This window comes from Zonotrichia leucophrys, chromosome Z (genome assembly GCF_028769735.1).
Source record: "Zonotrichia leucophrys gambelii isolate GWCS_2022_RI chromosome Z, RI_Zleu_2.0, whole genome shotgun sequence".
Classification (NCBI taxonomy): Eukaryota; Metazoa; Chordata; class Aves; order Passeriformes; family Passerellidae; genus Zonotrichia; species Zonotrichia leucophrys.
This window is the reverse complement of record NC_088200.1, coordinates 2,279,196-2,525,803: the sequence shown is the minus strand read 5'-3', so window position 1 is coordinate 2,525,803 and position 246,608 is coordinate 2,279,196. Positions and strand designations below refer to the sequence as shown.

General features: G+C 46.2%; 2 protein-coding genes across 2 annotated transcripts; one reads left to right on the top strand and one right to left on the bottom strand.

Annotated features, from left to right (window-relative positions):
- Window positions 1-7,110: 7,110 nt before the first annotated feature.
- ARK2C (arkadia (RNF111) C-terminal like ring finger ubiquitin ligase 2C) lies at window positions 7,111-57,632 on the top strand. Its single transcript, XM_064736238.1, has 8 exons — window positions 7,111-7,225; window positions 45,571-45,880; window positions 47,784-47,909; window positions 52,510-52,639; window positions 53,645-53,749; window positions 54,259-54,354; window positions 55,439-55,545; window positions 56,660-57,632. The coding sequence occupies exons 1-8, from the start codon at window positions 7,165-7,167 to the stop codon at window positions 56,775-56,777; spliced, it is 1,053 nt and encodes a 350-aa protein (XP_064592308.1). The 5' UTR covers window positions 7,111-7,164; the 3' UTR covers window positions 56,778-57,632.
- An 8,744-nt stretch (window positions 57,633-66,376) lies between these two features.
- Window positions 66,377-237,421, bottom strand: LOXHD1 (lipoxygenase homology PLAT domains 1). Its single transcript, XM_064736029.1, has 40 exons — window positions 237,296-237,421; window positions 203,190-203,304; window positions 193,357-193,437; window positions 192,376-192,560; window positions 178,416-178,514; window positions 176,625-176,773; window positions 173,562-173,685; window positions 171,579-171,829; window positions 169,326-169,461; window positions 165,849-166,009; window positions 165,447-165,533; window positions 162,749-162,884; window positions 158,415-158,569; window positions 155,004-155,164; window positions 147,762-147,838; window positions 146,739-146,935; window positions 146,216-146,408; window positions 145,229-145,389; window positions 142,255-142,543; window positions 141,541-141,695; window positions 140,026-140,159; window positions 138,974-139,122; window positions 137,698-137,802; window positions 136,847-136,975; window positions 131,403-131,584; window positions 126,053-126,169; window positions 121,466-121,628; window positions 118,537-118,691; window positions 117,544-117,753; window positions 115,372-115,495; window positions 111,616-111,824; window positions 106,795-106,980; window positions 103,028-103,155; window positions 98,963-99,080; window positions 90,263-90,440; window positions 84,745-84,930; window positions 73,082-73,252; window positions 71,712-71,850; window positions 70,065-70,226; window positions 66,377-66,857 (listed from the first exon to the last, which is right to left on the bottom strand). Exons 1-40 carry the CDS (start codon window positions 237,324-237,326, stop codon window positions 66,377-66,379), a joined length of 6,369 nt encoding a protein of 2,122 aa, XP_064592099.1. The 5' UTR covers window positions 237,327-237,421.
- Between the last annotated feature and the right edge of the window lie 9,187 nt (window positions 237,422-246,608).

The following is a 246,608-nucleotide window of genomic DNA, read 5'->3' as shown; positions in this document are numbered from 1 at the left end:
ACTCTAATAAAATGCCCCTAAAATTATCCAAAATGCTCCAAAATTATCTTTACACCTGCATCCTCTCCTTGCCTGTGCCCCAGGGAGAAATCCCTGTAATTCCTGGGGCTCCAGGCTGGGCTCAGCCTGCTCACAACCCCACAGAAAGGCTGGGAAGGGGTGGGTGGGTGGCGGTGAGGGCTCTCAGCAGCATCCTTTTTGCAATAACAACGATTTTTACCGCAGTTTGGCCACGGATATTTTCTCTCAGGAAGCCCTGGCTGTAAGCAGCCTCTGGGAAGGCACTAGATGGCACCAGAGCCAGAGGATATGGGATCTGGCTGCTGTCTCACCCTCCTCTGCATCCCTCAGAACAGGGAAAGTGCCCTCAAAAACAGGCAAAAGGGCTTCTGGATGTGAAAAAAAAAATAATATTTTTAAAAATAAATTTAATTTATGTAAAATTAAGAATTTATTTTTTAAAATTAAATATTTATTTAATTTTTTTTTTTTATTTTCCTAAAGCTGCAGGACTCATTCACCTTTATCTGACCCTGTCCATGCAGCCAATATCCATCCCAAGGCAGGGAAAAGCGCCCTGGGAAGAGCAAAAGAAATCAAATCATTTAGATGGAATACTGAAATTAAATTATCGGCCGTGATTTTGATGTAATTAATCACTAATGAGTCGTTTCTCCAGATATTAAGCCCAGGACCTGGGAATGTGGACAGGGGTTGCTGACCTTGCCTTATTTTTGGTTATTGCAAACCAAGGACCTGATCTCATAAATAAAATAATTCAATGTCCTTGACTAGAGGCAGAATTTGTGGGATTTTTCAGCAGAGCATGTTTCCAGGCGAGGGCCTTCCTTTCTTCTCAGTTCCTGGTTGCATCCCAAAGCTGCTGCTGCTGCAGGGAGATGCTGGGATACTGGGATGGGGAGAACATTGCGGGGCTACCAAGGAAAACACACCAAAACCTCTGCTCCCCAAAAATAAGGGCAGGATGGAGGAGACAGGATGAGTCTGGGGTCATTCTGCTTGAAACAGGGTGGTGTGACACATCCTGAAGCCCAAAACTGCCCTCATCTAATGGAGGCACACAGGGAGCAATGAGCATTGAGAGTTAAAACTCTGATTGAAGGGAAGGATTCAATGTCCCACTTTGGAGTGAATCTCAGTGCAGGGAATCTCCACCAGCTCCCATTCTGCAGCAGCCACCACCAGTCAGAAAATCCCCAGCCCTGTTTTATCATCTGCCACACCCATACAGATGGAGAATGAAATTCCCCAAAGAAAAATAATTAAGAAAAATAATTAAGAAAAATGTTAAGATACAAATGGCGCACCGTAGACTCATTGAATGGCTTTAGTTGGAAAAGCCCTTTAAGACCATCAGGTCCAACCATTCCCCAGCACTGCCAAGGCCACCACTGACCTGTGTCGCCATGGGCCACATCCATGTGGCTTTTAAATCCCTCCAGGGATGGGGGCTCCAACATTGCCCTGGGCAGCCAGTTCCTAAGCTTAATGACCCTTTCCATGAAAAAAATTCCCCAATATCCAGCTTGAGCCTCTCCATGCCCAGCCTGAGGCCGTTCCCTCTGCTCCTGTCCCTGTTCCCTGGAGCACAGCCCTGTTCCCCAGCTGTCCCCTCCTGTCAGGAGCTGTGCAGAGCCACAAGGGCCCCCTGAGCCTCCTTTGCTCCAGGCTCAGCCCCTTCCCAGCTCCCTCAGCCTCTCCTGGGGCTCCAGCCCCTTCCCAGCTCCGTTCCCTGCCCTGGACTCGTCCCCTTTGCCACCATAAATTGAAATGAGTCTCCTGAGGGCTCTGGGTGTGTGCTGGGTTCCTTCGATTGCTGTGAGCTCCCAAAAATCCTCCTTTCAGCGAAAAAGGATAAAGCACCTCCTGGGCCACATATCTGGAACAGGCTACAGCAAAATAATTCCAAAGTGTTTTCTTTCTCTCCCTTTCTCTCCTCCCAAATGGCTGCTCTTTGGAGCTGAGGTTTTCACCCATCTTCTTATTTTATCTCTTACTTTATAAAACTGGAAAATTGAAATGCTGAGATATTACACTTTAATCAAATGCATAATGATTTCCTCTAGATTGCCTCTCTCTTTTTTTTTTTTTTTCAGCTAAAGAAACAAGGTAAGAAGCAGAAGAGGAAAAAAAAAATTCCAGGGAGGCAGAAAATAAAGCAGCAAAATAACCTGAGATAAAATGTCAGTGTGAAAAATCTCAGATAAAGCCCTTCCAGTTTCTGAGTCCCCACTTGGGTTTGGGTTGCTGCTGCTCCCAGGCATGGAACAATGCTGTTTGCTGTAGAGATTTCCCCTCCTTTTTTTCCCTTTCTCTATCCATGTTACCTTAACTGTTTTCACCCCCACTTTTCCCTGGATGTTCTCCAGTGCTGTTCCCCAATTCCAACAGGCTTTGTGCCTCCCCATCCTGAGACTTGAGACCCTCGGGGCCCCAAACCATTCTGGGATTCCATAAAAAGGCCTCAGGGAGGTGTGAGATGTCCCTCTGGAGCAAACCACAGCTTCAAAGCTGCTGGATGAAGCCCTTCCCTGGGGGCTGTTCCACTGTCCTGCCTGAGGCCAGACAAAAACAATCCCCTGAATTTGAAGAAAACGGACTCATCATTTTTTGAGCCTCTTGGGACCATCCTGATGCCCCTCGAAGGGTTTCACTCAGCTTGGTTTTGCAGAGGGGGTGAAATGTCCCTTATCAGGGTGAAATTACAGAGGGCTTTAGGGTGAGCAGAGTGTGATGGTGTTCACAGGGTCTCAGGCTGAGGGAAGAGACGAGGATTTGACTTTATGTTTTAGAAGATTTGATTTATTATTCTGTGATATATATTACATTAAAACTCTACCAAAAGAATAGAAGAAAGGATTTCCTCAGAAGGCTAGGTAAGAATCGAAAAAGAAAGAATGATAACAAAGATTTGTGGCTCATCTCTCTGTCTGAGCCAGCTGGGCTGCGATTGGCCATTAATTAGAAACAACAAAGATGGGCCAATCACAGATCCACCTGTTGCATTCCACAGCAGCAGATAATCAATGTTCACATTTTGTTTTTGAAGCTTCCCAGCGTCTCAGGAGGAAAAATCCTAGAGAAATGATTTTTCATAAAAGATGTCTGTGCCAGGCCGACAGTGGGGGGCAGATCTTGCAGCTCTGGGAGTTAAGGTCACCCTCAGTGGTGCTGATGTGCCACGTGTGGCCCTGGGCCACCCAGCTGCCCTGTGTCACCTTTTAACTCCTGGATATCCTCCTGGGTAAGGGGAGACTCCTTCCCCATGGTACCGAGGGGTGAGACATCCCCCTGTGCCCGCAGCATCCCCAGAACAGCCACCACATGCACACCTGGAGGCAGGGAGCATCCCGGAGGATCAGGACTGTGAATCTGGGGCAAAGGCAGGAGGATGCCCCAAACGGGGGGTGCTGCACCCCTAAATCTGCTCTGGGGACGGGCAGGAGGGAGCCAGGGGCTAATTTTAACACAACCTGTGCCCGCGGCATGTGCGGAGGATCGGGTGTCGGGCAGGGCGGGGATGATGCAGCGGCAGCAGCGGGGGCTGAGCCCCGTGAAATGCCCGGGACAGCTGCGGGGCTGCGGGAGCAGCTGCCCGAGGCAACTGGGGCTGCGGGAGGGGCCGAGCCCGGCCCGGGGCCAGCGGCGTCCCAGGCACCGCGGAGGGGACGGCAGCGTGATCCATGAACCCCTGGGACCGTCCTGGGGATGGGACAGGGAGGCGCGGGAGCATCCATCCATCCAACCATCCATCCATCCATCCATCCATCCATGCATGCAACCATCCATCCGTCCATCTGTCCATCCATCCATCCATCCATCCATCCATGCAACCATCCATCCATCCATCCATCCATCCATCCATCTGTCCATCCATCCATCCATCCATCCATCCATCCATCCATGCATGCATGCATGCAACCATCCGTCCATCCATCCATCTATCCATACGTCCATCCATCCATCCATCCATCCATCCATCCAACCATCCATCTATCATCCATCCATCCATCCATCCATCCATCCATCCATCCATTCATTCATCCATCCATCCATCCATCCATCCATCCATCCATCCATCCATCCATCTGTCCGTCCATCCATCCATCCATCCATCCATCCATCCATCCATCCATCCATCCATCCATCCATCCATCCATCCATCCATCCATCCATCCATCCATCCATCCATCCATCCATCCATCCATCATCCATCCATCATCCATCCATTCATCCATCCATCCATCCATCCATCCATCCATCCATCCATCCATCCATCCATCCATCCATCCCTCCCTGTCGGATCCATGGGTGGGCTGGGGCACCCTGTGGGGTTTTTAGCCATTAAAGAGGTGTCCCACGATTAAAGAGGTGTCCCCTTGTTGGGTGTGTGTGACACAGCCAGCTCGGCATCACACGGAGGGTGACCCATTGCTGCTGACAGAGATGCGTGGGGAGTGGGTGTATTTCCACACAAATGGGGCTCAGGAAGTGTTTTGTTACAGTATAAACATGGGAAATTAGATTAGATTGTATGTAGGGAAGGAGTTTTTTATGGTGAAGGTGGGGATGCCCTCACACAGGGTGCCCAGAGAAGCTGTGGCTGCTCCTGGAAGTGTCCAAAACCAGGTTGGATGGGATGTGAAGGAACCTGGGACAGTGGAAAGTGTACCTGCTCATGATTTTAAGACAAGCTTTGATGTCTCTTCAAGCTCAAACCATTCTAGGACTACAGGGGAAAAAATGAAACAGCAAATTTCGCTCTTTTCTTGGAAATATTAACGCTGTTGGGACATGATCATGTGCAGCCCGCGGGGCTGGCAGAGCCACTGCTCACAGCAGCACGGTGACAGAGGGGACAGAACGCAGCCCTGCCCTGCCAAGAGCCCCCCATGAGCCAAGCAGCCTCCCGAGGGCACGGAGGGGGCAAATCCCAGCTGGGATGCGGTGGGATGGGCACCGGGAGGCAGCGGGCCCCTGGAACTCGTCCTGCCGCCGTTTTTGGGGGGCTCAGAGCAGCAGCTGTGTCAATGTGCCCAAAAGGGCCCCCGGGGCTGGGGGCTGCAGCTCTGGAAAGGCTCCGGGGAGAGCTCGCAGCGATCCCTGCGGATCGAGTTAATCCTTGCCAGCATCTGCCCTGGGGCTGTGGCACGGGCAAGGAAAGGGTTACACAGATCCAGGTTACCGAGCTCACGTTTTTATCCAGATCAGGAGGGAAAAAAACTCCAAAAACCAAACCAACCCTCCCCTCCTCCCCCTGCGAACAACAAACCCACAAACGGAGCCCAGCCACGGACCCGATGCCATAATCCGGGCGGACAAATCCACGGCACAGCCGCGTCCCGAGCGCCTAAACCCGCCAGATGCACGGCACGGATAAGGCTAAACCGGGATTAAGGGGGTCCCCACGGCGGGACGGCGGCCCCAGCGGGCGGGGGGAATGGGGGAGAATAAAATAAAAAATAAAATAAAATAAAATAAAATAAAATAAAATAAAATAAAATAAAATAAAATAAAATAAAATAAAATAAAATAAAATAAAATAAAATAAAATAAAATAAAATAAAAAATAAAATAAAATATAAAATAAAAAATAAAATGATAAAAAAATTAAAAATAAAAAATAAAATAATAAAAGAAAATATAAAATATAGAAAATAAAATAAAATAAAATGATAAAAAATAATAAAAAATAAAAATAATAAAATATAAATGAAATAAAACAAAATATAAAAGAAAAAAAAAAGATAAAAAATAAAACAAAACAAAACAAAACAAAACAAAACAAAATAAAATAAAATAAAATAAACAGCCTGGGCAGGGTGGGAAAGCCATGGAAAAGTCGCTTTGCAGCGGGGTGAAATGATTCCCTGGATGTGTGCTTTGCCAGAAATGCCTCCCGCGCAAGGGGGGCTCTGAGTCCATTAAAACAGTTTGGGATGGAGATGAGCGTGTGTTTGGGATTTTTTAAGGGTTAATAGGGTGTGTTTGGGGTTTTTTGGGGTGTGTTTGGGGTTGTTGGGGGGTGAATGGCCCTTGCTCAGGCTGGGTGTTCCTTGCAGGGAGTGGCTCCCGGCTCCCAGGGCTTTCGAGCGCTCTCCGGGCTCGGCCGGAGCCGTTTTAGGTCAGGGATGCCCCGGCGGATAAATTCTGTCAGCAACTGGGGCGTCAACACAATGGGCCACTGTGCCACCGCGGGGAGGAGGGACGGGACAGCGAGGGGATGGTGGCACCGGCGTGGGGACAGCCACAAGGCCTCGGTGCCCCTGCTCCTGAGGGTTTCCCAGTGCCAGGGCGAGGGGTGGGCGCTCCAGGGTGTGACCCACGGGAGAGCGGGGTGGGAGGGCTCGGGGCTGAGAGCAGGGGACAGCAGGAGCACGGGGGGTGTGGCAGTGTCGGTGTCCCCCTGTCAGGGTGTCTGTGGGGGCTCTGAGGGTGTTTGTGGCGTGTGTCTGTGTGTGCAGCTGACAGGGGTGTGATTGTGTGGATGGATGGACATTGGATGGATGGATGGATGGATGGATGGATGGATGGATGGACGGACGGACGGACAGAGATAGATGGAAGGATGGCTGGCTGGACGGACAGACCAAAGGACAGACGGACAGACAGATGGAAGGACGGATGGCTGGATAGAAGGACGGACGGGCGGTCAGACAGATGGACAGACGCATGGAAGAATGCATGGATGGACGGACGGACGGACAGACAGACGGGAGGAAGGATGAATAGACAGACAGACGGACGGACGGTCAGACAGATGGACGGACGCATGGAAGAATGCATGGATAGACAGACAGACGGAAGGAAGGATGGATAGACGGACGGAGGGACGGATGGATGGACAGACAGACGGACGGACGGACAGACAGACGGACGGAGGGACGGACGGACGGTTGGAAGCACGGACGGACTGGCGGGCGGGTGCGCGCGCACGCGACCCCGCCGCCGCCGCGCGCGCGCGTGCGCACCTCCCTCGCGCGCGGGGCGCCCCGCCCTCAGCGCCCATTGGCCGGCGGGGGGCGGGGGGGCGTGTCCCGGCAGCGGCCCCCGCGCTGCCATTGGCCGCGCGCCCCTTTGTGTGCCGGCCGAGCGCGGCCGCCGCCAGTCGCCGGCGCGTCCGGGGGGCACAAAGGCCGCAGCATGGTCCTGGTGCACGTCGGATACCTGGTGCTGCCCGTCTTCGGCTCCGTGCGCAACAGAGGTACCGCTCCTGGCAACGCGGGTTCGCGTCCCGGGGCCGCTGGCGGCGGCGAGGGGGGGCGGCGCGTCCCGGGTCCCTGGCGGCAGGCAGGGGGGGCTGCCCCTCAGCGTTCCCCTCAGCGCACCTCACCCAGCCCGGCGGCGTCCCCCGCTCTGGGGCGCCTGCCGCCCCACACACGCCACGCTTCGGGACCCCCCTCCCGTCCGCACCTCCCGACTCCGCTGCGGTAGATCTGTTCCCCCCATCCCCCCCTCCCCTCCCGTTCTTCTTTTACGGATTTTATTTTATTTTTTAATTTACCCTCTCCCCCACCCCCACCCCTCACCGTAGCCACCAGGCCATCCCAGCGTAGCTGTAGCCGATAACAGCCATTTTTGTACCTCCATCCTGTGTAGTAGCTGAGTTACATTTGCACTGTAAATTCCTGTTAAGTGGATTCGTTTTGCTGTGGTCGTCGTCGCAGAGTCTCTTTGGGGTGCGGCGGGGCCAAACGCCCCCGAATTGCGGCCAAGCCCACAATCCCGGGGCGGCTGAGCTTGGAGGGCACCACGGTGGGGTCATCTGATCCCACCTCCCTGCTTGAAAACCTTCCAAAAACCCATTAAATTTGGGGAGGGGAAGCGCAGCGATTGGCCGCGGTTCCCCGAATCGGGCTGGCGGGGAGTGAGTGGGGCGGCGGGGTGCGAGTGCTCCGGGGTGCAGCATCCCTGTCCCCGCGGTGACACCGCTGTCCCCGCGGGCATCGCCCCCAGCCCCGGCCCTGCCGGCAGCCACAAGTGTCCCGTCCCGCCGGCACAGCCCCGACAACCCGCCCGGCGACACCCCCCGCCCTCCAAAAAAAAATAATAAAAGCCAAAAAAACCCAAACAAACCGGGCTGCCGAAAGAGACGACTGGCAAAATGGTTTTCCATTAAACAGGGATAACATTTTTTTCTGCTGTGCTAAATTACTTCCTGTTCTTATTTTGTGGGTAATTTTTTCTGTACCGAATATCCTTTGGTTGTGTATCTCCACCTTTTTTCTTGTACTAAAACTAAAGCATGGTCTGTATTTTTTTACATTACCTAGTTTCTGATGTAAATCTCTCTGTAGAGACATACCCTGCTGAAATGTAATGTGCTGTAGCCTATACATCTGCTCAGTGTACGCTGCTTTTGTTCTGTTGCCCTTCCATAGCATGGTGGGCCTTGCCTTTTTGTATTGTGTGCATGATGACATTGTTACACACGATTCCACTAATACTAATATACGATCTCTCAATAAAGAAACTAGTTTTCCTATATTAACCTAGTGTGCTTTTTCTATTGCTGTTTTCCCATTTATTGTCGTATCCTGCTGTTTAGATTTTTTCCTTGCTTTCCCCTCATCGTGAGGTTTGAGTGAGTGGATTTTTTCTCCCTCGTAGAACAGATATGGGGGCTTTTAAATACATTTTTTCCCCCCGCACTTCCTATCCCATATCTCCCCTCAGCATTAGTCTGTGTGTACATACTTCCTAGCGCACAGTCCATATTGCTGTTGTGCCGATGCAGAATTCTTGGTTTTACCGCAGAACAGCCAAAAAAAAAGTGTACAAATCCAATCCCTCATTATTAATCAAAAAGAAATTGATGAAGGGTCTGCTGCTTATTCATTCTAGTTACAACATTGCACCTTCCTTACCAGACTGATCCCTCTGTATGGATGGGGGGGGAATTGTTTATTTTTTTATAAAGTCCCGATTAACAAGAGGTAAACCAACCTGTATTTAAAAAAAAAAAAAATTAAAAAATCCCCCTCTAATCTTTAAGCTGTATATTTTAAACGTATACATCCATGCGAGTGCCCTGCCCACCATCTGCCAGGCGAGAAGTTGCCGTGCCTCGGTCCCGCGGCGACTGGCACGCTATAAATATCTCCACTAGACCCCTGCAAGGCAGGGCTCGTAAAAACGTCCCAGCTGCTAATGTTGTAACTACATTTTTCCTGCTCGAAGCCTCCAGGCCCACCATCTTCTGAATAAAAACTCGATTTGGTCAAAAAAAAAAAAAAAAAAAAAAAAAAAGGAAAAAAGAAGGCAAACTGTGGGGTTGGGAGAAAAAGTCACGGGGAGCCTTTAAATATTGGAAGCGTGGAGGAATGGATGGATTGCGGTCAGCGAGCAGCTTTGCTGCGGCTGCAGGGCGATGATAATCGTAGTGGTCACCTCTCCTGGTGCCTGCAGCAGAGCTCCTCTCCCGGGTCTGCAGAACGGTCCCGTAAAACCTCCCCGTTTTGGCTTGGATGCCGCGAGGGGCTGAGGGAAGTCAGGGCTCCCAAAGCCAGGAGACGGGGCCGGGAGGGGAGGCGGGGGGAGCATCTTGTCTGTAATTACATTTCCACAGAAGCGGGGGGGAGACGCAGCATTGGTGATTGGTCTTTAATGAGAGGAAGACAAATTCAGCAGGTCGGTGGTTCCCACCCGCTAGAATTTCACGAGGAGCCGCTGGCAAACAAAGCAAAAGCCAGTGGCTCCTGCAGCCCGCCCTGCCTTTACCCCAGCATCCCTCCCAGAGACGCATCATTTCGCAAGGCTGTGCCTTTCCACCTCTCTCCTAGCTCTATCCTGAGTTTGGTTGGTTTTCTCTATGAACATTTATTTATGATTTCCTTCTCCATATTTCCTTTTCCGTGTACCTCGGTGACTGTTTGGCCATCCTGTCCCCCTCTGTATGAGCCCCGGTGGGGTGCCCCCTGCTCCCCCTGGATGTAGTGTATGCCGTGGCCCTTTGTTCTCGCTCCATCCTCGCCCCGGGCCAGCGCTGAGCTCCTCCGTGCCTGACACGTCCCCATACACATCCCGAGGAGGGAGGCTGTGCTTCTCGCTTGCATGAAGGGAGACATGCATGCCTGTGGGGGCTGATCATTTTCCAATGTGATTTTTTTTTATTATTTTCTCCCCCCTTCTCCTGCCCTCTCCCTCCCTATTTTTTTATTTTTTTGGTTTTGTTTCGTTTCTTTTTTTTTTTTTTTTTTTATTAAATTCAACCCCCCTTCCCCCCCACTGACCCCACGCCACGTGAGACAATGAGATTCGGGTTATGGCGTGGGGGAAGAAAAATAAAAAACCCCCTTCTCCTGTCCCCCCAGCCCAAACCCCAACACGCATAAACCCATCCCCTCCACGGACACCTGCCGGCAGCTGCCCCTTTGTTGGGAGTGGGGATTCACTGCAGCGAGCGTGACAACCCCCCCCAGGTCTCACTCTGCAAATTAGCCCTGCTACAGAGCAGGGCTGCGTGCTCAGCCCACTCCGAGGATGCCTTGGTAATCTAATAATGCACAAAACTGCTGGGTTAATGGCAACTTTTAAAGCAATTTATCATCCGCATCATATTTTTGACCTGTCTTGTTAGAAACACACCCTTACAAGAGGAAGCATCCCCCCCTCCTCCACCTCCCAGCCTTGTTAGTCAGTAACCACCAGGCTTTCATAGCTCATAATCCATCAAACTCATCCACATTTTAATGACTTAATTCCTTTGACACTCTGGAAAAGCCACGTTTGAGTCCTGAAAAAGCCACCTGGTACAAAGAAAATGATTTCTTTTTTTTTGGGCTTTTTTTTTTTTTGGTTGTTTCTTTTTTTGGTTTTTGTTTTTGTTTTAGCGTTGGTGGGCTGAGGAAATCCAAGGTGGGTCACGTGCTGGTGGTGCTGCTGTGGGTGTGGAGGCACATGCAGTGATTTCTGTAAAGCCTAGACGTCTCTCCAGCACCAACCTGTATCTCTGAGCTCCCTTAAATAACTCCTTCCAGTAACAGGGAGGAGAATAATCCCAAACACGGACAAAAGGGACTCTGAGGTTCATTTCTGTCAGGGTTGTGTAAAGGTCTCACACCCATCCGTGCGCGATTAATGATGGCAAACGGGAGCTGGGCTGATGGGTCTCTCACACGGGGTCTGGGCTGGTGGCACAGCTTCCATCCTTTTAGAGAGAAGCAGAAACAAGTAGTGGTCACGTTTTGCTCATGCTGGGAATTACCAGCAGAGCCTAGAGAGAGAGCTGATCTGGATTTACCTTGCTGCGTGCGGATCTGGCCCCGTGGAAGTGTGTTATTTAAGAACCGGTGAGTTGGTGCGCGAGGGAGGCAGCAGCAGAAGCTGTGAAGCTCGGGGGCGGTCACGGGGGTGTGTCTGCCACAAAGGCCCGGAGCTGCTCTGGTGCAGGGGCACGGAGTGCTGGGGACACAGCCCAGGCTGCTCGGGGTGCCCTGGGCAGAGTGTGGCTGCCTCACAGAGCCTCCCTGAGTCCTCCTCCGTGACCCTTCTGGAAGGACTTTCCTAGAGTAAGTCTTGAGCTTCGTTTCTGTTGTTGCTGCAAACCCTGCTCATAACCTGGGCAGCTCCTTGTTAGCTGAAAGGCGAGGATGGAGCATGACTGGGGCAGGCACTGCCCCAAAAGATGTAGGAGAAAACTGCCCCAGGTACCTCAGGGAGCACATGGGACATCCAAGACTGGCTCATGCGTCTCCCCTGACCAGAGGGACAATGGTGGCAACCACTGGGGGTGCAGAGGTGGAAGGACAGGGGGATACAGCTCTTTTGGGGGTAGCAAGGACATCCCCTCCCACCCCTTTACATGCTGGTTTAACCCCAAACCATGCACTGGGGTGCCTCATGTCTAAACTGGAAGATTCTTATCTCCAGAGGTGTTTAAAAAGGGACAGGCACTGCAGCAGATCAGCAGAGTAAAGCCTTTCCCACCCTTAACCTGGGAGTGCTCATTTTGGGAGGCTTTAAATTAAGGAGAAATCCAAGGGGAGATTTGCAATTTCTCCTGTATTAAATTGTCTTCAATATCTGTAACCCCCAGGAGCAGATTTGGTTTGGCAATTGGAAGAGGTGTGATGGCATTGCCAAATGCTGTGACTCTCGGGCATCTCATGGAATTTGGGTGTTCCTGCATAACCCTGCAGCTCCTGGAGCTGGGTGATAGCATGAGGCTTTTCTCTTCAGGGGTTTCACATAATGTAGAGCTTCAAGGTGCTGCTTATGGCCAACTTGGTCCTCAAAACTCACAAGTCTGCACTCAGCAGGTGTTTCAGCTGATGTGGGGGTTTGGGAAGCAGCAGGGGAACGTGGGGGCCTGCAGGGAGGCAGTGAGAGGGGGGACAACACCCAGTGGAGAAAATGGTAATTTTCTCCTTTTTGGTTGATTTTGGGTAGATGGAGTGGGTTGGTCTGCAGTTGGAGCTGGCAAAGTGGTTTCCCAAGCAACTCTGCACAGGACCCCATGGGAGATCCAGAAGTTAAATCCTTGTGTGGTCTTGTCTTACTCCTAAACCTTCTTAGTGAGAAAACTCTGTCTTTTGAGAAAGGTTAAAAAAAAGAAAAAAAAAAAAAAAGAAAAGAAAAAAGGTGCAATCACTCCTTAGCCTCTTGCAACAGGTCCTGGTGGTGGCAAGGACTGGGCTCCTGTGCTGGAGAGCTCAGCAGCAGCCAGGATGGAGGGAAAGGAAACCCCCCTCTGCTCCATGCCTCCTCTCCACCTTTTCTTAACCCTTTCTGCTCCTCCTCTGCTCAGTTTTGCAGTCTCCCAGGACCTTTTCTCACACATTTTCCTGCCTGATGGTCCTTTGCATTTCCTAGCCCCAGCTGGATTGGGCTGGTTGGCCCATGCTGTCGTGGATCCCTCTTGGTAAGTGTCCTTAACCTCTGTTGTTTTCTCTCCCTCCCTTTAAAGGCTGCAAAATGTGCCTGCAGGAGAGCTGTGTGTGTGGCTTGTGGCTCTTTAATGAACAGAATCTCTTCATTGGCTTGAGGGACTGCACCCAGTGGGGTCAGCAGCAAAGAAGTGCTGGAAGCAGCAAAGGTGCAGGTTGTGGGGACAAAGAGAGAGTAAGGGGCAGCCCTGTGGGCTGGGAGCCTGTGGAGTGAGGGCACACCTGCAGGGTGAGGATTTGGGTGCTTGGGGGAAGGATCCAGGTGTCTGTGTGTCTCTTATGACATCCCTGGGGTCCCAGCTGGTCCCAGTGTGGAGGTGACACCCCAAGGTGTGAGTGACCCTCAGCTCAGTCAGAGCCATTGTCTGGTGCTGGTTTTCCTCATTTTTCCTCCCTCTGGAAGGCTTGAGTGGTGCTATGGAGCTGTTGCCATGCTCCACCCCTCCATTTCCCAAATGGTCCAAAGAGCAAATGTGTCCCCAAACAAGGAGAGCACCAGGCATGGGCACCTTCTGGGGCCGCTTTGAGCAGGACTGATGGAACTGGACAGCCTACCAAACCATATGTCAGCTCTGGAGCTAAGAGTGGCTGTGGAAACATTCTCTTGTCCTTTTTTCCAGGCTGGAACGTGTCTCTAAAAGGCATTCAATAAAACCATTCCTGGGACATCTGTCTTGCTGCAGCTGCTCCCCACCCTGGGTTCCTCCAGTGAAGGAAGGGACTGGGAAACATCCCTGTAACAAATGTGTCCTCCCCAGCTGTGCTTCCTCTGTGTCTCAGGGATTCCTCACTCTCCTGGTGGCATCTGACTCTTCTTTCAATCTCGCTGCCAGATGGAGGCACTTCCCACAGGATCTTGGGATTTTTGGAGGCTGTGGGTGCATGAGGAGTCACCACTCATGACCACTTGCCCAACTAGCTAGCCAGTTTTATGCTGCCTCTGCTGAAAACGGGGCATCTACAGACAAAAGGAAGCTTTCTTCCCTCCTTTTTTTTTTTTTTTTTGTTTGTTTTATAATATCAGAGGAGGTGCCTGTGTTTACCTGCGTGCCCTGGGGCAATACAGGAGGTTTTTCTGGTCCATTCAGGGCTGGTCGTCCCCAGCTGGTGGGAGCTGGTACCTGAGCAGTCTCTCCTGAGGGCCCAAACCTCGGTGAGCAGCAGCTGGAGTCTGGAAGGAGCTGTGGGTTCATGGTGAAGCTGCCTGGACCTGGGGTTGGATTCCCATCTGGCAAGGCCTGAACTTGTTTGTACGTGCATAAAACCAAACAAACCCAAACTCCTCAGCTTCTAAAGGAGTTGCTTGGCATTTGCACTGGGGTGAATGAGATGAGACTCTAGTCTGAGGTGTGTTTTTATCTTAAAAGAGAGAGAGAGAGAAAAAAAAAATTGGCAGCAAACTAGCTGCAGAGTAAAGGTATTTTGTTTGCAGGAGGGTTTGGTGGTGAAGCTACCTTTGCAAATACTATTGGGGTGCACTAATCCCTGCTTTGGCATTTGCAGTTAAACTTGAGCAGGAGCTTTTTAAATCTCAGCCAGCATCTGAAGGTAATGGGGGTGGTGATGCCTCAGGAGAAGTGTCCATCAAGCCTGGCAGCTTCCACAACCTCCAGGCGGAAAATACCACTCGTTTGCCTGTCAGGATAGGAGCTGTAAATCTCATGCAGATTACCACGCTGCTTGTTGTGGTTTGCTAAATCCACACTTCTCTCCCTTGTAGCCTGGCCTTTAATATTAATATCTTTAATTTCATTTATAAATTCACTTATCAGCTTTCATTAGTCATCCCGTTAATGATCCCAGGCAAGAAATTTGTCATTTGACGTCAGAAGGCAGATTAAGGGACTTCTAAAGCCTTGGGAAACAGCTTCATGCTGCACCAGAATTATAGCACTTGGCATACGAGGCCAATGCTAGGTGTAATTTGCATCTGCTGCTCAGGGGATGAGTGATTATTTTATATATTTAGCAGAAAACAAGAGAATTTCTTAACCATGAATGGCGCTACGTGTCCTGCAAACTCTGCAGAATTATGAATCACTGGGCTATAAACACCTTGTTTGCTGGTTTCATGTCAGCACGGGGAGATCCTGACAGCTCCTCTCCTCCTTGGTGGGGTTTTCCTAATTTAAATTAAGAGATTCCCTCTGTGCTAGGAGCTGGAAGGGACAGGGAGTGGATTCAGTTTTGCTGTGCCAGAGCTGAGCGCCTTTGGTGGCTGAGCTCCCCTGATGGAAAGTGAGGATGTTTGGGAGGGTTTGGAGATGGGTGCCTAAGGCATGGAAATGCAGGGAAGAGCCCTCACAATATTTGCTCAAAATGTCTGGAAAAGAGCAGGGTTGGACTGAAAAGGGATGAGGTGTAGCAGCTCCAGGCACTGGTCCATTCAGTCCGTCAGGATGAGGGTTTACAGATGCTGGGAGCAAGGAGCATGTTGGGAGAGACCTTATCTTAACCAGCTGTTATTTGTGATATCCCACAAATCTCCTGGGGCTGAGATAAGGAATGAGGAGGCTTCCTGCACAGAGATAGCGGGCTTGGAGTTGTTACAAAGTTGTTTCTTTTTTTATAATGAATGCCTCATTGCATGCAACCCTGTAAGAAATGCCCCCTTCCCTGCAAAACCCATTGGCAGCCCCAAACTCTCTCCTGCTCCTCTGTGCATAGCCTCCTTTGGGATCAAAGGGCTACAGGCAGATTTCCAGGAGCCTGAATGGAGAATCCAGTGTGCACCAAAAGCATTTGGGCAGCTGGTTTTGCTCAGCCCTCCTTGGTCTGAGTGGGCAATTCCTGTGGAAACTGCAGTGGATGACCCTGACTGGACACCAGGTGCCCACCCAGCTGCTCCATCAGGAGGGCAGGAGGGAGAAAATGAAATGGAAAAGAAGTTGTTGAGATAAAGTCAATTTAAAGAAAGCAAAGGAAAATAGAAGGGTTACACTCTATTTCCCATCTCCAGGTTATGTCTGGCTACTTCCTGGGAAGTAGGGATTCAGTATTTGTAGCAGATGGTCTCTGGGAGCCAGCCAGGCTGTGACACAGCCCCAGGGCAGTGCCATGTCCTGTCCTCTGTGCCGGCACTGCTGAGGCAGCTCCAGTGCTGGGGACAGCTCTGGGCCCTCAGCACAAGAGAGACACCGAGGGGCTGGAGCGTGTCCAGGGCAGGGAACGGAGCTGGGAAGGGGCTGGAGCCCCAGGAGAGGCTGAGGGAGCTGGGAAGGGGCTGAGCCTGGAGCAAAGGAGGCTCAGGGGGCCCTTGTGGCTCTGCACAGCTCCTGACAGGAGGGACAGCCGGGGGGTCGGGCTGTGCTCCAGGGAACAGGGACAGGAGCAGAGGGAACGGCCTCAGGCTGGGCAGGGGGAGGCTCAGGGTGGATATTGGGGAATTTTTTTTCATGGAAAGGGTCATTAAGCTTAGGAACAGGCTGCCCAGGGCAATGTTGGAGCCCCCATCCCTGGAGGGATTTCAAAGCCATGTGGATGTGGCACTCTGGGGACATGGGTCAGTGGTGGCCTTGGCAGTGCTGGAGAGTGTTTGGACATGATCTTAGAGGTCTTTTCTCTCTAAATGATTTGCCGATTCTCTGTTTTCCCAAGTTTATCAAAGCAGCAGCAAAACCATCTCTGTCCTTAATGTGCTGCTCAGCTCTGCCTGCCTCCCTCCTGCAGTATATTGACCAGTGGTGGCCACACTCTTGCCTCCCAGGTTTTCCCTTCAAACTGTGAGCTGAAAATTGGAGTGTGGCATGGATATCGGGCCCCAAGGCAAGGAATGTCCTGTCCCCACAGCGCCAGGGGAGTGCATGGGTGAGCAGTGGGTGGTGGGCCAGCAGCTCAGCTGGTGGCAGTTCTATTGAACTGAGTTGCCAGGGACTAGAAAAGAAGAATATCTGGTTTTGATGATGATGATTATTTTCCAGTTCACTGGCTGAAAATTTATTTTCCTGGGTTTATATTGTCCTTGAGTTTTTCAGCAAAATGAGAGGGTGGGGAGAGGCTTTTAAATGGTTCATTTGAAGGGAGATGAAATAGGCCACAACCCCAGAAGTGAAATTCTATCTTATGACAAAAAATGAAATAGCACCAACTGGATGGAGGGAATAAAACCAATTGATCGTGATCTTTAAATTGGGTTTTTCATATACAAATGTTAGACTTTGACATAATTTTTAAAGTATCTTAGAGGTGGGTTAGGTGTTTTGGGAAGCATGTAATGGTCAGGAATAGACTGCCTTTGTGTTCTTGTACTGTGAAACCATCAAATTTATCTGTTAAGATGTGTGTCAGGGGGAAGGAAGGCATGTTCCCTTGGACAGGAAGCAGTTCCTCCTGAGAGGGTTGGGGATGCCAGGTATGTTTGCTTGGTGTTCTCTGTTCTTCCTGCAACAAGTGGTTTTTAGCCCCTTTTGCAAAATCCAGGGCCAAACTTCAATATCTGGGAAGCTCAGGGCAGTTTTTGGGGTATGTTGGAGTGGTTCATTGTGGTTTAACCCCATCCAGCCCCTCACAGCTCCTCACTCAATCCCCCACCAGCCGGATCAGGGAGAGAATCAGAATGGTAAAAGCTGGAGAACTTTTGTGTGGATTGAGATAAAGGCAGTTTAACAGACACAGCAAAAAGTGTGCACATGAGGAAAGCAAAAGCAAGGAATGAATTCAGTGCTTCCCACGGTCAGGCAGGTGTTCAGACATCTCCAGAGAGCAGGGCTTCCTCCCACATGACAGAGGCTTGGGAACACAAACACCATCACTCCAAACATCCCTCCCTTCCTTTTCTTCCCCTCACTTTATATTATCTTCACCACTGTGGCCACACAAAAAGCAGAAAAGGCCTTGGCTCTGTGCAAGCCCTGCTCAGGAATAACAAAAACATCTCTGTGATATCAACCCTGTGTTCAGCACAAACCAAAACACAGCTACTGTGTAGGAAATTAACTCTACTCCAGCCCAAACCAGCACACTGAACCATCATGCAGACCTTGTGGGACTCCTGTCCTTGTCCTGGGATTCCTTATCCACAGCCCAGCAGCTCTCAATGGACCTTTTCCTGTGAGAAACTGAGCCATGAGGGAGGTCTTTTCCCCCTGGGCTGGCCTTGGTACTATCAGTCTCAGGCTCATCCTCTGTCTCTCTGCAGACTCAACTTCTGCTGCTCCTCAGCAAATGTCTTCTGGGCCTGGTTGTGTGCTGTATGAGAATCCATCTGAGCTGGAAGGGACCCACAAATCAAATGGGATCATTAAATCCACACCCTAGCCCTGCACAGACCCCCAACAATCCCACCCTGGGCATCCCTGGCCGCGCTGTCCAAAGGCTCCTGGAGCTCTGGCAGCCTCGGGGCTGTGCCCATCCCTGGGCAGCCTGGGCAGTGCCAGCACCCTCTGGGGAAGAGCCTTTCCCTGGTACCCAAACTAGCCCTCCTCCTATTCAGCATCACTCTTGGCTACACTTCTCTACCTTTACCTGTCTCATTTCCCACCATGTGTTACAATACCTGCTGAGCTTTCCCTTGTGGATGCAATGAGTTTTTTTGACTTGTTCCTTCATCACATTCCTCCTCCAAGCACCAACATCTCCCTCGTGGCTGGTGCTGGCTCTGGCACCCAAACCTGCTGAGAACACTTGAGATGCTTCAGCGCTGGCCTGATGTTGGTGTAGGGGAGGGAAAGGAACTGCTCTCCATGTGTCCAGAGCTCCCTGAGAGCTCCGTGTGGGCTGAAGGGATGAGGAGGCTGAAGGGATGAGGAGGCTGAAGAGCAAGCCCTGTCCTCTGGCCGCTGCCCTGGGGCCTGTCTGTGATGGATGGTGTAATAAGTGGTGTTGGGAGCACGGAGCTGGGCAGATCTCTCTCATAACTGGCTTTAAAGAGCAGCCACGTTCATTGTTTGGCCAGGAGAAAGGAACATCGTGGTGTGGTGCCAAGTGGGCTCTCGGTGCACATCCCTCTTCCAGTTTCACTTCCAGAAAACACTGCTTTTTGTGGGTGTGGTGGTTTTGATGGATGCTGTGCAGGAGGTCCCTGTGCTAAAGGGCTGCTGCTCTTTCACAGAACAGGGAGCACTGGTGCCTCTCCTCTTTTTGCTGCAGTGGCACCACTGGTCACAGCTTTCAGGCACCATGATGGGAGTGGTCTCCTTCCCAATGCCCTGCAATTTCAATGGGAAACAGGGATGGAGATGCTCTGCAGGAACCCGACTGGCTGGCAGCACTCCCTGCAGGTGGAGGTGACATCCAGGCCAGCACAAGGGGCAGAGGGCACCAGAGGGGTGCCAGGGCCTGGCAGGAGGGTGGGGCAGGGCAGGAGAGATGCACCAGGGTACCAACAACCCCTGCTTGGAGCTGCCACCTCTGCAGAGGCCCTGGGAGCCCTCTTTGAATGCAGCCTGATGGAGGTAAGTCTAATGGAGCAGGTGGGTGTGCAGAGTGGGCTCCCTGCCCCTGAGCCAGAGTGCTCCTCTCCAGTCCATAATAATCCCAGATTCTGCTTGCTATTGGGGTTTTTCACCCCTAAAAGAGAACAATCCCTTTTCTAGCAATACCATGACGTGCACACTTTGCATCAAGCCAGGGAGCTGGAGCTTTGGGAAAGCCAACAAATATAATGAGACTTTGAGATTAAAAGAAAAAAAAAAGGAAAGAAAGAAAGAAAAGAGATGAAAGCCTAGAGCACAACAGCATGGTGGAAATGTGAAGTGTTTGCTGAGGTTCAGGCACCAAAAAGCCAATGAAAAGTGATTTGTTTGCTATCAACACCCGTGGTGAGTGATCTGCTCCCCACATCTGAGTTTGGGGTTGGATGGGGTGCAGCCCATCAGCTGTAGGAGTTGCTTTTTCTGTCTGTCAGGGCACACCACCTGCCTGGGGGAGAAAGGTGTCTCTCTGCAAAGAGCAGGGCTTCAAATTCCTGGGAAGTTTTCATCTGTGGGGGAGGTTTTAGCTGTGCTCTGTTGTGGAAGTGCTGGGTGATAGGGGAGGAGGGAGGGTAACAGCACAGAGAGAGGTTCAGGAAGTTCTTAGGGCAGCAGGTGATGGAGCAGAGGGTCAAGGGAAAACAGCAACACACAGAGAAATCCCACAGTGGTCTGGGGCTGCTTGAGGAGCAGCTGGGTGATGGTCAGGAGAGCTGTGGATCTCCACCTCCACGCTGGTGTGGAGGAGGTTGTTGGCTGGTTCCTGCAAAATTGAGAGGAAAGGAGACCTTGGTCCAGCCTGCTGAGCTGCTCTGCAGGGCTGGACACCTTTCTGAACCAGCCACCCCTTGTCTTTGAGAAAATGGGGCATTCAGAGGCATGTCTGAGCTCAGGGTCCCAGAGGAAGTTTGCCCTCCACGCAGCTTTTGCTGTTGCTGTAAAAAGTAGGGGTGAGCCCACTGCAAAATCATAGAATCATAGAATCCTTAAAGTTGGGGAAAATCCTCCAGGATAGTGGAGTCCAACCATGCCCCCAGCACTGCCAAGGCCACCACTGACCCATGTCTCCAAGTGCCACATCCACAAGGCTTTCAAACCCCTCCAGGGATGGAGACTCCACCACTGCCCTGGGCAGCCCATTCTAAAGTCTGACCTGAAAATTTCTTCTTTCAGTGAAGAAATATTTTCTTAACATCCAATTTAAACCTCCCCTGTCACAACCTGAGGCTATTTGCTCCCATCCTGAATGTACAAAAAAGTCAGGAATTGGGATTTTGCCCACCAGGTTCCTGGGTGAGGGTTTTCAGGGCTTGGGGACAGCCAGCAGACACCTCTTCAGGGCTTGATGTTTGCAGACCTGCCAAATGTTGGGCAGCTTCTGAATCAGCCCAGAGCTCCTAACTGGGGGCTCAGATTGATTTGCTTGCTCAAAATGTTTTTTCTGAATGGAGGGGAAGGGTTAGATGCTTTGTAGTCCATCACTCTCAAAAGCACCAGAAAGATTTTAGAGATTCAGTGTGTGGCTCATCTGATGTTCTAGAGGCGCCAGCCTTTAATTAACATCACTGAGAAGTTCAGATCCCAAATTTAATTCCTTTTTGTGTATAACGGGGAGTTCTGAGGTGTCAACAGGTTTTGTGTCTCGAACAGATGTTACTTTTTTCCCCTCAGAGATGGGTTTAATCTGAAATACTGCTTTGTAATTGCTGCTCCTCTCTCCTCTACTTGATGTCTGCCAGAACCCCCATCCAGTGGATATTACATGGGTTAGTGTTATTTGTGCTCTGTTATTTCCACCCAGACAGAAGTCTTCTCCTGGGTTCAGCAGTTAGCACTGGAGGAAAAAACAAACCCCTTGTAATCTTTTTCTGCTCTCTCTAAAGGTCCAGTTCCATTGTGCACTGACAGTATAAGTGGAAAATCTAGGATTATTTTCATTACGGTTTTTGGTCTCTCCCAGCTGTCGCATAAGGAGTTGAATAGGAAGTACATTTTTCAGGAAGAAATTTTTTTATCCTGAAGGGGATGGTGAGGCTCTGGCCCAGGGTGCCCAGATCAGCTGTGGCTGCCCCTGGATCCCTGGAAATGTCCCAGGCCAGGCTGGATGGGGCTTGGAGCAACCTGGGACAGCGGAATTTGTCCCTGCCGATGGCAGGGGGTAGAGCTGGATGAGGTTTAAATGTCCCTTCCAAACCAAACCCTTTTGGAATTCTATGACCCAAACCACCATGGGTATGGTCCAAGGCCAAATATCTGTGCCCAGCACCTGGAGCAGAACCCAGCTCTTCCCAAAGTGCTCCTGGTTTCCCAAACATCCTTGTGTGGTTCAGGTGGGTGTGGGCACAGCTTGCTGACCCCCAGCTCTGCAGATCCCCATCAGAATCTCTGGGAATGGAGATTCTAAGGCTGAGCAAGAGCTTTGGATCTCTCACCTTCATTTCTCCACCTGCACAATGCACCAGTGACTGTCTCGCAGGCCACCCAGTGTAAAATTCAGGGAACAGGGAAAATGCAGGTGATTCTGCTCCTTGGCATGTAAAATTCATGGGTTAATGTAAATGTGGGTGAGAAAAGCAGATTTCTGTCTCATATCCTCCTTTCTGTGGTCACTCTTGAGGAAATGTGTTACAGGAGATGTCTGGAGGATTGTATTTAGACATAAAAACTTGATCAGATGTCTCTGCTTGCTTCAGGAAACAGATTTGGAAATGACACAGAAAACTGACAAAACTGAGACTTTTGAATGAAAAATGAAAACCTCAATTCTTTCCTTATGTCAAAGACACAAATAAATATTACTTTTTAGATAATAGCTTTAACATTATTTGGTTAAAATCCTAGGGGAGGCACTTTCCCAAGGTCACTCACTGCAGCAGTGGGAAGAGAGATTCACACCCCTTTTCCTCTAATGAAATCTGCTTAAAAATACTGATCTGGGGGAAAACCCATCTGCTGGCATTACCTGTACAACTTCCTTCTCTGGCTGCTCTGATCAACAGGTTTTCTTTCCCTGACAGACCCTGACAAAATTTTCAAGTCCAACAGCAACTTTTCTTTTTCAATGCCACCTGAGAGAGGGCTGTGGGGATTTGTGGCCACTTCTTCATAGCGGGGGATTTGTCAAAGTGAATCAGATCTGGAGTCGCTGAGAGGGAATTAATGTGAAATGCCTTGATGTTGGCTCTGCAGTTGCTTTAATAGGCATAACTGCACTATTAAACTGATCAGCCTGTGTTTAGCTGTTATTTGTATTTCAGGGGAATAAATGTTTTTCTTTAGGAAGGGTGAGTTCTACAGAGTAAAAGAGCTATTACAAACCTCCCAAATGCCTCAGCAATAACAATGTGACAACTCACAGCCTGAAACGCAGACTCCTTGTGCTGTGGTAGTGCCTCAAAGTCCTGTTTCACCCTCTTCCCTGTGTCCTCTTCTTCACCCCAGGAGAATTTTCAAACTATCTCTGAAACAATGGTGCTGCTCACACACCTTCCACTCTCCCAGGCTGCTTCAAGCCCCATCCAACCTGGCCTTGGACACTTCCAGGGATGGGTTAGCCATCCTGTGCTGGGGCCTCAGCACCCTCTGAGATGGGGATCTAGAGGAAGCTGCAGCCTGAACTCTGGTATAAACTCTGGTATAAACTGATACAAAACTCTGGTACAGACATGAGCTGGCTGCACCCTTGGGTTGGAGTTTGTTGTGCTAAAGAGTGCAGGAAAAAACATTTTCTGATAACTTTGTAGGTCTCCTTGGCTCAAGGGTGAGAGCAGCCAGCCCATTCAGCTGCACGAGCGGGGAGGTGTGGGCTGTGGTTGGTTTTCGCTGTGCTGCAGTGGGTCAGGATGGTGATGGGGAGGACACCTCTGCTGCTCATACTCCTCAATGCCCAGAGTCCAGCAACAGGGAGGCTCTTGTAGCATCCTTGGATCCTCTGAGTCCTCTTTGTGGTGGGCAGTGGGTTAAAAAACCTTTAACCTCTCCTACAAAGTGAGTGCAGAATCATACCTGGGGGAGAGGGCTTGAAGCTGAGGCAGAACAACCCAGCTGAAATATATTTCTTGCTCTGGGGAATTTTTTGTAGGGTTTTTTTGTGCATTTTTCCCTCTCTCTTTCCTCTTGGCTCTATCTTTCAAATTGCAGCTCATGAAGATTTGTCACAGGTCAGGAAGACTTAAGCCATGATTTGCAGAAGATGAATGGAATTTTAAAATCAATTTAGTGGTCCCCAGTGTCAGTGGGGTGCCAATCACCACAGGCTGGCACTGCCCAATTCCTCTGCTACTATCATTAGGAGGCGAGAGCAGCATTCATTACAGAGAGGCTGAGCCTGGCTGCCTGCTAATGGAATTGAGCTGCCTGACCTTAATGTGTGCCTGATATTTAATTTGAAAATTCTGTGGACACCAGCAGGCTGCATCAGAAACAATACAGGCCCAGCAATGCAAAGCCTTAGCACTGAGAAGACAGCAAAGTAAATTAAATTTGGTGATTAGTAAAAAATCCTTGGGGCCTAGAGGTCACATGTGTAAGAGGAAAAAAAAAGTGTATTTTTCTTTCCACTTGGCAGCTGGACAGGTTCCTGGTAGGTTCTTGTGTGCTGCAGGGAGGAGTGTGGTGCACTTTGTTTGTCCTGGACTGGTGGGAAATTTTGGGATGCTCTCGGCCCCATTCGGATGGGCCCCTCAAAATGAGAAAGGGATTGAGGGGCTGGAATGTGTCCAGGGCAGGGAATGGAGCTGGGAAGGGGCTGGAGCCCCAGGAGAGGCTGAGGGAGCTGGGAAGGGGCTGAGCCTGGAGCAAAGGAGGCTCAGGGGAGCCCTTGTGGCTCTGCACAGCTCCTGACAGGAGGGGACAGCCGGGGAACAGGGACAGGAGCAGAGGGAACGGCCTCAGGCTGGGCCAGGGGAGGGTCAGGTTGGATATCAGGGAAAATCCCTCCATGGAAATGCTTGTCCTCCTCTGGCACAGCTGCCCAGGGCAGTGTTGGAGTCCTGCTCCGTGGAGGGGTTTAAAAGCCATGTGGATGTGGCACCTGGGGACATGGGTCAGTGGTGGCCTTGGCAGTGCTGGGGAATGGTTGGCCTCAGTGACCTTGGAGGGCTTTTCCAACCTGAATGATTCTGTGTTTCCACCCTCACAGCCATCACCATCCCCCTCCTGATCTATTTGAGGTGCTCAGGGTCTGTCACCCTGAGCCCCTCACCCCTGGGGCCTTTCCTGATGCACCCAGCACCTCGTGGCGCCTCATGGCACTTCATGGTGCCCCACGGCACCTTCCTCCCAGCAGGATGCCTCCCTGTCCTCCCCATCTTGCCTCGGGGCTGTGTCCTGTGAAAATCCATGTTTGCCAGAGTGGGTTTGGGATGTGGTCTCCCCTCATCCTTGGTGCCTGCTTGCAGGCCTTGCTCCATGGGGCCTGCAGGCAGCAGATGCATTGGATATGACACACCTGGATCTGCTTTGAGGTCCTTCCTTGGGGAGGTTGTCCACAGCTAGGAACATCTGTGCATCTGGGTGACAAGGTAGGCTGGCTGGAGAAGGTTTTCTTCTCCTCCTGTGGGATTTTCAAGACACACAAACCTCTCCCTTTGTCTCTGGGCTTTGGGCTTCAGCTGGGCCCCAGCACTGACAAGTTTCTGCCCTGCAAGTGCCAAAGATAACAGGTATGAGTAGGTCTGAAGCGACCACAGCCAGGTTTGTTGCCTGTTCCCCTCTCTTCCCTTTCCCCCTTGGAGCACCAGGACAGGCGGGGTTCTCAGCATAAAGTCCTTGCCAGAACAAAATAAAGCTGGCAAGTGAGCCATTCCAGCTGTTTGGCTCGTCATTCTGGAGCAGATGAAGGTGTCTCTCTGGGGCGAGGAGGAAGGAAGCTCTGGGCTGGCACAAGGCCAGATAAAATATTCCTGATATTCTGTTTGGATGTTAGGAAAAAAATTCTTCTCCTATAAGGTTGCTCAGGGAAGTGGTGGAGTCACTGTCCCTGAAAGTGTCCAGAAAACATGTGGCTGTGGCACTTGGGGGTATGGTTTAGTGGTGGGCTTGGCAATGCTGGGGGAATGGTTGGACTCAATGATCCTAGAGGTCTTTTCCAACCTAAACAATTCCATGACTCTACAAAAGATCAGATTACTATTTCCTAAACACTTCAGGAAATCTAGGGCCATGACACTGTAATAGGTCCTTTGGGAAGGAAATCTCCCCATAAGAAGCAGGGGTGAGATACATGGATAAAAGCTGAGCTGATAAAGGCTGAGCTGTTAAAGGCTGAGCTATTTTACAGTCTGTAAATATGCTGCCCACCTTGGTGGGGCTGACCCAGTGCCCTCCAGATACTTCTTCCCACTCCTGGTCGTGTGTGTCCATGGTTTGCAGGGCAGAAAATTGCCTGCTGCTGGGAAAAAAAGAGTGCGTGTAAGGCAAAAATAGGGTATCTAGGCTGTTCCTGGTTAGAAACTCAGCCCTGCTTGTGCTTGGGTCACCTTACAAGCAGTGGTAACACACTTATTGTCATATTGTCACATATTGTCACCCTGGGAGGGTGATATCTGAAAATCATGGAATCATGGAGTGGTTTTGGAAGGGAACTTAAAGTTTATTTAGTTCCAGCCCCTGCCACAGACAGGGAGGACATCTTGGACCTCTTGCACCAGGCCAGTTTTCTCAAAGCCTCATCCAGCCTGCCCTTGGACATGAGGGGATGAACAGAAAATGCTCTGCAGGCCTGTGGGAAGCCTTGGCTGGTCAAAGGGGGAAAAGTGGCTTTGATCCTCAAAGCATCAGCAAAAGGGAGCGGGAAGGGAACAGCATGGCAGCCGCCTGCCCTTGTACAAACATTTTTCCATAGGACACATGCAGAAGGGGGAATCTGACCCTGGATCCACCACCCACCCACTGTTTCTGCTGGCCAGGACAGCTCTGCCCTCTGCCCCATCTCCATCATCTCTGTAAAACAGGGTGCAGCCACCAGCCCTGGTTCTCACTGCACTTTGCCACCCTCCCTCTGTGCCGTTTAAGCAGAGAAACAGCTAATTTGTGTGTGCTGTGGTTTGCCATGGCACGAAAAGCCTGCAGAGGAACCGAAATCAAACAAATTTCAGATGGTCTCGCAAATGAAGCTGAAAGGTCACAACAGTATCAAGCTGGAGGTTGCGTGTGGTGCTGCAAGCCTCTGCTAAATATCAGCCAGAGATTAGTCCATCCTCTCTGAAAGGCCAAGAGCCACACAAGCTCTGAGTTCCTCCTGCCACACGTCCAGGCTCACAGCATCTAAAAATGGCACATTTTTAGATGTGGAAGAGAGACACAACTTCAGGGACAGAAAATTCAAGGGAGAGCGTCAGGACGGGGAGGTGTGTGAAACTGAGTTTGGAAAATCCTTAGATATCTTTTTTTTTTTCCCTGGAAGCCAAAAGGGACTTGTAGATCATGTGGCTAGTGCTAATTAATCTGGCCCTGTGCCGAGCATTGTCATGGCAGTTTAATCAGCAGCTGTGAAAGGGAGCGCTGTCCCTCTGCCAGCCTCCAGCCCCGGCTCTGGGGACAGCAAGGGGCATCTCTCTGCTAGGTACATCAACCCATCCTGCATCTGTTTGAGAGTCTTTTGAAGGTCTTTTAGAGGCCTCATCTGACATCAGAGTTGTCAGTACAGGAGCTGTGCCAGCCAGGAATTTCATCTGGGAAAAGCAGTGTCAAACATCAGTTTAACCGGGGGTCAGGCGCTCGAGGAAAGAGCTCAGCAAGGCTGCAGGCTTCTCCCGAAGGCCACCAACCTTCTCCTCATAGCACTGCTCCAATTTAATGGCAAATCCCTTGGCTCTGTCAGGGGTGGATGGTCTCATTTCATTCATTCCACCACCGTCCAGTTTCTGCTGCCTTATACTGGATCTCCCACGAACTCCAGAGAGTCAAGACCTGGAGTTCAAGCTGAGCCTCATACCTACTAAACGCACTAAAAGCCTGTTTGAGAAACCCTGCTAGCATGAAATAACCCACTGGTATTAGAGGAATATCCTCTGATATGTGATGAGTGGTGATTATTCCTGAAAACCTGTGGATGGAAGCATCAGTTAAAATAAAAAGTGCCTGGTGCCCAGGGTGCAGAAATGCCACAGCATCCCACCTTCCTCCCACCGTGTGACAGCTCATGGGCTCCAGTCATTGCCACTCTTTGTATTTATGGGGCACTTAACCAGCTCCTTAAACAACAATTTGCAGGTTATTCTTCACCCTTTAACAAAAACCTCTTATTTTGTTGTCTCTGTTAAGAGCACTGCCTGCAGCCCTGAGAGTCAAATTCTTTCTAAATGTCAATTTCATTTCTCAACAGCAAGGCTGGCTTTGGAAAACAAGATAATAGTGGCAACCTGGTGCTGTTAATGGAATATAGCAGGGGAGTTTTGCTGGTCCAGCAGGGCAGAGGGCTGTGCAGCCCCCCTGTACCTGCTGTGCTTTCTGGTTATGCTGAATGGCAGCGTGGAGATTTCCAAGGGAATAAAAACAACATCCACGTGAGAGAGGAAAAATGTTTCTGTCTGAGCAGGCTTGGCTAAACCACTGTCAGGAATGCTAAATATCATAGTGGAAGGTCAGCTCAGGTCCTGGAAGGGCACGCAGCGGGAGGATGCAGCTCTTTGGAAGGAAATGGTAAAGGGAGATACACTCATCTGCCATTGCATTTGCAACCCTGCCTCAAGGTGAGTTGGGATGACCTGGTTTGGCTTGTCTTCTGGTGAGAAGAATGTTTTTCTCCTAGCAGCTTTTCCCCCTCCCCAGTGCTCCCATACCACGAGGTGCCCAGCCATGGGGTTGGTGCAGGGCGAGGATGTTGGACCCAGACCAGTTTCCCACCCTGTGATGCTCAGTTTGGCTCTGCCTGAGCTGCTTTTATGGAGAGCAGACTGCTGGAAGTCGTGTTTAGCTCAAAGGAGGGAGCAGACTTAGCTGGCAGGGTCCCTTTCCTCCTTGCCTGCTCATTCCTCATGAAGCCTCATGCTTTGCTTTGTGTGGGTCTCCCTTGTCACCCAGTTTGGTTCATCCTGGATTTGTTGGTAGCTCCTGTGTCTTTAATGTGTGCATGAATAGGCCTTTTGGCTCTGCAACAGCTTTTCTGTTTGAGGTGGCTGGGTCTGCTTTCTCAGACGAGTTCAATTACTCAATTGACTTTAATTTTAAAATAAAAAATAAAAGGCATTCATTGATGGCAAGCACAGGGAGCGCAGACCCACCGCTGTGTCTTTCCTGCAGGGAGACTGAAGCCAGCTTGCATGGATTTGCACAGACATTCCTGGCATGAGCCTGATGTTGAGCAAACGCTTCCCAACCGTGGAGCATGCCTGGTGCTTCCTCCAAAGACCCAGCTGTGGGATCTGGGTTATGTCTCCTGTGAATGAGGGGTGGGGAGGCCTCGCTGTGGCTGGAGGTAGCTTTGGATCACAGAGTCACAGGATGGTTTGGGTTTCCCCCCTCCTTCCCAAGAAAGAGAATGTGGGTCTGAGAGGATGGAAGGGATTGTCCATCATGGAGAGGAGAGGAAAAGACCCTGGGGACACCTCATCACAGAATGACCTTAAAGCTCAGCCAGTTCCAACCCCCTGCCCTGGGCAGGGACAACTTCCACCATCCCAGGCTGCTCCAAGCCCCATCCAGCCTGGCCTTGGACAGTCTCAGGGATCCAGGGGCAGCCACAGCTGCTCTGGGCACCCTGGGCCAGGGCCTCCCCACCCTCACAGCCAGCAATTCCTTCATAATATCTACCCTACATCTGCCTTCTTCCAGCTTAAACCATTCCCTGTGTCCTGTCCCTCCATCCCTTTCCAAAGTCCCTCTCCAGCTCTCCTGGAGCCCCTTTGGGCTCTGGAAAAAAGCACTCTAAGGTCTCTACGCTGCTGTGAGGATGCAGGGCTGCATTTTGTCCACCAAAAATTTCCCCCAAAAAGTGCAGCAGGCTGATGCTTCTTCCTTGGGTGTGGCTGCTGTGTCCTGGCACAGTCGTTCCACATGGGTGACCTCTTCTCCTAGGAGCTTTGTAAGGTGGCTCGTGGCCGGCATTTCTGAGGACAGATGTCCCAAAACGTACCTGTGTACTGGGGGGTTTTCCTTTCCATCCACCACTCCCCCATGCAGTGAGTCAGCCTGCTCCTCTGTGAATCCGTTCCATATGGGAGCCATCCTGCTCCTCCTGGAGACCACGTGCACGCAGGGCTGACAGCAGCCTGGGTCCTGCTGGGACAAGGGGTGGTGCCTGCCTCGCTTCCAGACACAAAATTCCCTCTCCTGGAGGCAAGACTGCACTGGATCTGCTGGGATCTGGGGAGGCTGAGCCTCGGGATCAGTGTGTGGGGAGGCTCTGTCCATGCTGCTGGGTTGCAAGCTGGGCATTGAGACAGCAAATTTGGTGGGAAGCTGTTTGGTGGGAATCTTTCCAATTGTGCAGAATTGCCTTCAGCCCTCCTTCCCAGGAAAGGGGGATGTGGGTCTGAGGGGATGATAGCAAGGGGTTGTCCAGCACGGAGAGGAAAAGGCTCTGGGGACACCTCATTGCAGCCTCTCAGCGCCCAAAATGGCGCTGATATTAAAGAGGGAGAAGGACTTTTTACATAGGATTTTTTACAGACCAAGGGGGAAACATTGTAAACTATAAGAAGAGAGGTTTACATTGAGTATTAGGAAGAAATTCTTCCCTGTGAGGGTGAGGAGGCCAGAGGTTTCCCAGAGCAGCTGGGCAGAGGTTTCCAGAGCAGCTGTGGCTGCCCCATCCATGGCAGTGTCCAAGGCCAGGTTGGATAGGGCTTGGAGCAGCCTGGGATAGTGGAAGGTGTCCCTGGCAGTAGGGCTGGAACAAGATGTCACTTTAAATGTTCCTTCCAACCCAAACCATTCTGGGATTTCTATGAAATCTGCAGAATCCTCCTTGGACTGCATTGCATGTCTCTGACCCATTATCAGCCCAGCTCCTCATATCAGTGCAAGCTTCTCCTTCCCTGAATCCCCCCATGGCCTTCTGTGAAAAAATCCCAGCCCCACAGATAACAAATCACTTGGCAGTGGCACCATCTGGACAGTGGCCCAGTGTCCCACTGGGGAACCTCCTCTGACTGGAGCTGACCATATGAACAAAATCACTATTTCTCTCTGCTCCAGCTGAGGAGGACTTTTGAAGGGCAGCCAAGTCCTCAGGCTGGGGGTTTGGGGCGTTTCCTTGGCTTTTGGCCACTGGGAAGTAGCTGGAGTAGGTAGAGCACAGCCTGAGTTTGGAGTAAATCCCAAAGTGCTGAAATCCTGGCGGGTTACTGATGAAAACCAGTGCTCGCCCAAGGGCTGGGCAGAGAGTGCTGGGATGCAATAATTGCTGAACTCCAGAGAAATGTGAGGTCACAGAGGCGCAGTTAAAACAGCAATGCATCCTCAAAAATATTACTGTTATTGGTTAAAGGGCTCGTGGAATTTTGCTGTGTTTTAACTCTCACAGAACTTCAGGCTTAACCTGCCAAAAATAGAATAATCCAAAACACCCCCAGAACACTGGGGCTGCAATGATGGCACTGCAATCAATCCTATTAAAAGTGGATGTAAAAAAGGCAAAAGATTTGAGAAATGACATTGTTGGCTGTCTGCATCTGAAAAAAAAAAGCCTGCCATTACTCAGTATAATCTACTTTTCCAAAATTATTGGAAGGTAGGAAAAAAAATCCCACACATTTTTCTTTTCCCATTTTACACATTTAAGCCAAAATGAAAAATAGCTTATGAGATTTAAGCTATTTATTATCAAATAAAACTGCATCTGGGCCATGTGTTTCTGCGCCAAGTTTTGGCACTGTGAGAGCACAAATGCCGAGAGTTATGAGCCCCTCAAAAGTGAGGTTGATGGTGGAAACATTGACTTAGTCCTAACTCTCTCAGGGAGGATGGGTCCAAAGCAGGTTGTAAGGAATTGAGATGCTGGCCCTCACATGGAGCTGTATCTGCAGCATCCTGGGGGTTGTGTGCAGCCCTGAGGGATGCTCTTGATGGAATAAATAGAAACCAATTTGTGATAACACCTGGGGAGACAGCTGGAGATGTGCCAGGGGAGGTTTAGGTTGGGTGTCAGGGAAAGGCTCTTTCCTAGAGGGTGCTGGCCCTGCCCAGGCTCCCTAGGGAATGGGCACAGCCCCGAGGCTCCAGAGCTCCAGGAGGGTTTGGACAATGATTTCAGGGATGCACAGGTGGGATTGTTGGGGGTCTGTGCAGGGCAGGAGGTGGGCTGGGTGATCCTGGTGGGTCCCTTCCAGCTCAGGGTGTTGTGTGATTCTTTGATGGAATAAGCAGGAATGTGATTCCTCTTCCCATTGTGCTGGAAAATCCCTTGCACTCAGTCTCCTCTGGCTTCAGAGGGAGGGGGAAAATACTCACAGGGGGTGGATTTCCATGCTGGAAGGGACAGCTGTTGTCACCTTCTCCATCCCACATCCCAGAATTAATTCCTGTGCAAGTAGGGGGATGTCCTTTAGGAAACCAACCAGCCCTGGTGCTGAGGAAGGGATTTTGGCTGTGGGCAGGTGGTTTCCAGGCTGTGCCTGCTGCAGGCCAGACCTGGCCTCTGGATTTTGTCCGGCTCATTGCTTGCCTGATGAGGACAAACCTCATCCTGCCCAGCTCACGTGTGGCAGCATTTTAGGCTCTGCTCAGCCATGGTTCTACCTTTGCTGGTTCTGACGTGGAATCACAGGTCTCCTGCAGCGCCTTCCTCCACGGTGGATGCTTGGGCTCCTCTCCAAGCCTCCTTCCCAGCTTTGGCATCAATCTGAGGCGCTTATTGCTCCCAAGGAACCCCACCTCCTGCTTTTTATATAGCAAACATTTGTGCCTTCAGATGCTGCTGGGGCTCTGGGAGCTCATGGTTTGCTGATTACCAAAATTCACTTTCCCTCAGATAGCCTGACACCTGCAAATAGCACCTGTACAGGTTTTTTTGATGGATGACTTTACATTTAGCTGTATAAGATACATATATTTTTTGGTGTTTGGTTAGAGTTTTCCTTTATATGTTATTACAGCAGGGCTTAGCAGCACTAACTCATGCCAGGACCTCATGCAGAAATGTAAAGTAAGAGGTGTTTCCACATCAAGGAACTGACGTTTCCCTTGTACTTTAAACACAGCTCTGTCTCTCCTGGAGTGACATGTACCTATAAAGTTTGGGATATTAAATTTAATAGGGAACAGGCTTCCAGGATCTTTGATTTTTAGCCACAGACTCCTTATTCACAGAGCGTAAAAGGGGAATTGCCAGGACACAGCGTGGCAGGACTCACAGTAGCTGGGGTTTTCCCAAACCTGAGTTCAAGTCAGTTCAGTGCAGAGAACTGCTGAGCTGCCCTGACCTGTGCCAGCATCCACTGCACCTCTCACAGCTCCACACCAGCCTTGGACCCTGGGCCCAGATGCTGCCCTGGGTGCCTCAAACCAGAGCACACTGATGGGCTGAACTCCAAAATCCTTTAGGCTGATTAAATGGAGAGGTCCAGTGGGGACAGGGAACTTGCAGGGGCTCCACAGGTGCAGTCGTTCCCCCACTGTGCCTTGGATGTGGGGCTGAGCTCTTGGGCTCAGGATGGGGATTTAAGAATGGTTTACAGGGGATTTGCTAGTGTTGTTCTGGCAACTGCACCCAGCACACCCACCTCCTAGGAGCAGTCTGCTCTCTCTTAAGAGATAATCCTCATTTTTTTTTTTTGGTACCTTAGCAGTTGGGAGAGGCTCCTGTATTCTGTGTAATGTCACTTGAAAGAGGAACCAGCTGCTGAGCTTTCACTGCCTTCTGGGGTGAGGAGGGACATTTTGTGGTGTGGCTTCTGAGCCATCTGTAAAAACTCAAGGGGGACTATACATTATACTGTCTTCCCTGAGTGTCAGGTGCTGCACAAGTTACCCTCCTGGCAATCTGAGGGTTTCATGCAGGCTGGTAAATCCCCTACCTGATATGGGATTACAGGATTTAAGATAAAGCCCAGAGGGTGACCTGAAACATGCCATCGTCAACCAATCCCTTTGCAAGGGGGTGTCCCATGTCCTGACTCCCTGCCAAAATCTTCTGGCTTAGGGGCTGATTTGCCAGAGAGCCAGGAAAGAAGAAAGGCTGGGCTGCCAAACATCTCCCATCCAAACTGATGTGCTGTTCCTAGAAATGCTGAGACATTCCACCTGTCTCCCAAACCTGCTCCCCTCCCTACAAACCACTGCCACACACCCTGCACTCTGTGGACATGATGGATGGGAATCTCCCAGCCCTGGGCTTAAGATGCAGATAAATAAATCCTGCAGGAAAACCCAGCTGGTTATTACAGTCCCGTTGGAAACAAGGGGTGCGTGGGTGGGGAATTAATGCGTGCAAAACAGAGGCGGATGGGGATTGATGCAGAATAACCCACCCAGAGCAGCCTCCTCTGTGTTTCCAGGGTAGGTTTCAAAGTCTGTTCCAATCTGTCCCTAGAGGGGAGGTTTAAAGCAGGTCAGGCAAACAATGCCTTCCAAAAAATGGAATCTCTCCCCTGTTTGCTGATAGTGGGAGAACAGGATGGAAAGCCTTCCTTGGAAACCCCTTTGTGGGGATACAACATGTGTGGGAGAGGAAAGGGCCTAGACCACCACACAGGTCCTCACCCAAAAGCTGCTGTGGAGGGAGGGGATGTGGAGGCTGGCACAGGGCTGGGGTGCTGTGGTTTCCAAGGCTGTGGATGATCCCAGGGTCCCGAGTGCCCATGGGGCATGGCCATACACAGGGACTGCTCCTGCCCGAGCCCCTGCAGTGTGTGCTGGGCTGGTGCTCAGCTCCTGCAGGGGTGAGACCAGGGGTGATCACAAAACCTTTTGCTTAAACATGGATCAGAGTCAGCTGAGGGCATTGGCTCTTCCCACTGGCTCCCTCTCTGGGTTAAAGCTCCATGAGGAGTTCAGACCCCTAAGGTTTGGCTGTGTTTGGTTGGGGCATTAAGAAGCCCCATGAACAATGCAGAGCAGCCCCCAAGACCCTGCCAGGCCCTTGCAATGTCTGGCTGGATTTTTTTTTCCCCCGATGGCTTTGGCTTTTTGCCTGTTTCTGGATGTCCCACATATCATTACCGGTAGGAGGGAGCTGCTGCAAACCTCCCTGGCCAGTCATTAGGAGCAGTTAAGAGTGTTTTTAAGGCAGGTGTTGAGCACTTCCAAATGCCTGGGGAGGGCTTTGGACACTGTGAAAGCATGGAAACCTTGGAAACACAAGTATTAAATTTCCTTTTCCAAACAACTGGCTGCAGCCTATCACTGCCTGTCAAAGCTGAAGGCACAAGTCAGCACGTTTTTGCATTCCCAAGGGCAGAGATAGGGATTGCTCCAAATGCTTCCCCATTGTAGGGAGAGCCAAGTAATAGGCTGCTGTCATGCTAGGATTTTTTATTCCTTATTTTTAAATAGGGGATGAATTCCTTCCCCTGGTTAATTACCACGTTTCCAGGTTGGGGATTCATTCACATGGATGTGTCATCCTGCTAGCAAATATAACAGCACAAAAGTTGAGCTTTATTGGCTCCCTTGACCAAAGGGCACACAGACCCACTCCACTTCCTTTTCAACACTTTTATTCTTTAATTTGAGATAACTAGCCAGACCCTGAAGAGGAGCCTTTGAGCCCAGATGTCTTTCCACAAATTGGGAATACTCAAACTTTTTTTGCATTTTCCAGTGTAGAGCAGTGCAGAACAGGCTTGGGTTGCACACAGGATGGAATGGTGGTGAGGGAGAAGGGGTGGCTGAGCACACAGAGTTGGGCTGATGGGCAAAGTTCAGGTACCAGCCAAACCTTCTCTGCCCTTGGAATTGCTGGAATTTTGCTTGGCCAGAAGCCCTGCAGTCCAAAAAAGCCTGTGGGACCTGCAGTGTGGCTCCTGCTTTTGGATGGGAGCTGTGGTCAGTGATTCCTGTCAGCTGTTCCTTCCCCAGCACCTTCAGACCCAACAGAAAGGAGAAACATTATTTAAAACACCATTCTCAGAGGGGCTTTTCAACACCTCCAAAGCCAAATTTCCTCCAGGGCTTGCTCCTGGCAGGTGTGCAGGGCTGAGCCTAAACCCAAGAGAAAACAGGGCAACCTGGGGAGAAATTGCTGTGCTGGGTGAGAAACACCATGCCAGGCTGTAGAATCATGCCATCCCTCCAGACATTCCAGAGCCTGGGAGAAGAGGAATGAAACTGGGACCACTAAATCCCAGAAAACATTTTCTCCCAGTGCAATGTGGCTTTTTTTTTTCTTTTAATGTGATGATCCAAAAATCTCAAATACACCCTCGAATTCAACACTGAGAATAAGGCTATAATTAAAACACAGTGAGAAGTATAAAAGCAAAAAGACAGCTTTAAGTGTAGCAACGCTGCTGAAGTGTTTCTCCTTCCTCTTTGGAAAATATTGCTGGATTCAACACGTTGCTGTGAAACATCAGCTTCAACAAAACTTTTTTTCCCCCCTGAAGCTAGTGGGAAAGAGTTGCAGGAAAAAAACTCTCATCCAGTGCTGTATAAACAGCTGTCTCCCTCCTTGATGGGTCCAGGCTGCCTGGCTGCATCCCATCCCTCATTCTTGCTGCTTCCCATCCCCAGCACTCAGCACCTTTTCAGTCTTGGTGTAAATAGAGGTGGGGGGTTGGAACTGGTTGATCTTTAAGTCCCTTCCAACCCTTAACTATCTATGATTTTGTGTAAATGTGCTGATTAACGCTGGTCACTGCCAGCTGTAAATCACAAAATCACTGATTATCCTGAGTTGGAAGGGATCACTGAGTCCAGCTCTGAGCCCTGTGCTGAGCAGCCCTAAGAATCACACCGTGTGGTGGGTTTTGATTTTTTTGTTGAATGCCGAGCTTAGGCCCTGGTAGGGTCCCACCTCATCTTTTTTTTTGGTGTGTTGATGCTGCACGTGGTTTCCTTGTGTGGTGTGCAGGGGAGGGGATGCTGTGCTCTGTGTTAGGGACCCTGAGCCACACCAGCTCATGTACAGCAATTAATGAGAGGCTTCATTAGTGCGAGAGGATGCTGACTGGGGGCTGTACAAGCCGACAGGGGCACTGTGCAGGCTCTGAGGTCTGTGTTTTTGAGGATTTTGGGAAAAGCTCAGATGTGTTCTGCCTGCACAGAGGCACAGTGCAAAGAGGGCGGCTGTGACTACCAAAGAATTAATCAGCACTGGGGAGCCCATCTGAGCCCCTTTCCCCTGAACTCCTTTGAAGCACTTTTCCATCAGGTGTGAAAGACTCTGAGCAGGAGATGATAAACCTCCAGAACCTCAAGTTGGCACCCAGGACACAAATATGCCCCACCAGCCACCACAGACCAGCCCTTCATCCTGACTCCTTGCTGGCACAGCACCACCTCAACAAGTAAATAAGGCAAATTTAAATAGTCTTTATCCATTTATTGCATCTCCCAGCCACAGATTTGGGGGTCCTTTACCACTTCCCTGGCACTAGACCAGTGGGATGGCAGGCTGTACCCTGGAGCTGGCAGCTCATTATTTTTAGCATGGTTTTTGGCTTCTTGCATCTTGCCCCAGCAGAGCAGCAAAGCAGGTCAAGTGTCTAAAAAAACAAGTAATATAAGGAGTGGCTGAGGGAGCTGGGAAGGGGCTGAGCCTGGAGCAAAGGAGGCTCAGGGGGGCCCTTGTGGCTCTGCACAGCTCCTGACAGGAGGGGACAGCCGGGGAACAGGGCTGTGCTCCAGGGAACAGGGACAGGACATGGAAAAAGGTGCCAGAGGAGGTTCAGACAGGATATTAGAATTTTTCTTCGTCGCTGCTGGAGTGGGTCAGGCATTGGAATAAGTTGCTCAGGGAGGTGGAACCATCACCATCTCTGGAAGTGTCTGAGAGGTGTCTGGATGTGACATTTGGAATGGTTATGTGTGGTGCTGGGTTAATGCCTGGACCCAGTGATCCTGATGGTCTTTTTCAGCCTTGATCGGATTCTGTGATTCTCAGTTTCACTGGATGAAATGAGAAAGCTGTTGGCAAAGGTGCTGAAAGTGAGACAGATTCCTTCCTGCCTGATAGATTTCACTTAAATTCTTTCCTCTTCCTTCATCCTCACCCTGCAGTCAGCTGTCCTGTAACAGCAGTGAGACAGCATCTCCCTCTGTCAGACCACTCAGCCTTTATGCAGCTGAATACCTTTAATTTGGTCTGGGAGGTTATCTATTTCATGTTTTATTTTCCATGGCAGGGGGGTTGTAACTAGGTGATCTTTAGGGTCCCTTCCAACCCAAGCCATTCAATTGTTCTGTGATGGTCACACCTCGTTTCCTATCAGTAAGTGAATTTTCACTCATTTCATAAGGGTATGGTCACAAACAATTTGAAGGCATTAACACATGTGTGACGATACTAGGCAATTAGGAGCTAGTTTGTAGACACAGTGCGAGTCCCCTGTGGTGTCCTTCTCCATGTGCCACGTGGAGCTGGAGCTGCTCCCATGATTTTGGCCTTTACTCACTGCACGCTGTCAGGGCCCATGCAAACTTCCCACCGTGTTGCTGGCTCCGAGGGGAATTTTAATGCGCATCCAGGGAAGGGAGCTGCAGGCTCCTGGGCTGGTGAAAGCCTGGCAGACTCCCCTGGTGCTCAGAGAGGCACCACAAGGGCTCCTGTTGAGGGGCTTATCTGCCTGCCCAGTCCAGGACGAGGGGTCACAGGGGGTCTAATCAGGACAGAGTGGGTGAGACAACCAGGCTCCATCCCCCAGCTTGGCTGATTACAACAGGCAGTTCATCCTCAGCTGTAAAAGCTGTCAGTGAGCAAAGCCACGGCTCTCCAGGAGCTGCCATCTCCCTCTGCCACAATGGGACCTGGATGTGAACCAGCCCCAGCCTCCCTGACACCCCCAGCCCCCACGTGCAGACCACAGGGGCCTCAATGAGCAGTCCAGGTTGCCTTACCCAGGGGAGATATTCACGTGCTCTGCAGGTAGCTTAACAGCATGAGACAGATTTTGCTTTTCCCTTGAAGGTGGCTGGGCTCCCTGGCTGCAGCTGTCTGCTCCAGACACCTATCCCAGCTCCTTTGTCCCTTACCAGGAGCCTGATTGCATCAACAGTGCTATAGCCTGAGGAAGGGAGGTGGAAATAAATAGTTCTGCTTTCTGGTTTTTTTCTTTTCTAAAAGCCTGTAGCATCCCTTGTCTGGCTGCAGGGATTACCCAGAGGCTTTACATCTCAGAGATGGGTCAGTGTTGGACTGAGCACACGGATCCCTTGAGCCTTTCAGGCTGAAATATTGGTGGGTGGATAAATATGCATGTGCCTAGATGAAGTCAAACCCTGACTGATGCTAAAGGAGAATTCCCAGTGGCAGAATCACCTAGGACCAGACCAGTGCACTTCTGTGACTCAACGTCACTTACCAACCTGCCAAGATTTATAATTCGCAGGGTTCACCCGGGGGTGCAAAGGGAGAGTTCCTGCTAATGAAAATATGTCTGTGCTGCTTTAGATAATGTATGGAAACAATAAATATAACTGTAGAACAGAGGGAGAAAAGGAAAAAAACCCTAAGCAGCAGCAGTGGAGAAAGAGGTGGTGAGGGGGATGTGCTGAGTTTCCCTGCGGGTTTCTGCCGCGCTCGACGCCTGCGAGAGCGAAGGGTGGAAATGGCAGCAAGCAGCCAAGCAGGTTCAGCTGTCCACAGGCCTGCATCATCTGCTGCTTTCTAAAACCTAATTTGTACCTTCCTCAGTCTGAGGCTGAAGGCTGTGATGCTTCCAGCTGAGTGTTTTGGGTGCTTTGTAGATTGTTGTTCAGCAGCCCTCCCCGCGGGCTGGTGGAGGATTGTCTGCACAGTGCAGGTGGGGATGTGGTTTGGCTGGGGGATTGGCACAGCTGGGTTGGACTTTATGATCTGAGAGGGCTTTTCCGACCCAAACGATTCTATTATTGTATTCTATGGTGCTAAATTATTCTGTGAGGCTGCAGCATCAAGGAGGTGATTTTGCCCCTCTGCCACACTCAGGTGAGAGCTGCCTCCAGCTCTGGACAGGGATCTGTTGGAGCCAGTCCAGAGAAAGCCACTAAGCTTATCAGATAGAGATGGACCACCTCTGCTATGAATAAAGGCTGAGAGAATAGGGATTGTTCAGCCTGGGAATGAGAAGGCTTTGGAACGACCTCATTCCCTTCCAGTTACTGAAGGGAACCTGCAGGAGAGATGGGGCAAGAACCTGGTGTGACAGGTGGGAACGGCTTCAAATTGAAAGAAAGTAGGTTTCGATTAGATATTAGGAAGAAATTTTTTCCTGTGAGAGTGGAGAGGCCCTGGCACGGGTTGCACAGAGAAGCTGTGGGGGCCCCATCCCTGGCAGTGCCCAAGGCCAGGCTGGATGGGGCTTGGAACAACCTGAGATAGTGGAAGATGTCCCTGCCCATGGCGGGGGATTGGAACTAGATGACCTTCAAAGACCTCTTCCAGCCCAAACCGTTCTGTGATTGTGTGATTGTGCGATTGCAGACCTGGGTATCTGTGGGGTGTACTGCAGGCTGTAGAGGCCCAGAGCAGTGGGGTGTCACACAGACCAGCTCCACAGCAGCTTTTCAGCATCACAGCGTGAAGCTGCAGCTTCACAGCAGCAGAGGAGAGCCAGGCCAGCTGGGGCAGCCACTGACCCACACTCATGGTCTGTCAGTGGCAGGAATCACCCAAGTGCTGATCCTGTTGATCCCTGGTGCTGAACTTGGCTTTAGGATGTGATCAAAGAAGATGAGTGGGACTGGAAGCAGCAACCAGCAGAGCATTACACAAAGCAGGAACATGTTGGTGGTGGTCACCCAAGGGCATCCCTGGCCATATGGCCCTACACCATCACAAAATGCCACAGCCTCTTTTGGGTCAGACTTGTCCCCAGTTAGGCCAGAGAACCACCCAGCTCTCTTTCCCACCCCACAGACAGCCTGGCTGGCCCAAGACATGATTCATTTCTCCAGCAGATCCTGTCTCAGTATCCATGTATTATGACAAATTCTAAGGCTTGCAAAGCACCTTTTAGAGCTGGATTATCTAGATTCAGGCATTAGCTATCTCTGTGGCTTAGCTGAGCATACGGCAACAAGTGCTGTCCCGGCTGGGAGCTTAGGTGGGTGTGTGGGCATCTGGGGGCATTTTGAGGACATTTGGCCTCAACCTGTGAAAGGAAAACTGCCCAAGACTGGAGCAAATAATCACCTGCTTTGCTGACACAGATGTGATGCATTGCTCATCTCAGAGCTGCTGATCTTATGTTGCTCTGAGCTGTCATCATCTGCTACAGCAACAGCATTTAAATGCAAGGAAGCACCATCAGGACAACAAAATGCTTTTTGGCTGGTGGGCAGCCTGACAGTGATCCCAGGTAAATCAGTTCTCCAGAGCTCCAGACAGGGGCAGCTGGAATTACTCAAGGCACCAGGAGCATGCCAGTGACCCTCATGGAAGGGGCTGGTTCTCTCATCCCAACCAGCAGGCTGGCACAGCAAAAGGTGTTTCCAGGCTGGCTTTGGGTCAAAAACCTCTCTAGGGCTGGTGAGGACTTTATTTTGCCTCTGTGGACTTCCCTGAAAATCTTCCCTAGAGATATTAAAGAGCTGGACAAAATCCTGAGAAATGTGTTCTAGGGACCCTGCCTGAGCAGCAGAAGTGGACTAGATGATCTCCAGTGGTCCTTCCAACCTTAATCCTGTGATTCTGTGATTGTCTCCTGGGCTGCAGAATGCAGGTGTTTGGACATGGAGGGTGAGCCCATAAAAACATCCAAGATCTGGCTAATCTCTCTTCCTCCAAAATCAAAGTACCCCAATGGAGGAGGAGAATCCTTCTATGATATGGGGACAAAAACTTGAGTTCATTAAGCTGAAGGAAAGTCTCTGCCTTGCTGATCCCAGAGCAACATTGCCTTCACGTGGGCACCACTGGGCAGGAGATGGGGAATTAGGATCCTGGAGCATGATAGGCACACTTTGCCTCCTCATTGTCTTTGCTGTGGATGTGTCCCCAAAGCTTGGCTAATGGAAGTGTCAGCTCTGCCCTTGCAGTGGGGAGTGAAAACAAAAGCTGGCATGTGGTATCAGGACTCGGTTTAGTCATGGATTAGTCTCTGCTGTGGCAGACATTGCTATCCAGGCAAAAAGCAGATTAAATCCGTGAATTCAATTTTCTTGCAGTATCTTATGGGCAATGCTTATGCTTGTTGGTGTCAATGCAAGTGTTATCTAGGACCACACTTGTGGCTTGGAAAAGAGGGAGAAGACTTTGTGCTAGCAAAGTAATCGCGAACAGAGCTTCTGGATCTCCACAACCCCCTGAAAGCAGGGGGCAGCCAGGTGGGGGTCGGGCTCTGCCCCCAGGGAACGAGGGATAGAAAGAGAGGAAATGGCCTTGAGCTGTTCCAGGAGAGGTTTAGGTTGAATATTGGGAAAAGTTTCTTCACAGAAAGTGTGGTCTGGCTCTGGAGGAGGCATTCAGGGAAGTGGTGGAGTCCTCACTTCTGGAAGTGTTCAATAGTCATGTGAATGTGGCACCTGGGGGCAAGGGTTGAACATGAGGACTCTGGGTTAATGAACTCTCTGATCTTGGAGAACTCTTCCAGCCTTAACAATCCTGTGATTCCCTGACACTGCTAATGTGTGAACCTCTGTGGAATTCAAAGGGACGAGTGCCTGCTTTTGGTGTTGATTGTGGTGAGCTACCTGGACAAGGACGCTCAGCTCATGTTTGCAGGGTGACACTGCATTTACCTTATGTACACCAGACCAAAATGTGGGCTGGGAAAGCAACCCCCACCAGGGCCCTTTGCATCTAGATGCAATGAGCAGGAGAAGGTAAACTCAAAAACAACTAGCTTTAAAATGTAATCTTCTGTTTTGAGCTGTTATTAGTTTGCCAGGGCTTTCTGGGGCTCACCAGCACCCTGCTTAGTGAGGACTGGCTCTTTGTTTTGCAGACTGGCTTGGTTATGCCAGCAGTGTAATTGGATAACTGCTAATAAGCATAGGATTGCTGAAGTATTCCCCAAAGTCTTTGCTTTGCTGTAAAAATCCTCATCAGCAATTGGATTAGTTGAAGAGAATGAACAATTACTACGTAGGGTAATGTGTTATGTTAAGACAAATTGATGGGTTTTATTTAATCATATGGTTGCGGTCACATCTTGACGGTGTTATTCCAATGAAGAGAAATGCATCACTGCACCAGTAGGCACTAGCAAAAAATACTGAAAAATGCTTTATTTAATTAATTAGTTCCTACAGATAAGGCTAATTGACTCTGTACCAGAACAAAATGAGTTAGGCTTTTGCTTTCAGATAGGTTAGCTCTATGTATCTTCCTGCACACATACCACAGATAAAGTTTGTGTGTTTTGGACCTTGGGAAAGTGCATGACTGAGTTCCTCTCAAGGACTCTCTTTGTATGAGAAGCAAAATCCAAATCAAAACCATGACCAGCTGATCTGCCTACCTGGTGCTCTCTAGTTCACCATGGCTCTGGCATCAAAGGCCCTCCAGAGATTTAACTGAATTAAGGGCTCCCACAGCTCAGTAAAAGCTGGGAATCAAGGGCTGAGGTTATACCAGGCATCGAGAGACAAGAGAGTCACAGGAGATGAGAGACAGGCTTTCTCTGCTTCACTTATGTGCTAGAGAACGTGTCCTAGGAAATGTGGGGGAGTCTTGCTGGGTTTCAATGTCTGGTATGGCCCTAAGGCATTTTTGTCTGGAATTCAGCTGAACCTCAGCGGGGTGGCACAGGTTGGAGTGTTGGTGTGTGCAGAGGGTTTGGCACTTTCACCTGCTCTCACACCTTGTCTCCAGGCCTGCACAATGGTTTACATGTGACCTGCTGCAGCCTGGGAGAGCACACGGCCCTCAGAGGCTGAGCAATTCACCACGAGCTCCTCACAGCAGCCAAGAGGCTTCGCCTCACAATTCCCTCCAATAATGGGCCAGGGGAAGTGCAGGATTCCCATTCATTATGCAGCTTTTACCTCTTTGTGGTGAATTTGGGCCAGGCCACCAGCAACAAATACAACTTGCAGGGAAACAGGGTATGTGAGTGGCTCTTTGGCCTGGGTTTGCAGCTCTGTCATTGAGGAGCAGCAGGTCTGATCCCACCACCTCTGGCTTTAATTAATATCGTGGCCGAATCATGCTGTTATCTGACAGCAGGGGAAATTATCACCTCAAGAAGCACTGCTGTGGGTGGCACATATTGTGTAACCTGCTCTCTCTTGGAGGGGCACTGTGGAGGATTAGTTTGCATTTAAGAGGTGCTGTGTGTAATTATGCACAGTTTTGCAAACCTATCCATTTCTGACAGGCCCTCTCCTGTTGTTTCTCCTGCTGGCATCTGGCTTGCTCAGGACTCCCTGAGCTGCTGTGATGGACTGGCCCTGCCTGCCAGGGAGATTTGAGCAGGAGGGATCTGGGTGAAGAAGGCATGATGTACATGCTTGTGCTTTGGGATGAAATAGTTTCTCTTGGTGCTGTTGTTCTGGGATGTTTTGTACCATTCACAAGGATTAAAACAGAAAGAAGACGATGGGGTGCTCAAAACACTGTAAAAAGGCAGGTGTCCCATCCTGGGGTTTATCCTCAGCAAAGATGCATCTCTAATAGCCTCAGTCAAGTCCCATCCTTCATTTCTGAATTGACTCTTTCCCCAGTTAAAGAGCCAGAGGTTTTACATAGCGCCTGTAAATGCTCCAGGAATGTAGGAATTAACAGGCCAGAGTGGGCCAAGGGCCTGTCCAAGCGGGGATCTTGAGCACGGTGCAAGCCAGTGCCAGATGTTTTGCAAAACGCCTCCACTATGGATATCTTTCACACCTCATTTCTCCCTCATTCCCATCAGCTTCATGGCTGGTCCCATAGCATTCCATGTTGTGTTTCCAGCAGCTGCTCTCTCCCTGCCTGCAGCCCATGAGGATGGGTTGTTGAAGGATCTCAGCAAACACACAGGGCCTCCATCCCTGCTTTCAGAGGGGGATGTTGTCTCACTCATGTCCTGAAGTCAGTGTGAGGAAGATTTTTACAGCAGAGATTATTTCCTTGCCTATGAGACAGTTTTAGAGAGACTAGGAAATGACTTGCAGGAAAAGTCTGCAATTCAGGGAAAACACTCAAAATTTCTGTGAGATAATATACAGAACCCAAATATTTTAGAAAACAGGTTTTGTTGTTTATTTCATTTTCTAGAGTGTTTGAGTCTATATCACAGAATGGATTATATTGGAAAGGACCTTTAAAATTCATCTAGTCCAACCCCACGGCCATGGGCAGGAACATTTCTCACTAGGCAAAGTTGCTCCAAACCTCATCCAACCTGGCCTCAAACACTTCCAAGAGGATGCATCCATGTCTTTTTTGGGCAATCTGTGCCAGGGCCTCACCACTCCCAGCACAAAAAAATACCTTCCTCTTATCTAGGCTGAGTCTCCTCTCTTTTTGTTTAAAACCATCACTCCCTTTTCTATCTCCAAAGGCTCTGTTAAAACTTTTTTCTTTTTCTGCTTAAGACAGGAAAGACAAAACAAGCTCAAAGCAGTTTTCATCAACATACACTTCAACTTGGAGCCAAAACAGGACTTTGAACCCAAACCTACGTTTTGGCTCCAGCATTTTCTTGGATAAGAAACACCATTAGTCAAAACTAGCACTCTTGTAATCAGCTTTAACTTGTTCCCTTTTACTTGTGTTTTTTTACAAACCTTTTGCAAGTGGAGAGTGACAGCTGTTTGTCCAACTCTTTTCCTGGGTGGTGCTCTGTCCTGACCACTGCTGGCCCCTATGACCTCTGTGTACGGTTATTAATTTTTGTGGTGTTGTTGAGGGTCTCAGGATGAGGTGGGAGATGAGAATTGGCTCCTAAGTTCCCAGAAGTTCGATTTACTATTTTATGATATTATATTATATTAAAAGACAATGATATACTAAAACTGTACTAAAGAAAGAGAAAGGAGACATCAGAAGGCTAGCCAAGAATGATAATAAAAAACCTGTGACTGACTCAGAGAGCCCGACATAGCTGTGATTGGCTATTAATTAAAAGCAATTCACATGTTAGGTAAGCAATTCTCCAAATCACATTCCAAAGGAGCAAAACACGGAGAAGCTGAAGCTTCCCAGCTTCTCAGGAGAAAAAAAGCTGAAGCTTCTCAGGAGAAAACATCCTGGCGAAGAGATTTTTCAGAAAATACATCAGTGACCGCCGTGTGCTCTTCTCTTCCAGGTGCTCCCTTTCAAAGGTCTCAGCATCCCCATGCTACCTCCTGCCGGCACTTCCACCTGGGTCCCCAGCCTCAGCTCTCGGCCGACTTCGCCCTGCCTCACGCGGTGCAGCCGCAGCCGGGGCTGGCTCCCCACATGGCCCCCGCGCACCAGCACAGCGGCGCCCTGCACCAGCCCCTGCCGCCCGTGCCCGCCCTGCCCTTCCAGGACGTGGCCGGGCCCCCCTTCCTACCTCAGGCGCTTCACCAGCAATACCTCCTCCAGCAGCAGCTCCTCGAGGCGCAGCACCGCCGGCTCATGCCCCATCCCAGGTAAGGGCATCCCCAAGGATGTGGAGAGGCCACGCTGGCTGCGCGTTGCCTGCGGAGCCATAGCCACGCTGGTGGGGTGGGGTTTTCGTCTCCAGCTCACCTGTGTGTGCTGAAAATGAACTCACCTGAAGGGCAGGCTGCACCTGAAGGTGCGCCCTTCCTGTGGGGATCCCGCTGTGCCCATCTGGTGTATCCCATTATTGTCACTCCTGGGAGAATCACGGTGGTGTTGCTGGGGGCCTTTCCAGTCTCTGTGTGCATGAGCTGCATCCTCACAGGAGCTGTTTCAAACCCGTGCATGCCCACCTGCCTCATCAGGTCGTACACATGGAGGTCGTGCTGCTCAGGGCTGCTCAGGGTTTCTGTCTCTGTGAGGGAATGGTGCCACTGACCTGCAGCACACTCTGTCACAGAGAGCATCCTAAATCCACACTGAGCTGACAAATGCAGGGAGAATTGCTGTAACTCAGCAGAGATGGAAATGGATGCCTGGCCTTGTCTTGATTGTGTTTCTCAAGAGAGGAGTGATTTTTTTTGGAAACATATGGAAGCTATTTGTGGGTTGTACCCATGGATCAAGAATCAGAGGATGAGACTTTGCAATGATGCTTCATTTGGAAAGAATGCTATGGATAGAAAACCCTTTCTTTCCATGTCCTTTCTGTCTGAAAACTGTGCGTTCTTCTCATCATTGTTTTGTTATGCATAAACTGGATTTTAGGTGGATTTAATGATTAGCTAATAATTGGGTAGCAAGTATGTTCCAGGCTGAGAAATTGATGATACAAGTGTTTATCTCTTAGTCATAAGCTGAATTGAAATAAAAGCACAGAGCACAATTCCATGCAGAACCTGCTTTGGTAAATGCTGTCAGTGTTGTGTTTGCAAGTAGGGTGGAAGAAGGCAGGAACCTCTTGCCCAGTCCCAGTGCTTGTGTCTGAAAGCTGCAGTGGAGCAGGATGTCAGAACCCTTACAGGGGTGGGGCAGGATGTCCCAGTAATGGGAATATGAGTTATGCCTTTGAGAGCGAAGCTCTGAACTGAGGCTGCATGAAAAGTTATTTACCTGGCAGTCCCCTGCTCCATTTGCCCTAGTTTTTCCTGAAGATTTTCTATGTAATGGTTCCACTGGTCAGCAAGCAAAGGGTAGGAGCCTGTCTGTAATGCAAATCCTGCTTGTGCATCCTCCTTGTCTCTTGCCAAATGTGGACACTGATCCAGCAGCACACGCTCTTCCCCTGAGTAGTTCAAACAAGCAATAATCATGAGACTCAAATCCCTAGAAAAACCTTGCTGTATTTTCTAGCACTTTCTTTTCCCTGCCTGCAATGGCAGCAGAGCAGAGGGAGAAGGACCTGGAACCCAGCCTGGCGTGTCCATCATCCAAAGAAATGTTGGCAAAGGCCAGTGAGAGTAAATTCTGCTTTCAGTCACTCGTGAGTAATCTGGTTATGAATGAGGTTCCCCAGGAGTTTATGGACTGCACAGGGGATGAGACAACCTGCAGCTTCTTTATGATGATGGATCACAGCTGGAGCAGGGGCACGTTTTACTTTGTGTGTTGTTTATGGGGCTGACTGCAGCAGAAAAGGAAATAGTGCAAACTGCACAGAGCTGCTGAGAAGTTTTTTGGCTTCCCCTCCTTCTCTGCACATTGCCAGCAAATAGCATCTCCTGCAAACTGAGCCTATCTGGGTGCCACAGGGCCTGAGAGCGGATTGCTGCGTGGTGGCCGTGAGGGAACAACAGCCCTGGGTTTCCCTTCCCCTTACACCTGCCTGGAGTGCTTGGCTTTGGACACCTGTCCACAAGCCCAGCCTCTGGGGGCTGCCCGTGGGTTCCTGGCAGGAATTGCAGTGCCCAGGTGTGCCTGACCCTGCCTGTTGCTGCTCTCCTCCCGCAGGCGGGCCCAAGAGCGCATGTCTGTCCAGCCTCACCGCCTACACCCCAGCTTCGACTTCAGCCACCAACTGCAGACTCCACAACCCATGGGCCCCCAGCCCAGGTATCTGGCAGAGGGCACGGACTGGTGAGTGATCCCCATTTCACTGCTGCACCCAATGAGGTGTTTAAAAAGTACTGGGAAGGCTGTGGGTTTTGGGGAATACCACCAGGGATTGCGGCATTGGTGAAAGCTAAGGAGCCAGCTCAGTGGTTATGGTGTGGGGAGTGTGCAATGGGAAAACTCATCTCTGACAGGTCTGTGAGAGTGTGAAAGCCTCCTATATAAGCAAATCATAGGATCATTTAGGTTGGAAAAGCTTTCTAAGACTGTGAAGACCAACCATTCCCAAGGCATGGGTCATCCACATGGCTTTTAAATCCCTCCAGGAGTGGGGACTCCAGCATTGCCCTGGGCAGCAGTGCCAGGGCTGGACAGCTCCTTCGATGAAGAGATTTTCCCTAGCAGGCAATCTAAACTTCCACTGGCAGAACTTGAGGCAATTCCCTCTCCTCCTGTCCCTTGTTCCCTGGGAGCATATCCTGTTCCCTGCCAGCTGTCCCCTCTTGTCAGGGAGTTGTGCAGAGCCACAAGGTCCCCTCTGAGCCTCCTTTTCTCCAGGCTGAGCCCCATTCCAGCTCCCTGAGTTGCTCTTCATTAGATTTGTGCTCCGTTCCCTTCCCCAGCTCCATTGCCCCCCTTTAGGCACACTCCATTGTTGTTGCTCATAACTTTTCACCTACAGATTAATAGTGAAGCCAAGCATTAATTCTCCCAAGTTGCTCTTTGTGCTGTAGGGCACAGAGGGTGTTTTTTTCCTGTAGACCACTGTCTGCCTGAACTAGACCCTTTGCTGTCCTTCAGGCACTCAAAACCCAGTGGCCATAATAGTTTCTGTGGTCCAAATTAGGGAGCACCTTACTACCCTGCCATGCAGGGTGGTATGAATGGAGATTTGTTCATCATTCTCCAATTGCAGTGTTTAATACCCTGGAAAGGCTTTGCAAGTTCATTTCATTTTCAGAGCAGGTTGAGAGCCCTTGAACAGTTAATAAAGTATGGTAACCTGGTCAAAAGAATGAGAAAATAAAAACATTCTTCTGAGTAGCTTCTTGTAAGCTGAGCAAAGTCCATTCTGTGCACTGAATGGAAAAAATAGCATGTGAACTTGTAATTAAAGACAATCGCAATGTGTTTGCACAAGAGGACTGGAATAAAATGGCCCAGGAAGTCTTAATGATGGCATTTCCTAACATCTGAGCACTCCACTCTGCAAATGAAAAGTCCTTTTAACCCAGGCTTGTTGCTTTTTTCCCCCCTTCAGTGCATAATACACAATCTAAAATATGACCACATCCTTCTGCAATTTTCTTCTCAGGTGTTCCCATTATTGGCACTCCTGTGGGCTGAATGTGGTCGGGATGACATTTTTCGGATTGGTTTGCAAAGCAGTTCATGTACCATCTGGATAGAGCAATTCTTTCTGCCTCTCTTTCAGCTCAGAGTGCTTAATTATGATCATTAGAAGTATCTGATAAAGCATCACTAAGTGCCTTCTCCCTCCCTCCTTTCCTCCCCTCTGTTGCTCCACAGCCTTACAAACCCCAGGGAGTGGGGGTGACAGGAGCCATACACGGGGAGTGTATGTTTGGTTGACTCACTTTCCCTTGGGGCACACAAAGAGTTTTGCCCAGTGACAAATACAAAAGCTCCCCTCTAATGTGTTACCCCTGGATGAGCAGCAGCAGCAGCAGCAGGGTTTTCTCAGGCTGCAGGTGGTGGGTGCTGCCACAGGAGGTGCAACTGGGGATGGAGGAAAGATCTGAGGCTGTCTCAGACAGTCCAACCCCAACTGAAATCTTCTGGTGAAGAATAAACAAACTCCCATTTGGTTCCTTAAATCATCTGCACACACATGCAGTGATGACCATCCTACATGTTTTATCTGGTGTTTGTCCTTCACTCCTTGGCTGTTTGCTGGCAGCCCATTTACCACAAGCATCACAGCTCTTGGACCTTGCACCTGAGCACCAGGATGCTGTAGACTTGTTCCTGTAGCATGGGCTAGAAAGTGATGGTTAGTTCCATTCCCCTTCAGCAAGTGTGCTCTGCTTCTTCAGCCCCAAACCCTGGGAAAACACTGTTCTGTGCCATGTTCTTCTTTGGACACATCTGTAGACCCAAAATATCACCTCAGGAACCTCAAGATCTGGTTTTAAGTCTCTAGATGCACAAGCAGTTCAGCAGCCCTCTTACTGCAATTACCTGTGCAGTTTAATAATGACCATTCACCTCTGAGAGATGTTCTCAGTCCTTGATTTCAAAGCACCCCATGAATTGCCACATCTATTTCATAGACAGGGAACATGGGGAGGCAGAGAGGAAGTGGATCAAGGTCATGCATCAAGAAGGTGTCAGGGCTGAGAATGCACCCAAAGCCTCTTGATTTCCAACTGAGCCCTCCATCAACCTGGGAACAACCTTAAGCAATTGGGTAAATATCCAAAATTGGAACACAGGAGCTAGAAAGTGCCAAGATCTGTGGATTCTCCCCCTGGTTGTGTTCCTGCCAGTTGCCTGCTGTGTTTCATCCTCTGCCAGGTGTTGTCTGTCTAGAACATGGCTAACACAGGGCCAGCAAAGGTAGTCCCTCTCCTGGCCTCAATGTAGAATCATAGAATTACAGAATATCCTGAGTTGGAAGGGACCCATGACAGTCATTACATCCAGCTTGATGTGGGTATTATGGAGTTCTAGAGCACTGGTGCTGCTGCCTGGTGCACAGGCTGTTCTGGATGAAGGATTTCTGCATCTACTCTCCCTTCAGTTCCCCATCCTCTGGTTGGTGCAAGCAGTTTCCCAGCTGCTGGAGGACACATCTGGGCTGCTCCCAAGGAGGTGTGGTACCCACTGCTGCTGTCCTCTGTGAAGGGGAGGAGAAGTTGGAGGCTGAAATGGGAAGCCACCCTTTAATTAGCTTTTCTTTGGGAAATATGAAGACAGTTGTTATTAGAGCAACGGATTTTGAAATGATGATAAAGTGAATGATGTTCAAAGCACTCGTTTGCCAAGAGACTCTCAGGCTGGAGAGAATGGGAATCAGCTAATTGGATTAGAGATGGAAATGCTGCATAGGCCCCCTCCCACTCCCTCCACATGGTGTGGTAGTGGTGGGGTTGTAGTTTGTCCCTGTGTGTTGGATTGAGCAGAGCTGTGTTGTTTGATGGCATCTTGGTTATGACAAGTCCAGGGATTGAGCTGGGTTAATTTTGTGGAGGATGACAGTACTCAGATTCACCAAGCTGAGCTCCATCTCTGCTCGCCTGGGCCAGGCTGTGTTCAGGCAAGCAGGGCCACCAGGGATGTCTTGCTCTGTTGGTGTTTGCCCTCTAGTTTTGTTTCATCCTCTCCTCCAGCTGCCTCATCCAGGGGCTTTTGATTTCCATTTCTTAAAACCTTAAAATATGTTTTTGCAAAAATCATAGTTCTGGAGTTCATAGAATCATAGAATTCCAGAATGGTTTGGGTTGGACAGTACCTCAAAGATCATTTTGTTCCACCCCCTGCCATGGGCAGGGACACCTTCCACTGTCCCAGGTTGCTCCAAGCCCCATCCATCCTGGCCATGGGCACTGCCAGGGATCCAGGGGCAGCCACAGCTGCTCTGGGCACCCTGGGCCAGGGCCTGCCCACCCTCACACCTCAAAGCCTCCCCACCCTGAGGCTGGATTCAGGCAAGGCACAGTGTCCTTTGACTCCCCAAGTCTTGCCATGATCTGGGCCAGGAGACCTCTAAGGAGAGCACAGGCACATCAAAAACCCCACAGACAGTGCCCATCGAGCTTCTAAAAGCTACCAGAAGCTTCTAAAGCCACAATTTTTGAGTCCCTTGAGTAATTAACTGTATTCCTGAAAAACATTCAAGACAAACTATAGTTTGCAGCACTGGAATATCCTGGTCTGACCAGGTTGAGTTGCAGACCTGGGTATCATTTTGAGCCACCAAAATGCTCTTGCTCTGAAATTAGCAGGGTGCATCTGCACGACTGTGACCCCAAATAACTCAAATGCTACCAGGCATAGAAACAACCCCTCACTCCTTCATGGTGGCCTGGTGGGTGACTCCCCAAACCGGAGGAAACTCCCTGCCAAGCCAAGCCATGCCAGGCTGAGGAGCAGCCCAGAGCTCAGCATGGAGGTTTCCCTGAGTGGGATCTGGTTGCTGCAGTCCCCTGGAGCACAAGCAGGCACTCAGAGCCACGTGTCCCTCCTGATGCCCATAGGGAGGGCATAGAAACAACCTCTCACTCCATGACACCCCAAAACAGAGGAAGCTCCCTGTCAAGCCAAGCTGTACCACCTCTCCAGTCTGAGGAGCAGCCCAGAGCTCAGCAGGGAGGTTTCCCTGAATGGGGTCTGGTTGCTGCAGTCCCCTGGAGCACAGCCAGGCACTCACAACCACGTGTCCCTCCTGGTGCCCCCAGGGAGGGCATAGAAACAACCCCTCCCTCCATGACTCCCCAAACTGGAGGAAACTCTCTGGCAAACCAAGCCAAGCCATACCACACCAGTGTGAGGAGCAGCCCAGAGCTCAGCAGGGACATTTCCCAGAGTGAGGTCTGGTTGCTGCAGTCCCCTGGAGCACAGCCAGGCACTCAGAGCCCCGTCTCCCTCCTGGTGCCCACAGGGACCTCAGCGTGGACGCGGGGCTGACTCACGCCCAGTTCCAGGTCCGGCCGGTGCCCCAGCCCTATCAGCATTACCTGGCCACTCCTCGGGTGCACCACTTCCCCAGAAGCACATCCTCAACCCAGGTGGTAAGTGAAACGCTCTTACTGAGAAATGTTTTATGCATTGTCTGCCAGAAAGCAGTCAAAATAAAGGCTGCTATCTTTCTATCACCTGTCTCCTGCAAATCCCACTTATCTCCGGCCGTGGGAGGGAGTGTCTGAAAGGATAATGTTGCATCACTGCACTGGGTTAGAGAAAGAAAAGAAAAGCTTCAGCTGTTCTGGAAGGATTCGGTCCATTGCTTGCAGCACCACGTTCACAAGCTGGTCTGCAAAACATGGGCAGGATGTGAGAGACTCAGCAGTTAATATTAATAATATAATTAACACTGGAAGGAACTGTGATCTCCCAGGACTTTTTGTGTGCTGAAGGACTGGCAGTGGGTGACTGCCTTCCCTGGTGTCAGCCCCCAGGACCATCCCTCATCAATCATTGCTCTCTACGTCAGCTCTGATGCCACCTGTAAAGGTTTTCATGATACCTTGCACAGGTAGAGGTGGGATTGATGAGAAGACAGGCTGACTGGGGTATTTTTCTACCCCTTCTCTTAGCAGGGTGCTGTATTTGGAGCTAAGTCATGCCAAACACTGCCAATCCTTAAAACAGCCCCAGAAATCCCATGAGGACACTTTTCCCTTGTGCTGGGTCAGACCCTGACACCTGTGTACTAAAGCAAGCCTTAGAAAAACCCCAATCAAAGCTTGAATGAACAGAAATACACCCATTTAAATGAAATAAAATTTCATTGTAATCTAATCCATGTTGGGGGTTTGGAACTACAATGCTATGGATGATATAGGAATTATTAAAACAGTTTATTTTGTAGGAGCTGCACGTTCTTAGGTATCATGTCTAGGAAACATATTAGATAAAACCTCATTTTTTTGTTATCAAAAGGCTTAAATTGGTGAAAATGTCAATCTACTCTTTCAATTTGAATTTTTCAAGCATTACATTTACATCAGGGCACACAAGGGTTTTCTGTAGGCAAGTGTACAGGTGGCTTTATTTTTCTCCCTCACTTTTTTCAGGTTGTTCATGAAATCAGAAATTACCCTTACCCTCAGCTTCAGCTGCTTGCTCTTCAGGGACTGAACCCAAGCAGGCACACATCCGCTGTGCGGGAGAGCTATGAAGTACGTATCTGGGGACTGGAATTATTCATTTTTAAAGGGCTGTGAATTTATGCAAGCAAGCTCTGCTATAAAGCTGTAAGACAGTTTTTTGTGGTGTGGCAGTTGCATTGAGCCTTTCATCAATTTTAGTAATAGCTGGGAAGTGATGGGGTTGAGTTTGGTTAAAGATGGTTTACTCCAAGGTGCCTGGGTCTGGCTTGGGTTGGCTCTGGCTCCTTTCATTTATGAACAAAGTGCTCCAGATCTATGGAGCTTTGTTTCCCAGCCTGTCAGATGAAGCTCAAATCCCACCCTAATTTGTGAAATATTGGATATCCAGCTCTTTACCTCAACCTTTTAGTTATTACCCCAAGTGCCAGGGATCAGATCCATCATTACAGCATGGTTGGTGTGGGGTTGACGGCCATTCCCATTGAGCAGAGGACAGGAGGGAGCCTCAGTTGCCAGCAGGTATGGCTGTGTGGTGGGAGCAGCGGGGATGGCACTTTCCTGATGTTCCTGTGCCGCAGGAGCTGCTGCAGCTGGAGGACAGGCTGGGCAGCGTGAGCCGGGGCGCCGTCCAGAACACCATCGAGAGATTCACCTTCCCCCACAAGTACAAGAAGGTGAGTGCCCCAGAGCACAGCACGGCTGCCAGCCCCTCTCACTCAGCCAGGGGCTGTGGGCACGGAGCAGGCAGCAGGAAGGACTTTGGTGGGTCACAGTCCCACTGCAGCAGGGGTGCTGTAATTTCTGGCGGGGCTCCCGGGGGCGGGAGCGGTGGCGTAGCTCAGCTGCCTGTTTCTCACTTCTAGGCTAGGAAGCTGCGGGCCAAATTTTCAAAAGGGTCTCAACCTTCTCCCACCCAGCGGGTGCAATTTCCCCCCTGTCTGCACCTGGTAAGAAAGTGCACACCACCAAGGGGGCTTGGTGCATGCAAACCCGCCCCGTTCTGCATGCCAGCGGCGCTGCCCCGTGAGGGCTCTGTGTCCCAGGGAGCCTTCTTCTCCCCTGGCTTCACCAAGGGTGTCTCCTCTGTTGAAGCTGACCTCCCCATCCATGAGGAAATGGGCACATTTTTGGGTTGTGCTCAGTAGAAATTGGGAAGAATGCTTGTCTGGGTCGTCGTTCCTGGTGTCGGTCACTCCTGGCTGGAGGGTAGGGATGTCGCATTGCCCAGGTTGGAAGTGAGGTAACTCCTGCTGCACTTGTCTCTCATTACATCTCCAGTGAGCCCAGGAAAAGGATATGAATAGGAATGGATGTGTGGGGGAAGAGAAAAAGGGGGCAGCTGGCAGGATAAGCACGGCCCTGTGGTGCAGCAGTGGCCAAGCTGGCGTGGGGCACAGTGGCTGCCCTTCCTGGCAGTGGTGGCACCATGAGGTTTGGGGTCTCCCCAAAGAGAAGCCTCCAGCAAAGGAGACCATGGGGCCGTCCCCACTGCAAGGAAGTGGTGGGGGGCTGTATTAGGGCAGCAGAGGACAGGCTGCTCCTTGGGGCACTGCCACCAGCCTCAGGAGGAGACATGCCAGCCTGCAGCATGTTGGTGCCACACACATCTCGCTGGCTGTTTTGGCTGGGCTGGCTTCCCCGAGCTGGAGGATCTGGCTGATAGATGGAGATCTCATTATTTATCTTCCTGCAACTGCCCAGGCTTGGGAGAGCATTAGAAGGGCAAGGTCTAACCAAATGTCTTTAATCTTGCTGCAGAGAAGACCACAGGAAGGCAAAGCTGAGCAAGACGATGGCGAGGAGTCAGATACTGACGAGAAATGCACAATCTGTCTGTCCATGCTTGAAGATGGAGAGGACGTCAGGTGAGATCCTTCCATCCCCTCCTCTGCTTCTCAGTGCCATCTGAGTTGTGTCTATTTGGATTAATGTCTCTGTTCTTGTCCTGGGAAACTCACCTGGGCTGTTGTGGGGTCTGGGAACACAAATGCTTTGCAGATGGACATTGATATGGCCCGTAGACAGGCAGAGCCTTGCGGCAGCACAGGACCAGGTTTTTATAGTGTTCCCTGGGTTTGGATCATCTGCTTCCAGGCTGTGCCAGCTGGCCAGGTGGCAAAGTGTCAGAGAAGGGTAGGTTAGACTGATCTCTGACAACCATCTGCAGCTTGGGGTCATCAACACCTGAGCCTGACAGATGACCAAAGTATGACAAAAAGCAGTGTTGGTGAGAAGTCCAGGAGAGCTGGGCTTGTGTCCAAGACACAGCTGCTTTATTGTAGAATGAGTAGGATTACTTTGCCCCAATGGTCACAGAGAACCATCCCCAGCCAACAGAACTCCAGTTGTCTCTAACAGACATCCCAGGCTGCTCACTGGGTCCAGTCTCTGCTTGAGACAGAGGATGGGGACAAGAAATTGCAAGGGGCTGAACTATCATGGCTGAAGGGACTGCAGGTGAGAAGTACTACTTCTCTTCTCATCCTTAAATTCTCAAGAAAAGCCCTAATCCTTTTGCTGTTGGTTCTTGTGGTTCCAGGTTTCCCTGTATCACAGGGGTGACACATGATGATGGCAGAAGTGATGTAGGTGAAACGTGACCAGATTCCCTGGGGACACACATGCAGGAACAGTGTGGGCCCACCTGACTGCTAATGTGACACAACCATGAAGAGCTAAGAGGCTTTGGAGTATAACGTTGCTCCTGAAAGGTTAAAAATTAGCAGCCAGCACAATTAATAACTGGAGCAACTCAATTCAGGATGGTGTGGGGGTTTCTAATAGGCCAAGGAGGACACTGTCTCCAGCCCACTGCCCTGTGTGAACTGGCATGGCTGGGAAAGGCTGCTGGACCTTGGTGGCAATGGTACCACCACAGGAATGTTTCCCATGTTCCAAGCAGCCCCAGATGCTGTTTTTCAGCTCTTTTTGCTCCCTTGGACCTCCTCCACCCTAACAGTGGTGTTTTTCTCTCTGCAGGCGGTTGCCCTGCATGCATCTCTTTCACCAAGTGTGCGTGGACCAGTGGCTGGCCACCAGCAAGAAGTGCCCGATCTGCAGGGTGGACATTGAAACACAGCTCGGCTCGGACAGCTGAAAAGACTGGCTGGACACACCATTTTCCTTACCAGGTCGTATGGCCATACACCCTTGCAGCGAAATTTTTTGCCTTCTGAGCCATTTGATTGAGAGGGGAAGTCTGCAGGCACGGTAGTGAGGAGAAGGAGGAGGTGATACAATATCTAGCAGTAGGAGATGTTGCACATATACGCAGGATACAGGCCCAGTGAAAGGGAGCTGGCATTCCCGGAGCTCAGAGACCCTGTGCTGCAGAAGATTTTAGTGTTGAATATGAAGGAACTAGTTGTGGTTAGTCCGGCCTGTCAATCCTGCTTTTTATGGGGATTGTATATATACCTCTCAAATATGTAGAAACATGTTAGGGGTCCTTTAGCTATTTCTATGGATGGCAGCTGGAGCATGTTAGCTTAAGAAATGTTGTGTTTGATGCCCTACTCATCTTGTGGTGGACATGTTGCTGTTACCTAATTTGCACCAAATATTTTTTCATAGATTCCTTATTTTGGTGCCTGATTAATACATTGCAGAAGGGGAAATAAAGAGGTCAAATATCCCCATCCTTGGGGTGGGGGAAAGGGGAGGAAAAGCAAAATCCTGTTTACAGTCAGAAGGGTTTGTGCTCTTTGCCTCAGCCGCGTGTGCTTCTTTCCCTTGCATTTACAGTGTGTTGCAAATTTAGAGAAGCTTAATAAAAATAAAAATTGGGGATAAAATGAACGAAGCAGTAGGGAAAAGCTTCGTTCCTGCTTGTCTGCTGGTGCTGGACACTTTCTGTAGCAGCACAGTATTTGAGTAGATGCTGTTTCTTTGCTTTCTGTATTTAACAAAGTAGCTTGTCATATCAAAATCCAAGGAAGTTCTGTCTACATGATTGCAATTGTCCGTGATGCTTTCTTCTGTGAGCTGTGTGGCGTGTTGGCTTCGCCGGCACTTCTCCAAAGTGATGGTTACGGGAGACGGCGCCTTCCGCTGCTCTTTGGGGCGTGACAAAGGCGCCGAGAGGTGCAAAACGTTGACTCTCCTCCCATTGCCAAAGCATCTCTTGATAAGGGGGCAGAAGAGAACTCGATGCTCACAAGACACTGCTGAGACCATGAACTCTTGGTCGTGGGAGGGGAAGGCAGGGTGGAGATGGGGCTGCCACTTTTGGGAGCCGTGACCTGTCCCAAAGCGCGCGCCCCTGCGCCCTCACGGGCTGCTGTGCACGTTTCAGGCCGTACCCACACGGAGCAATCAGTGGCTGTTAAAATGAAACTTAATCACATTAACACTCAAAACAGAATTAAGAGGTAATACCCAAAGGAGTGAGCTGTTGCAATCCATGCTCCCCCTAAACAAAAAAAAAAAAAAAAAGACCTCAGTACGCCAGCCAACCGCAGGGATCAGGCGGAAAACCCTCGGGAAAACCGACATTCATAACCAAAACCTGTAGTTTTCTTTTTGTTTCTTTTTTTTTTTTTTTTTCTTTCATACTAAGGGAGAAAGGAGCTGCAGAGAGGCAGCAGGGGAATTAGAAACATAATCTATTGAAAATGTTGGTGTGGTGGGAATGATTTCTGTCTCCCCTGAGCATATGTTTCACTGGAGAGAAATGCTCTCCCAAGTAGATTCAGTCATAAACTTTCATCTGAGAAACTGCAAGATTCTCATGAGCTGTAACTGGAAAACACCAACCTCAGAGGCACACAGAGATTTACTTTTTCACCCAGTGAGAGAGGAGAGACAAGAAGGGAAGCCCCATGTGAGGGTGCAGGAGCCTCTCATTGTGTGCCAAAGCAGGTGGGAGAGAGAGGAAGGAGACAAATGGTGACATACAGGGAAGATGTATAAGTCAGAAGTTCTTGGCTGTGAGGGCGGGGAAGCCCTGGTTGCCCAGAGAACCCTGGAAGTGCTGAAGGCCAGGCAGGACGGGGTCTGGAGTGACCTGGCCTAGTGGAAGGTGTCCCTGCCCACGGTAGGGTGTTTGGAACAAGATGAGCTTTGAGGTCCCTCCCAGCCCAAGCCATTCCATGACTTTATGGCACATTTGCCACCCAGCACAAGTGACGGCTTCTTGGGGAATGTGGTGGTCCCAGCCCTGATGTCCATGGTCAGGGAGTGGCCCATGGATACCTATGGGTCTTGCTCCACCAGCATTGAAGCAGCATTACAAATAATACTAATAATACTAATACCATGACAAGCAAAGAAAGGTTTTGGTGGTAAAATACTCTGCAGGTTTGGTCTGCCCAGGTGTGACCTGTGGGGGAGAAGCAGGGAGAGCAACAGGGGGATTGACACCCCCACTGGGTGGGGAGGGAATGAGGAACACTTCTGGACCCTGTGTTTTCTTTTAAAGCCTATGACAAAGTGTTACTATTTGCCTAATAAACAAGCACAGTTTTTAAAAAAAAGAATAAAAAGATTGATCAAACTGAAAAAAAAAACCAAACCAAACAAACAAAAAAAACAAGCAAACCTTTGATGAAGAAAAGCACCAAACTCCCATGGTCTCGTGTGAGTGACTGATCCCAAGGTGCGTGCGAATTTACAGTGTCTGGAGTTGTATCAGTGTGTCAGGTTCCTTTGTGTTTAAATAATTTGTACAACTAGGTTGCGAGTTAGGATCGTGAGTTTAAAAACAAAACAAAACAAAACAAACATCAACAACAACAACAACAAAAAATCTAGAAACAAAACATCAATAGTTTACAGGGTTTTGTGAGTTTAAATGCCTTATATTTAACAATCATAATTTATGACTAACTTGTAGATATTGTGGGTTCTAATTTAATTATTTTTATAGTTGTTTTTTTGCAATTTAATTATAATTTATTTATTTAGAAATTACTACTAATTTTTTTTATTACTCCTATTACCTCATTTTTGCATTGTTTCTGGGAATGGAATGCTTTGCATGCATCGGTACTTAAAATAAAATTAAACAGGGGATGTGGGGGGTAATGCTTATCTTGTCAAAAACAGTAAAAAAAAAAAAAAGAGAAAAAAATCAGGGTGTGTGATTACAAACTGTATTACTGTGGTGCTGTTACCTTGGATACATTCCATAAAAATGCAAACCTTTGATTCTGTATGCTGTGACATAGTGGAAAACTGCAATATAGTGACTGTGTTTAGCACATATATATGAATATTATTTGCACTCATAATCAAACTCTGGTGATCCTTTCACTTGCGTCCTTGCGCATTGAAGGCGGTTAACGACGCTCTGCATAAACCAAAACGTTTTGGTTGTTTCTTGGTACTGCCCTGTCCCTGATGCCTCTGGTGATGCTGCTGCTGCTGCTGCTGCTGCTGCTGCTGCTGCTGCTTGTGTGACCCTGCAATAACACCCGGCAGGCCCCCACTGCAAGGGGCAATGCATGCCTTTAGTGCAAGATTGTGTCAAAAGCCCAGGTTTGGTGGCTCTGTAATTTTTGGCGTCTATCAGTGCTTGGTTTGGCTCTTTTCACCCTCTGTGTGTGCACCCAGCTGGGGTGAAGGAGGCAATAGGGTGAATTTAAGCTTGGAGGCAACAGAACTGAGGGATTCAATGCAGGTTTTAGGGGTTGGCTTCCTTACTCAGAGGCTAGGAAGGCCCTGGTACAGGTTTTCCAGAGAAGCTGTGGCTGCCCCATGCCTGGAAGCATCCATGCCAGGTTGGATGGGACTCGGAGCAACCTGGGATAGTGGAAGCTGTCCCTGCCCACGGCAGGGGGTGGAATGAGATGAGCTTTAGGGTCGCTTCCAGCCCAAGCAATTCTGTGATCCTGTGGCACCGTGTCTAGCTGAGAGTGGTTGGGATGGACGCGGGATCCGTTTGCCATCTCCTTGCAGCGCCTGCCATGGGCACTGGCTGTAACCCAGCTCTGACACATGCAAGGGGCAGAAACGCTTAACACTGATCTTGACCAGTTGGCTTCACCCCTCCTGTACAGGAGGGAGCCTCAGTTTGGAGTTTTTTAATCCAGTGTAGAGTTGGGACCCACTCCAGAGCCCTCCTGCCCCCAAGAAGGGGGTCAGCCCCAAAATGACATGGCCAAGCATCCCCATCCTGCCATGGCTGCACCACTCTTGCAATGCATTGCCCTTTCCCCAAAGGCTCCTGAGTATCACAAGTTCCAGCTTTGCCAGAAGGTTAGAGAACCTCTGATAACATTTTAAGCTTTAAGCCATAACCATGCTTGGTCAGTGCAGACATTTAGCTGTGTACAGGCAGAAGTGGGGTTTGATGCATGTGCTCAGTGAGTAGCCATCCTCCCCACAAAAAGGCTCTGGACGAAATTCTCAGTTGGGTTAGAAAGGCACAAAATCACAGTACCTTAATTCTTTTCTCTCTGTCCCTTCAGGGTGCTGCGCTGCTTTGTTGACTTTGCCTTACCCCAGGTTTTAAACCTGTCTGTGTTTTTTACCTTGCTGCTCTGTAACACTCCTCCCCTGTAGCCTGGAGCTGTGATTTTGAGCTGTGTGGGGACTGGGGGGTTGGCTGTCCTCCCCCACAAAGTCACTGCAAGAGGGATAAGCAAAACAAGGAGCGAGTAAACAAAATCCCCTCTCCTTTAATGACCCAGGCAGGTGAAAGGATCACCCACATTTTTGTATTCCTACTGCTGTTCTGTTGTGCTGTGCAACATTTTGCTACATAGACTATTTTATAGAAGAAAGCTAGAAAAATATTTATTATTAATATTAAAGCAATAGTGCATTGAAGAAATGGAAAGACATTAGAAATTGTGTAAATGCTTAGATTCACTTTTGGTGGACTTTTTGTACTTTATTTATAACTAATAAAACAAACCGCATTGCTAACTATAAACCTGTGCCACGCAGAAGACACCTGCCAGGGCGGTCGCTTGGTCTTTATTTGCTGCTCATTTCTGGTTTCTTTGGGTTGGAATCAATTCTCCTTCCACTGCTTGTGTCTTCGATGAGCTCGAGAAGCACTGCTGGGGTAAAAAATCCCCTGCCCATCTGGTTTGCAGAGGCTGCTGGTGGCTGGGCCCCACGGCAGAGGTGAGGTGAGACTCTCCACACTGGGCACATTGCTGTGCTCTGTGGCACCAGTTTGGTCATCAGGTACCAAAAGGCTTTCTAGAATTTCAGGAAATTGCCTGTTAAAGAGAGATTTCTCCTCTAAATACATCACACAGTGCCTGTAAGGTATTTATAGCAAGTCCTGCAGAGGTATCAACAGGTTCTCCCACCCTCTCTCCTGGTGGAGAAGGATTTCCTTTGGCCTGGCTCTCCGCTTTAATAACTAGGAAGGGGAAATTGACTGGAAGAAAAGAAAAACCCCAAACCCTTCAAACCTATACATTTGGGGGTATTTTCAGCCCTTTTTGCTACCCATTGGAGAATCCAATGGGTCATACACCCAATTTTGCATCCTCCAAACTCCATTCTGTAGATCCTCCCGTGCTCTTATTTCCTCCCACAACCAATGGTGCCACTCTCTGCTCCTGCCCACTCTTGATTCAGCTGCTCCTCCTGAAAAGCTGAGGCCAGTGCCCAGCTTTGACTGTGTGATTAGACTTAAATAAGCCTTGGAGACAAGTGGCTGCTGATCACAGAGCTTTGGTTCCTGTGGCTGAAGGGAATTGCCGGCTCCCCCAGCATCCATCAAAAGCTGCATAAGGGATGAACCGTGTTCACACCACACGAACCTCTTGTTACAGGAGGCTTTTAGAAACCCAGAAAACAGAAAACAGGTTAAAAGTGACCCGCTGGTCCAGCTGTGGAAAATCTCAGTTTCTCACCGAGATCCTGCTGATGTCCTTCAGAGGGGTGACGCTGCTGAGAGAGGTGCTGCAGATGCAATCAGGTTTGTTTTGGAGCTGGAGCAGCAAAGGATCTGCCACAATCTGATAACAGCCCTGCTGAGCTCAGAGCCTGCCTGGGGAGGGAGAGGGGCTCTGCCCATCACAGCACAGCAGCACAGACCAAAATGCAACATCTTTATTCACCACCAGCATCTGCTCTCACTGCAGCTGCCCAGGGTTGAGAAATAGAGCCCCTAACCATTATTATCCAGCGTTTTGTGGTGCCTAAATCTGGGCCTGGCCCACAGGCTGCATCTCAGAGCTGTATAACCTCATTAATAAATTTAGTTTTTCTTTTTTTTCTTTTTTTTTAAAATTTTTTTCATTTTAGCTCTTTTCCAATTTACAGTTGGCCTCTAGACATGAGGAAGGAGCAAAAGATATTTTCTACACACAGAGCGTAAGATACTTCACATCTCAGTCATTGCCCCTTCATAAGCCTAGGGTTCACATAGGGATATGATGCTACCAAAAATGCTTAGCAACAATTTCAAAGAGATTTGCAAATAATTTTCTGTGTCCTGCACCAAGAGGCAACTGGTCCTTCAGCATGAAACACTGCTAAGTACCCCTTGTGAATGCTTGTTTTCACTGGCAGCACCCAAGTGCTTTGGTAAACCTAAATTTGGTGAACACAGAACTTCATCAGAGTTCCAAAATGATGGAGAACACAAATGGCACAGCCAGGTTTTGAAGATTCACACTGAGTGCTACCAATCTTGCCCTTTGCTCTTGCTTCTTATTTACATTGTTGTTTTAGGATGAAGGAATGTGCATTAAAATGCCACCAATTAGGAAATAAAGTGGAAAAAAAAGAAGGTAGAGGTTGGTGGTGGGAGCAGGAGCTTTGAATCTGCCCAACATACCAGCCTTGGGCTGCTTGGCCTCCACAGGAAAAGATTGACTAAGCCCTGCAAAAGGCACAGGACTAGGAAAGTTTTGGCTTTTCTCCTCCCTAGATCTCCACTTGTCCAAGAAACTGTTGGATCTAGCAGCTTAACGCAAATCCAGCCTCTGGAAAAGCTCCACTCTTGCCTTATTACTTCTGCAGCAGCTGTTGTAGAAACAGAGGGATTCCCCAGAGCCAGGGTGGAGCTGAGCTTTGCACTGAGGAGGGGCTTGTTTGAAGTGGAAAAAAGCAGAGTTCCTTCATGCTTTGCCAAGGCTGCCTTCTGGAGTCAGTGTGGGTGCTGACCCTCTATCAGCAAACTCTCCTTGGTCCTTTTCAGCTCCTGGCAGCTTTGCCTGGGGCTTTGGTGCTGAATAAGCCTGTCCAGAGATGGCAGGAGGCCTTGATGACCTCAGGTGCCCACAAACCCATCTCCCACCTGCACAGTGGTTTGGTCACCCTGAAGATATTAATTCCTGTGCCTCAACCCGTGTTTCTGGCCACTTGCCACCTGTGATTCCTCCCAGACATGAGCACATTTCACACACAAGGTAAGAATTTATCTTTCCTCCTTGCCCCAGGGAGGGATGGTGTGTGGATCAGGAGCTGCCTCCCTGCTCCCCAGGGAGGAATGGAATCATATGGAATCATAGAAGAATCCTGGAACCATAGAATCACCATGGGCTCACAGAATGGTTTGGGCTGGAAGGGACCTTAAAGATTCTGTTCCCACCCCTGCCATGGGCAGGGACACCTTCCACTAGAACAGGTTGCTCTCAACCCTGTCCAACCTGGCCATGGAAGCAGGTGCCAGTGCAGTGAGCTTGCCCAGGGGGTGGCAGGAGTTAAACTGCTCTAAAATCGTCTTTCCCCCCACCCTGTACCAAGTAGGGGTGACTGGAGCCAGCTGGAAATGCTGGGACTGCAGCACTGCACAGGGACAAACTCCTATTTCACAGCAGCACTCTGAAAAGGGGCCAAACCTCTTGACAGGAGAGGATTTTTTTTTCCACAGTGCTGGTCAAACTTGGGTGGGAGGGAATGCAGGGAGATCAAAAGCCTGACCCTTATTTTGCTTCAGACACCTGCTGGGGAACTGCAATGACGCTGCACAAGAACAGCAAACCCAGATGCTCCAGACTCCATTCACGGGACGCCCTGGGTATCCAGGGAGTCTGAACTCCATCCCAGCAGGGTCCCAGGGATGCAGTCAGACCCTAGCAATCACCTCCAGCCCTCCTAAGAGCTGTTCAGCTCCTCCTGCTCCTTGCCAGGGGCTGGGCACACCAGTCTGCCATGAGGAGGGAGAGCACAGCCAGCAAAGGCTGCTGTTGTTATTATTCCTCTCAGTGAATAGCTGATCCCTGATGAGGTTGATTACCGGGCTCATTTAAGCAACTTGTTCTGCTCCAGAACCATCAGTTACCATAAAGGTTTCTAAAATGAATTAGTCTGGGCTATTATTTGTGAGCTGGCAGAGACAGCCATGATATAAGGTCATGTCTCTTTGGTGGTGCCTGCCGTGGGAAGAAGAAATCCAGAACTTCCCTGGAAGGGCTTCAGTGGGTTAGGAGCTTTCAAATACCTCTGAGCAATCAACAGCATTTCTAAGATGCTTCTGACTCCTGTCTCAGCATCACCAGGCTTTGCTGGGCCTCCTTTGCCCATGAGGAGTGAGGGACTGAGCAGTGGGACAGTCCTGCCTCGTGGCCAGGCACATCCAGGCATGGTCCCAGCAGAAGCATCATCCTCAACCCAGGAACTGCTGGGGTGGGTGGGCTTGGTGGGTTGAGCCCACTCCTGACCCCTTTGATCCCTATTCTTGCAAAGTTCTTGTTTAAAGCCAGCTTCTGGCAGAGGGTGGGCCGGGAGGAAGGTCCTCAAACACCTCCCTTTTTCCTCTTAAGGATGTGTCCTGCTGCTTTGCACCCTGGAGAGAGAGACAGGGCTCCAGAAGCAATGATTTGTGGGCAGATTTTCTTGTTGGTACCTGTAGAGATGTGAGTGCCTGGGAAGAGCTCATTGACAGGAGCACTGGCCCTTACTGCCTCCAGGAAATCCCTTCTGAGCCACGGAAAAAGACAAAACCCAGCAATCCTTATTAAAGGAAAAAAAAAGTTGAAATGCATGGCATTTGCTCTGAAACAGAGCTGGTATTCAGGCCATGTAGGGTATGATTATCCTGAGTCAGCTTTGAATATAGTTAGCACAGCTTCCTTGCTGTGGAATTGATTATCTGGAAGGTCGTTTGCACTGGCAGCTGTAACCATAGATCCCAGCTCTTGGCAGAGTTGTAGGAATTCAGCCAGGGAGCAAAGTCTGCCCTGGGGGAAAAAAAGCTCACAGGGCAGAAAACATCACCCAGATCCCACTGCTTGAGACCTGGCTGGGTGGATGCAGATGCTCCCCAAACTCCCCATGGAACATCCCACTGTGCCTGCTGTGTTTTGATGTGGTGCCCTTGGAGATGTCCATATGTGTGTATGGACGTGCAGAGCTTGCAGTTGCCAGAAGTGGGAAAAATCTGGGATCTCCAAGCTCAATTTTCTTAAATAAAAATGTCTCAATTAGCTTAACCTCTATGCTTATCTAAAAGTGGAGCCTATCAGTGGAGTAGGTCAGTGGGTATTCTCAGCTCTGTCAAGGCATAGCACTGAAAGCAGAAACATCTGAGCTGGTACAGAAAAGTTTATATCTCTGCTGGTTGTAGCTTTTAATCATAAATAACCAATAAATGCATTTATTTAATTAAAAGTTTTATGTGCACTTTAAAAAAAAAAAAAAGCAACATTACTTTTACAAAATGTTAACCCAGGAAGAAGCTACTAAAAATTTCTCAATACAAAAGGCAGCGTATTAAAAAGTAAAAGGCAATATAAAACAGTATAATGAGAAAAAAAATGCATACTGAAGGGACCAAAATCCTCCTCAGTACCTAGGAAAAAGATCCCTACAGATTAACCCATCCCCTCGGTTTTCATCCAGCCACTTCCCACAGGGAAATATGGTGGTGACGCCAGTGGCCGAGTTGGTGATCTCCACCCTCTCCACCAGCCAGCCCGGAGCCAGCCCGCTGTTGTCGTGCTCAATCTTGACCTTCTTCAGCTCCCCCATGTCCAGCGTTTCCAGGTAAAACCTGCTGGTTTTGCCTCGCTCGAAGAGGTTCCTGAACTTCTGCCGGAGCGCGCGCCGGCCCGAGTCGCCGTTCAGGCCGTAGATGGTGATGAACACGTTGGCGTCGGTGCCCGCGCCCTTCTCGAAGCCCGTGACCACGATGGTCTCGTATTTCACTGGCACCAGGCTCCGGGCTTTGCTGGCAAAGCTCTCGGTGACCTTGGCACACTCGAAGACTTTGTAGTCTCGCCGCTTGTAGCGCAGAGGGATCTTCGCGTTGCACCTGAAGAAGTACCTGACGCGGGGAACAAGGGGAAGGTTAGTGGCATCCACGGCCACTTTATGGGGCAAATGTGAGGGAATTGTGGGATTGTTTGTGTTGGAAAAGCCTTCTAGGATCATTGAGTCAAAGTGCTACCCCACCCCAGCACTGCCCCATGTTCCCAAAGTGCCACATCCACACAGCTTTTAAACCCCTCCAGGGATGGCAACTCCACCACTGCCCTGGGCAGCTGTGCCAGGGCTGGACAGCTCCTTGGATGAAGAAGTTTTCCACAATATCCAATCTATCTTTCCCCTGGCCCAGCCTGAGGCCGTTCCCTCTGCTCCTGTCCCTGTTCCCTGGAGCACAGCCCTGTTCCCCGGCTGTCCCCTCCTGTCAGGAGCTGTGCAGAGCCACAAGGGCCCCCTGAGCCTCCTTTGCTCCAGGCTCAGCCCCTTCCCAGCTCCCTCAGCCTCTCCTGGGGCTCCAGCCCCTTCCCAGCTCCGTTCCCTGCCCTGGACACGCTCCAGCCCCTCGGTGTCTCTCTTGTGCTGAGGGCCCAGAGCTGTCCCCAGCACTGGAGCTGCCTCAGCAGTGCCGGCACAGGGACAGGCCCTGCCCTGGGGCTGTGTCACAGCCTGGCTGGGACAGCCCAGGGCCCATTGGCCTCCTGCCCCCCTGGGCACTCTGGGCCCGTGTCCAGCCCCTGGCACCAGCACCCCCAGGGCCTTTCCCAAAGGGCCTTTCCAGCCCCTCAGTGTCTCTCTTGTGCTGAGGGCCCAGAGCTGTCCCCAGCACTGCAGGTGTCCCAGCAGTGCCAGCACAGGGACAGGCCCTGTCCACCTGTACCACATTGTTGGTACAAAAATGTAGCCAGAAAGTTAGGGAGTGTGAATTCTACTAAACTGGCCAATATTAATGCTGTTTCAGCATTTTCCCCTACATGTACCAGAACTTGAATATTTCTCTAGAAAGAGAGCCACGATGGAACTTTGCAGCTGGAAAAATATGACCTCTCCCCACACAGCTGCAGACACACTGCACGTGGGAAGGATCTCTGTGGCTCTTGTCATGTTTTCCTTCAGCCTGTGCAATGGCATGACCAGTTCCAGACCCACCAAGGCAGGACGAGCAGTCAGGCCCAGAGCTAAAGCAGGAAAAAGGCATAAAAAAAAGGAACAGGAAAGATGAAGGAGGTTTAAATCTCCCCTGCCCTTTCTAGATCACCTGTGTCATCCTTAGCAGGGAACAGAAAAAGTGGGAACAGGGAAATGAGAGGTACCACATGCCAACAGTGCTGTCTGGTGATGTGCAGGGAGCACCGAGCACATCCATAAATTTCCTCGTAGCTGGCACTCAGCCAGGGGCTGGAGCACTCTGCTTTTAATGACATATTAAATTTCCAGTGATGCAGATCAGTTCCAAATGAGCTTCTGCCCCTTCCCCACCTTCACTGAACTGCAGCAGGTCCTCCTGAATGGAGTGTGGAGTCCTGAATGGATTGCAGTGCGTGTGTAAAATAAACACCTGGAGGAAGGGTCACTGTGAATCCTGCTGCATGGTGTTTCTTAAGCACTTCCTATACTCTTGGCATTTTCTGCACACAAAGTGAAGCACTTATTCCCTGGGAAGAAGCTTTGTAGATGAGAAATTCCAGGGGAAAAAAATTTACACTCTGGGACAGAAAAACTGCTTGAAGAGAGTGATGGAATTTCTGTAGATTCCAGGAAGAGCAAAATTTTAGGCTCAGGGGCAGAAAAACTTCATGAGAGTATGATGGAGAGGATTCCCAGTGCTGAAGACGAATTTCCTCAGCTGTGTAATATCTCATGGTCTGGAAGTGAAATGGTGCATGCCAATCTTCACAAGGGGCAAAAAAAAAAAAAAAACAAAACCTTTATAGCCCTGAAATATGCAAGGAAAATCTTTAAATAGTACCTTTTTACATACTAAGAAAGGAAAAATCCTAGTATAATTCAAAACTATTGCTGCAACAATCTGTTAACTCTTTAAACTTGGTTTTTGGCTTGTCTGGGTAGGTTTTTTGATATCTGGGATGGGTTATTCCTGAAGTGAGAACTTGTTCTCATGGTGCAAGCTCTCCAGTTGCTCGTGTGCACAGCAAACACCTCTGTGAAGTGCTGCATCTGCAGAGCTGGAGCCCTGCTCCAGTGCAAGGACAGAATGCAGGCTTTACCCACACCTTCTGGCTGCCCTCTCTAATTTAAAACAATCTCCAAAATGTGAGATTTTATGAGAAAACCTTTGGCCCCCTCACAGCACACTGTCCCAGCAGTTTCAGCATGCTCCCAGTGAGTTCAGTGCATGGATCTGATTGCACAGCTGGACTCAGAGGGTTCCAGGCTTTTCCCCACCAGGAGAAAAGAGCATGTTTTAGTATGCAATTGACTGAGTTTTCATTCAGCAAATATTATTAAGGCTCTTCAGTTGGCTGATTAATTTGCTAGGAGAGACTCTTAGCTTCTAAAAAAAAACCTCACCACTTCAAGGATTTCTTCTTAAACACTCAATTGTCTCAGCTGGAACAAACTCCTCATAGTTAAATTCTTCAGCAGCAATGGAAATATCATGGAGAAGAGAAGAAATCCACAATTAATGTCATGGACTGTTTTACTGGAGTGCAGTTTGTTCTGCAGGTGGGTGATCTCCTCTGCTCCTGTGGAATCTGCTCCCCTCCCAGAGATGGGGCTCAGATCAAAGTGTGCATGGCCTGACCCTGCTCAGGGCTCTACAGGCATGGCTGAGCTGCAGGACTGCAGCCTCTCCAGTGATGTGTGGCCTTTTGGACCAGACCAGGAGGATCTCTCATCCGAACTGGTCGGAATCAGAGGTTCAGCCTTTGTCTTACTTTTGTTTCCAGGAAATCTTTCACAAGGCTTACTTAAAGACCAGTCTGTGCAGAGTATCCTACAATTGAATTTTAGCCATTCTGGTTATTTTTCATAATGTGAGACATCAGTTCATCCTGGCTGTGAGACTCACCTCAGCCAACTTGTTTATGAAGTTACCTGCACATGCAAACACCCTCTCTAACAACTCAGAAATTGTGCAGGCAAGTCAGACAAGGACGTTCTGCACCTGATACACCAAACTACATAACAGAAAACAAGACTTTCTGTTATTTCCTAAGCCTGAAATGCTTCAGGAGGATGTGTGCAGAGCTGCTGAGCTGCCCCATGTCCTCCCAGGGCAGCTCCTTGCAGGTGAGAAGGCACTTACTTGTTGCAAAGCTCCATCTCCGTCACAATGATCTCCTGGACGTGCCAGAAGACATCAGCCTTTGCAGATGACTTCTTCCCATCCTTTGGGCAGTGACCAACACAGATGGCTGCAATATCACCAAGGTTCTTTGAAGAAAACTGGAACGTGTCAGTCGCTCCCCTGCAGGAGACAGGGAGCAGTTTCAGCATCCTGGAGGCTGCCAGTGACTTGCCTCATATGGACATTAAGTAATTTGCACATGGCTATGGAAGATAGAGGATAAGCCTTCATTTACAGTCATTTGATTTAACCTACAATCATTCAACACAAAGTATAATTTCCATATTTAAATTTAGTATTTTCTCTGATTAGGGGTGACACTTTAAATTGTTGCCACTAGGACTTTCTAGGATAAACTTGAGCTGTTCCACATACAGAATCAATTTGCCTCATTATAGATAAAGCTAAAGAATGACTAATTTCCTCTCCAGCACTTATTCATTCATTCTTGACAGATACTGTATCTGTTACACATCTACCCACCATAGCTGTTTTAAATTTGCTTGTTGAGCCACCCTTCCTGAAGCTTGAGTTGGAAATAGCTCAGAGGAACAATTAAATCACAGAATCTCAGAATGGTTTGGGCTGGAAAGGACCCTAAAGTTCACCTAATTCCAAACCCCTGCCATGGGCAGGCCTGATAGGTTTCTGACAAAGAGTTGGCTGGACTCCTGTTGTGTTCCTTGAGTTTCTGTTGGGTTCATTTCCTTATTGGGCTGGCCCTTGGTCCCTCCAAGGACAGACTGTGCCTAATGAAGAGGGATGTCTAACTTCTCCATGGGCACCATCAGCTCAAGAAGTTCCTCCTGTTCTTTCATATTTCATGTGGTGTCTCAGTCAGTCATATTGTGTCCCACATGAGCCAGAATTGCACCTTCCTTTACCAGAAAAAGTGATTTGGTCATCCATCACTTTTCCTCCCTGCAAAGCAGCAGAACACCAGCAGTGCCCGTGACTTTGGTGAGGTCCCCATCTCCAGAGGGTGTTCCCTGTCCTCAAACAAGCAGCAAACCCTGCTCACACCTGGAGCACTTTGGTCCCACGTGGGAGAAGGACTATGCCCCCTGTTCCATGGATGTGCCTCCAGCAGGAGGCTGATCCTGCCTTTCCTCACACCACAGTGATCCGGCAGCCTCACCCCCGGATCCGTCTGCAAAGCCAGATCTGAGCAGCTCTGACAACATCCAGCCTCCAACTGTTATTACTTTCTCTCTGATTCCCACTCCCAGCGAGATGCTGCGAAAGGAACTAAAACCACCTCCAGCTTCCTCCTGCTCCTCCCAGCTCAAAATCCACTCAGCCTCCCTGGGGGCTCGCCAGGAGCCTCTTTGGATGTACAGACACAAAAGGACACACACACACACACACACATGCAATATCTACATTTCCCTTTGCCAAATGCCTTTTTCTTGTTGTCCTAAAACCTACTCTGTGGCTGCCCACCAGAAACTCATTTTCTATCTTCTCTGTTATCCAACTAGGAAGCCATCAAGTTTTTTGGAAGCAGCATGGCACAAACACAGCTCCCTATGGCAAGAAGAAGTGGCATTTGTGGAGGACACACAGTGGGTGGGAGTTCCTCTGGCCCACCATCCTGCTCACTACCTTTCAAACCTCCTTTTCTTGGAAGAGTTTTCCATGAGGAATTCCTTTGAGCGGCCCATCTTCCCTTCCAGGATGATCCAGATGTTTTCCTTTGTATCTGCATCCTCTCTGTCGCTGGTTACTGTGAGAATCTCATAGGCTTTAAAGCATAATTAACACACACATTAAGCAGAAAAGGGAGAGCAGATGGCCTGCAAGATCTCTTCATTTGGCTGTCACTTTGCTTAAAAACCCCTTTTCCTAATATTTATCACAGCCCACAAGACAGCAAGCCTTTGCAAAGTAAGGGTGGAAACACACTGAAATCTGTGGGACTTTTGACTTCTAAGTGGTTTGGGATAGAATACATGAAAAATATGAGTCCTGTTCAATTGGGTAGCAAGAATAGATGGAGTTATTCTTAGAATCATAGAATATTCTGTGTTGGAGGGACCCACAAGGATGATTGAGGTCCCTCTTGAACAATATGTGTCCAGCTCCATGCTGTGCTGAGCATTTAATCTGAAACACAGCCTGAATCCTCCATATTTTCTTTTCTTTCTTTCTTTTTTTTTTTTTTCCTAAATTTGTGCCACTGTTCCTATCAGAGTGAGGGTGTCCATGCACCCAGCAGGATGTGCTCAGATGCTGTGGTGGCCTGTAAGTACCCAGAATGGCCCTCACAAGGCTGATATTTTTTCAGGGGCAGAGCACAATCACGGTGAGGATTGTATTCCCAGGATTCCCCTGTCAGTAAAGTGATTATTGTCTCCCCAGGATTCTCCTGTCAGTAATGTGATTATTGTCTCCTCAGAATTCTCCTGAAGAAGAGCACTGGTGCAGTAGTTCTTGAGATGGACTCTGCATACCCTCAGTGTGTTTAAGTGACTCTTGTTGGCTGAGTCACCCCCACATCAGACAGCAGTGTTATTGCCTTGGCCCCATGGGGATTACCCAGAGCAGATCCAGGGCCATGGGCTGTTAAGCTCAGCTGTGATATTCAGCTGGGACACTTAAGCTCATAGCCCAGAACCAGTTAAGGAGGAAGCTGGAGCAATGTTACTTACCAAGCTTTAAGGACTGAACTTATTTTCCACCTCAAAGGCTCAAGCACATTAGTTCTAATGAGATCATATCCATGAGTTCTCATGGCTCACTGATGGACTGAACAACTGCAGATGGGCCCCTCTTTGCTTTCAACACAGAATGAGATCTTTCTCTTCCTCCCAAATCCAGTTTCATTCCTTTCTTATCCCAGAACTGCTCTGTTGAACTGAAGTGTACACGAAATAACCCCCAAAGCCTGCATGGGAGCCTCCAGCTTGCAGGAGATGTGGTCCTACGACCTCTGAGGTCCCTCAGGAAGTGGCACAAGAGCCCTCCAAACTCACCAGTCCGTTCCTTCAGTTCCAGGATGTCATTGTTGGCACAGGCCAGCTCCCTGATGAGCTGCCCATCATCCTCACCCTTCGCCAGCCAGCGATCGCACTGGAACCGGAACGTCTTGTCCATGGCCGAGTCCGTCACATCAATGTATTCCAGGTGCCAGCCTGGGGCAATGCCTGGTGAAACAGCAGAAATAATAAAGGTCTGAATGTTTGCACATAGGAGGGGAGGTACCTTTCCTTGGTTGTTGCTATAAATCATGGAATAAAGGAATGGAAGGGAGCTTTGAAGGTCAGCTCTCCTGCCATGGGCAGGGACACCTTCCACTGTCCCAGGGTGCTCCAAGCTCCATCCAACCTGGCCTTGGGCACTTCCAGGCATGGGGCAGCCACAGCTGCTCTGTGCAATCTGTGCCAAAGCCTCCCCACCCTCACTGTAAAAAATTTTTCTTTCTATATCTAATCTAAATTGACTCTCTTCTAGTTTTCAACCACCCCCACTGCCCTGTTGCAGCAGGCCCGGCTAAAACATTTGTCCCCATCCTTTTTACAAGCACTAAGGTTGGGGCTCTCTCCTCTTTGGATTTGAAGTCAGAATGTAAAGCACAACTTCCTCTTTCAGCCCTGCCAGCCAGCACATGCAAGGAACCTTCCCATGCTTGCCAAGGAACGAGGGCAAATTAATGAGTGCTGGGACTGGATGTGAAACAGGACGGAGTAAAGTGATGGATGCTCCAGCATGGATGACCAAATCACTTTACATTTCCCCTGGGGCCTTCTGAGGAGCCACAGCACTTTTTTAGCTTGCTACTTTGATTGTTCAGTTTGTTTTTTCCCCATTGGAAAAGCAACTTGAAGACAAAGAAAACAGCATTTGAGAATGTTTTCCTGATTTCTTTGTTAAAATCACAGGAACACTTGTTGACCTCAGTGGGGACGGGAGGTTCTGACAGTTCTAATTTCAAGTCCTGCTATTAGTCAGACAAAAAATGTTATGTTCATGATGAGACATATCTGCTCACTTATTATGTACATCCTGGAGAGATTAAACAGCTCTTGCTCTTCCAGGAATTCATTGCCGTGTGCCTATTCCCTACGTTTGCAAAAATTAATCCTCATTATCCCTGAATAGAAAATGATGGCACATTTTTTGAGTTGTGTCAACAAGCTGCCCTTCTCCTGTGGACTGTGAGCCTCCACACCATGTGCTGGCAGTTCTTTACCAGCCTCACAGCCATTGCTGTTCTGTGCTTTGCTTCCTGAACCTTCTCCAAGTTAGGAAATTAAACTGGGTGCTATGCAGCACAGACCTCAACCAACACCACCATTCACCCCTTGAATTTCAGGGGCACAGAACTGCAAAGTCATTCCAGTGCCTGGAGGGTTCATCTGTAGAACATCTTGCTTAGGGCAGACTCAGCTAAAGCAGGTTCCTCAGGGCCAAGTCTAGCCAGGTTTTTAGTATCTCCAAGGATGGAGATTCCACAGCCTCTCTGGGTGGCCTGTGCCAGACTCTGATTACCCGTGCAGAGGAAAAGAAAAGCTTTCTTTTCTTATTTTAAATGGAATTTCCTCTATTTCAGTTTGAGCCCATTCCTTCTTGTGCTGTCACTGGACACTGGTGAGAAGAGTTTAGTTCCAGCTGCTTTAATTTTACAGGTTGTCCAGAGCAGCTGTGGCTGCCCCTGGATCCCTGGAATGTCCAAGGCCAGGCTGGATGGGGCCTGGAGCCACCTGGGACAGTGGAAGCTGTCCCTGCCCATGGCAGGAGTTGGAACACAATTGTCTTTAAGGTCTCTTTCAACAGAAACCATTCTGTGATTCTACAATTCTGTGAAGTTTTCCAGGGCTCCCACTGTGATTTAACTGGAGCAACTTGCTCTTTGGGGCTGTTTTGGAAATTTATTCTACACATGTTGGCAGTGTCAGCTGTTAATCTTTTGGTAGGATCTTTTCCATTTAAGTTCAGTGAGCATCTCTGCAGGATATTCAGAAGTCTGCTCTGCTCCCATCAAAACTTTACATGGTGACAACAGTACAGCATGAAAGAAGGAAAACATGCCTTCCTTCTGCAGTGAGAGGTGTCAGTGCCTGCAGACCAGGATGGAATAAATTGTGGATCTCAGCCTGGCTGCCAGCAGCAAACAGGACGGTGGGGTCAGGATCAGGGCTAAGCAGCAGTGCCAGAAAGGAGACTGGGTGAGATGCACATGCCCTCCTCCCTCTCCTCCAGCCTGGTGCCAGCAGCCACACTCACCAAGAAGCTGCAGCAAATTCCTGCTCTTTTATCAGAGGCAGAGATGGGACTGACCTGGCTTTGCTGCAGATGTGGGAGCTGAGGACAAAGCCAGCTCCTCCCCACAAAAATGCTTTTATCAGCTCTGGGCTATTTAAAGAGCAAGTGCTGAGCTCTGTCAGGGATCAGCACTGAAAAGCAAATGCCAACAGGGTGTCCCTTACTGCACGGGGGTACATAAATTAAGGAGCTGGATAGACAGTCCTAGAAAAATGGTACAACTTCCCCTAAACATCCTCCTGTCTGCTTTAAAGAAAGAAACATTTCTCTTCTCTCTCACTAAAAATTGCCTTCTCTCATTTTCATTCTTGATTGTTAGTGACTTAAATTAGATTATGAGACCTGTGTTTGGATCCCTAAATACTTTTCATTTTTAGAAGAAATAGCTCACCCCAGGTGAAAGCTCTGCTGGATACATCCGTAGCATCATATCTCCCCACCCTGTCCATGTCCCATTGTGCCAGGAGTGCTGTCACATCAAGGGTTTCATTGCCACAGCACTAAACACCATTTAAAAGCTGATGTAGAAATGGAAGGGTTCGTTCATGTCTGAAAAATGCACCCTGCTCTACTAGAAAAAAATATTGTTTTTCTTTTGTTTCAGACTGGGAAATTATTTATAAAATTGCTCTTTGCATTGGTATGGAAAAGAAAATGGAAAGGCCAGTGATGCACAGAGTCTAAATCTGAGACTCCCCCACTGCTGGGCTGGCTCTGTGTGCTGGGCATCACGTCAGCAGAAGGAGAACAAGTCATGTTTGCAGAACTGCTTTCCAGGTCATGAAATCCTGGTTTCAGGCTATTATCCTGTTTACCCCTTGTGTTCCTCTGTGACTTTTGCAATGGGCTCAGACACTCTACAGCACCTAAGCAATGATAGGAAAGGAAATTCCTATCCCAGATTCACCAAATCCACAGCCCCGGCTGGGTTATAGAGCAGCATAAGCAGAAGAGGAAGAGGAGCCAGAAGAGTGATGTGAATATAGTAGAGTGAAAGGACTTTCCCACATCCTGACCACTGCCCACACAGCCTGGCTGCAGGGAGAAATTGAAGGATCTCTGCAGCAATGGCCCATCAGCCTTTTCCCTGGACACTGTCCCTGACTCTGATCCACAGAGCCAGAGCTGCTCCATCGCTCAGTTTTGGATGATTGCAGAAAAAACCAGAGCAGACCTGCCTGAGTCCTGTTGGCACCTCAGGCAGCAGTACCAGGAAAACAAGTGCTCAGGAAAACATCAGCTGCACAAATTTCTGCTGTGAGCTCAGTACAAACCAGGACCACTACATTTGCCTCCATTAATGCTTTGGGGCAGAAGGGAAGAAATAGCACACATCTGAGTAGTTCCTGCCCCATTATTCATCCCTTGGTCTTTAAAATAATTTGGTGAGCACTGTGCCTTCGTGAAAGGTCCCCTACCACCAAAACAAGTGTTCAACACTTGTAACAAAAGGTATTTCACCCCAGGCCTCGTTTTGCTGCCATTGAAATCCCCAGCAACAAACCTGCCTTAATAAAACCCATGGCAGTGCCACATAGGCTCCTTAATGGTCTGCAGCTGGAAGTGACATTTTCAATAGCATGCAAAACATTTCAAATGTAATTAGAGGAAGAGAAGAGCTTTGGGGAAAAAAGAATCACTTTGCTTGCTTGACTCTGTATAATTTAGTGTGATCTAGGGAAAATGTATTCTGTTCCCCAAATGTCCTTATCCAAAAGAACAGTTATTTATCTCATTTATCCTCCTTCCTAAAAGGATCCAAGCTGGCCACTGGGGGATTCTGAGCAGGGACCACCTGAAAAGCCCTGATAGGACCCGTTTTCCTTTTCCCCAGGTGATGCTGGAAGTCTGTGCTTTCCTGACATTGGACAGGTTGGATTGTAAGCTCCTTGTCACCCATTTCTACAGTGATTAGCACAATTGAGCCTGACTGTAGAGGCGCAGATGAAACACAGATAATGACATTACTGCTTCATTTAGCTAAAACCCCAGCCTGCAGCACCAGAAGCTTCTTTTGCCTCTCTCAGGAACAGCCACGACTTGCCTGCACTCACCCCTAGAATATTAAAGCATTCTGACACCTGCAGAAACATGGGAGGGTGGGAGGAAAAAATGGGATGGAACAAGTGTGGTTGGTTCACTGCTCAGCAGGCACCTGGTCCCTGACCTTGCTTTAGTGAACATTAACTATTCCTGGCAAATAAAGTCCTGGTGGGACCAAATCTGCGGTCAGAGCCACATCCGTGCTTGGATACACACACATCCATGGAAGTCTCCACTTTTTTCAGCCATATTCATTGACTATCTTCTCTATCCCTTAACTTTCTGTAGCAATATCTCTTCTGGTTTGGTTTTGGAAGCAGCTGATGTCTGATCAAGGATAATAGTAGTCATTACTGCTGCTTATGTTTCCACAGGAGTAAAAAATCCCTCCTGCTAGGGACATTGACTGCTCAAGGGCCAGTGAAGAACTGCTGCTGCCAAGCCATTCACAGCCACCAACCAGCACTGCTCAGCCCCCTAACTGCAGTTTTTTATTCATTTATTTTTTAAAAATTTTCACGTTTTCTGACACATGAAGTAACGACCATAGCACAGGCAGCTCATCAGCCTTGCATCCTCTGACATTTCTTGTCCCCTGCCTGGTGAGGTGAGCATTCATCCCTAAACCCCACCTCATGAGGCATCACCCAGAAAGTGGTGGGAGTTTTGATAGCAGCTTCAAACCTCTAGAAACAGAGCATTAATTGTGAGGTGTTAAAATCATAGCATCTAGCTGTGCACCAGTACATCTCAAAACACTCTAGGAAGGTGAATAATTTTTATCCCTAATTTACATAATTGAAAATGAGGTACAGGGATGCGATTTACGCAAGGTCATTCAGCAAGCCAGTGGCAGAATAAAAATAGATCCATTTTGTGGATCTCTCCTTTAGGCTCATATTGGTTCACACCACAACATTTCTCATCAGGGCAGACGGGCAATGCAAAAAAACCCTCTCACAGTCTTTGAGAAAGCAGAAGATTAACACTTGGGATAGTTTTAGAAAGTGAGTGCCCTGCGCCCCCTCTCCTCTGTTGTCTCTGCAACTTGTTCAGAGTTCAGGACTTGACTTGGGTCAAAACCACCCATAAATTACCCTCAGACACACCCCACTCCTCCAGCCCTCACATCTTACAGATGAACTACTCCTGTGCAAAAACACTTAACAACTCAGACTGGAGATGGAACAATTTCTCAGATTATGTTCTTGTGATTGAAGGAAATTTCGTATTTTATAGAGGGATACTTGAAGCAAAAGCTTTTAAAAAGGATGCAGGATAATTTGTCCCCAAGAGGAGCAAAAGAGGCCTGTAGAAAAGAGAAGCTTTTACGGAAATTATAATTCTAAGGCTACATCTCTCCTTTTGGGCTCCTTCTGAAAGGTTCTGCAATTTACAAGATTGGAAAGGAATGAATGCAGAAGGTCAACACCAAAGTCTTTGTGTTCTCTCTGGGTCTGCAATTTGAATTCCTTACATGTCTTTTTCTGCTTCATGTCACTTCTGGACTGTGATACCTTGGCAGTATCTCTTGGTTAAGATGTAACACCTGTAGCACACCTTTCACAGAATCACGGAATGGTTTGGGATGGATGGGAGATTAAAACTCGTCCCATCCCACCCCTGCCATGGGCAGGGACCCCTTCCACCATCTAAGGCTGCTCCAGGCCCTGTCCAGCCTGGCCTTTGACACTTCCAGGGGTGAGACAGCCACAGCTCCTCTGTGCCAGGGCCTCATAATCCTCACAGGGTGAAATCATTATCTTTGTGACAACACCTTTGGGTGAAAATCCTGGTCTTGGAGAGAGAGAGAAAGGTGCAAGGCACATGAGAGGGGGCTCCTTGTGTCAGTGCTGGGATCTCCCAAGGTGCTGAGGCCAGATTTGGACAATTTGAAGGAGTAATCAGGCATGGCACAGTTGCTGGCATGATGCAAGTCTGCAGATTGCACTCCCACTTGGGCCCAGTCTGAGTTGTAGAGTTGATCCATGCATGCAGATGGATGTGCAGGAGTTGGCATTGACTGCCCCTGTACTGAGCCACCAGCAAAACAGAGAGTGTGATGGACTCTCCTCTCCTTGGGCAGTTTTACACATCTATTTCTCGCCCTCTCACTTTTTATTTAAAGCAGAAACTCTTCAACAAATCTGCCCTGAGGATCAGCACAGTTTATGAGGCACCAGCCCAGAGCTGAGAGGGAAGGCTTAGAAAAGCCCTTCTCGGGCCTGATAGCTGAGTAAATCCTTACAAAGGGATAAAAAAAGACAGTTCTTTAGGTTTTTTAAAAAAATAATTTATGGTCTACAAGTGCCCCAAAGGCTTGGAATCATGTCCATGAATTGGAGAACCAGTCCTCTGGAATGGCTGTGTGCTGTGAGTTCAAGGCCTGGGCCATTTAACATCTGAGTCAAGACACTGCTCCTGGAAAAGGTAATTCCTTCAGGGAAAGGAAAGGAAAATCGAGGGTATATAAACTGTTTTGACTTGAGTCCAACTCAAAAAGGGAATAAGGTACTTTCTCTTTTGGGAGAGCCACCCAAAAGGAGTCACTGGGGCAGCTGGGCTGTTTAAAACTCTGCTGGACAATGTCAGAGCAGTTGGTGAATTGAGAGAAAGGCCTTGTTAAGGCAAAGAAGAAGTTTGGCTCCATAACCTTGGTATTTACTTTTGTCTTTTCTCCCACAACACAGAAAAGTCTGGTTTATCCATAATTAGACTCTTCCTGGCTCCCCTTGGTTGATGGCAACTGAGATAATCAAGAATCTGAAATTAATTACTTTAGACAGACTGCTTATCACCTGGGTCCAAAGCTACTCAGGCAGATGAGGGAGCTAAGTCCAGATTTCCCATACTTCCTTGTTCCATGGAGAAAAAGGCAGCAGCCATCCAAAAACAAACAAACAAACAAACACAAAAAAACCCCACCACATAAAAAAGGAGGGAAACCAGCCTTTTTCTAGGTAAATAGTTCTGTTACTGAGAAACTTTCAGTCATTCTTCCAGAGTGGTGATTTAGTCCTTATAGAAGAGAAAAAAAAAAAAAAAATTTGAGGCCTATATTTAGAAAGTCACCATTTCTACAGACCTACAGATACTGATCTTGCATAAATGTAGAAGTAAATGAACGGAGATATGAGAAAATACATAGTGCCTATCTGAGATCAGGAGATGGGGAGCCTGGAAGTGATTAAATTTGCTCAGGGAGTCTAAATATATTAGGTTGAACATCAGTATCTCAAAGTAAACAGGGGCAAGATAAAAAGACATGGAGCAAAATTAAAACTAAATTTCATTCATATCACTTTGCTGTTACCAGAGTCTCACTGGTGAGCTCTAAACATCTAAAAAAATCAGGAACAAGCTCCTTGAAATTGCAGTTGTGAAGTCTTTAAACTGCCTGTTTTCAAATGAGCAACAACTTCCTCCCTAATCATTTTTACTGAAGTTAGAGAAATTAGATGGGGGCTTCATTCCTCCTTTATGTCTCATACAGAGATGTCACTTAGCAGTTTTTGTGGGGAAAATGGCATTTAAAAGCATTAAAGTGGGACCATAAAACTGGCGTGCTTTTCCACAGGATGAAAACATGGTGTTTGCAATTTAAAGACCTGATAGTCTTGCCATGGCAATTACTGTCTCTTCAGCTCTGAACACCCCACTGCAGTCAAATTTCAGTGAAAGGATAAACAAAAGATGGGAACTGGGAGCGAAGCCACTGCAGCAAGGCTGCACCAAGGGAGAAGGATGCTGAGCTGTGGTGCGTGGCACAGTGAGCACAATGGGCAAGGCATTTAAATGTGTTTTATCCTGAAATACAGGCAGGCAGTTGGCCTCTGGATATGGCTAGGAAAAGGAAGCCTTTGGATGTTTAGTATTTCCCCTTGATGGGGCACCTCATGTGGTGTTGTCATTGGCCCCAAATATCAGCACAAGGAGCTGGAGCTGCTGCAGCCAGTGCAGAGGAGGCCACGGAGCTGCTGCCAGGGCTGGAGCCCCTCTGCTCTGGAGCCAGCCTGGCACAGCTGGGGCTGCTCAGCTGCACCAGAGAAGCTCCAGGGACACCTCAGAGCCCCTGCCAGGGCCTGCAGGGGCTCCAGGAGAGCTGCACAGCCCCTGGGGACAAGGCAGGCAGGGACAGCAGCCAGGCAATGGCTCCCAGGGCCAGAGGGCAGGGACAGATTTTGGCCCATTGGGAATGAGGAATTGCTGGCTGGGAGGGTGGGCAGGCCCTGGCCCAGGGTGCCCAGAGCAGCTGTGGCTGCCCCTGGATCTCTGGCAGTGCCCAAGGCCAGGCTGGATGGGGCTGGGAGCAGCCTGGGACAGTGGGAGCTGTCCCTGCCCATGGCACGGGGTGGAATGAGATGCACTTTAAAGTCTCTTTCATCCCAAACCATTTTGTGATTCTGTGATTCTGTGATTCCTTTTTTCTGTCATTCTGTGATTCTGTGATTGAGACTGACAGTTTATTTCAGGAAAAGAACACCAAGCATGCTCCACATATTCAGGACTCGGGGATCAATGGGGTGGGCCAGTGTGAGGCCAAGCCTTCCACAGGCCATTGGTAGAGAGCCATTTAGTCCAAAAAAGCCAGAAAAGAGGTAGAGAAAGAATTATCAACATCTGAAGCCTTGGAGCAGCAGTAAATACAAACACATTTTTATTTAATACCCAAAAGTCCATCACACATCTGACAAAAAACATACTTGACCCCTGACCCTACTACTCATTTAAAAGAAATAGAGCCAGGAATTTCTAGGCAGTGCCACAGCCAATTTATATAAATTATATATAGGGAGCAGGCAGATATTCAAAGGATAGCTATATCCTGGATCTCAGCAGTAATAAATACTCTACCCACCCAACAAACTGTCATGCTGAATTGTGTGAAGTTTTAGATGGGAGATGCCTTTCACATGACTAATGCAAGAACAATGTAGACAACATATGTTATGATTTAAACAACAGTTTTCCTTCTTTCTGTGGGGAAAAGCAAGAACATTTTTGCTGAACAAAACCTGAGCATGGTGTTTATCCAAGGCTTAAATTAACCTTGCTGTCAGACAGGTCTGGTAAAGACTAGTATTTATAAGTGGAAACCAGTGTTATGAGAAAATAAGGAAACAGAATATGAGGCTGCCATGTGTATTTATATACATATTTTAGGTTCTAGACACCCAGCTTAGTATTTTAGCTGACTTGTGGTGGTTATCTGGGTACAAGTTCTTAGCCCAGAGCAAATTTAAACTAATTGAGCCTATTTACTGCTTAGCCCAAGGCTAAACTCTGTTACCTCCCTTTGCCACCAAGCAGCTGCACACAGCCAGCAATTACCAACTTGTGTCAGCAGCATGATCAGTGGCACTCAGAGGGTGAGCTGTGATCACTTGTACAAGAAGGAAAAGGCAACAAACCCCTCCTGGATTAACAGGATTTGCTCGTCACGCAGCAGGCAGCAGACTCGTGGGAATCCCTGCCCAGGATGTGTGGGTACCAGTGGCTCCTGGAGGGCCTGGGCAAGACCTTGAATGAGAAAATTCACTGGAAATTATTTAATGGACAAGAATGATATCCACTTCAGGAAACGCCCTGAGCTATTCATCATGCAAAATGAAGAGGACTGTGACAGGATTACACGTTCAGCCTGTCCCCTTCCTCAGGCAGCCAGGGATGCTGCTGCTGTTGGAAAGAGCAGCTCAGACCCTTGATCTGATCCAGTTCCCACCTTCCTGCATCCCAGTCTGTCCATGTGCCTGAGCCCTAAGGACCAGCTCTGCTCTGGTGAGTTTATTTCATCCTGTTAGCACAGCCAGTCACCAGGGAGCCATGATGCCACTTGGGGAAAAAGTTCTTTTAGCACACGTTTCAGCTGGTAATAGGTTTGAAAGCAAATCTGCCAGTTCATGTTGATTTCTCGGTGCTATCAGAAGCATGTCTGAACCAGTCTTGGAACAGCCAGAAAACCTGTTTATTGAGCTAAAACTCTCATTCAATAGCCCTTTCCATATCTACATCTAAACTGCAGATCTAAGGAATTAGTGTTTTGGCAAAGTAATCAGGTGAAAGCGGCTCCCTTACTGCATTCAGCACCAGCTATATAACATGATATTATGGAGTTTAATCAACTAAATTGTGCTGTGTAGTGGGAGTGATAAATATGAGCTCAGAGCTTGCAGTGTCTGGGAGTAAACAATCATGTTAGGTGGATGCATCTCCCATATTTCACTGCACACAGAGGCTACCATTAGATGTGCTTTTTCTCCCCCTCAAAAACTTTCCAATGGGAAAGTCTAATCTAGAGATAGCATCTTTTATTACTAGAGCATGACATGCAGCCTTCCCCATCTGCCACAGATTGGAGTAGTTGAGAGGATGGTGGCCAGGTCACATCAATACTGGCATGAAACCTGTCCCAGCCATAAACCAGCTGCCTCAGTACAACCAGGTAATGAGCAGGTGGTCCCTGTGCCATTCCTCCCCAGACTGTGATAAATATTGCTGCCAAACTGCTTTGTCGAGTGGCTCAGGTGTGAGCCTGTGTGAGCTGTGGGGCTTCACCTTTGGGCTGCAGCAAGGGCTGGCCCCCAGTGAGCAAGGCATTGGTAATGCAGTTTATTCTCTTTTGCATGAAGATGGGATGGGATGTCACGACAGCAGTGTTAGTGATGCATTTGTTACAAGACACCACTTGGTGCCTGAATGACAACACAAATGACTGTGACAGTCCTACTGAGCTCTGCTCTGCAGTTTGTGACACCAGTCAGGGTGTCCAGCAGCAGGGGAGTGTCAGAACCTCTCTGAGCAGCACGCTGTGTGCTCACTGGCTGATGCAATGATCTTAATAAAGCCAGACACAGATCTTCATTTCTTTCTTCTGAGGCTTGCTGTGTTATGCTGGGCTGCGTTTCCCCACATGTCAGTGTCAGGCTGAGAACATTAAATTGCTCTGGGAGCACAATGCTGGCCTCCTGTGTGAGAGGTGGGGATGGACTCAGTGTGTTGGGACAGGCTGGGTGGCTTTGCTCTGGGGGAGGCATCCAGAGGTGGCTGTAAGCTCAGACTGAAGCTGGGGACCTGCTGCACCAGCAGCCAGGGACAGGGGCACCCTGAAGGGGTGTATCCAGACAGGGGAGCTGGGACACCAGCTCCCTGGATCTGGGTAAAATCCTGGTAAAAATTAAAATTAAAGAATCAATATCTGGGTAAAATTACCCAGGTAATTTTCCCAGCCTGAAGCAGAGCTGGGAACTCTGCCTTCAGCCTGCCCTGTGTCTGTGTGTTCCCTCAAGTGACAACATCCCGAGCTCTCCCACTGCCCCATCGCTGCCCTGACCTTTGTTGTCGTGCCAGATCCTCACTTTGCAGAGATCTCCCAGGCTCAGCATTTCAGAGAAGCTGAATTCATCCATCTGGTTCCTCTCAAACTTGTTGGACTTGTTGGACTCCTTCAGAGGCAGGGTGCCGCTGTCCCCGTACTCCCCAAAGAGGATCAAGGACACGTTGGCGTCGGTGCCTGCTCCTGGAAGGAGAGAGCAGAGAAAAATGCCATTATTAAAGATGCCCAGGGTTACCCTGCCACCCTGGGCTGGCTCCCAGCCCCAGCTGCATGGGGAGGCAGCTAAGGCAGGCTGGAGGAGGCTGCAGGGGTGCTCATGTTTCTCTGGGCACTGCCAAGACATTTCAGTGGATTTGTGCAGGATCCTGCAGGGAGGACAATCAGCTCTTCCAGTCCACCCCACAAATACAGCTGGATGCTTTGCCCTGGCACTCGAGGTGCATGACTGTGGTGGTGGCAGTGCAGTGGGAAGCAGAAATTTGAAGGACTGCCCATCACAGCACTCTGCAGGGGATGTCAGGTAGTGACTCCCATTATTCCAAAGTAGCTGGGGAAGTAAAGTGACTTACCCAGCAGAATCCAGCAATCTACTGAGGAGTGTTAAAGAACATACTTTATAACTTTTCTAGCCACAAAGTGGTGTCCTGGGCTTCCCACTGAAGCACAGTCCCTTTTCAGCACTCAGTCATTCCCTCCTGCAGTCCCACAACCTTCTCCAAGCAATTGTGGCACTCAGGATCCTTCAGCTGGTGTCTGTCTCCTCCTGCTCTCGCTGTGTTTGATGGTACAGGGATTTCAGTGCTACTTACACATCATCAACCCAGCCACTGTGGCATCTCATAGCCCACTTCACAACAGATCTTCCTTCTATATTGCTCTTTCTCAAAGTATTGACCATGCAGCAATCAATGGAAAAAGTCCCACTTCCTCATGCAACAGTTTGCCCTACCACCTTCCACTTTCTTATTGTGTATATGCTGGGAAATTAAAAATGTCCAAGATGATTCTTATTACCTGATATCGAGTGTCATTTGTCCTCTACTGTCCATATTTTGCCAAAGAAAACAGCCATGCTGTTCTCCTGAATTTTGGGAAGTCCAAGACCAAATGACCTGCAGTGAGCTTACATTTTAGCTGCAAGTGTTACATTTTCACCTGGCACTATTTATAGTTCCACCAAAACGATTGCGTTTTAATTTTGACACTGTAATATAAAAGCAGATTCACGGAGAGAAATAAGATTACCCATGGGCAGACAGTCATTGCTGTGTCAGAACCAGGGCCCTTAAATTTTGGAAAACCAGACCATCAAGCTCAAATCTGCCTTACAAAGAAGCACAGTATCTGCTGCCCTCGTTTGGATAGCCCAGCTTTGAAAGTCTAACCTCCTGCCAGGCCCTTTCTTGCACAAGAGTATCACATATCCACTTTGAGCCAGTATTTCCCACAGCTCCATTTAAACACAATGCAGAGACAAAGTTAGGGGGACTGTAAACTTCTGGAGAAAGGCCCTACTTCCACAGGATTATGACTTGAATACAGAAGTTAGGAAGAAATAATGACTGTTCTTATGGAAGGGCTGGAAAAAAAAATTTGCTAGAAGAAAAAGAGGAGAAAAAGAGTCCTACAGAGGAAAGGCAAAGCAACATGTGTCCATGCGAGAAGCTGCCCGTGTTAAATTGGGGCTAATTTTCACCAGTTCCCTGGGAAGGGTTTAAGTAGGAAGAGAAAGCATCAGGGATCCAGGCAGTTCATCTGGCAGTACTTTTCATGATCCCAGAGTTTGCTGAGGTGAGGAACAAAGCAAACTGAAGTCCCTTTCCTTGCAAGGAGCAGGCTCCTAATTAATGCCAGGTCTCAAAAAGCACAGAACCAACTGTTTCTTAGCAAAACCGTCCCTGCAGGAAGAAGCTTATGAAGGTCTCATGCTGTGACATTTCCCTCGCAAGCAATTAGCAGGAGATGGGAAAGTAAAAAACAGAAATGGTAAATCAATGTACATTTCACTTATTTGGGTCACTGATATTTTTGTTGTTGTTGTTGTTGCTGCCAGTTCCAGGAAAACTGCCAGGCACATTTAGGAACTGTAAAAAACCTGACAAATGAAGAGATGGAGGTACTGTGGTTGCACCAGCCCAAACTGGTGATGAGTGCAATAGCTCATGGATTGATTCTGGGATCTGCACAACTGAGCTGGACTTCATCATCAACACCCTACACAGTGGCAGAGTGTTTCCTCAGCAGGTTTCCAGCCAAGGGTAGATTTGTGTGAGTGAGTGACATGCTGAAGGCCAGAATTCCAGCCCAGATGGACCTTGAGAAACTTGAGGGGTGGGCAAGCAGAAATCCCATGGAATCCAGCAAGGAGAAGTGCCAACTCCTCTGTATAGGTTGGAATGAACCTTGCATGTGCTGGGAAGCTGAAGGCGTCCCAAAGTTTGCAGCAGCGCCTTTCATATTCCGATTGGATCCGAGCTAGCAGGAGGTTTCCAGAGCTCAGTGCAATTCAAAGCACTGAATTTGAATTCCTGGGTTGTGTCAAGATGCTGAGAAGAGCTTGGAGGGTGGATACCAAGAGGAACAAGAGCTGGGACACGCCAGTGAGAGGAGAAGCCCTGAGGGGAGCTGGGGCAGTGCACAAGGGCCCCAGTGCAGGCACAGGGGCCACAATGACAGGGCCATGCACTGTGCCACATCATTCCCCAAAACACCAAAGCCACAGGCTGCTGGGGAGGCTCAGGCTGGAAATGAGGAAAAACCAAATTTCTCAGGAATATGGTGCAGGTCTGGGTGCAGATGCCTGAGGAGGTGCTGGCATCATGACTGGTCCTGGAGTTGTCTGGTGTTTGGCTGGGTACTCTTAGCTGGCAACACTCCTTTGAGCAGGAAAATGGGTGAAATAACCTCTAGAGGACCCTTTAAACAGAAATCTGTATGATTATATGATTCCTTATGATTATATGAGCAGATGCTTCATTTTAAAACAAACTCTGGGCTTGAGTCACAGCCTTCTGAGGCCAAAGAATGTCTTTCTTTTTACATGAAAAAACCTATATAAGGCACTATGAGCTGACACCAACTGTCCTAAATTATGTAATTTGTAGGTTGGAACTGAGTTGACAACATCCTAATTAATCTTATAATAGCAGAGATAAGAACCTTCTGTTGCCTTAATGCTTAGAAAATGAGAAAGCAGTATTTATTCACTCTCCATCTTTATTGCATTAACATGTATATGATGCCTGCAGAGAGAAAGTAAAAATTAATCAGCCAAAGGACATTTTTGTGCCTCAGGAAGAGCCATCAGGTGGTCTGCCTCTATTGCATCTATGTCCATGGGTCCTGCCACAAAAGAAGAAAATCAGATTGTGCTTTACATCTGAGACCTTGGTTTTAACCAAAGATTTCCCATCTGCCTTGGGAGGTGTATGCTCTGACAACCTCCTCTTATCTATGTGCAGCCTGAGAGTCACCTGAGGTAGTGCTGGTGGTGGTGGAAAAAAGGTGATTTGAGCTTTTCAGGAGCAGAGCTGTTCCCTCTGCAAATTCTGTAGGTTAAATCTTCACTGGAGCACAGTGACTTTGTGAAAGACAAACTGTAACTTAAAGGTTTCCTTGGGGAAAATGTAAAACAATGATGTTAAACGTGTGTGTGGTGGAGAGGAAATAGCTTATGCTTTCCAGTTTGTTGCAGAATCTTCTTTGTGGGATTAATTTTCCCTAACTTTATCCATATAACCTAATTTAAAAGTGAAATCTCTGCCTGAATCTGATGAAGAAAAACTCAAGAGTCAGAGACCCTCAAGAGAGTTACCCAGACCACTGGTGAAGACTTCTCTCCCAGATGAATTGACCAGAGACAGTCTAGACTAGGAAGAACTAAAACCAGAAAATATTTCAGAGAGTGGCAAAGAGGTGAGATTATTTTGCCTGGGGTTTTTTTGGTTTTTTGTGTGTGTTTTTTGTGTGTGGTTTTTTTTTTGTTTTTTTTTTTTTTTTTTCTTTCAGTGACTCTTATGAGCTGTAAAGTTGAAAGTCACTGCAAAGAAAAACTTTATACCCAGAAATAAGCACATTTGACTCCAGCCCTTGTGCAGTATTGCTGCTCCTTGACAATGTCAGTGTGGCAGGAGATGATACAACATGTTTGAACATCACCAAGGATAAAATGTCTTTCTTCCTGAATTGGTCCAACCAGGAGTAACTGTGGAATACATAATGATCAAAAGAGGGAGATGATTCATGACTTGCACCTGCTTTAGATAAGCTGGATTAAGTTCAACATTGTGTCAGTGAGCTGTGTGATCTAATCACAAACAGACTCCCTGAAACCTCTCTGTAATCTGCTCTTTCCTACTGGTTGTCGCTGTTCATAATGAAATAAAATGTTTCTTCATTAATACCTGTCATCCTTCATTCAATGGGAAGGGCAGATCTGTCTGCTGCTGCTGTCATTTTCTGTTCTCTTCTCACTTCTATTTCCATCACCTTTGTGAGTTAGGGCTGGTTTTCACAAAAAAGGTCACAGAAAGATTTACTATTATATTAGATGGATGGCCAGATACATAAACAAATCTTCCTCTCTCTCTCTCTCTTTTGTTTTTTGTATTTCACTACATGTTTTTCAGACAACCAGCAGAGAAGATAGATAAGAAATGGTGAGGTGGCATGAAGATTCTCTGCCAGAAAAAATTTTGATATTCCTGAATCAAACCTTAAAAGCTGCCTAAATTACTGCTGATAAAACCAGAGGGAAAGAAAAAAAAAGAAGCAACAAAGGGATAAAGAAAAGATCTTTAGAGGTCAGTAGTTGGTTATGTGCACTGGTGTGACAGAATCTCACTTGAGGAAGACACCTTGGAAACAAGACAATGTCTGGCTTGCCCCATCTTGTCATTATTCACTTTGTATGTGGCAGCAGATTTCATCCAGCAGCCTGACAAAATTTCCCATGAAAAGAGGCGGTGATCCCAGGAAATTACATTGAAACCCCATTTCTTGGCTCTAGAAGCTCTTTCTGTATACTCTGTTCCACCTCTTCTATCTGGTGTGCATTTAGAAATTTTTTTTTTCACAGCCTGAGATAAATGGTTTCAAAACACTTTGGAAAGGTGGGTGAATTATTGCTGCCTGCTTTAGGCAAGGCAGACAGTGCTGACTGAAAACCTGAAGCACACCAGCTCTGACCCTACATGGATGGACCAAAAAAGAAAAATGTGGCTGCTGACCTCTGCACCTTGGTCTGGTAATAGTTTCTGTTAGGGTGTCTTCAGAGGAATCAAAGAGGAGTCAGACCTGGGCCTTGTGTCTAAATATGTTATTCCCAGAGCTCAGATGAGAATGAGTCTCTTAGACACGGCCACAGTGAACAGCCAGCTAAAATGGTTCTATTCCAGCTAAACTATGTTTTTTCAAATGTAATTTCAAATGAAGCAGATGGGTTTGCTTTTTTTTTTCATTGTTAAAAAACAAACTTCACACTAGAAAATCAATGAAATACCCAGCAAGGACCAACCTCCAATGTCACTGGTTTTAACCTGAAGAGTGTACGTGGTGTCCTCCATCATCTGCTCGTCGTTTATGACAGCTGGCATCTCACACACCAGGCTTCCCGTGGCATTTTTCAGCTTGGACAGCCAATCCCCATAGGTAAATGTGGCCACTTCTTGGTTAGTAAGGTTCTTTAGGGTGATCTGTGAGGAGACAAAAAGGGGGAAAAAAACCTTACCATCTGAATGAGGACAAATGTTAAACTCATAAAGTGAATGATGTGGTAGGACATGGGGAGAGCTTGGCCATAGCTCCAAAGCCCACACTGAACTCTTCTGGGATAAATGGAGCTCTCTCCTATGGACAATATTTGTTGTGATGGTTTGTTCTGAGAAATGGTCTTCACAGTATTGTAATGCTTTTTCAACCATGTGTCAAAGCAAAGGGAGAAATTTGGACCTGTGACCAAATGGACAAAGCCCATCTCTAAGAGGGTCAGACCTCTCCTGACCCTCCAGATTCCCAGATCCCACCTAAACTGGCTCACCTCCTGTGAGCCAGCATGGAATTCACTCCAGAGAAGGAACACAGTTATTAAAAACTTCACTACCTCTCCTGGAAGCACTCAGCATCTCTCTTTTGCCTGTCTCCTTTCCGTGAACAAGCAGAATTCATTGTAGAGAGACGCAAGCCCAAACAAGTTAAAACAAGACACAAGATAAAATTAGGCCAGCAAAAACTTAATATTTCACACACTTCTCCCTCTGGGAAAAGGTGACAGAACAAACAGTATGCAACAGATATTAGTCACACTATCTAACGTGTCGTGGAAGCAGCTCAGATGCTGTGGTGATAAGAACAGAATGGGAATGAATTCAGAGCAGCTCAACAAGTTATTCCAACAAATGCCTAATAAAATACCCACCTTTATGTCTCTTGTTGTGTGTGGGCTCAGTGGAGCATCAGTCAAGTGGGAGGAAAGCATTACACCTGCCTGGAGCAAAAACCTAGCAGCAAGCTCTGACTGAACTGGGGGAGCTGAAGGGAAGGCAGGGGACCGTGGTGTAAATTGCCATTTGTGTCACCGTCTAACAGCAACAGAGGCTGTACCTGTGTGTAGCAGAGCATCAGGAAACACTGCCTCTGCAAAGGCCATGGAAACATGAGCCCAGAAGTGCCAGGGAAGTGTGGCACAGCATCAGGGAGGAGTGAAGCAGGAGTGGTGGGAGATGTCACATTGGAAAGGATGCCTGGAGGTGCACAGCTCCAGCTCTGATCCAAGTGTGGCTGCATGCCGTGCAAAGCCCTGTCCAGCTGAGCTGTGAAAATCCCCAAGGGTGCATGCGACAGTGTTCACAGGGGTTTTCAGGTGAGGGAAGAGACGAGAATGTTGACTCCATGTTCAGAAGGCTTGATTTATTATTTTATGATATATATTACATTAAAACTATACTAAAAAGAATAGAAGGAAAAGTTTCATCTCAGAAAGCTAGCTAAGCTAAAAATAGAATGGAATGAATAACAAAGGTCTGTGTCTCAGACAGAGAGTCCAAGCTAACTGGGCTGGGATTGGCCATTAATTGTAAACATCCAAGATGGGCCAATCCCAGATGCACCTGTTGCATTCCACAGCTGCAGATAACCATTGTTTACATTTTGTTCCTGAAGCCTCTCAGCTTCTCAGGAGGAAAAATCCTGAGAAAGGATTTTTAATGAAAAGATGTCTGTGACAGGTGCAGATTCCCCAGACACTCTGAGTCCTCTTCCCAGGGTGCACCACCCTCATTGGGAAGATTTTATTCTTTGTGTCTGACCAGGGTTTTCCTCAGTGCAGCTCATGTCCATTGCCTCGTGACTTTCTGCTGTCCACCTCTGAGGAGAGTGTGCATCAGTGGTTTCTGAAACCTCCTTTCAGGCAGCAGAAGACTGTGATTAGATTCCCCCTCAGCCTTTTCTTGTCACAGCCTACAAACTCCATTTTCCTCAGCCTTTCCTAGTGTGCCACATGCTTCTTGTAGCCCCGTGACCACCTCAGTGCCCTTCCACTGTGTCTCATACATCAGCCTAAGGAAAAAAAAAACCTCAGTAAAACTTAACTTGAGATAAAATGTGCTCAAATTCTGTCTTCAAACTCCAGGTGTCCCAGTCCATGGCCTTCTATTGACCCCAACCAAGCCTTGCTGGAGTCTTCAGCAATTCAAAAGATGAATACTGCTTCAGGTTATAAAAAAGTTATTTTAAAGAGGGCAGTAGCTACACTGGAGATGATCAGTGGGCCATGCTGTTTGCGCATTGAATGGTTCTGTGGGTAGGACACTCATCTGGGGTTTTCAATCCGCCTGATGCTAAAGAGGGATCTGTAACACAGCACCTTCACCCCCTGTCCCAGGGGCACAGGACATTTTTGGCTGTAGAAGATGTCCCACTTTTCTAAAAAGCTGCTTATTCATAGCCAGTGACACTATTACTTTGTGGTCAAAAAAACTGTTCTGTGAGTCAAGAGATATTGAATCAGACCCTTGCTTTGAACCAAGCAGAAATCAGGTCTCCCCCAGCCCAGCTGGCGGCCTTTCTGCTGGGGCACACAAGTGTCCTCTCTCAAGGATGTGTGAATGATGCCTGCATCCTCTTAGGAATCCAACCCAGAAAGTTTTCTTTGCAAAATTGAACTGTGAGCAATGTGAGGTTGACTGAAAATCTATTTTCCCTGTTTATGAAAATCTGTGGTCTATTTTCCCCCCACCACAGAGCATAAACTCCATGCTGGCAAAGGTTCAGCCAGCAGTACCCCTGCCCTGCTTGGGAATGACAGTGACACTGTTACAGCAAAATGTCCTGAGCAAATCTTGCAGGGAATTGTCAGGGAAGCAGTGGGGATAGAAGCAGATTAGAGTTGTCAGCTGGAGAGCACTCACAGACACAGAGGTCAGGCCTCTCACCAACACCCAGCCCATGCTGAGCACTCCAGATGCTGTCTGAGAAAAAAATGTCTGGCTACTAAAGCTGCTGGAGCAAAATGCCAGCTTTTCCCATCCTCAGCCCCTCACCCAGGGTGTGTGATTGCATCTGTGTGCATCTTACTGTAAGGACAGAAACAGAGACCTGCACTGGTATCCTGTTCTGGAGTGGTGCTACGGGAGGAGCAGACAGGGGAAAGAATTTCAATTTATGAGTGCTTTTTGCCCAAGGGATGTCAGCCCAGAAATCCAACTCTATCCTGGGCTGATCCCCCAGAAGAGGAGGAGATCCTGCCCCTGTGCCCCAGGGCTCAGGTGAGAGCCCACCTGCAGAGCTGCCCCAGCCCTGGCTCCAACAGCACAAGGAGCTGGAGCTGCTGCAGCCAGTGCAGAGGAGGCCACGGAGATGCTGCCAGGGCTGGAGCTCCTCTGCTCTGGAGCCAGCCTGGCACAGCTGGGGCTGCTCAGCTGCACCAGAGAAGCTCCAGGGACACCTGAGAGCCCCTGCCAGGGCCTGCAGCGGCTCCAGGAGAGCTGCACAGCCCCTGGGGACAAGGCAGGCAGGGACAGCACCCAGGCAATGGCTCCCAGGGCCAGAGGGCAGGGACAGATTTTGGCCCATTGGGAATGAGGAATTGCTGGCTGGGAGGGTGGGCAGGCCCTGGCCCAGGGTGCCCAGAGCAGCTGTGGCTGCTCCTGGATCACTGGCAACGCCCAAGACCAGGCTGGATGGGGCTGGGAGCAGCCTGGGACAGTGGGAGCTGTCCCTGCACATGGCAGGGGATGGAATGAGATGATTTTTAAATGTTGTTTCCAAACCATTCTGTGATTTTGTGGTCACAGCAAGGGACACAGAAGCAGCAGCAGAGGCAGGCTGATCTCTGTGTCACAATGTGGGTACATTGCCTCTCACTTACCCAGCACGGACCCACTAAATGTTGGTCATCCAGCCCAAGCACATCGTGTGGTGGGACCTGGGTATCCCCAGGGAAGCCCCAGGTCCCACCTTAACTGGGGGCAGGTAAGGAATTATTGAGGCATCGCCCCCTCTCTCAGGTCTGCCTGTCTCATGACTACAGAGGGCCCCTGAGCAGTTTGTTGGAAGGGATGAAAGCTGAATGTAGACTTTTTCAGCGACTAAAATAGCAGAAAATTAATCCCATCCTGCAAGGAGATGTTTGTGGGTGTTCCACACACAGAGGATGATGCAGGATTTTGGTTTCAATCATGAGGGTCAAGCAAGTCATCTCAGTGAGCTGAGCTGAGACTATATTTAATTTCTGCCTGTTCCTCTCAGTAAAACCAGCTCCTGCTTGGCAGTGAGACCACTACTTTGCACTTCACCCAAGCTATTTTTTAGGATACCTAGAACTTGCTGTGGGCATCCAGTGTGCTTTTCAGCTCATACTTCCTTGCTAATTATGCAAGGAGCCTAACTGGGCTGTAGAACACCAATAAGCCATGGAAAGAAAGTGGCAGAAGCGTGCATGAATAACACATTGATAATTTGCTTTGTAGCTGAGCAAATACAGTAGTTGACAGGAACATTAAACCAACAATTTGAAATTAATTGCCCACTGTCTCCGGCAATGGAAAGGTTTGACATGTCCGATTATTTGATTTACCCCTACCCAGCTTTTTTCCAGATGTCATGTAAAACATGCTCCATAGAGTCTCCCACTCCTGGAAATACACAGCTCCTGGAATTCACCTTTAAAGGCTCAAACACAGGATTTCATGCTTCTGTTGCATGTCATTATTCTTCACTCAAACCTAGGAACTTCTGACTGTAAAACAAAAAGACTTCTCTCTTTTGCAAAGAATAAAAGTCAGCTTCAGCTATATGATTCTCAATTCTCAATAATAACTCTCAAATTCTCCTAATCTCCTTTATACAAAGGAGAAAGGACTGAATAAAGACTGAGTCCCACATGCAGGATTATTTGTGACGTTTGAATGCAATGCAATTAGTGCTTCATTAAGGCAGCTTCTTATCTGTCTGGCTTTGACAGCACAAAGTAACATTAAAATTCTGAGGGAAGCAACTCTGCAGAATTCAACAGTCTCATAATTCCTGCTATTTCACTGAGCTTTCATCCTTACTTGTTTCTAGCTTTTCAACTTCAAAGCTAAGACACTGGACAGCAGGTGAAATCATCACAGGGACTGAGGAAGCAGCTATCCCAGGAAGAGTTTTCCAAAGTATGCATTTAGATAAGTTTCCTAATTAGAGTGAAACATTTTAATGCTGATGGTAGTGAGGCCCTGGCCCAGGGTGCCCAGAGCAGCTGTGGCTGCCCCTGGATCCCTGGAATGTCCAAGGCCAGGCTGGATGGGGCTTGGAGCACCTGGGATAGTGGAAGGTGTCTCTGACCATTGCAGGGGGTGGAATGAGATGAATTCTATTGTCCCCTCCAACCCAAACCATTCTGTGATTCTATGATTTTGATCCCTGGTTTTTCAGAAACACAGAGCAGTGTCATGGCAGCTTGGTGTGGAGGAAGATGAGATTCAGCATCAGATCAGTGGAAAAAAATCCCCACTCTGTCCCTCCAGCAGTGGTGTGATCAGGAAGCATTGCTCAGCTTTGGAGAACATTCACCATGCCTGTTTGGGCATAGCAATGATCAATATTGTTCATTTTGTAGCAAAACATCACTAATCAAATTTTGTTCCCTGTAGAGGTTTAGGTACTAGCATTTAAAACATATTGTGGTAGCAAGTTTGAATTTGCAGCACCAGGTTCATTAGTTCGCTGAGATTCTGAATGAAATTTTAGTGTATTTTTATGTAGACAGAAAAAAAAATATGACTACTTGCCTGCTTGTAAATTGAATCTTTTGGCTGTGTACAGAATCATTGATAATTCATGCATTTTAATTGGTATTTATGCATTTCTATATCTGCTGAACTAAAAGCAGTATAAATTATGGCTAGCAACAGTTTACCAAAAGACCAAAGAGAATTAAAAAGATCATTTATTGTTAGTTTAATAGAACAAGAAAACTGAGAATATCGTGTAGATAAATGGAGCAACAAATGGTTAATTACGGGGTTGATGGCTTAATCTAGCTTCTCATTTCACTGTGCTAGTTAGCACTAACTGTGAACCATCTGTCTGAGAGTTTAGCACTACCCCCACAAGTATTTCATTATGCAGTCTTAATATGCACTTTTGACAGAAATGGAAATGGGCTCCGATCAGTTTTCATGTCACACCAGGCTACGTAAGTTTTTAAGGCTGGAATACAAATCAGAGAACAAAAATCCTTCCTCCCCTCTTCCAGAATGCTTCTGTAAGCCACCCTCTGCCTGGGAATGCAAATGCTGTGTTTACCTTTGCAGGGAAGGTGAGAAAGAAAACCAATAAATACAGTTATCTACGTAACACTGGAGTTAAAAAATCCTCTGTGATGTGTTTATCTAAAAAAAAAATTAGGGACTATAGGCATAATTTCCATAAGTTTCTAAAATCATATAATTATAAAAGATGGTCTGGGTTGGAAGGAACCTTAAGGACTTTCCAGTTCAACTCCTTGCCACAGGCAGGGACAGCTTCCACTATCCCAGGTTGCTCCAAGCCCCATCCAGCCTGGCCCTGGACACTTCCAGGGACCCAGGGGCAGCCACAGCTGTGCCAGGGCCACAATACTCTCACAGCTTTCTCAAGTCTAACCTAAATCTCTCCTCTTTTAGTGTAAAACCCTCGCCCCTCATTCTGTCACTATCTGCCCATGTAAAAAATTGCTCTTCCTCGTTTTCACAAGCCCTCCTTCAAGTCTGTCTCAAGACCTGCTCTTGTTGTGTGGTCCACCTGTGGCTTCTGTAGAGCTGGAAGGTGGCTGTAGGTCTACTGGATAGGTCCAAATGAGAGTCCTCTGTGCCCAGTTCCCTGGGGAATCTTTGCTTTTGGTAGGACAGTCCAGCAGGCTGAGGGTTTGGAATGCCTGGACAGACAAGGCAGCAGGAAGGTGGGAAGGCACACCTAAAGATGCAGCCACCCCTTACCTTTGTGCTGCTGCTGATTCATGGCTGCAAGACCTGGAATGCCTCTGGATGAATAAGCTTTATTTGATTTCATTTTATATGAATAAGATTTATAAAACTCAGGGGAAAGCATGTGAGAAATTACAAAGGGAGTTTGACCAAGATATCTGAATCAAATCAGACAACAGATTGAGTTATTCCTTAGGCACAGAGGGAAACTCTGCATCTGTGGCATCAGTTCTAAAGATAGATGCTGGAGGCCTAATCCTTTGAGGAGCTGCAGAAGCATCATCATAAAATCATGGGATGTTAAGGGCTGGAAGGGACTTTAAAACTCATCCAGCCCCACCCTCTGCTGGGGACATCTTCCACTATTCCAGATTGCTCCAAGCTCTGTCCAACCTGGCATTGGACAATTCTAGGGATGGGGCAGCCACAATCTCTCTGGGCAACGTGTGCCAGTATTTTGCCACACTCACAGTAAAAATTTATTTCTAATGTCCAGCCTGAATTCCTCCTCTTTTGGTTCCTCTCCTTCCCCAGCTGCTGAGAAAAAAAAAATTAAAAGTAGAAATGTTGAAGTAGAAATGATACTGCAGCACAGAAATTCTTCTGAAAGTGAAGAGAAGTCCATCACTTCACTGAAAACTGGTGGCTGTGTAGGGTCAGTGTTTAGAAACACATTATCTATGTGAAAAAGACTGCAGTAAATTAGTCAAAAAAGGATAAAAGGACCCAATTAAAAAATCATGCAGTGTTTTCTCTGACCGTGGTTAAGCTAATAGGTCTTAAACTGTTCTCATGAAAAGGTCAAGATACAGAAACCCAGCAGGATGTCATCTCCAGGAAAAGCATGGTAAGGAAAATGGCAGAGATGTGTTTCTCCATTAATGACATCTCATGGTCTGCAACCAGCACATCACTCCCCCTCTGTCTTACAAATTTTACTATAGGGACCCACAACAAGCAAACTACTTCCGTCTGCCCAGACAGAGGTGATCCTTACAAGGAGCTGATGGTTTGACAGCAAAGATAAAGGCAAGCACTGTACTTTTGTGCGAGGTAGGACATCAGGGAGAAAGTACCATCAATTTGCATGCTGCATTCAAAATGCCAGATAAAAAAGACACCTCATTTGTATGGACAAGAAAAGAAATAAATGTGTGTGCTAGAGGAGAAGGAAAGAGGAAAGATGGGATGAACCAGCAGAATGGGTGGGTTATTTGGGAATGTCTCACCCAGCCCAGGGTGTCTCTGTCTGGCAAACACCCACCCTCCCAAGGATTCAGATTCCCACATGGCAGAGATCTGCAGGGGCCAACGGCACAATCCAGGGACCAGAAAACACTGCAGGAGTCCTGGTGACAAACCAAGGCTCGTGCAGAGGAGAGTGAGCAGAATCTGTGGTGAAACCATAGAATAATTTATGTTGGAAAAGATGTCCAATATGATCACATCCACCCATTAACCCAGCACCACAGTGATCATTGTAAAACCATAGCCCACAGACGTGCCACACCCACAAGCCTTTTGAACGCTTCCAGACATGATGATTCCACCACAAGAAAAGCTCCAAAGCACAGCTTTTCCCTCTGCTCTCTTCTTTCGTGACTCAATTCCTGCCAGGAAAAACCGGCAGAAGAACCGTGAGACACCAAACAGAAAAAAAATGTAGAAAATTAATGAAAATGGGTCCCTTGGTGCCTTTCTCCTCTTTGCCAGGGGCTGAGAGGCTCCAGGAGAGGCAGGCTGTGAGCGGCCTGTGATGCCAGGAGTGTTACCCTTTCCATGAACCAGTGTGGGCGCGTCCCCTTCCCGTCCGTCCGGATCCTCATCTTCCTGAGGGGCGCGATGTCAGCGATCTCCATGATGAAACTGTCCTCCTGGCCCCGCTCAAACCTGCAGGGATTGCAACAACAGGGAGGTTTTCCTGCTGATTTACAGCCTCTCCACACTTCTGTCCCGTGCCCCAGCCCTGGCCATGCCAACAGCCTCAAATCAGAAGTTTATGAATGCTCTTTATTGGACTTGAGCTTTCCTGTGTTGCAATCACCAGCTACTCTGCTGTTGGCAAGACACCTCGGTGCAGATTTGACAGAGATTCCTCCTTCCCTGGAAAACACAGCCCACCTGGAGCTGCTCCAGGCAGCCTGTGGCATACATTACTGTTCTGTTTGTAGCAGGAACAATAGCGGCTCACAGTCAGGCTTCTGAACATCGCCTCCCTCCTGGCAGCTGCCCACTTGCCTGTCCTTGGCCAGTTCCAGCTAGAAGGCAAAATAATTTTGCCTCGTCTCATTCCCCCTGAGGCTCAGCACAAAACTTTGTGTTTTGTGGGGAGAGGCAGTCGCTGCAGCTCAGCTGAATGTGGCACTGGGATTGGAGCCCGGCGCCCAAGTTTAGTAAGCACAGGCAAATTGTGTTAGAGTGGAGACAAAGCCAGCCTGATGGAATTGGGGGATTTGGATTTGCAGACTGTCTCTGCCTCTGGTAAGAACCAGGGTGGGCTTGTGTAAGCTTGCGTGAAAGACCTTCCCCAGTGTGTGGCTGCTGTACAGGCACAGGGATGTGCAGGAGCTGCTCATCCATAGCAATCAGCAGGAAGCAGGAGAAGGGAAAAAACAGCTAACATGTGCTTCCCAAAGAAGATTACATTGGCTAGGACTGCACCTTCCCTCCCTCTTGGCATCACTGGTGTTGATGGAAAGCCTTGCTTCAGTGGAAGTGCTGCCTCAGGCTCAATATTGCTCTGTTCTGAACAAGTGTATCTTCCTGTTTGCTCCCTCAGATACCTGGGGACCTGCTGCAGTCTTGGAATTGGAAATCTAATCCTTTCTAAGGAGAATGGCAGCCAAATCCAGGAGGTCTACCAAGCACGTGGTGACCACTCTGCTGCTGAGGATTCTCCTTCATGCAAACTCCTCCTTGTGGGGGAATTTCCTGAGTGTGCTGGGAGGTTTGGGAAGAGCCCTGCAAACTGTGGGCACTGCCACAACAGAAACAATCCATAACGATGATATCTCATTCCTGGCAATGCACACAGCCTCCCATAGCTGTGCAGTGCCAGAATGTGGAGAAAAAAACCCCAATTTTCTTTACCAACCTCTGTTCAGATTACCCCCTGCAGGATGAATGTGATTATACTCACACCATTATCCGAGCATGCATAGCTGCAGATGTTAGTAATAGGGGTTGGCTCGAGCCTCTCAGTTTGCATCCAGGCATTGCTTCCTCTGCACTCCCAGAGGCATTTGGACAGGGCATTTTGGTCCCAGTCCATTTCTAGTTATTAAGGGTTATGTTTGCTCTTTGAAAAACTCCTTTTTCTTCTTATTTGTCTTTCTTGTGGTACCGGATACTGAGGCAGCCTGTCTCACTGTGAGAAATACAATGTACTTTTGTCCCTGGACTGGATTGATTTCCACATCTATTTAACAAAAAGGTGTGACCCTTCCAGTCTGAATTGTCCTGTGATCCTATGATCAGTTTTTATTACAATCACTATTACCTACAAAGCTTCATAGAAATCTCTCACTCTGAGGCTTTCCAGGTTGAGCAGCTCTAAGCTAAAATGTCTGCTAGCAAAATAAAACATTCTTTATCTTCAGCAAATGCCTTGTTTGAAGTTTGTAACACTGATGCCCATCTGCTTCTTCCAAGAGGAAAGTACTAGAGGGAAGTGATTGCCAAAGTGACAAACTGGGTGACCCAGAAGCTCTTTGCTATCCCTAATTTGTATGAAGATGAACATAAACCTGAAAAAAAAATAAAATTGAGAAGGAAAGAAGTAGCCAGACAAGCTGACTGCTGCTATTCCCTTTTCAGGACACCAAACCATTTATCTACAGGATTTCATTAAGCTTTCCTACCCATGCCTGCCCTTATAAATATTTCCATTGCCCAGGGGTCTTGGCAATAAGTGTAATGTAGCAAAAATTGCCTTAAATCTGTGGCAGGTTAGACAGACGGCTCTTGGTAATACACTAAGCTGCTGTGAGTGAATTGGCACTGGATGGCCCCAATAAAGATGAAGAGCCTTTTACCATTGGGTTGCAGCAGCTCTCCCCCATCCCCTGCTCTGCTGGTGCAAGGGCTGGAGAGATTTCCATGTGGAAAGGAGCCAGGAGAGCCTGTGCTGTTAACAGCTGGATGAAGACTGGTGGCAGTGGTGTGGAAGCGGCAGGATGTGAATTTGGGGACACGAATGTCCTCTGCAGAGGGTGCTAATGAGATGACAAGAGCTCTGTACAGCTGGAGGTGTGATGCAGAGATGTGCCAGCAGAATAGCACAGCATCCTGGGGATATTAACATAATAAGAGTTGTGCCTTACACTTCCTTTTCTTTACACAGCCCCAGTGATTTTTCAACACCTTTCACAGCTCCTCTACTGTCAGATGATAACCCAAGCAATTAAAAACACAGAGCCTTTTCTATTCTCCTGCATTGCATTTTCATACTCTTATATCAGGGATTGTCCATCCCACCCGTGTAGACAGATGGGATGTGCTTTTAGAGGCCACAAAGTTTAGGGGTATGGCTTGCCCCAGAAGCAGCAAACCTACAGCTGCGCTCCTGAGGGGCTGGAGATGTCTTGATCCCCTTTTGAGATTTTTGCTTGAACCCCTTTAGAGATTTTTGCTTGACACACCCAGATGAGAAATCTGCTTTGCTGGAGTCATTTCTGACTCCAAACATCAGTGGTCCGTTTTCCTGCCTACCAAGACTGAGTGTGAGGATTAAAGTGGAATGAGTGGAAGACAGGCCAGTTTGGGCTTGCCCAGGGTGTTGTAAGAGGGGTGCCACTGAAGGCCACACTTGCTGGTAAGCCAGGGGCATTGCCCCACATGTTGGATGCTCCTCGGGGTGGGGAGCAGCAAGCCCCAAGAGCTGTGGTTTCCTGCATGACTCAGCTGTGTTTCTCACAGATATTTTAGTCAACAGCACCCCTGCTGCATTTTTTACCACAACAGACAAGGCTCGTGCTTGTCACTAACTAGACACATGAAGCTCTCAATCTTAGCTATGTTTGTCCAGACACCCACTCTGCTACAACAGCTTCAAGTGAAACATTCCCTGAGCAAACACCTCTGTGCAAGGTGCACCTTATCCTTTCAGTTATCCAGCATTCCCTCAGCAAGCTGAGCTCAAAACGATGTGGCCAAAAGCTCCCACCCTTTGATGCTCTGTAGATGCCTTACTGAATAAGATCACAGCTAATAAATTAATTAAATTTAAGCATGATGCCACTGAAAGACGGTTCATTCTTGAGCATGCCAAAGCTTTCTGTACTAGGGAAGGTGCTAGGAGGGAACAAATAAGCATTGGGAAGTGGATGAGTGGTGGCATGTGTGGGTTTTTTTTGGCTTATGGAAGTGCTGGCATCAGGCTAGGGTTATAGTGTTTGTTAGCTGTTTTTGCTGAAGAAAACATGAGGTTCGTCTTTTTTAGTAAAATCAGGGCATTCGTAGCAGCGTTCTCTGCCACCATCCATCCATTTCCCAGTGCAATCCTGGGCAGTGTTCACAGTTCTTCTTGGGGACAATGCAGGACTTCATACTTTTGTTCAAGATGCTTATCTCTAAAGCCACTGAGGAACAGGTTAAACAAAACTTGCACAAATAACAAAGGGTGTTTTCCCTGGCTATACAGTGCTCTCTTTTCCTTTGCTTTGCTAAAAATCTGAGAGAAATACTTACAAGGGGCCCGAGTCTGAATCTATAATGTCAGTGGGAGTAAATGTTTGTGTTTCAGTGGGAGCATGATCAAAGCTCCGAGTGCTTCTTGACTCGACACTAAAATCTGCCATCACTCCACTTCTAACCAACAAAAATGACAGCTACTGTACCTGTCCCCATTTTTTTCCAGCAGCAGCTCCTCAGTGTTCCCATTGGATCCAAAGACAGTCATGAAAATATTGGCATCAGTGCCGCCGCCTTCGATGTCGCCGGTCACAACCGTGACTTCGTAGAGGATCTGGGGAGGGTTGGAAACAATCAGAAATTCAAACAGCTGTCCTTAACCCAAGCCAAACTAGGCTGATGCCTCAGGTTTTACTTTTTTTTTTGTATTTTTCAGATTCTGTGCTGCTTTATTGTGTGGGTCTGAGCTTCATATTAGGGGATGGTGAGATCTGTTCACAGAGCAGGGAGACAAAACAATTCCTTCTCTAGCTGGGCACCTAGGACAAATGATCCAAATTTCAGGCCCAAGAGCATAAACAACATGGACTGAAGAGATAAAAACAAGAAGGATGGGACTTCATAACCTAAAGCTGTAATTGGACAATTAACTCCAATGTGCAAATAGAGCAGAACTTACAGAAGTGAGAGACCTCATGGCTGGTCGTGCATTTTGTGACCATTTTGGTTCATCTTGAGTGTAGCTCTTGTACTCCCCAAAGTGTGTCCATTGAGGCCTCCTAATAAATCCCTACTTTATTCTGTAGCTCTGTCTAGTCTCTGTTCTAGGTCAGCCTTCACAAGGCAGCAGGCTTTCCTGGGTATCTGCTTCATTGACAGAAAAGGTTCCAACACACCTTCTTGTTTCTTCTCGACACCATTTTCAGAGGCAAAGTTAGGCATCAAAACTTACTACAGGACTTTTCATCTATGACCTTTTCCACAGATTTTCTCAGTCTCGAAAGAGACACATTTATTGTGACAACATCTGAATTTCAGAATCACTGGATGGATTGTGTTGAAAAGGACATTTAAAGCTCATCCTGTTCTACCCTCTGCCATGGGCAGGGACACCTCCCACTATCCCAGGTTGATCCAAGCTCTGCCCAGCCTGGGCTGGGACAATTTCAGGGATCCAGAGGCAGCCACAGCTCCTCTGGGCACCCTGGGCCAGGGCCTCATTGCCCTCAGTGTAAAGAAATTCTTCCTTTTATCTAATCCAAGTCAACCTTCCCTCAGTTTAAACCTGTTATCCCTTGTCCTGTTGCAACACCAGTGATGAAGATCTCTTAAGCTGCTTCTTCAGAGGAGTCACAACTATCACATCAATAGCTGGGTCTCCAACCCTCTGCTACCAAGTGTCTCTGCCTGGTCACCTCCAGCACTTCAGCTCTGTACTGCACCAATTTCTTGCTAATTTTAAAAAAGGGTTTCCCAGGAAAACAATTGCTCCTTTTTCTTGGCTGCAAAATGTTTCCTCCAAAATGTCAGTGTTTATCTGGGCAATGTTTATTCCAATATCACTAATAGTTTGGAGGTTTATACATCAGAACACTCTTTGTGGTATAAAGATTCAGCTGTCCTGCTCTCCAAGGGGACATCCACTGCTGCATCAGCTGCAGAGTCCTCCCAGAACTTGCGTGCACTGAAGGCATGCCAGTTTGGGAAAAGATGTTTTCTACAGTTTTCACCTTACTAGCCTAATTTTGTTCTATTCTCCTGATGTGGGAACAATAAGACTCTGAATAAACATGTCAAAAATGTGCAAATCCCAATGGTCATCAGGGGTTTTAAGACTTCTAGACAACTTAGATGCTTCCAAGATCATAGCTATGGTACCAAGACTTCTTTAAGACATGGAGGAATATCAAGAAACAGCTCACAGAAACATATTTTAAATAGTACCCTGCTAGCCTAGTTTTATTGGCCTGAACTTTGGCTGCCACCTAAATAAACAGTGAAAAGGAATAATAGGATATAAAAAATATTTTTCACATTTGTTTGAAGGTGAGTAACTTGTTGATCACATATTCATCCACACGTATTTTAAATCTTAGCAATGCATCCTATTTTTTTACAGGAAGGAGAAAAACTCTTTTACCACTGTATTGAAGGCTTCTAATGGCTGTGGTGGACATTGAGTAATTTCTCCAACTATGGGAAAACAAATACTCAATTTAAAGCAGAAAGAGGGAATATCAAGCCAAGAAGAAAATTAAGTAGAAATGAGTACGCAGGGCTGTACAAAAGCCAAGCAGACAAAAAAATTAGAAAAGTATTAATCTTCCCAATGATGCTAAACATATCAGTTGTCTTTGAACTCTAAAATGCCTGTAAGACTCAGTTTTTAACTACAGCTATTAACGAGGGAATAGTCCCAAATTCCCTCAACTAGGAGACTGATCAGAAAGTCAAATGCTCACTTCTGTTTTCATGTCCCAAGCATCTGCCCAGATTTCCTTCAAGTCTCCCATCAAGTTTCTGGCCCAACATCACAGGGAAAAAAATTGTTGCTAGATGTGTCTATTTTTGGCATGTTTATGAAAATAAATATTCAGGATTGTGCTGTTAAAGGAAGACTGGACATAAGTCTTCATTAAGATCCACTTCAATCTATGGGCAAGCCATCAGCTCACCAATAGGGGCCTGGAAACCTCATCCAGGAGGTTAAACAACAGATGGGGCATTTTTTATGAGATTGGTTTTAACCTTGGTATTAAGTCTGAGGAAGGTTTTAATACCCTCTTAGGTCAATTCCACTACTGAAATCTGCATTGATTTGGTGAATCCTTCACAAATGCTGAAAAAGTTATCAATTTTTTGCATGTCTGGGGAACAAGAAAGATTTCAGGAGAATATCTTTAGCTTGGGGATCAAGAGCAGCATAAACAAAAAATAATGTACTATGAAAGTGTAACCTGATTGTAAATAGAAGCACATCTGTAGAGATTTTAAATTGCCACACAGGTATTTAAACACAGTGTTATTGTCACATTCATCCAGACTGTTTTTCTGCTACAAATCTTACATCCAAAATCAGCATAGCTCAGCTTTCCAATTTGTACTTGTTTGAAATACAGCAGCAGATATTACTTCAAAATTCATATATTTGAATGAAAAAAAGGTAGAGTTTTATTCATCACTGATTCAACTTTCATTAGTTATTCTCACAAAAAATCAGGCTTACAAATGTTTTCACGTTTCAACAACTTCCAGTAATTATTTATTTCCCTATCTCCTGTTAGAAAATTTGGTATGTAGTCACACCATGGAGGGATGAAAACATTAGGATATTTGCACTGCTCTAATCTGATGAGTTACAAGTAATCCTTCACCTTGCAGATGCTCCCACTCCAGGGGTACCAGGTGATCCAGTGGGTGACAAGATGAGGACAGGCTGCTGAGCTGTGCCCACCTGCTCTGCCCTCCCACTCTGCCATGGCTGCATCCAGCCAGCCTCACTAAACAGGGCCCTAAACAGTCGTGGTCCTAAACCAAACCTAAAGATTTTGCTAATAAAATAACATAGGAAGGGGAAGGGGAAGGGGGAGGGGGAGGGGGAGGGGGAGGGGAAGGGAGGAAGGGAAGGGAAGGGAAGGGAAGGGAAGGGAAGGGAAGGGAAGGGAAGGGAAGGGAAGGGAAGGGAAGGGAAGGGAAGGGAAGGGAAGGGAAGGGAAGGGAAGGGAAGGGAAGGGAAGGGAAGGGAAGGGAAGGGAAGGGAAGGGAAGGGAAGGGAAGGGAAGGGAAGGGAAGGGAAGGGAAGGGAAGGGAAGGGAAGGGAAGGGAAGGGAAGGGAAGGGAAGGGAAGGGAAGGGAAGGGAAGGGAAGGCTCAAGCCACTTACAAAAGTCAAGGCATGAGAGCTGCTGGCACATGAGCTATGCCAGCAGAGCTCCCTGCAGCAGCCAAAGGCACAGAGGGAGCCTGGTGCCTACCTTGATGCCAATGTTAACACATTCTGCATCCAGGATGTTGAGGATCCGTGAGGTGAGTCCGTCCCCTTTGTCTCTGGCCAGCCAGCACTTGCAGACAAAGTTGTACATGACGCCTTTGGTGGGCACGACGATGGTGAGCTCTTCCATCATCCAGCAGCTCTCGGGGGTAGCACCATCATGCCCCACCTGTGAGGGACAGAGAGAAAACTCCTCCTGGGAAAGGGGATTTCTCTGGGAGGGGGTGATTCACCTGGCAAGGAGAGACTCAGAGGCTGTGTACACCATCACAGCAAACCATTCCTCATGGGAATGGAGGGAAATGGTGCCATTGCCATGGGCAAGGGAGCTCAGGCCATCAGCTGCTGTGCATGAGGGAAGGCCAGTCTCAGAAAGAGGCAAGGAAGACTGGACTGACCTACATGAAACACGTCCAGCCTCTTGTCACTCTGCTCCTGCACCATAGACCTCTATATGCTCATTTTCACTTGGCAGCAGACACACTTCTCCACCTTTACAAACCTTTCCACTTCTGTCACTACACTTGGAAGTGATTATTCAAAGCTTTATAGACAAGAGGAAAGACGTTCAGCAAACACCCACGTGTATTATTACAAGCACTTCCCTCACAAATCCACATAACAGTGAACTGAATGTATGAGGTTCTTTCTCTGCTTCCCATCCCCTTGGTCTGCAAAAGCTCTGTCTTTGTACAGGAGACAGCAGATGGAGCTTACATCTGTAGCTGGTTGATTTTCAAGGACCACCTCCTCCAGCCTCAAGAATGATCTGTCCTGGAGACCAGGAAGGCACATAAGGGTGGCCACAAGCCTGCATGGATTAGCAATGAGCTCCTGAAAAAATTTAAGTGGAAAGAGGAAGAACACTAGAGGTGGCAGCAGGGCCAGAGATCCTGCAGAAATACAGAGACAGTGCAGGAACGAGTTAGTTATGAAATCCAGAGCCCACCTGGAACTAAATCTGCCAAAAACCAGGGTTCCTGCAGGTATATCAGCAACAAAACAATGTTGACAGTGTAAATCCCTCCAAGAACCTACATGTGTCTCTCTTAAAGAAGGTAGGGAATTCAACCTGGGGCAGACTTGGAAGCAAAATTATGTATCCAAGTTAATGTATCAACCTTGGTCAGTCATTCCAATGAGCTATCTGTCCATAAAAGACCTAACCACACTTAATTATTTTCAGAGAAAATGTTGTTTCTGTCGTTTCCAGGAAAATGAGGTCCTTAATCCAAATACCTCACTGGTTTTTGTTTTTAAATTATTAGGATATTTAGGGAGGCTCAGAAAGCAATTTTTAATAACAGATTCATCTAGGGTGATATATCTGTGGTATCTATTTTTTTCCCAAAACCAAGTGATCTTTTCTGTCTGACGGTCTCAGCCATCACTGCTATTAGGAGTATTATTGCTGTACTAATGTCTGTGCAGCTGCAGAAAATTAGAGCTAACCACTAGGGAAATTCAACTCTACAATGGATGCATTAATCCTCAGATTCTTGGGGTGTGAGGTGAATGGGAATATAACATTTGCCTTCCCATTCCCTCCCTGCCAGCTTGGCTGAGCCCAAAGTCAGTGTCTTAGTGCAGCTCTGCTGCAGGATGGCATGGATGTGGCAGTGGGGAAAGAGGGCCATGGTTCTGCAGTGACAAAGCGTCTGGAGGGAAAATCCTAATGAGCCTCATAAAATTAGCTGGTCTTTTGGGTTCATTGCACACCCCTACTTGCTCACATTATAAAATCATAAAGGACTTGAAAGCCCATCTCATTCTAACCCTGCTGCCATGGGCAGGGACACCTTCCACTATCCAGGCTGCTCCAAGCCCCATCCAGCCTGGCCTTGGACACTTCCATGATGGGATATCCATCTTTGCACAGCTTCCCTGTGCAAAGTTTCTTTCCAAGACCTGGCTAGCTGCCACATCTTCACAGCAAACTCTAACTTCTTTGGTATCAGTGACAGCCAGAAGGAAACAACCTGTGCATCCAGCTGCCTTGGAGAACCTGTGCACTAACAGCTTTCCAAAGACCTCAAGAACAATGTAAATTTTGTGACAAAATTTAATCAAATTCCATCTGTGTCAGCCAAGACTTCCCTGTGGCTGGACTTCAAGAGCAGAGCACCAGGATTTGAGTTTCAATTCCAGGCAGATCTTCAGACAGACCATGCCAATGGAATAATGCCAAGCCATGGCCACACCAGCAGCATAGCCTGGATGTGCATACCAATATCACAGCAAGTGGTTTGGGCTGAGATGTTTGAGCTAAATTAGAGTGACAGTTTCAAAGGCAGGTGGATCCTTACTTGGGCTGTTTGAAAACCTTTACACCTTGTTCCTCCTGTCCTTCTGTGGGAGGAGGGACTGCACTTCACTGAGACTGAGATTCACAATTTATACTGAGCAGCTCAGGATCACATAGAAACTGAGCACAGTGGCAGAGGGAAAATCTGAGAGAATATTTGTGGAAAGAATGTTCAGGGAATACTAGAGGGACCTGAGGGTCAGGTCCCTAGTCCCTGAGGGACTGGACTTGCATTTGCAACATTTCAGTGTCCTTGATCTTCCTCTGTGTTCATGGTGGGGAGAGGCTTTGAACCAGAAGACATTTGTGAAAACAAACCAATGCAGGACTCTCCTAGACATACCTGTGTCTCTCTGCAGCAGCAACAGTCTAGGAACAGAGATACTTTTCATTCATGTAGAGAAGAAATACTCAAAATTACTTTGAAAACACAGTATAAAGTGTCTACACCGAATAACTTGTGTTATTTGTTTCCATGTCAGAGTGTCTATTAAAGTCCACCAGTAGTAAATATTATATCTGTGGGCTTACAAGACAGGAATAAATGTGGCCCTTTCAAATTACTTCATGTTCCACTGTTTCTGCTCTCAGTGGAGTGCATTTGTAGCAGGTGCATAATACCAAACCGGGAGTAGAATCACACTGCAAATCTCACCGCCCTGCTAAATGTACAGTCTGCTGCCTGGGTTGTACAGAGGGCTCCTGGAAACTTAATCCTCATACTGTGCTGTTTTCACATGGTAACTCACACTCAGAACTTTTCACCTTCCACACAAACAGACAAATGCCAAACCCAAGAACGAACTGTTCCTCACTTTTCCCCAAGTAGATAACTAGCAATTTTCTGCAATGTCCCCGAACACTGCAATTTTCTAGAAGGAAAACGCGGGCTGGTGCCATGGCAACCACGGCAGACTAGCACATCAATGTCATCCCTGGGACACGGGTCCAAAAGAGGGGACCTTCCAAGCTGAGGGCACTGCGTGAGGGAAGGCAGAAGGCCAGGAGCAGGTGGCTCCTTCAGCTGCGAGCTGGGGAGTCACAAACCAGAAGGGAACAGGGAGCCAGGGGTGAGGCAGCAGGCTGGTGAGATCACTCAGTACAGGGGTGAAAGAGTGCAGAGAACATCACCAGCCTGAAAGATATATGTTATTTCTTTTCCTAGCTCTCTACGTTTTATTTCCAACCTTTTATCTTCTTTCCCATTTGTATTCCTTTTCAAATTAATTTTTGCCTTGCTTCTGCCTATTTCAAAGTGTCTTCTCCTACTTCTTTTTTCTACTCATTCCCTACCCTATTCACTGTATCTTTTCCAGCATCCTTTTATATTTCTTTCTGCAGGTTGTTCTTCCTGTCTCTCTGACCCTGAGGGTGACACTGTTATTTTCCTCCCTCTCTGTCCCACTCCATGGCTGTTTCCCTGTGTGCACAATGTGGAAGAGAAGGATTGATGCATTTGCTTCACTATAAAAAGTTTGACCTCGAGATGGGCCAGACAGAAAGTGCCACTGATACACATAATAACTGGGAGTGCATTAAGAAAATGGCTTGATAATAAACTCAAATCTGGTACAGAGATTTCTCAAGATGTCAGAATTCATTGCTTGAGTGAAAGTCAGTGTGAGTGGTAGTCCCTCAGCCGCAACAGCAGGACATACTGATGCAAAGATTTTCTTATTAGTTAGAATTTCTCTTTCTTTCTTGTCTTTTTCTCATTATACAGGCACACACATCAACAGATAGGATTACTTCTGCAAAGAGATGTGGTAAAACCAAAATTAAATAGGCTCCTAGAGTCCTCAGGTGCCGTGGGTTTCAGTACTTGAGGGGCTGGAGCAAGCTTTAAGGAGGTGGAACTGCCATATGAAACAAGAATGATGTACACAAACGCTCTGGAATATTCATGCCAAGTTTAAGCCCGGTGATGGAAAGTCTATGCAAATTGTGTCTCCCTGAGCCATAACAGAAAAAATGGTTCCTGTACCGAAATCTGTTTGAGCACATTACTTACAAATTATGATTAATTTTCTTCTCTAAGTCTGTGTCCTCCAAGCTGTGAAAACAATTTTCCTGTTTATCTGGGAAATTATACAAGATGTGTTTCTCACAATTTATGAAACCCTATTGGAAGTAGTGAAAAAAATCAACTAGGAAAAAAGACCAATGAAGAACTGCATCCTGGGAAGCTTCACTGCATCTGGCAATAGCAGAGATTGAGTAAGAAAAAGCAGTGCCAGGGATGGGGCAAAACTGGGATGTGTTATAACTTCTTTACAATTCACAATTCTCTTCCGCTTCATGAGGATCCTGGTTTTATGCAAAGTAAAGCATACTTATTTACAGGTTCAGAGGCATGCAAAATCTCATCAGCAAAGTCTTGTTTACATTCCTTTTAGACCCAAGAGCCTTTCCTCCACTGCTAAGAATAACAGAACCACGTGCTTTATTTGGCCACGTATTTCATACACCTCCGGCGCTCGCGCTGCGTTCACAACATACCTCCACTTTTTTGATCTCCCCAACGTCTCGGCCCCAAACTGAAAATTTCTCCACAGAGCCATCTGCAAATTCGTCCTTTCCTTCTGGGAGATCCAGCCACAGCCTCTCAGTCTGCACCTTCTGCGGGCCCATGATGATGATGAACACGCGGCTGTCGGTGCTGGAGTCGTACTCCGTGCCCGTCGTGACGGTGATGTGGTACGGGATCACTGCCACACAGAGAGAGGTTTGCTCATCACAAAACCCACACACATACGCACTTCTATGAGACTTGAGAAAACCCATCCCATCAGAGGGAGCAGCTGTGCGTGCCAAATAGGTTCACATCCCATTGAATTCATTTGGAGAAGTGATAACATCATGCTTTGTTGGGCCACAAGTGCGCTTTGGAGACCACTTGCCCACGGTGCGCTTGGGACTGAATTCTGCAAGGGTTAATTTCCCCAGACAACCCTACTGGCTTCAGGGAGGCTATAAGTCCAGATTTCTCCCTAACGCATGACAGAACAGCAGAAGGCCTGAATCCTTATTGACACCAAGAGACCTTCCTGAAGATGAGTCTGAGCACCTAAATCTTAAACAGGCTATTAGGCCAAAGTGATCTTACACTCCCCATTCAATAAAGACAAATAAATCTGTGCTGACTCCAAGGTAAGCCATCACTGACTGAATGTCCCAGAACAACCACAAATGCTCTCCTTTGTGCCTCATTCAAGGATTGCTGTGATCTATGGGGCAGCTCAGGGTTCCAACATCCCTGTACAAACCCAGACAGAAGAGAACAATTCATTGTATTAAAGGTAAGTAGCTCAATATTTCTGTGTGTTGCATAATCATTTTGGTTGGGGGAAAAACCTTCAGGGCAAGGCTTGGTAAAAGAGGAGGTGGTTTTTCTGTGGTTTTCAGAAATTTCAGTTCAGCTGTCAAAAGGGAGGAAGTGCCAGACTGCTTTTCAAGGGCTTTCCAAAAGCTCATTTGGGTAAGCCGAGCAGGCGGTGCAGAATTGGTCGCTGAATACTCGTTTGATTTCTCAGAACATTTGTGCAGGGATGTTCAAACAGTTCTGACAAGACTCAGAGCTCTCAAACTTGCTTCGTCACAGACTCGAAGCAGCCTGGCTTCATCATCACTCTTGTGATTAAAAATAAAAAAGTTTGTAAGTTGACGAAAAAAAATTTGGCTGGTTTTCAAATTACCCAAAAATGACATCTAATTTCGCTTTATGATGACTAGCAACATTTCTGAGGTGGGTTTTGTACTAGAAAATATGTACTATTCACATCAGACTCAGAACACTTTTGCAGCATCAGAGAAGGCATAAATTCATGCAGAACAAATCTGTCCTTACCTCTGGACAAAGCAGAACCCAAAAAGATTAGTTCAGCCCCAATTTGAGGATTTTATGTACCAACATAAAATGAGATGATGATTAGGCAAGATTTATCCTCCCATTTATGGTATAATTTACATTCTAGTGGGTATATCACCAAAATGATGCATTTAGCAGGAAAGGGGTTTAGTTGTAGTCAAGGTAGATTTTATAAGAATATATTAAGGGGTCATGTTTAGGACATCTCCAGACTTTAAAATAAAGTATATTTTGAATAGGGACATTTTCTTCCATATGGGTTTTGTCCTGTTCTGCTGTGACAGACTAGGTTCAGAGAACTACCAGCATTTCTAGGTGATCCTTAACCCAAGGTACTTGAAACACCTATAAAAAAGAAATGAGAACTTTGAGTAGCTGTAATTTCCCACTTTAAATAATGGACAGAGAGATCCAGAGTAGCTTCCTATCAGAGGGCAGGAAACATCCTTTGCTGTTCTTTCCTCTGAAAACTGGAAAAATGGATCCCTAAGTTAGTTTATCTTCCTTCCCTTTTCTCTCCCCCTTTATTTGGGACTCATATTACCCCTTTTTCAAACACAGGAGAAAGCAAAACCTGCGGGAAAGGCCACAGCAGGACACCCCAGGTCCTCCAGCCCATCTCCCCTTGTCCTTGAGTGCCAGCTCAGGGTTCAGGCTGCTTGAGGCCATGTGTTCCCCTCTCAGGAGTGTGGGTTTCCTTAGGGATCCATCCATGCCATCTCCAGCATGGGAGAAGGTTCCCAGTTCAGATTCCAGACACATCCTAGCCAAGAGGACTCTTCCCTGAGCTCCATCCTCACATCCTGCACCTCCTGCCCCTCGGAGGCATTTGCCAGCTTGATCTCAGCACAGTCAGGACTGGGCTGAGTGACAAAAGTCCCTCCCTTTCCCAGCCAACTCCCAGCTCCTGAGTGAACCAGCTGAGCTGGCTTCTTATCCCACTGGGAAGGGGGCTGCCTGACTCACCCAGTCCATCTTATCTGACATTCCTTCAGGAAATCTGACATTCCTTCAGGAAGCAGTTTCCTTAACAAGGCCATGTCACTGAGCAGAGATAGTGGTGATGACAAGCTCCAGGGCTCAGGGGAACAAGGACCACCCTGGCACAATGGGGACAATGGGAACTGCTCTCCTAGCTCTGCTGGAGAGGAGCTCCCCTGGGAAATGATGATATTTCATCCATTATTTGTGAAACTACACGGGATGCCAACGTGGCAGATGTTATCCATTGTCACTGCAGAGAAGTAATATCAGAAGGAACATGGAAATCACTTATTTTTTTTATTTGAACACAATGTGGGATTGCAAAAGGAGGGCTGCCCCAAGACACATGGGTTGCAGGCCAGGTTTAGCAATCTGCAGCATTAAATCTGTCTCCAAGTGAAAGGTGTGGGATGTGCAACCCAGCTGACACACCTCAAGCTACTGGGCATCAGAGGAGCTGCAAACCATCCCTGTGACCACCTCTGGGCTCTGTGTGAGTCCCCCTGGAGAGCAATCTTTAACTCCTGAGGAAAATGACATAATTTTCACTTCATTTACCATGGAAGCTTAAGATAAATTTAATCATTTTGTGCTTGCTGTGGATTAAAAGCACATAGACAGACAGTAACTGTGATGCAGCTGCTGTTCAGTCAGTAAAATGTAGTATTGTAATCACACATCTAAAATCTTAATCTAAAGCTAAAAGGCCTTGTGTAGGATATCAAAGAACTGTAGTTTCAATTTAGCCCATAAGACATTGTCCTGGAACACCGAGGTAGTCATAAAAAGGGTATATAAATCATGGAATCATAGAAAAGCAAGGTTGGAAGGGTCCTTAAAGTTAATTTCATTCCAATCCCCCTGCCATGGGCAGGGACACCCTCCACTAGACCCACGGAACAGCTGTTGTGATGCACACTATGTGTGGCAAGGAAAAAGACACCTAACAAGTTCTAAAAATAAATCACATTTAAATTCAAATTAAATAACATTTCATCTTGAAATGCCATCTCAATTAAGTCAAACAGTTTGGAAACACTGGATTTTCTGTGAATTTCATGACTTATCCCACTGCTGAGGTCAGAGAGCTGCAGGAAAAGCAGCAAACACAGGAACACAAGTCCTGATCCAGCCTTTCCCAAAGCAGTCACAGCACAAAGAAAGAGAAGTAATTGTTCTGCCTCTCCTGGCTCTTCAGCAGGATGAACACAGCCTCTTAAGCACTGCAAACACAGAAACACAAGTCCTGATCCAGCCTTTCCCAAAGCAGTCACAGCACAAAGGAAGAGTAGTAATTGTTCTGCCTCTCCTGGCTCTTGAGCAGGATGAACACAGCTTCTTAAGCACTGAAAGCCAGGAGCACAGGGATGCATGCAACCAAACACTCAGCCACAACCACTCACGTGAACCTTCCTCTGCTGCCTTGACCAGGCTGGACTTTTTGGGCTCCTTCGTGTTGGCATTGCTGTCCTGGCTGGACACACTGAGCGAGGCTCCATCCAGGCTGTTCCGCTCGCCATTGTAGCTCTGGGTGGGGAATGGTTGGGAAAATAATGAGGCTGAGCTCTCGTGGTGTCCCGTTTCCTTGTGCCTCCAAGAACATGAGAAGAAATGCCTCTAGTCCCCCAGGTACCTTTTTGGTCAGTGTAGCTTGAATAAATGTGACTTGTATTGTACTGGTGGATTTTCATTTACTTCATTGGTAACCCTGGCAGGCCGTTTTGGATGTGTGTTACATTAAAAGAAAATATAACAGACATAAGAGTCTTGTGAGTTGTGACCTTTTCTGTGCTGCCTGTCTGAAATTGTCTGAGGCTGTCTGAAATTCAGATCAATGGAGCAGTGCCAGAGCTCATAGGATCACAGAAGGGACCTTAAATGTCATCTTGCTCCAACTCCCCATGGGCAGGGACACCTTCAACTATCCCAGGTCACTCCAAGCCCCATCCAACCTGACCTTGGACACTGCCAGGGATCCAGGTACAGTCAGAGCTGCTCTGGGCACCCTCAGATATTCTTCCCATCCTCACAGGGAAGAATTTTTTCTAATATGAAATCTAAACCATCTCTCTTTCAATCTGGACCCATACCCCTCCTGTCCCATCACTCCAGGCCCTTTTAAATTGTCTCTCTCCATTTTTCTTGTCACCTCTTTTCAGGTACTGGAAAGCCACAATTGGGTCACCCCAAAGCTGCCTCTTCTCAGGCTGAACAGTCCCAATTCTCTCAGCAGAGCTGCTCCATCCCTCTGATCATATTGGTGCCTCTGGATTCCCTGCAGCAGCTCCAGCTCCTTGTGCTGCTGGAGCCAGGGCTGGGGCAGCTCTGCAGGTGGGCTCTCACCTGAGCCCAGGGGCACAGGGGCAGGATCCCCCTGCCCTGCTGCCCACACTGGGGATCAGCCCAGGGCAGGGGGTTCAGGCTGGGGCAGGCCCAGCTCTCACCCACAGCACCCCCAGCTCCTTCTCCCAGGGCTGCTCATTAGGTACAGGTCAAATATACAAGAGGCAGAATACTGCAAACCTGAGTGATGTGAAACAGTGGCTGTGTTTGAAGAGTTACTGACAATGCATTTGGTGTCATTGACGAATAAATGTGAGGCTTTTGAAAAAAATAGATGTGAGGTTAATGTCAAATAATTACTTGACAGTGTGAGGCACACTGTCAAATAATTAAAAAAAAATTGAGTGATTAGTTTTTCCTCATTATGAATTGATAGAAGCAACAGGGTAAGGCTGTCCAGAAGCACTGACAGGGTTGTGTGCTGCAGTTTTATGAGGCAGCATAAGGCAACACTCATCCATGGTGTAACTCCTCCTACATCCACTCTGCTGCCTTCAGGATGAGTCCAGGACAATTCCATTGATGATCACTTTAGTGGTAACTGTCACTTACAGCGTACTTGGCAAAGTGGACTCCTTAAATAAAATGAACTTATAATCAGCTGCTTTATTATGTCTTACTGTATAGAAGTAAGAGAAGTCTATTAATCTTGTTTGCTAATTTTAATTAGAGCATGTACCTCGAATTCCAATTAGCTGCACTAGGCTGATAAGCAATGGAGAGCGTGCAAGTAGAAAGGACACTTCACTAAAAAAACATTTGGTGCTTTGAGTGGTAGCAGAGGGACCTGGCTTTTATGTCAGGCAGTGGTGGAATGGGGATCTGAAAAGAAATAAACACCCAGTCCAAGTGAGGATGAAGTGAATGGACCCACCACTCTGGCTGGAGGACTTTGAATAGTGAGACCCACTAATCACCTGCTTTGTGGGCATGGCAAGGACAGCAGCAGGGAAATGCTGTGTATCAGCAAGGTAGCGAACTCTCATCTGAAGGGTTCCACTTACACTCTGTGATTTTTCTGCTGAAATTGCAAATTACAGAGCTAGTGATAATGGGCTGAGAGTGGCATTACTTTCAGACTTTCTCGTCTGAAAACCAGAAATTCATTTTGGATAAGCCAAAAGCCCTCTGAGGCTCTAATGAGCTGCCTTGGACTTCCACCAGATATTCAAGAATTTTATTTTTATGAGAGTTTTATTTTTTATGGAATCTGCTGTGAGCCATAACTGTACCTGTTCATAAAGTGTCCGCTCTATCTTTTTGTCCTCTTTCTTTTTAGAGAGCCAGCGCTCGCACAGGAAAACAAACGACTCCTCTGTGGTTTCATCCAGGATCTCCACTTTCTCCAGAAACCAGTCAGGGCTGATCATGCTATTGTCATGGCGAATCTTGATCTTGTATATGATGCCAAGGTCCACAGCCTGTATTGTGAACGTGTCCTCCTGCAGGGTGTTCAAGAGCAGTGGATTCTGTTAACAAAACTCTCAACAGATCATCTACTGGAAAAAAAGGCAAAAAAAGGGAGGCTACAGAACACATATATTTAAATTCCATATTGCTGGATGGCATTTGGCTAAAAGCTTTGCAGAAGCCTACTGAGGCATATCTGTAAGCTAAAACTGTTCTTCAGGGAAATGCTTTAAAGCCTGCTTCTGCTAGGAGGGGAGCTGCAAGAAGCACCACTTTTACAACCAGTTAGAATATTGAAATCCTGGGAGATTTTTAAGTAGACTTCCCTTTCTAATCCAGTTAGAGTTGCATGAACAATCCAGATAAGTCAATCCTTGCCACCATTTTATCCAAGCGACCCATGGGAAGGCCACAGGACATCACTTTTGGTGTTACTATCCCAGATACAGCTGAAGTTTAAGTCCCATCAATTTAACAAGTTTTGTGGTGAATTCCAGCATGTACTGTGTACATGCAAGTCAGTGGCACAGGGACTGTGGGAATCTGCAGCTCACAGCTCCAGCCAGTTTCCATGACCAAGCTCATAATTTGTCCATCAGTGACTTCATAGGAACATCTGCCTGTTTGCTGCAGTGCCTGTCAGCTGTAATACCCAGCTGACAATCCATACAAAGCATTTTAAGAGGTAATGAATGTGGTAAATGGAATCAATCAATTCATCCCTCATAGGAAAACTCAGCCTATAAAGGCAGTCATTGACTTGACAGATTGAAGACTGAGAAACGGAAAGTGTCATTAACCCTTCACATTTGTACCTGTCCTCTTTCAAACTTGTTGAAGTTTGTTTCGGATTTGCTGAGTTTTCTCTCCCCCATGTCCCCCATGTCTCCGTAGATATTTAGGAAGACATTGGCATCCGTCCCAGCACCGTAGATATCCCCAGTGAACACGCTGATCTTGTAGGTGTGAACTGCAGAAAGAAACAGAGACGGTTTCTGGTCAGATGAAATATTAAGATCCTTGTTAGACACTGAATTTACCTAAGAAAATGTTCCCCAGGTTTTCTGCTTGTCACTTGCAGAGGTATTAAACCCCCCATGTGGTTTTTCTTTGAGGTCTCCAATCCACAGACTGGAGAATCCATGGGCTATTTGCTGACTTTCCCTTTCTCCAGCTAATCAATGCCTGTATGTTGCTTTGATCACACAGCTCATGGTTAAAAATGCAAAGAATCATTATGGCCATTACGGGATGGGAAGTCGATAGAGGTGAGGGAGCTCAGCACCTTCTCACACAGAGGCTCCAGGGACACAGATCTGAGAACAAGCCACTCAGAGCTGTGAATCCTTAATACTCCATCTTCCATAAACAAAGACTGGGAATTCAGATGTGCAATTACTACAGGAGTTAATGGCATGTATCTCTACAAATTCCCCATACAGACAGAGAACAGGTTTCTGGGTCCTTTTGCTGAGAGAGTATTTAATTAAGAAAGGGCTGGAGCTGTGCTGTTTAAGTACCCTTTCTCTTTAGCTTGCTCAATGATGAGACAATAAAACCTCATCATGCCTTTAGTAATGTGCTTTACTAAACCCGTTAAATACTCCTATTTTTATTTTGCTACTCTTCTCCCAGTTATATGGGGAAAACAAACAGTTACTGAACAGTTATCCTCTCCAGGAAAACAGTGAGGGTCTGTACAAGTCTCTGATTACCCTGGTGGCATATGAGCCATGGAGAATGCCTCCCTGCAAATCCCAGGGCAATGTAAATGAGCAAGAGGCACAAAGTCTTAGTTAGGATTCTGTGTACGTTAACAGTGTTGAAGAAAATTGCTATATTGTCTTTTTCTGCTTTCACAGTAAGACAGACCCTATTCTGCTTCGTCATCCATGAAAGATTTCCATTGATTTCTCTGAGAAATGGATCAGAGTCACCACCTGAGAACATCCACCAGGACTATGTGCAGTGCTGGATTTTCTGGTTTGCCTCCTCACATTTGTCCTACAGAGTTCCAGCTCCATATTAGAGAGGCAGCTGCTAATTTAGTAATGAAGGAAGCAATGCAGATTGTCTAATTAGTCAATGCATCCCTCCTTGGCCTTTGCTTGCTAGTTCTAGAGACCTTGAGGACTAAAACACAGTGTATTATTAAAAAAAGATGATCCTCAGAATACCACGAGCTGATTTTCCATCAGTGTCATTTACACCGTGTCGCTGCCCAAGATGTATGAGGACTCACAGACATGCAGAAGATTTAATCCTTGTCCCAGATATTTCATATCTAAAGCAGAAGTTCCCAAACTTAGCCCTAGCTCCATGCCAGAAGAAACTTTCAACAATTCAAACATTCTATTCCGTAGATTGTAAAACTTGTTTCAAGGCTTTGCCTTCAGAAGGAAAAGTGAGTCACGTAGGTTAATTAACAAATGGTAACTGATCCAAGGTAAAGCAACAGAAATTAACAAGTTAAGGAAAATGTCATGCAGGCACCTAGATATCATAGGATCATTGAATCATCAATTTGTTTGGGTTGGAAGAGACCTTTAAAGGCCACCTTGTCCAACCCACCTGCCATGGGTAGTGACACCCTCCACAGGGAATAAACCTGGTTTATCAGAGCCTCCTCCAACCTGAGCTCAAATGTTTCCAGGAATGGGCCATCCACCACTACTCTGGTCCACCCTTGCCAGTTTTACCACTTAGTTATTGCTTTTAAAATTGTCTTTAAAATCAATTAAAGACAACTGATTTTAAAGACAATTTTAAAATCAATTACTAAATGGGAAAATTTAGTCTTTCCCACTTAGTTTGTAGGGAAACTGCAGGAAAAGAAATCTCCCATAAGCTACCAGGAAGAAGGACAGCAGTCTTCCTTCCAGCAAGGCATCTCTTCCCTTGGCAATGGAAAACAATCCACATTAATTCCACCCTGACAATGTTCTACAGCAAATGCAAGTCAGACTCTGAAAGAAAAGAAGCAGTGACAGAACTTATTTTCTCAGTTGAATCATCTTGTTTCCAGATGCAAGAGGCAAGAACGAAAATGGCAGCTGAATTCCTTTAGCTCTGCTCAGGATGAGGAAGTCCATGACCTCTCTCAAGGACATAATGAGCTCTGGGTGAGAAAAGGAGACCCTTTTTCTAGAGGAAAAAGAGGTACAAGCAGCTGGCCATGTGGTGGCTTAGGGGTGAAATTTCAGTTCTTTTTCATTTGCTTCAGCTACCAGTAAAGCCAAACACCGAATGTCACCACTTTGTACGATAAACTCAGAGCTGAACAAGAATTTTTTCTCCTCCTGGGAGGCACTTTAATGAGGTGAAGGTGGCTGCAGTGAACCAGGTTTTAAAGGTTATGCATGTGTACCTGAAGGGCAGCAGGCAATACAACTTTTGGAGGAAAAAGGAGCATTAATTAGACTCACAGGATGGGAAAGGAAGAGGCAGAGTGCACGGGACAGGTGAAGCTGGGCAAATGAATGAAGAGAGGTTAACACAGCCTGGAAGACAAGAATTTTGTTAGGCATCAGAGGAGACATGGAAATTATGGGTGTGGAAGGACTCTTAAAAGTCCCAGAGGAAAATAATGATATTATTGCACAGAAGTGCCCCAGGTGTGAGAGAGGCAGAGAACAGGAAGGGAAAGAGAACAGTAGTACCAGCATGGCACTGAACCACTCATCCAAATGTTTTCCTTCAAAAAATCAGACAAGTCATCCTTACCTACTCCTAGGATTATATTACCTTCTAAAGGTTCTTCAACTTCTTCTTCTATCTGCTTGAGTGTCCCATCCTTCAGGAGCTTTTCAGTAAAGATATCAGATGGCACCAGTTCCCTGACAGTCTCACCATCATCTTCAGACTTTGCAAGCCATCTTTCACATGGAAATGTGACAGTTTCCGAGCCCTGCAGTAAACACGACAGAGGAAATCTCTTCAAAACAACATGAACACACGTTAGCATTTCCCTTTGAAAACACTCTGACAGGCAGGCAAGGATTTTCAACTCATGTATGTGTGCACGAGTGTGTAGAGGCAGACCTAAAAGAGGGCACAGAAATGCATTTCCTCCAGAGGGAGGACATCTGAGGGCTCTCAGAAGAAGCACTGAGCATGCAGCAGAAAACAGGATTCCCAGTGGGTGTGTGAGAGTGGCTGCATGATCCAGCAGATCTCTGCCCTTCCCAGTATTGAAACTTGGAAATTCCTAACCAGGACTGCACCATTCCTGCTGAAGCTCTGCTTTACTGAGACTCTGCAATTCCTCTTCAACCCTTATTCAGGCAGCATTTTCTTTGAAGCTAGTAGGGCTTTTTCTTTTTTTTTTTTTTTCCCTGAGCTCAATACTTCATGATTTTGCCTGTAATTCAGTCACTCAAGCTGGGTTCCAGGCAATTCCCATACATGCAATAAGAGGAGAAAAATAATGATTTAATTTTTGATCTTTTGTTTTGACTTCACTTTGGTGGAAACAAATATGATTTATATCATCAAACAGACGAAAACAATAGAACATGTGTTTTCCACTTGGTAAACAAAATTAATCCCAGACTATTCATTAAGAGCAGACTCCCATAAGGCCTCCCTTAAGATGGCAAGATGCAGGCAGCTTTTCTGCTGGGCACCCCAGGCTAAGACTTCATGAAGAGAGGAGCATGAGCCACCATGCAAGACACAAAGGCCACAAGTCTGAACAAAAAAAAAATAAAATAAAATAAGTAAGTTAGTTTTAATCTCACAGTAAATAAATACAGAAAAAAAAGTCCTTTTCTTTACTGACAAGCTCATAATTTATCTCTTACCCTTCACAGGGACTTTCTGCTCTTTCCAGAATACTGTGTGGCATCACTTTCATATCATATATAGCATGCCAGTGGAGGTTAACAGCATCCCAGAGGGGTTGTTTTGGACTGGAGGGGACCTTAAAGATATCTGGTTCCAAGGCCCCTGTCATGGGCAGGGACATATTCCACTGTCCCAGGGTGCTCCAAGCCCTGACCAGCCTGTCCTTGGACATTCCCAGGGATCCAGTGGCAGCCACAGCTTCTCTGAGAAACCTGGGTCTCCCCACCCTCACAGTCAAGAATTTATTTCTAATATCTAATACCCTGCTCTCTGTCAATCTGAAGCCATTTTCCCTTATCCTGTCCCTCCATCTCTTGTCCAAAATCCCTCTCCAGCTCTCTTGTAGACACTCTTTATGAATAATTTCCACCTTAATTACCCTGCTGTGATTACTTACCAAGCCAATACAGGGCCCTTGCTTCACTACTTTCTCTATTTAAATATTAAATATTAATACACAGCAATGGAAGGGAATAGATCTCACTGTAGCAGTGCTGAACATTGTTGTGACTGTGTGCTACAGCCTGGAACTGCAGGTCCTGCCCTCGCTGACACCATCAGTGGGGAGGAACAGCTTGTGCACACAGGAGCAGATGAGCACTCTGATCACAGCCAGCCTGGAGTGAGCAGGTCACAGTGTCACCACCCAGAGATGCCAGTCTGTGGGAGCAGAGCCCCTCCACGGGGCTCGTGTGACTGCAGCAGAATCACACTTGGAGTGCACACAGCCCAAATCCTCTGCTGCTAATGAAAGCCCATTTCTCCTCCCCTCTGCCACTCCCCGCAGCGCTGCGGTTTAACCCCAGACAGAGATGTTTAACTCCAGGAGGAGGTTTGGAGCGTGGCATACAAAATGGTGTCAAAGGAAACTGGCAGCACTTCAGGTGATTTCACATCTTTTACTTTCAAGTGTTATTTGTGCTACACAAGCAGGATGCAGTACCTAATAATTCCTGCCTCCTCGTTTCTGCACTGGCTGTCTGACCACTTCACCTGTATTATCTGACTGTACGCCGCGCTGATGAACAGTGCTTATCTCCACACCTGCAGGCTGGGAAGAGAGGGCTTTCCAGAACGATGCTTCAGTGCTGAAACTCTCTCCTCCTGATAGAGATCCCACTTCAGTCACATTTCTCACTGAAGATTTCAACAGCTCCTGAACATTCATACTGCTGGCTGTATGGGCCGTTGATGCAAACACTGTTTATTTGGTAACAAGATATCTAGGGACTGGAGCGACAGCACAGTGGGGCATAATGTGCACTTACTGCAAGAGTTAATTGTCTCATTATTGATAATCACCATGCCACTGCCGCGGTTTTTATTGGGGTTTCCCTGTTAGTGATTGTATTAATAGCTAAGCAATGTAAAGTGCCCTGGTTTATATTACCAACAGTAAAATACTCTTGCAGCCCTGAACAGAATTTAACTGTTAGAGTCTGAGTCTGACCTAAGCTAGAAGGAGGGTATGATACTGTGCTAAAAGTCAATGCTTCTCCCCTTCTCCAAGTTGTAACAAATGAAATATAATTATCAACTATAATTGGCATGCCAAGATGGTTTTTTCAGCACGCAACAATCCCAGTTTCCTACCCAAGTGCTTTCAATTTAATCTGAAAAGTTACTGACCTCATTTTTTCTTTTGCAGCTCTACAGATACATCTAGACACATCTTAGCAGTCTAATCAGGTAGCAGAGCTTTTAGAAGCACTGGCAGCATATTGCTATCCTGTGGCAGGTCATAATATCCTGCGGCTGATCAGCGGCATCATGCAGCGCTCTGCTTTCTTCTTTTTTTTTTGCCATGCCATAATCAAAAGATCAGCAGAATTGTGAATCTCTCCATTCCCAAGTCGTTCAGGGCTTTCCTCCCTTCCTCCCTCCTCAGGTTCCTCCCCACCTGCCCTTCAGGGCTGCTGCAGTGGCTGAGGAGGGGGTGCAGCCCCAGGACCCTCTCTCGTCAGGTTGAGGAGCACCCAAGACAGAGCTCTCAGGCACTTCCCAAAGTGCTCAGTTTAAGGCCAGTGCAGAAAGAGGCAGCCCAGGAATCTCTTTTCCCTTGGTTTCCACACATTTGGGTGCCCCCCTCTTTATCTTCTCCAGCTTGTGACCAATATCTTTGAAAACACCGCATACCTGTTCATTAACCTAAGCAAGGGTTAGGCAATACACAGAATCTGATAATGTCAGATTGTCAAAAAGGTGATAAAGAGGAGCAATCCGAGGGTATTGGCTTGTGAAGAAGCTTGTCCAGGAGGATGGAAACGGGAGAAGAAGAGGGATTTTCTCACTCTGCACAACTCCCTGACAGGAGGCTGGAGCCAGGTGGAGATTGGGCTCTGCTCATGAGGATCATGGGACTGGAGGAGAAGAAACAGCCTCAAGGTGCACCAGGGAAGATTTACACTGGATATTGGGAAAAATTTCTTCCCAGAAAGGGTTGTCCAGCCCTGGCAGAGCTGCCCAGGGCAGTAGAAAAGTCCCCATTCCTGTAGATTTAAAAGCCATGTGGATGTGGCACTTGGGGACATGGGTCAGTGGTGGACTTGGCAGTGCTGGGGGAATGGTTGGACTCGATGGTCTTGGAGCTCTTTTTCAACCTAAACAATCCCAGAAACAATTCTATGGTGAGGAGGGTTCAAGGAAGAAGACCTGTGAGCTGATTGTGTAGCAAAGAGAATAAAACATATCCTGCAAATTTTGAAGGAGGAAGCAAGATGAGAAGTGGGATCACCATGGCTGATCTTGGCATTAGGAGTCACCTGAGGAGTGCGCAGACCTGAGGGGAGATAAAAGCTGACATCCCTTTGGAATAAGAGGAAAGAGTCCAGGTCTTCTACAATGCAGCTACTGCTGCAATTCTGAGCTGGCCCTGAAGAGGTGATTTTCTTTTGAACCTCCCCAGAGCCAGATTCATCCCTGTTGCTATAGCCAGCATCTGAAAGCAGGGCTGAGAGACACTTTCTTACGTGGACAGGACCAAGGTGACCAATCTGACTGAATTGTGTTAGTCTTGTTCACATGAACAGCAGAAAATCCTATAATCTAACTTGATTTTTTTAACATGATTCAGAGATTTGCACTGAGAGGCATTTTGCTTGCCTTAATTGTACTGGCTCCTAGCATTTCTTTCTTCCAGGATTAAGGGACTGACAAAATTGTTCCTTGTCCGTGTTTGGCAACAACACTTTTTATTTTAAAATACTACGCCCACTTTCCGCTCCCTTCCCTGTGATCCCTGAAAACAGAAGTACGCATGAAAACACGAAGTCTCAAAAAAAGTAATTATTTCAGAGCCTTATCATCAACATTTGAAGAACAAAACACGCGTTTGTTGTCCCCAGATCCCCAGGCTCCAGCAAGTTTAGTGCGCATTTCTCTTCAGGGAGCAGTTTTTCACTGTTAATCACACTTTGTACACAGGAGATGCAATCTGGGAGATGGAAGTGGTGGCTCCTGGGGATGTGCAGGGATTTCAGAGCCTACCTTCCCGTTTGGCAGCAGCCTCCGGATTGTCACACGATCCAAGTGCCACCCTGAGTTCAGCCCGCCGCCGTTGTGTCCGATGCGGATCTTTTCAATAATGTCACCAACGTCCTCCAGCTGCAGAGAAACAAACAAACAAACAAACAAACAGACAAACAAACAAATTAACAAGCACCAAAACTGTCAGAACCCAGGACATTCCTCTGACTGCTTGAGACCCTGCCCAGGGGGCTCAGAGACCTTGGCACAGAGTCAAAAACACCTGTGCCTTCGATTTTAACCCATGGAAACAATTACCAACCTTGTGTGAAGAGTTACAAGCCACAAGGGTTTGAGTAGAATGATAGTTAATTTATCACAGGGTGAAAAAGTACAATTTGGGTTTTTCAGAACAGGGGTTCAAGAGGCAAGATAGAGGAATCTGGGCATGTCCAGTCTTTCTCCTTCTTCTTCTTGTCCTTCATCTTCTGCTGGGATGGTGACACTTCTGGATTGGTTTAGAGTAGAAACAGAGTGTCTAACATATGTTATAGGTATTGGAAAATTATTGTAAATAAAGTAGTTTTTAGTATAAAATGCTAACACCACCCCAAGGGTTGTCACTGGGTCTCAACCCAACCTGCTGGACAGACCTCAGCTGGTCAGAAAGAGAATGTATTAAATAAGAGAAAATAAGCAACCTTGAGAACCAGAGCTGAGGAATCCTGACTTCTTCTTCGGTCGCGGGGCTGGGAAAAAAGACTCTTTAATACTCAGGAGCCATTTCAGCAACACAAAAAACCTGAGACAAAACCAAACAAGCAGAACCCCCAAAAATTTTAAAAAGGGAAATATTGGAACATGAACAACTGGTGGCTTTTCAGACACCACTTCTCTACCTTATTTCATATTTTTCCAGGTTGTTTGAAGTTTCAGGGGAGAAAATGTTAGTGCTGATATATTGTAGAATTATAAAGTAAAATCCTAGAATAGGTTTGGTGCAAAAGGACCATAAAGATCAGTCAGTTCCCCCCTCCTGCCATGGGCAGGGACACCTTCCATTAGACCAGGGGGTTCCAAACCATATCCTTGAACACTTCCAGGGATGGAGCAACGACAGCTTCTCTGCAAAACCTGTGCCAGGGCTCCATCACCCTCACAGGGCAGAATTCCTTCCCAATATCCCATCTAACCCTGCCCTCTGTCAGTTTAATACCACTGACCTTTGTTCTATCTGCCTACATAAAAAGCCCCTCACCCTCTTTTATTAAGTCCCTTTTAGGCCCTGGCAGGGGCTCTCAAGTGTCCCTGGAGCTTCTCTGGTGCAGCTGAGCAGCCCCAGCTGTGCCAGGCTGGCTCCAGAGCAGAGGGGCTCCAGCCCTGGCAGCATCTCCGTGGCCTCCCCTGGAGTTATGCCCTAATTTGCATTTTGGCTAAAAGTTTTCCCTGGACTTCTGCTCCAAAATGGAGAGAACCTTGCTCTGGACAAATTACCCACCATATGAGAAAAGTCTGGCTGCACAGCAGCAATCCTTCATCTCAGGCTTCTCCGCATGAGTGGGAATGAAGGCTTGGAAATTGTCCCTGTACTTCGCACTGGTGAGGCAGCACCTCGAGTGCTGTGTCCAGCTCTGGATCCCTCGAATCGACAAGGACACTGAGGGGCTGGAGCGATGGGATAACACTGGGGAGGGGCGAGGGGAGGGACCATCCCTGGGGCAGACCACCAGGGGTACAGAGACCAGGGGGGTGAGGGAGGAACCATGTGAGGGGGAATATACCATCCACGTGACCCAATAACATATTTTCCCAACATTCAGTGCAAACAACTAAGTAACTATTTAGTGCAATACCACAGTCCAGGGCAGGGAACGGAGCTGGGGAGGGGGCTGGAGCCCCAGGAGAGGCTGAGGGAGCTGGGAAGGGGCTGAGCCTGGAGCAAAGGAGGCTCAGGGGGCCCTTGTGGCTCTGCACAGCTCCCGACAGGAGGGGACAGCCGGGGGGTCGGGCTGTGCTCCAGGGAACAGGGACAGGACGAGGACACAGTCCTAGGCTGTGGGGAGGTTTAGTTTGGACATTTGGAAGAAATTTGTCACAGAAAGGATGATTAGACATTGAAATGGTCTGCCCAGGGAGGTGGTATAGCCACTGTCCCTGAAGGCATGAAAGGAATGAGGGGATGTGGCCCTCAGTGCTCTGTTCTGGTGACCAGGCCAGACCTGATGATCTCAGAAGTCTTTTCCAGCCTAATTGATTCTGTGATTCTATGAAACTGGAATGCAGCTGCATCTTAAACTACTATTTTTAAATCACTTTCTTTTTTAAACACTTGTGTGTATTCTTTTAATACTGGAAGAATAACTTTGAGGTTGAAGTACTCTACAAACAGCCTGGCATTTTATATTATCTCTCCTCTTCTGCCAGAGAATCCCAATGCCATTCTGAGAAAGCCAACAGGTTGATTATCTTATGAAGTTGCTACTGGGTTTTTATGCCTCACCTTATTAATTGAGTAATTTGTTACTAGTGCATTACTTTTAACTCACTTCCCTTTCAAAGGCTTAAGCAGGAAAAATTGAAATTTGCTTCTAAGTATTAGCTTTTGGTTATTCCAGTGCAAACTTTTGTGTAGCTGGCCTTCAAATACCCAAGGCTGGCTTCAGACCTTTGCATGTAGAACACTGAGCTGTCCTTCTGTCCTTGGGGCTTCAGAGTCTGATTTTCTTGGCTAGAAAATGGAGCATATCCATTTCCATCACTGGAGACTGCTCCCTTCTCACCCAGCCATACAGAAGCAAAGACAGCAGTGGTTTTAGAAGGCTCCATAGGTCAGTAGGTCTGCACTACCCAAGGAATCCACACTCTGAACAAACTGGGTTTGACTCCAGCAGCCCTGCTCCAACTTCAGACAGCACAAGATTCACCACAAAATAATTAAACTATCCAAACTCATTTCTAAAACTCACACACTTACACACAAGTATACATTAGGGAAAAATTATTTTTCCTCTTTTGTCCTGTCCAAATACTCATCTTTCACTGAGACTTTTAATCAATACGTAGCAATAAAATGATGCTTGAGCAGTCAAGATCCATGTTAAAGAAGAAGTGGGCTTTGCCCTGCTCTAGGCATCTCCAGCAAATCATCACTTGGAAGCATAGCAAAGAGCAGTCTCTAATCTTTCATGCCTCTTTTGCAAAATACAAAATGATAGAGGGAGGTAGAACCACAAAGCAAACAGACAATTCCCAGTTTGTGTTTTCTGAAACCCCCCAAATTGTTTTCAAGGTCTGTTGAACTCCAAATTATGGCCCTACACAAGCAGGTGAAAGAAAAATATATTTTGCTTTGTTCCCATCTCCTGCAGAAAGAGGAACTGGTGAAGTGAGAATGAAGTTTGGGGACAGGTTAATGTGATGTTATAAATCGGTAGAACACACTGCATTTTCTCTCACTTAATCTAAGAAAAGTACTGATGCTTCAGATTCCACCAAAATTGAAATAAATCTTATGTAATAAAGACTTAAGCAGAACACTCGGTTTAAGATTTATACCTGTGGATTAATGCAACCTCTACTATGAAAAATAGTATGGAAACTCCACTGAAATAAGTCTTATTCTTTGTTTTAAAGGAATCACACTGGGGATTTATTTTATGATTCATGACATGCAACAACAATGTGGGCTGCAAGTATTTTAAAAATTGGTTTAAAATTTCCATTCAATTACAAAAACAAACCAGACTCAAAATAGAGAGAAGATGTAAAAGCCTCTGTGAAGTCAGTGTTGGTGCTATAGCAAGGAAGAAGGGAAGGTTCTGGGAAGGGAAGGGAAGGGAAGGGAAGGGAAGGGAAGGGGAAGGGAAGGGAAGGGAAGGGAAGGGAAGGGAAGGGAAGGGAAGGAAGGGAAGGGAAGGGAAGGGAAGGGAAGGGAAGGGAAGGGAAGGGAAGGGAAGGGAAGGGAAGGGAAGGGAAGGGAAGGGAAGGGAAGGGAAGGGAAGGGAAGGGAAGGGAAGGGAAGGGAAGGGAAGGGAAGGGAAGGGAAGGGAAGGGAAGGGAAGGGAAGGGAAGGGAAGGGAAGGGAAGGGAAGGGAAGGGAAGGGAAGGGAAGGGAAGGGAAGGGAAGGGAAGGGAAGGGAAGGGAAGGGAAGGGAAGGGAAGGGAAGGGAAGGGAAGGGAAGGGAAGGGAAGGGCATGGAGCAGCATCAACAGGATAAGCCAGAGCAGGTCTGGCTGTGTTTTTTGCCTCTTACAAATCCTCAGCAATAGGAATATACTGTAAATAGGAATTGCTTAACACTGTAGATGTAAATGAGCTCTCTCTTTGATGTGCACTGGTTTACTATTTGCATACAGTTGTGCAAACACTTCAGGAAATACTTGGTAAGATCTTTCAAAAAGTTAGCCTGGGTATTAAAAAATCACATTGTCTACAGCAAAGAAATGATTTCTCTGCCTGAGGATACAGAAGGAAAAGCGTTATGCTTTTAAGTATTGCAGACTGCAAGAGAATCACAGAATCACAGGGACCCACAATGATCATCAGTCGAGCTCCTGCCCTGCACAGACCCCCAACAATCCCACCCTGGGCATCCCTGGGAGCATTGACCAAACTTTCCTGGAGCTCTGGCAGCCTCGGGGCTGTGCCCATCCCTGGGGAGCCTGGGCAGTGCCAGCACTCTCTGGGGGAGAGCCTTTCCCTGATACGCAACCTAAATCTCCCCTTCATGCTGTTTCCTCAGTCCTGTCTGCCCATGACAGTGCAGGGATCAGTGTCTGCCCTTCCTCTTCCCCTCATGAGGAAATTTGAATTGTGGTGGATTCTCCTCTCAATCTCCTCTTCTCCAGCTGAGCAGACCCAGTGCCCTCAGCTGCTCCTCACACAGCTTCCCCTCAAGGCCCATCACCTCCCTGTGGCTTTCTTTGGATGCTCTCTAACAGCTTAATGACTTTTTTTATATTGTGACACCCAAAAGTGCCCTCAGCACTCAAGGTGAGGCTACTCCAGCCCAGAGCAGAGCAGCAGTGACCGAGCTGGGTGAGACCAGTGAGGAGCAGAGCAGTGGTGACACATCCTGGTCAGGATTTCCACTCTCACTGTCATTTTGGAAACGGCCTCTGGCCCTTCCCCAGCCTGGAAATGCATCCTTGGTGCCAATGGAGGTGAGGAGGAGGGAGGGGCAGGGGCTGACATGGCCTTCCTCATTTTGTGACCTCCCACATCTTTGCAAGGCTCATCTCAGGCATTATTAAAGCACTTTCTGTTGATTAGATAAATTTGATGGTTTCACAGTACAAGAATAGAGAGGATTGAGGGTGTCTATTCCTGACCACTGCATGCTCCCCAATGCCCCCCATGCTTCAATCTTACCTCCACGATGAACTGATTCACTGAATTCCTTTCAAAATACATCCTTTGCTCTCTCTTGTTGAGGCACAGGGATTTTTGCTGAGTGCAAATCCCATCACTTCCATAAAGAACAATGAAGACATCTGCATCCGTGCCAGCTCCAAAAATATCACTGGTGTACACTGTGATCTCGTAAGGAACAACTGGTTTAGGAAATGACAGAAAACAGAAACAAGCCAAAAGGAGTTAGGAGCCAGCATAGAAATGCCCCTAAGGAAAAAAAAATTAGTGAAACAAAAAATGAGTTATAAATCTCAACAGTGAAAGAGGAGAGGGTACCAGTCACACACTTGTGGTCAGTTAAATTATCAAGTTGGTCTGTCCTATGAGAATACAAAGGAATTTCCTTTCATAAGGAAGTTCCTTTTCTTTATAAAGCAAATTGACCTTGATATGAGTTGATGTAATGAGTTTTTAGGTTAAACATATGACATTCAGTATACTTGCCATCCAAAGTTACTGAAACAAGATTTATTTCAACAGCTCAAGAGTTAAAGCAAAACATGAATTTGCAAATTGTTGAGCATTTAAGAAGATGGATGAAGTTAAGACAACTGGAGGCAGTGAAAAATATTCAGGATAGTCTTATTGATAAAAAATGCCTAATATTTCCATTACTAAACACATGACAAAAATCCATCACAAGGAAGTTAATAATTCCTCTGTTCCATTTTTCACTTGGTACCACCCTCCCTGAAACTCTGAGGCAAACAGGTTAAATTACAACTCAGAACCATGGTGAATGCAGAACAGTAATGTTCAAGACCGTAAATACTCCCCTATTCTTTTCCTGTAGTTTCTCCAGAATGTCCCATGACCTCAGGATGTGCTGCCTCCTTTTGTTCTCTTCTATCTTCACAGCTTCTCAGTCCTGAGTCCTGCTGGAGTATGACTCAGACTTGCTCAGGAATGAGGCTGACCCAGGGATATGGGAACAGGGGCTCTGCTCCTGGCTCTGCTATGGGCTTGCTGAATGTATCCTCAGTTTTCAAGGTGAGATGGTGTTCAGCTCACAGAGTAAGAAATATCAGACAAGTGTGTGCATCTCCAGATGTCAGCAATAAAGTCAATAAAGTGCAGAAACACTTAATCAAGAAGTGAAGGCACTTTCCTTGGGATTAGCTGAATCACTCCCCATATCCATGACCAAATAACCATGATGGCAGTTCAGACCACTTTCATGAGCACATGTGGTGTCAGGTGTGCCAAACTGTATCCTGTCCCAAACTGTGTCCTGTCCCAAACTGTGTCCTGTCCCAAACTCATTTAAATCCTTTCTGAAATCAAAACACCAGATAAGGCTTGGGCATCACTGAACAGCTCTGCAGGGACCTCTCCTGCCTCAGGAAGAGGCTTTCCCTCAGTCCCACTACCCACAGGCACAGCCTTCAACACCAGGATTCTGCCACGCCACGATATGCTCCTGGCCATCTCTCTCCCATGCATCCCTAAACAACTTCCATTCTTTCCCATCCCTCACTACAGTCTTGTCAGCTGCTTGTCATTCTCACCCTCCTACTCTGCCACATCTTCAGTAGTATTTGATCTTTACATTACAGCAGCTTGCACTGTGTTTCAGAGTCAGCATCTCTGTTAGGGTAGGGAGAAGTCTCTCAGCACCACCTCTATTACTGTTGGAGTAACTCTGATTATCCATATAAGACACTAATCATCCATTAAAAGCTCAGGCTCTCTAAATACAGCTCTCAGGAGGCCACAGATGAAGAAGTTTTCTTCTACAGAGAGTCAGCCTGGAGATACTCAATATTCTTCCTGCCCAACCCAATGAAATCTGCTCTGCTGTGCTGCAAGTAAACTGGAATAGTTTCTCCAGAATGTAAGAAGAGGGGGAAAAAAAATCCTGCATACCAAAAATCACACACTATGCATTATGAATTAAAAATTATCCTCTCTGCTGAAGGCTGTAGCACTTGCTCTTGTTGCTTGAATATTAACATCAGCTTAGAACTGAATCAGCAAAGCAGCGCCCTAACAAGGTCACCAACAGCACAACTTTCAGCTGTCAGATGCCCAATTCATTTACATGGCACTTTTAAAGCTGTATCCCCACAGGGATGATTTTAATTGGACTGTGGATGACATGTTTTCATCGTGAAACAATTCTGGCACGAGTCATCATAAAACAAATCAAGCCAGTTTAGTTACCTCTGGCAAACTGAAACCCACAGGTTAATTGCTAGGAAACCAGAATGTAGTAAACAGCACAGTGGGGATGGTTCAAATGGTGAAAAAGCCTAAGCTGACAGCGGGCCTGGTGCAAAATGTTTGCCAGAGAGGCCTGACTGCTTCCAAAGGCTGGATGTGGACTGCTGACAAAAATCAGGATAACACGAACTATGTGCTCAAAGGCACAGTGTGCCAGAAGCTCCAACATAATTAAAATATTCAGTATTAATAAATTATATAGTCAACATCTGCATTAAAACATGTATTGATGGGGATAACGTGGAAAAAAACAGAAGAGATGCATGTATTGAGTCTCTGAGGTACAGTTACTCCTGTAAAAAGTATCACTGCATCTATTAATCAATTTATTTTTTCTGATACAAAGAAATGGAATACTGCATGCAGCTCTGGGTGCCCAGCCTAAAGAGGACCTGGAGCTGCTGGAGGGAGTCCAGAGGAGACCATGGAGATGAGCTTGAGCTCTGGAGCCAGCATGGCACAGCTGGGGCTGTTCAGCTGCACCAGAGAAGCTCCAGGGACACCTCAGAGCCCCTGCCAGGGCCTGCAGGGGCTCCAGGAGAGCTGCACAGCCCCTGGGGACAAGGCAGGCAGGGACAGCACCCAGGCAATGGCTCCCAGGGCCAGAGGGCAGGGACAGATTTTGGCACATTGGGAATGAGGAATTGCTGGCTGGGAGGGTGGGCAGGCCCTGGCCCAGGGTGCCCAGAGCAGCTGTGGCTGCCCCTGGATCCCTGGCAGTGCCCCAGGCCAGGCTGGATGGGGCTTGGAGCAGCCTGGGACAGTGGGAGGTGTCCCTGCCCATGGCAGGGAGTGGCACTGGATGATCTTTAAGGTCCCTTTCAATTCTGTGAATTTACTTTGTCTTCCATTGGACTGACAAAAGTGCAGAAGGGAGCAAAGGGAACCCTTTCTTCTGCTCCAGAGAGTTTGGATAAAGAAGGTTAGACATGAGAAATAAAAATGCCTTGATCAAAGAATAGGCGAAGCACAAAGACATGACAATGGCAGATCTTCAGAGAAGAAATTATTTCAACTTACAGGCTGCAGGGTGCAGGGATCTGAACATGGGAGGGACCTTCAACATGAGCCTCTGTCTTCATAATGAAAAAGAAGGAGGCAAAACAGCTGATGGCCTTCCTTGTGGTTATTCCTACAACTACTTGTGAAAAAGGAAACTGAGGCAGAGAAAGGGAGTTTGGACAGCTCTAAATTTTGATATCTAGATAAAGAACTGCAGGCAATAAAGCTTTTGATACCTTCAGTGCATACACTGGGGATGAGAGGGGAAACTGCCTCGGTGTGAAATATTTTAGCTCTTCTTATGAATGACCAGGGAAGAACCTGTCAGGCAATCAACTCCCAGGTGTCAGACCTCATCCCTCATCATTGTGGCGGCCAACCCAATGTTAGGAAAAGGCAGTTCTGACAGCACCCTGACGGTGAGCAAAATTCATCAGCCACTTGAAATGAAGCAGATCAGAGAGGGACAAGTCAAACACAGTCCCAGGGCTGAACTCTGCACACTGTCAAAGATGCTTAAGAAAGGGGAGCAATGAGAAGGGAGAGGGCTAAAAAGTAAGCAAAATATTTCATTTCTTTCAAGAAAACCATGGTGTCTGATGCTCAGTATTCTGCAAGCAGGAAAAGAAGTTTCCAGAACGAAAGAGTTTGAGCTGCCATAGCAGACTCTAGTTTATACTTAGAAGGAGGTGAGTAGGGGTAATGTTTAGCCAAAAAATTAATTTGGAGGGGAGTGAAGAGTAAGGAAAAATTGGAGAACACAAAAAAAGGCAGACTGGTGCAACACTTTTAGAAAAGCACCACACTAAAGAAACTCTGGAAGAGGGTCTTTCAGCAAGAGAGGGGTGTGCAATGCCAAAGGCACTGGAAGAACTGAGACTTGGAAGCAAGACCACAGTGTCTGCTTTGGCACCAGAAATGGCAATATTAGAATGGAGCAAGATCAAAGGGAAACTGGAGACAAGAAAGACAGCTTGGAATGAGCAGAGGACTTGGAGGGGATGGGGAAATAGGAAGAAAAAGACAATCATCCACATCCACATGTCTTCTAATTATTCTCTGATTTGGAAAACGCAGTAAATGTTAATCTAGAGCACCCAGTGGAACCTTCTTGTAGTAATTTGAATAGCTGGCATGAGATCTACTTTTAAATTTCCCAAAGCCAGTTCGAGGGAGAGGTGAAACCTATAAAACTGCATGAGATAGTGAGATTTTAATCTTCTGTAATGACGGGTGTATCCTGGGGAAATGGCATTCTCCTCACATGGGATGTACTCCACTGTCTGCAGTTCTGCAGGGAAGATGATTCTCTCAATGGCTCCATCATCCTCAGATTTATCCAGCCAGCGGCCACAGGGAAACTTGAGGCACTGTCCCAGGGATGGGGCATCAATCTCCACCCATTCCAGAAACCAGCCAGTTGAATTACCTGTGGTGCAAAGATAATAGTGAATAACCCACCAAGCCTTTGCAGACAACAGCAAATGAATCACTGCACGCCAGACCGCCGAGAAATAAATCTTTCTGTCTTTTGCCAAAGGGAATGTAGAATATATGGCTTAAAGATCATTGGATGAAATTGCCCAGGATTGAGGTAAAATGCTTCACATTTCTATAAGTGTCAGGCTAAAGATGTGCACGTGGAAATGCTAATTACTGCATCACTTTTATCAATTGGCCTCTGTAATAATACAGAGCAGTTATCAATAAACTTGTCATTTAATGACCCATAGGGGAAGAGATCCATGCATAGCTCCACTGCCTTCCTTGTTTGTAGCAGATACACAGAATTCTGTCTAAAAAGCAGCCAAGACTTTATGATCAAAATACCACCAAAAACTTAATAAAGAAGTGAAACAAGCCTATGGGTCCCATGCAATAAAAAAAAAAAAATATGGGGTTTGGTGGTATCTGTGAAATCTCACTAAAGATGTGGCTGTAGAACTATAAAGACTTGCAGAGGGAGAGGATGCAAAGCTGCAAGTTGGCACCACTGAGCTCCTAATGTCACATGGGAATGGAATCAGCAGCAAAGTTAGTAGCAGCAGCAGCCGAAGTGACAGCAAGGATCTGTCACCAAAAGGTAAATTACGTTTGGGGTCTTGGAGGCAGGTTATTTTATACAGCAACACACTCTGTGCACTAGAAACACTGCATTACAGAGCAGATTATCTTACCTTTATTGTCATGGCCTATCTTGATTTTTTTCAGGTCTCCAATGTCCACAGACTCCACTGTAAACTCATCTACCTTCCCACGCTCAAATTTGTTCTTGTTAAACTTTGAGGCCTTTAGGCTGACTATCCCTGTTGTGGCGATGCAAAAGGACATTGTTCAGCATGTGAAACAAATCCTCTGGGAATGTCAACAGTGGGATGAGGGAAGGGGCTGAAATGCAAAAATTGGCTTTTCATCTCAAGATCTGAGCTTTGTCCCTCCCTCTGAGCCCAAGTCTGTATCAACACCCAAAATATACAGAATTCCTTCCTTGAATGATCCTCTGGCAGTGCAACAGGGACGATGTTGTCCTGCTGTGCTGGCAGCTAAAGAAATCAGTGTTACCCATCAGTTCCCTGTCACTCTCACAGGCATCCCAGCCGCTGCACACGCAGCTCAGCTGCTTCCAAGAGGATTTGCTCATCAGCTGATTAAATACTTCTGGGCCACTCAAAGAGGCAGAGGAGGGTTGGGTTTCAGGAGCATGCTGATTCATTGCTGAGGAAAGCAAATCATCCAGTGCATTCACTGCTCAATAATGTAGTCCCAGTCAACTGTGCTGTTTCTATAATTGAAATTAAAACCTTTAGACTAGCAGCTGGTGCAAATCAGCATCGCAAAGCTTGGCAGTGATTTACAGCAGCTGGTGCTGTGCTCCAAGTTACCACGATGTGAGCACCGACTGCGAGAACACAAAGTCACTCTAAAAGGAGTGAGAAATGGGTATTGGGGAAATGAAAAGAAACCATGACCTGTCTTTTCAGGTGTCAGACAGAGAGCTGCTTTCCTTTTCCATCATTTGAAGCCATACCTGTATCATCTTTACTTCCATAGAGTATGATGAAAACGTTGGCATCTGTCCCAGCATTCTTCTTGTCCCCTGTTTTCACTTTCACTGAGTATGTAGTGGATTTAGCTGCCAGATAAAATATCTTAATTTAAGAGTGTGATGTCCAACCAGGAGTTAACTCTACTCTTCCTTGCATAAATGTGTGCTTGGTTTGAGTTTTGTTTTGACTGATCACAGCCATGCTGTAATCTCTAATTCCTGTCCTATGCTCTGGTAGCCCTTGAGGTGAGCTGGGTTGTCTGGTTCCAGAATTTTCTACTGCCCCAGTCACTCAGCACATTGCGTGCATATCTACAGATAAGAAATCTGCTCAAGCCTTCCAATTTGCTTCCTGGGAACCTCTAACCCTCCTCAAAGCTGCCACTGACTGCAATATTTAAATTAAAAAATCCACCTACCCCCCCTTTATTGCATTTGCATCAAATAATACATGTGCATATAACACATACTGGAAAGTGTGTACTCTGACACATACAGTTCATATTCACAAGAACACCTTTCAGAACAGCATTAGTAGGGATGTTTCTACTGCACCATCATCTTAATAAAAAAATCTCATGGAAAAGTCTAATATGGTGTTCACTCAGCTACTATAACCTTAAGATTTCCAAAATGGAATGCTTACTCCCTAGCTGGACATATCTTTCCAAAAGAAATAAGTTAAAATGCTGGGCACTCAGCAGCTTGCTGAGTGTGTCTCAGCGACCCAGGAATGTGTCACTGCTCTGTGGTTACAATGCAAATTTATATACAAATGAGGCAAAGTTGTTTTGGAGGACAACAGACACAAGCAGCAAGATGGAGAATGAGACAAATTTAGGTTCCTTCTCTTTCTCTGGGTATGTTTCCTCTCTGCTCAGTTTTATGTTGGAACATTTAACCATTACAGTCCATGATGTGAAATAAATGAGATTTATTCCTTAGATATTAGCAACTAATATGCATTTCAGCTCAAAAACAAGGACTGAACCTATTACCCATCTTCCAAGCTTTGTCACTTGGGGTCCAATCTTGCAAGATGATTGAAGCAACTAAAACTGAGGAGGGTCCACTCCTCACAGTCTGACATGCACTTGACACTTCATTCAAGACTGAAAATTTCATTTTGGGGCAAAATTACTCCCAGCACAGTGAGTAACTGCTGCTGCTCACTGCTAATGCCCTCAGCAGGACTAACAACCTGATTTCTTTCCAACCCCACACTGGAAGAAATTCAAGGCCAACATATACATTGCACCTTTCTGTTCCAGGCCCAAAGTTGCAGGAGACTGGCCCTCATTTTCCGAATCTTTCTTTACAAATGCTTCATCCACTGGGACCAGCTCCCTGGCAATCTGACCGTCATCTTCCTCCACTGCCAACCACCGCTGGCATGGAAAGTAATACCTACAAAACGACAGCAGCACCCGGTGCTTACACAGGACTTCACAGGCTTTAAAAACATAAACAAGCACAGATCAGAGGCTACTTGAAGGAAAAAACAAAAAACCCCAACAAGATTACTCAAGGCTGAGCAATACATGTGTTTTCATCCTTGAGATCTGGTGTTGTGGGAGCTGAATCCATAAATAGGTTAGGGAGCACATACTGCTAAGTGCTGTTTCTGGGCTGCCAGCCCCACATGGTTGATTCATTTTAATTTCACTCCCAGAAAGAGTTCAGTAACTTGAAGGACCTCCAGACTCCCAGGCATTTTATGTTTATGAAGACTGAACCCATCTTGTCCTGAAGAGTGGTCCCACCCATCAGAGCATTGTGCAATTTTTGAGCGTGTGATTTCCAGCAAGTTCCAGCTTGAAGGCAAGCCTATATTTCATGTTTTGAACAGCCTGTTCTTTGCTCATCCAGCTGTCTGTGGAAATCATGAGAGCTTGCTTAGATCAGAATTTGCTTTTGGCCCAGATCTTTGCATTAAGTAGAAAGGGCAAATAAAACTCTTCCAAATAAGACACTTCCAAAGTGAGGCCTAGAAGGGAAAAGCTTGAGTGCAGCCTCTTCTCTAGGAAGGAGAGATGAGCCCATCCCACGAGGAGAAACAGAAAAAAGCTGAGGCTGCCTTCCAAACACAGCTGGTTCCCAAATTACAGAGGTGCTGGGACAGCAAACCCCACCATGGGGACCCCAGAATGGCCCCATACTCTGGGCCCACGAGGCTCCCAAAGGATGGCCATTCGCTGAGGTGCTCCAACAAGGCCCTCCTGCATCTCCTCTGCCTCCCCATGGCTTTGCAGGCCCCTGAGAACACAGCCCCTTTTCCAACCCCATGAAAGGGCACAACAGGCTCCTCACGTGGTGCTCTCCTTGAGGTCAGTAATCTCCACCCTCTCCAGGAACCAGCTGGGTCTGGTACCAGTGTTATCATGGCGGATCCGCAGCTTCTTCAGCTCGCCCAGGTCGATGGCTTTGATGGTGAACACGTCTACCTGCACAGGAGGCAAGAGGCAAATGGCTGTGTTTCCAAGAAAGGAGGAAAGAAATGGCCAAGGGTAATCATCCTTTTTTGCCATTAAAACATAGCTATTTGTAAGTTCTCTTTGTACTCTTTGTGTGGGTGTACGAAAATAACTACAGAGCTCTGAGGTCTCCCATTAACACACTCATGTTTGGCTCCTACAAGGCAGTAACAGCCGTGGAGCTGCTCCCCCCTTCACTCCTCTCTTTACCTCATCCCATTTTCAGCTTCCTGTAAGTTTAACTCCTCTCTGCAAAATATCATTCCTTTCAGGCTTAGCATTTTCCCACAGATTGAATCTGGAACCGGACAAAAACCATGTTGACTCCATGGAAATTCTCCTGCTCACCTCTGTGTAGAATCTTCCAATATCCACAGTTGGAAGGGATCCACAAGGATCACTGAGTCCAACTCCTGGCTCTGCATGGGACAGCCCCAAAATACAGCCCATATGCTTTATTTCAGATGTTTCAGAATTTCTTCCTTTTGTCATTTACCACAACCAAGAGGATCATTTATTAACTGTGTTAGTGTGACAGGATGGCCCTTGTTGTCATAACAGTTTAAACATCTTAATGTGATTAATATGTTGGTAGACTTTGGGTTTGTACTCCCCAGAGTAAGGAGCATTACATTTGCAGCTTGGAGCTCTTCCCACTGAATGAAGAACCATGTGCAGGTTGCAGTTTCACCAGTGCCAAGCTCATAAATCACAGCTAACAGCTTATTTAACAACCTTAGGGCTCTTTTTTTTTTTGTGGTTGCAAGTTTTCCACAGCTGTTTTTTGTTTCTATAATTTTTTGTTCTTCAGAATTACTCCTTGAAAAACTCCTGGCTACAACAGTAGATTTTTGTTAATTGTTCATAAACTTTTTATAGCAAATACTCAACATACAAGAGATGATGTTTAATTGGATTGGATTATAATGTAACTACAGCACACTATTACACTACAGTGTAATATTGCTTTTATTCCCTGGCTGGTTGGGTAGAACATTTAGAATAGTTTTTGCATCTAAATATCTACATGCTTGAACTTCCCCAAAAATACTCTCCAACATTAATTCAAAGTTTGTAAGTTTTAAGTATTCCTGAAAGGAAGCATTATTACCAGAATGCTTATAGGAAGCAGACGCAGAAAGTGGCTCCAACATGGAATTGGTGTTCAGCTCAGTATTCAAATGAATATCCCCTGTAAAATGTTTTGAGGCATTTTGCTTTATATAATACATTTCAGAAATAAAGCATTTTTGAAAGAAGTGAGAAGAAAGTGTATTGAACGGCCAGCACATCAACCAAGAGAGCCCTGCCAGGCTCCTTCTCGCTTGAGTGAGTGGAGTTCATGCATTACCTGTCCTTTCTCAAACTTGTTGAGGTTATTTGACCTTTTCAGCTGGCGCTCACCCGTGTCTCCTCTTTCCATGCCATAGATGCTCAGGAAGACATTAGCATCTGTCCCAGCCCCCCACACAGTCCCAGTGAGGACGCGGACTTCATACGTATTTTCTGCAAGTAAAATAGCAAAGGCAGGTCAGAAAAACCCCAGAAATGGCCGTATTTCATCAAACCTGTGGCTCACCACAAAAGTATGTAACCCCTGAAATGCCAGCAAAGAAAGAGTTTGCCTGAAGTTTGTTGGATCTATATTAAAACATGAGCAGCTCTGCCTTCCTCCAAGCCCCTCTCCTTGGTCCTAACAGCAATTACATCTTGCTAAACCCTCAGTTGCAGTGGGACCTTCTGGGACTGTTGATCCAGATGACCTTTGATGAATCCTGTAGAAGTCCTTTAAGATATTCCAATTTCAAGCTGTCTCTTCTGTGCTCTGCCTTAGTTTACCCACCATGCTCTTCCTCCCTAGCCTGACCCACCACAGATCCAGTGCATGCCTGGGGCAGCGGGGTTGTTTTGGGGGATAAATGGTCCTGCCAAGTGTGGTTATCATCCTTCATGGAGAGGCTGGATGGATACACACACCCACCCACACCCACCCACCCACACACACACACACACACACACACAGACACACAGACATGCTTACAGATTTCCTGTGGTATTTATTTACCCTCCAGGTCAGATTCTTCATCAGGCACCAGCTCCACCACGAGCTCCTTATCCCCTTCATCCTTAGCCAGCCAGCGGTGTGCCACAAACGTATAGACATCCATTCCTTCTCCCTCCTTGGTCTCCTCATTCTCCTCATCAGACTTCTTCTTTGTGTCTTCATCAGAGTCCTTTGTTTTGGCGGCCAGGCGCTTCAGTGTGACGCTCTCCAGGAACCAGCCATCCCCAATGCCTGTCCCGTCGTGGCCTATCCGGATCTTGTAAATCTTGCCAACATCTGCAGCCTCTCTCTGCCACCCAGGGAAAGTCAGCACCCAGAGGGATAGAAGACAATCTTAATTTCATAAAACGTGTTCTTAAAAAGGAGAAGCACGGCCTCCGTCACACAAAATATCTAAGCAAGGACAAAATCAATTTCCTAATGCAAGTTTACACTTTCCATCCTGCTTTACTATTTCATACTCCCCATCAACAAATCTCATCTGAACAGATTAAACTGGAGACATTCAGAGCAGCCATGGTGAGGAGAGGAGCTAAATCCATATTTATTGGGCTCCCTACTTCCTCATTGCTCTCCTTACCTGTCTTGTCTCTGTGTTGTCACTAAAGATGAATATATGATAATACCACACCAGGTTTTTACAGATTCTCAGCGCATGAGGCATTTTGAAAATTAATAATAAGATGCCTTTCATACTCAGCACAGGATATGAACCCAGCAAGAAGCAATAATGGTGTAGTGAAAAGGCAGTTAACTCATATAACACGATCTCTGACACAGACTGTGGGTTTGGAGTGCCCTTCTCCCTCCTTCTCATCTGCAAAATTAGAGAAGTATTTCCTCACTGTTCTGGTGAGCAGAGAGGATACAATCACTGGTGGTTACAGTGCTTCAGTGGCAGAAGGCTGATCAGTAAGAAGATTTACATCCCTCTAGTCAGCACAGCAGACACAAAACCTTCTTGGTTTAGATTATCTGTCTGGATTACTACCTAATGAAGTTGGATAGAAGATTTTACTCCACACAATCCTTCAACAGCCCATGACTTGTTTCTGATGATTGCTAATGCTGTTATGCAGTGTTTATGTTATAAAACTTGCAAACATTTGCTTCAGGCTGAAATCTGGCGCTTGGCATGTAAGGTTTTAGTCTAGAAGCGTTTTGTAGATTAAAACAAAATCAATTGCACACAAGATGCTTATCAGAAAACTGAAATTGATCCCGCTGTCCTGCCATAAAGAATGTATCTATCCTAACACGGATTTACTCTTAGATTTACTGTAATCATCCTGCATGCCTTGTCCATGACTGATGGCATTTCCTATTATCACGTAGCTCACAGAATCTTATTTTTGCCTGTGTCTTTTTGTAAACATTCATATAGTGAAAGAGATAGATGATCTATTTATTAATGCTCTAGAGCTTCTGCCTTGTATGCTTATAAAAAAAATCACAGAAATGGGCATAATTTTCAAATCTTGCAATAAATATCAGAGAGAGGATATAAGCAAAGCTATGTAAACAGAACACTGTACATATGGCTTTATTATAAATCTTATATTGGCTAATAGCTCTTACTCATAAATTTTAGAAAGCTTATTTCCTTCAAAATCAGAGAAACCTAATCTTAAAATTATAGAGAGTTTTTAAAAAGCAAACATTTATAAGTTACTATTCATTTCAAATCCCCAAAAACTCATTAAAAATAGATAAACATCAGTAACTCCATTTGGTAAAGCAAGAAAAGGATGCAGGAGAAGGTGAACTGATCTCAAAAACACACAGTATAAAACTGGTGAAACTGTGGACAAAGGCACCTCCATTTGGCCACTGACAGCAGGAAGGATATCCCAGTCTTGATGATTCAGGGCAGCTTCAGCAATTTTTTGCAAGCTTAACTGTGCTGAGACGGATCCAGCCTCTGTGGGGCCGCAAATTACAAGAACACTTAGGCACTGCTGTGAGCACATGTGGCAGATGTGCCTTAAATCCAGCTCCCACCTGCACTCCCTGCTTCACTGTCCAGATGTTGGTCTGTCCTTCCCCACAGAAGGATGTGGCTCTGGCAGAGCACCCTGTCTTTGCTCTGATCCCACATCAGGAGCAGGTGCCAGGACCATTCCTGTCCTGCAAACTGTGGTTCCTCTGGGCAGAAACCCCAAGCTAACAAGGCAGAAGGGAACATTGGTCCCAAAGGAGAGGATCCTGACCATGTTGTGATCCATGCTTGCTGGGCAGCCTCATCAACCCAGGATTATCTTGCTGGATTATCCAATTCCTGGCTCACTCCCTAGAGTTTTGTTGGAGGTTCCTCACCCCTCTAAACACTCCCTTTGCTGCTGGGATGCTCAGAAAGAGGTATGGGCTCTGCAGTATAAACCTGAATTTTTAAAAAGCTCTGAATTCTGACCATCCTGATACCTGTAGGACTGAGCTGTGCACACAGTCCTTGAGTGTCAGGGCTGTGCAGTGTGTGCTGGGACAGTGTTACATGCACTGTAAAATCCATGGGGCATTCACACATTCTCAGGAATTACAGCTGCAAACCTCTGCAGGGCTGACATCTGTACCCTTAGTTAATGGTGTGTGTGACCACAGGCAAACCTGGGATTCCTTATGGTCTCATACAAAGGTGTTTTCTTTTTTCCCCAGCTACACAACGAGAACTGGCAATAACACACCGCTCAAAGTTTGGGCAACGTGCTATTGCCAGCCCAAAGTTTGAAGTCTTTTAATATCCTTTTGAAAGTATATACAAACAAATACTGCTATTTGATAATAAATTTCAATGACATCTTTGCTAGTAAAAAAGCCTTCCAAAACTATGGATAGAGGACAGTAGACACTGCCAGACCTGCAATTTTCTTGAAAAGTTTTTTTTTGTGTAGTTGGGCCAGTTACTCTGTTGATGTCTCAACTTTGGCTGATAATTTCTTTCCCCTTTTAGAAGTGGCAGTGACAGCCTCCATCATACCTTGAAGATATCTGTGGCTCCCCTTTCAAAGTTGTTGGATCTGTTGTCCAAGAGGATCAATTCCGTTTTGCCAGTCTCGCCATAAATCTGCATGAAGACGTTGGCGTTGGTGCCTGCGGCTCGCACGTTTCCAGTGACTACAGACACCTCATAGTTTATCACTGCTCCAAAAATAAAGCAATTAAATCAGCAGAGAAACCCAGATAACAACATTCCTGGGGGCTCGGGTTCAAAATTAAATTACCTTGTCTTAACAAATGTCCACGTAGCCGACCATTTGCTCTTATCCAAACTAAATGTGAGATAACAGAACTCTTCACTGAGGACTAACCTAATAGTTTTCCTTTTACAAGTGTTAGCCAGTGTCAGGGGGGTGCAAAACACAGCCTTAAAAGGGAATTTTGTTTCAGGACTAACTATAGAATGGTTGAATGATCTCCTTAGCACAGTGCAAGGGAGGGAGGTACAGAGAGCAGGGGAAAACCACAGCATTCTTACTCAGGACCCAACAGCAAATTTTAACTGCAGCCTTAAAATAAAATGGATCTACTGATAAAAGTCAAGTGGCCAGTAGGGATTTGGCACTTAGTTATCAAAGAGCTTCTCCTTTCCAGGAAACAGGGTAATAAAGACAGGACGGGACATGTGCTGGTGCATAAAGAGAAAAAAGGACTGGGGCAGATAAATGTAGAAAACAGAAGAACCCACTGATATTGCAGTGAAGAAGCACATTGTCTTGTGCTGTGTTGTGCTGCCCAGGTGTAAATTTTTCATATGGTCTCAGGAAATGGAGATGAAAATCTCTGTAATGTTTTTCCACCTCTTTTCAGAAAACACGAGGAGAATATTTTACTTTCCTCACAAATATAAGCCCATAGGAATGGTGATTATTTTGGTTTTGATGTCTAAGACAGTGGTGACCTTGCCCTGAAGGATGGGAGCAATACACATTTAGCCCTAGCTTCAAAGCAGCACATGTTTTCTTACATTTCTCAATAGGCAAAATCTCACTTGGGTAGACCTCCACCTCCACCCTGCCATCAGCCTCATCCTTGTCCAGCCAGCGGTTGCAGGGGAACATGTACTGCCTTCCCTGGACTGGAACTGTGATCTGGACACTGGCCAGGAACCAGCCGGACCGCAGACCCACGTTATCGTGCCCAATCAGAATTCGGTTGATCTTTGGAAAAAAGCACACAAAAACCCAGAGGGCAGGGAAAAACCCAACACAACGGAATTTGCTTAATGTAAAACAGTCTCCATACCCTGGCACGGTGCTCTCCCACCGTGTTTGTGTAAATAGTTTATATATGTATTTAACTGCAGACTTAAAACACTCCTCGCATGCCAGCATACACAATACACTGGTGTAAAATCTATGTAAAATGTGTCTCTTAATATCCAGTGTGAATGTCAAAGGCTCTTTCATCGCCTTCAATATGGAGTGTTATTTTGCTCCTGAATTCAGGCACTTGCACAAAGTATAGAGCCACTTGCAATTGATTCTTACCTTTCCAATATCCATCATATCTAGAGTAAACTCATCCACTCGACTACGTTCAAAATAATTGCCTAGATCATTATCAGAGACTAAGAGAAACTCTTTGCTGGAGTCTGCTTTTTCACCGTAGAGTTTGATGAAAACCCTGGAATCTGAGCTGGCACCGGGGATATCTCCTGTCTTCACGCTGATGTGATAACTGACATCTGGAGAAAGATTGATGCACAAAACACAGACAGGTGAGTGGCACTGCCAGTGCCCAGCCAGGCAATGGGCTTCTAACACCTGACAGGAGAGGAAGGATCCAGACACAGACACAGAAAGGACCTTGCCATCCATTCACGCTTCCAGAATCTTAGGGACACACTGGAGAAGCTGCCACACCTTGGAGTTATTCACCAAAAAAAGAAGAGATCCAATAGGTACACTAGTAAGCATAAAACATTCTGTATGCCTCCCTCTCACTGTTAGATGATTACCCAAGGCATAAAATTGCACTTAGGCAAATGGGATTATTTCACCATTTTTATACTTAACAATTTAATTCAATAACTTTGACCTTCTTTTTATTTATTTTTTTAAACACAACAACCTGCACTGTGCAGGCACCATTTTCTAAAGAAAATTGTAGCATTGGAGCCCCGGTTCTCCAGAAAAGGACAATATAATATTTTTGGTTATTTTCTTCAGAGAATGCCATTATTTGATGGCATTTACTCTACAACAGTGGCAATTCAAGATCCTTCAGGGAAAGATATAAAAGAAAGCAGTTATTAAACATATCACAACTTTAAAAACCTTTTCTTTCTGCATATATAATGTTGCAATTATGTTCTTTTCCCATTTATAAACTAGAATTTAAGAGTCAGAGGCATTTCTCTCAGCATGACCTACTGCAACTTCTTGCATAAGAATAGCAAAAGAGGCCCAGTAGACTTACTGGGAACTGACAAGAATTATTAAAAAGAATAAAGCAAATCAACACATCCATGTACAACTCAAACCCAGACCTTTTTTCCAAGCTAAACTCACTTTTCAGCAGTGGTGACTCCCCAGCAGGCACTAATTCTCGGACAATCTGACCATCGTCCTCATTTTTGTCAAGCCATCTGGTTTACAAACAGAAGTAAGTTATCTTTGAATAATTAGCACCTGTTAGACCTTTCAAAATCTACATTGGCTTCGCACATAGCCCATATCCACAGTCAAAAATAGATTTTTAGAGGGCTCTGTATCTCTGTTATCTTTGCAGGGACTTGACCAGACCGTACGGCAGCCACATTTTAAATCTCCATTTTCCCAAGAAGAGGGACCGTGAGAGCTCTGCTCGCAGTAGATAAGCATCTGCTGTGATGCCCATCTGTCTGAAAAGCACAAACTCCACTACCACAAATTATTCCAGTGAACAGGCAATCTTAGTGTCATGAAAGATTTGACCTTTGATGACCAGAAAGACTTGCAGCCTCTACTACTGAAGGGAGGGGATGAATTGTGTTATTCCCATATTCAGGGCTGGGTATCTGCAGGCAGCTGGCACCAGCAAAAAGGAAGGATTTGCAAAGTTTCTTAACTCTAAAGATACAACTAGACTAATTGAGAAGAGGAGCTGGGCACAAAGCAAACTGTGGCATGACCTCAAAGGAAAAAAATCTGAAAGGAAAGTCATGGAATCATAGAATGGTTTGCGTTGGAAGGGACCCTGAAAACCACCCAGCTCCAGCTGCCTGCCATGGGCAGGGACCTTCCCCTATCCCAGGTGTCTCCACGCCCCATCCAGCCTGAACACTTCAGGGATGGGGCAGCCACTGCTTCTCTGGGCAACCTGTGCCAGGGCCTCACCACCCTGGTAGTAAAGAATTTCTTCTTAATATCTAACCTCTCTGCCCTCCTGCAGCTTAAAATAATTTCCTCCTTATCCTACCACAACATGCCCTTTCCAAAAGTTTCCTCTTCAGTCGCCCTCTAAAATTCCCCTCCCAAAACAGAGGGGAGCTAACTGCTAGCCTGGCAGCCTTCTCAGCTGCTCCTTCAGCCTCAGGGTAAAGGATTCACAGCCTCAACCCCATCATGTGCCCTGCAGCAACCACTGCATGACAGCAGCCAGGGCCCTGGCAGAGGTTTGTCGCTTTCCTGTCCCTACCCAGGCTGCTGCAGCACTCAGTGTATTCCTGTAAGCATCTGTTTGGGGTCAGGTTTCCCACAGTGGTGCTGCGAGAGCAGGAGCAGTTCCCAGAATGCTCATTGTTCCCAGGTGCACATCTATCTGCAGCAGCTAAAAATACTGCTTCAAACCAGCAGGGGCGAGAAAAGGACAAATGAGCACTCTCTGCCGGGTCATGCAGAGTATTTAAATGGCTCCAGAAGCAGAACGAGTAAAAACAAATTCCCAGAAACTGTTTCTTTTTAAAGGTGGCCGCGCTGGAGCACAGATGCTCCTGCACAAACACATGGACCCCACGTGCCCTGTGAGCTTCCCATGGAGTCACTGTGACACACACATTGTCCTTGGCTGACCTGTGTGCCAAAAAGGAGGGGAGCTCACCTCCCATGGGAGTTTCCCTCTTTGACCTTGACAATGAGTCAGCACGTATGGAAACCTGAAAATGACCCTCAGAACCAGGACTTGGGGACATGAACAAAGAAAGCTGCTGAGAGCTGGACCCAACCTAAGGCACCTTGCTGGTTAAAAGCCAGCACAGCTCAAAGTCATCACCAGTTGGACCAGATATTTTGGAAGACCCAGGATGGTACGTCTCCACTTCATCCATCTGAAGGAATATTAGATTTTCAATCTTCTCCCCTCTTTTCCCACCCAGAAGAAAACAATAAGCACAAAGAAACCATGCAAAAAAGAAAGTCAGCACCAGGAACGAAATCCAAACATGAACTAGACCCAGCCTGGAAGCACGAGCAGCAGTGTTCTCATGCAAAAGGGGTGCACAGGAGTCCCAGCACACAGACACACATCTCCAGCCCCAGCTTCCCTCTCAGCTTTGGGAGGTTGTTGGGTGTGCACTTCACACAAATTCTTCCCTTTCTCTCAGTAAAGCAGGTGGCCTTGTGCAGGGCTAAAAGCTCAGGTGGTCAGCACGAGGATGAAGAACACATGAACATGTGATGATCACACGAGCACCACCTGAGGACATCTGATGTGATGTTGGGCCTCAGAGGAGGCCGAGGGGCATAGTGGGAGCAGAAAAATCCATGAGGAAGACGATGAAACTGGTGACAAGAATTGAGCAAGGGTAGATTGCAAAAAGAGCATGCTAAGACATCATGTTGCCTTAAGAAAGGAAGCCTTTATTGATAGTTTGGGGCTGGGGTGGGACGGGGTTATTTTACCTGTTAAAACTGGTCCTTAATACCTTTGTCTTATGTAGGTCTTGATGCTGGCTGAGGATTCAAATCCTTGGACAGGTATCCAATGGCTAGGGGATCACATCATCTCAAAAGTCAAGATGCTTCTCTGTACATGGATATTAACTGGGAGGACCCACAAAATTCAAGCCACCACCCCAGAACCACTGATTTCAGCACAGCCTTCAGGAAGGCAGAAGCTCACAAGGTAGACACACTTGTACTCTTTTCCTTCTCTTTTTTGTGCCCTGCAAGCTGCTGTTTCTGTTGCCAGTGGACATGCTGCTGTTTTCTGTCACCTTTGCCACTGCTGACGTTTTAGGGGTATCTGGGATAAATCTGAGTCTCTCCTGCACTGAGGTGGCAGGGTAAAAACACCTCCCACAAGAAACAGATCTCTGTGTGCAGCACAGCAAATGCTAACTGCTTCAGCAGTGAGGGCAGAGGAGAAAAGCAAATCAGAGAAGCAGAACACACCCTGAGATAAAGAAATTCCCTCTGCCAGTGTTGGTAGATAGTGATGGCAAGGGAAGGAGCATATCTTGGACTGGAAGAGGAAGAGGGAGGTTGGTGGAGGAGGGAGAGGGAGGTTTATCAGCAGAGGTGGCTTTAAAGCTCCTTGTGCTGTTTCAGCCAAGAGAACAGCCAGGAGTGGCAGCAGCACTATTTTCTAGAGAAGATTAGTGACAGAGGGAATATTTGGATGAGCAATGCCCTGCATCCCTTCCTTTCATTACATATGCATCAATATCCTAATTTCACTTCAGTGTAATTCCAACAGCATATCACTGAGCAGCAGATTGAAACCAGGGGTTTATAGTCTTACCCCAAACACAAAATGGATTGACACATCTGGCTGCAGAAAACAGAATATTTCAGTGCAGTGCCATCATATCCCTGGTACAAAAGGCATGTCAAAATCTTTTATTTTATCAGAGCTCTATATGAGTTCAGTGAATGTAATTGACATGCCACTGTGGATTTTACAAGGGTGTAGCCGTGTCCTGTGTCACATCCTTGGTTTAAAGAGATGCTTTATGACCAATATAACTCAAAGAGGACAGAAATATGACATGAAAGCCACTTCAGAATTTCTAGAGGATAAGAGATTCAGGTGACCACTGGAAAAAAATGCAATATGACATCATTTATGGCATTTGAATCCCAGCTTGAGTGCAATTAGAATGATTGACACATCCATTAGATTCAGAGGCACATATGTATTTGTGTGTGCCTTTAAATATAACCTATATACAAAAATGTGTAAAAAGAGATAGACATCTCAGTTTATTTTTAGGCAAGAAAAGGAGGTTTCTCTGGCTCCTTTGTATGATGAACATTTTTTGGCATTTGATTGAATAAATGTTCTTTTGCAGGAGTCTCCTAGTGCATCATCCCATTTGTGGTCTGTTGTTCTTCAGAGAATTAACAATGTTCCCTTATGCTTGTGCTGGAGACAAATTAGGATGGTGGGGGCCGTATGCTTAGAAAAAAAAAAATTAATGACGTCACAGAAGATTTCAATGGAGTTGTAGTGATTTATAGCATGTAAAATTCTATGCTATCACGAGCTCACGACTTTGTCTGATTGAAAATTCATTTCTGTCTGGGATATAAATATTATAAAAAATAGGCTGGTTTAGAGCCTGTCAGGTAGTCCATTCCTGGACTTCCAGAGAGCTTTGAGGAGAAAATGACTCCAGAAAAAACTCAGTTTTGATCTTGGAAAAAGTTTGGCTCCATTTCTGAGGCAAAAGTTGAACTCCCTTTAATTTTGAGCTTTGCAGCTGTATTCATCATCACTGTACCTAAACCACACCAGGTACTACAAGGTATAAACTGTTCAGTGATGCCACTGAATGATTCAGTATTCAGCTTCTAAAAGCATGGATATTATAATGCCATGTGGTCGTAAGGGAGGAATAGTACTGCATCGAAGTGATATACTAGTAATTCTGCAAATAACACCTGGGGAAGTAACCTGCATTTACTTCTTGCAAGCATGGATCAAATGACCACTTTAAAAATCACTGACTCTAAGCCAACTGTTTAAAGAGTTGAAAGCACAGGCCTGGGAGTCGTTATTTCTCGATGCTCTTCCTGAATCTGACACAAACTCACAATTAATCCACTTAGCTTCTCTTTATCTCTGCTGGCTCCCTTGCACAACAAAGATAGTTCTTCTCACAGAGCTCTTGTGGTTGTTAAATGATAGATGATCCTATGGAGTCACAGAAAAGATTTCAAATTAAAAGGCAAAACATGGTCGTGTATATAAATATGTAAATAACAACAGCAGAGAGACTTCAACAATTCAATGCAATGAAGATCTATAAGGGTATGTTAAAGATATCAGTTAGAGAGGAAGCTGTTAGGCAGCTTTTTGATAGAGTATCTGCTCCTCACGAGTGTTGCAGCCTGGTTTGAACAGGGGTATGGAGCTTGTGAAGCTTTCTGCACAGGTGAGATGTGTTTCTGGAGCTTTCTGCACAGGTGAGATGTGTTTCTGGAGCTTTCTGCACAGGTGAGATGTGTTTCTGGCATTTTCTGCACAGGTGAGATGTGTTTCTGGAGCTTTCTGCACAGGTGAGATGTGTTTCTGGAGCTTTCTGCACAGGTGAGATGTGTTTCTGGCATTTTCTGCACAGGTGAGATGTGTTTCTGGAGCTTTCTGCACAGGTTAGATGTGTTTCTGCTGGAAGGCATTTTGTTCCCTAGCTGTCTCACAGGAGCAGCTGAGTGTCACAAGGTCAATGGAGTAGCTTTCAGCATGAACCCAGCAGCAAAAGGTGTTTTCTCCAGACCATGCAATTGCACTGTGTGGAAGAGTGGAAGTTAATCAAGTCTTAGAGATAAAGGCAGTGAGAACAACATGTCTCAACAAGCAACAAACAGCAGCAAGCAGAAAGAGAATCTTGCCTGGCACACCCCTTGGATGGAGTGTCTAACTAACATCACTTGCATTTCCTCTTCTTGGAAAACCCTTTTCCCAACCTCTTGCCCCTGCGGAGGCGGGGGGAGCAGGACTCCCTGAGCTCCTGCCAAAGCAGCGAGGACATAAAGCTGTCCTTGGCCCACAGGAGTGGAGAGCAACATCCAGACGCTGCAGGCCATGGAAGTGTCTATCCCTCCCCTGGAGGATGCAGTGGGTGAGCACCTTTGCCCTCAGATCTTTGCAGAGTCCATGACGACACCCGTACACTGCGATGGTGCCGCAGCCTCCCGGGAGACACGGGCACCAAAGGGAGAGAGAGGGAGCAGCTGTCCCTGTGCTTGGTGGCGATCAGTCATGTCACCTCCTCAATCTGAGAGGAAAGAGATAATGCTGGCACAAGGACAGCAAATAGAGCCACTGGTGAGCAACGCTGGTGTCACTTGGGAAAAGAGACATTTAGAAAGATAAGAAGAGTGGAATTCCGTCGCTTGGTGACCTGAAGCCTGAAGGTACACCATGAATGTTTTTGGGGATAAGAGCTTGGGTTTTTCTCTCTGTCCTTTTGCCATCCCTGGCCTGAGGGGAATGCCCGCTGGTGTTTCTGATCAAGAGGTGCAAACTGAAGGGGAAAGGAGTCACTCCGAGCTGATGGAAGACACCCAGTTTAGCATTCACATAAGGATACAATTCAAAAAGGAAATCTCTAAAATGAGCCAGCTGCTGTGTGCAGTTAGACACAGAAATATCTCTGAGGAGCCTGAGCAAAACAGCCCTTAACATGGACACTTCGTGTCCAAGGAAAAACCTGTCTAGCCTGCCTGCTTTACTCAGTAAAACATATGGTTGTTAAATATGATCAAAAGGCAGCAATGAGTATGTGGCTGTTTGTTCTCTGAGAAGGGAGAGAGTGGCTTGCTTTTCACAACCAAGATGACATTGTGTCTGCTGCTCCGTGCTGTCTCCACAGTGACTTTGCTCTCTGATGTGATGGGGCTTTAGCAATGCCAAGAGGCTGGGGCTGGCTCCTGCTTTGTATTTGGCTCCCCTCATTATAGAGGAGCGCTTTCAAAGAGACAAGTAACCAGCTTAGGGGCTTTACCTTTGTCTTCAATTTAAAAATAATTGTGTTTGCGCTTTACAATTCCACTTGTCCCTGGGAGATGATTTTTTAGAACAGGTACATGGTGTTGTTAAACGGAGCTCACTGGATGTCCCTCCTACAGGATGGACGTTCCTGAGAGGGTGAGTGGGACTGCACTGGGGTTAATCTTTAATGTTTGCACCCAGTTCTCTCTACATTGTGCTGCAGTGTTGAGGCAGACCCCGGTTAGTGCCAGGACAGATCATGCATCTTGTTCCCCACAGGCAGCCTCAATACAGCACATTTATTTTGGCCACTGGATTGTCTAGGGAAGAGAAGACTACACTTATAACTCACCCACAGGGGTAAGCCACAGCCCTCTGCCCTAACACTGTCTCTGTCTGCAAGATGTGCATCTCCCCTCATGCAAGGAGCTCTCGAGATGGCAGCATAATAATTTTGCATGCTCCCAACACAAAAATAGCATCCCATTGCTGTGAGAAAGATGGGATGTGCATGTGAGGGACCAGAACCTCGTTACATGCAGTAACACCAGCACATTGCAGAGTGTGTTTCTGCAGCAGGCAATTGCAGTGACACTGGGTGTGGTACTGGAAGGTTGTGTTTTGTCTTTTGGAAATTCTCTGCATTACTGAGCTAATTGCTGAGAATTCACAATCCAGATTGCTGGTCATTTGGTGAGGGGAGTTAACTGTATCTTAAACCTCCCAAAACACACTCTTTGCTTTCAGGCTTAGCAAAAAAAATAAATGAACATATGAATAAATAAAAAGGATTAAGCTGTGCTCAGAAAATTCCAGTCATGGACCAACAGCTAGGCTCTTCAAAGTCTGGCAAATGCAGAGACAGAGACTTAATTTGCAAGCATTGTTTCCAGTACCTGTAGCAGGGGAATTCCACAGCCTCACTTTCTGGCTGTCCTTCTTCCCTCACTATCACTTTGGCAAGGTACCAGCCACTGCTTCCTCCTTTGCCATCATGCCCTATCCTCACCCTCCTCACCTGCTTCAGCGTTACTGCTTCAATGAAGAATTCATCAGCCTTTGAGGAGGAGAATAAAAAAGGTAAGGCAATATTTCTCCCTAAAAGCACACAAACATCTCAAATTTATTATTGCAATGAAACCAACATCATCAGCATGCTGCAAGAAAATTCTTGACAAGATGAAGGAGAAAGTACGAATTTACCAAAGAATAAAAAGAATATTTGTGCTAGATGTGTAAGGTTAGATTTGTAAATATATGATCCCCCAGCATTTTAAATCTGCCATGTCATTGCACGCCCTCCAGAGCTGTAAAAAAGGAGAATTTGATTATTAAGAAATTCACACAGAGAGGCAGGAAATCCAAGTTCAAACCCCTGCTCAGATATAAGCTTTCTGAGCAGCAAGAAGCAGGTCACTCCAGACCAAATCTATGGAGGTGTTTGGAGGCACAGCTCAAAGTCATCACACTGTGTTAAAGTCAGACAGCATTGACTAGCCAGCACAATTTAAACCCCTTTAATTTTCTGGCATGCCAGTATGGGCACAGCTTCACAGGGATATTTCCAGCTGCTCCATGAGTTGTATTTCGAGGGTGGTGTGAACCAAACCCACTAGATAAATACCTTTGACACCCCACAAGAGACACGGATTTAATATATTTTTTTTCCCTCCTGGAAATAGGCTCAAATAACCAACCTACAGGTTAGCTCAAGGGATGGCCCCTCAAGAACAGAGCTCTGTTACCCAAGAGCTGACTGGCACCAACAATCCCTGATGGATGAGGGAAGAGAAAGGCATTAAGAGAGCAAGTTACTCCTCTGGGAATCAGGCCAGGCAAAAGTATCTGTGGCCCATGTACAGATGCACACACATGGCACTAACATGGTAAATCCTGGGTGTAAACACACAGCATATCTGCAGCGTGTAGCCCAACAAGGAGGCATGACTGCTCTGGTGGCCATCTGAGATGCTTTGCGTGGTTAAGAGATGGAAAACCACTCTCTTTTGGTTGCTCTTTGTGTCCCAAAAGCACTCGTGGTGGTAGCATGTATCCAGCTAGCTCCCAGGAAGCATGGTGGCAAGGCAGTGTTTATGCAAATACTGAAAATTATTAAATAATATCAATTATTAAATAATATAATAATTATGTCATCATTCAGGACTCCAAAGTCACCTTTAGAATGAAGACAGCTAAGCATTTTGCCACTGCTTAAAGTGTTAGTGATGGGCTTACCTGTGTCAATGCTACTTACACACTCAAAACTGCTGAATTGGGGATTTAAGGCATCAAAACCTCACTGACTCAGTCCAAGTCAATATAATTTAATTCATTAGTCCTGATGCTCACCTTACTTATTAATGGCTGATATAAATTAATGAGTAAGTAACTAACTGGAACCACAACAGGGCAAACACTTAATTTAGAGGCATCTTTAAATCTTACTTTCTACACAGGCTGTTAGTTTACATCTGCAGGCAAACTTTTTAAGCCAAATTGGTAATCAACATTCTATTGGTTTAAGTGGCTGTAGATTAGAGACCATACTGACTTAGCAACATTTCTTTTTAACAGGGCATCTGAGTTAATCAGTGTAGATATACTCATTCAGCCTCTTGAATATATGAGCTCTAAGTTTGTCAGGATCAATTCTTAAACAACTTCCCATTCATTCACCAGTGTTCAGCTCCTCATGCCAGGAGAGCAGTTTTCCTCTAAAAGGTTCCAGTTTGGTTTATGTCATCTGCATACTATTAATCACAATTTAATTGCTAAAATTATTTTTCCCTTTTTATCCTCCTTCATGCAAGTTAGCCTACAATGTATTTTTGTGACTAAATGTCATAGAGTCATCTCGGAACCCTAGAATGGTTTGGGTTGGAAGGGACCTTAAAGGGGCCTGACATGGGCAGGGACACCTTCCATTAGACCAAGTGGATCCAAGTCTCATCCAGCCTGGACTTGGACAAGGATGGAACATCCCTTAAAATAGCCATTATCTGTGTTTAAAATATTTGTATTCTCTGCAAACCAAGCATCTTTCTTTGGAACAGCCCTGAAACAATCTTCAGCACCAAAACACAACTCATTTTGCTACCATTTTGACAAACACAGGCTTCATCAAATGACAAAATGCCATCCTTTACAGCTTGGATATACTTTTTAAAACTAAAATATCTATAATGTCAATGCAGAGGCAAAAAAAGGAAGATGTTTGTAAAGTCCATTTATGGAAATATATATGATTTAGAAGCAGAATGGACTTTCACACTGCCACGTTTCCACAGACAGATCTTAAAAGCACAAGAAATACTTGATGAAAGTTCCTTTAAAGTCCAGAAGAACTCAGTGATTTCAGTGAAGAATTGGAAATTCTGGACACTCAAAGGCAAATTCAAAGTGCTAATGCATATTTCAGAAGCCTAAATTCAATGGTCTATTTTGAAAACGTGACCTCCTTTTATCTTCATTTTCTTTCCACTCTGAACCTTCAATCAAATAATGACACGAGAAATGGGAAACCTGCAGAGTTCTGTGATCAGATTCTCAAAATCTCCTTCTGGAGATATTGATTACAATTTACCAGTCTAAGTTGGACCCTAGAGATCCAAAATTGGATACATATTAAGTAGTTTGACCCTACAGATCAGATCAGATCAGCAAACTATTTGCTTGCTGATACTGCCAATGCTGCAAGGGCTTTAACTACTGTTCGACTTCTTCATTATCTCCAGCTTTCCAGGGAATAAGCGCTGTCTTCATTTCAGTCCATGTCCACTCTCCTGCAATCTGGATATGGACAGGCAAAAATATGTTGAAAATCAGTTTGAAAATAAGACGTAAAATTGAGTGCAGCATGGTTGAGGGAGACTGGAGGAATTACAAAGGAAAAATGTTAGGCTTTGGGTTCTGACTTTCACATTAAATAAGATGCTTTTTTCTTCCTTTGCCCCAGGGAGCCAAATTTTTGCTATATTAGATGGAAGGGAAAAGGCTCTCTTTTATTCTTGGAAGATTTCCTGGAAGCCTTCCCCAATCCGAAGATGCAATTTCAGCAGTCAGAACTTAGCTGGGAGAGCAAACCAAGAGACTCTTTCATGAGGACACATCAAGCAAGGGCACACTGTCCCCGACCCCAGCCTCCCTCCAGCTGCAACCTGTTACAACGCTCTGTCGGCAAGATTCATTTCTCTCCACTTCCCTAGCGCGAGCTGGCAAGGAAACCACCTGAGTTTACACGCACAGGTTCAAAAAAAAAAAGAAATTAATTTACAAAACCGTGTTGAGGCGCCGCTGCGTGAACTTACGTTGCCTTTTTCAAACTTATTGACGGTGTTGATGCAGTTGTAGAGGACGCGCTCACCCGTGTCCCCCTGGTCACCAATGAGGCACACGAAGACATTGGCATCTGTGCCACTGCCACTCACCGTGCCTGTGCACACTGTCACACGGTACTTGATCACTGCGGAGACAGAAACCACAGAATGACCCTAGAATGATGAGGCACACAAAGTATTTGATCACTGGGAGACAGAAACCACAGAAATGACCCCAGAATGAGGAGGCACACGAAGACATTGGTGTCTGTGCTTCTCACTGAGCCTGTGCACATTGTCACGCGGTATTTGATCACTGGGGAGACAGAAAACACAGAAACAACCCCAGAATCATGAGGCAGATGATGAGGCAGACGAAGACGTTGATGTCTGTGCCACTGCCGGTCGCTGTGCCTGTGCACACCGTCATGCAGTACCTGATCACTGGGGAGACAGAAATCACAGAAATGACCCCAGAATGAGGAGGCAGACAAAGATGTTGGTGTCTGTGCTGCTCACAGTGCCCATGCACACCATCACGCAGTAATTGATCACTGTAGAGACAGAAACCACAGAAATGACCCCAGAATGAGGAGGCAGATGAAGACATTGGTGTATGTGCTGCTGCCGCTCACTGTGCCCATGCATACCGTCATGAGGTATTTGATCACTGAGAAGACAGAAACCACAGAAATGACCTCAGAATGATGAGGCACATGAAGATATTGGCGTCCATGCTGCTGACCGTGCCCATGCACACCACCACGCGGTACCTGATCACTGGGGAGACAGAAATCACAGAAATGACCCCAGAATGACGAGGCAGATGAAGTATTTGATCACTGGGGAGACAGAAAACACAGAAACAACCCCAGAATCATGAGGCAGATGATGAGGCAGATGAAGACGTTGATGTCTGTGCCACTGCCGGTCGCTGTGCCTGTGCACACCGTCATGCAGTACCTGATCACTGGGGAGACAGAAATGACAGAAATGACCCCACAACGATGAGGCAGACAAAGATGTTGGTGTCTGTGCTGCTCACAGTGCCCATGCACACCATCACGCAGTATTTGATCACTGTAGAGACAGAAACCACAGAAATGACCCCAGAATGATGAGCAAATGAAGACATTGGTGTCAGTGCTTCTCACTGTGCCCGTGTACACTGTCACATGGTACTTGATCACTGGAGAGATAGAAATAACAGAAACAACCCCAGAATGATGAGGCACATGAAGATGTTGGTGTCCGTGCTTCTCAGCGTGCCATGCACATCGTCACGCGGTATTTGATTACTGGAGAGACAGAAACCACAGAAATGACCCCAGAACGAAGAGGCAGATGAAGTATTTGATCATTGGGGAGACAGAAAACACAGAAATGACCCCAGAATGATGAGACACACAAAGACGTTGGTGTCTGTGCCGCTCACCATGCCCTTGCACAATGTCACGCAGTACTTGATTGTTGGGCAGACGGAAACCACAGAAATGACCCCAAAATGACAAGGCACAGAAAGTATTTGATCACTGAGGAGACAGAAAACACAGAAACAACCCCAGAATCATGAGGCAGATGATGAGGCAGACGAAGACGTTGATGACTGTGCCACTGCCGCTCACTGTGCCCATGCACACCGTCACGCGGTACCTGATCACTGGGGAGACAGAAATAACAGAAACAACCCCAGAATGATGAGGCACATGAAGACATTGGTGTCCATGCTTCTCACCGTGCCCATGCACATCATCACGCGGTATTTGATCACTGAGGAGACAGAAACCACAGAAATGACCCCAGAACAATGAGGCAGATGAAGACGTTGCCGTCCGTGCCACTGCCTCTCACCGTGCCTGGGCACACCATCACGCAATACTTGATCAATGGAGAGACAGAAACCACAGAAATGACCCCAGAATGAGGAGGCAGATGAAGACATTGGTGTATGTGCTGCTGCCGCTCACTGTGCCCATGCATACTGTCATGAGGTATTTGATCACTGAGAAGACAGAAACCACAGAAATGACCTCAGAATGATGAGGCACATGAAGATATTGGCGTCCATGCTGCTGACCGTGCCCATGCACACCACCACGCGGTACCTGATCACTGGGGAGACAGAAATCACAGAAATGACCCCAGAACGATGAGGCAGAGAAAGATGTTGGTGTCTGTGCTGTTCACAGTGCCCATGCACACCATCACGCAGTATTTGATCAATGGAGAGACAGAAAGTACAGAAATGACCCCAGAATGATGAGCAAATGAAGACATTGGTGTCAGTGCTTCTCACTGCGCCTGTGCACAATGTCACGTGGTACTTGTCATTGGGCAGACAGAAACCGCAGAAATGACCCCAAAATGACGAGGCACACGAAGTATTTGATCACTGAGAAGACAGAAATCACAGAAACAACCCCACAATGATGAGGCAGACAGTGAGGAACACCAAGACGTTGGCGTCCGTGCCGCTGCCGCTCACTGTCATGCGGTACTTGATCACTGGGGAGACAGAAACCACAGAAATTACCCCAGAAACGCCTTTTTTTTTTTTTTTTTAAATGTACTGCTTTTCTGACAGGCTTGTAGTTAACTTTAGGTGTTCGTACTTCTTCCAGTTGGTGCTTCTGCTGGTGTATTGACTTGGATGCTTTTCATGTCACCACTAGGAAAAGCAGGGAGGGGAAAAGCTAAAATAGAAAGGCCTGAAGCATTGAGAGAACCCATAAAAGTCCTCCAAACGAGGATGTAAAAATCCTGGCCCTTTCAAGAAAAACATCATGCAGTGGAGTGTCCCTGTCCTGCTACCTCCACTGCCAAGATGGCCCTAGGGGTGGGGAACCTTGCAGTGTGTGTGGGAAAAACAACATTTTCAGCATCCAGGGCCGTGGCAGACAGATATGAGGAGTTAGAAAGGGAAAAGTGCTCAGACACCTTAGGAATGGGCTGTTCATGTTGTATTTATGGGACAAGACAGCCCCCCCGGCCTAATCCCCTTGGGATGGTTATAATCACACAAGCAGAAAAACATCACATCATAAAGGATGGAAAAGACCCTCAAGATCATCCCTATGAGAGTCCAAACTTTATGGAGGAGGCTGGGTTGTCTTGCCTGCTTTTTTCACCTTCAAGGTCATCACATGGTTTTTCTGGGTGGATATTAACCTGCCACCTTCCTCCTCTGACCATGCCCTCCTCTCTGTCCTCCCATCCCATTGGGTGAAGGATTTCCAGGAAGAAATATCAGAACATGGAGCCAGCCCACAGACCAACTTTTGAGAGAGAACCCCTTTTCTCCAGCTTGGGCAAGGGACAAGAAACAGTGCTCTCCACCGTCCCTCCAAAATCCTCCTGCAAGTCCAACATGGAGATGCTGCATCTCACCTCTGATCAGCACAAATTCTCCACACAGGAAAGTGCCTGAGCGAGGATTCGAGCTGCCCTCTCCACAGCTGATTAAAAATACATTTCAAAACCCGGTTTATTTACATTTTAATAACATCTGCAATTACAATTACTCTTCCTTTTCTGAGAAACTGCTCCACTGCATGCAGATCATCAATGTCAGAGCCAGAAATTTCAGAAAATGGGGGACTTAACGTCTACAGACTGTGGGTGCTTTGGTGGAAAGATGAAAAATCCCACCAGCTACCTTGAGATGTTCTGCTCTTCTAAATTCTCCCTCTAAGTAGATTTAATTCTTGTGACACAAGGTCAAGGCAGAAATGGCCACTCCAGGAAGCCAGGGCAAAGTTCTGCAGCTTTCCTTAATTAAATCTCCAGTTCAATTAAAAGAATAAACAGTTTGGATTGCTCATACATACTGAAAGAGGCATATGCACTAACCACTGTGCTGTGTAACTTACTATATATTTATACATACAGCTGCATGAATTTGCATATAACTAAATAAAACTTTAAAGCCCAAAATATGATTGTCAAATTTTAGACTGCATTTCAGCTAAGCTTGCTTTCCATGAATATTCCTCAAACCTTGCATTTCACATTTTAAGGAAGGCTGGAAAAAAAATCACAAGTTTAAAAAAAACCCAAGCCCTGGAAATGATTGTGCTGTGGCCAGATCTCTCCCATTTCCCACCACAGAGAAATCTGCTCCCCAAAAAAAAAAAAAATTAATAAAAGGCTGGGATTTCTTGAGCTTCATGCAGCTAATGATGCGCACAGAAAATACTGCAGAGAGAAAGTGCCAGAAAGAGAAGTTAATTGAATTGCATCAGTCTGCCTGTGCATCTCTCACACAAAGAGGGTTTCTTTCTATTCAGGTCCTAAGCAAGCCTCTGCACAGAGCCCGTGGCTCTCACCTGGCATGACTTCAGTCACCAGAGATCCCTCGGCAGGGAGCTCCCGCACGATCTCATTGTCCTCTTCATTTATATCTAGCCAGCGGCCGCAGTTGAATGAATATTTTTCTTTTGTCAGCGTTTTCAGCAGAGTTACCTTCATTAAACCAAAACACCGCGTGAGTTCAGAGGCTCAGAGGCAAAAAAGCAACAAGATCCTGACAGGTTTTTTGCCAGGGAGGCAAGATCAGGTAGCAGCAGAGAAATAAAACACATTAATAACGAGACCGTGGAGGCTGTGCACTGTAGTGATGCATGGAGAAAAGTCTGCCCTACTGATGGCTTTTCACTCCTCCTTTCTCCAATCATTCCATGGCATTGAGGAACTTTTGAGGGATTCTGGGGCTCTGCAAATGGCTCACCGTGTGCCACTCTACAACCCCAAGGAGCAAATCTGGGATGGGGCTTGTGCTGTGGGTTCTTGCTGATGAGAATCAATGCATTGAGGGAAAAAAACCCAAAAATAAAATTGCAGGAACCCTGAAAAAAGATCTGCAGTAGTTCCCAAAGGAGTAATGAGCCAATAAGGTGCTGCTCTGCAGTGGTCTGTTGAAGTGTGTAAAGCAAGGGTGCGATGAAGGTCTGTAAAATCACAGGTGACAATGGAGAAGGCAGAGAGGGATCAGATGTGCTCTCTTCTGCCTCAAGAAATACAAGGCATCAAATGACACCTGTGGAACAAAGTTCTAAGCAAAAAAAAAAAAAAAAAAAAAAGGACAAAATCAGCCTGTGAAGTCCTTGCCAAAAGCTATTAAGATTGCTGAATGTTTAAATGTTCAAGGGGAGACAGGAAACTTAAAACCAATAACTGGAAAAATAAACCTGCTAAATGCTTTCTGTTTGGTAGGTCAGTTTAGGAAGTAAGTGTCCAACTGAAAATAGTCAAAACCTGAAAGAATGTTAGGAGGAAGTATTATAAATGGTTGTCTTTTTTCTTACACTTCTACAACCACAAACTTATGTGACACAAGAGAGTGGATGTTGGGCTCAAGGGACTTTTGGCCTGACCAGGTTGGCTGTTCTGGGTTCTTGTGATAGAGAATGGAAATCTGACCCAGCATGAAGCAAACCAGGCATGAAATGTGGGAGGACTGGAACAAAGCATCATTCAGGTTTAATCTAATTTCCTAGATGCTATAATGGGTGCAGAAGTGATGGGATTCCTGTGCCATGAGCCTGATCCACCCAGAAAACATCAGAATGGGTGTGTATGGACAGACTTACTTTGCTAAAGTAATGGAATCATTTAGTTTGAAAAAGGCCTAAAATGAATCCAACCATCAAGAAGAACATAAATTCATTTCTTGCATCTTAATCAGGTTTACTTAGACATTTTGGCCAAAAGAGAGTCCTAGACACACTCTAAGTTCTTTTCCTTCCTGAACAAAATTTTTTTGCAGGAAATTAAGATACCACAGGTAAATATACAGCTGTGGAAAATAGAAACATTCTTGCTTATCATCTGTGAACAAACTAATGGGGATGATTGCAGCAGCCCAAAGTCTGACCAGGAATTTCTTTGTCATAAAAGACCCCAGCCAGACACCTTCTCCCACCATGTGGTGACAACAGCAGCACTTGATGCCCTCCTACCCCTGGAGATGGGTGTTGGCAGTGGATGGTTTCACAGCTCCATGACAATGCAGGAGAGCAGGATCTGTCAAAGCACATTAGAGGAGCCCCAGAAAAAGCTCCAAGTGATAAACTGTGATTTATCAACACACTTATTTACAGATCCAGAGCAAGGTGTGTGTTTTGCTAAGAGCTGAGAGTGCCATCCAAGCTGCTCAGGAGGAGCAGGGGTGAAGCTTAGAGGTGAACTTTCTGTCCAGACAACCAGATAGCACTGTAATCAATGCTGGCAGAGCAAAGGACATCAAGAAGCTCACCCTTGTCATCTCCCACACAGAACAGGGCTGCTCTCCTCTGCACAGTCTCCGTGGCCTCCTCCAGCCTGCAGGGGCTCAGCCCCATCACAGGGCTGTCAGCACTTCGGGGCAGGGGATGCTACACTGTGCAATCTCTGCTGGAATCAGGTTCTTTCTTATGGGCATTGTAAATAAGCCACAGAAGGAGTGGGTTTGCCTTTCTGTACAGTAGTGGTGTCTAAGAATAGGAAGTCTTCTGCAGAGCAAGGAAGAAACCCCTGGTAGCAGTGAGATGAGTACATCAGTGGTCTGACATGGGAAGAGTGGGAAATTGGGATTTTCACCACCAGTCCAAGCTGTTGGGAGCTGCCTCCCCCAACTGCTCTCATTTACCACACACAAAATCACACAATCATTTGGGTTGGAAAAGCCCTCCAGGATCATCAAGTCCAAGCATTTTCCCAGAACTGCCCAGCCCAACACTGCCCCATGTCCCCAAGTGCCACATCCACACGGCTTTTAAATGGATGGGGGCTCCATCACTGCTCTGGGCAGCTCTGCCAGGGCTGGACAACATTTTCCATTAAGGAATTTTTCCTAATGTTCAATCTAATCCTTCTCAAGTGCAACTTTAGACCATTTTATCTTGTCTTGTGTCAGGACAGGCACCACAGAGCCCTGCACATGAAGCTCAGCTGCCAGCTGAGGAGCACAGTGACCCAGGAGTGGCACTGCAGAGCTCTGTGATCAGCCTGCCTTTCCAGCTCTACCTTCCTTTGCTGTCCCCTCACCTTATTCAGATGCCAGCCAGCAAAGGGACTTCTCTTCTCGTGCCATATCCGAAGCTTATAAAAGTTGCCGAGATCAGGAAGCTCTATCTGTAAATGGGTAGAAAGGGTGCAACATCTAAGTCAGAAAAGCACACACAAAAAGGGCATCTCTGAACATCATCTTTTAAGAGCTAAATCAGAGAGAATTCAAAAATATCAGCCTATTCCCTGTTTTGGGAAGACAAGCCATATCCATATGCAAGTAAATCATTTGCATCACCACCAAATGGACTGACTTCTCCTCAACTTTAGAAAGATCCAATAGAGTAAAAATCTCATACTGGTGATTTTCTGCCCAGGATTGAAGCTAAACCCCTGGAAAACAATACCAAGCCAAATTTACCACTTGCAGAAGATTCATACCATGAATTTGTCAGTCTGTCCAGCTTCAAAGTTGTCTGAATTGTTGTCTAGCTTCATCTCATCTGACTTCCCTTTGTCTCCATAAATCTGGAAGAAGATGGTGGCATCTGTTCCTGCATTTTTAATGTCACTTGTCCAAATCCACAGAGACCAGGGGTTTTCTAGAAAGAAAGGTTAAAGATACCTGTTTTAAAAAGTGATTTTTATAGGGCAACCTGGTGAAAAACATAATTATCATTGCTTCCCCAGGTAGGTAGAGAGGGTACGATGAAGAAATTCAAAGACCTTTCATCCATTTCTGCACAAACATAATCAGCTGCTGCATGATGTTCAGGAATGAGACTAGAAACATAAATCTGCCATTTCATTTAAAAGAAAATGAGAAAAAACATAAACAACCTCTTTTCAGGTGAACCATATTCTCTTGTTACACTCTACTAACAGGGTTGTGCAGGGGTGTGGCCCAACACTGTAGTTTCACTTCACTTCTCAAATACCTACAACTCCAGCCTCAAAGACCATAAATTCAGGGAAATATTCTTCTGTCCTTTTGTCAGTATCCAGTTACTTGTGCACAGTGCAATGCAGCTCCAGGTAGCTCCTAAAACTTGTCTGATCTATGTCTGGAATAGGACACAGACGTGCTATCACCTCATCCTGAGACAAAAAGCCTCCCAAGACTGGACTAATTATCCCAAAAATGCTTCTTGCAGAACAGGCTGTCTCAAAGGCCACTCAGGCATCCATCCCTAAGGAGGCTGCACCATGTGGGACAAACACACTCAGAAGTACCATATCCTTAGTGGTATCAGTGTAAAGATATTTTCCAAAAGGTTTTGAATTATTTAAATGCCTAAATCTGACACATCTTCAGCTAACACTTTCTTTAATGCTACATGACATACCCAAAGATTGTGGCCAACCTGCAAGATTTTTATCTCAAGTCTTCATCCAACATTTTAACCATAAGTCCAATCCACCTGCAGCAACTTTACATTAGTTTTCATACCAGAATATTGCATATATAAGGGTTCCATTATTTCCTCTAGATGGCCCCTCATCTGCATGCCTTATTGACCATAATGTGTGTCACTTCTGCAGGCCTTGCTGCAGCTACAGGAGAAGGAACAGCTTTCTTTCCTCACTCAGACACCAGCTGAATTATTAACAAATCCTAATGAGAGAGTTGCTAACCCTTTCAGTACACCCGAGCCCACACTAGCACAGCTTGACCTTCAGAGCCCAGAATGGAATATAAAAATATGATGGCATGCATATAAATTAGGTTTTTACTGGTCTTCTCAGTGTTTAACTGTATAAAAAAGAGACAAGAGCTACTGAAAAAAAAAAAAAAAAGGAGGAGGGGAAGAGGGATCTCTCAGAAAAAGTTTTGCCCCTGTTTTAATAATATACAAAATATTCATGATCACTCCTCTCTGAAAAGCACCAGCAAGTTTTAGATGAGCAGAAATGAAGCAAAATCTGTGGATGGCATGTGATGGAGAAGCCTGTTGTCCCTGGGGAAAGCTGCAAGTGCAATTCAGACACCAAAGGCTGCCCTCATCTGTGTGTTTTGGCCTCTCTGACCCCTTGCTGAGGGAAGGGAGGAGTGAAGCATGCACGGAGGGGGAAATGGGACCTTGTACCAGGATTAAATGCTGATAGAGGGCTGTCAGGGAGAAACCACGCAGGGGAGGTGTGGCTGAGCTAGGGCTGAGGCTGCTGGGGAAGGCCAGGCATCTCCCCAAATTCCCATCATCATCATCATCATCCTCCCAGGGCTTGCTGGGTGCATCCCATCCCTTCACCCTGAGGTATCCAGGCACTTTGGAAATTCTCGAAAGCCCAGGGCACAGGGAGGACAAGGCCTGGCACAACAGTTTCCAGGATAACATTCCAGATAAGGAGAGGAGCGAATAAAAAACCCAGAGAATAAACACAAGCTACATATGGAGCTGCAATCTGCTGCGGGAGCAGCTTCTGGATGCTGTGCTGGGAGACGTTTCACCATGGATACCCCAAGTGGGGCTGAAGCCAGCTTTGATCATCTCTGCAGAAAGGGACAGTCCTGTGTGCACAGGGAGATAGCAGGGATGACATAATGGGTCTTTTCTAACTCCGAGTCTTGCACTTCTATAATCTGGCAGCTAAAGGTCACAGATTTCTCAAGGCTAATGCTCTGTGTCTATCTCCTGCAATGCAGTGCTGAGGGAATTAGCCTGTCAATAACAATCAGGGCTGATAATAGGGGGTTAAAGGTTGCAGATGTTTTAGCTAAATGGACCGAGTGCAGGAGGTGCAATGTGGTTACAGCGCTGACTAACATTTAGATAAAGCTTATTCAAATGAACTGCTGTTCAAGCAGGAGCCCACCCGAAGCACTCTCGGATTAAACTGTGTCTATTATCCTAATTAAAATATTCTGTTTACACATGGGCACACCGGCACGGGCCAGGCAGCAGCGATATTTTTTGGCTCGGTGCAGAAGCCGGCTGGAGCTGGAGAATTTGGGGATGGATGAACATGCCCACACGGCACGGAGCAGCTCCTCCCAGCAAACGTGAGCCATTGCCTCCCTCTAGAGAAAAGGCTCTGCACCCAGCACGCACCTGCCACATGGACAGGGCTGGGACCTGTTATTTCTCTAGGTCAGGAATAAAAACTGCTGAAATCAACAAGGAAGAGTTTTGTTTTATTTCTCGTTCTCACTCCCTTCCCCCACCAAGGTTTGTCTCCTTGTTGTATTGTTTTGTTCCTGTCTCAAATAAGAATGCCTTGCTTCTGTAGTGATAAGCAACATGGCCTGGCTTGTCTGCAAAGGTAAGATGAAGCCTGAGGGAGCCTAAGCACAGTGGACCTTAAGAAAATAATTCTTCAAAATATTTAGCAATTTAATTTTATACTCCCCTAAAGCAGTATTTTCAAAGCTGACACCCATGCCCCACCATCAGAAGGATGTGGAGCTGCTGGGGCCAGTGCAGAGGAGGCCACGGAGATGCTGCCAGGGCTGGAGCCCCTCTACTCTGGAGCCAGCCTGGCACAGCTGGGGCCGCTCAGCTGCACCAGAGAAGCTCCAGGGACACCTCAGAGCCCCTGCCAGGGCCTGCAGGGGCTCCAGGAGAGCTGCACAGCCCCTGGGGACAAGGCAGGCAGGGACAGCACCCAGGCAATGGCTCCCAGGGCCAGAGGGCAGGGACAGATTTTGGCCCATTGGGAATGAGGAATTGCTGGCTGGGAGGGTGGGCAGGCCCTGGCCCAGGGTGCCCAGAGCAGCTGTGGCTGCCCCTGGATCCCTGGCAGTGCCCAAGGCCAGGCTGGATGGGGCTTGGAGCAATCCAGTGACTGAACCCACCTGAATCTCTCCTAGGGCCCTGGCCCTAGGCCCTATACCCATGTCACTGAGGGGACACTCAGGAGCATGAGGCCTGTGAGAGGAGGGATGATGGGCACAGGAGGGTCCTGGACACTTGCACCTACTTTTCAGCCTTTTCTGGCGCAGGGAGACCATTTCATAGAGCTCCCGCTCGATGAGGCCATCCCCTTCATCTTCATCCAGCCACTTCCCACATGGGAAGGTCTGCTCAATCCCAGTGAACGGGCAGTAAACCACCACCTGGGAAAAGAGATTGGGACAGTGAGCTTGAATATTCTGCTACTGGCAGCCCACAGGACCTTGGCACTGAAAACTTAAACAAACAAAGACAGAGCTGGAGGTCTTGGTCCTGCTCTCAAAATCAGCATTTCTGGACCAATATGAACCAGACTTGTTGGAGATTTTTTCAGAAATAGCTTAAAAGGCAGCTGTGAGGAGCAAATTCTCACAGCCTGTTTCTGTAAACAATTAGGTTCTCAGGGTTCTCAGACAGTTTTCTCATAACAGGTAAATATTCTATCTTTGGCTGTTTTGGAAAAGTAAAAGTAAGTTTTGAGAACACAAATCTTGGTATTGTAAACAAAAGGAGGAGTTGAAGTTTTCTCTACAGCCTATCAGGAGCTCAGATTTTGCAATATGCATGAAGTGAATTAACACTGTTATAAAAAGTGCCTGATTTGATCAATAAATTGAAGTCGATGCTGACCAACAAAGGTGGGTCATCTTCCTTCACTTCAACACAGACTGGTTGAACAAATCCCAGTTTGGAGTACAGCTACGACTCATCTGTTCTGTTATTCCCATTTTTGCAGCAGTACATCACAATGGGTCAAGCAGGAAGAGGTGAAACACCAGGATGGAAAGGGAATGGCAGCAGGCAGGGTATTTGCAGCAGTCAGAGTGCAGCACAGGCCCTGCACCACACCAGGGCTCTGCAGAAAGCACAGGCTACAAAAAGCCTTCAAACATATCCATCACAAGCTGATTCTGCTTGCCAGGAAAACTGAATTTCCTTATAGCTTGAGGGTAGGCATCTGCCTTCCTCTCCACGCTCTTGGTGACCTCGTACATGATCTACTGTTGCCACCAAAAGCTGGAAAATAAACTCTCCAACCAATTTGCTGGGTTGGAAAGACAAAATTGCTTCTTAAAGATGCTGCTTTCATGGGAGCTTCACCTCAAAGCACGAGCAGCAACCAAACAGAGCAAACATTACACTAATACATATTTGTCCCATTCTGTCACATATTCATTACACTTCCTGTATGCATGAATATATGCTTATTATTTCCATGAAGTTACTTGGATATGACTAGGGGTCTTTTGGGGATTTTTGGTGGTCATTTTGGAACATCCCATTCCCCAAAATTTCCTTATGGTCCTGGATCTTCTGTTGAATCTTCTTTCCTGTATCCAGCTTGTGATGCACTTTTCTTTATCATTCTTTGCTCTGGCACTCCACCTCTGCTCTCAAAACTAAGATATCTCCCAGTACATATTAATCACTGGTGGAAGCAAACAAGGAAGCGTTAGCTGGCACAAAACTTATTAGTCACAGATGCAGGGAGTTAACACAAGGCCACATTAATCTCTGGCATGTGTACTAAGCACTGGATGGTACAAAACCAAACATTACCCACTGATATAGGGATCACACACCATGTACTAAACTTAGAATAATTTTCCAACATCTTCCCCCACTGCTGTGTAGAATTCTTCTCAAAGAAATATAAGTTGTTGAGTAACAACTTTGCCTATTTCTCCACTGCCTCTTAGTAGCAGCTGGGGTCAGCCACTTTCTATAGGGTATTTTTGTTGTTTGGTTGGTTTTTTTGTTTGGTTTTTTCCCTTTAAAAAAAAATTATATTATTATTTCTGAGCCTCCAGAACAGCATCTAGAAACTTCAGTGCAGTCTGAGCATAGATGATAACTTTGAAACGCTCAGCACAATCCAAGGCTGCATTTCTGTCCGGCCCCTTGGGCAAACATCTGAAGGTGCTTTTGGAGCTGAGCAAACAATAATCTCTGTCTTTGTGACTGCAGAGGGGCAATCAACCCAATTAGCGAGTGATTGACTTATGCATCTAACGTGCCTTTGAGGCAATCAGCTGCTCTCGTGTGTGATGTATAATATTGACTTGTTAAACCGGGGATATTGCCTTCCAAACAAAAGCAGACTTATTTATTTATTTTTGAGCTGGTCTGGGCTGTCGGGGTCAGGTTATGAATGGGGAGGATCTGCCTGCATGCAAAACTCCTGGCAGTGTTGGCCCAGTGGTAGTACTCCATGAGCTCATTCCAAACAGAACCATTCCAAACTGAATGATTCCATGAGTTTATGGTAACTAAGCCTCACCTTCTCACAAAACCAGCCAGAGCTGACCCCACAGTTGTCATGCCCAATGGTGACTCTGCTGAGAGGGCTGAGGAGGGCAGCGATCTCCACGTTGAATAGATCTGTCCTGGCACGCTCAAATTCCCCTCCTTCCAAGAAAATCTTCCCGCTGTTCTTCAGGCCTTTGGAGCCATGGAGGATTACGTGGATCTTGGAGTTGGTGCCAGCTCCTCTGATATCTCCGGTCACTACAGCCACGTTGTACACAATGCCTGGAGGAACCAGAAATTTGGTTAGGGGAAAAAGAAAGGAGGAAAAGAGTCTGGGAGTTGTGGCTTTGATTGGATTTATGTTGGAGACTCTATTGATTTCCCGCTGGTCTGTTTTGGCGTCTCTCTTACACACGTTGCAATGCTTCATTTGTTTTTGACCCACACATAATTCTGAGAAATGCACATCTACCTTCAGACTGCCCAAGAGAAACAGGCTTGGGGTGACAAGCTCCCTATTTCATGGCCCGATGGGAAAAAAAATTTCTTTTTTATTCACTCCATGATGCTGATTAGGTGAAGAAAGGTTAAAAAAATTAATTGACATGTATGTAATTTGATTTTGAGAAATTCCAAGCATCAAATAGGTCAGAGAATGCTGAGAAGATGGAGAAGTGTTTCTTTAAACAGTGGTAGCAAAATCTTCAATATCACAAAACTCTGAAAACTTTGGGTTTATTTGTTTCTTAGCCTATAATGTGCTGAAGCCATCAGGACCTCCACAGTCACAATGAGAACCTACAGATCTCAGCAAAAAAGGTTTGGTTTTCCAGCCCAGCTGGAAAAAAGAAAAGTATCTCTGTAAAGAAACCTATTTACATAAAAGTGTCCTTGGGGTTTTTTTTCCATCTCCAACTGTTAGTCTAAGAATGAAAACACTTCTTCCCACAAGCCTTACCTCACAGAAAAGCACATCTTAAACCTGTCTCATGGCATCAAAAACACACCTAAACATTATAGGAGCACGTAGAAAATAGTTGAGACCTAAGCCAAGTTTTTTGATTAAATCAGTCAGAAATTTCAACAGGGACCTGGGATGAAGCAAAAGCATCAGAACTCACTCTCTTACAAACAATTCTGCCTTTGAAATTTACATTAAAAATACTCAAGCATGCATTACTGTTGATGTATCTTCAACAAAATCCCAGAGAGCAGGAAAACAAAATACAGTCATGAGTGGTAAAAGAAAAAGGAGTCTTTTGGGGATTGAATTACATTTATTTCTGGTTTCTTCCCTTGATTTTCCCTAATAAGCACCCTGCAGTGAGGGTTCTGTACCCAGACCACTTTCCTCATGGACGTGCAGGGGGAAATATGAGGACTGCAGATGCTGAAGACCGTGCAAGGAAGTAAAGAACAGTTGTTACATGCATCATCACAGTGTTTGCCTTCGTGCTATTAAATAAATACAGGCAGGACACTATCCAAATAATCTTCTGCCTCGTGACAAGTTCTTTTATGGACTTAGCATCCAGGTTTCTTTTAACAGAGACATAAACTTTGGTTGTATTTGCTTTAACCACATTAGACAATAAAAAAAGACCGATTTAGGGCTCAGCACTGTGTTTCTTGTTTTGTAAAAGGATGTTTAGCTCCCCAGACAAGAAACCAAAGTACAACATTCACTGTTTTGTCCTTTTGGAAATAACAAACACTTTGAGTGCTGGTGAGCAATTTGCTGAAGGTACAAGCTGTATCTTTTATTGCCTGCCCAGCAGCCCCTTACCCAGGTGCACCAGATGATAAACCAGCACGTAGGTCCTGCTCAGCTTCACAGGTGAGGCACAAAGGTGGGAAATGTGCTGGTGGCTCTGGAACCCTCACACAAAGCCTACCACTAGCAGGTGTTTCACTGCAGGCCTCCCTGAGCATAAGACATTCAATCTACTAAAGAAAACATGGCTAATAGCCTTAATTTCCCATTTCCCACCATGGATTCGGGCCATGATTTTACCTGTGGCTTCAGTGCCCCCAACAAGAATGTCCCTCTGGATTTTCCCATCATCTTCGTCTAAAGCAAACCAGCGTCCAACTGGAAATTGGTACACACATTTATTGCCTATGTCCTCAATGATCACCTGAGAGAAAAGAGACACCACGTTGGAAAACAGCATGGGAAAAGCAAATGTTTTACACTGTGGGGTGGCAGAAGAGAAGAAGCTTAAAAATGTACACTCTCAAACTTGGTATTAACATACTCAATGCTCCGGCAGATCCCACTCCACTCCCTAATTAGTGCTGATAGAATTTCAGACAATCAGTGAGTAAAACCCCAGCTTTTTTATATTCTTTCTTTTTTATCCAGTGAGCCCACTCTGCATCTCTTGCGGTGCACGAGACCAGATGTCTCTGCTATCAAGACCAGCTGGCCTGGCCTGTGTTCCTCCTCTCCAGAGCCTGTGCGCTGGCCACACTTCTCCATCAGCTGAACGACAGCTCTTTGTTCTGCTTTGGGAACAGGCTGTGTTCTCCCTCTCTGCTTTAGAGCCTTGTTATAAAATAATGCCTAGGAATTTCAGGGCAAATCCAGACCATGAGATGAGCCTGTGTGACACAGTACTATCACTAGATCCCAGACATTAACTCCAGGGTGGAACCATTGCAAAGGCACTCCTGTTAAAACCCTGTGGCAGGAAATAGTTTCAAATTTGGAAGGATTTGGATCACAGTGAGGTGAAGCTGTGCAAATATCATGAGGTTTAACAAGGCCAAGTGCAGGGTCCTGCACCTGGTCTGAGGCAATCCAAAGACAGGCTGGACAGAGAATGGATCAAGAGCAGCCCTGGGAGAAGGAGCTGGGGGTGCTGGGGGTGAGAGCTGGGCCTGCCCCAGCCTGAACCCCCTGCCCTGGGCTGATCCCCAGCGTGGGCAGCAGGGCAGGGGATCCTGCCCCTGTGCCCCTGGGCTCAGGTGAGAGCCCACCTGCAGAGCTGCCCCAGCCCTGGCTCCAACAGCACAAGGAGCTGGAGCTGCTGCAGCCAGTGCAGAGGAGGCCACGGAGCTGCTGCCAGGGCTGGAGCCCCTCTGCTCTGGAGCCAGCCTGGCACAGCTGGGGCTGCTCAGCTGCACCAGAGAAGCTCCAGGGACACCTCAGAGCCCCTGCCAGGGCCTGCAGGGGCTCCAGGAGAGCTGCACAGCCCCTGGGGACAAGGCAGGCAGGGACAGCAGCCAGGCAATGGCTCCCACTGCCAGAGGGCAGGGACAGATTTTGGCACATGGGGAATGAGGAATTGCTGGCTGGGAGGGTGGGCAGGCCCTGGCCCAGGGTGCCCAGAGCAGCTGTGGCTGCCCCTGGATCCCTGGCAGTGTCCCAGGCCAGGCTGGATGGGGCTTGGAGCAATCTGGGCTAGTGGAAGGTGTCCCTGCCCATGGCAGGGGATGAGACTGGAGGGTCTTTAAGGTCCCTGTCAAACCAGATTATTTTAGAATTCTGCGATACTTTGCTGAAACAAGCTGGGGAACAATATTTCCCTTTAACATTAGACTAGTTTTTGGCATCTCCTGCTGCAATATCTTCTGCTGGACTCCTGAATCCTGTCACAGAGTTACTGTAGTATTTTAAACCAGCAGTGAAGAGTATTAAAGGATTTTGGTCAGAAGAGAAGAAATCAAAATCTCTACTCCTCTGCGTGGGTTATGTCTCAGAGGGGGCAAAAAAATCACTGTAGAAAGCCCTTGACATTTTCTCAACAGTGAGGGAGAATCTGAAACCTGTCCTTTCTGATAAATTTATGAAACCATTCTTTGGGAAACAGAGCTTCCCCTCCTGTCATTCATCCCACACCGTGCTGTTGCCTGTAGCACTCCTGAGTCCTGTTGTACCTCCACAGACACAGACAGCAGAGTCTGCCAGGGCTGGGATTGTCAGCGTGAGAGAGCTGGAGTGCTAGAGACTAAAATAGACGAGGTTTGGGAGAAATAGCAGCACTCCAATGCCTCTCTACCAGCTGATCCTCTTTGGGTTCCTTTCAGTGGGTTTATTATTACATTTAGAGGTGGAAAACCATCTCTGAGTATTAAGCCACTCTGAAAACAGAAAACATGAGAACAGGTTCATCCTGGAGTGACAACACTACAGCGTCCAAGTATTGAAACAAATTACAGAAAAAAACATCTAAAACCAGTAGACAACAACAGAGCTATTTTAGCTCAGTTCTCCAGCTTTCCGTTTGAATTTGCAAAAAATGCAAGGCCAAAGCTGCATTTTATTTATTTACTTAAATATCCTGGCGGCTTGTGGCAGAGTACAGGGTTGGTGTGTTGGCTGCAAGTAGACACTACGCCAGGTTTTGGGACTTGAGCAACCTCACCAACCTCATCAAAAATTATGTCATTACACCTCTGATGCGAGAATGAGGTTCTGTGTTTTTTGCCACCCACTATTTATGACATTGAGCACAACCTCTGTTTTTTACTTCCACATTTTTCATGGGCTGCCAGCATTGTAACTTTTCCTGCATTGTGTGGTGGGGGAGAACCATGTGCTAATATTTGCATTTGTATTACATTGAACTATCCTGTTATTGAGGATTTACAAATATGGGGTCATGTCTTCTGTGGATTAAAGCCAGCTGTGTTAAACTACATCAGCAGAGGAAAGAAAATGAGACCAGAGAAGAGTCACAGATTTCCCCTTTTAAAATATTCCTTCAACTATTATACTAAAAGCTGTAATACCTTCCTACCCTGTAGCAGGAGATTAAAATGAAAATGGAAGAATAGGGTCTTTGTGGCAAGCATATCTCTTTTGCTGAGCCAATGACAAACCACTTAAATTTGGGCAAGCTATGAGTCTGCAAATTTTCACTGTGAACAGATCCAACAGATAACTCTTGGATTCTGGTATTTTTATAGTCGTGGTAATGAGTTAAGCCAAGAGAATGAAATGATTTGTGTTCTTCTCAGTAACCTGTATCACTAGCAATTATCCTTAAATCTCTTGCTACCAGACCACAGAGAGGGTGAGATATTTTGAGCCCATGAGATGCTTATGCTGAATGTCTCAGGAGTAACTAACCTTTGCAAGGAACCAGCCAGCAGAGCCTCCCTTGTTATTATGCCCAATATTAATTTTTCTTAATTTTCCCAGATTCGGGGCATCGAGCGTGAACTTGTCTTCTGCTCCTTTTTCAAAGTTGTCTTTGTCATTGTCCAGTTTCCTCACACCTGAATGAGCAAAGAAAAAGTAAAAATAAAAGAAAAACAAACAAGCCCCACAACAAAACAAACAAACATAACAAAACAAAAATATCCCCCAAACAAAAAAGTAATAAAAATTAACTCCAAGGAGGAAAGGGTTACTGGCATACGCATGTTTGTAAGTGAAGGAATATTTAGGAATGTCAGAAACTCACCACTGACTGAATCAAATATTCCCTAGATATCAGCTCTCTGCACCCAGGATTCAAGGTAAAGGCAGAGGACTTTCTATTCTAATAAAAAAGGTACCTTTTCTCAAGCCCACAAAAGACCAGGATTTCCATTCTAATGTCACAGTTACTTGCAGCTCTCAGAGCTTTCAGAAATATATATCCAGATGGCTCTTAAATATTTTTTTTTTCATATCACCACATTTCCCTTTTATTTTTACTGTCTTTGAAAATCTCCAAACTGTTCAAGAAAGGCTTTGGTCACAAGCTGCAGATTCTGACATTTCAGGACACGGAATTCTTTGCTGTATCCGAGAGGAAGGATTTATTTTCAAATTAGGACCCAGCCAGGGCTGTTGGCTTTTTCCTGATCCCACAGGGGTTTGCCTTTATGAAAAGTATTAAAGCTGTGCCCCCGTTTGCAGCCTGTGTGATGCTGTGAGTGGGATGAAACCCACCCAAGGCTCCAGTGCAGAGAAAGAGGTCAGTGGGCAACTCATCCCTCTTACCTTAGAGAGGATGAATCATCCTCTAGGGGTGTTATTTCTCTGTGTGGATAGGACTGAATGCCTGGACACCCAGCTAAGATTCAGACTCCCACTTTGGGATGTCTTCAGGGAGATCAGGTGAATCCCCCAGTGAAACTCTGGAGGATTAATCAAGGATGAGCCCCATCCACCAGGTTTTATAATCTGTTCAAGGACACTTGGCAGATATCATATCATTATTTCTTGAATTTGACAGGATAGATGCAGTGTAGAAGTGAGAGAATATTTCCTCCCTGGTTACAGGAATCTCCAGCAATCTCCACCCACTTCTCTTCATGGCCCAGAGAGCTTGGTTTGGGCACATCTTTTAATATTATTCAATTAATTAAAAAAAAAAAATTAAATTAAAGTTTCCAGACCACTGTTGCAGTACAGTCTACGTTTAAAAATAATTACAATATTTCTAAAAAAAGCTATTCAAACCCAACTAATATAAACCTTGCTTAAATTATTTTTACAAGTGGCCGAGCAGGCTCAGCCGTCACCTCCACCACAGAGAAGGGATGTCATTATCCCTCCAGGTACCTGGAAAATGAGACACACAGCTCCCACTGCATTCCCTGTAAATACTATTGGTGTTGGACCCTTCAGTGGGTTGGCACTTTCTCCACTGCTTTCTGCTGGTGGTTTATGCTGTGTTTTTCCCAGAATCTGCTTTTTTTTAAGGTAACTTGAGTCATGCCCACGCCCAGCCACAGCTGCTGCATTGCAGATGCACCTTCCAGGGGCTGTGGATGTGAGGGCCCCCACACCATTTGTTGTGCCTTTCACTCAGCCAAATCATTCTGCATTTGCCAGATTGCCTGTGCGTGCGTGTGTGTGTGTGTTGTTCAGATCACAGGCCTGCAGAGCAGGAGGAAATATTTTAGGAAATGATTTGCATTTGAATACCTGTGTCTCCTTTCTCACCGAAGATATTAATGAAGACATCTGCATCCGTTCCGCTGCCGCTGACTTCACCAGTAAAAACCCGGACCACGTATTTGTTGACTGCAATGAGGGAGGCAAAAATCCCAACACATTAATAACTCAATGGTTTGATGCAAAACCCAACAGTACAGACCAATCCAGGCTGTGCTGGTGCTATCTTGAAAGCATGGCCTGAACTGTGATTCTCGGTACAATGACCCCCTTCTCCACAAGCGGAATAAAATCCATAGGCAGGATTCTGACACTGCATATTCACTGCCCAGGGCAGGAGGACAGATCACTTGGTTCCTGGCCTTCACACTGAAGAGTGAAATAGAAGAGAAAATGAAAATTTTGATGTGGATACAAAGGACCTATGGACCAGCTCTGCTTTTTCCAAACATCGATGAGTTACGGAGTCTGCCCAAGCTCAGGCTTGACCCCAGCTCTGTCCTGGAGCTATTTTGAAAGTTTAGTTTATACCAAGCAAGAATTTTTGGGAAATAATATCACAGTGATAGAACAAGGAACAATGGATTTAAACTGAGAAAGGAGAAATTTAGACTGAATATATACGGAAGAAATTCTTTCCTGGGGGTGTGGTGAGGGACTGGCACAGATTGCTCTGAGTTGTTGACACCCCAGCGCTGGGCATGTCCAAGGCCAGGTAGGATGGAGCTTTGAGAAGCCTGGTCCAGTGGAAAGTGTCCCTGTCCATGGCAGGGAGTGGAACTGGATGGACCCAAAACATTCTGTGAGTCTCTGAAAGGTCAGCCACACTGCATGGAACAAAAATGTGAAAGTGGCCATTCTTTCCTTAAAAAAACCCCCAAAAAAAAAACAAGAACAAAAAAGAAAAAAAAAAAAGAAAAAAAAAAGAAAAAAAAAAGAAAAAAAAGAAAAATCAGTCATCCAGTCTTTTTTATTTAATGAAGAAACAGTAGTAGACCCAGGAGCTGTAACACTGTGGAGATACATCATGTATGGCACCAAACCCCTGTGGATGAGGCACATCATGGACATTACACACATCATGTCAGTGAATTTGAGAAGCAAGTTCTTCAAACAGATCAGGGTGGGACCCACTTGGTTTGCAAGGACAGCAAAAGTGACCTCAGTTTCTTCTGAAATCAATGAAAAAGTTTCCATGATTTTCAGTGTGACATTATTTGAGCCAAAATTTGACCCAAATGTGAGCAACATTCAAAATCTGCCACTAAAGGCACCTGACCACCTCCAAGCAAGCAGCCATGGCAGACACCTCGTGCTGTATCTGCAGTGAAAAATGAGTGTTTGGAGGCAGGCAGCAAGGCACAAAACAGTTGAAGATGAATGCAAAATCTGCTACTGAGCAGTACATGATGTCATACAAGCCCTGGACAGAGTTCCTGTTACCGAACCCTGGGTAGCTCATACTGAGGGCGGTGTGCAATGTCACTTCTGCATTTCTGAGTCCTGGGCACATTGCTTCTGTGAAAGGGTCAAATGCACAAATCTCCTCACACACAGATCCTTGGCAAAAATAGAACTTCCTGCACCACAGAATCATGAAATCATTAAGGCTGAAAAAGACCTCTAACATCCTAAAGTCCAACCATTAACCCTGATCCTTGGTTTGCAACCCTTTTTCCCTTTAGCAAGCACCAAGTGAGGGGATAATCTTTTCTGCACTTCCCAGCCAGATACAGAAATGGATTCTCTTAAGAGCCATGGAACATCACCAACACTGGGTTGCCGCTCCCAGAACAGATCCCCCACCTCCTCCCCCATCATCAGTGCATATTAAAAGTTATTCCAGAAGACAGCAGAGACCTGGTGCACGTGCTCCCACAGAGGCAGAGGACGTGAGAGCAAAGGGATGAGGAGCGGCTGTTGGACCATCCCCTGAATTACAACGATGCTCTCAGCTCCCAGGGTGAAGAGTGCAAGGGCAGAGCCCAAACAGAAGGGAAAATCACCTGTCACAGTTTAATGAATGTGCTGGGAAAAGGCTAAAAATCGAGCTGACATCCCTGGCGCCTCATCGCAAAACATGCCATGGCAAATAAAATAATAATGATAAAACTGCAACAAATACTAAATAACAAGAAAGAGAAGAACAGAGCTGGGCTCAGACAGGGGAGAAAATGCCTTAATGATTCTCTTTAACAACCTGCTAGAGATACACCAACACCAAAAGTGTTCATTTGCATTAGCAAAGTGTGGGGATGGTGCAATTTACGTCTCCTACTTGGCCACTAAGCTGCTCTAACTAAAACTGACCCATTGTACCTTGCAGTCTTTAATTACAGACCACATTTTCCAAGAAGCTTTGCTCCTTGCACCTCCTCTAGAATATTTAATCTGATGTCAGTGATTAATTTTCCACTCCACTTTTTGAGAGCCAGAAGAACCTGACAGGATAACAGGATCCTCAAAAGGACAAGCTACAGTGGCTTAGCTTACATTCCCCTTGCAGGAAAAGGCTTTATGTCTCTGAGATACAGAGACTCTGAGCCCAGAGGGATGTCTCAATGCATGCAGAGCATCAAGGAAGACATGCAGAGAGCAAGTCCATGAAAAGCAAGTGAGCAAACACAGGGCAGCAAGGGCACCTTGCATGGCTACTGCTAGGGCACATCTGGCCAGCAAGGAAAGTGCTGGTAAAATTACTTGCCAGATCCAAAACCTTTAAAGGTTTCTCAGCATGGCTGTATTTCCAATCTAAGGTCAGGAATGACATGTTTTGATCTTCTGCTTGGAACACCAAGGGGTCCCAAGGGTTCTGTGCACACACAGTGCTGCTCTCAGGGTCAGCATGAGGGGCCCTGAGGCAGAGCTGGTTCCTGAGCCAGGGATGGGCCATCTCTTTGGACAGGTGGCACTCACAGGGCACTGTGCTGTGAGGGTTTTATGTTGTCCCCTCTAATATGAGCATGGCTGTGGTGTGTGGCATGCCCTGGCATGGCTCTTTTCCACATCTGTGTGTTTCTGTGGGCAAAACTACTTCAAGAGCATTAGAGGTCCTTGACTTAGAGCACATTCCTGCTTCACAAACAATGCCTAGCCTGTGCTCATAAGGTCTTTTCTTTGGTTTTTTCCATCTTAACGACTCTGAAATTGGATGCTCAAACCTGTCCCCACACCTGACCCTTAGGTCTGCTTTCAGAAAAAATTTCAGCTCCTCCATCTTCAGAAAGCAAACCCCGAGCCATGCTGAATTTTTGCCAGCACTTTGTCCCTCTCTAAGCAATTTGACATTCAGCTGCAGCAAGGAGAGGAGCTCTTCATGCTGTTCAGGGGTCCTTCTGTGCTTCGTACATCAGCACATCTTAGAGAGTGACATGGTGGATGAGCAATTTAAATGGAAAGGGATGCTGCCTCTTAAAAAGACAGCGAGGATTCAGCTGCTAAAAGCATGCAAGAGAAAGCTCTCACTGCAGCCAGGAAGAGATCTGCCATAAGTCAAGTACTCTTCATTTTGATCATGGGTGGATGTTGTTCCCTATTTTTTAAGCCCGTGGCAGAAGCATCTTTTCAAAAATACCCACTTGGCTTTTTTGTTTTTTTTTTTTAAATTTTATTTATTTTTTAATTTTTTTAAATCCAAATACATGGCTCTGACTTCATCAGTAAAACACAGATCAAGATGTTGCCTGGATATCTTTTTTTTTTTTCCCCTCCTGAATGCTTCTCCTAGCACTGAGAACATGCAAAATGTTAATGTAAAAGCTGTGCCTCCACCGAGCAGTGCACAGGCTCACTGCAGCACAGGCACGGGGAGGGGAGCTTTCCTAGGAGCAAAATTAGCAGCTTCAGAGGCACGTACTGCAAGATGCCAAGAGCAGAACAGCCAACAAAAAAATCAGTAGGAAGAGCAGTAGCTATTTTCTCTTGTCTTTCCACTTTCACATTGCAATGCACAAGTGTAAATGCCCTGTGTGGTAACAGCACCTTCCCTTTCTTCACAGTTGTGTGTCTGCATTTGAAGGCATTGCCAGGATGCCATCTCTGGGAGACTGTGGGGTGGCACTGATGTGACCCTACTGCATTAATTTAGCAGAGGAGTGGCAGTCAATCAGCCTGTCTGCTACTGATTAACTCAGCCTCAGCTTTCAACAGACAAGAGGAAAGGTTAATTTTGCACTGTGGGCTGGAGTCAGGTTCTCTCCACTGAGAGCCAAGAGGGTTTTGTCTGTGAATGTGATGCACTCCCAACACATCCTGGGGGATGAAGGGCATGGGGCTACTGCTCTCCTAGCCCCCAACATTCCCGTCCAGGCTGTCCCCACTGTCATCCCCACCCTGGGTGCAGCATTAGCCCCATGCACTGCCCAGAATATTTCCATCCAGATGCAGCACCCCTGGGTGCTCTTGTGCAGCCTCTGTCCTGCCTCCAGCCATGGAAAATGCATGGACATATCCCAGACAAATCCTGCCACCTGCAACCTGCAGCTGACTGTCCAGCCATGTGGTATTCATCTGTTAATGTCATTTATTTAGCAGTATGATATCATGGCCGCTTGAAGCACCCTAGGATGGAAACGCCTAAAGGAATTTTGTATCTACTATTATTTGGGGCATTAGATAGTATGTTTATGCACAATCTGCTGAGTTTCCTGCTGCAGAAGCCTGAGATTTGGGCAGGAAAATCAGTTTGACTGTGTTTCATTACCTGGGGTTATCACTCCTGCAGGGCACAGTGAATTCCCAGCTGTGCTTGCCTCCCATGCACCTGACCTGCTGTGGATCCAATATCTGGGAAATGTCACAGCCCTCACAGGCAAAGCACATGGGGTTAAAAGCAAGGAACCAAGCCGTAGGCAGGGATGGATCCTTCTCATAAGGCAACTCTTGGCAATTATCCCTCTGTTTTCACACTGCTCCCAGGAGCTGCAATGCTGGAGATCCATCCTGTGCTGCTCAGCACTGAGCAGGCAGATTTGGGAAGGGGCTGGGGGAAAGGGGCTGGGTGGACAGGGCAGAGGCACTGCTACCATCTCTGAACTGCTGCTGGAAAAGGAATACTTTTGTGGTTAGTGTGGAAAGAATTGTTGCTGAGGGGAGAGGCAGGCACCTGCACCTGCAGACAAGGTACAGCTTCACCCTGAGTGTGCCACAGCCTTGCTTCAGCTCAGGATGGAGGTTTAATACCCAGATGCCTTGGTTCCTGCCTGTCAGATCGAGTCAGTCAATCCAGCCCACCAGGAACGGTCTGAAAAAACCTCTGCTTGATGGAAGGGACTGACTTGTCAAAGTGGAAGCTCCTTTATACCACTGCTGACAGCAAGGTCCTCAGTGACGGAGTTCTGGGTCAGAGCATCCTTAAAATGTCAGACAGCCCATGGCCAGGGCATAAAGCTGGGACCTGGCCTCCCAACACACTTGATTCACAGCAAACATTTGAATTTAGTTCTTGTTTGTCCTGGCAGAGAGCTCATCCCACCAGGGTAAAATAGCCTCTTCCTACATTAGCTTCTGGTGACCTTCTGCTTGGAGATGTCCTGCTGGTCTTGTGTATCCAGCAGCTGAGTCTCTGCAAATGAAAGGAAAACGCACCCAGCCCAGCCATTAAACCCCTCTGTGGCACAGTAGCAGGGACCCCAGAGACAGCTTTGCACAGCAAAATATGATTAGAGCCTAAAGCAACCCCTGTAAAAGCAGAGGGGTTCCTCTGAGCTCACCAGCAGCCAGTTCTGTCTCAAAACTGGGTCCTGCTCTTGCACAAAGCAATGGCACACAGATAAAGAGGACTTCCTTTTTTCTCCCATTCAGAAAAGTGTTCAATTCTAAGGGTTGGTTTAGAGATCAAACATAATCAATCTCTTTCAAGGGTGATTGACAGCTACATTTGTTAATGAGTTGTGCCTCCAGAGGTGGGGAACAGCATCTTTAACCAAGGATTCAAACTGGAAATGCAGATTACAAGCACACCTGGAGCAGGGGGGGCTGGAGAAGGAGGAGTTTTGCATTTGGCAGAGCACTGAGTGACTTGGTCTAGTTGCAAATGTGACTGCTCATTGTGGGGGCTTGGAATAGCTGAGCTTTAGAAGCCCCTTCCAGCCCAAAGCATTCTGTGATTTAATTCCTTTTGGCTGCGAGCACCTCTGCCAAAACCTGGTGTTAGCAGGGGAGAGATGCTGAGGAGCCTTTGCAAGGCTTTGGGGTTCCTGTCCCTGGAGGCAGCACCAAAGATGCTTTGAGCTGCCTTGACCCTGGTTCAGCACTCCTTTAATCTCACAAGAGCTCTCCAAAAGTGTGTTCTTCAGAGATATCATTGCTGTCACTCACGGAGGGAAAAGGAAAGGATTCAAGGAGCATCTGGACAATGCTCTCAGGCACAGGGTGGGATTCTTGGGGTTGTCCTGTGTAGGGCCAGGGTTTGGACTGGATGCTCCTTGTGGGTCTGCGTGGCCTCGGGGTATTCTGTGACTCTGATTGTGCTGCTCTGTCGAATACTGAATCACCCTCAGCCACTGTTCATGCCCCTCCCAGGATGAACCCAGTCCTTTTGGCCTCCCCACCCTGGCCACAAACCATGAGATTCCCCTCCATTTCCTGCAGCTCTCACAGGAAAGCAAGGCGTGCACCCAAACAGTTAATGTGTTAGGATTCAGGCTGGATCATCCCTCTGCAGGGCCTGTGAGAGGCAATCTACCACATGCAGGAGGCTTTGCTTGTAGGATATGCTAAACTGATGTTCCTACTGTGACTTCAAAGTGATAATGACTTTTTGAAGTGAGCTTTAAATGACCTTGCTCAGGAGACAATGGTGGTTTAGTTGCAGAAGCATGGAGCTTAGCACATGGCAACCCACCTTGTGACAGCGGTGCAGAAATCCTTGCTCATCTAATTCTCCAAGATTTATCATTATTTTTCATTAGTTCAGCCCCAGGGTGGGAGCCCATTTAAAATAAAAAAAAAAAGGCAAATATTTCACAAAAGAAATATCTCTTTTCTGCTTTCACCACATCTGCTATTATCAAAATTGAAGAAATCGTTGAGAATATCCTCTTGGTTTAAACACATTTGTTGAGAAATAAGAGTGAAATAAATTTACGGTGTTATCGAAAATCATATTGTTAACTCTGTACTTCAGTCTTGCTTTGAATAGATCAGAACTTTTAAAAAAAGTTACTTCATTTCAAAACTGAAAGCTGAATTAATTTCCATATATAGACATAATTAGTCAAAATTATCACACGTCTTCAAAAACATGCTGTACTCTCTGTTTTGTATTGGGTACACAGAGATCTATTTACCAGCCACACACTCTTGCCTCTCCAAAATCTTTTCTCTCTTTGTGAATTACAAATCCCTTTTTCTGTCCCCTTTCATGACTCATTTTTTGCATTTTTCAAGTCACCGGTGTTTCTTTTTATTTCTGCATTTCCATTTCTCATTCCTTTTACCTATCTTTAGAAAAAAAACCAAAACAAAACAAAACAAGAGAAAAAACCTCAGGGAAAAAAAAAGGTGTGACAAGTAGAATGTCCACAGCTCCCTCATTTTGGACACAGTGAGAGTAAGTTGGGCAAAGTTTGCAGGGAAAGTAAAGTCCTTGTTAGAACAAGGGAAGTATTTTTGATCGAGAACAAAATACATTTCTGGATGCTCAGTATGCCAGGTAGCATGACAATTTTTTCTCCCAGTGTTTTAAATGAGTGGTAAAAGATATTACTCCTTCTACACACCCTGTTTATTGAATGCTTCACCACACAGCAAGGCCTCATCCGGCACACAGAGGGTACTCGCCATTACTCAGAAGCAAACAACTCATATGTATTTCATAAATATATTTATCTGCATTTTCCTGTGCTGATTATACACTTCCAGCTTTCAGAGCAAATAAAGATGCATTTTGATGAGAAGATAACACATATTAATATTTCATTCCCTCTTCCTCAACTTCTGCGTCCTTAGAAATAATATTTTTTCATTTTTCCCGTCATGAAAGTTTCCAAAAGCGTGGAATTGTGTGACCTCATTTTGAAACAAAACCCAGGGGAATCCAAGGGTCACTTAGGTTTGAAAAGGCCTCCAAGACCATTGAGTCCAACCATTCCCCCAGCACTGCCAAGGCCATCATTGATCCATGTCCCCATGGGCCACATCCACACAGCTTTTAAATCCCTCCAGGGATAAAGACTCATCCATGAGGGACCAATGCTGACCTTCAAGCCCAGCCTTTTATAAAATGAGGTTGCAAATCCAGCAGGGCATCATTAACTGGTGCCTCCCACCCCAGATTCTGCTCCTTACCTGAGCTTCTAACATCATTGGGAAATATTGACCACAGCTTCAGTTCTGATCCAGCCCAGCCCTTGAGGACATGCACATCCCAGGATGGAAGGGAGGATTTAGCTTCTGAATCATGTGCACAAACACCTGCTGCTCCAGATGTTTCCTCAAGTCACAGCCAGGTAGCCAGGTCAGTGCTCATGAGCCTTCAAGTCAGCCAACAGACAGCACTAAAACTCTGGACAATGAAGTGTGAAGCCTTAACCCAAGAATCCTCCAAAGAGCAAAGGAGTAAGCTCACATTCATATCTCAAATACATGAGCTTTAGGTTATAGTGGATCTGAAAACCTCAGAGAATACCTAGAGCAGGTAAATGCTTTGTTCATAGACATTTTTCTAATGTTTTTAAAGGCAAGACGCCCCCTTCTGCCTGCATGAACACTCCAGGAAATTCCACCACTCTACCACTCTAATTTCACCTCTTGACTAGAATCCAAACCCCAGCTGCTCATTGTGATTGCACAGCCATTACCCTTAGGACATATCCATGCAAACTCTCAGGTGCACCATGTATCAGCCCCAAATCAGGCCAGAACTGACACAACCAACAACTTTCCCTTTCAAAACTGCTTCTTGTTTTAGCAAAGCAGAAATGTTGTGTCTGACTGTAATAGACTCACCCTCAGATAAAGAACAGCTATATTTGCTCTCCTCTTGTGATTCTTTTTTTTTAATATAATAACAATAATAATAAAGTATAGCAATAGATGGCCAATTTTCAACACATTTAAATATGGAAAAATTAAACACAATGCAACTGTGTTGGAACTCTTCCATCTTCAAGGTCGAGGTGCACCACAGTAATGTGCTCCTCACTTTCATTATTAATAGACTAAATAAGATTAAACTTTACCCAAAAATAGTAGAGATTGAAGTAATTCTTCAGTTTGGTGTGACACATGCAATTCTGTCCTACTGGGAATATTCAGCCTTGAAAGGGTTTGACACGAGCTGCTATCCCAAGCACATTTATAACCCGTCATGTCCAATCCTAAATAATTTCAGGTTGCTGATGGCCAAAAAGCCAGATGAAAACCAGTCCCTCGCTCTCAACCTCATTTGCAACAGGCAGGTTGCAAAGACTTGACCAAAATTTGACAGGTTAGCATAAGATAGAATTGCACAGGAGACTGAATTAGTTTTCAGCTCACCCCGCTCTTAAGCATGATTTTAAGGACCAAGTGAGTGAACATCCCCATTGCAAATGAATGATTCTGCTTTCTCAGAGTAAAGTGTGTACAGGGAATTGTTTGATTAGCAAGAGGTTTCAAGGGAAATCAGGAACAGCCAATATCTATTTCCCTTGTTTTGAGCATAACTGGAGGTTACACTGCACAGAGCCCAGACCAACCTCAAGCAGCTGAGTAGCCTCAAATGCCTATGGTCACCCCTGAGAAAAGATGTTTATTGTTGGATAAACAACATGGCATCTAACCCAAGCAAACCTCAGCATCTTTTATGAAGCTGGACAAAACTCAGCCTTGCAGGTATGTTTTGGTATTATGTCTTGAGAAACCTGGCAAGGCACACAAAGACCAGCTCTCAGGGCTCCTTGCTTGCCAGCCAGGTGATGAAAAGCTGTATTCATCACACACGGGGATGGAGGGAGATGCAACCTTGGTGTCCCGCCTACAGGGATGAAGGCCATGAGGCAAAGGTTGGCAAGGTCCAGGCAAAGGAGAGTCACTGTGGGGTGGGAGATATGGGGATCTGTCCACTGAGTGGTACAAATAATTCCTGACCACTCTGCAAGAATCAAACAAGGGACTGGGGACTTCAGTTACTGGCACAGCTGTCCAGGGACTCCCCATCCCTGAAGGGGTCCAAAAGCCATGTGGATGTGGCACTTGGGGACATGGGGCAATGTGGACTGAGCAGTGCTGGGGAAACTCTTGGGCTCTGTGATCCTGGAGGGCTTCTCACACATAAAGGATTCTGTGATTCTGAGCTGACTCCTGAATTTCATGTCCTTTTACACCTCCATGGGGTCAGTAGATCTCCCAATGCAGCTGCAAGCTGTTATGAATGCACCCCCACCACTTTGGCAGGACATCAGACACCCTCAGAGTGATCCAAAACCAGCAGCACTCAAAGGAAAACCGGCACCTGGCTCCAGTTTTGAGCCTGTCCCTTGCACAAAGGCTCAGCCACAGCCACACAATCCCGAGGCTTCATAAACTCAAGTGAAGCAGCACAAAGCAGAACAATGGCCCTCCCTTGTAATTAATACCTGTAGTGTAAATTAATCCAGGCTGCCAATAGAAGCTGCTGGGTAAATAAGAATCTGTGACACTATCCCTGTCAAAGGCCTATGGGCATATGATGCCATGGATGTGAATACAGGGAATAGAGGGTCATTCAAGCAGGAACACTTAAATGTAACCTGTTCTCCTTGAGAAACACGTGGCATTCCACAGGGAACCTGACAGGAGGCATTTCATTTGGCTAAGTAAATGCAATCACTCAGGTGTCTGCAACTGCCAAGTCAGACATCCATGGTAGTTCTATTTGCATCATGAAAAGTACTCTTCTTTTAGGTTTTCAGTGTGTGTGGCCATTTTTTCCACTATATATACATACATACATATTTGTATATTTATATATGTTTATATATTTACACACACACATATATATATATATATATATATATATATATATATATATAAATATATAGTTGACTGGTTTTCTGCCACACATCTTTTTCTGCATTTTTAAATTATTCCCCCTTTTTTTTCCCCTTAAAATTAACCTCTCCAAAACTCACAGTCTGCAGGAGTTCTCTATCTGGCTTGTGCTCCTCACCAAGAAAGAGGCCGAGTCTGCCCATAGTTTAGTCAGTTTTGGTACAAGCACCAAGAGCCCCTCTTCAAATAGGCTTCAGGTGCCTTTTCAATGAATCAAAAATATGACAAAGAAAAGGAGTTTATTTTTTTCAAGCCCACATCCTTCTCGCACAAAGCACAGAGAAGGTCCCAGCAGTGACCTCCAGTTCAAAGGAGGAAGGCAAATCCTCATGACAAAGACGGGAAAGTTCTCCGGGAGAAGATCAAAAGCTGAGGGTGCTGCAGCAGAGGGAACCTGGAGGAAACTTGTTTGATTCCCTACAAAAACATTCCTGACTGTGACAGCAAATGGAGCATGAAAGCAAAGCATGAAGCTAAGTTTGGCAACAACAGTGTCTGAGTGGTTTACAAAGGAAAACTGGAGTAATAAATGGATTGAAGATGTGATTGAAGAGACATAACTAGAAAGGAGAAGAATATGGCACTGAACTGCTAATGGGAACACAGACTTAGGAGGGATTTACTTATCTTTCCTTACATAAATAATTTTTCATTATCTAGAGGCCTAGAAAATATTAATACTCAAAGAGTAAACATCACTATTTAATCCATTGGAAAGAAAAAACAAAATGCCCTAAAACCCAATCAAATTCAGGGCAAACGACTTGTATGTACAACAAAAATCATATCACAATCTCATTTCAGACCTTTACGGATCCGGAGGGAGGCATATTAATTCAGATACATTTACATTTGCAGCTGACAGCTCACCGCAGCAGACTGGGGATGTTTATCTTTCATTAATTATGGTTCAAGGGGAACTGCAACCTGAGATAGCTGAGCTAACCCTCTCCTCTTACGGATTCAGGCCTGCCACCTGGAAAGCGTCCAACCCTTCACCCGTGCCTCTGGCCCCGGCCCAGCTCCCGCCTTCGCGCACAGCCCGGCCTGCTCAGCAGCGGGGCTTTATCTCTGGTAAAGGCGGTGAGAGCTGATGCATTTCTGACAAATGCCTGCCTAAATCTCTTCTTTCACGCTCAGGAGATGGTCTTACTCATATTTATCCCGGGCCAAGCACGCGGAGAGCAGTTCATCATATCCCAGAGCCACTTCTCCGGAAGAGCGAACGCTTGGGACTGGCTGCTCTGCTTGTGAGATGCAAAGCGGCTCCAGCAATTTCATTGGAGCTGCACTCTCCTGTACCAGCTGAGGGTTTAGCCCACGAGTCCTTTCCTGCTGTGAGACAGGTGTTGAACAGGATGGAGGAAATCACACACGTTCCCTTGAATCATTTCTGCCAGGCAGAGGCAATGATAAATTTGGATAAGGTGTTGTGTCTTTTAAAGATCTATTAAGATTGAATGGTTGACTTCCTCCTCAAGGGAGCCTCTCCTTAATCATACATTGCTTTGACTCATACACTACCTTCTCCAGAGCCCTCCTGCCCCTCGAGTGTCCTTAGATTCTCCATTTCAGAAATCAATTCGATTAAAAAAGCAGCAAGATACTTCAGCACACACAGCCCCAGTAGTAACTGGGTGGGTTTTTGGCAGATAATGTCTCCAGACGTTATCTCATTCCCTTGTGGCAGCCACCCTGGGGATGTCTGCATTTTTAAAATGCTACAATATGCATTTCTTGTCAATTAATATTATTTGTGCATGCTACCTCACATGCAGCATCCTTTAATGCTTACATATTTGACATACCAGCACTCTTTTAGAAGGCTGTATCTCAACAGTGCAAAATTACTCAACGATTCCGGGTCAATTTAGTGTATTCTTTCACTGTTAACATGACCTCAATAAAAATAACAATACTTTGCCCTTCTAGAGCATCTATCAATGTCCATAACACTGCTTAAGTCTGGCAATAAATTGGTTTTACCAAATAATTGCTCCTAAGTGATAATGTCAGCAACACTATTGCAAGAGGTCTACTAATTATTCTCAATAAGATCCAATCCTGGCAAAAGCACAAGTTTCCTCTTTTTAGCACTGAACCACACAGACCTGTTTCCCTGCAGACCTGTAGCTGATGGCCTTCCCTTCCATGCCCAAAATTAAGCTCCCAGAAAGGAGCAGTGCCCTGGTGAGTCTATCAGGAGCACACAACCCTGTTTCCTCATTAGCACTTGCAGATGGAGTGCTGACATCCCACCTGAGGCTGGTTTGCTGGCTCCTCTTTCACATCTTGATCACTCACGTTTCATGCACCATACATCCCTGCGTGGCTGCCACGCTGGTACCAATCTGGGAGTACATGTCTGGTGTGCAAGCTGTTCTAGCCTCATTTCAACATCATTAGCTTAAAACCACGCTGAAAAAACAGGCACCAGCTCAGTGTGGGTATCATGCACACATACAGCAACAGCAGTGTGGAGTTACAGCAAAACTGGAGCAGAGTTACAGTGAAAGGGTTGGGTCCTCTGTGGAAATTTCCTGCAGGACATCATCAGAGCCTGGAAACACTGAACTTTATGGACAGGACTGCAACCACACTGCCTCTCTGGGGAGCACACAAGGGTACCAGCTACATCTTCCAGGGTAGGGTGCCTCTCATCTACATGTAGGTATTCAATCTAATTTAATGTTGTAATCACAGATCCCTCAATACTCGAGGAATGAGTGGAGCTTCTCCAAACAGTGATTTATCCCACTCTAGCACATCAGATCTAACACTGGAAGAAGAAATTACCCTCTTGAGTCACCTTGCATCTTCCTATATCTCTCTCCACTGACTATAAAGAAAACTTAAATTAGCTTAGACTACACAATTACTTTTTATGCGATGAGATCATCTCAGAGCAACCCTGTCCTTTCCCACAAGGCACCAGAAAGCCAAGCTGTTTGTATTTTTTTTAAAAAAAACACCTTACTTTTGGGCACATCCATGGGATTCAGGCTGCCAATGAGGTCTCTGACGTAGAGCCCATCCCCATCCTCCTTGCTCAGCCAGTTGTTGCAGGGGAAGTAAAAGCGGAGGTGAGGTCTGTTCATGTCGGTCACGATGACGCGGTCCAGGAACCACCCCGCGTTCAGCCCTGTGTTGTCATGCTCAATCCTGGAGGAAGAACAGCCCTGTTTCAGTATCCTGGCCAAGAATGGCTACTAGCACCACAATTTTGTGGAATATTATTTACTAGGCGAGGCTAGAGCAACTGTATGTACACATAATTCCCATTTATGGCTGACTATCCAAAGATTTTCAAGGAACTTATGTGCTTTTACAGGGTATATTAAAAATAACAACATTCCATATGGGCAGAGATCACAGGTGAGTGTGTGAATCTTTTATCTGCTCACAAACATACCTACACCTCCACATTCATTCAACATATGCATTCATTCACCTTGCACTGCATACCTAAAACATAAGGGACTCCCTTCCCACCCTGTACCCTCTTGCTCTATTCTCCTCTTGCATTGTTTTAACCACCTCTTCCCAGCTTTCTTTGTACTACTTGGTAATTTTAAATTTTTTATCAGTCAGTCAGACAGTGGTTAAACATAATAATTATCATTTACATTACACTAAGTTAGCAAAAGTGGATGGCAAACCCCATTTACCTCCATCGGGACATAAAAACAGTCCTAAACATCTTTCCCCGTGATTGCATACGACAGAAATACAATTCTTGGTGGGGAGCATGGATACTTATAAGCAGTACCGTAGGTGATTTCACACTTCAGTTCAAATCTTCGGCAGTAAACAAGCTTTTACCAGCCCTTAACTTCACCTTGATGGGAGCACGTTAAGGAATAATGAATAAAACATGGCAATGCTTAAACCTCTACAGCCTGTCATCCTATTAGCACCTCACAGAGCAGGTGTTGTGGTAGCAGCGTTGTGCAGGTACCTTATTTTCTTTATTTGTCCGACGTTATTGGTTTTCACTCGGAACACATCTGTTTTGCTCCTCTCAAAGGCCGTGCTGCTCCTGCAATGCACATGCATCAAAAGGAATGGTGAAAAACCAGCAGCCCTGACAGCAGGCACGCAAGTGCTAGCGTGTAAGGATAAAGAAGTGTCATTCCTAATGCTGGAAGGACCTAGTTTTCACTGCTCTCTCCCCAGTGACAGGTTTTGGATGCTCTAGGTACTGACATTCAGCAGACTTTTTTTCCTTCTCAGACTCCAAGAGTTCTTCCAGAAGCTTTGGGGAAAACACAATGTGCTTTTTGTCTCAGAGTCCCACTCCCAGAAATGTCCTCTCCTGCCATCCAGACCTGCTTCTGGTGGTGGGGCCAAGGGCTCCAGCAAGTTCCCTGTGTGGCCACAGATCTGCCCAGGACTCAGCCAGAGATAAAAGCATCCAACCACATCCAACTTTCCAGGACCATCGCCCATCGCTTTTTTAAACAACTACTGAAATGTTGGTGCTTCCTCCTACAATTTCCATCTCATTCCAAGTAAAACAATTGCAGGCAGAAAGTAGTTTGATTTTTTGGGGAAGTGTTAAATGTGCAGTTTGTATTTCACAGGTGCAAGAATATAAAGTCTATTGGCCCAGGTCAGGGGATGTAGAACTTAATTCCCAGTTCTGCCTCTAGCCTGCAGCGTCATCCTTGGCAAGCAGCTCTGTCCTTTTCTGAGCTTGTGTTTTCCACGAAAACACCATGAAAAACATCAAGGCAAAGCTCTGAAGATGCAGCCTCTCCCACCTGACCTCCCTGATGGGCCCCCATTTCCCCTGGGCTGCTAAGCATGGCTACGGATGATTAAACACAGCAAAACCCAGAAGTTGTATTAAAACGAACAAGAAACCACAGCACTGGAGCAGCCCAAAGCCACGGTGACAAGCGGTTTGCAAGCAGAAAGTTAATGAATATTAATAATCCCAGCAAGGGGGTTTGGCTTTGCTTGCTGCTCTTCACGCTGCTGAAGGACCTGTGTGTGCCTTGCTTGCTTACAGGTCATTTTGTGTTCTGCTAAACCCATGCCCAGCCTTCCTCCTCCTCCTCCTCCTCGTCCATTCTGCTGTTTCACACCCCGTGCCAGGCGCAACACCAGCGCACGAAAAGGCTAAAATGGTTAACCTTGCCGTGAAGACAAGAGGCAATTAATCCCAGCTCAGCCTCCCCCAGCCTGGCTGGCTGCTGGAGTGGAAGCAGCCAGCGAGTGCGAGGCAATTAGTCTGTCAGGCTTGAATGAGCATCGTAATGACAGCAGCTTCTCCCCGCATTGGCTCGGGGATCGATGCAGTGCTGCAGGCTGCTACGGAGATGCCATGCAAGTATTAAGTGAGAATAATCAGCCCAAAGCTCCCCGTGCACCAGTCCCACTGGCTGCTGGTTTGTGGCGCTCCTGGGCTCTCTTGTTTGCTGGGGGGGATGCTGGGGAGCAGACCTCCTTCTGCAGGGCATCCAAAAGTGCCCACTGAGCAGATGCACGGTGCATCCCTAAGCAGCCTGGGGGAGCATTGGAAAACGTGACACAGCCCAGGAGTCAAACCCCTGGGAAGCCTTGCTGTCGAAGGGTAGGAAGAGTTCTGGCAAGTCTCTTCCCTTGAGATGGATCTGCAGCATCAATGGGAAAGAAAAATCCAAGCCTTCCCTCCAGCACTGCGTGGGGAGGGAGTGTGTGAGGGAATATCCCACAGTGAATGGCTACACTGAAATATTGGCTGAAGAAAGGAAAGACTGAAAGAAAAGGAGAAATTACAGTTGGGCTGTGTCAGAGTCTGGTCCAGGCTAGGACTAGGATGAGACATTCACAGCCAGATTACCATAAGGAACTTGTTACACCAAACAATGAGGCACACTGGCTTGCACAGCCCTGGTGACAAATAATGCAGGAAAAATATGACTTGGAAATTGCAGCACTAAATTTGTAATGTTCAGGCTTGACTGGGTTCAAACCCAGGGATTTTAGACCATAAGGATCTTCTGAATTTCACTGGAGGCCTGTCATTAATGTGAAATAACAGGCCAGTGCAACTCCAGAAATATGTTTTGGTTGGGTTTGTTTATTTTGACATATTTGATTGGTTCTAGGAGCTCTATTCTTTCCATATTCTGTTGCAGCATTTTTCCCACCTGCTTTGTAAGAAATATTCAAGGAGCTTCATCAAAGACTAGTATACTAAATTCTTATATATTTTTTTTAATTTAATTTTTTTAATCTGTAGCTGTTTTCAGATTTTTTTCAGCTCAGTAATTGCCTGCAGGCTGCACTGCTTGTGGCTCTGCAAATGTACAATCCTTCAGAACACTTTGTTCCCTGGTTGGGTTAGTGGTGCTGCTAAAAGTCTGCAAGAACTGGTACATATTCAAGCGTAGCATTTTTAAATCCCTGCATTAATCTCCTCTGCAGGCCATGGGCACAGGCAACAGAGCCAGGGCCATGAGAGTTTTGCCAGTTCTTGATGGGATGATAACCAGAAAGCCTCCATAATGCAGTTTTGTTTGCAAAAGTTCATAAAACAAACATTTGTACAAGTAGATATTTTTTTATGAAGGTGAATTAAAAAGAGTTGACCCACCACCTAAATAAAAGTCACATTTGAAATGGAAATTTTGAGTGTCTGTAGATAATAGTCTTCCCTTTTGATCAGCTAACAGCACCCTTTTCACAGGTCAGTTCTTAAGAACAGAGAGAAAACCTGGATACTGATCACAGCAGAAGCATAAAAATAATGACCTTCAGCAGTGATGGAGTAACCTAAGCCAATTTACTTTGAATCCCTGCTTAACAATCCTTTAAACTGCCTTTGCATTTGGTGTTTTACCTGAAAATGCCTTGTACACACAGAGCTGCCAGCAGAAGTGCCATGGATTAAGGGCTGCACAAAGCACAAAGTGTTATTCTGGATGTCAGTTCAAACAAAATTTTAAAAATGCTCCATTAAACCATTAGAGAGAGAGTCAATTCTTGGTTGCATCTCCCTGAAATGCTGCCCACAGGTCTGCCTGCTCCTGCCATGGATGTTTAGCAGCAGTTGGAGGAGCTGAGTATTTGGGATGATTTCGGAAGGTCGCACAGCCCAACTCATCCTAAAGGCTGACACTCTCTAGGAAAAAACAAATGCAGCTTGGTTCACCTGCTAGGTCAGGGGAGTTTCTCATGCACTGTGGGTGGCAGTGTAGAATGCCACAGAACCACGGAATCATTGGGTTGGAAAAGCCCTCCAAGGACATCGAGTCCAACCATTCCCACAGCACTGCCAGGGCCACCACTGACCCATGTCCCAACGTGCCACATCCACGTGGCTTTTAAAACCCTACAGGCATGGGGACTGCCACCACAACCCTGGGCAGGCTGTTCTGGAGTTGGACAGCTCTTTTGCTGGAGAAAATTTCCCTAATATTCAATCACAACCTCCCCATGCCCAGCCTGAGGCCGTTCCCTCTGCTCCTGTCCCTGTTCCCTGGAGCACAGCCCTGTTCCCCGGCTGTCCCCTCCTGTCAGGAGCTGTGCAGAGCCACAAGGGCCCCCTGAGCCTCCTTTGCTCCAGGCTCAGCCCCTTCCCAGCTCCCTCAGCCTCTCCTGGGGCTCCAGCCCCTTCCCAGCTCCGTTCCCTGCCCTGGGCACGCTCCAGCCCCTCAGTGTCTCTCTTGTGCTGAGGGCCCAGAGCTGTCCCCAGAATTTAATGTATGTCAGAGCTCAATTGAGAGGGACGGGAAGGAAATTTCTTCCCAAAACCACACAATGTACCCTGCTCCCTTCCCCATATATTTGCAATTGCTAGTGTTCTCTCTCCACATCCTGTTTCCATGTAGGATTTCCCTTCCACCCTTCAGCCAGTATAAACTGTAAGGGTGCCATGAAAAGGTGTCAGGGATGAGCACTGGTCTGTCCCTGTTGTTTTCCTGGCTGGAAAGTACAGACAGCTTCCCTCATCCTCAGGTTGTCTAATACACATTGCAGGCTGGGTGAACCTGTGTTATCAGGCCTCTGGCTAAGATGGCATCTTGCCAGAAGATGCAAAAGGTATTGGAAAAATGCTGACAGTGTGTTGGCCTCATCCCTCTGTCCCTTCCTACACATCCACTATCGATCATTCCTGGAGAGAGGACATTGTCATGTACAAACTAACTACAAAAAAAAAAAAATCCCCCATATGTTCAATCCAGAGCAGCTCTTAGCACAGAGCTCCAATAGCAGCATCATTAACCTCCTCCTTGGAGCAACAAATACTCCAGGGAGTTTGGTCTGCAAATATTTAGCCAAGGCTGCTGTCATGAAGCTGACAGCATCAGTCAGCAGGTGGCTGGGAGTACCACGTGAGGCAGCCGACGTCCAAAACCACTCCAGATGGAAAAGAAACCAGCAGAAAAGCACAGCCACTGTCAGTGTCTGTACCAAGGACATTATCGACCAGCAGAATGAATCCTGCTTCAGTGGGCACTGAAAAAATTGGTGAAAAAATCAGCCCCACTTGAAAGGGTTTAATTGGATGCGATGAATTGCTCAGGGCTGTAGCAGAGTGATGACAGCCGGGAGCTAAACACCAGGCCAAAACCCTGGGAGTCTGAATTCACCCCAAAACTCTACAGAGTGCCAGAGGACACTCAGGCTCTGCCTTATCCATAAGCATTCCAGGTACAGATTCAGACAGCCTTAATTACAGACACTGAGTAAGTGCTCCTTCACTGTGTACTGCATGAAGCAGCATCATCTTAATATCAGATATTTTCATCTTTGGTGGTGTGATTCGCATAAACAAAATAAAGTAGTGGTGTTTAATTTAGATAATCTTAGCTATGCTTTATCATAACATCATTGAATCATTGAATGTCCTGGTTTGGAAGGGACCTTAAAGATAATTTCTTTCCAATCCCACTGCTGTGCATGGGGATGTCTTTGTTACCTACAGTTTGGCTGTTATTTTCTAGAGAAACTGTATGCAAAGCAAACAGTGCCACCAAGAACAGTGCACAGGTTGCTCAGTATTTCCCAGTATTAAATAACATTTTAAATTCACTTTGCCAGATTGAGGTAAATTTTAGTCTTTTGAAAACTTTAATCCCCTTGCCATGGAGAAATATTTTTAAATTTTCAAAGAGAATGAGCTCAGGCATTTTTAAGACTGACATTAATGAGTTGGGATAGGGGCAGGGCTTTGAGCAAGACAGAATGGTTGAGTTTGTTCCAGGAATACACCTTACTCTCATCCCAAGGGAAAAACTGGCCAGGTTTTACAGTCTGACAAATGCAGCTGACACTTGATCAGCAGGGACCTGTGTCTAACAGCTGAATTCCCATAAAAGTCTGGCTATTTTAAGCAAAATCCTGCTTTTCTCTCTAAGGGTTGACCTTCCTTGTAGTTGTACCACCAGCTGCTGTGTTCATAGCTGCTGGTGGATTATAATTTATACAGATGCCAGTTATACCCACTCTTATATTTAGGTTGTTCAACACCTCAGTCTAAGCACTCTCCCAGGTATTTTATTCCTGAAATACTAGACATGGGCTGGCTAATAATGCTGAGCAAGAGAGAGGGAAAAAATTTCCACTTAGGTTTTTTTTCAGAAGTGAATACGGACTCCAAAATGTGCCGTTACTTAATGCTGTCCCACACCATTAAGTCTTTAGAGAGCGCTGAAAGCGCTGCAGAATTGTACAGACATAAATCAGGGCACAGTCAGATACATAAACAGCTGTAAAATGGGAAACCTCCCGTGGCATTAAAGGAAAAGGATCACAGCTCCTCACTGAAGCAGCACTTTGGCACCAAGGTGAGAATCCTTCCCTCTCTGCACCTGGGGTTTGTTTCCTTCCTAACCTGAACTGCTCTTTCTGCATCAACTGCCTAACCCTTCCTAACTTATTATATTAACTGCTCAGAGTAAATAAGCTCTCTTTCCTGTATTTATTCATTTATTCCAGAGAAGTTAAATAACAAAATCAGATCTTTTTCCACTGGGCTTTTACCTTAACTGTATTAAGGCTACAAGCATTACCATCTTCTAAAGACTACTCTCTACATCCTCTGCAATTCATATGTATTTGCTGGCTTAAGGAACAGGAAAAACTCTGTATAGTCACCCAAAATCAGGTAGAAGTGACTGCCAATTAATTGTCTTCAGCATCAGAAATTTTTAAAAAATCCTCTGCATTGTCATCAAGTTCAGTAGAAAGCCAGCTGTCACCAATTATTTCGTCTTTCTTCCACATTGCCATAGCTGCTAAATATTCTCTTAACTCTTTCCTCTTTTTTTTTCCTCAAGGTAAAAACCTCTCTGTGATATAATTTGCAGTGGTCCCCAACTGGACCAAGTAAGCTTAACACTGAAAAGTTACACTAGCAAGAAAGACATGGATTTGGACTAAAAACTGTGAATGAGCCAGCAGTGGCACTCCCAGCTAAGTGCTGTACTATTTCCCCAGCCTCAGCCTGGTGGGAAGCACATGAAAATGGAGAAATAAAATACTGTGGAGCACTCTTTGCTCAGAGTTGGACCACAGAGGATCAATTCACACCTGGGGGAAAAGTTTTGACAGCTGTCAAAATGTCACCAAGCAAAGCCTGGGTGTTCACCCACGTGTCCGTGATGGCGCCTATGGAAAGAAATTAATTTGTGGTGGTGCTTTTAGCTTCTGGCTGAGCTGTACCTGGTGCAGGGTGGTGGATGGGGAACTGAAGAGTTGCATGAGCTGGGTTTTGGAGTGGGATTTCTCCAAGAGCTTCTGGGTGCAAGCAGCGCTCTGCCAGCACCAGTGATAGAGTCCCCCCAACCAGCAGAGAGTGGCTGCAAAGGAGGAGTCATCCCAGGCACACTCAACTACTTGCCTGAACCTCTTTTCCAAAATAAATCACATTATCACAAGATTTTTGTGTTGGAAGGGACCTTAAGGACCTTAAAGTCCATCTCATTCCACCCCCTGCAATGGGCAGGGACACCTTTCACTATACCAGGCTGCTCCAAACCCCATCCAACCTGGCCTGGAGTATCCCTGCCCCTGCTTCTCTGGGCAGCCTATACCAGGACCTCACCATCCTCAAAGCCAAGAATTTCCTTCTAATATTCACCTAACCCTGCCCTCTGATATTTTTAAGCAGTTTCCCCCTTGTCCTGTCACTCCATGTCATTTTTTGTAGCCCCCCGCTTTGGAACTCAGCTCTTGGCTCAGATTTTGAGTGCTGTCACTTCCAGAATGGATGCTCCTCCTGACCAGTCATGGCAAAGATTTGTGTCTTTCACAGTTGCCATATTGCTGGCCAACGTTAAAAACACACGACATTTCATCAGCTTGCTGTTTTCCCCCTTACAGCCCATGACAAAAAGACCTGGACAGTCATGTCTTTCACTACCAACACACAGTCAGGAAAGAAACAGGAAAAAACCCATTTTAACCAGAAGGTGAAGTGGTAGTACCATCTTTAGGCAATGCATGATATTTTAGCTGTCTGTCATACATGGGGAAATGTAAACACCTATAAAATGTCATGCATTTGCAGTCATAAGTGAACTCTTGTAAACATTTAGTTGAAAGATGCATGAGATTCCATCCTTTTGCCATATTCACAAAGCTGCATAACAAGTTTGGGCAAGGAGGGAGCCAAACTGACTATTTCACTATTTCTTCATGATTAGGAGACAAGACTATCAATTAAGCAGGTCTGAAGGCACTCCTAGGTCCAGACCAGATTTTTTTTTCTCAGTGTTCCTCGATGGAGCACTGTAAAGTGCCAGACTTTGCTTAGAGACACAGAAATTTTGCTGATGTTTGGGAAACCCCCAGTGGAAAGCTGTGGTTGCATTTCTAGCGGTCACCTCCTATGGGACCAGTTTCGAGAGCCCTGCACTGCACAAGGTTGGCTCCTTTCATCCTTGCTTTCCACACCTCAGCCATCTGCTCACTGCAGCAACAGGGACCAAGCCCCAAAAAGCTAACTCAGGTCTAAACAAGCTCAAGGAGCTGCTGCTGCTGCAACCTAAAATAATATCTGTGTGTCCTTTCTTTTTCCTTTTCACAAAATAAAAGTGGTGAGAGCAGGAGGAAAGAGGAGGCATTAACCCAAGTTCCAGCAAAGACCACCTGCACAGCCAGCAGCATGTTTAATGCCACAGCTGATGGACATATTTTGACTTCTCTAAAGGGCATAGAGTTTATTTATTAATTTTTTAGTGTAATATTTGTGTTCTTCCCATAGCCTCGAGCAGACGAGTGCTTACCCAATGAAATGGCTATTTATGTAAATGCTGACCACAGGACAACTCCCTGGAAAGCAGATGTTACTTTGATGGCTTTGCCAAATACTACAGGGCAGGTTTGGAGGCTACAAGCTCTTTTCCCAGTAGAGGGGCTGCTGCTGCTCCCAGTTCTGTCACTGACCTGCAATGGAACCATGTTCCCTTTTAGCTCCTTGCCTCGTTTTCCTCCTCTGTTACATCAAAGAAAATGGCATTCCACTTTCTCAGTTTGATGGGATGTCTGGATGAAAATGACACAACAAAAACCAAAGCATATCACATAAAATATACAATCAGGAAGCTCTCCCTGGTGTTTCTAGAAATTCTGGGATAATATAACTCCTTCACCTAGCTCTGGTTTCTGAATTTGAAATATGGCAAACAGGGCTGAAATTTCATGTATTTTCTTTACCATTCCCATATCATTTTCTTTACAGACTCTCATGTTTGAGTTGTTTCACTGGGAAGAGAAGCTCTTTTGAGGGTAAAATTTAAAATAGCTGCAGGTACCTCTTGTCGGTGCTGTAGAAATGGAGAAAATGTGAAGTTACCGTGTGACATTAGCACAGGATTGATAATTCTGAAACACATTTTCAAGAAAACCAAAACAATAAGAACAGAGACACACAGCCTCTCCCAGACCCTCTGGAGAAGGCATTTCTGATTTATGTTAGTGCAATTGCCTGACTAAGGGGAAGTTAGTACATGTGGAGCTGGTACTTTGTTAAAAGTCATCTTGATTTCATGGGAAATGAGCACCTGCTGACCCTGATGCTCATTTTGTAAATTTAAAAAAAAATAATTTAAAAATATAATAAAAAAAAGGAAAAAAGCTTTTTAGTCAAAACCACCTTAATAGGTTCTTATAAAATATGGCTCCCACTAAGTTCAACATGCTGATAAGGAATGAGAAGATGCATCCATAGGATGGTGTTGACATCAGCTGGAAGAAAATAGAGCAGGGCCACAAGAGTGATGTGCAACTACACTGGTGTGCAGCAAGGCACACAGCAGATAGGATGGAAGCAGTCTAAATTAGGAGTCAGCTTAAATTCTTCCATTTCTGCTTGCCTCAGATTTCCTGTGGCTGGTTGTAGGTGGTTATCTACCAACATTACTTCAAACCCACTGAGTTACTCTTCAGAATCATTCAAGGACGCTTCTGTCTGTACCTGACTAGCATGGAGACCTCTGTGGGATCTAGGCATGGGAATACAGCCCATCATGCCCACTTCAAAAAGCAAAGAATATGCTCAGCTCCTAATTTGGGAGCTCCAAAATTAAGCTCTAAGAAAAGCAAATATCCCCACACCTTGCAAACATGAGCCTTATGTAACATGGATTTCCACCTACAGAAGGGAATGCAGGTTTGTGACGGATTGGGTACGAAATTCGCAATGGCAAAAATTCAGATTTCCGTGGTGATCTTAAAATACTGTATAGATTTATTCCCTCCACATCCATCAGCACGATATTATGTTTCATCAAAATGCTTTAACACAGTCCCTGAAGAGCAGGCCTCAGAGATACAGACTTCCTTTCAGACACGTACTTGCTGGTGAGATGAGTCTTGGGAGTGATGCCGTGCTCTCCAAAGAGAGTGACAAAGACGTTGGCATCGGTTCCTGCTCCCCGGACATCTCCTGTCACTGTCACCACCTCGTACACTGTGGAAAGAGAAAGGAAACATCAGGACAACAGGAGAGAGCCTTCACCCTTTGTAGATCCAAGTCATCACCAAACCTGAGAAGATAAACACAAACTAGAGATGGATCTACGCACCCACTGCCCAAACAAACCCATCTCTAGGACAGGGCATAGTGAACCCAGCTCTTGAAGATCGTCACATCAAACAAAACTGCTGGAGACACTTTACATGGGCAGAGAGGGACTGTGTTAGGATGGACTTTGCTGCAAACATGCTGCCTCCCCTACCACAACGCGTGAGCATGTGTTACATAGAGCAGATGAATTTATGTGAAGTGTTAAAGCTGTTGAGCCACTTTTCATTTATGCACATGTCAATGCAATGCACGCATTCCTGTTTGCTCTGATAAGATATTTGTATGGAAGCTGGGACATCGCTACAGCCAGGAATTTTGCATTTTGGTTGTTATGGAGATTTTACCAAAGACAAAATGGTAAATCGTGAGGAGAATCACAGAGTGTCCTGAATTGGAAGAGACCTGAAAGACCCCAAAAAATCTCGCTCAACAGGGCATCAATCTTTCCACTCTCCCACAGGACCCACAAGGATGATCAAGTCCAGCTCCTGGCTCTGCCCAGATGCTCCAATTATCCCACCCTGTGCATCCCAGGGAACATTGTCCAAGCACTCCTGGAGCTCTGGCAGCCCCAGGGCTGTGCCCATTCCCTGGGGAGCCTGGGCAGTGCCAGCACCCTCTGGGGAAGAGCCTTTCCCTGATACCCAAACTAACCCCCCTGACAATAGGTAGGAAAACACTTAAATCAGTGTCTCAAAGCTCTATCTATTTATCTTCCCAAGTAGCAGACCTAGTAATAGCTTTATTTACACTCACATATGTCTTCTTGGGAGACACACAAGTTAAAAAGTGCCTTTTACTCAAGAGGCATCACAAGACCCAATGGCCAAAAGGCAAAGTTAGACAGATTGAAATAACAATAATTCTGTAGTCAGACATACATTTCTTAGGATGATGAGTGATGTTAGAACAAGACTTGAGGCCTGAAAACAGGTTATTTTACTGAAGGACATGTCTTGGTTGGCTCGACAGAGAAGGAACTGGAAGAAATTACAAAACCTTGCCTGTGGCCAAGCTATGCACCTTGATGGCCCTTTTTGGCTTCAGACAACATCATGTTCATGATCTAGTGATGGCATCTCAACCTCAGACCTATCAGCTAGAGTAGAGGCTGTACTTTCACCATTTCATCCTGCACAAACTGACTGCTAACTATGGGATTTCTCACAACTAATGCTGTAAAAATTCCCTCTTGATGGGTACATCAGAACAGTTACGAGTTTTTATTAGTGTCCATCTCTCCCTCACTACATCACTAATCTATTCTATTCACACATCTATTGTATTGTATTGCATTGCATTGTATTGTATTGTATTGTATTGTATTCTATTCTATTCTATTCTATTCTAGAATCCTATTCTATTCTATTCTCGACTCTATTCTATTCTACTCTGTATTTATTCAAAAGACACAAAAAATATGTTGCAACTCTTCTCTGAGCATCAAATGTTTTTCCACAATAACACTCTTCCCTCAAAGCATCATCAGAAAGAAATTTAATCACCATTTCAAACAAAAGGGCAAAATGCAGAATGCAGGGCGCTCATGTAAAACTGATTAAAAACTATTCTTTATTTCCATCAGCTCTATTGCATTGAGAAAAAAAAAAGTGCAATATTTTCCTAATCTCACCTTCCCATGAATATAAATAGGACAGGAAAGGGGACATTATTGTAATAAATACAGGAAGTTGTGATCTGTGCTTGGCAACATTTTAAGCATCCCTTGGGCTGGTGTATTTCATTTACAGGCTCAAAGGAAGAGGAGATTTGTTTAAAAAAAAAAAAAGAAAACAAACCCCAGGAAGAATATGGGAACTGTTATGAGTAGAACAGCTGCCCATTTTTTTAAAAGGTTGCAGAGTTAACAGGTTGGGCCAGTTGCTGCCAGGGTGGAGTTCTAACTGTTTGTTATTGCAATCACCTGTCGTTTTCATTAACACTTGTCATTGATGGTTAAGAATTCCCCTTTTGTCGAGTGACATCCTGCTGCTTCCTGGAGGATGGCACCCAGACGTGAAGAGGAGGAGACCTTGGAGTTAGCATGCAAATGACCATCAGAACCAGCGTGCAGCAGGAGAGACCGCTCACCAAACCTCGACAAAAACCCCTAAAACAACGAGCCAACACAAAATTGGCGCATCAAAGTGATGACAAGATGTGAGGAACAGAATCTAGTATCCACCAAGACCTTTTTACCACTCACCCTAACCTAAAAAAAAATGCTGGCTAGACAGAGGACCTCGAATGTTGGAACGAAAACCAAGGGATTTTGTGATGATCTCATGAGGACAGAACCCCTTGCTTGGCCCATGGACCAGTGCACAAAGCTGCTCTCTTCTTCCTCCTCTTGAGTCACTCCTGGGAGCAGTGGTGGGGTTAGTGCATACCTGTTGGTTCTCCCCACCCGAGCTGATCACTTTTAATAAAGGCATTAGAAAGGAGAAAGGTCTCCTGCCAGTGTTTATTTCAGGATCCACAGCCTGCACATGAGTAATAAACATGAGCAGTGTTTTCACAGAGAAGGTGTTTGCATTAACCATTAGCAGGCCGGGGCTGCAGCTTCAGACACAGCCTGCTCACCTGAGGATATTGCTGTGCTCATCCTGACCAGCCTCTTCTGCCTGATTGTCTCAAGGAGCATTATAACTTTTATCTGTGCCGTGGAAGTGTTTATCAATGTCAGGGCTTGCTATGGGCACTGCCAAAGTGGCAGCTACAGCTCAGCATCCCTCTGCCAGCTTCGTGCCTGGTCTAGCTCACAGCTAGTGTTTGGTCAAAGGCTGGTGATCCTTGATGATCTTGGAGAGCTTTTCCAACTTCCATGATTCCAAGGTTTTTTATGGAAAAGGATGTTTAGGCATTGTCTCCTCTTTCATCACAGAGTCTAAGCACAATTTGCCCCTGTTCTGGTTTTCAGGCTGAGGTCAAGTCATGTTCAATTTTGTGCTGGCATGCAGACATTTTTCATGTGTGAAGAGAAAAAAAGAGCCATCACAACAATCTGTAAGTTCCCAGAGTACTTTCAAAAGCTCAGACAATTTTTCTAGCAAGTTTCTTTTACTGCTAGAGAAGTGCTAGGACTTTTCAGTTATATGTCCATTTAACAGAGTATGCCATGCTAAACCTACCCATCAAGTGGAACCCATTTTCTTGAGGTGGTCTGCTGCACCTCTGCAGGTATTGACATCACCTCATCTATACAACCAATCTTAATTTCCTTGCTGATGTTGTAGAAAATTATCTACTCCCTAGCAAGTGAGGTAATGGGATACAGGGACATTGTCAATCAATTTTCAATCCCTAGCAAGTGAGGTGATGGGATACAGGGACATTGTCTAAGATAATGTCCTCCACCAAGCCACAATTTCCCCCCCTCCCATAAAAATCAAATCCCTCATCTGATTTCTGCAATGGGAGTCTCACAGTTGGAAAAACAGTGACAGCCTGAGTAGATGGGCTGCCCTTTAGGTTCACAGCCCCAAAATCAGCCTCCATGCACTGCAGTGGGCATGTGGATGAGTAGTTTTTACCAGGACAGATGTGCTGAGGCCTGCTTGATTAACTCATGCCATTACCAGGCATACACTGTGGTTAAGGCCATTTTAATTAACTTTGCACTGAGGGACAAAAGGAGGGTCTGGGTTGATGATATCAGCACATCACTGCATTTGACACATGTTACAGTGCACTGCTGGAAGGGGGAAGGAGCCTGCCACCTCTTTTCCAGCACTACAACTGCATGGCCAGATGTGCAAATATATGATGTCCCAGATTGCCAGTGATGTCATGGGTGCAGGGCCCATAATTTCCTTTGCAGGAAGAAAATTAAAGTTTAATGCTAATATTGATGCCAGCTACTGCAAAAGGCAGGAGATAAATGCAGATTATTTAGCCACTTCCTTCAAAGGCATGGAAGCTCAGCAGTATAGATTCAGGATTGTTTCTTTTCTTTGCATTTTTTTTCAATAATTTTTTCTCAGACCCTGACAGCTGTCATATTTGCACTTTGAGGGCCCAGAAGACAGAAAAGGCAGAGCTGGGGTGGGGATAAACATTTTGTACCCCAGCCTCTTTGCTGGGAACAGAACCCACGATATAGTTCCACAAAAACTATAGGTTAGTGACATTTCATAACCACCCTCAAGTTTGTTCCTGAATAATTGGATATTCTGGCTTTGAAAGAACATGTCCAGTGCTAGCAAATCCCAAGCATAAACATCTTGTATTTAGTGATTTAGGATGACAAAACTGAAATAACTTAAAAGCTTGAAACAGGGTATCTGTGGAAGTTATCTAACCAAAGTTGGCATCTAGGTTAGAAGGATAAAATTTCCTACTTCAGTGCTCCAGTTTTGAAAGAGAACATTAGGAAAATACAGAAATTGAATTCCTAGGTATTGTGTAAATTTCATACATCTTCCAATCAAGCTCCCTACTTCCTTTTTGAATGGCTTCATGGTATTTCTAATCTTTCAATTTTGAGTCCCTGTTTTTCACACTCTCCATCACTCAAAAGATCCTAGTTCTCATGGAGGGTCCACCTGCATTATTATTTTCCGGATCATGGGCACTAATGCTCACCAAAGACTTTCCTACATGGTGTCTCTTCAGAGCTTTGCAGTAACTTTTGGTTTCTGGGATGTAAAAACCCAACTCCTTTTACATGTTCCTGCTGTTTTAACCTACTGTGATGTGCTTTGGCAGAGGCTTCTTGGCCTCTCTTTGCACCCATGATGCCTCTACTTCCTTCTTGGTCAAACATAAGATGTAAACCATGACATTCCCATGTCTCCAGATAGTTTCACTGGTCATTCAGGCATGGGCAGGATTCCCAAAGGTCTTCACCCAAGTGGTCAGAATTCAGAAGAATTCACCGAAGAAGCCAGCATTCAGATGCTGCTGTGGGGCTTGCAGCAATCTGCTCCACTGGAGAATTTCCCTGCCCGTGGCAGAGGTTTGGAATTAAATATTCTTAAAGGTCACTTCCAAGCCAAATCACTTTGTGATGTGTGGTACTTCTTACTGCTTTTCCCAGCAATGTTGGTTGAGTTTATGAAGTTTATGAAGTTTATGGCTGCCTCTGGACAGCGGAGCCCCAGAGGGAGACCACCAGGGCAAGGCCTGGACCCCAGTCTGATCATCATGATGCATGGGCCTCTGCCCACAGGAACACTCCTACATCAGGGTGCTTGATTTAGGTGGCACACAACCCTTTCTCAAGGTCAAAGTGAGTCTATTCTGACTGCTCAGATCACGGCCAAGTTGCAGAAACCCAAAGTGTTAGTATGGGAATGACTGACTTTCAGCCCTGTCTCCAAATCTTGCTTTTCTCCCAATAGGCCGGGCTGAGTCAATACAAAGCTTTAATACACTTACTGATACAGGCTCTTTTGTTCCAAATATTATCTCAATCAAGCGGAATTTAGTTCACTTATCTCCTCTGGTAGATATTGAATCCCCAGCTGACTCCACTGCTCAGCTATCCTGCACAAGGCCTTCAGAAGCTGGTGAAAGTTCCAGCAAGCTAAACAGGGCTGATTTGCTACCAACTGCAAACCCATTACTGCTTTTCTCAGGCAAATACAACCTCAATAAAGGAAATTACAGACAGTACTTTCTTTGTCGAAAACAAGCATTCAGAAATGGCCATTTCAAAGCGGAGAATACAGACAGCATAAAATCAGTTTCAAGTTACATTGCATCGCTGCTGGAAACACACCCATTTCCTTGCCTTGCAGGAGGAGATGATAAATATGAAGTGGACTAATATAAATCCATCCATTCAATGATGAGAGTAGAGAAACACTTGCTTCAAAATGACTCCTAAAATTACTGTAAAACTATAAACACTGACAAGTGCATACTGGGACACTTCAGCCAAGAGCATGGAAACTTCCCTTAGCTGCCCAAGAAAGGAATATTTCCAGGACAGAAGAGTGCTTTGGCTGTTAAATTCAGGTTTTTCTGACTCCAACAACATGGGACTGCTTAGCATCAGTTGTGGCAGTGACTGCAGGCCCTGTCAGGTCACATTCTCATGAGGTGAATATGAAAAACTGAGTTGGTGCCTAATTTCTGTCTAGCAAGACTGTCCCTTGGAGGAAAAAAAATTAGGGGTGTGCCACTAGAATGATTAAGCAGGTGAAATAAGACAGAAAAGATAGTAAGGAATTTGGGAAAGAAAGAAGGAAAGCAAAACCCACAGGTTTCTGAGGGGATGTGCCAGAGGATGGGCCAGTCCATTCTCAGTAATGCAGAGCAATGGAATGCAAGGAGCAGGGAAAACTGATACTCTGGAAGCTCCATCTGAACATCAGGAAAAAATTCTTCACTGTGCAGTAACCAAGAGCTGAAACAGAGACCAGAGTGGATGTGGAGTCTCCCTCACTGGGGATATTCCATGGACAAAATCCTGTACCCTGTGCTCTGGGATGACCCAGCTGGAGCAAGGAGGTGGAACCAGGGGACCCACTGTGCTACCTCCCAGCCTGAGCCACTCTGGGATTCTGTGACTCATCTTGAGTATAAGCCCAAATCAACACTAACTGCTTGGAAGCTGTGGCTCTCAGAGCTTCCTTCAGATGCTTCTCTTTGGCAGGATGCATTTACCTCAGCAGCACTAATGGCTGTTTGCACTTGGCTGCACCTCCAGCTGGGAATTCACTGATTATCCTCAATATTCACTTCATGTTGATTCATGCAAAGCACCAATCACTCTGGCTTCTCCTGAAACACTTTGGAGTGTGTTTGTCTTGGAGCACCTGAAGAGTACCTTGACATTTATGCAAAATACTTGGAAGTTTTTAAGGGTCTGTGCTGACTGTTATAGGTTATGTTTGACAAAACAATGCTCTCTGCATGTGGACACATCAGTTAAATACTTATGATGGTTGCAGTTTAATTGGGACCATCCTTTACCCACCACAAAGAAGAGCCTTTTAAATTGCAGCCTGTTTGTTTTTAGTGAGCCACAATTTGTGCAATAATCTCTTGTCGTACACAAAATGAGTCAAATTCTCCTCTCATTCACTCTGAAGCAAATCCTGACTAACTCCATTGATTTAAGCACAATGGCTTTGGATTTGTACCTCAGAACTGTGAGCAGATTTGGGCCCCACACTCTATGAGAGATTGCCTGCTCTTTAAATGCTTCGTGGAAAGAAGCTTTTGAGTCTGGCATGGATGCCAAATTAATTATTCAAAGCAAAAGAGAGGGATTTTTTTCCACAAATATTTGGACTGGTTGCACACTGTTACACATTTTGCTATTCATAGTTTATACAAGGAGTTGCAGAATTAATAGCATCTTGCATGTTGAGACTTTGTCATGGACGTGAATTAGGGAGGTTTTCTTCTAAGCAGACTTAGTGCTGGTACTCACAAGTATCATTATCTTGAAACTCTGAAATATCATTTATCTCTTAAAATATAAATCCAAAGCTGAAAACTGTCCTGCCTGTTCTCACAGTCAGAGTAGTCACGGTTTGGAGTGTGTTTTACTTAATCAACTATTGTAAAAATTAACATTTCATTCTCATGCAATGTAGGAAGCCAAAGTCGATTCATCTGGTGCTCCAGCTCCCACTTAAAAGAGTATTTTTGCCTGAACACTACCAGGAAAAACCACCTTAGTCCTTTGCTGGAACAGAAAGGTAGAATTAGTGTAGCAATCAACATCTTTTTTATTCAAGCTTAAATTGTCTTGGAGGAAAACACTGTGCCTCAGGGGAGACAGACACTCACAACAGAAACCTGTTCCATTTCTTTCATTGTCTCTTGGAGGCAAGAAAGACCTGCCAGGACATGGGGGGCCTCTGAGTCACCACTATCAACAAGAACATTAGAAATTTCTGTCCAATGGGAGGTGTGCAGCATAGCCTGGGTAAAATATGAAATTGATTTTATCTGCAGCACTGAACAAAGTCTGCGGTAGAGCGACGTGCCTGCAGAATGCAGCTGGAAGTAATTCCCTGCTGTCTGTCATGTCTCTGATTAGGGGGATGAAGCATCTCTCCTATGAGGAAGGGCTGAAGGCACTGGGAGAGCTCAGCCTGGAGAAGAGAAGGGTCTGGGATGGCTTTCTGGTAGCCTTCAATTACCTGAAGGCAGCTTATTAAAAATGTGGGGAGAGACATTGGACAAGAGCCTGGATTGACAGGACACAGGGGATGGCTTCCACTGTCAGAGGGCAGGGATGGATGGGATATTGGGAAGGAATTGCTGGCTGGGAAGGTGGGCAGGCCCTGGCCCAGGGTGCCCAGAGCAGCTGTGGCTGCCCCTGGATCCCTGGCAGTGCCCAAGGCCAGGCTGGATGGGGCTTGGAGCAGCCTGGGACAGTGGGAGGTGTCCCTGCCCATGGCAGGGGTGGCACTGGATGAGCTTAAAGATCCCTTCCAACCCAAACCATTCTGTGGCTTTATGTTCTATGCCACCAGCCTCTAACAAGATCCCACCCTCTTTTAGTCACCTAGACAGAGAAAAACCAAGACCAAGGAGAGACCTTCTCCTTGCTGCCAGCCCTGACACCAATACCCAGGTAGGAGGAAGAGCAATTTCACCAAAGATTCTTTTATTGCCCACTCCTGCCTAGCATCCCTGGCCTGGAGGCATTGCAGGTGCTGGATGTTCCCTGACATGAGCAGGGCAAGACATTTCTCACAGCCTTTATTCCGGGGAACGGCTGAGCTGTTTTCACAGAGCAAAACACAGAGAAAAACACACCCACCTCAACAGCCTTTCAAAACTGCCTGGCCTGAGGCACTGAATCCAACAGGAATGTGTTCAGGAGGGAACAGCTGGCAAAGCCACTGAGTCAACAGCTGGCAAAGCCACTGGGTGAGTCAACAGCTGGCAAAGCCACCAGCAGGTGAGGCCACCATGAGCAGGGACAGCCGTGCCACAGCAGGAACACTGGCTGCAAGCCCGAGGGGACACTGCACCCTTGGCAGCTCTGGGGTGAGAAACCAGCTCATTTGGAGCTGATTTGTAGCTATGTTTCCTGTTGATGCTTGGCCTAAGCAGGGAACAATGCCTGATAGAAGAACAGTGCCTGTATAATAAATACAAGTTATGCGTGTCACTGATATTTACATGAGCACTGTTGGATGTTGTTATGGGTTAGGTGTTGGGTGAGGTTTGGAGCAAACTGGTCTGGTGGTACTGGAATTATGTAGCCTCCAAGGTCCCTTCCAACCCAAACCATTCCAGGGTTCTATGATTCTAGGAGTAAAGAGCAACTCCCCAACTTAAGTAGTCATGGCACAGAGTTTCTACTATTCAAATAGCACCATAAAAAGAAATATTAAAAAAAAAATTAGTCTTTCTTCCTCCTACTTCTGCCTTCTTTACAAATATGTCTTTATTAACACTTACAGTTCAGAGTGAAATTCTGATTGAGATACTATTGCAATACAGTTGTCTATAAAATGCAGACCTCCAAACTGATGCTGCAAAATACAACATTCCTGAACATCAGGTGACAAAGTGACAAAAAGACCTGGTTTCCAACAGTCACATTCAATTACAGAAACAATGCACAACTCCTCGGTGATATGTCTCCAGCCTGTCTTGCAGTGCACGTAAATCCATCAACCAAAGCCACAATTATTATTTTCAGTCTTTCTTTGAGTGTTGCCATTCAGGTATTTGTGTCACTGTGTTGCAAGGAAGAAAAACACCCCTGACAATGCCTGGAGAAATAGCTGCACCCACAAGGCACTGGCAATAAATAAATAAATAAATATTTCTTGGAGCAGCAATAGTCAGCCAAGAGGAGGCCTTAACCAGACAAAAACATGCTGTGAATCTGGAATTTACATCCTGATTGCAAGTTTGACATCTAAAACAAACCCTCAGTAAAACACCACATCCCAGCAGTGATCAGAGGCTCTTGACACCAAACCCACCATGACTCTTGGCTTTCCTCGGGCTCAGCTGGATAAACCACCTCACCTGAGGCTGTAGGATTGTCCCAAGCTGGAATAAAATACTGGTTTGCCCTGGCCCCCTCTCTGTGCTTAGCCACTTGTAGCTCAGTATTATTTTTTGCCCAGACTTTCCATCCTGATTGATGTAATTCTGCTGTTTTAATGGAACAGTATTCAGATATTAGTCCAAATTCCCAGGGACAGGATGATAAACAGCTTCACAAAGGGCCTAGAAGATGTATATTTAACAAAGTATAAATGGGAACAAAACTAATGATCCTTAAAATATAAATGCAGTCCTGAAACTTGGAATTTGATGTACTGCTAGAGGAACTGATGTACCTGTGAGAAAAAGCATCTCCTCAGTTCTCTTTCTGCAGCCAGAGAATGAAAAACTACCCAGGCAAAGATTGGATGTTTTAAAGACAAAGGAATATCTACTGTTATGGGAGGAAAGAGAAAAGGGACGAGGGATACAACAGAAGAGGGAAAGGTAAAAACCACAAATAGTCTTGACTTATTCTAATGTGATCAAGTATAGATAACTGAATAGAAAACTGAATCCAGACTGGTGGGATACCTGGGCTGGGGGTAGATGATCCAGGACTGAGAATACAGATCTGCATTTAACATCCATTCTCAATGCCAGCTCGTTCAGCTCCTCTCCAGGAACTCTCAGGTATTTTCTATTCAAGTCCAAACTCAAACACTCAATCTAAAAGGTACCCACAGGCAATCAAGGGTATGAAACTGAGCTCCATAAAAGTGAGCTCAGCACTCCATTCCGAGCTGATTGTTTTGGGTGTGAGCAGAGCAGCAGGGCTGGGGAGCTGCAGCTCCTGCTCGTGGGTGTGGGTTTCACATCAGCTGCGCCGTGCCTTTGGCAGCCTGGCACCCACAGCTGCTCCTGGATGCTGTTTTTGGGCATGCCAGCTGGACTGAGCCATCCCAAACGGATCATGTGTGCCTAACAAGAATGAATTCTGCATATGTTTGGGGTCCTGCCCTGGCAGAGGGAGAGGTGGGGGAGCACAAGTGCTTGCTCCCCCCAGCTCTGTGCCTGCACTTGGCCAAACCCACACCTGCAAAGGAAAGGTGGCATCTGCAAACCTCCAGATACCAGCAAGAGCTTGCTCCAAAAAGGTTTATTTGCATTCATCTGCTTTATGACACTGATTTTCCACACCAGTGACTAGTGACATCCCTGCTGCAAGTCGATGGCTCATTATGGGCTACGAAGAGCTGCTGTGATTCCTTTCAAAGCCCCTCTCCCAGCATTTTAATCACTCATTTCCAATTTGTAAGGCCCAGTTCCAGCATGACACCTCCAGGCAACTTCAGCTCTCCAGTGGGAATACACAGGAGTGTAGCAGGGGTGTCTAATAGACAAGCACAAAGACTTTTTAGCACCGACATAAAAGTTATTTTCAAATGCTCCTGAAACTAATAACACTTCAGTACCACAACTAATTTAGTATTGGCTTGTTCTGTCACACAATAGTGATAGTTCACAGAATCACAGAACGGCCTGGGTTGGAAAGGACCTCAAGGACAGCCAAGTCCCAAGTTCCCTGACATGGGCAGGGTCACCTTTCACTAGACCAGGTTGCTCCAAGCCCCATCCAAGCTGCCCCATTTCAGGGATGGGAGATTTTGTGTGTCACCCCCTCCACAGAGAAGAATTTCTTCCTGACATCTAACTCTAAACTGTTATTATAGGACATGAAATAACACAATGTGGATACGCTGCTCTTTCAAGGAAAAAGAGACTTTTTAATTTCTGACTCCAACATTTATAGATTTCCAAAAGCGTTACAGTCCATCAAATTTCTCTTCCTCCTCCATAAAAGATTGCAAAACAATAACTAATTTACATAAAATGTGTGAGGAAGTTTGTTACAAGAATGTAAACATCAGAAGGTTTAGAAAATTTTAAAAAATCAGGGTGACACTAAACCTACCCTCTCTCAGTATGAAGTCATTCCCCATTGTCCTGTCACTCCAGGCACTGGCCAATAGTCCCTTTCCAGCTCTCTTGTAGGCTCCCTTCAGGTATTTTAATTAGGAAGACACAATTAAATAGTTCCAAAGTCCTCTCTATTCCACACATGTACTCACAAACATCTAACAAACATCTAAAATAATCTAAACTTTTCAAAATACGTATTTTCTGTGGTCATTCACAGCTGTGGGAGACGCTGGGGAGCAAACAGATGAGATCCATAACTCCAAGGAGTGTTCAGAACCACCTTCTCTCAGCAGCACAGTTTGCATCTCCCAATGGATCGCGAGACATAAAATTGCCCCTGGCACAACGCTCTCCTCAGAATGTTTTATGCCTGAAACCCAAGCTCATTTTAGTGCCAAGGAGTAAAAATAATACCTGTCTTCCAAAGAGGAGTCCTTGTTCATCCTGACTCAGAACATTAATCAAAGCCTCAGCTGGGGAAGATCCGTGGGTGCAGGGTGCGCACAAGGTGATGCTGCAACTGATGATTGTCTGCAAAGGCATCACTGCAGCTCTGGGCAGGGACAGAGCTGGCCACAACACTGCACTTGCCTCCTCCACTGCTGCTAAACTGCATTAAACAGAACTTAGCAATAAACTCAGCACGTCCTGAATGCTTTTTCTGTGTAGCCCTTTTCAGGTTCACGAGTATGGTGTGATAAATGTAACAATAAATCCAATGGTGCACATCAAAGGAAGTGATGAGCAGCTTGCATATCTATTTACAAATCAACAGGGGCTGTCTCCCCCTTCCATCACCATTTGAGGCAACATGTTAACAAAAACATGCATTTTTTTGAGTAGATTTCTTCATGTTATGATTTTCACACTGCTAAGACCACTGACCCATTGTGCAAGAAGGACAAGGCAGCAGAGAATCACAGAGCTCCTCAGGTTAGAAAAGGCCCCTAAGACCATTGAATCCAACCATTCCCTGCCACTGCCCAGCCCACCAGCAGCTAATGTCCCTAAGTGCCATATCCACATCATTTTTTGAGCACTTCAAGGGATGGTGATTCCACCACTTACTGATAATACGCGTAATAATATCCATAATATCCATATCTGAAACTTGTTAAGAAAAAAAAAGGAGGAGTGAAAAGAAAAATGGAGAATTTTACCATCATGAGGACATCCAAAAAATGGATTGTTATCCTCTGAAGCGAGTCCTGCCTCTTGGTGAGCCACATTAAAAAAGGAACCTTGAATTTCTCCTGAGCCATCAGCATTTTGCTGTGACACAGGACAGGAAGGAGCTTTGCACCATCTGTCACACCCTGTGCATGTCTGGGCCTGGGCTCACCAAGGTGGCAGCTACTGATTCAGCCAGAGGGAAAACACATTTAATGGCATGAAACCATGCTTGGAAAGAGAAACATTTTCTTTCTTCCTAGCAGCACTGAGATATCCATGACTTTGGCAGGAGTCACCCAAAAAACAGATAGAGACATTTTGTCCCCTCCTTCAAAATTCTATGGCCACAAACATGAGTGGGAGGAGAAATAATCATGCCAGTCTCACTCTTCCCCATCACAGACAAGACCTGAGATATCAAGACAAAGGTATGGGGGCAAAAAAGAGGTAAATTCCTCCAAAGAGTTGTCTCTGAAAGAGTGAACCTCAGGCATCTGTTACCTGTAGAAGCTTTAATGGTGGTTTGGGCAGCCTGGGAGCTGTGTGAACACTCTCTGGATACCTACAGCCATTGATTCCTCTGATTAAATGTTTCTTACACAAAACATTTGCAGTGTTATTGGCAGTCAAGACTGTTGGATGGTTTGGGTTGGAAGGGACCTTAAAGCTCATCCAGTGTCACTGACACATATTATGAAAAATCCTTTCCTTAGGATTTTTTCTCCTGAGAAGCTGAGAGGCCTCAGGAACAAAATGTAAACAATGGTTATCTGCTGCTGTGGAATGCAACAGGTGCATCTGTGATTGGTCTCATGTGGTTGTTTCTAATTAATGGCCAATAACAGTCAGCTGGCTTGGACTGTCTGTCTGAGACTCAAGCCTCTGTTATCATTCTTTTTCTATTCTTAGCTAGCCTTCTGATTAAATCCTTTCTTCTATTCTTTTAGTATAGTTTTAGTACAATATGTATAATAAAATAATAAATCAAGACTTCTGAAACATGGAGTCAACATTCTCATCTCTTCCCTCATCCTAAGACCCATGCGATCACTGTCACGATCCTGTCCCACCTCTGCCATGGGCAGGGACGCCTCCCACTGTCCCAGGCTGCTCCAAGCCCCATCCAGCCTGGCCTTGGGCACTGCCAGGAATGGGGCAGCCACAGCTCCTCTGGAAAACCAGTGCCAGGGCCTCAGCACCCTCACAAGGAGTAATTTCTGCTTTATGTCCAATCAAACCTACTCCGTAAGTTTAAAGCCATTCCCCCATCATGTGACTACAGCCCGTGGTAAAAAAGCCTCTCTACAGCTTTTCTTAAAGTCCCCTGCAAACATTGAGAAGCCACAATAAACTCTCCTTGTAGCTTCCTTACTCTACTGTAGAAGTAACTTTGCAAACACTTATTAATAAATAACCAATCTCATTAGCACCATGATCACAGGAATGGACAACAGCTGCAATTTAGTTAAAAATACCTGCTATCTCTGCTTTAATTTTCTCAGATACACTATCACCCAGTCACTTGATATCTTTTGTTTCCCTGTCCCCAGGAGCTGGATTTGCCTTGTTCTTCAGTCATCAATTGAACTTGATGGGGGGATCCCTTCTCTTGTTTGCTTATACAATAAGATAAAGAGGATGTCAGATGACACAGGCACCATTAACTCCCTGCTTATAAAACATTTATAACATCTCTCTTTTCTTTTTCACAGCAAAAGGAATCACAGCTTGCAGACAGAAATATATCTCTGCTGAATATTCACCAGCATCAAGGGCAGCTGACATCCCCAAAGCTTCTGGGAGGCTTTTGCAGAGGTCACACAATTCTCCAGAGCCAGGCCAGCAACAGCCATTTCACTCAGTGGCCCTTTGGGAGAAAAGGGGCAGCAGCCTCTTTTGTCACACAAAAAAATCTGCTTTTTAAATTCAAAATAGTAAGAATAGCAGTATGATGCACAGTAAAGGGAATAGTTGAAATCCTGTCCAGCCTAGCCTTGAACACTTCCAGGGATGGGGCAGCCACAGCTGGTCTGGGTACCCTGTGCCAGGGCCTCTCCACCCTCAGAGCTGAGAATTTCTTCCCAATATCTGATATCAGAAGAGCACAGAGAAATAATATAATTATAATTATATTATATAAATTATATATAATTTATATAATATATAATATAATATATAATTTATATAATAAAATATAAATTATTGTTTATAATTTAGTTGTAATTATAATTACAATATATTAATACATAATTATATATAATACATAATGAATATTATAAATTTATAATATAATTATAATTTATAATTTAAATTATAAATTTATACATAAATGACATAAATTATATAATTATATTACATAATTATAATTATATTATATAAATTATATTTAAATAGTACTCAGCTATATAAAAAAATTGTAGTATGAGGTGGGACAGCCTCCCTACCCCTCAGGGGCCACCACAAATGAAGCAGGTTTTGTGCATGGGCTAAATACAGTGTATCTGTGAGGGACTCACTTCTCAGAAGACTGGAACAACATTTTTCCTTTTTTCAGAGGAATGGGACAACTTTTCTTGTCCCAGCCATTCGTCACCACGATAGAAACCCTCAAGTGCGGTTGAGCTAGACCCACACCAGGAGTGCGGAGTGCTTTACCACTGCTCAGGCACGCCCAGCTCTCTCTCAGCACATGTTGTGACCCTCATGGACTGGTGGGGAGCCAGCAGTGATGGAGGTGAAGTGTCCTGCCCCAGGCACACCCGGATCCAGGTGCTGGTTCCTGGTACCACCCCTCAGCATCCACGACCTCTTTGCTGCCCACCTCCCTGACATGGAGATAACCTCACTGTGCTTGGGAGCATCCTCCTATCTTGAGAGAATCTTCCTATCATCCTCCTATCTATAGTCTTTTTATCATAGAGCTACACCATGGTCTTCTCCTGAAACTGAGCGAGTCACTGAAGCCTTAAGTTGCAGAATCACAGAATCTTTTAGGCTGGAAAGCCCTCCAATACCACAGGGTCTAACCATGCCCCAACGCACCCAGGGCCACTGCTGACCCGTGTCCCCAAATGACACATTCACATGGCTTTTAAGTCATTCCAGGGACTGGAGACTGCACCATTGCCCTTGGCACTCCGTGCCAGGGCTTCATAAGCCTTTTCATGAGGGAATTTTTTACTCATGTCCAATCCAAACCTCCTCTGATGCACCTTTGGGCACAGCTCACCATGCATTGAACCAAAGTACAGTCTGCTTGTGAAACAAGTGCTCTATTTATTGCAACAACACAGTGCTAAGGTTTAGAGGCTAATATTGATGTTTCCCCAGCTGATTTTGTTGCTTTAAAACAGCCAGAGGTCTGGTGTGCTGGACCTCCTGCTTCTACATCAATCCTAAGTGTTCCACCCCTCTGGTTGCTGAAGTCCCCAGCACGCTCCTGCTGCCTCTGCTTGATCAGGACCACGCACCTCTGCCATGGATCCTGCTTACACAGGGGGAGTCTGCTGATTGCAGCTCCTGCACAGCCCCACAATGCAAATATTAATTAGGAGAATGTAATTACAGCAGTGCCACACGCACGGCAAAGCGGCTCCGAAAACAGAAAAGCTCACACGAACACAACCTGTCACTGACACCTCAAACAATTAACAATACATTTAACAAAAATATGACCCACGTAGGAATAGCTAGTGCCTGCACCCCAGGAAGGACCTCAACAAGGGCCAAGAGGGCCTGCTCAAGAGGGGAGATGGGGAAAGTTTGGGCTGACCTTTTTTTTTGTTGTATTCATCTTCCGTGGCATTGGAGGAGTCCGAATGATAGTCCCGAAGCTCCTGTTCATACATCTCCAAAAAATTATCATCTATCTTTCCTTTCTTGGACTTGTCACCCTTCTTCTTCTTCTTGTCTTTGCCTTTTTTGCCTTTTTTCTTCTTTTTCTTTTTGCGCTCGTAGTCATCTTCCTCCTCACTGCTATACTCTCTTCTCTTGGATTTTTTCTTCTTCTTTTTCTTCAGCTCCCCATCAATCTCTGAATCCCCAGACTTTGATTCCTTCTTGCTTTTTTTCTCCTGGCTTTCATCTCCCCCATCTTCCTCAGCTACCTCTTCCACTGCCTCCCCTTCCTCTTCCTCCTCCTCCTCCTCCTCTTCTGTTTTGTTCTTTTCAGCCTTTTCTTTCATGTCATTGTTTTGCGCCCCAACCCTTTTAGCAGCGCTCTGGGCTTGCCTTAATCTTCTGCCACCTTCCCAGCTGCCAAAGTCCTTCTGTTCCCCTCTCCCTGCCTGAGGCTGGGCTGCCCTTGTTTCCCAATGTCCTTCCTCCCCACTGGCTCGGTGCAGATGTGTCCCAGAGTCCCTTCCTATCCCCCCTCTCCTTCTGCCTCTTCCTGCCTTCCTTCAGCTCCCTGACTGAGGCCCCTTCCTCTCTCCTCTGCCTCTCCTTGTCTTTGGGGTTTCTCTCCTTTTCCTTACTATTATTTATTCATTGGTGTGTGCTGAGAACTTTCTCCTCTTTTTTCAGAGCTGCCTCAGCCTCTCCTCAGGGTCAGTTGACAATCTGGGTCTAGGGTATCAGGATGTGCCAATCAAGGCTGTAACTCCCTGGAAAATTGGTCAGGTGAGGGCACGTGGTCAAGCCGCTTCTTGTCCTTCATATGCCAGCCCAGGGCAGGGGAAAACAAAGATATTTCTCCTCCTCATGGCATGTAGCAGCTTCAGAAACCTCATGAAAAATTACTTAGCACGGCCCAGCCATGTGGTTATGAGACAGATGGGCAGGTGAAAAAGGAGACCCACCAAGCAACCATATCTCACTGGACTGTATTTCCTCTCCATTATTCATGGTGTCAGGATCACCTTACTGATAACAGTGGTCTCAACTTTACATGGATTTTTTTTTTTTTCTTTTGACCAGTGACCAGAAAAGACAAACACCCCCAGGACCTCTGCCTGGAGATGTCATGGCAGTAACAATGTACTCCTCCACCCAGCTCCTCCAACCCATTATCGTGCTGTACCTACCACCAGAACCTCCAAACAGTGATAATAAATAAATAAATTGCGCTGTATACACAGACAGCTGCCTGTGTTGGCCAACCAAACAGAAGCAAAACTTAGATTAATAACTCAGCACAAGCACAAGTATGCCCACCTGACTGCTTCCAGGGGCAAATATTGAGGAGAGATAGAAGAGAGACAGGGAAAATGAATGATGTAAGAGCACAACACTGCAGCATAAACTGTGCCCAACACCCCACTTGTGCCCTGGGTTCCAGCAGGCTCTCATGGCAGATAAGGGAAGGACAAACACCATGAGATTGGATCAATCTCAGTTGCAGTCAGGAGCTGATGATTTAAAGTCTGACAGAATGAGAAGAGAAAAGGGGAAAAATAATATCTTCTTTTTTCTTCAAAGGTGCTGTTATGGGATTTATCACAGAAAATTAAGTTTAATAAAAAAACCTGTGGTTTGGAAAAAAAACATACAGAATTTCTCCAGTGGAGATGAAGTGCATATAAAGCAGGCAGGGCAGTCAGCCTGGCTTTAAATCCCATTAATGGAAGAGCTGGATTTATGGCAGGGTTGTGGGATGATGATGATGATACAGAACCTCCAGCACCACCCACTCTGTCTGTGGGATAACTCTGCCCACAGCTTCCTCAAGTGATAAATTAAATGTGATTTGCTTGATGGTGTGCTGCCCAGGTTAATGACGCACTGCCAGTAAGTCAGAGGTTTCATCCATGATGGGTCTTTCATGTACGTGATTTAAAACATTTTAACTTTCATGTACATGATAAAACTGGGGGCTTCCATGACCCAGCTGGAAGGAGAGGATGGCAGGAGCACAAGGAACAGATATTTTGATGTGCAGCCCACACAGGGTGGCAGTGGCTGGGAAGAAGAGGGTGGAGAGCACCAGGCCCAGAGGCTGCAGGGTTGGTGTGGGTCAGTCCCTCCCTCCTTAGCAGTTGTTTGGCACCAATCTCCAAGAATTTAATGTGGATAATATTTTAGAGAGCAACTGTATTTTAATGGTCTCTGATTGCTGAGTGAAATCCTTTTCTATTAAGGATCATAAAGTGGATTATTCAGGGAGAGCTTCCAAGTAGGTTAAAGCACAGGTTCGGGATCACACATGAGAATAGCTTTTCCAGGCTCTTAAAACCACAAAGGAAATAAAATTATCACTGTTGTCCCTTATGATACAGCTCCAACTTGCCAAAATCCCAGGATGTCAGCACCACAGGAGCTGCCTGAAATACCCTGATTTTTTCCAGGTCCTTATTTTCTGGAAAGCAGCAGGAAGGCAGATCTCGGCATGTCAGTTATGAGTGCAGGCATGGAACAATTGTCCCAGCAGGCACCAAGGGCACAGTGCTCCACAGGCACCATCCAGGCACGTGGATGGTACCAGTCCCAAGGATCCCAGGGATCCTGCAGGCATATTTGATGATGCAGCACATTTTCCCAGACAGATGCTCTGCAGCTCAGTGCATTTCTGGCTGTTACCTTTCCCCTCTCAGGGAACGCCACCAGCACACAGCAGAAATTGCAGGTGTAAATATTGCAGCTGAAATCTGGGAGATGGATTTAGGCTTTGGATGTGGAGAAGCCAGCCCTCTCCAGCAAGAAGAAATTTTTTAAAAAATCCACAGCACAGAATAAAAACATGCCTTCAGAAAAATAAAAAGCATGGAAAATCAAGGCTCATATCTTTGTTATGTTATCTTTGTTATGTTTTAGGTAAAAACTTCATCACATCGAGTCCCTGGGAGCTGCTGCTCTGAACAGCTCCAGCTCAATGCAGCAAAATGTTGACAGCTGAGTGTCACAGAATGGTTTGTAAGGGACTTTCAAAGCTCATCCTGTCCCACCCCTGCCATGGGCAGGGACACCTTCCACTGTCCCAGGCTGCTCCAAGCCCCATCCAGCCTGGCCTTGGACACTGCCAGGGATCCAGGGGCAGCCACAGCTCCTCTGGGAAACTTGTGCCAGTTAAACCAATCTCACCAAGAAAGAAAAACATTACTTTGACAGCAGAGCTGTTGGAGTAGGAGAAATGCCTTTTTCTCCACCTGCACCAGGACATTTACATATAAGATGCTCGTGGCACCTCTGGAAGCAGCCTCAGGCTGGTGCAGCCCCAAAGAGGGACAAAACCCAGCTACATTGCAGAAATACTGCAATTAATGCCTCCTGTGTCATGAGGAATGATCTGAGGCACTGAAAGCACCCTGGAGCAGCAGGACAGCTGTCCCAGGGAGAACCATCCCTCTGAGATAACTCCAGCCTCACACTTCACCTTGTCCTGGTGCAGCAGAGCAGGACTTTAGGTGCAAGCCAGAGATGAATCCCCTCTATCAAACTGGCAGAAGTGATGGGGGAGAAGAGACATTTACCATGTCTTGATCCAGCTTTGCTCCACTCTCCTCCTTTGCCTGTCACTTCATTTTAATTAAAAAGAAAAGTGCGGAGAACGCTCCACCTCGCCTTTGTACTTTTTGTGAATAACAGCTGGGAGAGGAACAATAGGATTTATTGGTGCATAAAGAACTACCAGAAAAGCAAGCAAGCTATCGGTGAGAACCATTAGTTACAACTGTCAACAGTATTTATATGGGTTTATACTTAAACTCCACATTCTGCAAGAGATTCTCCCAAATCCTCCCTCCCAAGATGACTCAGGCCAGAGCCCAGCAGAGCATCATGTTCCAGGGAGACTTCTTGAGTTATAACAGATTTGGTAGGGTAAAAGAGATCAAATTCTGTCTTTTTGAGGTCCTGAGGTCCTGACTCACCTGTAAAATTTTTTTCCCTAAAGTGTGGAAACCTGTCCAGTGCTAAACCTGGAATTACCCATTATTAGGCAATTATATGATTAATAATAAAAATTACCACCTAAATATTAGGTAATGCATCAACCCACCTTTTCTTTAGCTCATTCTCTTCCCTGTCACTCCTATTTTTCACTGATTACGATAAAATCCAGATGCCTGTACCCATGTGCCATGCAACACAGCTGACACATCCCAAAGAAACCTTAGAAACATTTGTCCCACCCTGCTTCCCAAGGCACATGCAGGGAAGCCTCCTGTTTCACAAGTTGTTTTTCAGTACATGCTGCTCTGCAGTTATGGTTAAGGAAGATTGTTTTCTCATTTTTCTTGCACAGTCTGGGAGGAAAATTTAAATAAAGAAATAAACTAGTTGGTAAATAGAACAAAAACTAAACAAACAAATAAATGAACAAACAAATGAATAAAAATAAATAAATAAAGTCAGTGTCTGCATGCATGGTCTATGTTTTATGTTCTCTCCTGGTGACCAGCACAGCCCATGGAGATGAAGGCAAAGAAAGTGACTGCAAGGGGCAGACAGCAAGGCTTAGGTCAAGCACAGGCAAAGCACTTTCCCAGATGTTTTATGAACCAGCTGTTTTAATTTGCTGCCCCTGTGCAAACCCATGGGGGGTTCAGGTTGAGGTGTAATGTGACTAAAAAGAGCAAATTTGACCTCCAGTTATGAGAGCTTTGGGTGAGTTTGGAGCACTCAATGCTCTGCCCAGGGCATCTGAAATACCAGGCAAACAGCTTCAGAATATTTTATTTTCCTGTGCATATTCTTGGCATTAAAGCAGGCTCTACCCCCATCTCTGGATAGTTTCTTGGAAGTGCTCCCTGCAGACCAGCACATCACACACTTACTGTATATGTACTCACAGAGTCCCCCTCCTCAGGAAAATGAATTTGTTTACTGCCATAAAAATGAATACCAAACGATTCTTTTAGCTGAGACATTTAATTTCTCTGCCACGCACTTGAGTGGTGCAGGATGTTACCCCAGGCTGGGCAGAGGAGATGCTGTGGGAGCTGCTGGCTGGTGTTGCAGCACAGTCATGGCAGGTTTAATCAAATCCCAGTGCCTCCCTTCAGCTTGGCTTTTTTTTTTTTTTTTTTCCCCACTCCACCTGGCTACTCGCTACTTTTTCTTAATTTTTTAAAAAATTATTTATTTTTGTTTTTTACTTAAATAACAAAACCCTCAGGGGGATCCCCTCTGTGGGATGCAGGGGTACAGAGAGAGGCAGTTCGGGGATGCAGGGGTACAGAGACACCTCGGGCAGGCTGGATGGGTTTTAGAACATCCCTGGGGTTTGGTACGAGCTCGCTGCTTCCAAGCACATGGGCATATCGGCCTCTGCTGGTAGAACGGGGTTTTGCCGAGGGAAATGTTTCCTGGCAAAGCGCAGCGAGGAGTTGAGCATCCCATGGAGAGCAGCAGCAGCCTCTGGAAGCGCAGCATCCATCCCCAGGGAAATGCTGAAATCCAAGGAGTCCTCAAAAGCCTCCAGCCAGCAGCTCCCACAGCCACCTCCAGCTCAGGATGAGGGAAACTGCTTCGCTCAAGGTTGTTAGAAAAAGCCTTGAAAACGGCAAAAGGGCATGAAGGCTCTTAACAGATTTTGCGCAGAAAAACCCCCCCAAAAACTGTGTATATATGCATCCTGTATCTTTCAAGAACAGGTGATTGAAGTCAGGATCTTAAATCCACCTCGCCACAGGTGTTTGTTGGACTTCTGCACAGCACAGAAGGGTCCCAGGCACCAGAACACCTGGGGCAGCCCCTGGAGCTCACCTGCACCTCCCAGGACTCAGCCACAGGCAGTGTAACCTGTCCAGCTCCAGGGGCCACAGCAGCTGCAGGAGCACCGAGCTCAATGCAGCCTCCAAGAACTGGAAAAGGGCAGGTTTAGGCTGGATTTAGATTGGGAATTAGAGAGAAATTCCTTACTGTGGCTGTCCAATCCCTGGAAGTGTCCCAGGCCAGGTAGGACAGGGCTTGGAGCAACCTGGGATAGTGGGAAGTGTCCCTGACTTCCAGCTGGATGGGATCAGCTTTAAGGTCCCTCCCAGCCCAAACTATTCTATGATTTTATGATTTTGCACAGGTCTTTTCTCTGATGAGATTTCCCATAGAAACAAGGAGTATGATGCCCTCATCTGCTTTTCTCTGGAGCTGCTGTGCCTCCAGTTTAAAGGCTTCTTCCAGAAATGCAGAATCTGCTCCTGATGCCCACAGCTGGCAAGTTATGCGTGCAGTAATTCACTAATTTTTATTCAAAATTTTAAATTATTTTAGCATTATTTTTACTTTTAGAATTATTTTTATTTTAGAAATAGTTTTTCCACAAGTCTGGAAAAAAGCATTTTAATGCAGTTAGTGTGAAACTAAACCCTTAAAAGAACAAGTCTGATGAAAGAGGTGTTGTTTTGTTTGTTGTTGTTGTTGTTGTTTTAAATCCATTTAATTCACGAGATTTAAGCACTGCTAAGAATTAATTAACAACAATTAAAACCAGATTGAACTGTGATTGCGATTAAAAACTTGAGTGTACATGTACTCAGCAAACACAAGCTCAAAAAAATATCTCTATTTGCAACTTTCTGCTTAAACAGAGGGGCCTTGAAGCTGGGAAGTCAAACTCTGTCACCAAAGGAGTTGTGCAACAGGGCATTGGGAAGAATGTGATCCAAACCCTCTTCTAGGGAGTTTAACAACATGAGAAAATGGTAAGGGGGTTTATTACATTTTCAACTGCTTCTTCAACTGCCCTTTAGCAAAGTGATAAGAAAGTAAGTGATAAGAAGATCAGGAATTTCAAGTGTACACAGGTAAAACTCCAGTTCAGGAGTGTTGCAGTGTGTTGCACTCAGGAGGGACAAAACTATCAGCTAAACAGCTTAAAGGACATTATTTCTATTTAAACCAGCTATGCAGGCAGCTCTATCTAAAGCATTAGCTACAATTACTGGTATTGCACCTGGCTTCCTACTGAAGAGACTTTTTACTTAAAGACTAGCAGCTCAAGTCATGCTGATTCCAAGAGAATAGGAGACTGAGCCCCAAGACTGCAATCCATCTTTTCCTTCTCATCATAATATAGGTTATCCCAGCCACCAAACATGGGAAGAGCTATTTTGAGCACCTCCTGTACCAAGTCCTTGAGCATCCCACCCAGGAGCCTCCATTGTCTTGCTCAGGGTTATTTTAAGTTTCCCCCAGGAACAGCCTACCTCCTTGCCTGCTACAACCTTCTGATGTGGCTGTTCTGCCAGAAGACTACAAAATCAAGCATTTCCTGAGAAGACTGTGACTCACCTCAGCTTGAGGTGTTTCAAAGGACAATGTTCTTTCCCAGCAAAGAGGAACACTGCAGGTCACAACGAGAGGCAGCAGCAGAAGTGCCAGGGATGCCAGGAGCAAAGCAGCTGCCTCCAGGCACTGCAGCAGGGGTAAAGAACCCTGAGAGCTCTGTTTTGTGAGGTATTGACCATGCTGAGATTTAAAGCATCAATTGAGCCACTGGGACTGATCAATGTTGAAGTTCACAGGAGGTTAAGCAATCGCAGGGACTCTGCTTCTCTCCCAGGGACATCCAGCACATCCCAGCTGCCTGCATTTGGGGGGTTGCTCCTCCCTGCAGAGCCCTGGCCCCCTCTGCCTGCTGCAGCACAGCTCCCACCCTCCAGCCTGCTCCTGCACAGCCCCAGGAGCCAGCTGCAGCTCCAGGTCCTGCTCAACTCCTCCATTGCCCAGATACTGGGACAGCTCCGAGGGGGGAATTTGCACCCTTATAAATTCATTCCCCAACACCCTGTCTAAACTGATGTCTGTGGGGGAGGCCAGGCACCATCCCAGCCCAACATTCCCCAGCTTCCCCCTTCTCACTCCAGTGCTATTTTGGGCACTGCATCCATCCCAGCACCCACTGCCCCAGCACTGATCTTCCTCCTCCTCAGTTCAGCTCATTTTGCTCCATCCAGAAGAACATTCAAAACCACCCCTGAACTCCAAGCTGTTTGCTTTTCCCACCTCTGCCCAGCTTAGGCCAACAGCCCCATATCCATCCATATGCAGGGCAGCCACTTCCACTGGGGAGAGGAGATTTGAAGGGAAAAAAAGGAGAGAGGGCGTCAGGTCCACACTTTCCTGGTAAGTCCTACCAATGGACCAGGCTGCATTTCCATCCCTCTTCTCACTGCATCATGATCAGCACATCTTTGCTGCACTGATCTACCCCCTGCAGAGTTAATCATTCTTTTCATTAACCTACATGCTCCTGGGATTAGATCTTCCAGCAAGAAAAAAACCCAAAAAACAACACTATAAACCAAGTTATGAGCCAAAGGGCGTGTTTAGGGAGCACCCATGTGGGCATGTCTCCTGCAAACTGACCGACCTGCTCCCCCTTAGCACTCTGCTCACAGGCAGGCCAGGAAAGAGATTCTCCCTTGGATTAAGAATAAATACACCTCCTCCTTTGAAAAGCTTATTAATTAATGGCATTCATTAGGGAGGTAGCCAGGAAACCAGGTAATTTAATTTCTCGAGTACACAATGTCAGGAAAGATAATGGGCCCAATGCCAGTGCTGCCAACAAGGTGAAACCTCTTTCATTTATTATCTGAGAGGTGGGGAAGTCAAGCATGAACGTCAGAGTGTCACTGGAGAAACCAGATACACTAAGCAAGTACTAAATTATCCAAATGAGTTCATTATATCTATTGCTGCCATGCACTGCCTGAGGGAGATGGGAAAGCTCTCCCAGCAGAGCAGGGATGCCACGGGCCAGTGCTCTCCTGCACGTGAGAGGCTTTGCTGGGCTGGGGGACCACACAGATAGACAAAAATTATAGAGGGGAAAAAGAAAAACCTACCAGGCAGCAGAAAAACCTACCAGGAAATCGTGAGCATGCCCTCACACAATAGTGCATCCAGCTCTGTGGACCCTCAGCATCGGAATGACATGAACTTACTGGAGCATATCCAGAAGATGACACAAAAAAGCCCCAAGGGCTGGAGCACCTCTGTTCTGGAGACAGACAGCTGGGGTGATCATGCTGGAGAAGAGAAGGTTCCAGAAGAGCTCTGGTTTCTTCAAACATCTCATAGAACTTAAAAACAAACCAACCCAACAGAAAGTAGCCCAGCCCAAAACCTTTTCCACCATTTGAAAACACAATTTTGGGCTTGAGGTGGGTGGAGATAGTGGATTTATGACAGCCACTTGCCCAAGCTGATTTAGCAAAGCTGGGACAGAAATATGAGCAAATGAGTCCCATTTCCCTATCCCTTCCCTGGTACAAGTGTTGACCTTTTTCACCTTGGGCTGTCACAGCCTTTCCTTTCCAGGGACCCAGCACCAGTCAGGGGAAGCAAGACTGCCTCAAAGCAAGCAAGTACAGGGCAGCTCATCTTCCTTATCCATCCCTAAAGAAATGCAAATGTATTTTTTCCCTCCTCTGAATGATAAGCCACCTCAGTACATTAATTTCCCTAATCACCATCATTGCAGTGCACTACTAAGTTCTCCTAATTCATAAAAAGCACTGTACTCCAACACTAAATCTGACCCGGGGAATTTATTCCTTCCTTTAGGATAGGTTTGAAATTACTTTTGGATATACCTAAACCCTTTAAGATTGGAATTGAAGCGATTTCACTGAAACCATGTTTGATTTCTCTATCCAGAAACAGAAACCCTATCCTGCACATATCTCCAAGGGAAAGTGTTCCTGTTATCCGAAACGGCATTAAGATTTAATACAAACAACACAGTAATTTAGCCTTTTAAAATTCAATAATGGCTCCTCTGATTTGACACACAGTGAAGTTGATTGCAGAACTACTATTAACTTCAACAATTTGGCTGCGAGCTTCCTGACAAATTCAAAATTACATCCAAATCACACAACATCATTTATTATGATGTAAGCTATTATACATTAAATTAAAATCAAAGCTTGCAGATATTTCTACAGCTCTGTTTACTTAAAAGTTGCACAACTAAAGAACACCATTTAAATTTTTTTAAATTTTAAACCTATGCACTGTCTTCTGAATCCAAGTACATCGAATATTTAATGCTAACATGGAACCGTAGAGTCATTAAGCTTGGAAAAGCCTCCAAGATCATTGAGTACAGCCATTAAACACTGTGATCCCAATGAGAATTTAGTGCTGCCAAGTGAAGCCATGGCCACTGTTGGCATTTGACAGCAAGAATAAGTGCTTTCAGAGTTCAGACCCATAACTGATGTAATGGCAGTAAATACACAGACCCTGATGAGAATCCTCCAACTTCAATGGAGTTAAACTTTGAAGATATTTCAGAGAATCCTGGAATGGTTTGGGTTGGGAGGAACCTTAAAGCTCACCCATCTTGTGCAGGGAAGGACACATTTCACTATCCCAGGTTGCTCCAAGCCCTGTCCAGCCAGGCCTTGGACATTGGCAGGGATGGGGCAGCCACAGCTTTTGTGCAAAAACTCCTCCAATTCCTCTATCAAATCCATGTGTTGGAGAGCAGAGGATCAGCAATGATTAAAGCCTGAGGTCCCCACCATGCTGTTCAATCCACAGAAATTTGCAGAAAATATCCCAATCCTGTAAGTTATCCTTGCCCTGCTCACTTAAAGGGAAAGATCTCATTCAACAACCCCAGAAGGGCTCAAAAACTCAGCTCTTCAGATGCTGCCAAATTACCTCTGAAACTTGTATTGATTTCCTCTCGCATGTGCCCACGGCTTCCTCAAAATTTGCCAAAACATTGTTCAGCCTCCCTGGCTGCCCCTGACCCTCCTCTCCCATGGGATGGAGCAGCTGCATGGACAGAAATTTCCTGGCAGCAGTGCCCAGACACATCTGTGGTCTCCACCTTAAATACTTCCCTGCTGCAAATGCTGTCTTAGATTTTAAGATGGTCATTAATAGCGTAGCCCCAACCAAAGAACACTCTCTTCCAGGATAATAGGGGAAAAAATTGTCTTTATTTGTAATTTTGTGATCAGCCTGCAGTGGCATTAGTGTTCCCAGCTGGGAATGGGTCCCTGCTGTGCTGAGCAGTGCAGAAACCACACTGAGGGAAAGTCCTCACCCCAAAGGATCTGTGCAGGCAGGAGGGACGCAGGACTATCAGAGCATTGGGGGGTAGGATGGTTGGGATGGATGGAGATGAGAAATTTCTGCAGCCAAGTCGTGGAACTTGGATTTATTGCAAAGGGCCTGGATGCAGGGGCCTGCTGGGATTTGGGATTTATTGCAAAGGGTTTGGTTGCAGGGCCCTGCTGGGATTTGGGGTTTATTGCAGAGGGCCTAGGTGCAGAGGCCTGCTGGGATTTGGGGTTTATTGCAAAGGGTTTGGTTGCAGGGCCCTGCTGGGATTTGGGGTTTATTGCAAAGGGTTTGGGTGCAGGGCCCTGCTGGGATTTGGGGTTTATTGCAAAGGGTTTGGGTGTGCAGAGCCCTGCTGGGATTTGGGGTTTATTGCAAAGGGTTTGGGTGTGCAGGGCACTGCTGGGATTTGGGGTTTATTGCAAAGGGCCTGGGTGCAGAGGCCTTTTGGGATTTGGGGTTTATTGCAAAGGGCCTGGGTGCAGGGCCCTGCTGGGAGCTGCCAGCCACAGCTCAGAGCAGGCCCCAGAGAAGAGAGGTGGAGAGAGGATGAGAGTGAAAGAGAGTAAAAGCGTAAAAGAGCAAAAGAGGTAAGAGAGTAAAAGGCAAGAAGCAAGAGAGCTAAGAGAGCAAAGTTCCCGTTACAATACAATAAATCATCTTCTGTGTTGAATATTCTATTTCTCACTAACCAATCTAGTACAATATACAAATCTTGTAGCATTTCTATACAACCTATAAGAATCACTACATTACTATACTGTGTTACATTTTAAACCCTAAAAACTCCTCTTTGGGCCCTTTCTGCCAAGCTGTAGGGTCTGCTCTGACCCTTGGGCCTGTCTGCAAGCAGAGGGTGTTGCTCCATCAAAAGGGGAATACCTTCAGTCAGCCACACCATTGTTTTCCCATTGTTCTGTAACTAAGGGATCTCAAAGCTTGCTTTCATTTCAATCTCGCTTATAGTTTCTGTATTCTCAACATCTTTTGCCAGGCAATCATATTTATGAGGCTTTCTCGTTTCATCTTCCCCAACACAGGGCTAACAGTAAAAGGGCAGAAGCACGGCCATCAGGTCAGCACAGCCGAGCTGGGGACACCTCCTGACACCATCACATGTCCTGCTTCAGCAGTCGTTGGGTCACCAGCCACAACTGCACTAAAACCCCCAAGGTTTGGGTGTTGAGGAAAATGCACCAGCCATCGATGAACCACAGTTGCAAACCTTACACGCGAGGCATCAAAGAGGATGGAGAGCTCTAAAAGCAGGGGCAGAGCTGCTGGGGCATTATTTCCTTTAAAATTGAAATAAAAATAAAAATAAGAAAACAACCCCAAAGACCCCAACAACAACAGTAAAGACCACACGTGCACACAATCCCTAAACAAACAAACAAACAAAAATACCCCAACAAAGTTTTGTTTTTGCAATACTGTCCTCTTAATTTTTTAATTGTGTCCTCTTAATTTTTCACCCTTTCTAACACTAATTGCTCCCAGAAAGCTCACAACAGGGCAGAATTTCCAGGACCTGATGTTAAGAAGGAAACAAAAAAACACTTCTGCAGTTCTTTTACAGATTGTAAATGCTGTGAATCCTACAAGCCCTATCCAAACTCTGACATGGGATTTCAAGTGGTACCTCTGAGTCTGCTTAAACACAGAGAGGCTGAATGGGTTTATTTCTCTTTTAATTCACACCAAATCTCTGAGTCACCCTGGTAGCATTGTCTATCTTTCATCATACCATCCTCACCCACCCAATGCTCCTTATCTTGAAGAGGTATTAGGGCTTTGCAGCACACAAAGTACTCTAAAGATGTAGTGAAAGTCGACTTCTGGCCAAACTTCTTTCTTCTTTCAGATATTTGTTCACCTCTTTTCTTGTATCAGCCATAAAATTATCACCACCAATTTTTCTTTTTTAATTTTTTCCTTTTTTTGCTAAGAGAATTAATTTAAAAGATTTCTGCCAAAGAGGATTAGAGATGTTGTTGCAAGCTGCCAAGAAACAAGAGTGCAAGTGTATGTACGTGTGTCTGGGAAAGGATAAAAGTGAAATAACTGCAGCTGAACTTGCTCAGATAAGAGCAAATAAATACAAAACTTTCTATTAAGCTGACACAAAAAATAGAAAAGCTGTCAGAGTTACAGGGATCCGGACCTAACCCAGGAAACAGCAATACCCCTTATCTGTCTGTGCCACGGATTTACTCTCAGGCTGTCAGGCTTGATCTAGTTATTTCCAGCAGGACTCACTGCTTCCCACACCTTATCTGAATATGGCTGTAAGTAGCTGTGCACATGCAAATAAAGCTCTCCTAAATGCACAACACCAGCTCCCTCCCCAGGTAGCCTCATGAATCCTTAGCCCCTTTCCCAGCTCTCTCTGTGTTATTTGTCCATAGGTGACTCCAGCACAGATGCACAAATGCTCTCCCTCCAGTGATAGAGGGCAAGAAGCAAATCCCCAGGTCACAAAATCCCAGGCTGGTTTGGGTGGGAACATGGGCCATGATCAGAGACACCTTCCACTATCCCAGGTTGCTCCAAATCTCATCCAACCTGGCTTTGGACATTTCCAGGGATGGGACAGCTTCTTTGGGCAACCTGTGTCCGGGTTGCAGCACTTCAGGACAAAACCTGTCTAGCTCCCTCCTGCAAAACAACCAATAAATTCTGTTACAGCCCAGGCGAAGGGCAAACCAAGTTTAATACCTATTCACACTTCCCATGGTAAACAGCTCTGTTTTAGTCTGGTGATTCCACGTCCTGCTGATCAGCCTGAGACTGCTGAGACTGGATGGCAACACTGAAATGTTGGGGGTTTTAGAAACAAAGCTTCCAATACTGGAGAATTCAGCATAGTTAAAATAAAGGTTCACCACCTCCCCAGAAATCATCTCCTGGCTTCAGCTTCCAACAACACCTTTTGTATTGGCGTGTGCCAAATTGAAGCCAGACTGGCTTTGGGTGCCCAGGCTGGCACTGGCATAGAGACCACACTGAGGTAAACCCAGGTGTGTGACTTTTCTGTTCAGGGATATTTCCAAGCTTTTCACCATTATTGTTTGAACTCTGTTTCCACAGGTACAGGTCCTGTCACAGTAGGAGTTGGTGGTTAACTTGCTTTCACACTTGTAGACGTGCTTTTTGTCATGTACTGACAGATCAGCAGAGGGATTTTTTTTTCCATTTTGTAAAATGTAGATCAAGAGCCAAAAAGCAGCTAACTCAAACCCCAACGCACTCAGAAGGCTTTCACTCCTGAGAAGGATTTGCAGCAGCCCTGGAATACTTTACTCACTGAAGCACAAGTGTAGAAATCACAGAATCATTCACAATCATTGAGTACAACCATTCCCCCAGCTCTGCCAAGGCCACCACTGACCCGTGTCCCCAAGTGCCACCTCCACACGGCTTTTAAATCCCTCCAGGGATGGGGACTCCACCACTGCCTGGGCCATCAGTTCCAATACTAAACAACACTTTCTGTGAAGAAATTGTTCCAAATATCCCATCTAAACCTCTCCTGGTGCAATTTGAGGGCTTTCCCTCTCCTCCTGTCCCTGTTCCCTGGGAGCACAGCCTGACCCCACAGCTGTCCCCTCCTGTCAGGAGTTGTGGGGAGTGATAAGAGACCCCTGAGCCTCCTTTTCTCCAGAGCAAACCCTTCCCACTGCTCTGTGTTGCAGCACCAGCCGCCACAAAGCAAGCAGGTGATGATTTTTCTTTCCACTCTCTTAGTTTTGAAATTAGATTTCTGAAATTACTGTCTCAAGACCAACCCTCAATATCCATCTAAGTGATGATTGTGATGCTACACAGCCGAACTCACTCCAAAACAAAGAGGAGGATGGCAGTGACTTCCATTTGCTAAGGGAAAAGGACACCATGGCAGGAGCAGGGAGAGCTGGGGTAATGTGCAAATATATATGCACAGTACACAGACTGTAAACAAGTATCTGAAGCACTAGGACAAACAGAAAGGAGAAAAGTAATCCAGCCCAGCTAACACTGTCTTTGCAGTGAGCCACAGCACACAAAGGACAGACATGAAATATCAAAGCAGACACACAATATAAAGCAGATGAAATAACCTGACACAGAGAAAACCAAAAACCAACCAACCAACAAACCAAAACCAAACAGAAAACCCCAGGCAAAACAAACAAACTAAGCCCCATATATAAAGGGCACCTTTACAAGAGGACATGTAGAGAGAAATTTTATTAATGTGTGTCTATAGTTTAGGAGGCATATCTGATTGAGAGCCAATTCCCATTCTGATCCTTGTAGAGAAAGCACTCATGGAATTTATTTTTATTCCCTTCACAAAGAAATTGCACAAGGCCAAATTTCCCAACTCTCATTGTCCTGCCTTGAGACAAATCTTGTGCTGTTTTCACCAGGGCTAAAGAAGTGCACCTAAATAGGTTTTTTAGAAAATTTCCTCAGCCACCAGTGCCCACCAGTGTCACCAGAAGAGCAGCCTGTGCACTCCTCAGGGGCTCTGGGCAGAGCTGAGGACAAACCTTCCCCCTCCTTATCCCTTATCACAACAGTCTCCAAGATGTTTAAAACCCACCCAAAAATCCCTGCCTCAGAGATCAGTAATTAGGGCCATGCCTCACTGGGCATCCTCCATCCCCTGTTTGGGTTCAGTCCAGCAGCAGACCCAGGACAGGCTTAAAATTAAGCCTCAGACCCCAGGGTCCAAAACAGGGATTTTTGTAGTGATGGTAAAGCTGCTCAAAGAACAGGGAACTGCTCCAGGTTTCAGCTGTACATGATCTTCAACACATAAGGAGAAATCATGCATATATTTGAAAGACCCTAATTTCTTTCTTTCTGATGCTACAAAGCACAATAATTAAAATATATAATTAATAAAGAGCCTGTGAAAGTGTAACTGCTCTCGGTCTTTTGAGAAGATTTGCTTTCACACCACCTCATGTGCAAATAAAGAGAAATAAACCAGGAAAATGTCCTGACCATTTACCATTTTGCCATCAAGATTTTCAATACAGCTCAAACCTCATTGCCAGGGTCAGGACATTGAATTGTTTGGGTCGAAAAAGACCTTTAAAGATCATGTGGTCAGCAACCCCTCTCCCCCACCCCAAATCTTCAAGTCTGCATTATTTCATTTAAAATATTAATAAGCCTCCTGTCTCGTGCTGCAGCAGCCTAACCTATGCCCCCCTCAGCCATATGGATTTGGAGAAGCTTATTATAATCATAAGCTACCAAATCATCATTTAAGTTTTTAGTTCCTCATTATTAACTTATGTAAATTCAGCTCCTTTGAGAGTGGAGCTGTGGCAGGGAGTGAACAGGGCACTCCACTGCTCTTAACCCCAATTTATGCATGCTCTTACAGGCATCTTCCACCTGTGCCAAAGAACAGCAGCACTCACTTTTGATGTCACCTCCTGCAGGGGATGGTATAAAAAGTACATAAGGTTTGAGATTTTGGGTAAAAAAAAAAAGGAAAAAAAGCAACAAAACAAACAACAAAGGGTGCCGGTGTAGCTTTTTTACCTGTCTACAAAATATCAGTATTAGGCTCAAAGTAAACAGAAGCTATTATGGCAGTTTGCTGCATCCTTTCAGCCTGAAGGCTTTTTCTCTGCATATTTTTACTTCTTTCTCCTTATAGAGATAAAAGACTCTGAAGGTATTTTTTTCCTCTCTGATTACAGCAGGAAAACAAAAATCATATTACAGCTTCTGATTCTAACTGGATGTTGTTTCATCTCATTTGCTGGAGGGGAAGGGGGTCTGTGCACTCACAGATTTGGGGGTAATAAAGACAGAAAAGTGAAGATCACTGCCCTACCAGCAGACTGCAGCCTCTTCCCCAGCCACATGGTGCCCACTCTTGTCCTGGAAGTGCTGAGCCAGTTCCCTCCTTCAGCTCCTGGGTGCAGGTTCCTGAATGGAGCCACCTGAGAGAGGAAAAAGCTCTTCCCAAGGTCTCAGGTGCCCTCAGCAAAGGAGTTCAGCCAGGAGGGGAGTCAGGGTATTTACATGCCAAAGTCAGCTGGGAGCCCTGACTGAGTTAATGAGGGCTTTAAAAAAATATGAAGCCACCAAGGACCTATTAACTTCTCAGAGATGTCAAGGAAATTATACCAAATTGTTGTTGTTGTTGTTACTATTATTATTATTATTATTATTATTATTATTATTATTATTATTATTATTATTATTAACATTAATATTAACATTAACATTATTGTTGTTGTTAACATTAACATTTACACTGTTATCATTATTTATTGTTGCTGTTGTTATTGATAATAATAATGATAAGAAAAATAATTATCCGCTAATTCAGCCATTGCAGGTTCGCCCAAGAATTCCCACTTAATTCACTTTGACTTCTCCATACAACAGAGAGTAGATCAATTTTATCCCCTTGTACAAAGGTGGAGAAAACCTGCAGTTTCTGACTTTCACCATCAAAGGAGAGTCAAATCCCCTCCTCAAGGCACAGACTGGGTTTGTTTGATGGAGTCAATCGTATTTAACTGAGGATATTCAGTCGTGAAGACAAATGGACCTTACAGTTTTTTTGTGCTTTTCAGCATGCAGACCTCAGCACAGATTCCCTCCCTCTTTCCCCAGCATTTTCTGCTTGGGAAAAGGAACAAAGGACGACTGGGGAGAGCTGTACACCATGGCCAGCTTGTACTCCTGACCAAAGGGCAGGTCACTGCTGCTTTGCAGTAGGGAGAAAATCAGGTCAGAGCAGGAATTCTTAGGAAAATGTGCTGGAGAAACCCTGCGTGGAGGACACCATCTGCTGCTCTTCCTCAGGTCACAACTCACCAGCTGCACTTTCTATTGTAAAACAAATAGTTTTCGCTGTAATTAAAACGCTGCATAATCACAGAGCTGCTCTTGTGAAGATCTGGCCACCAACAAAAGGATACATCACCGGGTCTCTCTGAAAGAGCAAACTTTGGGGTTTGATGAGTGACTTTGAAGGCATTAAACCTACCAGCCCTGTCACAGGGGCTGTTGGGGGGTCTCAGGGTGCTCAAGCCTTAGCTGGGGTGGCACTGCCAGCCCACAACACCAACCACGGTGTTCACCCTGCAGCACACCATCCCTCAGAGAAATATCTGAATTCAGGCACCATTTCTGTTTGCCTGCCCCAGTGCTCTGTGCCTGTGTTCAGGTGAGCACATACTGAAGTGGTCTTTGCTTTGCTGGCTTTGGTAAATTCAAAAGGACAGAGCTTGAAACAACTAATGGAGCTGGTTAGTGAACTCAGCTGCTTCAGAGAGCTGAGGGAACAAAGTGTTGGAGACTTTTTGTGTCAGAATTTCAAAGCTCATTATTTCCAAAATAAAGTATTTTAAGGGGGTGGTGGGAGACTACTGTAAGAGTCAGTCTGAGTCAGACTTTGGAGTTAATAAATAATAAGATATATTGCAATGTGGATTTTGTAAATAGAGAGAACTAACATGAATTCTTTTTCTGATTACTGACTACTTTTTCAAGGAGTGAAAATGCACCAGCTCTCATATATTTGCAAGTTAGTCTGTTAGGGAATAAACTGTGAAGTGGAAAATAACTTAATCAGCTAAAGAAGGTGTGGGCTGATTCAAGTGTTGGGCAGGGAAAAAGAGTCAAGGGGGTTTGCTGAAAGGTGAATAAATGAGCCAGAGCTTATCAAATGGAAACCCAGCATATGTGAAAGATGTGGGGGGGGGGAAACCAAAACACAGGAATAATCAATATGGAGGAAAAGGTCTTTCCATTCCTTTAGATGCAAATATGCTCCAAGCATATGGAGCAGCTCCCAAGCACATGAAACCAGTGCCAGACTGCCCACCTCATCCTTCTCCTCCTGGATTTCCTATCTGGCAGCTGTCCTTTGAGTTGGGTTGGGTTTTGCTTTTTTAGGTGTTTTTCATATCAGTCTCATTGACTGTGATAGCAAGAGGAAAATCTGCTACTTTAACATCCTCATTAAATAATAAAATTTGTGCTTGCGAATTTTTTATAATTTTCCATGTGGTTTATTTGGCGTCTCTTTGATCTGGCAGCAGTTACATCTCCTGGATACATACTTAACACCAGAGAAAACTTCTCAAAAAGACAGAAAAGCATAAAAATATTTGGGCTACCCTTATTCAAACCAGGCAGGGGTATTGGTGGGGTGAAGAGGGTGTTCCATCACAGAAGGAGTGAGGCCATTGTCAACTGGAGCTGTGGAATTCAGCAAAGAGCAGAGCAATGTGCCTCATTTATACAAAACCCAGCTCAGCTGAGTGTCTTGGGGACCATTTCTGAGATATTTTGCTGTTGAAGGCAGAGTTTCTGCATGGCTGTGAGGGAATGGCCACACATTGTCCTGCACAGCCAGAAGAGGTGACCCAGCATGATGGGCACACCAGTGCTGTGGGAGGGTTCTGGCACCACAAAATACTTCACACAGCCAGAACTGGGGGGGTTTGAGCAGCTTCCATCCCACAGGAGCATCAGCAAGCCATTATCAGACAATCTGATCATGATTCTGAGAGGCAATTGCCCCTGGGTGCCTTAGGGCTCCATGGTGAGCACAGGTGGAGATGGGGAACACTTAAGGATGTGTCCTTGAAGGTAAAGGCAGGGACAAGATGCTCAAAGAAAGGAAAGAAATGAGTAGGTAGTGAGCAGGAACATTCCCCCCTCAAATACGAGCAGGGCAAGCTATGAGCTGTGTCTGGGAACGTCTCTGCATGATATTTTCCTGTGCTGCTCTTTGCATGGCAGAGCTGACTACATTGATATTTTGAGTTAGGTTTTAAGCCAACAAAACCCTCACACTCCCCTCAGCCTATTCTAGTCTGTAATTTCATTTTGAAAAAAATGAGAATAATCTGAAATATTTTCTGCAGGGTCACCTTTATATATATTTTGAATTCTGGACTGTAGTTTGCAAAGATATTAACCAATTCTAGTCAGAATTTGAAGACAAATGCTGGCCCACTGCAATCATCTTTGATATGCCTGTCTTGGTCTGTTTTCCCTTGATGCCCTTCTCCTGAAAAGATACCCAGGAAACACTTAAGACATATCTCTGCAATAAATAAAGCAGCAACATTAATAGTTAATAGTTAAGCACTTAATAACCATCTATAAAGATATGGCAATAAAGTAAATTAATACTTCAGGGTCCTGATTTGTGTCTCACTTACATTGGTGTTCCAGCTCTAAAACTATTGGTTTCTGCTGGGTCATTTACAGACAAGCAGTGGAGGTTAGCCTGACCTTGCATTGCTCCAATAAATACATTAGAGCAACAACAGACCCGGAGTCAGGAGGAGTTTGCAACAGTAGCATGGTGTAAATAATACATGGATATTAGAAAAGCAATTACATCCCAATATCAGTGCCCATATCATGAGCACAAACTGCTCTGCAACACAAGCTGGGTCTGTGGGGATGGAGGCCCTTCCTAAATTACAGCCTCACAGATCAGCTGGATGTTCACTCCCTATGGAGTTATGCAAATCCGCTCCAAGCTTAGGGTGAGCCCAATTTTATTTTATTTATTTTTTTTAAGCAGATCTCTTCATCTTTCAGAAAGAGCAATGCCCAACTTTGGCCCTGGAAAGGTGTGGGATGACATCTCCATTTAGCTCTGGTGCCTCCAGGCTGGTGCAGAGGAGGCAGAACAAAGGCAGGATGGTGGTCAGGAAAACTGCCTTTTGTAGGGAACAAAACCAAATCCTGGCCTAAACTGATAAATCTGGGCTGTATTTCTGCTAAACAGAGCCTTGGCAGGGAGCTCACATGTTGGCTCTGCGCTGGACATGCCTGAACTTAGGAGAGACTCATTTCACACCAAGAATTGTTGCTTTGAATTTGCAGGAGGCACAGACTGAACTTCTCCCAGTCTCTGGTTTTCCACATGTAAATGGAGAATGTGAACAGCACACAGCTGTGCTCCCCAGGCTGTTGGAAATCAATGGACAAAGGGAAAGGCTCTCACCCCTGCATTTGCCAGGCTCTTTTCACACTGGGGTTGTGCCTCAATTGTTCAACAAGCAGGATCTTGACAGCAGCTTTAGAAAAAGCCAGGCTGAGCTCTCCTTTTGGCAGAAAGTTCATTTTTCACTCAAAAATGATGAAACGTGACACTGAGAGATGAGCCAGATTTGGTTTTGTTGTGCAAAGGGTATGATTAGACCTAAAAAGAGAGAGTCAAGGTTAACAACTCAACCAGGCCCATCCAAGCCTGTGTGATTTATGGATGGATTACAATGAGCTGTCCTTCATAGCAAGCTCCCTTAAATAGCCATGATCATGCTATAAAATTATGTAACAAAACCCAATAGTTTTTAATAAAAATAAATTTGCTTAGGATAAGGAGGTAGGGCCAAACTATTTTAATGTCATATTTGATTGCTGAGTGAGTGCATCTTGTTTGCTTTTTCCTGCTGGTTGTGCATATAGAATTAAAAATCAAAAGGCTAATAGATGAAAAAGTTGTTAACATAAAGGTTAATTAATCCCCAGAAATCAAATCTTTTGCTCTTGCAGCTATAACGTTTTCCTAATCATAAAAATATATTTTTCAAGCAACAGCTTAGCAATACTTAGCAAAACTTTGCACTAGGGGTGGCCAAAAATACTCAGCAGAGGAGATGGAAATGATCTATGCGTAAAGACACGCAGCTGGTGCATTAAAGACCCTGCTGAGGACAGTCAGCATCTGGTGAGCTGGTTGAAAACTCACCCAAAACATTTAATGATAAGAGCTTATAAAAATGCAAATACATGCCTCTTTCTTTGGAAGCCACGGAGCTGCATTTGTACGTGTCTTATCAGCCTCTCCTCTGTGACAAAATTTAGCATCTGCCTGGCAAAATGTCTGCAGACCTACTTGAGTTTAATATTTGGGGTAAGTAGTGGCTGCTGGTGTGATTTCTTACAGAGCACATCGTGTAAGGGCCCTGTCAGTGTCTGTCAGTCTCACCCTTCCATCCCTGGCACTGAATTTCAACCAAGGCAGAGAGCAAGACTGAAACCGCCAGAGAGCAGGGTTAGGTGGGATATTGGGAATAAATTCTTCCCTATGAGGGTGGGAAAGCCCTTGCACAGGGTGCCCAGAGGAGCTGTCCTGGATTGCCAAGCAAATTGTGTTCTATTCCCATATGTGTGGCAGCTGTCTGCTGTTCAGTGGGCAGTTTTCCTTATCCCTTCCACAACCAATTCTCCCTCCAGGGGGATATCTGCTGATAACAGGCTATTGAATGTTACTGCATGGCTGATAAGAACTACAGCATCCCATTGGGAGATGTGAGCCCAGAGGGAGGAGCCAAGCATTCCTACCTGGATATAATCTGGAGATTCTGGAACGCCAGCACGGCTTCTCCATTGGATTCCCAGAGGAACAGCAGCTGCCTTTTCTTCCACTGGATCTTCAGGGGAAAAGACTGCACCATCCTCCAGGATCCCTGCTCCAGCAGAACCAGCCCTGACACTGCAGGAGGGCTGAGCCACAATTCCAATGGGACTGGGTGTCAGGTTGTGTTCTGACTCTGTCAGTGCTGTTTTAGTTTACTGCATTGTTTATTTTATCTTTTTATTTTCTTCCCAATTAAGGAATTATTTCCTGCTCCCATATTTTTTTTGCCTGAGAGCCCCTTAATTTAAAATTTATAGCAATTCGAAGGGAAGGGGTTTACATTTTCCATTTGAGGGGAGGCTCCTGCCTTCCTTAGCAGACTCCTGTCTTTCCAAACCAAGACAGGAGATGTGGCTGTTCCATCCCTGGAAGTGTCCAAGGCCAGGTTGGACAGGGCTTGGAGCAACCTGGGACAGTGGAAGGTGTCCCTGCCCAGGGCAGGAGATGGGACTGGATGAGCTTTAGGCCCTTTCCAACCCTGTTTATCCTATGATTCCATGATATTTGCAACCACATATAGCAGTGGCTCATATACCGCTGCCACAGCCAGCACAGAAGCAATGGGAGGGCCTCTGCTCCGTAAAAATGGAAAATCCAGGGATACCCCTCTGTTCCAAACACCTGCCTTGCTGTATACAACTCATTGTGAAAGGTTGCAAGGCAAGAAAGACCAAAGAGCCATGAAACTGTGAGTGCTAAGGAAAAAAATAAATACATGAGAAAATGCATCTTCTGAGAGAGGTCAGACAGGCCTGGTTCTGGGGCTGGTCTGAGAGTGGTGCAGAGTGATGTGCAGAGCTTCTGTCCAATCCTCCTGTCTCCCTTCTGCTTCTGGGAAGAAAAGGCAGCAGGAAGATTCCCTCAGACCACAAACAGCAGCCTTGAGATTGCTGCAACCAAAGTTTTTATGGAGTTATGCATTCTGGCAGAAACACATCCATATTACCTTTTAGAGAATGCAAACAAGATTTCCCAGAAAAAGGCAAGAGAAGCAGTGAGACTCATCCCACTAAAACAGGAGAAAGGAGCTGGTGAATGTAGCAACCTGCACTAAGATATTTAGATTATTAGATTGGGTACTTTGAAAAAAATGCTTCATGTCAAGGGTGTTAAAGCATCAGGACACAGCACCCAGGGAGTGGTGGAGTCACCATGCCTGGAAATGCTCTAAAAATGTGTGTGTGTGACACTTGAGGATGTGGTTTGTAGTGAATGTGGTGTTGGTGCTGAGTTGATGGCAGGAATTTGTGATATTAAAGGTATTTTCCAACAGTAATTCTATATTCCCATATTCCCTTCAAGGGGTTGTGGCTAAACACCCAAATCTCATTGGGAGAGAGGAGAATGTACATGTCCAACAATCTGGACTCAGTAGTTCTGCACAAGTGACTGACTGTCCACCAAGGACAAAGGGAAATATCTGAGAGTGGTTAATTCCCATTCTCACCACCATCCAAAGAGCCTATTCAATCAGTTTTGAGGTAAGGAGAAACTGAAATTCATCACTATTACAAATCCTTCCCCAGAGTTGCCACACAAAGGAAAAAATTGCGAGAGATTTATTAAAGACGTGATTGGGGAGACAGATCTGAAACAAAAATCCCCAAAACCCATTCTGAGTACACAGCACTTCATGAAACACCTATATGGGAAGTCAAAAATTTAATTAATCTTTTCAGAGGGAAGGGACGTGTATCCCATATTTATCATCCTGCACCACATGCTCATGGAAGCCTCCAAAGAGCAGGGCATTAGGGACTCAGTATTTCATTTTATTTCCTGCTGGTGTCTGTGTTGAGCAGTTAAAGATGGCAAATTATTTGCAAAATTATCAGAGTCCCTCAGTGCCTCAGCTTCTCAAGGGAAATAACGTGCTTAGAAATACAGATGTCACCAAGATTAACTTCCAGTGCCTGAAAGGCATTTGCCTGCCTGACCTGAGTGCAGACCATGGCTTTGCCAAGTGCCACTCAGCAAATGAAAATGCTCACGTGAAGCTCCAGACATCAGCTCAGACACCTCAATGGCATTTCACTCACCTTGACTGGGGGAAGGGTGAACTTCACTCTCCAAAACCTGACTCTCAGCCCAGCAAGGCAGAAAGACTTCTAAAACTGACAGTGGGGCTGTTTGTACGGCTGACAAAATCTATTCCTTGCAAAAATAAACAAAATATTCCCCATGAAGGGAAAACAGAAGATTTTAGCCCTTATTATTTCTAAAGATGCAATAAAACTGAGTGAGACCTGGTTTTTGTGGATGAATTTTGTATCTTGTATCTCGTATCTGGAAGGCCCTTAATTCACTGGTCCTTAATTCTGGGGGTCTCAAAAGGCAGAACTGAATCCCAGGAATTCAATGAAATTCCAAGACCCTCTTGTCATTCCATAGGACCAGCGACCCCAACAGCAAGGACCTCTCACAACTCAGAGGTTCCATTATTGTCTCTGAGGCTTACAAAAGTCTATATTCATCTTCAACAAAATGCTCATGCTCTCAGCTCAGGGCTAAAACCTGAACTTGCTGAATCAAAAGTTTAAAGGTTTAGAAAAAAGTAAGCGAAAACCCTGAAACCCTCCTCATGGGCAGCTTTAGTGCTGACATCCTTGCAAACAGCATCTTCTCCACCTAAAAAAGTGGCAGCACTTACACAGACTCAATGTAGTATTTTACCTCTCTGTAATGGACAGTAGTCTCTTTATGGATTAAAATGTTTATTCCTCCAGCCAGATCCATTGGGATGATGAAAAGATGACTAAAAGATGTAGACTGAGAAAACAACTAAGTGATAAAATTACCTGACTGCTAACATTTCACCATCCAGGAGCAGATTTGGGTTAGCAGTTCTAGGGGAAAAAAAAAGAAAATAAAGAAAGGAAAACAGAAGAAAAATAGAAATTCATAAAACTTTCATTCCAGGAGGTGCTCCTTGTGGTGCTTGTGCTGGGAAGAGGAAGGTCAGTACCTGCCCTGGCTCCATCTGGCAGGGCCCACAACCTAAAAACATCTTGCTGGGCACCCTTGGGAGCTCATAAGAGCAGAAGGAACCACTTCATCACGAACACAGAGCCGAAATCTGACACTCAGTACCACACAGCACTGCCGAGGCCAAAAATACAAGCTGTCAATACCAGTCTGAGGGAATACCAGCAGAAGGGCCATTTATTATTTCCCCTGTTTCTTCTGCTCTTTCCCTAAGTGCCCACTTCTGGGCACTGTCAGACTGTGGTGAAACATCTCTGTAATTCACTCTGGCTTTTTATGGAGACTTTCTGGGAGCCAAGGCTGCAAATGCCACTGAGGAAAATGACGGATGCTGCAGGCTTTAGGAAATTAACCATTCTTTGATTGCTTGCTTAGCCGAGCAATTTGCAGCGTGATAGACAGAAATTATATCATCCAGTGTCAATTTGTCTATTCATTTTTCCCTCTCCACATGCTTCCTCTCCTTGATTGAATAATCACTAACAATAATCACAAGCATCTGGGGGAAGGAAGTACATCCATCAGTTTTAATGTCAGCAAGAATGAGGGCTGATTCCTCCAGCATTCACCACAGCTCTGCATCTTCAAAGTCATTTACATTCTCCTTATACCAGCACTAATACCCAGATTGTATTATTTCTGTTACATACTCCCATTTCAGTTTATAATCGAGGAACAATAGAATGGCAATTGGGAAAATACCCAGCTTCAAAAAATAGATGGTTGTTTCATCTGCTATCATGGATCATCACAAATA

Excerpts from the sequence above, each read along its gene's own strand:
- ARK2C (XM_064736238.1), top strand. The coding sequence starts at position 7,165 with ATGGTCCTGGTGCACGTCGGATACCTGGTGCTGCCCGTCTTCGGCTCC. Across the intron at positions 54,355-55,438 it reads TCCCCCACAAGTACAAGAAG|AGAAGACCACAGGAAGGCAA; the intron begins GTGAGTGCCCCA and ends ATCTTGCTGCAG. Across the intron at positions 55,546-56,659 it reads GAAGATGGAGAGGACGTCAG|GCGGTTGCCCTGCATGCATC; the intron begins GTGAGATCCTTC and ends TTCTCTCTGCAG.
- LOXHD1 (XM_064736029.1), bottom strand. The coding sequence starts at position 237,326 with ATGTGGCTGGGGAAGAGGCTGCAGTCTGCTG. Across the intron at positions 147,839-155,003 it reads GTGGAATTCCCCTGCTACAG|ATGGCTTGACAAAAATGAGG; the intron begins GTACTGGAAACA and ends TTTGTAAACCAG. Across the intron at positions 90,441-98,962 it reads CACACTGGTTCATGGAAAGG|ATCACCCTAAAGAACCTTAC; the intron begins GTAACACTCCTG and ends GTCTCCTCACAG.